At 40.8% G+C, this 288358-nt stretch overlaps 1 protein-coding gene and 1 pseudogene across 3 annotated transcripts; both read right to left on the reverse strand.

Moving 5' to 3' along the window:
• Nucleotides 1–5756: 5756 nt before the first annotated feature.
• Nucleotides 5757–17934, reverse strand: LOC118636985 (annotated as a pseudogene).
• Nucleotides 17935–71253: 53319 nt separating this feature from the next.
• Nucleotides 71254–208015, reverse strand: PLA2G4A (phospholipase A2 group IVA). Of its 3 annotated transcripts, none has more exons than XM_036273762.1 (18): nt 207724–208015; nt 185043–185145; nt 171338–171419; nt 153929–154077; nt 152967–153080; nt 139190–139227; nt 135718–135859; nt 117785–117921; nt 110220–110442; nt 109193–109307; nt 102309–102446; nt 102135–102227; nt 99315–99386; nt 94953–95195; nt 89906–90090; nt 82432–82627; nt 81023–81180; nt 71254–71800 (listed from the first exon to the last, which is right to left on the reverse strand). In XM_036273762.1, the coding sequence occupies exons 2-18, from the start codon at nt 185073–185075 to the stop codon at nt 71669–71671; spliced, it is 2250 nt and encodes a 749-aa protein (XP_036129655.1). In that variant the 5' UTR covers nt 185076–185145; nt 207724–208015; the 3' UTR covers nt 71254–71668. The 3 variants fall into 3 exon arrangements, with proteins under 3 accessions (XP_036129655.1, XP_036129656.1, XP_036129657.1); XM_036273763.1 differs by lacking the exon at nt 207724–208015 and adding an exon at nt 205570–206071; XM_036273764.1 differs by lacking the exons at nt 185043–185145; nt 207724–208015 and adding an exon at nt 171543–171832.
• Between the last annotated feature and the right edge of the window lie 80343 nt (nt 208016–288358).

Genomic DNA, 288358 nt, shown 5'->3' on the forward strand with positions numbered 1-288358 from the left:
AGACCATGGCTTTGCTCTAATCTACCCAGGAGATGCTCATTGTGCATTGAAGGATGTCAGCTAGTGGGAGTGAGGAAAGTCTCAGCCACTGACCATGCAACTTGTATTTTCAGGATCAGATCAAGTGTGATCACATATACTGTGCTTCCACTTAATGACAGAATACTGCTGGCTACACTGCTGTTTCGGGCTTGGAGGATCAGATAATGAACAGTTCAGAGACCTAATGATCAAGCATCAGTTTTGCCAGGGCCCAAAAGACAACCAAAAACTTTCTAGAGAGACGGTGGTTGTTTGTAGAAGAGGGCATAGATTTCCCCCCAAACCCTCAGAATCTGCTCTAGAAGTCCCTATGATAGCATGTCAGAAGCACAATGGAGCATCCCAATCTGTGATGGACACTTGGACAACCATCAGATCTGCTGGCCATAAAACCCAAACGGCAGAGCCCTGAGCTCCACTATTTTGGTAGCCTTGCAAGTTTCTTAGTAAGTGCCCAAAGCAGAACACTGAAATGTGGTACTCTTTATTTCAACATTGCAAAGAGGAACACACATCATTGATTCTCTTTCATAGTGGTGATCAGGGCAAAGTATAGCAGCTTGCCTTTATTTTCTAAAGAGATGCCCCCAGAAAATTAGACTCCTAAAACTTCACCGTGGTGCCAGACCCTTGGATTTTTGTGAGGCTTATCTCCTCCCTTGTCACACACATAAGACTTTCAAAGGCAGTGATTCTCAACCTTTAGTGCTCATTAGAACTACCCTGAGGTCTTGTCAAAACACAGATTGATCCGCCTCGAATTTCTGATTCAGTGGTCTTTGGGACAGAGGCCGGAGAATTTTTTCACATGTTCCCAGGTGGTGTTGATGCTGCTGCCCCAGGGACCACACTTTGTGAATCACTGTTTTAAGATATTGGGAACAGTTGCTACTTCTTGATCACCAGGATCAATCTGCCTGCCATGACCTATGTAATGGATTGTCATGATGCTTCATAGAACACTGAGATCACCAAGACACTTACAGACATGATTATGATCAAGAGAACATGAGAATAAACAAAGTCCTGAGTGACAATATACTTCTGTCCTTGCCAGACAAGAGCAAAACGTTCCTTATTAGTTAGTATAGAAAAGAAAAAATACTGCCAGATCAATAACTATATACCATGTTCCAAAGGTTATATTGACTTGCTCCACATCTTATATTTATAATTGGCATTTATAATTGGAATTATTCATCCCCTGATTATATTGACAACACCCCACATTCTTCAAGATCCATCTGCTTTCTGTGTAAAAGGTCATCTTAATTAGGTTGGTAACAAGAATCAACTAAATTTTAAAAACTTGACAGTAACTTTAATCTCTATGATACCCCAGGATGTGATCATTGCTTTTAGTTTATATTTTGGTGGGAGAGGGGCAGTTTAAAGAGCTTCCACAATCCCCAGTTCACAGATTCATGGTAGGGATTCCATCCATTGTTAACAATGTCATTTCTACTATGCGTTGGAGAACTAGGAAAATCACAATAGCATGAGTCAATGGATCTATTGGACCTGTGGTAAGATCAAAACCTCATACACTTTTAGATGGACTACAATAGTATTTCATAGCATTACGGATTAGTAATTCAGAGCCATTGAATTAGAATCCTCTCAAGGTCTGGGTATTTCCCTTTCATTAGTACACAGTTATCCTGGTAGACAAATTCAAGGCCCTTTAGGGAAGGGTTTGAAGAGGATGGACAGTATTTACCTACAACAGTGTCCCAGGGACCTTCTTCCAGGATCCCAAACTCCCCCTTCATTTAGGTGGTCCTGGGCCTTTGAACCCGCTCGAGTCTGGAAATGGGGTAAGAGAACATGACTCTCTTTTGTGCAGACTGAAACCAGTCTTTACTCTCTAGTCCTTGAGTTTACCGATTATAAGGTAGGCTGCCAATATATTTTATACTTAAGGGCTCTTGAAAATTAGTTATTGCCAAGAATCTCTGCAAGTTGAAACTGTCACTGCAGCCCCACGCACAAATACACTTTGCATTTGAGCACTGCTATATGGCTTCTGCCTCCGCCATTTCCGGTACCGTGATCCCCAGCGGGCGAGGGTCCATCACATTCAGTCCCCGTGAAAAACCATTTGCACATGTATGCTCTGGGTTGTTTCTTTTCTTTTTTTTTTCCAGTATAAACTGGCAAATTGTTTTTATTCTTTTGATATTAATCTCTTGGAACACTCTAGGATCTACTTCTAACTTGGGGTCTGGCTGCAAAGATGGGTGTTAAGGATAGATTAGTAGGAGAAAAAGTAACTAAGTCGTGTGAGGTCACTGCTGGCTTTTCAAGCGACAGAAAGGTAGAGACTTCAGAAAGGGGAGGAGGAGCTGCTTCTGAAACCAAAGGACCCACAGGTGGTTTTAGGGGTTCAAATTCCTTAGACTCATCTGAGTATTCTCAAATGTCCCCATTCCTGTTCCAGTTCACAAGGTCCCATTGCTTACCAGTCAACACCCCGTCGTTTATGTGAATTTCGTTTGCATTGCAATTCTCCAATCCACAGGAACGAATTTGGGGTCTGACTCTCAGATGCCTCAGTCCTAACTTTATAGACTACAGGAGGTAAGAGATTCTTTCTGCGCCATCAGTAAAGATCTGTGGTTGTCTGATTAAGCATGGAGCCGAGAGTTTAAAATACTGAGCTTTTATTTATTTCTGTAATGTGAAGTCAGAAGCAGCCAGCAAACCTAGAAGATTTGCAATCATCACTTCTGGTCTCAGCAGACACTGGGTCTCCCGAAGTCTTTCCTGTAGGAGACAATCCATCCCAGCCACCATAAACCACAGACTCTAAGTATTTCATCTCCTTTTGTCATTTGAGGTTACTTCCTGTTCCATCACAAGCTGATCAATACTAAGTCCCAGATTCCATCTTTGAGGGCTTGTGTTCCAGGATCACTATTCATACTGCGTGTTGTTATATCTGGACCAGTCAGAAAATAAAACTCACGTTAAATTTGGAAAAAAGAAAATTAATGAGTGAAGAGAGCCAGCTATCAAGGTGTTTGAGGGGACGGAAGAGCAGAAAGGAGGAAGGGGTTGTTAAATATCACAGTGCCACTCCTTCCAAACCTCAACCTGGTATGAACAGAGGCACTGATGGGCTGCTGCGCAGTACCCAGCAGAGCTACGGCTGAACGGGAATCTGGGAGCCCACACTACTGCTGCAGGGCCATGCGCTACGTGCCACTGAGCTGTGGTCTGAGCACCCCAGAAGTGGGGAGGGGCGGGAGAAGCACTGTCCCCTCATCCCTTCTCCCCATCGTCCAGTTTTCCTTATTAACCCACCACTTTACAAGTCCCAACTATAAGCTAGCTAGAAAAATAGTCTTGGAGATAGAGTTAGGTAGTGTGCAATCTTCAAATCCCCCCTACACCCATCCAGGGGCAAGACAAACAATAATGGAGTTGTTCAACGAGAGAAATTCTATTCATGTACACTAGCTCATTTCCTTCCCCTGACCACATCCATGCTGGACACTCTATAAAGACTTTTTGTTTTGATACTTTTCCTTTATTGATTTGAGAGAGAGAGGAAGGGAGAGGGAGAGAGAGATAGAAACATTAATGAGAGAGAGCATCAGTTGGCCGCCTCCTGCATGCCCCGCCTAGGGATTTGACCCACAACCTGGGCATGTGCCCTGACTGGGAATTGAATCGGTGACCTCTCAGTGCATGGGTCGATGCTAAACCACTGAGCCATACCGGCCGGGACACATAAAGGTATCTTCAACTTTCCAACGGTTCTCGTTGCCTGGAACAAGGCCGGATAGAAGTTAAGAGTAGAATAGAGTTGAGGAAGTTGTATGGAGGTGTAAGATGCTTCGGTATTTTCTCAGGTAATAAACTTTCTATTTAAATGTACGCCTATAAATAGCCAGGATACTCTTTATCAACAGCATCGGTGCAATGCCTTAGATAAACACCTTTTTCATTTTATTTCTTATCGATATTAGAGAGAGAGGAAGGAGGAGAGAGAGAAACATCTATTGGCTGCCTCTCACATGCACCCCAACCAGGGATTGAGCCATCAACTGAGTATGTGCCCTGAACGGGAATTGAACCGACGACACTTCGGTGCACAGGACGATGCTTAACCAAGTGAGTCACACCAGCCAGGGCAATAAACACCTTTAGTGATGATGAATATTTCTTGGCTATCCACTAAAGCATATTCTTCCATTAAATGGTATTTGTGACGGAGACATGAAGCAAAATGGGTGCAGGCAACGAATTTTCATAAAGAATAAGCCTGTGCTTCAAATTCAGGCCATTAAGGATTTCAGTCCAGCATCCCATATTCTAAAGGATTTGGTCAACCACATCATCTGTGAAAATATATTCATTTTTTGTGTGTGTGCTCAAACATAACTAATACCTTGATCAATCCCATTCTATAAATTCTTCCTTTCTTTACAGATATAAAAATATTTCTGTGCTATGATTCACAAAGTACATAATTTTTTAGTTAACTGGAAGTCATAGGCCTCTGACTCAGAGTTGCCAGAATTTGTAATCATTTGGACTCAGGAGACATAAAACATGTCTGATGTACTATATTAAAAGCATATTCTGTTCTGAGCTGATGAGATCAAATGGGCACCAAATTTTCTCTCAGATAGCAGAGTTTCATTTCTCAAATATCCAGATAGAACTTAAAAAGCAAACAAAATTTTTTTAATTTACAGAAATTCCACTATCCGAAGCTAAAAAATTCTGGTCCAAAGGTACAGTTTCTTCCTCTCTCCCATTCTGTGTCAAGTTTCTTTATAAAATTCCTCTTACTTCAATCATAAATATGTATTAAGTGCCTATTGTATACCTGACACAAGTTAGTTAGATACGTGAACTACATCATTAAACAAAACTGAGAAAGCTTCCTGAACTCTGCTCTTGTGGAATTCATACTCCAACAGAGAGACAACAAAAATGCATAATAAAGAAATGACATGACACATGAGCAGGTTACAAGTATTGGAGGGGAGAGGGAGAAAAAGTAAAGCAAGGACAGAGATTAGGAGTATTCGGTTTTAAAGTTTATAATTTTAACTGGAGTAGGTCAAAGAAGTCTCAAAAGAAAATTTTAAATATTTTAACCAAATGAAAACACAACTTATCATAGCTTGGGGGATGCAGTTAAAGCAGTACTTAGAGGACAGTTGATAACATTGGACACATGCACTAGGCAAGAAGAAAGATATAAAATCAGTAACCTAAGTTTCCATTTTAGGAACCTAGAAAAGAACAATTTCATCTTAAAGCTAAAGAAGAAAGGAAATAATAAAAATAAGAGTAGAAACCAGAGAGATTCAAAACAGGAAAACAACAGAGAAAAATCAATAAAACCAAAAGCTTATTCTTTGGACAAAATCAATAAAAAGTATAAATCTGTATACAGACTAACCAAAAAAAAAATAGAAAAGACACAAATTTCCAGTATCAGAAATTAAAGAGGGATCATCACTGCTGAGTCCACGGACGCTTAAAGGATAATATACACTTGAAACATATACGATTATACCTGTCAATTATTCCTCAATAAAGGTTTTTTCTTAAGCCACAAGATTTTAATTTTTTTCTTTCATTTCTTTTAAATGCCACACTAATCAGATGTAAGATAGTCCTGAATAATACAACTATTTACACACTGAATACAAAATAAATATAAAATAGTTAAAAATTAGTTATCCAGTGATTCATTTTGCATTTCCATTGTTCACCCTCTGTTACATTTTCCTTTGCCTTTTGTAAACCCTTTTCTTTCTTGCTTTCGAATCGACGTTTGGCTCTGGTTTTACCCACTGTACTTCTATCAGGTTTTTTCCTCAGCTGGTGTAACAACAAAAACATCTGCAGTGGAGTCACGTGGAAGAACAGTCTTCGGTTCTTTCTCTGTTTCTGCGCCTCCTTAACTCACTGTTTCTCTTTGTGTTTTGCAGTTGTGAAGGAGGACACACTGACGGATGTTTGGTGACTGGTGGTGAGGATTTTCATACAACGCTGGTCCTCCAACACTTCCCTGGAAAATCTTTATGAGATTTAAGACAAAATGAGGTCCTGCTTCTACAAGAGCAGCATCTTCCTCTAGGGTCTGAAAGCTCCGGAACCATATCCTATGATCCCAAACTGCGAAAGTAAACACGTGGTCCACAAATGGTCGGCCTGCGGGTTGATATCGCGGTGAACTCAAGACCTGACTTACGAGATCTTTTAACAAAGCCTAATGTGGTCATTCATCAAAAGCCGGGTCAAAAGACAGAAGGGCTGAGAACCTTTCAAACAGTTTCCAGTCATCTGTAGTTCAGTTAGGGCAGGAATATTTCGAACTAGAAATTTAGCAGATGGTCCATGAGGTGAATTTGAAAGCCACGTACAGAGATCGTGTTTCTTCTCAGCTTCCAAAGAGAAACTTTTACTGCAGTGTTTCATTTCGCAAACCTCGTTCATCACAAATAACGGATCTTCACCGTCCATTTAAGTATCTGCTTTAGAATGAGGCTTTAACATTCGTAAGTCTTGCATTAAACGTCTGGTTCTGAACGTTATTCCTCTGGAAGAATCTGTTCCTTATTTTCCCACTCGCCCTTACCAATGGGGCCTGGGACGGTGTCTGTTCAGCCTCCCCCTCCTCTGCAATGTTGCCCCTTAGCTGGCTCCCTGGCATCGTTTTTTGTTCCTTTCTGGCCTTTCCTCTTGGTGACTGCTGTCTTGCCTCACTGCCTTCGCTGTTAATAAAGTTTTTTTTTTTTAATCTTTATTGTTGGATGTAAAATGTATTACAGATGTTCCACATTTTTCCCCTATTGACCCCCTCCTCCCCCCTCCCAGCCCCCCTCCCGCCTTTTCCCACACTGTTGTCTGTGTCCATTGGTTATGCATATAAGTTCTTTGCTTTATTTCTTTCCACCACCCCCCCCAACCCCTTTCCCTTTGAGGTTTGTCAGTCTAACAGTGAATACAATTTTTTTTTTTTAAAGGATAATAAAGGAATGCTATGAACAACCCTCTGCCCACAAATTTGATAACTCAGATGAAGTGGACCAGTTCCTTGAAAGACACAGATAACCAAAATTACCATTTGGCTATCTTTGAGGAAAATATGAAAACTCTTAAAAAATGCAGAACGGATGAAACTAGTTTCTTGACTTTTCATGTGTTAAAAGGCCTGAAGATCCTTGGTGCATGCTTGTCAACCCTAGAGGCATCCAGCCGCATTTCAGTAAAGCTGAAACCAACGTTAGGCGGCTGATCTGGCGGCTGACCTCCGTCCCCTTGCATGCCCCACCTCTCAGCCTTGACCTCCGTACCCTGGGAGCCTCCTGTGGGTGGTCTGGCCCTCTCCCTCTCCCCTCTTCCTCCTTCCTGGTTTCCCCTGATTCTCAGTCCCGGTCCTTCTCTCCTTCCTCCCTCTGCTGCCACCCACAGTCCTGGAACAGAGAGGTCATCCAGATGTATTGTCTTCCCCAGATCCCACACCCAGATATCTGGATACCATACAATGAACAGAAGTTTTCACTTTCTTTCCAAGAGTTGGCCTGTGATTCAGACAGAGCCTCTGTATTGTCTGGTTCAGCTCTGGAAATTGTCAAATTATCTATAAAGAAGAATGAAACAGACACGGGGGTGAGGGAATGCAGTGGGTTTAAAGAGATCACCCTGAACTTGACCTTTGCAGTCAGCTTTACTGAGATAAGAAACATGTAAAATCTTTATCTTCACACTGAAACACCTTTTGTTTAGAAACCCAGCTTCTGAGGGGGCGAGGTCAGGGAACACTTGGGAAATTGTTTCTCCTTTGTAGTACGCTAAGAACTTTGATCCCAGAGAGGGGTAAGAGGATACTCTTCCTCTTTAAAACCTATTAAACATATCCCCAGAAAAAGAAGCAACTTGGATTCAATGAGACAATGCATTAGGATTCCGTATTTTTTGACCTGAGTAGATACTGATTAGGAATATAGGCGGTGGATCATGTCACTTCCATCTGACTTTTTGAAAGATGCCACCACTATATTTGGGAATTGGAAATGAGACTTGAGAAAAATTTGATCTGGAAATTACCAATAGCAATTCATTCACAAGTTGAAAACAAATAAATAATTCTAAGAAATTTAAGCAAGGTTTATAAACATCAGACTAATTCTGTTCCTTGATATACACTGAATTTCACGACACAATGACTCACATCGTTTAACCTCATTCTCCCTTCAAAAATCCATTAACCCACAAGTCTACAGAAAACAAAGCCACAATACAATAAAACAATTCTTGATATGAAATTTAGAAGGGTTTTTGGTTTTCCTGGAGCTAGCTGCAGATTGCAGGAATTAGAGCCATTTTAATCTCTAGAAGGTTTTTAATTTTATGCTGTAGGTGTCAGGTCTTTTATACATGAAATAAGTACCTAAGGACAAAGATCTAACACGGCCTTTCTGCTGTATCCATTCTCTGTTGTTCATGTAATTTAAACTTTCTAACATGTTTCTAAACACAAAGAAGAACATGAAACTTCACAAAGAAGAAGAAACTTCACAACGGATTAGCGATCTTGCAAGTAGTTCAAAGACACTATGCTGTCTCTATTCTATTAGGGTGATTTATTTGGAAATATCATCTAAATCTTTTATTTATTTTTTTCTCCAATTTTTATTAATTTATTTTCATTAAAATGTTTCTCCTTCCCCCCAAGCCCCCTCCTCCCCACCCCACCCCCAGCATTGTTGTCTATGTCCACTGGTTATGCATACATGTATGTAAGTTCTTTGGTTCATCTCATTCATCCCCCCGACCCCTACTCTGAGGTTTGTCAGTCTGAACCATACTCCTTCCTATGTCTCTGGGTCCACTTCATTCATCAGCCCTCCTTGTTCATTATATTCCACAAATAAGTGAGAGCATGTGGTATTCATTTCAATCTTTTAAATTATGTTTTGGTAAAATATTTATGACACCAGCACTCAGAATTTTTAAATTTTTTCTTCATTGTTGAAAATATTATAATATCCCCCACTGACCCCCTTCGACCTTACTCCCGTCCCCTTGACCCTGGCCTTCACTGCACTATTGTCTGTGTCTATGGGTTATGCATATATGTTATTTGGTTAAACCCTTCCCACCCTCCCCCTTCCCTCTGAGATGTGTCCATCTGTTCCATGTTCCATGTCTGTTCATCAGTTTGTTTATTAGATTCCACATATAAGTGAGATCATGTGATACTTGTCTTTCTCTGACTGGCTTATTTCACTTAGCATAATACTCTCCAGGTCCCCCCATGTCATCTCAAAAGGCAAGAGATCCTTCTTTCTTACAGCTGCATAGTACTCCATTGTGTAAATGTACCACGACTTTTTTTATCCACTCATCTACTGATGGTCACTTGGGCTGTTTCCAGACCTTAGCTATTATAAATAGCACTTCTGTGAACATAGGGGTGCATATATTCTTTCTGATTGATGTTTCAGGATTCTTGAGATAAATTCCCAGAAGTGGGATCACTGGATCAAATGGCAGTTCCATTTTTATTTTGTGAGGAAATTCCATACTGTTTTCCATAGTGGCTGCACCAGTCTGCATTCCCACCAGCAGTGTACAAGGGTTCCTTTTTCTCCACATCCTCACCAGCACTTGTTTGATGGTTTGTTGATGGCAACCATCTTAGCAGATATGAGGCGATAACTCATTGACATTTTAATTTGCATCTCTCTGATGATTAGTGATACTGAGCATTTTTTCATATGTCTCTTGGCCATTTGTGTGTCCCCTTTGGAGAACTTCTATTCAGGTCCTCTGCCCATTTTTAATTGGATTGTCTTACTTTTGTTGAGTTGTACAAGTACTTCATTTATTTAGGAAATTAAACCATTATTAGATGTAACACTGGCAAATATGTTCTCCCATACAGTGGGTTCCCTTTTCATTTTAATACTGTTATTTTTGTTTTGCTGCACAAAAGATTTTTAGTTTGATGTAGTCCCATTTGTTTATTATTTTCCTTTGTTTCTCTTGCCCTAGGCGATGTATTGGTGAAAATATTGCTATGTGAGATGTCTGATATTTTGCTGCCTACGTTTTCTTCTAGGATTTTTATGGTTTCATGACTTCCATTTAAATCTTTTATCCATTTTGAGTTTATTCTATGGTGTCAGTTGGTGGTCTAGTTTCTTTTCTTTTTTGCATGTACTAGACCTTCTAGGGAAGGGATTCTAATTGAATTTGGGGGCAATTACGTATTTTTTAAATTATGCGATAATCTAATATTGCCTTCTACAGATAAGTACTGCTTTTAGGTGTTTTCATCCTTAACATTACAAAAAATGATCACAAGGTAAATCCAGAAGTTTTGGAATTTAAGTTTTAGGTGAGGATAATTGACATGCACCATTTCAAGTATGGTTCACTGTAAATAATGACCATCGATGCCCAAATTTGGAGGCAACTGCAACATTCTTGAACTAGATAGGTCTCTTTTTTTCTTTTAAAAAGATTTGTTGCCCAGCCAGTGTGGCTCAGTGGATTGAGCATCATCCCATGGACTGAAAGGTCCCAGTTTGATTCCTGGTCAGGCCACATGCCCAGGTTGCGGGCCCGATCCCTAGTAGGGAGCATGCAGGCGGTGGCAATTGATGTTTCTCACATTGATGTTTCTCTCTCTCCCTTCCTCTCAAAAAAAATCTCAAAAAAAAATCTCTCAAAAAAAATCAATAACAACATTTTTTTTTTTTTTTCAAATCCTCACCTGAGGACATTTTTGCATTTTTTTTTTTTTTTGTTCAGACAGAGTGGGGGGAGAGAGAGGAAGAGAGAGAGAGAGAAACATCGACTTGAAAGGGACACATCGAGCGGCCGCCACCCGCACGACCAACCAGGGCCGGGGACAAACCGCAACCGAGGCACGTGCACCTAGCGGGAACCGAACCCGGGTCTCTCTGCACCGCAGGCCGACGCTCTAACCGCTGAGCCAAACCGGCCAGGGCCAACATATTTTTTTTTTTAATTTTTATTGTGTTCTTATTGTGGCAAAAGGCACAAAAAATAAATTATACTCTCATAACCATGTTTAAGTGTGCATTACAGTATTCATTATAAGCACAATGTAGTACAGCAGACCTCCAGAACTTTCCATCTTGCATGACTGAAACTCTATACCACTGAACCCCAGAAACTACCATTCTACTTTCTGTTCCTGAGTTTGGTTACTTTAGCTTCCTCATATAAGTAGACATAGGTCTCTTTTTATAACTTACCACTATGTCATGACAATTAATATTTAATTTGTACTCATTATGGTGTAGTCTTATCATCCAGTTGTTGTGGTTATGACTGGCTTGCTCAACTGTATTTCTGGCTAGTTGCGTTTTCTTGAACTACAGAGAGCGCAAAACTAAAAGTAAGATTTCCCAGACTCATAACTGAGTCATGGATGTGGTTTTGGTTCTGACACTTCAATCCATTCATAAGATTTGGAGGCAGAAATGAGACAGAAGCCATATTCCTGGGGCTTCTAGCAACCAAAGACATGACGACATAGGTTTCTCTGTAAGTGCACAGCCTTGTCCAGTCATTTTCTCTGTGGGTGCTGAAAGGCAACTGGTAGTCGTGGGTGGTAACTGGAATCCATGTTCCAGCATCCAGTTGGCAACTCTGTTGTAGTCATGAGGCAGTTGGATCAGCAGGGACAGGAGCTTCCTGATCTTGGATTGCAACTACAGTAGATTGCCCTTGGTGTCCCCAGTTCTGGGGGCCCATCCCGATCCATCAGCTTCCTGACTGTGGTAGAGGGTGGCTCTGCACTGACAAGCCAGTGTTGCTGTTTTATTCTAGAAGTCTCTGATAGAGAGCCAGACTAGTGTACATGACCTCAACCTTCGCCATCATTTTCTAAGCAACTAATTCTCTGTGACAAACCACTTTTTTAAAAAAAAAAATCCTAACCCGAGGATATTTTTCTATTTGTTTTCAGATAGAATGAAAGGTAGGGAGAGAGAGAGAAACATCAATGTGAGAGAGACACACTGATTAGTTGACTCCCGCACGACCCCAACCAGGGCTGGGACCAACCGCAACTGAGGCAGGTGCTCTTGACTGGAATCAAACCCATGACTCATTGGTCCACAGGCAGACACTCTAACCACTGAGCCAAACCAGCCAGGGCATGTCACAAACCACTTTTCACATCAAATTACCAAAGTGTCCCTCCTTCCTCCAGCTGCTCTTGGCTGATTCACTAACTGAGAGGACGATACCATGTTTTAACGGGGTTCCAGCCTCAATACCCCTCCCTCTGCCCTCAGTTTATTAGATTCCTTTGTCTTTAACCAACTCCAAGAAGAGATAGAAAATCACAATCAATCATTTTAGGGCCAGTCTTTCCAAATGCTCTGATTATATCACCGCAGCAAAATGATAAACCAGCATTTCAGTATTTATTAACTATAATTTTGAAATGCTATGCCAATACCTGTATTTCACTTTAAACATATTCAGAATTCAGAGTATTTTTGAGACCAACAAAACTAAAAATGTAATCGATTTTAAATTTAAAAAATGAAGAAAAAGTGTAAATTAATGCATATATAAATGTTAAACACATTCTGATTCTGATTTAATGGAGGACCTAATGAATACAAAAAAAAAAAAAGCATTATGTAGTACCAATTAGTAAGCTAAACACAAATATGGGACAAAGATAATAAATAGTGAAAAATTTTAAATAAAGCATTATTTCAGATATTTTTTTAAATGCAGCCTTAGAAGACCAAGTGCAACAAGCATTCATACATGAACATGTCCGTTATTTTGTGCCAAATATTGTAAGCTTCAGTTGAAAATTCTGAACCGTACCTGTAAGTAGAATATGGAGGAGATCGTGTTACATCAACTCAAGCATTTTCCTCTAATGTTTTCAGCTTCCCTTGACTTAATTTTAAAGAAATCTCTTTGAAGACTTTACTTTGGGGGGAGAGGGATCTGAGGCTCAAATCTTTATATGGAGAGTGAGATGCTCTTGTTTAGAGAAAGCATTTCTAGTTTGTTCTCTCTTTAGTTTCCTTGTGTAGAGCTGGAGATTCCAGTTTAGAAACACCTGTATCGAGTCCGATCCTATCCTAGTTCCTTTGTTTAAAAAATCTTCTCACTAAAACAAAATGTACTGGCCCTGGCCAGTTTGGCTCGGCAGTTAGAGTGTTGGCCCGAGGACTGAAGGGTCTCAGGCTCAATTCCCGTCAAGGGCATGTAGTTGGGTTGCAGGTTCGATCCCCAGCCCTGGTCAGGGTCATGTGGGAGGTAGCCAATCAATGTGTCTCCCTCATATCGACTCATATCGATGCTTCTCTCACTCTCTCCTTCCCTTCCACTACCTCTAAAAACCAATGGAAACATCCTCAGGTGAGGATTAACCAAAAAAGAAATAAAATAAAATTTATTGCTTCAACAGAGGCTCTCCAGCACCCTAATGAGGCTGCTTAAACTGTGGGTTGCATATCATTTTTTTTTTTTTTTTTTTTTTATGTTAACAATAGCCCAGCTGGTGTGCCTCAGTAGATTGAACATCACACCATGGACCGAGAGGTCACAGTTCCATTTCGGCTCAGGCACATGCCCAGGTTGCAGCTTTGATCCCCAGCAGGGGGCGTGCAGGAGGCAGCCAACTGTTTCTCACATCCATGTTTCTCTCTCTCTCCCTTCTTCTCTCTCTCTTTAAAAAAAAATCAATAAAAACATTTTAAAAATACAATGTTAACTATGCATTTTATTGAACACAATAGAAATATTATTTCAACATGTATTCAATATTAAAAAAAGTTATTAACAAGAGAGTGTACACTTTTTTTAACCAAAGTGCCAGGAATCCAATACTTCCACTCACAGCACGTCCCAGCTCTCACTTGCCACATTTTTACCTTTGCACACACACTTCCTACTAGCCCAGTCGTCTGCCTTCACCTCAAGATGTGACTTACTTAGATTTTAGATGTTTTAAAATAACAATGTGCACCCACAAAGAATGGTGTTCCTCACACAGCTCACGTCGGACTCCATTCCTCCGCCCCGCCCATCCACATATTTCCCTTCAAGTGCTGTCACCCTTGTCTCCCCGGCTCCCAGAGGCGTGCGCTCCTCCTTCCTTCTGTAAACCGAGAAGCCTTCTAAGGAAAGGCCCGGCGTGACGATTTCTCATAATTCCAAGCACTTTTGTCTTGGCACATGTTTCTTTTCTTTATTTCTCCTGTCCCAGGGGAAGGGATGCATTGGCTTCCCACCTGCTTCTAATCCTGTCCTGCCTCCTGGGAACCTCACTGATTCATCTTCCATCCCCCTTCCCATTTTTCCATCATCTCTCTATTTCCAACGCGTGAATCCTCCTTACATTATTAAAGTGACCCCTGACTCTGTTATTTCCTCTCCCTTTTCTCTGACAGAAGCAGCCCAGTTTGGGGTCCTGAGGAGACAGCTTCTGTCCACCTTCCTGGGCTTCCACCTAGTAGTAGCAGGACCCCCAGCAAGTTACTTAATCTCAGAGTATAAAGTGCCGATGACCATATTGTTATTACTAGCTGATTATGATTATTTTTATTTTTTTTTATTTTTTATCCTCACCCGAGGATATTTTTCCATTTTTTTGTACAGATAGAGTGGGAGGGAGAGAGAGGAAGGGAGAGAGAGACAGAAACATCGACGTGAAGGGACACATCGAGTGGCTGCCACCCACACGACCAACCAGGGCCAGGGACAAACTGCAACCGAAGTACATGCCCTTAGCGGGAACCGAACCCAGGTCTCTCCGGACCGCAGGCCGACACTCTAACCGCTGAGCCAAACCGGCCAGGGCTGATTATGATTATTTTATCCTCAAATAGATTAAACATATTTTTCTTTCTTTTCTTCTGTGCCGTCTCTTCCTTACCAAGTAGAGAGGTTTGAAATACAAAGTCATAAGATAGATATGCAAAAAGACAACTTTATTTTTTTGTAAGCAAATTGAACTTGCACGTGAGCTGCGTTCCTACCCCACAACAGATAACACTGAAATTAGCCCTTGGAGGAGGAGAAGGAGAAGCTGATCTTAAAAGTTGCCCCGGATGCATTGCAGCTCAGTTTAAGCCTCCTTCATTTATGAGTCTAATCACATCGAAGGGAAAGAAGGAAGTCTCGGCAGCTCTATTGATGGTCTTCTCGGTGATAAAATTGTAGCAGCTTTAGCCTTAGAATCAGACAGAAACCCGTATCCTACAGCTCAAGTTCAATTTCATTTAAAAAGCAATGAGGTGTAGCCTGTGATGAGATGTCTTCTGACCACAGTATTGTATATATATTATATATATATATTTTCATATAGACATTCATCCTCATATAGAGCAAGAGGATTAGAAGGAGGAAAAGAGAGAAAGAGAAACATCATCGTGAGAGAGACACATTGGGGTTGGGGAGAAACTGCAACCAAGATATGTACCCTTAGTGGAAACTGAACCTGGGTCTCTCTGGACCGCGGGCCAACGCTCTAACCGCTGAGCCAAACTGACCAGGGCTCACCACAGTATTATATCTGAGAAAAGATCTTCGCTATACCTCTGCTGTGTGTATCTTTCTAAAGATGGATGAGAACTGTGAACAGTCTTTCATTTAGGCTGAATTTTTTTGGGCTCAGTGACTATTCTGTAATATTCTCCATTACATGCAAGTTTAACACTCAACTAGAAAAAATATTTACTAAAACAAAAAGCTTAGAATTTTAAAAGAAATATATGTTAGGACATTGTGGTAGCTGCTAGATTGACCCACACATGCCAAAAAAAGCAACAAAACATAATCTTGGAGACTTCATCTTTGACTGCTCAGTCTTTTCTTATAATAGAGTGTGAAAGGATTAAAGTTGTCATTTAATTGAGACACACCCCACTTTTCCTGATGCATGAAGTTTTGTCTCTCTTGGGATCTTGGAGCAATGCCTGGCAACAGCCAGAATTGTAAATCAGAGAGGCCATCCTGATTAGATGAGACTTCTCACAAAATCCATCAAGTCTAAATTAGATGGAAGTACTAGAATAAAAGGGGGAGGCAATTAAGCAAATTGTGGGTGGAAGATTATTCATGCTCTAAGGAAAAATGCATTTGGGGAGTTTCTTCCTTCCTAAAGTCAACCAAAACTTTGCTCCCCTTACTTTTTACTTCTTCCAATCACTTTTTATAGAACGCAATATTCACAAATACCAATTCCATAATTAATTATCTGGATGGCCAACTTCCCTGAATAAAATGACAGTAGCAGGTGCTCAGCCAGAGTACAGCTTATGCAAGAGTGAAGACATCTGGTCCTCTGGGTCACTTTGACACAGAGCTCAGATGCGGGGACCAGTGCATACCGTGACACAGAGGCAAAGTGATAGTCAGCCACTAAACCACAGATGCCAAAAACCATCATTTTAGAGTTGAGTTGTAATTCTTGCATTTTCCTGTGTGCATGGAAAAAGAAATACATTTGAAGTTATCCTTGCTTGACAGACATACGGGAAATAAGTGAACAATTCATGTGCTAAGACATGAAACAAATTGCTCCCTTTATTATTGGAGAAAATATGTGCACTGCAATAAATACTTGTGCTTATTTCTCTGGTGAACATTCTGATCAAATGGATTTAGTCGTATCTTAATAATGACACAAATCTGACAACTATACATTAACCAAGCCCATTTATTTATTTAGAGAAATGCTAAAACATTTTCCATCACAATTAGAAATCAATAGGTCAAGCCTATTTCTACAGGCATGACTAAAACAGGATAGAAAGTATAGCCTACTTTTTTAAAAAGCATAACATACATACAAAATAAAAAATACAAAAGTCTTAAGTATATAGCTCAAAGAGTTTTTACAGAAGAAAACACTCCCATCCAACTACCACACATATCAAGATATGAAATGCTACCCACATCCCAGGAATGTCCTGTGTCACATCCCAGTAAATGCTACTTCAAGAGACCTGCTCATATAACTTCCATCGTCACAGATTAGTTGTCACTGCTTTTGAACTTTAAATAGGTGGAGTCATACAAAGGGCACATATATGTACTCTTATTTGTCTGACTTCTTTCACTAATAGTTTGTGAAACTTAACTATGGTATCACAGACGTTTTCATTGTTCCATAGCTCGCTTATGGAAATAACATCTAAATTTATTTATCCATCTCATCGATGGGAAGTTTATTTGCTTGGGGCTATTATAAGCAGTGCTTCTTTGAACATTCTGGTACACGTCTTCTGGTGCATCATACATAAGCATTTATTTGGGGAATAAGCCTAGGAGTGGACTTGCTGAGTCATAGGTAATGTGTATGGTCAAGCAGTTTTCCAAATTTAAATTCCCATCAGCAGTATACAAAAGTTCCAGTTGTTCCACATCCTCGCCAACTCTTGGCATTATCAGGTTTTTAATTTTTGCCATTCCAATAGATATGTAGTAGCATCCTCACGTTTTAACTTATATTTCCCTGATGACTAAAAATGTGAGCATTTTTAAATATGTATTGGTCATTTCAATAAACTCCTCTGGGAAGTTCTGGTCCAAGACTTTTCCTACGTATTAATTAGATTGTTCTGTCTTTCTTTCATTGATTTGTTGTATGCCTTTCTATACACACACACACACACACACACACACACGCACACATATACATGGAGAGAGAGAAAGAGAGAAGGAAGAAGAGAGAAGCAACAGGCAGTATTGCTTGGATACACATGTAAGTTTATTATATCTTTGTGATAAATTGACACTTTATCATAATCAAATGTTTTTCTCGGTCCTGAGTAATACTTATTTACCCTCAATATCTACTTCATCTACATTTAGTATGACTAAACCAAATCCATTTTTGCTCATGTTTGTGTGGCATATATTATCCACCTGTTTTTCTTTCATCACTACAGTGTCTTTATTTTAAATTGTGTCTCCTATAAGCAGTTCAGAGTTGGGTTTCATCTTTTGATTCAGTCCAAAGCGCTCTGCAATATTTAATTGCGTTATTTAGTCAATTTACATTTAATGTTGCAAGTACTATATTTGAGTTTAAATCTTACATTTTACTATTTGTTTTCTACTTGGCTTGCCTGTTCTGTTTCCTATTTTTTAAATGTCTTACATCTTTTAAATTAATAAAGTATTGCTTTCATTTTTTAAATTGTTATTAACTCAGTAATGATATGTGTTTACCTTAGATATTACGACAGGCATCTTTTACTTATTACAGTCTATCTTACATTTGTACTTTTCACTTTTCTTTTTTTAAATTTTGTTTTCTTTATTGTTTTAGAGAAAGAGAAAGAGAGAGGGATAGAAAGAAAGAAGCATCAATGAGAGAGAACATCAATTGGCCACCTCCTGCATGCCACCCCCCTGGGGATTGGGCCCACAACCTGGGCATGTGCCCTGACCAGGAATTGAATCAGCGACCTCTTGGTGCAGGGTCAACACTCAACCACTGAGCCACACCGGCTGGGCCTTTTCACTTTTCCTAACTCCCCTTTTCTCTCTCCCAAATGGTGTTGTAGTTTTCATATACTTCAATTCTACATATATTTGAAAGCAACTGAGACTATTTTAATTGTTTTAAAAGTCAATATTCATGTAGATTTAGTCATATGTTTACATATTTCATTGTTCTTCATCCCTTTCTGCACTGCCAGGATTCCAGATGGAATTGTTTTCCTTCCCATGAAGAACTCTCTTTGGTATTTCTTTAAGATGTATGTGTTGATGACACATTCTCTCAGAGTTATTTGTTGTAGTTTATTTCACCTTCATTTTTAAAAATGTACTTATGGGTCAGCAATCGTTTTTTAGGACTTTAAAACTATTTCTGCTGTCATCAAGCTTTAATGATTTCTGCTGAGAAGACTTCTTTGTCTCACATTCCTTTGATAATGTCTTTGTGTGTTTTTTGTTGTTGGTTTTTTGTTGTTGTTGTTGTTGTTTGGATTATATTCTGATGTGCCTATGTGTTTGTTCTTTTCTTTGATTTTGTTCCATATGGGACTCGTGAACTCCTTTCATCTGTCTTGACGTTTATAATCAAGTTTAGAATATTCTTAACCATTATCTCTTCAGATTTGGTCATTTCTCATTCTTTCTTCTTTTATGGGACTCTGATATGTTTGATCTTTTTACCACAGCTCATATGTCCCTAATTTTTCCAGGATGCTTCAGGATGAATATGTTCTATGAAACTATTCTCTAGTTCACTAATCATTTCTTCTGCTATGTTTAATCAGTTATTAAATCCTTACGTCTTTAACTTCAGTTATTGTAATTTTTAAAATATGTTTTTATTCCTATTTTCACGAGAGAGAGAAAGGAAGAGAGAGATAAAAAACATCCATGTGAGAGAGATACATCCATCAGCTGCCTCCTGCACACCTCCTACTGGAGATTGAGCACAAAACCTGGGCATGTGCCCCAGGAATGGAACTGGGACCTCTCAGTCCATGGGAAGATGCTCAATCCACTGAGTCACATAGGCTGAACAGTTATTATAATTTTAAATTATAAAATTTTTATTTGATTCTTTTAAATTTTCCAACGTTCTACCTATAACTTCAATATTTTCCCCATCTTTAAGAATGTACTGATTATCATTATTTTAAGGACTAAAGACTATGTGGTAATTCAAATATCTAGATCATTTAAGAGTCTATTTCTACCATTCTTTTTCACTTAGCTTCCATTCATTTGGTCCTGTTTCATGACATGCCTACTAATTTTGGATGGTGGCATTCTATGTAAAAAATCCTTAGGCACTGTGGATTATGTTACTTCCTCCAGAGAAAATTTAATTTTTTCCGGCAATCAGATAGACTGTGGATAGATTATTTTGATCCAATCAAGGACTGAGATGATTCAAAGTGGTGGGTCAGATTTTGTGAGTGCTACTCTACTTACTGTTTCCCCTACATTCAGGGTATAGTCCTTCAGACATGCCACTGAACACCTGGGGTGTTGACTAGGCTCCTCCTTCTGGGGCAGCCCTGAAGGCCGGTTAGCTCCTCAGCACCTTAACACTTAAATAACAACAACAGCAACAACAACAAAACTCCACTTAGCTTTTTAGCCCCTTAGCAGTACTTCAGCTTGTTTCTTACCCTCTTACCTCACATGCATGATTTAAAAGTTGGGCCCTAGCCAGTTTGGTTCAACAGTTGGAGCATTGGCCTGTGGACCAGAGTCCCGGGTTCAGTTCCCACTAGGGGCACATACCAAAAAATAAATAAATGAATAAAATAAAAGTTGGTAAATTCCTTGAAGGGAGATGTTTGTGCAGAATGTTACTTTTCTACAGGTCTCTTTCTTTAAGTCTTGGTTATCTTGACACCCCTAAACCCCAATGATTATCTTTCTAGCCCAACTAACTTGCCCCAACCTCCAGGCTACCATTTCCACACCCTCGGAATGAACTGGCACAGAATCTGATCAGACAAAGCAGCAGGTGCACAGGGTTTACTTCACTGTTTTCTTTCTCCCCCAATCTTCCTGCACAAGATCTCTCTGTGTATTCGTTATATAATACACATAAACAGCTGGGGTTTTGTTTATAATCTTGTTTTCCTTTTCTAATGTCATCTGTCTTTTATTTGGTCTGATAGGACCTACTCTCCATACTCAAAATCTACAGTTAACTCAACATGCTCTCTCTTCCAAATACCTTTAATAATAATAAACAGATATTTATTTAAAAATAAATTCCAGTCTGGCTGATGTGGCTCAGTGGATTGAGTGTTGCCCCATGGACTGAGAGGTCCTGGTCTGATTCCTGATCAGGGCACACGCCTGGGTTGAGGCTCGATCCCCAGTGTGGGGCATGCAGTAGGCCACCAATTGATGTATCTCTCTCACATCGATGTTTCTATCTCTTTCTCCCTTCCTCTCTCTAAAAAATCAATAAACATATATTATAAATAAATAAGTAAATAAATTCCATATTTACTTTTTAAGGAATGCATTTTATTACTGTACACAAAACCCCCAATATTGTTATAATCAAGTGATCTACATAGTTAATTATTTACTTGATCATGTAGCAGAGATGAAATGTCATTGGACCTGGAATCAAAGTATCTAATTTTGGTATAAATCAAGATAATAATTTTCTATTTGTTTGTGGTATTAACTGTGTCAAATAGAAAAATAAATGTATTATTTATTTATGCATTTGTTTTGTTTTTATTGATTGATTTTATACAGAGAGGAAGGAAAAGAGAGAGAGAGATTTGTTGTTCCACTTATTTACATATTCATTGGTTGATTCTTGTATGTGCCCTGACCAGGGCAACCTTGGCATATTAGGACAACGCTCTAACCAACTGAGCTACCCGACCAGGGCTAAAAAATAAAATTTCTTAAACTGAGAATACAATTTGGCTGAACATTTGCTAATGTGGAAATCATATAAACCAAACAATTGATAGGTCACAAAAATCCCTGCATTAAATTTTTATAACTTTCTTGGGGTCACAGGCATGTTACAAAAGAAAAAAGAATAAATGAAATATTTTATTACTGATAGTTTCCTTAGGGGGAAAAACAGTTACACATGAAAGAATCTCAAACAAGTGCTACAAATTAACATTGCAAATGAATGCAAACACAGGAGGACTGGGTAATAATTAGCATCTTTCCAGATTACAAAGCACTGTCACCTACACTTTCTCACCTGATCCTGGCAACAGCCCTCAGAGCAAGGTACACTGTTACTGATGAGGAAACTATCACTGACACAGTCAACAAGGAGGGAGACATGGGTTCAGACACAGGTCTTCTCAAAAACATTCACCCTCTCTCCCAGTATGTCACGATCCTTTCCAATGGTGCACACCGGCTATGACAGGCGTAATGCAAAGGGCACAGTGAATTTGGACAGTGCTCTCTTGGAGCTTATGAATATGGGGGTGTGCAGAAAATAAATTAAATGATCAGAATACACAGTGATAAAATCTATGCTGGGGACAGTGTGGATCATATGAAAAACCAGATCTGAATGACAGGCAGATGGTCAGGAGAGGTTTTTGAGAGAAAGAAACCTCTAAGATGGATGAAATCAGAACTAGAAGTGAAGTCCAGGCTGTGTGAGGAGCCGAAAGATCATCGTGGCTGGAAAATAGAAGGTGGAAGGGGTTGGTGGCTGTGAATGAGGCTGGACATTTCTAAATCTCTCTTGTTACCCTATACTATAGACTTCATGAAAGAATACTACCAATTACTATGTGTTTAAGAGATTTATAGAAATGCTAATGTATTAAATTATATTAAAGAAATGTAGTGTTCAAACCAGATTTACTTCATTTCTAATTACTATTGGTCATTAATTTTTAGAATCAGAACCCTAGGTAAAGTTGAAGCATGTAATACTTTTCTAGAACACTGCTTTGATCAGTCAACAGGAAGTTAACCAAGCAAGTATCAGGACTCAGATTTCAGGAAGCAAGACTAAAGTTGGAAAAATGAACAGATCAGGACCCTTGGACCACACAGGAAGGCAAAAGTTGAAACAAGGATGGCTCCCAGACTCTCTGCCTCTTTACAGTGAATCAGCACAATCCCCCAAACACCGGGGAAATCCCCTTGCGAGACTACTTATGATTGAAGGAGGAATCTGGCCTCTTTTGGGCTTGCACTTGGCATGTAGATCCCATCTCTGAGATACAAATGTACAAAGGCTTTTGGGTCATTTTCAGTCATGTCGCCAGCCCAGAGAACTCTTCTGGGAAGAGTGTGTTCCTAGGAGCAGACACAGTCCCTACCTTGGGCAGCTGTGGGAATGCATAATTGCTGGACTAGATGGGCCACTTGAAACTGACTCTCATCAAGGTTGAAAACGTGGAGTGAGCAAGCAGTGCCCCGTGGAACGAAGATGTACCATTGCTAAGGCAGAGAAAGGAGAGAGCATCAGCCAAGTCCATATTATAAATCCTGTTCACTTACTTTACATTATAATCGATTACTTCTCTCCATTGCTGAACATGCTCAATGTGAATGAATGAATCGGTACTCAACCTTTTCTATTGTCATCCTTCCTGCGTCCCAGCATGGATATAAATATCACTATCAATATTCATTTCATTCCATTACTTTAAATATTATTTCTGGAATTTACTACCAACTAATATATTTCTTAGGTTTAGAGAGTATAACTTATTTGAACAAATACAGTTTTGGATCCATAATTTCAGATTTTAATTAATCGAGATCATAAATGTTTTCCAAAATTTAATTTGGCCTCACCTCCTGACTTGATAAATCTCTCTCATCAAAGAAATCAGAGTAGTTCTAAAGGGATAGTAACAGACCTAGGCAATGAAACTGCAGAGATATTAGAGGTTTGGGATCACCGTTCAATTCCCTCTCTATTGGCTTTCACCTTGGGGAGGTTGTAACTGAGTGATACCTCAACAAACTGCCCTTCAAATCATTTAATTCCATGAAGCCAAACTGGTGATTTGACTTCTCTATCAAATCCAGTTGACTGACTTAATTGTTCCATTTTCAAACCTTGTTACTGTCAACAAAACAAAAGGCAACTGACTGAATGGAAGATGATATTTACAAGCAACAGCTCTGACAAGGGGTTAATATCCAAAGTGTATAAAGAACTCATACAACTCAACACCAAACAACAAACAATCCAATTAATAAATGGGCAGGGGACCTGAATAGACACCTCGTCCAAGAAGACATACAAACAGCACACAGATATATGAAAAGATGTTCAACTTCACTAGCTATTAGGGAAAATGCAAACCAAAACTACAATGAGTAACCACCTCACACCTGTTAGATTGACTATTATCAACAAGACAAGTAATAATGTGTTGGAGGGATTGGAGAGAAAAGGGTACCCTCACTCACTGCTGGTGGAAATGTAAACTGTTACAGCCACTATGGAAAACAGCCCGATGTTCCTCAAAAAATTAAGAATAGAGTTACCATATGACTCAGAAATCCCTCTCCTGGGTATCTACCCACAAAAATATATGCATCCCCATGTTTATTTCAGCATTATTCACGGTGGTCAAGACATGGAGACAACAAAAGTGTCCTTCAAGAGAGGATTGAATAAAGAAGATGTGGTACATATACACTATAGAATACTACTCGGTCATAAGAAAAGATGAAATATTGCCATCTGTGACAACATAGATGGATCTTGAGAATATTATGTTAAACAAAATCAGTCAGTCAGAAAAAGCTAAGAACCATATGATTTCACACCACTTGTATGTAGGATATGAAACTGAAACTAATAGACACAGACAAGGGTATGGTGGTTACCAGAGGAAAGGGAGTGGGGTGGATGGGGGGTAAAGGGGCCAAATATATGTTGATGGAAGATGGTTTGACTTTGGGTGGTGGACACACAATGCAATATACAGATCATGTATCATAGAAATGTACACTTGAAACCTATATGATCCTATTGGCTAATGTCATTCCCCCAAAATACCTTATTATAACTCTTTTAGTATCTATGTAGAGGTACTGAACACACATTCATGGCAGATTACTACCCCCCAGATGTAAGCAGTGTGACCTGAAGGGCACTGACAAGCAACTGCTTTAGATTTTCCAAGAGCACAAACATGACCAATTCCTTAGGTCTCTCTCAGCTTACTATAGCGTAGAATCAGTGGGGAGTTAGACAGATGAGCTCTGAACCCTGTCTCTGCCACTAACCAGCTACACAGCCTTGGCAACTACTCCACCTCTAGGAGTCTCCGTTACTTCAGCTATAAAATAATAGTGATATAACAACTACCCTAGATAATACAGAGTGGATTAAATGAGATATTTGTGAGTGCTCCAACAACATGTTTGGTATATAATAGAAAGACAATACATACTATTTTTTCTGTCAGTGCCTGGAATCTACATTTTAGACCCTTCTCTTAATGCTTTCTCCATTTCTCTGCTTAAAGAAAACAAGCTCTCTCCAAAGCCGTCACTCAAATGCTTATTCCTCCTTGTTCCAATAGGGTCGATAGGAGAAGAGGCTGTTTCCCCGTTGCTTACTAGCTCTTCCAGACCTTATTTTTCTACCCTCCCTTGAAGACCTTTCTTTACATAACTTTATCCTCTCCCTTTCCATTTATTTATGTCTTTAATCTATGGAAATATTCAAACATTTCTTATTTTTTGAAAAAATAACCAAACAAATAGGTTTTCCCCTTGACTTGATGCCCCTAATTGTCATAACAATCTTCTTGACTTGAAAGGCAAGTATATTCCTTCTCCTACATCTCATGCTAAGAGCTGTAAATGAAACAAATAAGTCAGCATTCTTGCCCTGAGTTTGCTCTTGGTACTAAAAACCATGTATCTCTATGATGATATTTAGTACATTATACTGTGGTTCGGTTTCCTCATTTGTGACCCAGAGTTAACATAGGTTTATTTCTTGTTCATGTAAGTGTGATGTGACTCTGGTGGACTTCCACGGATTCATGGCCAGGGAAGAGAGAGCTTCAGGGGCCTCTGGGATGTCTTGAAGGACCTGTCTGCCACTAGCTCACATTGCTTATGCCCAGGTCCAGTCGACCAGAACTAAGTCACATGTCCCCAACCTAATGACAACTACAAGGAAGCTGAAAATATAGTTTTGATGTGCTCCCAGGAAGAGAAAACTATGGTGAGCAGACAGCATTATCTCTGCTAAATATTATCATCTTTAAAATTTGTTTTTAATCCTCACCCAAGGATATGATATTTATTGATTTTTAGAAAGAGTGGGGGGATGGAAAGAGAGAGAAATATCTATGTGTGAGAGAAACATTGATCTGTTGCCTCCTGTATGCACCCTGACTGGGGATGGAATCTTGAACCTAGGTATGTGCCCTGACCAGGAATTGAACCCTCAACCTTTTGGTGTATGGGACAATGCTCCAACCAATTGAGCCACCTGACCAGGGCATTGTCTTTTTAATTACTATTTCTTTCACTTCTATGTAATCTCCTCAAGGAAATAAATATATATATATATATATATATATATATATATATATATATATATATTTTTTTTTTTTTTTTTTTTTTTTTTTTTTAAATACAGTACTCAGTACATGACAATCACTTGGTAAATGTTTGGTAAATGACTGGCTGACTGATTCGCTCATTAGATGAATGAGTAACTAAAAAAATAGATGAATGGTTAATTTCTGAAATCCCCTGTTAATGGTTAAGACTGCAATCCAATATCACAAATACTCCTATTGGGAGATAATTTTCCATGGGTCTCTCACTTTTCTGCACATCGTGCAAGTGAGTCAATGGCTACCCTTTGCTCTAGACTATTATTTCAAGGATGTCTGCCTAGTAAACAGCCTTGGAAGGTAGAGATAACATCTTCCTCAAGAGCTAAGAGAAGTTCGCAGAAGTTTTGCTGATAGCCTTGTAAGACAGAGATAATGTTCTAAAGCAAAGGGTCGGCATGGCTTCTATTCAGTGTGATAAAGGTAACATCTAACTCAAGAGCAAAAGGAAAGCATGCTCACTATCCTTTGCAACAGACTCTAGAGCCCAAAACTCAGAACTCCTCTGGTGTAATGCCACCCACTGTACTTGCTGGTGTCATTTGCATCTCTTTGCATCATTCTGTGGGAACAGGGCCTCAGGGTATCAGCACAAAAATGCAAATACTCTGGCTAAGGCTATAAACAATAAATAGGCCTTCATTTCTGACCCCAGAATCTCATGTCTTCTGAGAATGTCCATGAAATTGTGTCAGGCAAACCTGTTAGCCTGTAAGTAGGGTAAAATCTCAGACCCTTCACAGTTCTCGAAAACTCCTTCTACTAGAAATTCGCATTGCTTAATATTATGTTCATTTTGCTTTGTTTTGCATGACCTTTGTGCATAAAGCTAAAAATCCAGCTTCCAAAAAAAAAAGTGTTTTGCATATCTCTGCTTGTTTGGATTCTTGTTTTGCCGATAAATGTAAAAGCAGTTTCCTGTATTTATTTACCAAAAAATATCCATTTTGTTACTGATATAAAAAAAATTGTCATGCTGCTGACAATTATATATTTTTGAGGTCCAGTAAAAGCTGTTGATGTCATTACTTCCCCTTGCTAAAGTTACAAAGGTTCCTGTTCACAGAAGGCATTAGCAGGCATTCTGATTAGAATGATCTAACATACGAGAGGGTCTGTGAATCCATGGCGTGTTCCAAGCAGTTTGGAATGTTTCAGAATGTCTTTCCGCCTCCCCTTCGTTCCGGTGAGCGCGGTTTTGCCAGAGTGCAGGTGTGTCCCCGAGATGGTTGTCCTTGAAGGGAACGAGCACCGTGCCAGAGGCCCCTGGAAGCATTTTTCCAATTTCCCGGAGGACAAAGCCAATGGAATGGTAAATCGTTTGTAGGGCCAGATGAAAGCAATGCATTAATGCATGGATTTGTACCCTTCCCTGTTCTTAGACGCCCACGAGTTCGTCTTTTGCTACAAATTACCCACTGGAGCAGAAGACTCAAAAGAGAATAAATACATATTTCTAGAGGATCCGATGAGTTTTCCATTGGTTGACATTGATGGCATCCCCCGTCTCCAAAGAGTTCTTCAAACTCAGTTCTTCAACATTGATTCTCCCAGAATCTTCCAAAGTGAAGCCTTTCTCTGTGGTCTTAATGGGAATGAAAAGATTCGAGCTGCCACCTGAGAGAGAGGAAGAGGGATGGTGTCGCCTTTTCCACACCTGGTGAACGAGACTAAAAGTACAGTGATTTGTGTTGTACGTGCTTATTTGTTTGTAACAGAGAAACAATTTCCCTCTGCTTCATGGAAGATTTTGAATGGATTCATCTCCTTGTTAATTTCTAGCAATGGCAGGGTTGTTTTCCTAAAAGAAATTGGATCAAAACAGCCAGAACACCTAGAATTCGAGGGGTTCTAGAAAACATTCTTTCTTTTCATTTCAAGTAAGAATTCTACGTCTGTAGTATACAGAAGAGTCTTGGAGAGACGCAGGTACGTTTAATTTGCCACAGATTAGGTTTCTTAGATGGCATAAGAAATCTTGTTTCTAGCAATCTTTTGATGCTTCAAAGAACCACCAAGTGAAAAAGAAGTTTGTAATACACAATGAATAAAGACAAACTATAGTGCACTATCTCTGAATACATCCTTTTTATATGAAGTCAAGAGTCATAACTGCAGCACACGTAAGCACACGGCTCTCCCACGGCAGGGACCCTTCACCAGCTCTGCCTCCTTGAGGCTGCGGTTTGGAGCAAGCCTAGTTCCTTCCTCAGTGCTGGATGCCAGTCGTAGTGTGCGTTACTCAAGGATGCTACCTAGCAAATGCATGTAAAATTGTGTTAAGATGTCTGGCACGGTGCTGCTTCCCTTCAAGGGCAACCATCTCAGGGACCCGAGCTCTAGCAAAGTTTCAGTTTGCTGAACAAAGAAGGAGAAGCAGAAAGACATTCTGAAACATTCCAAACTGCTTGGAGCACGCCATGGATTCACAGACCCTCAACCCTCTTGTATGTTAGATGCCTCTACTCATGTCTGCTAATGGCTTTTGTGAACAGGCGCCTCCTCTACAGTCAAAGTGAGATCCATGAACTGTCCTGTCCTCCCTCCTGTTTGCAGACACGTGCTCTTTGAGAGCTGACTGGAAACTGGGAGTTAGCATAGGGGTGCGGGGAGAGGGGATGAGGTCTTCTCGGGTCTCTGTAAGGCCCAGAGACACAGACAACTGCTCATGGCTGTTTTTGTTCTTTATAGTCACCACTAAGTATAAGTTAATTTGAGGTCTTCATCCACTTACTTATATAGCTAATACATATTTACTGTAAAATGACTAGAACACATAAAAAAGTAAAAATATCTGGCACCCCGTCCCACCAAATCATGTGATGATCCTATGAGCATAGGGTCGCTGTTATATGTTGTCATAATAAGAGTGTCTTAGTTGGTTTGGGGCTGCTGTAACAGAATACTGTAGACTGGGTGGCTTATGAACAACAAAAATGTATTTCTCACAGTTCTGGGAGCTGGAAGTCTGAGGTCAGGGTGCCAGCATCACTGGGCTCCGATGAGGGCCCTCTTTCAAGTTGCAGGTGGCTACCTGCTTACTGTATCTTCCATGATAAAACAAGCAAGGGAGATCTCTGGAGTCCCCCCCCTTTTTGTTAATGCTAATGTCTTTTTTTTTTTTTAATGATTGATATGAGAGAGAGAGAAACATTGATTTGTTGTTCCACTTATTTATATATTCAAGAGTTGCTTCTGACCAGAGATCAAACCTCCAACCTTGGTGTATGGGGATGATGGTCTAACAAACTGAGCTACCCAGCCAGGGCAAGACCTGAGGGAGCCCCACCCTCATAACCTAATCACCACCCAAAGGGCTCACCTCCTGATACCATCACACTGGGGACTAGGCTTCAGTTGTGAATTTCAGAGGGACACATTCGGTCTATAGCAGAGTAATTAAATCTTTAAATGGTTACAGAGTGGCTACAGCTGCATACTTTAGAAAATCCCAGGCTCCACGTGCAAACACACCTCTCTGCTTACTTGCTCCTCTGATTTTCTTTTCCCCTTTGCTTTCCTACGCCCTCTGCCGAGTGCCAGGGAATACTGCCCCCTAGCGCCAGGGAGAGTCATTCCATCTTCGCCGGCATTCTTGCAGCGGCCCCACCGGCTCCGGAGTCTGCCCTTTACCATGGCTGCAGCCTGGGGGTGGGAGAAGCAGGCTCTTCATATGAGGTTACGTGACTGGACACTCCCCTGTCATTTTCCAAGTTCAAGATTTCCTTTGAGATTTGGTAAAACAGAAGCCCACCTGATATGGGTGACTGGAACGGAAGAAGGTGCTTTCTGCCTCAAATTTCGTGCTGTTAACGATGGACAGACAAGTACACACCGAGTGATATGCTGACCACTGTGCCCCACGCAAGTGTGGCTTAGAGCAGATGGTGGTGCCAGACAGGAGCGATGAGCAGCCCGGTCTCACCTGCTCGGGATTTTGGATTACACTCAAGTCAAGCTTGTCTTCCCATCACGATCCCCGCTCCATGCCAGGTAAACAGGCCTGATTCTGCTCTGTGAGCTCATTCCCACTGCCCTTTCAACACACCCTCATTTCTCACCCCCGGCTCCTTCAGGGGACCTTTTTTTTTTTTTTTTCAGTTTGAATAACTTAACCAGGAGTTTCTCTCCAGCACGCAAAGGCAGGAAATCAATTTCATTTAGGACAAGCTGAACTAGACTCAGCACCACCCTACACTGCTAGCCTGGGTCTGCGTTTTCCATCAACGCGCACATGACAATGGCTTTGCCTGTTTCAAGTGTGCTTCCTGGCCAGGCAGCCCAGCCTTCGGCATCCCTGACCTCTGACCACAGACAGGCACCGTTCTCCTCTTTGCTCCTGTCTCTACCGCTTCCGCGGCAGTCCCCAGAAGAATTTCCCTGGTCAAGGTGACTTTTCTTGATTTATCCTTTCAAATCAGCAGTAGCAAAGGCAACACCTTGCTCTGCCCCGTCTCATTATAACCTTGGAGCAGTTCCCGTGTCATTGGCGAAGTTACTATGCCAGGAAAGCAACAGACTATGCCAGGAAGTCGGGGGCCTGGACCGAGCCATCTGTCACTTTGGTGCCAGAGTCACTGCAGGGGCAACATTCTGTTCTCTGCTTCTAGAATTTGAAACATGACGGTCACACTCTACACATGGGTATCATTCTAAGAAAAGTGCATTCCAATCTAAAAATTCTACCCATAGAACACGATCTTGTCTTTAGAAAACGTGAGATCTGTTTTTGTTGATGTGTCTAATAACGCATGCATCAGCAATCCATTTATCTACAACAACACTAGGTCTTGTTTGGGCATGTTTGTACATCACTACCCCCAAAACAAGCATCACAACTGGTGGGATACTCAGGGAGTGTATATAGAACTCCAAAATGTAGACTTTTCACATCAATACTGAACCAGACTTGGAAACAGACAAGCCCAAATTCACATATCAGCTCTGCAACTTGTTAGTTCTTGGACCTTATGCAAGTTTCAGATTCCATTCCCACCTCTGAGTAATGAGGATGAGGGTAACAACCATGGCTAATAAGTCCTACCGTGTCCCAAACACTATGCTAAGTGCTGCCTATCCATCATGTCCCCTAGTTCTCACACAAGCCTGCACCTTAGACAGGTAAGGTACCCATTTGACAAAGACGGAGGTGAGGCTCCCAGAGCTCAGGGGTCCACAGAGAGTCGCTATGAAGATGAAATGAGGTGCAGAGCTTCGTGTGCTGCTCAGCGGAAGTGACGCTGCAGTTGTCATCATTGTTGATCTCCATCTCAGAACTGTCCAGTACTTTAGTCCAATCGTATACTCAGTTCTTGGAACACACCCTTGCTTCTTTTTTTTATTTATTTTTTATATATTTTTTTCTTTACTGATTGGAGAGAGAGAGGAAGAAAGAATTAGAGAGAGATAGAAACATTGATGAAAGAGAACATGGATTGGCCGCCTCCTGCACGCCCCCTACTGGGGATCGGGCTCACAACCTGGGCATGTGCCCTGACCAGGAATCGAACCAGTGACCTCTTGGTGCAGGGGTCGACGCTCAACCACTGAGCCACACCGGCCGGGCACACTCTTGCTTCTTGTCATGCTCTTTTCCTTTGTCACAGTCACTCCTACTACGTCCCTTTTCCTATGAGACACCCCTGAACTCACTGGAAGATGATCAGTGGCTGTCAAACAGAAAACATACCTTGGATTCTTCAGCTTCACAGTCTTCAAATAAAAGGCACCTTCTCTCTTAATTGAACATGTGGAAAATACTTAAACATTTAACCTGATGTGTTTTATGTTTCTTGATTTATGATCCACCAGACAGTCTTCACTTAGGCAAAGTTGACAGTCCCCTTGAGTTTCATTATTTATTTTTTTGATTATCCAAATTATACACAATTTAAAGATTACAGAAATCATTAACTTTTACAAGGAACATCCTCCCCACCAAAATTCTCCCTTCCAGAGATGACCACTGCTAATAGGATATAACATATAGTTCACTCCATCTTTTTCTCCATATATGTTACTATTTATTTATATACAAACACACAGGTGTCAATGCACTTCATTCTTTTTCATGACTGTTTAGTAGTCTATTGTGTAAATACACATAATAATACATGTAATGCCCACAATTTGCCTCTGAGGAAGTGAAGCTTCTTTGGAGTGCACACACACACACACACACACACACACACACACGATGGAATATCTCCCATAAGTCTGTTACTACTGCTGGAAACTCTATCATCCTTTCTTTGTTCAAGAAATGCTTTTTTTTTTCTGGACATGTTCTGTTGAAAAGCAGAAACCCTGAGGCTCATCTAATGGTGCAATTAAAATAGATACATTTTATTGCATGTAAATTATACCTCAATACAGTTTTAAAAAATGTTATGTGTCTGATTTTCTCATTATCCTGGGCTTATCTTGCCTTTGTGCCCGTAATCAGATAAAACAGGGGTTGTTGTCTAAGTTTTTTTAACAAGATGAACACAGATTATTTTGTTTAAATGTTTATTGATAGACTTTTCTCCTAATTCTGTAGACTTCTTCACTATTTCTAGATACTTCTCCACAATCAAATGTACACATAGCACTTAACCTCTCTAACTGATCACCTAAAGACCAGTAGCTCTTATCCTTAGAATGTTCTTAGGATTGACCTTCTCTCCCCACTTCAGTCAGAGGCATTAACACACTTATTGTCCTCGCTAACTAGGCAACGTATCATCTTCAAAAGAAGTGCACATTTCTTTGAGAGAGACACGCAATCAAATGCATCCATTTGAATTGCACCATTAGATGTGCTTTGACAAATGTATAACAACTCATATAACCCCCATCCCAAACAAAATATACCATACTTTCTTCCCCCAGGAAGTTCCTGCCTGCCCCTTTGCCGTACTTCTCCCACACCCTGACCCCAGGCAACCACTGGCATGCTTTCTATAATTATAGACCAGCTAGTTCATAAACATACTTGAGCTTCGTGTATCTTTCACTAAACAAAATGAAACCTAGCACAGATCATGGGTTATCTTGGAGGGCAATAACGCCTTTACTTAGTGATCTGTGTAAGAGCTGGCATGATGTATGCCTTGGCAAAATTAAAATGCATCAGCTCTTCCAAACCCTCTCTAAGATCAGGTTTTCAGCGTTAGAACACTGTTGTATTATGAGGACTTCCCAGCAGGGTCTAGCAGACTGGAAACCTGTCCGGTAGGAAAGGACTGGAATAGGAAACATGCCCATGTCGTGGTGGGAGAGGCACACTTCCATATGGTCTTGGCAACCTCCAATCACAAGCAAGCAAAGAATGACCCCCTAGGAGTCCATTTGGAAACAGCAGCATTGCCCTCTGGCAGAGGGTAGCAATGGGGAGGCGAACACGGAGGCCAAAAAGGAAACTTACTCTTGCAAACTTGGCTCAAGACAAGGCTCCGACTTAGGTCTTGGATGCAGAAACGCTGAGAATAAAATAGAAATATTGCATAGGCCTGGGGATTCGGGCAGTTGGGAGGGAGACCTGCAGTCATCTGCAAGGTGGACAAATAATGAAGGGTGCCCCTGGTGAGCGCGGGGTCAGCCTCTCTCTGTGGTCGCATTTATTCTGCACCAGGACTCATTCCTGATTCTGTTTAGTAAGTAATAAAGAGAATTCTGGTATAAAAAAAAAGAGCACGGAAAACTTGGGTTTAAATTCAGGGTCTGCTGACTATTCACCAAAAATCCTGTCTGCTCTTTTCCCTGGACACTCAGCCTGGTGGCATTTCCCAGCTTTTCTAACAGTTCCTCGCGTGTCGTCTGCTAGTTCGAGCTAAGAGAACGACACAAGTGCCGCTGATGTGATTTTAACACGACGGAAATGCTCACTAGTTTCTCTGCGGGCGATTCGGGGTTGGCCATGTGGTCCCGTGGTCTACCTTAGCACACTCGCTGTGCACATATGAAGAGAAAAGAATTAAGTAAATTTCCCAGGTCTGCTGAGCTCTGTTTCTATGTCAGAACAAATTGTGTATATGCTGCCACAACTTCTTCCCGCCATTAATTACTAGAAAAGATACTTTTTAAAATATGTTTTTGTAGATTTCTTAGAGAGAGAGGAAGGGAGAGAGAGAGAGAAACATCGATGTGAGACAGAAATATTGATCGACTGCCTCCCGCACGCCCCTTACTGGGTATCAAGTCCACAACCTGGGCATGTGTCCGGACCGGGAGACGAACCCGGACCTTCCAGCCCATGGGACCATACTCAGTCCACTGAGCCACACTGGCTGGGCAAAAAGAGACTTCTTAAAAATGTATGAAAACACTCAGAAGAAAACAAGAGGGATTTTAAAAATCCGTCTTTAACTAATCAAGGGCGGTCCTTGTTTGACAGGTGGGATAGAATTAAAGAAAGACCAGAATTTTAAACCCTCATAGGCAAAAGTCAGGTTCAAGACCTTTCTGGTGGTTAATTTGAGTATTCAGTAGAAATGGCCAGGCAGTTCAGCTCCCCATCGTCATGTCTATCATGGACAAAGGAGCAAGCCACAGAGGTGTCTTTCTCAAGTAGGACCAAGAACACAGGTCGGCGGCTCAGGGGAGCAGGGGAGTCTAAGCGTCTGGCAACATCCATCTGGTCCAAAGACCACTCAATGCACCGAGGCTACAGCAGTTAAGAGCCAATGACATGCTGCAGAAAAAGACAAAAAAGCCTAAACAAATGATTACAAACCAAGTGAACAATGTATATTTCAGGAAAATTAAAAATAAGCTTCATTAACTGATAAAAGGTGTTCACAAACTACAAAGTAGTTTCATGATTCTTAATGTTGGATGAAAATCAGAAACAAGGCACAATTTTTTTCTTTGCTATCACTTTTTAATTAAAACACTGCAATGGGACGTTTTGCCAGAGCATTAAGACAATAAATAAAAAGTATTGTTAAATCTCTCCAAAATAGAAATTGACTAAAAATATGGAAGACTTTTTTTAAGGAACCATAAAAGTATTCACAATGACAGAAATTATAATCTGTTTAAAGAAATTTATTATAATTCTCTAAAAATTAGTCTTCAATTTAGTAAAATCCAAATCAAAATTCCAGCAGGGTTTTTTGAAGGAATTTGATAGGTTGATGCAAAAATTAATGTAGAATATATGAGGCCTTACCCATAAGAATATCAAAGACATTTTTCAAAGAGAATAAATGGGTTTATCAAAACATATCTAAACATATTAACAACATAGAAAAATTAAACCTGACTGGTATTAAAATAAAAATAGAATAGCATATCAATAAGTCAAAAGAATCCAATAACAGATTCATATATATGGAGATTTTGTAAAACAAGAACAAATTTGGTGTTTCAAACCACTGATAAATAATTCAGATTCAATAAGTGGGGTTTGAGCATCTGAATTTTTTTTTTTAATCCTCACCCAAGGACACTTTTCCATTGATTTTCAGATAGAGTGGGAGGGAGGGAGAGAGAGAAACATGGATGTGAGAGAGACACACATGCCTCCCGTACGACCCCAACCATGGCCAGAGATCGAAGCGCAAGCAAGATATGTTTCCTTGACTGGAATTGAACCTACGACCCTTTGGCCCACAGGCTGACGCTCTAACCACTGAGCCAAACAGGCCAGGGCAAGCATCTGAGTGAGTATTAAATTTAAAAAGTAATAAAGGTAAAAACGCTCTTCATAGAAATCACAAAACAAGTTGACAAAAAATATAAATTTTTAAATTTATAATTAAATTTTAATTATATATTTATATTATTTAAAATGTAAATGTGAAAAAATTGACAAACCTCAAAGGAGGGGCTCAGGGGGAAGGGTAGAGATAAACCAAAGAACTTATATGTGTATACACATAACCAATGGACATAGACAACAATTCTGTGGGGGGGTGGATTGGAAGGAGGGTGTCAATGGAGGAAAAAGGAGAAACATCTGTAACAAAAATAAATTAATTAAAAAATTTCTAAGATAATTATAAAATATATTCATAATTCTAGAATACAAGAGGTCATCTTAAATAAGATATGGAAGTAAAATCTTAAAGAACGAATAAATTGGACATCAAAATGAAAACCTTATTTGTGCTGAAAGGTGCCACAAGTTAACTTTCAAACCAAACAACGGCAAAGGGAAACCTATTTAAAATGTACATAACAAGCCAAATTATAGTACCCAGCATATAAAAATAATTCTTACAAATTTATACTTTAAAGGTCCACAGAAATGGGAAAAGAATGAAAATAGGCAATTCCAAACAGGAAACCCCCAAAGCTAGTAAACACGAGAAGACAGGCAGCCTCGCTGCTCAGGAACGAAATGGAAATTAAAACAAGAAGACCATTTTTTTTTTTTAACAATCCAATTAAGGGGGAGGAAATTCGATAATAGCAAATGCTGCTGAGCCTAGCTGGGAAGAAAACATTCTCCGTAATTGCTAGCGGTGAATCGGTGCCGTCACTGTAGAACGCAACGCGGTGGCGTTCGTGAGATTTCTGAACGTGCATATTCCGTCCCCTGTCACTTCCAGTCCCTGAGACCCAGCCCAAGAAATGGGCACAGAGGCATGTGCGAGGGACTGCAGCGCCCGTTAAAACGGCTTGTTAGAGAAAAGAACAAGAGGAATGGCAATTCCACCAACATGCGATATCCATTTGATAAACGTTTAATCTATTATGGAAAAAAGTTATTTGAACATGAAAATGTAGATATTATTATTATATACGCCAGTTCAATTCCCAGTCAGGGCACATGCCCAGGTTGTGGGTCCGATCCCCAGCGGGGGGCATGCAGGAGGCGGCCAATTGATGTTGTCTCTCATCGATGTTTTTCTCTCTCTCTCTCCCTCTAAAATCAATAAAGAAAAAAAATTTTTTAAGAGTTTATCTTAATTATTAATTAGCTTCCACTCCATCTCATACAAAAAAGTGTAATTTCAAGATACATTTAGTAAAAGTTTCTATATACAGAGATAGTATATCAAAATAGAGTACAAAGGAGTGAATCTAAACTATGGACACCAGCAACTGTTTTTTATTAGAAATTCTCCCATATCACATTGCTATTCCCGTCAGGGAAATTTCCAGTGATATTTACTTGCCTTGGCCAAGTTGTGGTGATATCTTTTTCCCACTATCTGTGAATAAACTCTCCTCGGTTCCTCGCCAGCTGGTTCATCTTGGATCGTGTGGGCTTTACCTGGATTTCGAGCAAACAGTTCACAGCGCTTCCTCGGGAGAGCAGTTCAGCCTCCGACAGGCTTCGGACCCACAGGGGACAGAGTGTACCTAAGGCCAGGGGAGATCTGTCCGAAGCAGTTTGTCACTCTGGGCTGCTTTATCTTTTTGTTGTTGTTGTTAATCCTCACTTGAGGATATTTTTCCACTGATTTGTAGATAGAGTAGAAGAGAAGGAAGGAGAGAGAGAGAGAGAGAGAGAAACATCGATGCGAGAGAGACATTTCGACTGGTTGCCTCCCTCACGACCCTAACGGGGGCCTGGGATCGAACCTGCAACCCAGGTAGGTGCCCCAGACCGGAATCGAACCCGAGACCCTTCAGTCCTCAGGTGCACTCTCACCACTGAGCCAAGCTGGCCAGGACTGCTTCATCTTCTTAAATAACAACAGAAAACGTATAACTTTTAAAACTGATTGTTTTTCAAAGCAGTTTGAAGTGTACAGTGAAATGAATAGGAAAGCACAGAGATGTCCCATATTCCTGTGTCCCCCACACGGGCACAGCCGCCCTGGTGATCAGCATGCCCCACCACAGTGGGTCATTTGTTACAACTGATGAACCTACCTTCACCCGTCGTTATCACCCAAAGTCCATGGTTTGCACTGGGGTTCACTCTTGGTGTTTGGACAAATGTGTAATGACATGTATCCATCATTATTCACACATACAGCATTTTCACCGCCTCCAAATCCTCTGTCTCCCATTCATTCTCCCTCCTCTCTACCCTGACAGCCACTGATCTTCTTAGTGACTCCACAGTTTTACCAAGTATACTAAAAAAACAACAACAAAAAAAGATGAATGAAGAGTACCTTTAAAATTCTGTCTGATCTTAGCTTCTGTTAAAATCAGACTGATCAATCAAATTCACCAGTGGCATTTTGCCCACTGACAGTCTTTTTCCATATCATTGCCTCCGAATTTACTTCCCGTCATCAAAACACACTTAAAATAGCCAGAAAAAGTTCATGGGTGAAACTCCTGGTTGGCTACTAATGGGTCAGGTTTCTAACCTGCTTCTTAAATTTTCTTTTTTTTTAATTTAAACATGATCTCCAAATTTAAGAGTTTCAAAAAGACTCCTTTGTATGAGCCCACTCTGGAAAGTCCGCAGTGAGGGAGGCTATTTTTGTGAGACGAGCTGGAAGAGGACAGAAGAGGTTTAAGATAAACTTTTTCATCCGTGGGATTAGTCTATTATCATGAAATTGAAATGTAAGACAAATTGTCCTCTTTTCCACTTCTGCTATTAACGTCATCTTTTCAGTTCAGGGTGTCAGGATTCTTGAGACAACCTCTCTGCTAACGGTCTCTCGGGCAGAGCTGAGCCGAGCCCACGGAGGAAGTGGGCAGGGGTGAGAACACAGGGCTGCCGTCCCTGTAAACCAAGCCTTGAGGAAGGAACATTATTTTCCCACATTTCAAACAGGCCATGGCGTTTCCCACTTTCAAGAGAATTCAATGTAACCATTTTGTTGAGCTCCCTCAAGTAGACAGGGTCGTGTTCTCTGTCCACAGTCACAGCATAAGCAGAAATGAGTGACTAGGTCAAGGAGATAGAAACTGGAGTCAAGAGCATCGAACTGTGAATCCATCTCTGCCGAGCTCTAGCTAATGGCCTCAGGTGGGTTGCACACATTCTCTGAGCCTTTGTTTTCTCATCTGTTAAATGGGAACAGGAATACCCAGTTCCTTTGGCTGTATGAGTCTTACGTGAGGCATAATCCTCCTCACAGTGTGTCAGGCAACTCAGCATGTGACAATTGTTATCCTGCATTTTGTATTTTTTAAACCACTATGATGATCAGGAAAATGTATTGCTGTGACTAATAAATTCCATTCACTCGGCTTCAGCCAATTTATTTTGCTTAAATCTGTGCCATCCTAGACTGAACACACACCAAAATACCTACTTAATTATGCTAATTGGGCCAAAAGCGATGCCATCCATAAGGCTAGTCAGGTCCATTTATTAATGAAATTTACTGAAACCAACAGCTCTTTTGGATTAGATGATAAATCTGAAGATGACGTCCTTTATCTATCACATTTCTCTGGTAATGGGAAGCCAAAATAAACTTCTATCAAGACTACAGATTGAGAAGCTACCATTAAATCCTGCTACTCAAGCTACCCTCTGTTCACTGAGACATTTATCCTCAAAGGAAGGAGTGAACCCAAAGGGACAGCATGGTAGTGGGCTCCAGACTCAAGCACGGATCTGTGGACGATTAACCTCTCTCATCCTTCATTCACTTAATCAGTATTTTTTGAGCACCTGCTGCTTATCAAGGGTAGTTCTAGGAGCTGGGAATAGAGTGGGAATGAAACAAAGTCCTTTCCTTAAACACACTGGAAATGGGATGTAAGCAAATAAGCAAATAAACATATAGGTCATGGTCAAAGATACACTATTGTCAAAAGCACGGAACATGGGGTTGATACAGAGCACCCGCTTGGGAGTGGGGTGTCAGAGAAAGCCTTTCTGAAACATGATAATTGAGTAGAGATCTCAAGCAGTGTGACGGGCAGGTATCTAGGGATAGTGTTTCTGGCCAGAATCCTCTGACTCACCACAGACATTGCATTTAGGGGCTTAATGACAGTGACTCAGCTTTAACTAAAAATCATCCAGAAAAAGTAAAACAACATTCTGAATTTCTATATTTCATGACTTTAAAAAAATATTTGCAACTTCACAATTCAATGACCGACGCACCAAGAATGGGATCTTAGACTGTGTATACTTTCCCGGTACTTTATGGAATCGATGTGCTGGGGAGGGCAAAGAGCCATCTGCAGAGCAACGCCCGGTGTGCTGTTGTATTACAGACAGAGGGAAACAGGAAAATGCTGAACTGTGGTGTGTGGCTAGATGACAAACAAAATGGGGACAAGACACTTGGTGCCAGCCTTGAGAGATGGCATTGACCCACTGGATAAAAACCTTCAGGCCACACAAAAGGCAAGAGTCCTGGAGTCTCCAAACTTGAGACAAGAGCGACAGTCGTTCATCAAAAAATGGACCTAACACATATTCGATGAGAACAGCCCTGGCTGCACAAACAGCAGCACCTTCTAGAGAGAAAATACTGTAATACAAACATGCCCTTTCAAAGTGCCCGAGCAAACACACAGGTTTATTCCATTTCTTCTGTATTGGTCACACCGAAGGTAGACATTCAATTCTCAATGCTGTGAGACACTGTGTGACATGAAACATTACGTTTAAGGTAGAAGGAATGATTTAGCCTTAATCACCATGCAGTTCCGTGATGGTGAGACTTTTTTTTTTAATCAAAATTAATATTCTCTGCCATTATTTGGCTTTAGGAGACCTGTCAGTCTAGCCTCAGGCTTAGCTCCTGTGATTTTATGGGTTGTATTTTCAAAGGAATGCTGGTGGTGGCCAATCTATCTGATACATGCTGACCAGGTCACTACACCTTGAGTAATCTTCCAGTGAAAACATGAACTACATGATTGGGAAACTCCCACATGCCCACACTAGAGAAGTTTTGACTTTCTGAACTTTTCTCCCAGGACTAATAAAACGTTTTGCTTCTTTGTCTTCTGTGTCTTCCTATTCAGTACCATAGACTCATGGGCTTCTTGGGAAGGCTCTCTGGGCTCATTCAAAACAGAGGAGCCACATCAGTTGTATGCTGTTTGCTGCGGGTTACCAGTTGTCAAAAGTGATGCCATATTGTGTAAGGCAGAAGTTATGAGGCATTTTATACATAAGTCATATGTTACATTTTAAAATTAGCACCCACAGTGAGTCAGGCCATGTGCTAGGTCACGAACGAAGAGTAAAACTACAACAACAAAAACCAAGTCCCTTATTTTAGGGTTGCTTTAAACAGTTGAATGGATTCTAGCATATAAGCAACACTTTAAATGTAACTTTAGAAAACTGTGTTCTAAAAGACTAGACCATAGCCATATTGCAGGTTACAATACAATAACGATGCCAAATTGAAGATGAAGGATAAGAGCAACAGGAAAAGGACCCTAGCTAACATTTTGTAAAAAATGTCAGACAATTACCAATTTCAGATTGTCATATATCACAGCCATATTATAGCAAATGAAGAAGGAAAGTTATCACTAAGGTAATCATCAATCAAATGCAATTACTAACAGACCTATACATTGTGTTCGAAATTACTGCGTCCCTACAAATTGTCCTAGCAGAGCAAAGCCGTGAAATAGGTTGGGAAATGGGATAATCAAGGGACATAGCACATTTCATCAACCACTGACAACATGAAGGACTTAAAAGAACCAAGTAGCCCTGGCCAGTTTTGCTCAGTGGTTAGAGCATTAGCCTGTGGTCGAGAGAGACCTGGGTTGGGTTCCAGCTAAGGGCATGTACCTCGGTTGCAGTTTGTCCCCGGCCCTGGTTGGGTCGTGTGGGTGGCAGCCACTCGATGTGTCCCTTTCACATTGATGCATCTCTCTCTCTCTCTCCCTCCCACTCTATCTGAACAAAATATGGAAAAATGTCCTCAGGTGAGGATAAAAAAAAAAAAAGAACCAAGTAAATTAGTGTTCTTAAAATACTAAGGTTTGCCTTCAAATAGAGAATCTGAGCTTCTGAAACAAACAGGATGAGACATGTTTGAATAATCAAACACCTCAGATCGTTAAAATCAAGAGATCACTGCACCTGAGAATTAATTGACCATTAAGACATGTCTGGTCAATCTTATATATTTTTTTTAATTCATTGAGGAGCTTGGTATTGTAAAACTCTCTAAATAAAATCTAGTGGGGGTAGGTCCTACAGGATGAAATTCATAATTAAAGATGGAATTTGAGAAAACATACTTCTCAACTAGCATTGTTTTTTTCTGGCAAAGGAGCAAAAGTGAATTTTAAAAATACAAACACATACACATACCACATTGTTTTTTATTTATTCAATTCATTCACTCGAATTATATATATTTTTTTATGTATTTATTTTTTTTATTTTTTTTATATTTTTTTTATCCTCACCCGAGGACATTTTTCCATTTTTTGTTCAGATAGAGCGGGAGGGAGAGAGAGAGAGAAGCATCGATGTGAAGGGACACCCGCACGACCAACTAGGGCCGGGGACAAACTGCAACCGAGGTACGTGCCCTTAGTGGGAACCGAACCCGGGTCTCTCCGGACCGCAGGCCGACACTCCAACCGCTGAGCCAAACCGGCCAGGGCTCGAATTATATTTTTTAATGTCAGAAATGCTCGCCCATACTTGAAGTGGTTTCATCACCTGGGAAGATGTAGGTGTTGCCAGATGAGTGGCTCTGAGGGCTTTATCCGAAGCATCTCATTTAATCCTCACAATAACCAGAGAAGACTTAACTACACAAGTCCCGTCAGATGAGTTACTCAGCAAAAATGTGCTTGACTTCAACAGCAAGAGTGTGACAGGTGCCCCGGCCAGTTTGGCCCAGCAGTTAGAGCGTCAGCCCTACAGACTAAAGAGTCGTGGGTTCAATTCTGGTCAAGAGCATGTACCTCTGTTTGTGGAAGGCAAATCAGTCAATGTGTCTCTTTTGCATCCATGTTTCTTTCTCTCTCTCGTTCTCTCTTCCCCTCCCCCCTCCTTCTTCCTCTATCTGAAGATAAATGAAAAAATATCCTTGGGTGAGGACTGCAGATGGCTTCTTGTGCCAGCAAGGAGCCCTACTAGATCATGACATGGCTCTTATGTCTACAGTTCACAACTTGGCATGTTTCAGTAGTTCATTATTTTCCTGGTTTCCTCTGGAAATATTTAATTTAAGCACTAATGTTCAAAACATTACATTTGGACCAGAGAAAATTCATCAGCATGAACAATAGGACAGACGTTGGATGGAGGCCGAATCCGCTCACGTCTACCAAGGGTCTAGGACAGCTCCTGGTGCGTGCAGCCTCTGCGCGCGATGACTGTCTGCTCAGTAAATAAATAAATGGCAATGCAGATTCAAATATATCGTTTGAATGGAAAGTTTTCTGTTGTACGGACATGTGTTTGGGTCAAGGGTCCATACTTTTCATTAGAGCCTCAAAGGGTCTGTGAAATGAGTGAAGATGCGCGGCTGGAAGGAAAGGGTTCCTAGACTGGGCAGCATGGGATTAGATGGCCTCTAGGGACGGTCCAACACTTGACCTCAAAACACTTGTATCTTTTATAATGTCCGTATGTGTACACCTCACGGGGCCAGCCCTCAAAGCCCAACTTCTAACCACGAGACTGAAGTTTCCCTTTTACACAGGAATTACGAATTGTGTTAAAGTGGCCTGATGGAGTTCCCGAGACCTGTCACACGGGACCTCCAGCCCTGCTAATTCAGGAAGCCCCGCCCTCCTGGTTTCGTTTCTCGTTTTGTTTTTCTATCACGTTCAGGCCACCAGGACCCGTCAACAGCAACCCCCATGTTGTGACTTTCTAGGAGTGGGCGTAGATTTACTGTGTGGCAGCCACACTTTCTAGACTATTGTTCCAAATGACCAATTACATTATTATGTATACTTTCTGCACAACAGATTAATGTTCAGAGTCCGTAAATAGAAAAAGTCTCATATTGATGTAAAAATTAAGTCGAGTGCGATGATATATTTAACAATGGATTTGTGGCAATCATAAATTCTAACCCCCAAATTTGGGTCACAAAGCCCCCAAAATAATCATTTTGATTTGTGAATTTATTGTCCTAAAAGCCATGCAAAATTCTAAAAATGAAACGAAATTAAATTATACCCTCAGGATTTGTTTATGTGTGGTATGGTTGGCGGGTGAAGAGGAGAAATTAAAGATTGGTGTATATCTTCCAATGATCTTTATGTGCCTGATTTTGATCCCAATCTTCTCTAACGTCCAAGAAGAGAGGGAAATAAAAGGAAGTCAGGAAATCAAGGTTTCTCTGAGGTCTGGATGGAAAAAAGGCAGAGCAATGGGCAGAACAGGAAGGAGGGCTGGGACCTGGGGACAGTGGCACTAGGTGGGCAGGAGTTTCTCTGAATGTTCTGGCTCCATGTTCAGTTCCTCCCTCATGACTTGCCATGGCCTCCCCCGTCTCCTGCTTGATCCCCATGCCTCCTTCGCCTTCCCGACTTTGCTCTTAAGGAAATTCTTCTAGCCTAGTGGAAATCTCTCCTCACAGTGCAAGCTTGGTACATGCTGTTCAACTGAACAAATTTGATAGCATTTTAATCCCCTTATGCAGTCCTAGGCTACAGTGATTACAAAGCTTGCATTATTCCCACAGTGTGAGAGGAGTGTTATCCTTGAACTTGGAGCTGCATGAAAGAAAATCAGGTAAAACTATTATGTCTCCATGAGTGTCTCATTATCTCAGCCAAGGAGATGAATGTTTCCTGATTAGTCTCCTCTGTTCTTCAGCACGGAGTCTGGGTTTTATATTTATTGACACTTTGAAAGTTGACCTTCAAGCTGGTTGACAGATTTCAACAGTGATGTTTAACAATGAGAAATAAATCACTCTCCCTACCAACACTGTGCTGTGGGTGGTTCCCGCCCCCCACTTGCTTAGCTCTATTATTTACTATCATCTCCTAACAGAAATAAAGAACTGAAAGTGCATTAATATGATGTTGCCCTAAAAACTATAGTAGAAAAAAGTGTTGCTTTTTCTATATTATTGGAAAAATAGAGCAAAACACTAAAACTGAGAAATTGCTTTTTTAAAATAAGAAGGATTAAATACGACGCTTCTGATTCTGTATTTTCTATTTATGGATCCTGATGGCTATAGGCCAATGCTAATCAGTAGAGGTTTTTCTAAGGCAATAGCTTTTGTCATCTTTAAGAAAATACAAATATAAAAATCTGGTTAAATCTCACCTTTAAAAAATAATATCCAGGTTCTTCCAATTTCATGTTTTGCATATATACTACATATATATGTATTATCGTGTATATCTAGTGTCTATGTAAATTTTACACATATGATTTTAGGATATTTGTTATTTTAGAACACTTACAGAAGTGTGAGCACATAAAACAATTTCAAACTACATTAAAAATAACAAACTATCACTAAATATTTGAACTGAAGGGCATGGTCTCTGAGAACAGTAAACAGCTGAGGGTGTTTAATTGCACAACATTTTGTGTGAATCCTCATGAATGTAAGTCCTTCCCATGATCAGAGTATCCTGCTGATAGTATTCGTATGGGAGACAAAATACTCCAAACTATATTTAATCATGGGCAATTAAAATAAATTACAATGTTCAATAAAAGCCTAGGCTTCTGTGTATTTGGCCAGAAGGAAGCAGAGAGCTAAGGAAAGTATTTGATTTGAAAATTCATCCCAAATAGTCTAAATGTAAAAAAGAAGGAAGAACATGAGAGACTTGAATGTCGTGAAAGAAATTTGAAATTAACTAGAGCGATTATAGATTTTAGCTAGGTTCAGTAAAAAATTCAATCAGATGTATGTTTTGTCTACGCAACACCAGAGATGATCCATATAAAGGCACTTTGAAAAATGTGGATGTGTGTCTAAAGAGAACTTTGCTGATTGTAAACATTTTTAGACCTTGAAACAGGTTAACAAGATGTTTAAAGCCAAATAAAGAGTGGTCTGGACTCTTTCCTGAACAGAGGATATTGTTGTGCACAACTTTTGAGATTCCTTTTCATTTTGCTACTGTGCAACATTTTCTAAGGCCACAGGATTAATATTGGCATTCTGCAAACTCTCTTGACTTTTGACTTTTATTTCCATTTTCTTTAGCAAGGCAGAAGCCAATGTAGGTAGCAAATGACAGCATTAGGGCTTTAGTACCTTCAAGATTGTCTCCTGTTTCTTTGCTATTGTAAGATATGTAGCAACGCCTCATAGGAGGAACCTGTGAGTTTTGCGTGGGCATTCCTGGAACAAATGAATCTTGCACACTGCCTTTGGTACGCCCTTGATTATCGCCCACATCTCAAATCATGCTTCATTAGAGTGGAACATCACCGTGGATACATAACCTTTGTAAATTCAGTATGACTGTGATGGACAACCATGTAACCCAGATGTTCATGGGTCCACTGATCGTGATAAGGTGAAGCCTAACCATTGTGTCCTCCACAGGGACATGATCTGTTCACTAGATTAATCAACACAAGGCAATTTTCACACATTAACCATCGTTTCAGTTTGGGTGAGAAAAATTGAGAGAATAATGACCTATATGGCTGCAGGTTTGGTCCATTCCCTGAGATCACAATGTCCATACCATTTATTACGCCAACTAGGACCCGTGTGAGAGTAAAATAGAAGCTAGGAGTGTCATTAGTAATAACCCTGGGGCCACAGAGACATAGACAGGGACCATCCCCACCAAAAACTGGGAATATGGCTGACCTGCTTTGAACCCAAGCCCGGGTGCAATACCAGACAAGAAAGGCTTCTATTGCTGGTGGAGGCATGATTTTAGAGATGTTTATCATTCCTGGTTATTGACTGAAAAGGAAAACTACCAAGTGGGGAGACACAGAACAAGGGTACCCATCACTGTCCCTATGCTCTCTGACCCCTTCTCTATTTTGACAAGATACTATAACATACAGTAGTATCACATTTTAATTTTAATAATGCATTCATTTTCTATAATTAAGGCATATCCTTATATTCTAAGGGCTTTGATTTGGGTGGGTCCAATTCTAACGTCTTGTTAACAAACCACCCCAACCGCAGTAGCAAACACAGCAGCAATCATTTCCGTGTCTCCCAGTTCTGGGGGGTGACTGGGCGTAGCTTCACAGCGCTTACTCTCGGGACTTTCTGAAGTGGCAGTCCATGGTGTCAGCTATGGTGCCATCTCAAAGGCTTCCCTTCTCACGTGAGTGGTAGGACCTCCGCCGGCCTGTCAGCCAGCAGCCCTTGGCAAGGCCTCTACAGTGGCATGGGTTTTCTCGCAGCAGGAGTTCTGGGCTCCAAGAGCTAGCAGCCCTAGAAGATGAGCCAGGAGGAAGCAGTTTCTCCTTCTGTGGCCTAATCTTGGAAGTCACATAGCATCGCATCTACCCCAGATGATGCTAGGCTCAGGAATCCACCCAGTCCTAAGGGGAAGGGACACAGACAACACCTCTTGATGGTGGGTGACAAGGTCACACTGTAAGAAGAACATGTGAGTTGAGAGACATTTTCATGGCCATCAACAGAAAAGGCACTACGTCCAAAGGAAATCCAAGAGATGCAAGACAAAAGTGATTAACTGGAAAGGGCAAACATTTCTGAGAGAGACTGAATGAGTCACCTGCTTTTCTTGAGTCAAATTTATATCCTGTAACTTTCTCATGTTTTCCAAATGAGTTATTTGAGATAAAATTATTGATTCTTTTGTAATTTAAGCATTATAGATCTCAAAAAAGGTATGTAATACATTAGCCCAAACTGGTATCCAAACAAATACAGTACTGGTTAGCTCATACCCAGTGTCCCTGGTCAAATACCCGTGTTTTCTTCCTCTCCTCTAACTCCTGCCATTATTTCGTGTTACCTTTACTTCAGTATTCTCTCTCTGCAGTTTATTTTTGCCACTGGCTGAATTTCCCTCTCTCTCACAAAACACAGAAAATTCAAGTCAGGAAATGTATTATAATAAATATCCATATAATGAAAGTTAATGTGTGTAGTGCCCTTTATAACCAAAAACCATAATAATGAACAGAAAATGCTTTCCTTCTCATTAAGAGAAATTAAACCCAAAGAGATGTTAAACTTGACTCAAAATGCATTTTTCATAACCAATAGGAACTTTCTCTTCACACCTAAGAGATTAGCAACGTGAGATCCATTCAAGTTTTCCAATGCATCCAAATCATCTAATTTAATGACACATTCATAATCAGGAGCTGAGAATGATAATTAGAGAGACTACATAAATTGTAACATCACTGTACTTTCAAGATGCACTTGGACGAGACAGAGAGATTCCTGAAGGTGATATATTTCACCTTGCTCCACAGAAAGATGAAAGAAATAACACAATAATGTATTAGAGTTGAAACTCATTTTTGAATTGCTTTAGGGCAAACTGCTTCTCATAACTAATTATAGGTCTTGAAAGAACTTGTGTAACTATTCATTTAGGGGTGCAAAATAGCATCTTTAACTTTATTAGAATTGATCCATTTCTCAGGAATTGGTGTTATTTGAATTGTACTTGAAATAATCAAGTTTAATTTTTGAAGGATAATTACCCAAAACTATGATCCTCCAAAAGCATTTCTGCAAACTGCCCATTCTACATACCACACTTGGAGTTCAAAACTCAGAGTGACAGGTGCCTGGGAGGAAGGCACCGTTGATGGGGCTGGTGAAACTGTGTCAAAACTCTGGGGAACTAGCTTGGGACAGTGCACTGAAGCAGCTGACCGGATGCCCAGGGCCAGAGACAGCTCTGGAGCAGAGAGTAGGCTGGAATTCACGGACACCTACCATCCTCAAGAGGCTGAATGAAAAAACATGGCCTGGAAATGTCTGGTCTATAAACCCACAGTATTTCTGCCTCGATCCTTGAAGAGAGATAAAAATAGTTTGAAAAACTTTGTCTTAAAGCCAATTGTTCTGCTTCTTAAATTCTGTATAAATTGATTTAGATTGTTAACTGATGTTGTGAATTTTCCAATTTTCCAATGCATCATTCTTATTCACTATCAGCTTAGAAAGAAACGATTTGGAAATTAAATCATACTGCCTTGTCCCCTGATGATTTCAAAATAATGGAAGGATCATCATCTAAATCAGCAATTTTCAACCAGTGTGTCACAAGCATTTTTAAAACATGCAATACCTGAGCACTTAGTCAGGGGTACTGACCTCTTTTCTCTTAGATTCTCAAATTAAAAAACGACAACAGCCAACACAAAAGTAGCCCCCTGGTGTGAATGCCTGCCCTGTCTTAAACCATAAATATATAGGTTATATAATATATTTGCATCTTATTGGTTACATCGCTTAATAAGGTTTCGGGTCTGTTTGGTTAATTGGTTAATTCTTGGTACAGAAATCTTTATATACAAATATAGGCACCTGATTTTTAAAAGTCACTTTGGAGGAAAAGGGTAATAACTTTTTTTTTTTTTTTTGTAAATTAATTAAAACTATATGCATTTTTTTTTTTTGTCAGATCGGCAAAGTATGTTTTTTGGTGTGTGACGGGATTTTGGTAATAAGTTTATGTGCCCTGAGATGAACAAGATTGAAAATCACTGATCTAAATGTAAACCTCTGCTCTAAAATCTTTCTAATCTACCAGCATTAATTTAAATAAGTACCTGTGAGACTTGTTTGGTCTTCCCATTCCTGTTTTTAATAGAATAATCTTTGCAATTTTGTTTCTGGATGACTAATATTTTATGTATTGCAGTACATTGCTGAGAAAGGAAGCAAGGGTTAGAATTCTGAATCTACAACTCCCTGGATGTGCTACTTTGGGCAAGTTACTTAACCTTTCTGAGTTTCAGTTTTCTCAACTATAAAATCAGGATAGCGTAGTGTGTAGTGGTACTCAAAATATAACTTTAATTCTAGGTATTAGTGTGGTATCCCACCATGGATCGCATAAGAATTAAAGCAACCATTTCTAGCCATAAAATCTGAAGAGGTTCTAGCAGTGACACGCAGAAACCATTGACAGTATTTATTGTTGTCATTTTTAGCTTATAAATCCCCAAAGCTCTGTTCCCCACTGCCTTATCAGTGAATATATCCACATTCAGATGTTTTTGATATCAGACATGTAACTCCCGAACTGCAATTACCAAATGCCGTCGGAAAATGACTAGTTCTTTGTTCCAAATATAATCCTCCTTTGGAGAGGAGGTAGGAAGAAGAAAGAAATATGAAAAGAAGGGGCTTTGTCTGCAAAAGTCCATTTAATACATGACAACTATGGTTCCTAGGCCTTCCATCAAGGAAAAAAATTACAGGTTTTCAATAGCTCTTTGCTCAAATAATTTTCAAGAGGGGCCGAGGGGCATGAACAAGTTGCCTGATTCTTTCCTCTTGTGAGTGGCTTCCATTGATTGAAACTAAGTTCTTTCTGGTACAATGACTGATGAGAAGTTTTTATTCAACAAAATAGCTGGGAGTCACGAACCAGTTCAGAGTGATCTCAGGAAATGCCCATCAGTAATTTAGTGTATCAGTTTTTCCAAGTACTTTTGGACTGGATTTTCAGAATATATTTAGCCTCTGGCAAAGAATGGTCAGATGGTATTTGTTAAGACTAAGGCAGGTTCCAGGCTCGAATAGAATCTATAAGATAACAGAATGCTTCTCACTCTTCTCCCCCCAAAATCCGTTTGGAGCAGTACACAGGTAAGGGAGGACCTAAGGTGAATGAGGGGAAAATGGGGACAGAGAAAATGATCACTAGGTAACACTTTAAAAGGTCAGACATTACGAATTTGTAATGGAGTGAATCTCGGTTGCATTTTCACCTCTAACATTTTCGTCCTTTCTCTAGCTGAACCTGGGTGCTTTGAGGGTATTGCTTTTCCTGCACCCCCTCAAGGTGAAGCTCTTCACTCTCTTGGGTCCCATGCACTGCAGGGTCCAAACGCATGATAAGCGCTGCCAACTGCCTACCTATTATTGCTCTCCCTCTGCACCTTCATGAACACCCTCCTCCCCCCTTGATGTTTGACATTCGATTACACCAAAGACTAGTTGTGTCTGTGCCGGTCACTTTGGGGCCCTGGGGAAAGGCCAATGTTCTTCTGGCTCCCCAGGGTGGCTTCCAGGCTTCTGGTGAAATGTCTTCATTCAACAAGAGCTCCTTTGTAGAACCTCATGCATCCAACTGATAACCAGCTTAGCTTCACGGTCCGCTTCTCTGGGTCACTTCTCTCTGTTTGTTGATGACTATGGTACAGGCTCACTTTTTTTTTGCTAGGTTGGCTTCTGTCATCCACGGAAATATGAATGTGGGTCATGGCCTCAACTCTGATGGCTTTCCAATCCACTCTACTATAATGATAATAATAATAAACCAATTTTTACCTAGTTGTGGCCCAAGACAAATCCTTACAAGAACCTTGAGGTAGATATTATTCTTCCTCATATATAACTGAAAAACTGAGATAAGGCATGGTTTTTTTTGTTTTGTTTTTTGAGTTTACCCATGTGCTAAACAAGGGACTTGACACATATACCCAAAAGCTGAGTTATTGATACTTATACTGTGCTGACTCCTAATAATCTTTACCTCAGTTTGAACTTGTTTCCTTCTTTCCAAGTTCTCGCAGCATCAACTTCATCGTTGTCCAATCGGGTTCACTTTTGAAATACTGAGCTGCAGAATTTCCAGTCGTAACTACCAACTACTTTCTTTCCAGCTGTCCCTTATTCTGACTAAACCTTCCTTTCAAATTCACCCCAACTTTTAATGTCTTGACAATGCCCTGTGTTCTCCATTTTCCTTTAATTCACTTCTTTCCCATTCTGAATCTCACTGATAAAACAATCAACCAATATTTTTAGTGGTTCCTCCCCCTCGACTTGCCACAGATAATTTGCCAATGTCCACTCGGCTGTCCTTTCTCTCCAGTCCAGTCCCTGGGTGACAAGTATTGTCGAAAGGGGTGTTAATCAACATAGTTCTATGTAACAGTTAATATGTTAGGGTTAAAATACATAACCCCAAATTCAAGAAACACATGGTCTGGAGGTAAATGGTATACAAATAGTTAAGTACAATAACTGGCATTTAAACATTTTGCATTCAGTGGCGGTAAAGAAAGGTTCGTGTAAGTCCAGGAAATATAAAACCTTTCTAATGGGTAGTCATCTATATGAACACTGAAATCTTCTAGAAGACAGGCAGAAGGTTGGGTAGAGGAATAAAAACCAGTGGTTCCTTTGTCAAAATCCTACCTCATTATATTGGTGAAGTTGAAAACGAGGCCAGCAGGAGGTCCAAGTAGGGGATGAACAAACCCAGTTGAAATATTAGTGAGAATTATAATAGAAACCCTCATTGACACTCTGGCCACAATTCTGATTTTCCTCTGGGAACTGACCCTTCCACTGCTCTCTGTCCAAAGTCGGTCCAAATGCAACAAATAAGAGAACTTTGGCAAGAGCTACTTAAAACGACACTCTCTCTTTCCAGTTGAATTTGAACTTGGGCCTCTGCTATCATTGAGCAATCATATGAAGGCCGAGAATAAAATGAACAGACCAAAGGCGGAATAATGCAGCAGAGATAAAGTCGGAGCTCTGATGGAACCGCCTGAGCCTCCAGTCAAGCTGCGCCCTGATCATTTTCAGGATCGCGAGCAATCCAGCTCCTTTTTCCACCCTCATGCAGTTAGAATTGCATTTTTCTATTATCTGCAACTGAAAGAGAACTAACGGATACATCAAGCATAAGACATGTAGATGAAACCAGACCGAATGAACAAGGTGTGTTTCTTGCATATACAAAGAAGAAAAAAAAAATCAGGAAAAAATGGTTAATAGTTTATACTCTTACAAGGAGACTGTCTGGATTTAAATTCCCGATTAATCACTTCTTAGCTGTGTAACTTTGAACGAGTTACTTAACTTCTCTGTATCTTCATTGTAAAAAACGAAGTGCTCACCTCATAAATTTGGTATAAGGATTAAACTCGCTCAGCCCTTAGAACAATCTCAGTGGTATTTGTCAGACCAGGATAACTGGAGAAGGGTGAGGGTTTAGGGAACAGAAGAAGTGAACATGAGAATTTACAGCAGAAAAAAAATGAAAATGAATCCTTAGAAAAATGAAACAGTGGCATAGAAAATGCAAAGCAGGAGAAAAAAATGAGATCATGGCAGGCAAGTGTCGAGGAGTTTTGGAGGGGGGACGGGGGACGAAGCTTGAGGGTCTGAGAAGGAGAGAACAGGAAAAGAAGAGTTTAAGAAGTGTTGGCGGGTTTTATAAATTGGTCTTTCAGCCCTGGCCAGTTTGGCTCAGCAGTTAGAGCATCATCCCTCGAACCAAAGACTCTCAGGTTTGATTCTGGTCAAGGGCACTGACCTCGGTTGCAGTTTGTCCCCAGCCCTGGTCAGGGCCGTGCAGGAGGCAACCAATCAACGTGTCTCTCTCATCTCGATGTCTCTCTCTCTCTCTCTCTCTCCCTCTCTCTCTCTCTCTCTCTTCCTCCCTCCCACTCTACCTGAAGATAGATGGAAAAAAAATATCCTCAGGAGAGGATTAAAAAAAATTGGTCTTTTATATCAAAGACATAAAGTAATAAAGGAGGTTATTTAATTAATATGATCTTTCTCTAAATCTGAGCCATCACACACCAAACTGTTATCAGTAATTATCTCTTGAGACTGGTGGTGGGTGTAAGGACAGTTTCCTTTTTAATATATAATTTTTGTACTATATGAATTTCTAATAATTGCATATTTATTTTATTTTGTATAAAACAATAAACTGAAACTATCAAATATTTTAAAGACCACTCAAACATTTGTCTTTTTAAAACTGTTTTTTAAATCACGTGAAGGGTTAATTTTCCAGACGTGGTGATTTGAAATGTTTGGCTCAATATTTCTATGAGCAAAACACTGTATTTCTGTGAAGCCATATAAAGCATTCATAGGTGTGTCATAGGCAATACATAGATTCAGGGGGATGTGAGGGTATAAACCATGAATCTGAGGATTAGAATTCAAGAGCTTGCTCTGGATCTTCACGACAATCTAGAGGACTGGGACGGTGATGACCCTCTACTCGTTGGACATCCACCTCTCTCTGCTGCCCGTGCAACCTCCGTTTACAAAACTACTCTGCTTTTGCTCTGGCTGGTTTGGCTCAGCGGTTAGAGCGTCGTCCCGTGACCCAGTGAGTCTTGCGTTCAATTCTGGCCAAGGGCACGTACCTCGGTTGCGGTTTGTCCCCGGCCCTGGTCGGAATCGTGCAGGAGGCAACCAGTTGATGTGTCCCTCTCGTGTTGATGTTTCTCGCTCTCCCTCCCTCCCACTCTATCTGAAGATAAATAGAAAAATACCCTCTGGTGAGGAATAAAAAATAAAACAAACAAACAAAAAAACTACTCTGCTTTTTTACTTTGGGAAATAAACACAAAAATTAAAAATCTATAACCAAAAAAATCATAATAAAGTATGCATACATGAATTCTCTAATAAGCACTATTTTTAGGTTAAGAAAATAAACTGTAAGAGATTTTCTTCTGCTAAGGTAGAGATGATTTGCCTTTGCACTATTGGTCCAATACGGTAATTGTGATTAAGTACTCTTCCAGGACCAATTATGGAATGCATCAATTTGATAATGTCTATCTTTTCATATCAAATCAGTACAGGAAGTCTAAATGATTGCGGTGGTGTTATAATAAAAAACAATAAGTAAATTTCTCTTTCTGGTTGCAGCTTTAACTGAAGATGTTGAATTCTTGGAATACTGGTGTTTTTTTTTCCTTCTTGTTTAGCACTGAATACGTATGCTATATAAACTGAAGATGTGGAAGAATTTTATAAACAAAATCAAATAAATTTGCCAATCACTTTATTCTCTTTGACTCTATGGTGAATTTATCAGAAACATTTTGTGTAAGGGGAATTAGGAGGTAAATTATTTTGTTCTAAGCTGTTAATATTTTGTACATTCAAAAATCACCTTTTTCTATAGAAATATTAGAAGAGCTTCATAAATATTCATAGGAAGTGAAGCTGAGACACTAAACACAGAGCATTGAATGATATATAGTGAACATGTTATGACAGATTTCTTGGCTTATATTGCATTTTGCAATATAATGTGTTCATATATTGGTGTAAAATGTGAATAGGGTGCAACAGTGAAATGTCTTCCTCCAGACTGGAAATGAGGACTGCATTTGTTATTTAAAAGGAGGGTTATGTTAGAAATAAAAGCTGAAACTATGTTACAAATAAAAGCATGTTACCCAAAACGTCACCTCAAATTAGTAGAAAATTAAACTGGTTGTGATGCAACATGGGGGTAAAAACTGGTTTTGTGTTTTTATATATGTGTGTGTGTGTGTGTGTGTGTGTGTGTATACATTATATACATACATATACGTATGTATATACATACATATACGTATGTATATACATACATATACGTATGTATATACATACATATACGTATATGTATGTATACACATATATACACATATGCATACATATACGTATGTATACATACATATACATATGTATATACATATATATTAGTTACAGATCAAGTGTTGGTTTGATACCAGAAAGTACTTTTTTCACCAGTGCAAAAGTATTGTGCTGTGACTATATGGAAACATGTTAGAAGGAAGAATATTTCTGTTTATTCTCAATAGAGAATCTCACCCTGTGCTTTAAAAATTGTCCATCTCATGAACTTTTGTTTCCTACTGAATATAGAAATTAAGAAGGCAACAGGGTTGTCAGATTTAACATGTGAGACTACCACAGGGTGCCCAGCCGAATTTAAATTCCACATAAACAGTGAATACATTTTTAGTGTAAGTATATCCCCAATAACCATATCCCCCAAATTTTGCAAAGATCAAGCCTCCTATATTTTATTCTGCAAGTCCAGAAGAAGCAAGACACTTGCTTTCCCAGACTCCTGTGTGGCTAGAAAGCGACAGAGGATGACCTTGTGACCCTTGTGACCCTTAGGACGACCAATCAGATGAACTGACCCAGACCTTGAATCAGAAAAAGCAGGAACGGTGGAGAATCCAGTGTGGTGGCAGCAGCAGCATCAAGTTGCCACGGCAACAGTGATTTTGTCTCAGCGGTGGCCAGCCGCGAAGGCGCTGGCATCCTTGCCCAGGAGCCGCAGGGATGTCTCCCCCGGACTGATTCCGGGGTGTGGCTTCACCGCGTAGCCTCTCCCCTTCCTGCCCCGGTTCCAAGTATCCATCAGAATCCTTGATGATTCCTTGGGCTATATAACATCTTTCAGGAGACTCCTTTTCTGGTGAAACTGTTCATAATCACTTTTTTAAACATAGAAAACCCACTTTAATACCAGAAGAGAATGATTTGGGGAGGGAGAAAAGGGGACCCAAACGTTCAAACAAGGAAACTCCAGGCACCCTCCTCAGGACAACGGAGTCTGCACCTCCTACTAAGAGCAGAGCACAGGGCCGAGCATGGACTCTGAGTAACGTCCCCTGGGGTCGCAGTCCCAGCTGCCACTGACCTACCTAAGTGACCTTGAGCAAGTCACTTAATTTTTCTGTTGATCAGAAAAGTTTGTGTTCACCTTTGCATGACAGTAGTGTCTGTGTCTTAGAAGCGTGTTGAGTTCCAAATGAATGATTATCTAGAACAGAGACTAGCACATAGAAAACACTGTGTACACGTTTAAAAAACAAAAAACAATCACCATTCACAATTCTAAGCTGTATGCAGAGGAGAAAACAGTCAGCTGTAATGACATATATATATATTTTTTTAATCCTCACCCAAGGATATTTTTCTATTTATCTTCAGATAGAGTAGGTGGGAGGGAGAGAGAGAAACATCCATGTGAGAGGGACACATCAACTGGCTGCCTCCTGCATGACCCTGACCAGAGCCGGGACAAACCGCAACCTAGGTAAGTGTCCTTGGACAGAATCGAACCTGCGACTCATTGGTTCGCCGGCTGATGCACTAACCGCTGCGCAAAACCAGCCAGGGCATCATGACCATATTGATTCTCCTCCCCTCCAGGCACTAGGAAAAGACTTCAGAGGAGTCTGCCATGTGTAATAAACCACTCCGTGACCGATGCATGTTCAAACAAGCAAAGCATTCTAAATAGTAGTGCTCAGACCTCTGGCATTTGCAATATCAAGCTAGAGAACTCGGTGGGCCTTATTTGAAAGCAAAATAGGTGAGATTAGGGAGGAAGTATAAAAACATATATATTGTAAAAACATCATGCCCCTAGCTTGTCACCTATAGAGCTAATTATTAATGGGCTAGGCAGAAAAGGTACATATGGAGTAATCAGGCAGCTAAAACACAGTTAGCAGATTACAAAGGGCAGTGTATTTGATTCATTAATTGGTATTGTAGGTCTTGGAGTAACATCATACTGGATTTGGAATTTTTAGCAGAGTCAATGATAAGAAGCCAGAGAGGGAATTTGACCACCTCTTGGTCAAAGTGAAGTTGAGGTCAAGGGCAGGACAGGAAATAGATCAAATGTCAGGAGCCTGAGTGGGGAGAATGAGACCAAGCGAAGAGGAGAAGGAAGCGTCTTGCAAACCAGGTGGAAAGCACGTCCTGTCACCGCTGTTGAGCCATCCCCTGCTACTGTGACTAGCATACATGGTAAGTGCTCAAAACTCATTGAACTAAATGCACCACGGTCCTCTAATGGAAACGTGGGGGAGGGGAACTACCCTCACTATTAGCAAAATAATCCCAATCATTCCACCAATGGCTATTTATCATTCTGGGAACTGAGGTTACAAAAGTGAACCAGGCAAGTAAATTCTGCCATCTCAGATTGGACCAGCAATCAGACAAGTCAACAGACAGATAATGCTTTACTTAGATGGTGATACGTTTTTTGGGAGAAAAATGAATTAGTCTGAGTGGGACTAGAAGTAGCATATGGTTGTTACTTTCTGTAGGGTGGTCATGCTCAACAATGAGTGTCCCCTGAGGAGAGAGACCTGAAGGGAGTAGAGAGACTAACCAAGTGGGTATCTGAGTGAGGAACATTCTAGACAGAAAGAAGGGCATGTGCAAAGGTCCTGAGGCCAAAGAAGATTTGATAGATTTCCAGATTGTGCGGCTAGAACTGAACATTCAAGGGCAAAATGGTAGAAAATGAGGTTAAAGAAGTACCTGGTCATCTGGAAACAGCCCAAATGTCCATCAGTAGATGAATGGATAAAAAAGCTGTGGTACATATACACAATGGAGTACTATGCAGCTGTTAGAAAGGAAGATCTTTTATCCTTTGAGATGACATGGAGGGACCTGGAAAGTATCATCCTAAGCAAAACAAGCCAAACAGAGAAAAACAAATATCATATGATCTCACTTATTTGTGGAATATAATAAACATAACAGTCTGAGGAATGGGGTAGTCCCAGCAACGTGGAAGTACGGTACAGACTGACAATCCCCAGAAGAGGGGGTGGGGGGGGAGAGATAAACCACAGAACTCATATGCATGTGTGCATGAACAATGGACATGGACAACAAAGCTGGGGACAGGGTGGGGAGGGAGGGGGATGGGGGAATCAGAGGGGGGGGGAGAAACATCTGTAACAAAAATAAATTGATTAATAATTAAAAAAAAAAAAAAGTACCCGGTCAAATAACGGGTATTTGAGCCATTGGGTATTATTCAGAATAGAAACCATCAGAAGAACATCTTTTTGGGTGAGCCATTTCCGCTGACATCTGTCTCACCTACCCTACACTGGCCTCTTGCCTTACTGAAGTTATGCTGGCTTTGTCGCCTGACCCTGAAAACCACATGGTGTGGACTCCTTTGCTCTAGCCAAGCATAGAGCCACTGACGATTAAAATACTTAGGGGATGAATGAATTATTGTTGGGGCCCAACCTAGAAGGCTGGGATCAGTCCTAGTCTAGCCTTAAGGAATGGTTGGAAGAAATTCCGATGGACTGTATTGTTCATTGTGCCATTTGCTTAAAACACTCCTGCAGTCGGGATGTCTTTGCCTCATCTGTGTCCCTGTCTCCTACCACTGGAGACTGAAGTCATCCATTTGACTTGGCGCTCCTTTTGTCCTTTGGGTAGTGAAAAAAATTACTGGAGCTGGACTCAAAATGCCTGGTGCTATAGTTTCAAGGCATGAGTTTTGGAACTAGACAGATCTGTTTGTGATGGATTAATCCATCTTCCCTTTTAACTTGTAAAATAGGGATTATAAAATATATATATACACATATATATGTATATATACTATATATGTTTATATACATATTATATATAATGTAAGAGTTAGGATTATTTGTATAGAGAAGTTATGACACCTAGCACTTGGCAAATGCTAAATAAATATGATTTTTTTTTTATCCTCACCCAAGGACATTTTTCCATTTTTTGTTCAGATAGAGTGGGAGGGAGAGAGAGAGAGAAACATTGATATAAAAGGGACACATCGAGTGGCTGCCACCCACACAACCGACCAGGGCTGGGGACAAACTGCAACCGAGGTACGTGCCTTTAGCGGGAACCGAACCTGGGTCTCTCAGGACCACAGGCCGACGCTCTAACCGCTGAGCCAAACCGGCCAGGGCTAAATAAATATGCTTTTTAAAAATGTCTAATATATGCTTGGACATCTGATGAAATAACTTCAGAATCAACGGGTATTTATTGTGCTCTGTCAGTGACTTTCCACAGTCGGGTTTCCATTACGGTTATTTTTGCCCGTGTGAATCCTCACGGCCTGTGCACATTTCTTGAGATTAGAAGTATAAGCGTGTAATTTTCTGCTCAGTACCCAACACTCTGCATCTGAAAAGGTAGGTGTTCAGAAATGTGTGTTGAGCGTGAACAGCCGGGTCTTGCAGATTTCTGAAGGTGGTTGCAGAGCCAGATGCATGCAGGTGGTCCGCACCACCTTGCCTTCTGCCCCACTGGGGGGTCTCAAGGTGAGATTCCCTGAGAAAGTCCTTCCTCCAGCTGCTTCAAGCCCACATACATCCCTGACTGGAATGTTTGAAATATTCCTAGAGCTACTGCCTATTTCTTGTCCTCGGAATTCAGCGAGAGTCTCTAGTGAGAAAAAAAAGTGAAATACTTCTAAGCAACACCTCATTAATGAGGACTTCTGGGTCACATCTGGATTTAATAGATTCCAATAATTTAAATATGATAAGGTCCTTAATAAATATGACTTGTTGCTTGGGCCCATCTCTTCTCAGTTAAGGGCTATCATTTTGGTTCTGTTTCTGATAAGTCATACATTCAATATCTCGAGTTATAGCAGATTAAGACAAAGCACCCCGTCCGGCTGGTGTAGGTCAGTGGTTGAGCATCGACCCATGCACCAAAATGTCGCCGGTTCGATTCCCAGTCAGGGCACATGTCCAGGTTGTGGGCCCAGTCCCCAGTAGGGGGCATGCAGGAGGCAGCCACTTGATGTTCTCTCTCATCAATGTTTCTATCTCCCTCTCCCTCTCCCTTCCTCTCTCTCTAAAATCAAGAAAAAAAATTTTTTTAAATAAAATTAAAAATAAGACAAAGCACCCCTGGGAACCAAATCGGCTGGTTGGTATGCTGGGTTTTGCGAGGAGTGTTGAGGTAGTTTCCTGGTGTCTTAGCGATTTTGCACTCTCATTACTACGTTGCTTTGTACGTTCACACACATTTTTACACAATCAAAAGCAAGAAGCTACATTGTTTTCTGAATTTAGTATTACAAAGTCAAGATAATAATTTTTAAATTTTCAGTTGTTTGGGATTGTTATGTTAATCTTGATGAAACTTTGTAGTAAGTGATTAAGTTTCTGGATATGTAAGAAAACAGTGGATTCTCTAGGACTAATATGGTATTGCATTTTATAAAGCACAATTGACTGAGACAATCTGAACTGAAAAATCTTAAGTAAGTCAAGAGTGCCACAGTGTGGTTACAGCAGCTAATTGCGTACGAAGCTCCATCCAGATATTGTTTTAAGCTAAAATAGGATTAGTTTGCAACTAAGTCTCTTCTCTACACTGCAGATTAAAATAAAATGTTAAAAGCTGTCGAATGTTTAACTTAAAGGTTGCCTTAAAATAGACACATATGGTAATTAATATTATTAATAATAGGGCCAAAGTCACAATACTGGAAAATGGCTGAGCAGTTTTATAATTTTATTTTTATCTGATTTCAGGTCCTGTACTTTAAACAACTTGTACTCCAAGCTAAGGCCTCTATAACTAAAAGACATCGACCTCTCTCAATAATTAATGATCCTGGCTTCACAAAATCAATTATACTGCACACATATATTTTTTATTAATTAATTAATTTTTGTGACAGATGTTTCTCTTTCCCCCCCCACCCACACCCTTCCCTCCCTTGTTCCCCCTCCCCCCGTGCGTTGTTGTCTAGGTCCATTGGTTACATATACATGCACATACATTTTTTGGTTTATCTCATCCCTCCCTCACTCCCCTCCTCCGAGGTTTGTCAGTCTGAACCATACTCCTTTCTATGTCTCCGGGTCTGTTTCATTCATCAGCTTTTCTTGTTGATTATGTTCCACAAATAAGTGAGATCATGCGGTACTTGTCTTCCTCTGATTGGCTTATTTCACTTAGCGCAATACTCTCCAGGTCCCTCCAGGTCATATATCTTTGAGGGATCCCATTAATACCTTGAACAGAACTGACCCGTGCTCATGTTTCTCACAGCGATCTCCTCAAATGGAAGACACCAAGAAAAACGAAACTAAAAAATGTAGGTGCTAATGTTTACCTGGCACTTATGTGACAGAGAGAAAGGATCCCTCAGCTCTGGCTCCAGGTCAGGACAGCGGGTGATGGGAGAACCTGTGGGTTGGAGGTCAGGAGACAGGGCTGCTTGCTGAGCCACGTGATCAGTGTTACATGATGCTAAGCAAGTCACTTAAACCCATGAGCCTTTTCCTTTTTTTCTTTTTTTGATAGAGTGGGAGGGGGATAGAGGAAGAGAGAGGGAAACATCGATGTGAAAGGGACACATCGAGTGACTGCCTCCCGCATGACCCAATCAGGGCCAGGGACAAACTGCAACCGAGGTACGTGCCCTTAGTGGGAACCGAACCCAGGACTCTCTGGACTGTGGGCCAACGCTCTAACTGCTAATTCAAACTGGTCAGGGCAAATCCATGAGTTTTTAGTTCCTTTATTTATAAGTGAATAATTATATTCACCTTGCCTGTCATTGGACACTGTTGTATCAATCAAATGAAACACAGTACCTATAAGAGCTTCTATAGACTACAAAATACTCTAAATGTTATTCTTTTTTTTTTATTTTCTTGCTACCACCACAATATAAAACTGCTTCAATAATATAGTAAAGCTTAGTGATTATTTTTTTAAAATCTAATAAACACTATAATTATAAACTAAGCTAAAATGTCTACTAAAATTATTCATTCAAAATTAGGATTGTGCCCTGGTTTTGCTCAGTGGTTAGAGCGTCGGCCTGCGGACCAGAGGAGTCTGGGTTCAGTTCACGCTACCAATATAATAAGTTTAGATTAGTTTGCTTTTTAAAATTGACTAGAAGAAGCCTAGCCCCTTGAGAAGCAGATAACAACATTAATTTCATAAAAGGTTCTTAAAAGTATTGCCAAGGGTATATTTTCTTTATATTGCTCATACCCTCTTCAAATTCCATAGCTCACAGTATTTGGCTTTATTCCTATCATTCATGAACAATCAAAAACTGGGTTCAAGAAAGTTCTGAATGTAAGATTATTTATCTACATCTTTTTTTTTTTTTTTTTAATCCTCATCCGAGGACATTTTTTCCATTTTTTGTACAGACAGAGTGGGAGGGAGAGAGAGGAAGAGAGAGAGAGGGAAACATCGACGTGAAGGGACACATCGAGTGGCTGCCACCCGCATGACCAACCAGGGCCGGGGACAAACTGCAACCGAGGTACATGCCCTTAGCGGGAACCGAACCCGGGACTCTCCGGACCGCAGGCCGACTCTCTAACTGCTGAGCCAAACTGGCCAGGGCTATTTATCTACATCTTTTTATATGACATCACTGCCACAAAATTCACATAATTCCTTTACACTAAAAAGGTTTTGCACTTTCACGGAAGAATATGAGAAGCTTGGGGGGTTCAGAATTCTATCACTAAGTTTTGTTTCAGCACTTGACCCTGAATGGGTGTAGCCAACACTGGAAATGTGTGGGGAGGGTACGGAAGACAATTTGACTTGAGGAATTTGGGGCCACATAATATCTCGGACCGATGGGCGGTAGATTGCACACAGAGGTAAGTCTGGGGTTCATTCAGCAAAGAATCACTAGTTCCTGCTTAAAACAGGTACCTCTTCCCGGCCGAAGCCCCGGTCCCTGTGCTCAGTTCGCAGCGAGGTACGAGGTAGATAAAGAAATAAACCACTGGGCAGTGGGCGGGGCTGTAATGGAGATATGCACGGGGAGCTCAGAGGCAGGGAAGACTCACAGAGGAGAAATGGTTTCTCTCTGCCCTTACAATGAAGGGGCGGAGGAGTGTAAGTGCAGATAGCTCCCAGAAAAGCAAGGCGTCTAAAGAAATTCCAGGCTCAAGGACAACACGTATATGGCTGTGGCTGGGAACGTGTTAGAAGCTGGGTGACGATTCTCTGCGGTGTGTTGAGTAGGTTCTAGGTTTTCATTAATCCGTGAAAAGTTCTCATTAATCCATTTTATTTCTGTGTATCTTTACATTGTTTTGCAGCAGAAAAGGATGACAACAGAATAGGTGAATCCCTTTTTTAAAAATACGTTACATTATTTCAGTCCAGTTATATAACATTATCTGTGTATGTCCAGGTGCAAGATCTGTCCAGAAGCCATCTCAGTGGAGAAATTTGCTTTAAAAGACAAACTGAAGACGGGTGCATGTAGAACAATTTTTGGAGGAATGCTTCCATCTAGTGGTCACACTAAGAAATTTACTTACATGTATTCATTTATATATGTATTTTTAAATGTGTGAGTTACTGCATTTTATACATAGAATACATATTTTCCTATTCACCAGCAGTTGATACTTTATTACTTTCCTTTAGTTACTGAGGGCTCCATCAATTAAGTCTGTTGCAAAACAAGACAACAAGCCCCAAACAGAGTCGCTTACACTAAACCCTACATCACTGAACCAAAACTTTTTTAAATTAAAGAGTCTGTTCTCCTAGGAATGGAATCTTAAACCAGTTCATCAGAAATCACCTGCTCAGCATTGGTTATGTAATCTGCCCTCCAGATCCCTGCCACCCTTTAGGAAAGTAAGTCTCAATGATCAATCTGCTTTTTTGCCTCGTATAACTGTGTTCCTCCCTTCCGCCTATAAGTCTCTCATTTTATAAAACTCCTCAGAGCTCCTTTCTAGCTACTATTGGATGCTGCCTGATTCGAATCGATGGGTAATTAGGCATTGTAAATGTTTATCATTTGACAAATCTTTTATCTTGCCCCTTGATTTTCAAGGAGGTAAAGAAAAATAAGATCCCCCAAAAAGGCCTTATATTTGTTAAAGCTTTCATATACCCTTTTGATATTCATAAACATCTTCTAAGAAGATAAAAACATTTAAAAATTATCCTCATTTTCTAGATGAAGAAATAGAAGCATAGCAGGTTAAGAAACTCACCTCAGGCCACCACGCAGACTTGATTCAAGTCAGGACAACATCAGTTCTAATGTTCTTTTTTCTTGGTGCATTAGAGACTTGTTCTATCTCTTGGTAATATTATGAATCTTTTATGTGATGTAATATTTATTTTTTAAGTTTGGAATTTAGAATGTATGAGGTTTTTGTAATTAGATGTATTAGTCCCAAGAGGCTAGGGTAGCAGACAACTCCCAAATCCCAGTGGTTTCACACAGAAACATTTTATTTCTTATTTTGGCTCAATAGTAACTGGCATCACATCCATTGGCATTTCACTGGGCTAGCTGCAGGGGAATGGAAAATAAAGGGGAGCAAATCAAAGGTTTGGGGAGAACTACTCTCTGCCACAGAAGACATATTCTGTATTTTCTTTTATTAATGAGTATACAAAGTAAGGCTCTTGGATCACATGGGTTTGCAAAATATTGCTGCGCCTTTGTTTTTATTTGTGTGTGTGTGTGTGTTTCTGTAAAGGACATTAAGATCACAGAAGTGGTTTAATGTTAACCTTGGCTCATGGAACATTTATGGATGGTCCAAGAATGGCTCTCTTGTATGTATATGTATGTGTATATTTTTAATAATGTAAAATGCACCTGTGGTGGACCTAACAGCCGGTATGAAAGCTCGGACTTTGGCAATAAGTTACATCTAGCTGTGTGGTCCCTGCTCCATCCATCTGCTGCCTACTTCCCAAGGTAACCATCTCCCTAAATACTGTGTGCTTTCGCTTGCACGCTCCTTCTAATATAGTTTTATATACACACACGTATGTATATATAGTATATAATATATATATATATTGCTTAAAGACATACATTTTTATTTTGGTTGTTTTTTTATCTTAATATATTATGTTAAGATTTATCTATAGCTGGCCATGTAGCTCAGTTGGTTGGGCGTCATCTTGTGCACCAAAAGGTTGCTGGTTCCATTCTTGGTTAGGTAGGCACATTCCCAGGTTTGGGGCTTGATCCCCAGTAGGGGGCATGCATGAAGCACCTGTTTCTATCTTCTCCCTTCCTTTCTCTCTAAAAATCAATAAACTATTCTTTTAAAAATGCATCTATAATGCTGCGCGTAATCATAGTTCATTTATTGAGTGTTGTGTAATAGTCCTGTTTGACCATTTCCCAGTTTATTCATCCACTCTCCTTGGGGATGTGCACTTGGGTGTTTCCCCGATTTTTGCTGTTGTGAACAGCTTCCCATGTACCTATGGGGCTTCATCTCTCAGTAATTCTTCCTTTCTGGTCAAGCTTCCATCCTCACTGGTCTCTTAAAAATACCGCTCTCATCTGGCTGGTGTGGCTCAGTGGTTGAGCATCGACCCATGCACCAAGAGGTTACGGGTTCGATTCCTAGTCAGGGCACATTCCCAGGTTGTGGGCCCAATCCCCAGTGAGGGCATGCAGGAGGTGGCCAATCAATGTTCTCTCTCATCCATGTTTCTATCTCTCTCTCCCTTCCTCTCTCTCTAAAACCAATAAGGAAAAAGAAAAAACACTACCACTCTCTTCCCTGGGCCTCGTCCTGTTTTCTCCGTCAGTATGCCTCGCGTTTCTTCCTGCATTCCTAATGCTACAGCATCCACAACCAAGGCGAAGTCTCACCGTCTCTGTAAGTGTCCATCACCACTGTAATTACAGCATTCCTTCTTGCTCTGAATGCTTAAAATGTGTTTGACCCCAAACAATGTTTTGGTAAATATTACAACTATCAGTCATTAATCACCTACAACATGCCAGGCATGGACTCGAGCATTTCACATCGATTGTTCTGCTTAATCCTTAATATAATGGGGAGATTATCAGTACTGTTTTCAGTGCATTAATTGCACATTAGTCATCTGGAAGTGTTTGATCTCGGAAAGGGCTCATAAGACTCGGTCTATTCTCAGGCAAGCACAGCAACAGCAGAAGGCACTCACTCGTTCAAAAGGGCCCCAGAGTCTCAGGCACAGGCTTCTTTTCCTCCCGCCCCGGAGGGGAGTCACGCAAGATGCTTTGTTTCCAGGTCTCAAACCACCATCAGTGTTCATGCAAAGCACCTGCGTACCACGGGGCCCAGAGACCGTTCCTGGTGGAAAATCTCTTCCCATATCCCAAGCCAGCTACGGGACTCACCTCAGCTGTTGAAACACGGCCCTCCCTGACCTCCCCTAAACCAAATGCGACTCGTAAATCCAGCTGTGTTACTAAGCAACACCGACACCTGGAACCATGTGGAATAGCATTCGTCTTTAGTAAAAAAGTCCCATAGCACTGACCAAGGCTCCTTCGCCCTGGGGAGAAGCGTGCAGTCGACCCAGCGCAGGTGAGAGTCTCCCGGGCCCCACACACAGGTAAGGAGAACAAGGCCTGGAGAAGTTAAGTGCAAACAGCTACAGCGAAATGGAGCTGGTCTGATGGACCTAAAGTCTGCGCCTTCTTCAAGTCCTTGCTTTCACACATCATGGACCCGTCTTTCCTGCCCTCCCCTGCCCCCAACAACTGGAAAATCTAAAATTAAAAAGTAACAGTGGAAATCGGACATTGAACCAGAAACAGCACAGGATGCCCTGAGGGAAGGGAATAAGGGAGCACTGTGGTTGCCCTGGACGACCACCTGGAGAGTCTTAGGCTGCAGGGCGATATAAGGGCCTCTCCTGACCCTTTGGGCTCCACATCCTTAGCTGCCCTGAATTGCTTGTCACTGTCACGTGAATGCACAGTGTGCACCCTTTCACCTGGCCTGGGGCAGCCACGCCCTGCAGGCCTGTGGGGGTGGGGCATGGCCTTAGCTCAGTGTTCAGTGTGGAGGGGCCCACCCCCAGAGGTCACCCTGGGCAGCCACTGCAAATTGGCATTGGCGACAGCCACTCTCACTTGGACTTGCTGCCTGGCGGTGTTGGTGTCCAGGGCTGTGCCAGCAACCAGGACACTTGGTGTCTCCTAGAAGAAAATACTGCCTGCCCTCCCAGACTTTCTTAGCAAGGCTGGCCAGTAACCTGGAACTCTGCATTCAGCAGGAACGTTGCCATTTGGATATTTCTGGGCTTCGGAGTTAGACTATGTTTTGCCCCCAAAAGCCCATCCTGTGATGGGGCCTCTCCGGACCCTTGCCTAGTTCCAGGTCCCAAGCCCTCTCTTAGTTCCAACTGCCCAGCGCCTGCATACACAGTTCTCACTTCCAAAGCCTCCAGTAAGGAGGGGGCCCCTTCTGGAAATCACCCTCATGGGGCAGCTACAAAATATCATCATCAGTCCCCAGGTGGACTTGCAGCCTAAGGTGTCCCGTGCTCTTCCAGAAACCAGAGCTCCCAGGTGTCTCTTATCAGATGATGCCCCACCCTGGCAAGGCAGGCCAGCCTCCTGCAGCTCTGCCCTCTGGGCGAATATGCGCCTTTAGGTGGTTTAGAGCTTAGAGGTGGGCAGATGCCTGGAGTCCCCAGATCCTGCACCCCTGACCTGCACTCTTCCCCCCGGGATCCCTGGCTCCCCTGAACTCTGCTCCCCTTGCACCTGCGGCTCTGACAACCTGGGCCTCCTAGGCCTGTGGAGCTGGGGGCCCACCCCTCCGCCTGCATATCCTCCAGTGTGGGAGGATCCCCCTCCTCCGCCCCCACCCCTAAAGCACACCCAGGGGTACCTGTAAATGGGTGATAGTCACACTGTCTGAAGGCTCCGGGCTTCTCCAGCTACCACATTTCTCATGGGTGGCATAAGAAGACGCCACTGCTGCCCTTCGGATGCCTCCCCAAGAGCACTCCTAAGCCCACGGTGGCAGGGTTCGGACCCCTCGCCCCCTCAACTCCTCAGCACGCGCAGAGCTCACCCCTTCTGTCTGTCGTCCTGGGTCAGCCTGGGCCTCCCAGGCCTGTGCCGCTGGGGCCGGGCTGCCACCCGCAGTCCCCGGGCAAAGGGCGGCCGGCCCGGAACAGCGCCCTGCGGTGGCAGCTACCGAGTGGCGCCAGCCAGTTCCCAGGTGGACACGCGGCTAGCGGGCCCTTGGCTTCGGCAGCACCCAGCGCCCCTGGGAGTCTTTTATTAGCTGGCACCAGCCTTACTCCTGCGGTGAAGAGGGCATTTGGCATGTGCGGTTTGGGGTGTGGAAGCAGGCAGATGCCTTGTATCCCAGTCCTGCTGCTGGGCCCAGCCTGGCCCGACCCGCGCCTGGTTCCATTCCGCTGGTTTAAAGGGAGGGCTCACGCATGCGCCGTTGGCACGTGCAGGTCACCTTGTACCAAGGACACTGGGCAGGCGGGGCCCTCCAGGCCCTGGAGCTGGGGTCTGTCCCCAACCTCCTGCACAGTCTGCCCTGTGGAAGGGGACACTGCAAGTTAAGAACAGTCAGAACCATTCGGACTTGCTGCCGGTGGCTCCTAGTGTCTCCTACTAGATTGTCCCCCTGCCGCCTGCCTGGTCCTGCCCTCGATAGGCCACCGGATCCCTCAGGTCCGCCTTCGGGGACACCGCACTCCTGTCGGTTAGGGTTTGGGATGAGGCAAATGCCCCGCGTCCCCAAGATCCTGCTTCTGTGACCTGGCCTCTCCGGACTGGTGCCCTGTTCCAGGCCCCTGGTCACCCTGATCTGCGCTTTCGTGGGCTCCCCACTTCCACCGCGGGCCGTGGGTAGCCGGGACCCCGCGGGCGGTGAGCCGGGGCCAGGCCCAAAGACCTGCAGAGCGTCCAGGGTGGAGGGGCCACCGGGAAACCCCCTCCAGGTGGCAGCTGCGCATTGCCACAGAAGGCCCCCTTTGAATCTACCGCCCGATGGGTCCCCACGCTCCATGAACCAGGGCGCCCAGGTGTCTCCGGTTGCATTGGCCGCATCCCGAGCTAGGCTTCTGCGTCCTGGTGTATCTGGTTCAGGGTTAGGGTCCTGTGTGTGGGTGCAGTCCCGGGCACTGGCGATGCCTGCTCTCCCCCGGAACCCATGATAGTGACAAACAAGAGAACTGCTAGGTTTATTCATTTGCTGTCTCCTCATACTTCAGATTGTTGCACTATAACAGATGGGGGCTAGAATCCTCTCCCCCGCCCTTTGTTGATATATTGGAGACAGAGGAAGGGAAAGGGGGAGAGAGAGAGAGAGAGAGAAACACCGATGAGAGAACATCAAATGGCCGCCTCCTGCATGCCCCCCTACCCCCTCGGGGATTTGGCCCACAACCTGGGCATGTGCCCTGACTGGGGATCGAACTGGTGACCTCTTGGTGCACGGGTCGAAGCTCAACCACTGAGCCACACCGGCCACACCGGCGGGGCTAGAATCCTCTTCTTATCCTGCCCAAAGCATGTCACTAATGTAATACATTGTTTCAGACTCTTCTCTTGTATAATTAACTCACAAAGAATTGCCCCCCTCTCTGCTTGGGGCACACGGGCTCGTCCCCATCCCCGGAACACGCTTGGGCCCTACTCAGAGCACGAGCGTGGCCCCTGCTGCCAGGTCGGCCCTTCCCTTGAACATCCACGGGCACCGTCCCCACAGCCCCCATCTTCCCTCTGCCCCCCTCCTCTCCGTATGACCGTCCCTAGGGCCCATTCAAAGCCATACACCCCCAACTCTTCTCATCCTCCTTAGCACTACGACCAACACTCTAGAAACGTATTTGTCTTGTTCGTCATTGGTCACCTCCTCTGGAACGGAAGGGCCTTGAGGACAGGCACTTCGGTCAGTTTTGCCCACTGCTGTATCCCCAGACCCTGCCACATGCTGATGACCGGCCGTGGGCACTCATGTGTCATATGCAGACATCAACCAATGAAAGAACTGAACTTTCAAGGTTCCCTCCTTCTTCTGTTTGTTTTCAGTCTTTCCTCGCAGGTGGAAATGCCAAGGAAGGGGAAAGGAAAAAAAAGACAAATGAATAGTGAGCTTAAAGAAAGATAATTCAAAGAAAGAAAAATAAGAAAGTGCTTATTTTCGTCCAGCCGGTGTGGCTCAGCGATTGAGCATCAACCCATGCACCAGGAGGTCGCCAGTTCGATTCCCGGTCAGGGCACATGCCCAGGTTATGGGCCCGATCCCCAGTGGGGGGCGTGCTGGAGGCAGCCAGTCGATGTTCTCTCTCATCGATGGTTCTCTCTCTCCCTCTCACTTCCTCTCTCTCTCTAAAATCAATAAAGGAAAAAAAAAAGAAAGTCCTTATTCTTCCAATACAGACTGTCACTAAGGCAAGTCTTGTATATTCAGCCCTTGCCACTCTTCTGGATTTTTCTCTGGTGCTTTCTGTAGGATACACAGTCCAGGATAATATCAGCAAAGTAAATGGTTAAACTAGAAGTGGTTACATTTTTTGTACTTGCTGAATAAATATATACTATTTGCTCAACAATTTATACACACTTTCTCTTTTAAGAAAAATAACTGTGTTTAAATGATAGGTTCACATTTAAATTTAGGATTTACGAGTTTTGTGTTTGGAAGCCATACATGTGAGAGTCTTTCATAGCAACAGTGCAATATCTCATTTAAAATAATAACACTCAGTTTACCGCGTGCTAATTTGCGAAAATTTGAGTTTATTTTGTATATGTATAAATGCACATATAAATAAAAAATAGTGTTGTCTCATGGCATGAATAAATCCAGTCAGTGAATAACATTCACACACAATGCAAGTTTTTACTTATTAAGATTGACGTGTTAAATATTCTAAAAAGAAACCACATTTTAAAAGTAGGACACATAACATAGTTGGTGAGGAATGTCTAAAAATACAGTCTGTGTTCCCACATTTGCATCAGGAAATCCATACTGATAGAAAATGTAGCTGAGTATATTTTTACATAATCAACATCATCTGTTAACCTAACAAACTTATAAGGGTATTATTCTCATGTGGCTTTATATAAATAACTACGAGTCTGAGCATCCATCAGCCTCTTATCATTAGTACTACTGTCTGTATTGTGCTTTAATCCAGTTGTCATGGAATTTCAAACTGCTTCTGCATCAAAAATTGCTGCCCTTCCCAGTACACAAACTATGCCGGGGGTTTGCTTAGAAACTCCTTGTTGAAGAATCTTCTTGCCTCAACGTTACTGAGGGAAACCGAGCAACGAGATGGATTCTGTCTTCTATATTCGATGCTTTCAAAGATGGCATTCTTTATCACCTGCAAATAGAGGCAAAAGAGGGATCATTCATGCTACCCTGAACTCATTTTTTTTTTTTTTATTCTCACCCAAGAGAGAGTAACGTCCATGAGAGAGGGACACGTCAACTGGTTGTCTCCCACATGACCCCAACCAGGACTGGGGACAAACTGCAACTGAGGTACATGCCCTTGACAGGAATCAAACCCGCAATTCTTTGGTCCGAGGGCCAATGCTCTAACCACCAAGCCAAACTGGCCAGGGCTGCCCTGAACTCATTTAAACATTTGTTTAGTCAAAACAAAAATCTGATTAATTTTTTCATTATAGAATTCTTTTTGAAATGGAGAAGGAAATCTCTGAATCATGCCTGTGTATATTTAATTTCAACATCTCACCATTACACTCTGGATAAGCTCATATTCAATACTCTTCCCTCCCCTACCAGAGAGGGGTAGACAATATTCTGGGAGTGTTCCAGATACGTGCTGATAAGATTGGGAGTAAAATACTTGTAACATGGTAAATTTATCTTCATTCTGTCCTCCATCGGGAAGGTGTTGAGAGGGAAGAAACAGTGATTACTAAACCTAGAATTTATGTTCTTTATAGTTAGTGGACAAATGGACATGAAAAACCACAAGGAAGTAAAAGACTTTCCCTAATCCTAATGAGGAGAGAAGGCATTGCTGACGAATTGCTCTGCTTCCTCAGCTAAAAAGATCCGGTCATAAATCATGGATGCCCTCTATCTAGAAAACACCATGCTTTGAGATTTTATTGAGGATGGCTATTTTTTATTTTGAATAATCCTTCTATATACTCCAATAAATGGTGACTACAATCTCTAAGAATTGCTATTGCAATGATCACTTCTCTGATATGAAGTTAACCTAGTGCGGACCTTTTGGGAAAGAAAAAAAAGAGAGAGAGAGAGAGAGAATTTGGGATTTAGTTGAAGCAGTTACTGCTGAGCAATGGGAATGGACTTCGGAAGAGAGGTCTGGATTGTAACCTCGGCTCCGCTATTATTTTAGATCCCTGTCACCGTCACGAAGACCCCATTCCCCAGGCTAGGACTGTAGGATTTCAGCTCAGTGACCACTGTGGTTTCAGGACACAGAGGCAAGTCACAGGGATATCCTACAATCCCCTTTAATCTCCACCCCAGGGGTCTTTAAGCAACATGAAGGTATTCTCCACATGCGGTTAAGCCTTCTACTGTGGGGAGGAATACTTGGCAAGTCTGAGCAGTTTAGGGCCCCCCAACCCCTCCTCCCAGAGCTGGTGTGGCCCCCTTGGCCTGGGAGAGGTGTGCACAGAGGGGCTTGCCCATGCCCACCTCCGATCTCGCCGGGCAGCCAGGTCCAATGCCTGGAGAAGAGAGACGTGTGACCTGGTGGTGTTAACCTGCAAGTAACGTTCTGTGGCTTCATGTCAGACCCGATGGGCAGGCCCTCTGTTCTCTGACAGCAACTCGAAACAACAAGCGGTTGTCTTATGGAAAGAGGGTTTTATCACAGGGATGTGACAGCTTTATTTACTTTATCATTTAAAAATTTATAGACATATGGGGTGGGCAAAAGTAGGTTTGCAACTTTGAGTATGTGAGTTTATTCTTGTATTATTACTTACTGATTATTGTGTTCTTTTTCCATACAAACAACTGGAAACCTACCTTGGCCCGCCTCTGTATAGATCATTGTCTTCCGGGAAAACAATGGGTTCAAATGTTACTAAGTCTTTTAATTAAAGCAGATATTTGCTGACCCCATGTTCTCCCTGAGTAAGGGAAACATAATGAATTCTATGGCAAGGAAGAGGCTCCAGGCCTGTGAAGAAGAGACCCTGACCTTTCGGCTGTGTGAGATCAAGGGGAATTAGCTAAAATTCTTGCACCTGTTTCCTCTTCTTTACATGAGAATACTACTACTAATCTTGGCTTTTGTGGGGATTGAGGATCATTTATAGAAAGTACTTTGCACAGTGCATGGCACATAGGAGACATTCCATAACTGGCATTGGTGTGTTGTTGTTATTTTCAAACTGACCACGTGTGAGGAAATTTAAGAGCTTCAAATTAGATGTGATGCCATAAAGTTTACTAGAAACAAAAAGCACTATGCGTAGCCAATCATGGGCTAATTATTTAGTAAATTCAGCAAATCGATTCTGTGATTAAATGTGTCCTACTACATCTTCTTTTAACAATTTTTTTTTTTGAAATTGATTCGAGAGAGAGAGAGGAAGGGAGAAAGTGGGAGGGGGAGAGGGAGAGAGAAACATTACTTTGTTGTTCCACTTATTCATGTGTTCATTGGTTGATTCTTTGTATTCTGACCAGGGATCCCAGGGACCAAACCCTGCAACCATGGCATGTCAGGAGGATGCTCTAAGCAGCTGAGCTAACTAGCCAGGGCCCTACTACATCTTTTCATAATCTCCCCACCTCTGTGGTTCTGATCAAGGTGCAGAGTAAGTAAACACTGGACTTGCCTCCTCCCACAACCACATAGAACAATCAACCTGGAGAACCATCTAAAGACTAACTGAACAGAACTCCTAGAACTGAAGTATAAAGAAACCATGCAGAGAATGAAAATAATTTTGAATGTCAACTGCAATGGAAAAACATTTTTTAAAGGAAAAAAATAAATCCCCTCCTTTCTAGATATCCTATCACCAAGTTTTCAGTTGGTTTCTCCTTGACCATAGCAGCACAAGACACATCGACTCTCATTACAGAGAAGTGCCAAGTAAAATAAAAAGTCAGCGATTTCCTTTCCAAACACCTAAAAAGCTTTAATCTATAAAAGACCACAGGGGGAAATTGTATTGATAAAGACTGTCAATTCCTGCCCTGGCCAGTTTGGCTCAGCGGTTAGAGCGTTGGCCTGCGGTCCGGAGAGACCCGGGTTCGGTTCCTGCTAAGGGCACGTACTTTGGTTGCAGTTTGTCCCCGGCCCTGGTTGGTCGTGTGGGTGGCAGCCACTCGATGTGTTCCTTCACATCGATGTTTCTCTCTCTCTCTCTCTCCCTTCCTCTCTCTCCCTCCCACTCTGTCTGTACAAAAAATGGAAAAATATCCTTGGTGAGGATAAAAAAAATAAAATAAAATAAAAAAGGCTGTCAATTCCTTTATAATGAATTCATGAGCACAAACATTCAGCAATATTAATATCAATGATGAGTATATTTACCATACTTGGACCTTGGCAGGTGTTTCTAGTAAACAGGACATTCTTATAAAGGAAAATGAGTATTTACACAACTCTGAAAAATCCGAATCCTATGCAACGAGAACCACTAGGTGGCACATTAACACTATGAAACCATTAACCAGATTTTTTCAGATTACTGCCAAAAAAAAAAAAACCCGATTTACTGTGATTTATTAACAGAAGAGGCTCAACTACATCAGTTGCTCAATTCAAGCCTTCCAGCATGATACATGGTACCACTGGATGTCTCTAAAAACGCAATAGGTCATATTTGAATCTTCCTGGGTTTCTTTCATTATAAATTTCATAAGTAGTGTTTGTAATGTCTCCTTTCAGTCACCCCTGAAGTACACTGAGGTTCCAAGCCCTCCCTGTCACGCACCCTTGCATTGCCACTGCCCCTTCCTATGTGTGACCCACGCCATTTTCCAGTGGTGCCATTCAATAGCCTCCTAATTGTTGATCCAGAACATTTAAATCTTTGACAATAAAGGCAGAGAATAAGAAAAGAAAAACATGTAATATGTGATCTTCTTCACAAAAGGAACAAATTTAGAAGTGTGACTTGGAAGCAATCCATAAGCAAATACTGAACTGCCAAAAATAGAAAATTAAAAATGAGCCCGGCTGGTGTGGCTCAGTGGCTTGAGCATCGTCCCATGGACTGAGAGGTCCTGGTTCGATTCCTGGTCAGGACACATGCCCGGGTTTCGGGCTTGCTCCCACGGAGGGGGAGTGCAGGAGGCAGCTGATTAATGTATTTCCCTCTCATCGGTGTTTCTATCTCTCCCTCTCCCTAAAAAGAAAATTTAAAAAAAAGAAAACAATAAAGAAAAAAAATTAAAAATGAGCCCAAAGAGGAAGTCACAATATATATTTGGAGAAATAGAAATTACAAGTATAGAAAACTACAGAGAGGTATACTGGCCTAAATGATGTGAAATTTCTGGTGAATGTGTCCCTTCCCAGTTAACACCAAAGTGTCATGGAAGCAGAGACCTTTTACATGTTGTCATTCTGGATCCCAGCACTGAGCACATGGAAGGGGAACAATAAGTATTTGTAAAATTAATGAACGTACAGAAGGTTATCAGTGAAGGTTAGGTTAAACAGGATAGAGTTCAACTCATGGGGACAATGATACTTGGGTTGAGTTGAAGGACAGGTAGGTTTTATAAGTGGAGTAAAAAAACTGGACATTCTCAGTAGAAGGGTCGTGTTATAAAAAGGCTAAAGACAGAAGGTCATGGCATGTGTAGGAAGCATCTGGTTGGAGATGAGGCGGTGTTTGGGGGATATTCAGAAATATGGATTAAAAGTTAGGAAAGAAAGGGGGGAAAGCCCGTGGTCCATCTCAGCACCTCATGGAATTCTGTGACTTCCCACATTCCGCCGAAACAATCCATGACTCAGTTTCCTCACATGTAAATGAAAGTACCTACCTGAAAGGCTAGTTTGGAGTGCTCAGTATTTGGGGGAGAAATATTTAGTTTATAGTAAGCACTCAAACCTTCCTCGTGTTTTTGCTGTTTTGTTTTGTGTACCGTTGTATCTCAGTGCCTGTCACAGCAGATACTCAATAAGTGTGTTGAATTAATGAAGAAATAAGATGGAAAGAGATCATAGGAGACACAAAACATAGGTGAACTTGGGCCTAAAATACTGGGTCATGCTACTTTAGAAGCTTCTAAATTATTTTTAAAAAGATAAAAACTTTAACTTGTACCTAGACACACCCTTATCGGGATGATGAAATATCAATAAATTAAGAATTGAGTACCAGTACTTCTGGATTTGTGCTGTCCCTCGTTTTAATTAGCATCTAACGTTTAACATATTATAGAACTGTTCGAGAACAGATTCTAAAAGCTCATTATTATGCATCATTGACGTATGCTGAAGAAGCTGACACACGATAGGCTCATAGACTATGCGCACTGAGTTAACAAGCTGAATGAGACTGCGTAACAGTACACCTTCCTGTGATGGCTGAATCAGCGAGGGCCTGGCAAAGCGATCTCAGAAGGCATATTCCTTCCAGATCAAAGTAGTGGTTTACTGGGGAGCACGCAGCCCTGCTCCCTGGCCAGGCACACACCGCACAGACTCTCCGAGGTCAGGAACTGCCTCCAGGCCTTGTATCCTGACCCTTGCTATGCCCTCCTCCAATCACATTCAGTTCCTCAACAGTTTCAGCCAGTAAGTCGGCGGCATTTAAAAAAATCATTCATAAAAACTTCAGTGCATATTTCAGGTGCCAGGCATTGTGATCAGTATCTCTGGAGGGTACAAGGCGAATGAGCCAAGTCATCGTTTTTCATGGGTTTCAATTGCTAATTCAAAGCGGAAGATAATATGAACACTGATAATTATCATCATTGTCATATTAACTGCTTCAGTTTATTAAGTGTCACTTAGATGCCAAGCCCTGACATTATATTGTTTGATGAATGCGTATCCGGATCTATAAGACTTGCAGCAATGTTTCCCCTTACAAATAAGGAGGTAAAATTTGGAGAAGTGACCCCATGTGCCCAAGATCACGAAGCCAAGAGACAGCCAGCAAGGATTTGAGCACCCAGTTTGGTCCGACTCCAAAGGTTCTGCACTTCCCACATACCACATGTCTACCAGTATAAGTCACTATTATATGTTAGGTTTCCAAAAAAAAAAAAAAGGAAACTGTGAAATCCTGCCAATGAAAAAGCAGCCAGGCCAAGCGATGCTCAGTGGAAAGGAATTTGGGAGGTTGAGCAAGTGCAGAAATCTGTTGCCAAGGACAAAGCTAGGCTGCTGTCATGAGTGAGCACAAGCAGGGCAGAGGTTTTTCCAAAGATGAAGTGGAATCGGCTTCGCCAGGATCTCCGGGGGCAATGAAGCCCCAGGGACACACAGCCGTCAGAGACAGGGGAGTCTGCACAGGAGAAATTTATGTTCGGATGTGAATTGAAGGTGAAAAGTTGCCTTGGCCCCAGAGGTGAAAGGGTCTTCATTTAGACTTGGCAGTCACGTGGCTTTGCGTTAGAAGAGTTTATGTTCAGTGTCCACAATTTCAAGCCATCCCGACAGTCCATAACAAGTCAATGTGGGTGTTGCTGAAGTGTGAGTTAGTACCCTGCTCTATGCAAAGGGTGTGGGAACGAGTGATTTAGCTAATGACTGAGCCTAATGAACTCAACAGCATCCGACCTCAGCAGTTGCATTGTTCTTTATCATCACTCAGCAAGAAGCTTTGGTTGTGATCAACTCTGTTTTTTCAGTAAAAAGTGAGGGACAAGGAAGATTTATCATGGGAGAGAGAAAATGTCAGTGAAAACTGGAACTCTAACCTGGGTGTGAGGTGTGCACACACACACACAACCAAAAATTACTTGAACACAAGTCTCAGTGGTCATATAATTTAAGAGGAAGCCTATCTTCATTCATTCAAACAACATTTATTTACTGCCCAGGCTGCTATTACCTGTTCACATCTGTCTATAGTCTTAATTCTGGGCATTTGCAAAGATCTTGGCATGTATCCATCCTGGTATAGAGTACAGACACACTTAGGTAAGGTTCCCATTTATTGAGCAGCTTGCCAGCCAGGCACTATTCATACCTTACTTGATTAAAGAGTCACTACTGCCATTATGATAGATGCTGCTACACCTGTTTTAGAGATGAGTCAACTGTGGCCCAAAAAATGTAAGTACCTTATTCAAAGTCACCCAAATAGCCCATCTGTGATCTAAACATAATATAAAGCCCGTGACCTTGCTTCTACATGCCATGTGGGGAAAGTTCTTGAAAGCAATCAAAACCTACTAAATTAAATGGTTGTGAAGAATCAACATTTGATGAGCTGAAAGTCAGCACGGTTATTTGGGAACTCAGTCTATTTTTGTTTAGCTTTTAACTTTTCATTTATGTGTCAAACAAACTACTGTGAAGAATGTTTGTAAAATAGATAAATAGCAAATTTAATAAAATAGATATTTATAGCAAATAGTTTAATAGGTTTTATATAAACCAGGACTGAAAACAATGAGAGAAATGTAGATGTTTAAGTTACACATATATTCATATATATAAATACACACACACACACACACACACACACACACGAGTGGGCAAAAGTAGGTTTACAGTTTTGAGTAAGGAAAACAGTTTATTCTAGTATTGTTATTTATTTATTAATTATTGTATTCTTTGTCTTCTTTTTTAAGCCTACTTTTGCCTGCACCCCCCCCCACCCCGTATATGTGTGCATGTATCTTTTATTTTCTCAAGTCCAATAAGTTATTTATATATTCCTACAATCTATGCTTTTCCATTTGAAGATAACGTATCAAGTATAATACATTTCATCTCAAAGAATATTTAGTTTTGAGTTTATTGCCTTCATACTGGAAAAATAGTTTTACTCTGATATGACCCCATAGTCTCTTTTAACAAGCAGGGGTTTTTATAAAACAACTCTATTTTGAAAAGATTTGTTCTTTATAAATCATAGATTTAAATAATGATTTTCTCTTAATATTTTTTAAATTTTCACCATCACAAGAGAAACAACGTAGCATATGGATCTCAAGTGTCCACTGCTTGTAAAAAAGGAACACATAGCCCTGGCCGGTTTGGCTCAGCGGTTAGAGCGTCAGCCTGCGGTCCGGAGAGACCCAGGTTCGGTTCCCGCTAAGGGCATGTACCTCGGTTGCAGTTTGTCCCCGGCCCTGGTCGGTTGTGCGGGTGGCAGCCACTTGATGTGTTCCTTTCACATCGATGTTTCTCTCTCTCTCTGTTCCTCTCTCTCCCTCCCACTCTACCTGAACAACAACAAAAAAAAATGGAAAAATGTCCTCGGGTGAGGATAAAAAAATAAAAAATAAAAAAAATAAAAAAAAGGAACACATATACTCAGAAAATGATATATGCTATAAAATTTGCTAAGTATGTTCCACATGAATTACCACATTGTTCATAGTTGAAAGCTAACAAGAAAGCGTTTTAAGAGTTGCAGGAACTGAAGCTTATTGGGGAAATTTTTCTACATTTACAAAAGCTAAAGATATCGATTAATATACATATTACAGTGTAACTGTTACAACTGTACACAACTGATCATTACTAGTCTCAGGTCAAACTACACAAGCAAGCAAACTAGATGTGCCAGAATTCTATTAGCTCACAAACCCAATTCAATCTCAGATGCAAAGAACAGTCATGCACACACAGTGTGTTCTTTGAGCCATTCACAGTCTCCAAAAAGACTGGCATGTTATACATGATGCCTTTCCCTCTCCACTTAATTCCTTCCTTTTTCCCCTCTGTTTTCTTAATTTCTAATGTGCAAAATCCAATCAGGCTAATGAAGTTGGGCTTTCACAACTGATAGGAATTTGTCAGACACTGGGATTTGGAACTAGAAGCCAACACAATTCCAATTATACAACAGTGAGTTAGAGACTAAAGAATTTCACGTAGGCACAGAATCTTATCGGCAGATAACACCAGTGATAGGAATGATACCAAAGAAAAGAACTTGCTACTAAAGTTTCCAAATCTAAGCATACTTGATATCTCAGGGGCCAAAAAATGGGGAAGCTGCTACTTTGGGCGACATTCCCAAGATCCAGAAAAAAAAAGACATTTAAAAGCATGAGTGTATTCATTAACAATACTTCTGGTTACATTCACTTCTTACTTTTATCTTTCTATCACTTTTCTTCCTACTTCTAGTTTATTGTATCATATGACAAATACATGAGCTATTTTGGCAAGAAGCTGTATATTAACCAATCTGTCAATAAAATAATAGTACAAAATGTAGGCTCTGCCAATTTGGAGGCATTAGTTTTCTTATTTGTGAACTTTATAGGGTTCTTCTGGAGATTAATACAATAATCTGTGAAAATTAAAATGGTATGACATGGGTGGTGTCATTCATAAACCATGTTTTTATTTTTAATTATAAAAAGGTGGTGCTCCGATTATGTGATATGAAATACTTGACATCGTCAGTAATCATAGGAGATAACTTACATCGATGTTGTTCAGGGTATTGAAGTACATCAGATCATGCAGCCTTTTGAATGCTTGATTTGGATACTGAAAGTTGAAGGTCGAAAATGGTGACTCGGGGTCATCAAAAATATCAAAATCAGCTATTTCTTTCTCTTCCTTAGTTTCTCTTGGAACACCTAAATATGAGAAGAGTCTCAAATGAGTTATTTTGAAAACTACAAAATATCTTTAAAACAGAAGGAATAACACATACAAACAGTCATAAACATAACACTGGGAGCCCCACTGAGGTTATGTAACCGTAGGATACACTGGTGTGTCCCTGGGTGAGGATTTCAGTGTTTTGACTGGGCCACGTCCAATGCCCAGTGTCTGCATGCCTGTGTCTACGGGCCTCCTCTCTTCCCTGCAGTGTAGCTCATTAGCAGCAGACTGGAAACTCTGATGAGTAACACTCCGTCCCAGGCAGCAGTCAACCAAAGACTCTAGGGACTGAGGGTAGAAATACCCGAGTTCCCTTGCCTCTGAATGTGTGATGCGGAAGGCCGATTCTGGATCATAGGTTCTAGTCCATTTCCCAGCATTTCCTAGCAGGATCAAGTTCTCTTCTTGGTAGTCAGCTCCCAACACATCTCTTGTTTCCTGTCTTTCTCCCTTCCCTTTATCACTTCTCCACTGGAGTTTCCTAGTTCACCCAAATAAACTATTTGCACTTGAATTCTTTGCTCAGAATCTGCTTTGGGGGGAACCCTACGCCAAACATTATCTAACTCTCCATAATCTTGTTAAATCTCCCACGACCATTCTTTATGTCTTTCCTTTTCCAATTACGTTTTCTGATCCGAATAGAGTATAATCTCTAGGCTTTCAGCATCCTGCCTGTCAATCTCTAGCTCTCCTTTGGTTTATCAACATCTTCCAGGACACTGAAGAGTGTGCAGGCTCCTCGGGACATGGTACAACAGGATGACTTGCTCTGGACTTGATTCTTTCTCTGTGAACTAGAACGTGGCAACCTGAAATGATCAGCCCTGCTGTACTGCTAGATGACATTCATCGTGTGGTCGGCTAAAATTCCCGGAACATTTGCCTGACTTGTCCTGAAACAAGGGCTCCCTTAAGCGGTGATGCTCAAAATATTTAACAACACTTATGATGAGGCCCCAACCCATCAGAACAAGCGGAACTGGAGGTGTTGGAGTAAAGCCCCAGAGATGTTCCTTGAGCTGGATGTTAACTCTTCTGTTTCTGGGAAGAGCGCAGGGATCTTGGAGGGGGAAGATGGGGAGGGTGTCAGGACAGTAGCTACTCATCAAGGGAAGGGAAACGTTCAAATAGCCGGGAGAGCAAGAGCCAGCGTGGACTTAGTTCTGGCCTTGCTCCTTTACCGGGTTTTCCTTTACGGAACACAGCCCACTCCCACGCACCGGGAGCCTTGTACTTCCTGAAGTTGATGTTGGCCAGCACGAAGTGGATGATGGTCGGGCAGTCCTTGTCCACATCCGAGTTCTTGGGTTTGAAGACGTAGCACTCCTTCAGCCCTTCGCGATCGAACACGTTGGAGTCAATCTTGGGAAAGGGGAGCTTGTTCATTTTAGCCCACTTTTCTGCGAGTAGCAGTTCCTAGGGGAGAGAGGAAAAGACGCGTTCGGGAACCTTCGGTCTCCCTTTGTTCAGTCGGTCTGGCCATCATTCAACACTCACTAGGTGGTTACTATGTGCTAGCAGCTTCCTGCTAGACGAACAATTACCCTGTTCTCAGGAAGCTCATCAATCTCACAAAAATAAAAGGTACTCTGGGAGCAAACTCAGTCCTGTCCTGTTAGTTCTTGGTTCAAGGCTAGCTCCATAAGAGGCACTGGGAAATTTATGAAGGCACTGAACTGAATGAAACTGAACAGATGTAATCCCCACAGGAAGAAAAAGTAGTATGCGTCCCGGGCACTTAGAGGCCATGGGAATGTTTTTAATCCTTAGATGTCAACGAATCTGATAAAGCAGAATGAGGGACTCTGTAACTGAATTTTTACCTTTATTATCTCTGCACAACTAATGGCAATGAACACATTTTTTATGGATGCAAATGTATTTCAGTGACTCCGAATCAGCTTGTTTTTTGTCGCTGCTTGTTATTTTTTTATTTGCTCACTGTTTTGCTTCTGTTCCTGCAAAGAGGTTGCGCTTCTGGCCTGAGCATGTTATTATTCCACGCGCAGCGGCCCAGAGTGGGCCGTGCAGAGGCCCCGAACACGTGGCCGACCGTGATTGCTTCCACATGCTAGCTTCCTTCCGGGAACCAGGCGCACACAGCGCCCCGGAATGAGAGGACACTTGGGACACAGTCACAGCAGCTGATTTGCAGCTGTAGAGACATAACGTGGCCAAGAAATGCGTTTGTCACCGGCCCCTGAGATTTCCAGTCTGTTTCTGCGTCGAGGCTGACTAAGGCAGTAGTACGCACACGCACAGTATTACATTGAAACTGGAGAACAGACATCAGTATGGAGCGGCGCCACCGGCAGAGCTCGTTTCTATTTATAGGCAGCTGAAGGGGGGCGGGGCAAGTAAGAACAGACACTGGGGCCGGACTGCCAAGTTAAAATGCGAGCGATGGGACCACGAGCACATTTCTCAATGTCTCCACATTCAATATCCTCAAGTATGAAATATGGATGGTCATATATCTCATAACATTGCTATCAGGATTATTTGGGGGCAGGAGTATGCAGTGATACTCCCCTAATGGCACCCTGGGGATCATGAGTAACAACATCCAAATGAACAAATAAACAAACGGGCCAGGCTGTTCACTAGCCCTGAAATCGTGGGCTCCCAAGCTCATTGCATCCATTCCACCGCATCCTTATTTCTTAGCATCTCATTTTATAATCACTGTAAAACAGAGTTAATGCTATTATCTTTCTCAGGATTGCTGTGAAGATTAAATAAGATATTTTCAAAACCTCAGTAATTTCTGTATAAGAAAAGAAGCACTTTAAAATAGCACCTTGTCCAGCTAGTGTGGCTCAGTGGTTGAGCGTCGACCTGTGCACCAAGAGGTCGCTGATTCAACTCCCGGTCAGGGCACATGCCCAGTTTTGGGCCCGGTCCCCTGTAGAGGGCACGCAGGAGGCAGCCAATCGATATTCTCCCTCATCAATGTTTCTATCTCTCTCTCCCTCTCCCTTCCTCTTTCTCTAAAATCAACAAAGAAAAATATTTTTTAAATAGCACCATATGTTTAGAGAAAAACATCCTGTTGATTGGACTTTCACTGTTCTTGATGCTTCTGGAATGTCATAAATTTTAAGTTGCTCAACTCTCTATCAAAGCCATTTACAAAGAAATAAAAGTATGGGAGAAGAAAAGATTGAGTGTATGTTAAAGCAGTTGTTTCATAAACTGCTAGGCTAAATACAGGGTGGGCAAAGGTGGGTTTACAGTTGTTCATATGAAAAATGATACAATAACTAACACAAGAATAAACTCTGTGTTTCCTGTACTCACAACTATAAATCTACTTTTGCTCCACCCGGTATGATTATATTTCACTGAAAATCCCATATATATATATATAAACACTTTCTTGTTTGAAACTTGAGAAAAATTATACCACTGACTCCTTTCCCCTCATTCAGCTGAATAATTCACCGTGTTGTTTCTTATCTAACACCGTTCACAGTCATTCGTTCAAGATTATTCACCATCAAAATAAAACCAAAAGTTCTTACTGTTAATCAATTGCGTGAGAAAACCGAGAGACACGAGCTTTCCAGGGTTTACAAACATGACTCAAGGGTATGACCAAGGCTGTGGATGTGGAGGAAGAGGAAAGGGAACTGAATGAGGTAAAAGACCAGGCTATTTTTAATTAGGTATTTGATGCTGGTATTTGGAAGCGATGGAAACTTTCTCTTTCCTCATATGATCCTGATGTGGAAACGATTAACCAGCGACTGTAGAGACAGGGATTACAGAATGGAAAACCCACCTCCTCTTTGATGTCTCATTTCTCTGCTTGTAAAGACACAACCAATGACACAGACTATGAGCAGAGCAGATGAGTTTGCAAAGAGTATTGGAAAAGAATGCAGTGAGCAAAGAGATTGTGTTTCTACAAATTAGAGCAATCTGCCAGAACTGTATCCTATATAAATATCCATTTGGGTGGCTGTTTGACACCCCTGATGCTTCCAATTTCCATAGGCTAATTCATGGTGAATTTACACAGTACGAACTAAAACCATTCTCTATGGAGATAACAATTTGATGGTTTCCTTCAAAGCAATACTTTGTAAAATGTGCTCGTTTTTGAGAACGAAATCAACTTGAAAGACAGAAAACAATCTAAATAACAGAAATAGAGTTAAACTGTAGTGTGAATGGCATATTTTTATCTTATCTATTTAGATATGTAGATAAATATATATTTATAGATAAATATATTTATATCTATCTCTTATTATAAATTAGCTTTTCTTTATAAGAAATGAGTGTTTTCTCAGTAAACCTAGGATGTGTGCTTTCTAAGATGCTTCTCACTATTTCAGAGATATTATTAGACTAGGGAAAGTTATGGAGTATAAGTACGTAAATAAAATTTTGAAATCTTTATAAATTATTAAATAAACTACAATTTAGAATTCATTATTTTGTGGTTTTGGCCATTCTCGTTTCTAATGAAAGCATGCTGGTTATTAGGATCAGAACGGCTTGAGAATACAATGGACATAAAAATAATTTTCTATACCTAATAGTGTGTAGAATTTACATAGAATTTTGTAATTCTTGTTAGTTCTTCTTCACTAAGAGCTTACTGTAAATTCATAAAAATATATATAAGGAGAAATTAATGTTGAGTGTATCTATTCATCACAAGACAGCTCTTCCTCAATGACCAATACAGATGTAGTAAGACCTTCTAAAAAATACACCCGTGCCCTAACCTCCAAAGACCTGTAAATGTGACTTTATTTGGAAAAGGAGGTTTTATAAATGTAATTAAGCTAAGGGTCTGAAGATGAGATCATCATGGATTATCTGGGTGGGCCATAAATCCAATGACAAATGTCCTTTCAAGACATTAAGTGTATTTATACGAAGATACACACCAGGAGGAGAAGGCAGAGACTGAGATTTTAATAATGCGGCCACAGCCAGGGACAGCCTGGAGGCACTTAGAAGCTGGGAAAGGCAAGGAAGAGTTCTCCCACAGAGCTCTGGAGGGGGCGTGGCCCCGAGGACACCTTGATTTCGACTTCCGGCCCCAGAACTGCGAGAGTATGTTTCTATTGTTTTAAGTCACCATGATGGTGGTGATTTGTTATGGTGACCCCAGGAAACTAAGACAAGAGGTAAACCTGTACATGCTACAATGACTAACATGCAGTTCCCTTTCTCAGCCATGGTGGGTTGATGCCAACAGAGCCAACTCTGGTTTGGCCATGACAGTGTAGACCAGCCTAACAACCACAAGTCAATCATGTGCAGAGGTTCTAAAACAAGGATAAAACCCTAATGTCAACGAATAAATCAGGTTAATATGGAAAAACATAGATTCTTTTTCCATTATTTGTGGATTTAAATGGAATTTTTACCTTGGACAAACTATAGGGAGATAAAGTTAATTTAGACTCATTACTTCTATCATTTGTGAAGACTGACTTATTTCAAATTTTCTTTCCTTCTCCCATTGTCTTCTTTTCTTTTCTCCCTCCTTTTCTTTTATTTTAAAGAGAATAAATCCATTGTTCTGGCTTCTGGTCATTAAGCGTTTAAAAGGGCACCAAAAAACAGAGCTAGATCTATGTTTGATATATGGTGACCTAATATAAAGTAACATAACTTATGGTACAATAACTCTATTATTCTCCATAAATTTTAGTAAGGTAAAAGGGGGGAAAATACCTCTAGTTGCAAACTCTGAATTATCCTATATTCCTTACTTGTTTCTCAAAAAAGCCAAAGATTTTTTTTTCTAATTTCATAATCTGATTATTCTGTAGATTTGAAATGAAGATGCTGGCTTATATCCATGACAACGTTAAAGACAAATCCTATCAGAATTACTGACTGGACCCAATGGTAAACTAAAGTTGCATGACATTTATCTAACTTACTAAATGGTTAACAAAAAGAAATGACAAAAGGAAGCACAGAGCTGCTTTTCAAAAATCAAACAGTAAGAATTATTTAGATTCACGAGGCTCTTTATATCTAAACTATTTATTAGGGCAGTGGTTCTCAACCTTCCTAATGTCGCGACCCTTTAATATAGTTCCTCATTTTGTGGTGAACCCCAACCATAAAATTATTTTCGTTGCTACTTCATAACTGTAATTTTGCTACTGTTATGTCTTAGGCCACCCCTGTGAAAGGGTTGTTCGACTTCCAAAGGGGTCACAACCCACAGGTTGAGAACCGCTGTATTAGGGTATGTGTCTACTAATCTAAAAACATCCCCAGTATCACTGACACTGATGTCATCAACTTTCAAGGCCAGTTACAAAGCAGATATAAGAAATGAAGTGGTTGCCTTTATCAAAAGCCACAGTGCCCATCATCCTCTCTCTCCCTATAGGATCTGAAATTTAACTATACTTACAAAATGTTTATATCAATAACTGTGAAGTAAAGTTAATGATTCTAATATTTTGCCCAGCATTATGGGCTCATCTTTTATTACAAATGGCATTCATATTTCAGTTTCAAAAACAGAAAATTACTCGCTACTTAATCATCTTAATAAAATCATATTGCATATATCTATTATTACATTGGAATTTCTCCCCTCGCATAAAAGACTTCACATAGATTTCTCATCAACTTTTATTTAATTAATTAATTTATTTATTTGTTCATCTTCACCCCAAGGATACTTTTCCATTGATTTTTTAGATAAAGTGGAAGCGAAGGATGGAAGAAGGAATGGAGGGAGAGAGAGAGAGAGAAACATTATCTCATCAACTTTTAAACCTTATTATATTGTATTAAAATAAGTAACCTACTTTAACATTAATAGTATAATACTTTTTATAAATTAAACATTATATTTGGGTAATCTTTTAGATCTACGTAAAAATGGATATTTTTATAATGTCAATCATAACAACACTCATAAGTTTTAAAAAGCACTTCCAGCCCTGGCCAGTTTGGATCAGCGGTTAGAGTATCGGCCTGCGGTCCAGAGAGACCCGGGTTCGGTTCCCGCTAAGGGCACGTACCTCAATTGCAGTTTGTCCCTGGCCCTGGTTGGTCGTGCAGGTGGCAGTCACTTGACGTGTCCCTTTCATGTCGATGTTTCTCTCTCTCTCTCCCTCCTGCTCTATCTGAACAAAAAATGAAAAAAAATGTCCTCGGGTGAGGATAAAAAAAAAAAAAAAAGAAAGGAAACCAAGTGTCAGAAGACCTGGGTTCTCACGGACTTCCTGATATGACTTCTTGGACCATTTCACTTAATATTTATGAGTTTATGTTTCTTAATCTATCAAATATGGATACTAACTCCATCTCTCTTATAGCATTTCATTCATTCACCCACAAAATATGTTCTATCCATATTTTACCTGGCTCTTAGAATGCAATTCGAACTAAATAACTGAAACACACACACACACACACACACAAATAGTGCTGAAGTCCCCACAGAGTCCTCTGACAGTGGAAGCAACATATACGTGTAAATAAACACAGGCAACACACCGCGGAAACTGTTGTGTTAGTAGAACTTACTACGTGTTTCATGCTGAAACCATACCTGTGGAGGTCAAGAAAGATCATGCTTGAGATTAATCTGAAGAAAGTCTGAAGTGTTTCCGGTGGAAGGAACAGTAACAATCAGTGTCACTTGGGTGAGACCGAAGGGCAGCCCAGTGATCTTTCTATATCGCGTCGTTAGAACTTGTTCCCTCATTTCTTCACAGACGCAGACATTTATCCTCCCCAGGCCCCTGGCTTCATCACCTCCATTCTGCCCTTCTGCACAGATCACGTTAACTCCTAATTTCTATCAAAGTTAGAAGTCATCATATGGGCAACTTCTTAACATCCCGACTCCTTGCCTAACAACAACCATTATTCCCTCCCTTCCCTCTTGCCTCGATATGGAGGTTTCTAGACTACTCTCCAGCTGTATCCATCTCCTCGTCCCTGTCACCTTCCCAGGGAGGTGACTGTATCATATACGTCATCTCTCCATGCTCCAATAATATCTTCACCAATGACCCCTAGCCTTTAGCACACGCAAGTTCCTTCTATTAACAACCCACCTCTACACACACACACACACACACCATTTTCCAGTTGCCCAGAGAATCTATCTCCTTCTTCCCTGGATAGCCTCTAGAACTGTCTCCATTTTCTTAACTTCTACTCATCCCTCAAATCACAGCAGTATGATTTGTGCCCTCACAACCCTACCGAAACTTTTCTCGGCCTGTTCACCAAGAACGTCCTTGTTCAATATGTTCAACTGCTTTTCATGACACTGCTCACTTCCTTGGTTTTTCTCCTTTTCTCCGGAGACTACTGTTGAATCTTGAAGATACTATTTCATTTTATCTTCTCTTCTCACAGTACATCTTCCCCATGTATGGTTTTAGTTATATTTTACCTGCTAACTCTCAAATATCATCAGCCTAATTTCCTTTCTGAACTTCAGGTACATTGCATCATTCTTGTCCTGCTCAGGACTATGCATTTTAATGTGGGTCATGGGAAATCACTGAAAAATTTCTTTAAGGAGGAGAGTGATTGAATCACATCTGTGTTTTAAGAAATACCACTCGCAATAACATAGAAAATAGGCTAATGAGGTAAGAAATTGGAGTCAAGAGGACTAAGATAGCTACAAGACATGAGAAGAATGTGGTAGATACTTGAATGTATACAGATTCTTCTTACCTTGAATGGAGGACTTGAGTCACTGGGCCTTGCAGAAAAGTCAAAGGAGATGATGAGATCGACTCCCCTCTGTGGCCTCAGGATCAAGGGGTAAGGCAGGTTAAACGTGAGGCCGCTGTCCACTACATGAATCTTTTTACTTTTGACATCCAGAGGCTCATATATTCGCTCAAATTCATCGGGATCTTTCCAAAGGAAAACAGAAAGAAGGAACTCAACAATCACGTAACATTACTTAGAATACAAAAATATTTGTATTCTATGGATACCAACTTAGAATACATAAATTTGTGAGATGGAATTCCACGTGGCTAGGCTTTGGAGACAAACACCTGGGCACGAGTCCAACTTCAGCAATTGATAAATTAATGTTTGTCTTTTAGTCTTAGTTTCTTTGTCTGTAACATCAGGGTAAATGAATCTATTAAATAAGGTCTGCTGGGGGATTAAGTAAGACAGAGCATGGCAAGCCCATCGCTCAGGCCCTGGTGTGAACCCCGGGCTGTGCAGCATGGTCTCTCTATGGAATTCCGTCACATTACATGGGTCTTTACTGGCTTAAACACATTTCCTCATCATACATTATCTTATTCCAGTCTTATACCAGATATACGAGGTAGAGAAGATCTATAAATGGAGAATGAAATGAATTCATCTCTCAAGTAATAGCACTGGGGAGTGGCAACGTCTGAATGGGTCTCACACTGCACCTGTCTAGGTGATGGGAGTCCAAGAAAATAATCCTCTTTTAAATCCAAGATTACATTGGAGAGAAAATCATGTGGACCAATTCCCAGCTCTGGCATTTGGCGAAACACCATGGTTCCAACCTCCAGAAAAACTGACAGGAAGTAGTGCTTCTTAATTGTGCTTCAAAGCATCTAGTTTTCAAAATGTTGACAGATGTTCTATACACAAAACAAGAGTTCCATGATCGAGCTGGTTTGAGAAATATAAGATTCAACAGCTTAAAGTAATAGGCCATTATATTGTGTGTTCCCTGTTCTCCTTACTATGCCTTGGACTTACAGCAGTTTTTCAAGAACGAAGATGCTACTTAAGCCTCACATAGGTACCATTATTATTTCTATTTTGTAAGTGAACTTGGAGTAAAAAAGTGAAGACTGTTGCATGCTCACTAACTTAGAGTTCTATCAGGATCGGGGTTGCTGGTTCTTAGTTTTACTCTGCTTTTCTATCATTGTTTACTGAGGCTTATGCTAAGTAAATGCTCAAGACTGTGCAGCCAGGATTCCAATAAGCTGATCTGCTTTTATAGCCATATACTTGAGGCATCTTTAAGTATAGCTTCCCAAACTCACTAGAGCATCCACTGCATTGTGAAGAAGGAGATGAACTTGTTTGGTTTTCCAAATGTATTTGAACTTGAACCCCATTTATTATCTAACATCTACTAAAGTGTCATGGAGAGTTTAAAAATGCCACTACAGAAGAATATTCTCTCATAATTCAGAGCGTACTTGGATTTCGAACCTGTGGATGACTTAATCAGGTTTTTTGGTAGGCATGGAAACATGTTCTGTTTTATTCTTATGACCATTTCCTTAAAGCAGATCCGCTGCGAACATTTCCGAAGGTCATTTTGTAAATATATCACACAGATTCAATTTAGGATGCACAAATATTTGGAAATGTGTGTTTTGAACTCTGGTTTAAATGAACCGCTGTCTCAATGTCTTACTCCAGATGGTGTGTGTCACAGTAAATAGCATAAACATAAAAATCAACAGAAAAGAAGTTACGTAATAATGGACAGCGTCTCCAAAATTAGTTTCTATCCATATACAACTATTTTGAAGTAAACAACGGAGGGAGATTATATCATCTTGTCATTTCTCTTGCTTTCAAAAGATTGTCTGCAAGGTGTAGAAATGGGGATGAAAACAGTGCACTAATTTTTCTCATTATAGGTTGAAAGATGGTTTTAATTCTAAGATGCTCACATTTTAATCGGTAAAAAATCATCAGTGGGTAAACTAAAATGTAAGATTTTCCCAACATAATATCTAGAATAGATAAAAATCTCAATTCTCTTTTTGCATAGGGATTGCAAAAACAAAAAATCTATAGTATTTTAACTGTATAATACATAAAATTTTAATAAAAACTTTATGAACCAAGATGATCACAGTTTATGTTAAATCCTTTAACTTTTCATCCGACACACACGGTTATCCTAAAACTTGGAAGTAACTGGAGGGAGATAAACAGGGTGTCTCTTAGTAAGGGCATTGTGCGCAAAAAAACATTTTTGAATTCAATAAATTCAGTCTAAAACGCAGTCATTTTTAACAGGGTTGGTCTGTAAATAATAAATTGTAATAAACTTGACATTGACCAAACCAGATTTTTTTATTAAAACCAATATGTTATGTACATTTATTTCAAATGGATAAATACAAAGGAAGTGAAATAAAATTTTAATCAGAGGCACTCTAAGAAATAAAATGTAAAGTTCTTTCCAAAGATCACTCATTTAAAACAATTTTAGGTTAAAGCATTTCAAAATATCTCAACAAATTCAAAATTCAAATTTAACTGGGAATGCCATATTTTTTTCTAGCGACCCTATCACTTCTGAATCCACACAGAATATTGCAAAAGTGCCAGGAAGTTGTTAAAAGGTGAGGGCAGAAAACAAGCGTGCCATGCAAACCACAGAGAGGTGATGCTGGGTGATGCGATCAGAGCAATAACGTAAAACAGATGCAGTAAAGTACACAGAGGAAACTTCCATTTTTACATCAGCAAGACAATGACTAATGCAACCAAGACCTAAGGAGGGAAGGAGTGTAGCAGAAGAGAAAGGCTTCCGAGGAATGTCAAGAGACCTGTCTCAACTCTTGCTCCGCTGAGTAATTTCAGGCAAAGATGAAAACCATCTTCTGTGACCTTCCTTTCCTGTAGAGTAAAATTACTACGAATTTTTTTAACTCTAAATACTCTGTGAGGCTGCATTTTTTTAAAGCCCATCATCATTCATCCAGCAGGACTACGTTTCTAAAGAAGACACATGTAATTGATATCGCAATGGAAATAAACATAATCATGTGTCACAACATAAGGAAAATTATGTCACTGACTGGAGGGTCAAGTGTGCTTTTTTTTGTTGTTTGTTTTTTTGGCTTGGGGAGTGAACTTAAAAGTGGACATTGACTTTATTACAAAAAGACTTTCATTCTAGTTCATACAAAAGGGTTTGGATGGAAGGTATATAACCAGACATAACCTCAGATCTTAGATTTTGATATCATAAACATAAACCAAGGTATAGAAAGTTTCTGCTCCTCTTGTTTGAATAACGGGTAATTTTTCCTTTTGCAACTTCCATGAAGCTCAAGCAACACACAGAAACAGCACTACCCAAACAGCAACAAGATCTAACACCTTGCCCTAATTTTACAAATACTGTACAGGTATGATGCTTCAACAAAAAGCAATAGAAAGTTTTTTTGCAAAAATCCCACTGGAGTTTTTATAGCATCCTATCAATGTCCTTAGGTAGAAATGACTGAGAAATGACATTTGGGCAGCGAAGAGAAAAACTGGTGTGATGAAGGAGAAAAATTTAAGATGACAGGATCATTACGAGAAAGATGATTATATATTGATTAGTCACCAAGGTAAATTTAACTGTTAATTTGAAATATGCATGAACAGAAGAATAAAAAGAATTATTCTTGGGATTTGACTAAGTGACAAACCAGAAAGTGAGTGGGTTCTTACCAGGTGGCCTTCCAAAAGTTAATTAACATTTCTGAGAACAGAGGGTCATTTACAATATCTTGATGGGCACTGTAGGCGGGCAAACTTCATTCCACTCCACCCCCTACAGTGTGTGTCACTGCCCGGCACTGGAGAGTCAGGCTAGGGACCATGGTGACCAGACCCCCTTAGTCCGAGTCTGGACCTGCTGAGACCGCTCCTTTGCCAAGGAGATACACCCACATGAGATTTGAGGGAGGAAATGAGGCAGAGGTTATGTTTTTGCTATTTCTACTGCCAGACACAGTTTGTGGGGGCGTTTGTTTTAACTTTTCATTCCAAACACATGGTAATCCTAAAACTTGGAAACAACTGGAGGGAGATAAACAGGGTCTATCTTAGTAAGGGCATTGTCTGAAAAAGCACTTTTCAGTTCAGTAAGTTCAGTCTAAAATGCAGTTTTTTTGTGTTTTTTTAAACAATGTAAGAATTATTTTGTTAATTTTTTTTTCTTTATTGGTTTTTAGAGAGAGAGGAAGAGAGAAGGAGAGGGAGCTAGAAACCTCAACGAGAGAGAACATCGACTGGCCACCTCCTGCATGCCCCCCCTCTGGGGATCGGGCCCACAACCTGGGCATGTGCCCTAACCAGGAATTGAACTGGTGACGTCTTGGTGCATGGGTCAACGCTCAACCACTAAGCCACACAGGCCGGACCATAGGAATCATTATTAAATTTATTGGGGCGACTCTGGTGAGTAGAATTATATAGGTTTCAAGCACACAACTTTATGATACATATCTGCGCATTGCATTGTGTCACCACCCAGTCAAATCCCCTTCCATCATTTCCAGCGATGTTGGTCTGTAAATAATAAATTTGAATAAACTCAGCACTGGCCAAGCCGGGGTGATTCTGAAGTGTTCTTGAAAACAGTTTTGGAAGCTCAGTCTGGAGCTTACCCCTCCAAGCCTTGGAACAATTTAGTAAACACCTAATTTCCTGCTTTAAACCCCTTTCAGTTTAACAAGAGAGTAGGTTCCTGTTTCCTGTGGGTGAAACCTGACCGGTCCAGAGAGGCTCCAAGGTCCCGCTCAGTATTTCAATGAAAATGCTCTGTGCTGACACGACTGTGCTCCTTCCTGTCCAGTGTATTCCCCCCCACACACACAAACAGTAATTGGAAGTCCAATACAGATTAAACACACGTTTTTGAAATTGAGTATAAATGGATAAGTGATAGTAATAAGTGAAATCCTTCTCCCAGAGAAGGAAGAAAGACCCTGAATTAGCTCCCTCGGATTGCGTTTCCGGTCCATACCTGTCACAGCTGCATCCAGTTCATCTTCATCCAAGGACTCCTGCGTGTTAAAGTCTCTGAACGGAGACAGCGGATACGAGGTATTGAGATTCAAGCCCAGCATGAAGTTGTGCACCTTCCCAGCCCGTCCTTCTCTGGTATTGAATAAAGTTGAGTCACTCATCAGGGCCATTATCATGCGATGGACCCAACTCGCTTGATTATCGTTTTGATATTCCTCTTCAGCATCTTCGTTTTCAGTGCCTAAGGGAAAAGAACACATCATGATGCAGGTTTCAAAATTCACTTTAAGAAACAGATCTTTGGGCAATTGGATGTGAAGACTAACAACGAGGCTCTATGGCTTTTGAGTTAACAAGTGTTTATTGACATAAATTAATAAATATCTCAAAGTCAATATCTCAGTTAACCATTTTTGCCTTCAAACTGGTTTTGTGTCACCCTTTACCAAAGAGTTAGTCTAAGATTGTACTGTTGACAATGTCACTTGGTCTATTCTTAGATTTCCAGGCAAACTTTTGTTTTCTGCTTTCTCCCCGGTCTTTTTCTTCCTTTGCCTTATTTACACAAACACAAATAAACACAAACACACACACACACAGGGAAAATCCACAGTGCCTAATCCTATCCTTTCATTTCTTAAGTTTCCTTCTCTATCCTGTTTAGTAAACTTCCAGAAATCATGCAAACTGAGAACAGACGACTGAAGGACTCAACATGCATTTCCTGCTCAATAAACACCCTATAAACTGGCATTTCATTCCCACTTAAAGAGTTTGGGTTTTAAAACCCTACAATCAAAACACATACTTGAACATGTTCTAAAATTCAGCAGTCTTCCCAAAGAAGCAGTCTTCGGTGACTTTTCCTTACAAGCCTATGCACACACCACCGCCACGGGCAGCTGGGCCGGTAGGTATCAGAGCAAGGGCTCCGCGGGCAGGCTGCCTGCTTCCGGTCCTCTCTCCCGTTTACCACTCAGTTAACCCTCCTCAGCCTCATTTCCTCAACAGTAAACTTCGCAGGGTTGTTGTGAGGATGAACTGAGTTAGTGCATTCATGTAAATCCCTTAGAAAAGTGCCTGGCCCCGTAGTAAAATTTTAATAAACACTATTCAGAGGCAGAGATAGTGGTAGTAGCAGCAGAGGCAGTATAATAACTATCACTATTAATATTATTTATTAATAATCCAAATCTGAGAACCCTATATGGTAGAGTGTGATTAAACCCCTTCTGTTCGAATTTCTGGGAACTCTGAATATAAATGTACATAAAACTGTATGTGTGAGAAAAGAGAATCTATGTTCAAACTTCTTAATTTCCAATAAATGTTAACACACATAAAACATAATAAATACTAATATTTTTTAAATATGTTTTTATTGATTTTTAGACAGAGGAAGGGAGAGGGAGAGAGAGACAGGAACATCGATGAGAGAGAACATCGACTGGCCACCTCCTCCACACCCCGCACTGGGGATCGAGCCCGCGACCTGGGCATGTGCCCTGACCGGGAACCAGACCGGGATCTCTTGGTCCGTGAGTCAGTGCTCAACCACTGAGCCACATCGGCTGGGCATAAATACAGATTTTTATATTCACCAAGATTAGCTTAACTCTGCTAAGTAAATGGAATGACCTTTCTTTCATGAACTAATCCAGGTGACAACATAATCTCAAAAGAATAAACACACTCTTTTCTATGCCTACATTTTTCTAATGCCAAATCTGACCAAGACAATCTCTTGCAAGACCAAGTCAGGCTTTAAAAGTAATTATTTATATCTCCAGATACACAGGATATGAATAAGATATTCAATTATTTTCCAGATCAGCATCATCACTATTATTATATTTATGAAATAACCCCCACTTTTGTAAGACCAGAGGATCTCTTTCCTTGTGATATATTTGGAAATGGCATCATTTGTGGGGCGAACCCAGAAGTCAACAGATAAATGCTCTCAATGGCTTATTAGCTATAATACTAACAGTAAATTTCTATTTGCTGCCTTTTACAACTTAAAGCCCTTTGAATGCATTTTCTAATCTGATGGTTACAACAATTCCATGAGAGCAGGTAAAATGACACCCGCATAGATTTGAAGACACTAAAGTTGAAAACTGCCTAAAGCCCCTGCTCAAAATCATATAAATAAAAATGAAAGAAATTCAAGGGAATGAAAAGACAAGCCATTGAGTGAAAGAAAATATTTCAAAACATACATCTGCAAAAGGACTGTTATCCAAAATATACAAAGAATTCTCAACCTGTTAACCAAGCGGAACGTATAAATACATCAAACGTTGCGTACAGTGAAAAGGGAATTCCCCGGTTATTCCCCGGTTAACAGGTTAAAGCTCAAGAATAAGAAATCAAACACCCCAATGATAAAACAGGCAAAAACCTTACTAGAGAACAAAGCGAGTAAGCACGTACAAAGCTTACGTCAGGTGTCATCAGCGAGTGCTAGGCAGAGGTTCTTAATCTCCTCTGTACTGGCTAGCTCCCTTCACTAGCAGGAAATTCGAAATTTAAAAAAAGACCCGAACAACCAAAATAATTAAAATTACAAATATAAATGAGCAGAATTTAGACCCAGTTTCTTCCAGGGCAGGGTTCTTTTGGGGTTTCTGCCTAGTGATGCAAATATATATAGCAATATGCACTGAGGCAAGTTACTGGCTATGCAGCGCTGTAGGACAGTGGGCAAAGAGGGACTGAAGCCCAGCTTGGATGCCACCGGCCATGTGCCTGGTCAAGAGCCTCGTCTGCCCAAAGAAGGTCCCTTCTTCACATTTTCACAAGAAGCTGCACACTGACCAGGCCAGAGGCCTGTGTAGCTGCATTTCCCAGAGAAGGTACCTCTAATCCACACAGAATCATCTTATGAGGAAGTACCAGCCCAGTTATGAGAAGAGAATTTTCATGTTAGTGTTCATTCAGCAGGGATAAAACACGCTCTTCTGATACGTATAACATGGCAGGTGGAATTTGTTAGTTTGGATCCAGAAAGCACGGAATATCTTCCTTTTCTTAAGATTTTTTTTCTTTATTGATTTTAGAGAGAGAAGAAAGGAGAGGGACAGAGAGATAGAAACATTGATGACAGAGAGAACATCGTCTGGCCACCTCACTGGGGATCGGGCCCACAACCTGGGCATGTGCCCTGACCGGGAATCAAACCAGCGACCTCTTGGTGCCTGGGTCAACACTCAACCACTGAGCCACACCAGACGGGCAAGAAAGCACTTGATATCTTCTAAAATCTGTATTCAAACTGTAATAGGATGTGTTCACCCAGTTGTTATAAAATCTGTTTAACTTTGGTTTATTTGTTTATGTTTTTCTACTATTGGGAACCTTTGTACAAATGTTATGTCAAACACTGTCAAAATGTAAAATCACTCCTCTTACTATATTTGCAATAGATACGCCTAATCCTTGTTTTATCCCTGTCCTGACTCCATCGCTTACTGTCCTGATCCCCACCAAGCTCAGAGCTGTCTTATCAAAATGTAAAGGAACTCCTGTATACCACAAAATAACACAACGAAAAGGTCTCCGTGATGCAACTCTCAGTCCACAGGACAACGCTCAGTCATGGGACAATGCTCAGTCCACGGGACAATGCTCAGTCCACGGGACAACGCTCAGTCATGGGACAACGCTCAGTCCACGGGACAACGCTCAGTCATGGGACAACGCTCAGTCCATGGGACAACGCTCAGTCATGGGATAACGCTCAGTCCACGGGACAACGCTCAGTCCACGGGACAACGCTCAGTCATGGGACAACGCTCAGTCCACGGGACAACGCTCAGTCCATGGGACAACGCTCAGTCATGGGACAACGCTCAGTCCATGGGACAACGCTCAGTCATGGGACAACGCTCAGTCCACGGGACAACGCTCAGTCCACGTAGCTAGACCATCTGCACGAGAAATGGAATTGGCAACGGGAGAAAGGCTCAGGAATGGAGTGAGAACACAGTTTTTCACGTTACTTAATAATACATGTCTTAAAGATGAAATGTTCTGTTTTTTAAAGCCATGTGAAAATGCTCCCAAACCGCAATTCCGTGCTGGTGCGAGAATCAGAATTGGGAATTTCTAACATTTCAGCTTGTTCTCCATTTCCTCACTGATGATATTTTTGAGGTATTAGAAAGGAGAGAAGGGAGGGTCACTTCTGCGCTGCAGACTGTACACAGACACCCCTTCCCTCTGAGTCGAGAGCTGCTGCGCTATGACCCGGTGCCCTGAGCAGAGGCGACCGGACCACCGGGAGAGACAGATCAGAGGAAACGCTCCATCCCTTCCCACGGGCTCCTGCCAGAGAAGGTTCCGGTTCTCTTACCTTTGGGTCCTTGTGACTCGTCATCGCTGTCCGAGCTGTCATTACTCACAATATGCTTTGCTGTAATATTTTCTGTGGAAAGAAAATGAAGCGATTGAAGGGTCTCAGGTGTCAGGACTCACAATTAAATTTACTTTATGGAAGTAACCTCAGCAAAACCAGAGTGAGATCTACTAGATTACTAGTATCGATTTAGATCAATTACTAGTATCGATTTAGATCAATTAGTAATTGATCTAAATTAACATCAATGATCTAAATTTAGATCATTTAGCATCAATTTAGATCAATTACTAGTATCAATTTAGATCAATTTTTCATTGGAAAATAAAATTTCCCGGGACATGAGAATTTAGTTCAAAATTTATTCATTCATGATTTAAAGGGAAAATGTTTTGTTTATCTTAATTCTGACAGGAAGAATAACTTGATTATAGGAAGCTTCTCATTATACAAAAATATTATTTTTCTTCAATTAAATATGCTTAAGTGGCATTTATGAAGGTAAATGCAGGGTAAAAAACAAAACCTACACTGGGATTACAGAGCCGCTTCATCAAAATAAATAGAAGGCCACTAATAGAAGGTATGTTTTGCTTTCCAATAACATTGAAAACTGTCTGTTGAAATGTACCTTTTGTATTAAGAATCTGTGCTTCTTCAAAACATATTAAGAGAACAATGTTTTGTTTTGTTTTTTAATCCTCACCTGAGGACTTTTTTTTTTTCATTTATCTTCAGATAGAGCGAGATAGAGCAGGAGGGAGAGATGGGGGAAGAGAGAGAGAGAAACATCAATGTGAGAGAGACACATCGACTGGCTGCCACCCACATGACCCCAACCGGGGCTGGGACAAACTGCAACTGAGGTACGTGCCCTTAGCAGGAACCGAACCCGGGACTCTCTGGTCCACAGGCTGGTGCTCTAACCACTGAGAAAACCAGCCAGGGCAAGAGAGTCGTTTTAAAAACTAAAATAGAAACCACAAATCCTTAAAGCAACCATGGGAGTAAAACATAGCACAATAACCAGCTGTTTTTTTTTTTTCAAGTAAAAAGTACCGAAATTATGAGTACACAGACCATTCTTTATAATCATCATTTACAGAAAAATCAAGCCTCCTTTGGCCACTTACATAAAGCCACTGTCTGTATAGTAACTCATGTTTTCTTCTATTTGTCAATAAACTTTTTATTTTATTTTAAGAAACTGACTCCAAATTCATCATTTCTAGCAATAGCATCATTTTGGGGGCTTCCAGCTTAGAGAATACAGGGGTAGCGTTAGGTTTTCCACATCACTCTGCACATGTTTCTACGCTACCTAGACGTCATGTACGCAAGTGATCTGGATTATATGAAGGAAGGGCTCACAAATGCTTGAAGCAACAGACTGACTTCTTAAGTTTTAGATTTCTTTATTTTACTGGCATGATTACACATATAAAATTCAATAAAGGAAAATATTCACTGGCTAGTACTATCGTTCATTTCATTTCATGACTGTGACAGAAAGAAATTTTGTGGTCAGAGAGCAGGGGGCATGTTAAGAATGGTCCACGCTGGGTGCTTATGCAGTAGGTGTCTTTTTGGCAAGACAAGGTTTTCTTTCTTTAAGCATTTTTGGGGGGTCATATTTCATACTCTCATTTAAGAAGATGGTTCATCAAAATACTGCCTTCTTCATAAGGAAGTTTTCATGATATAAATAGCTAAATATTCTGAATTTATCTATTTTCTTTCTTTATTGATTTTAGAGAGAGAAGAAGGGAATGGGAGAGAGAGAGAGAAATATTGATGAGAGAGAGCACCAATTGGCCGCCTCCTGCATGCCCCCCACTGGGGATCAGGCCCACAACCTGGGCATGTGCCCTGACCGGGAATCGAACTGGCGACCTTTTGGTGCATGGGTCAATGCTCAACTACTGAGCTACACCAGCCGGGCTGAATTTATCTATTTCATTTTACTGTATCTGACTGTGGTCCAATTTACCTTTAATCTTCCTTCAGAAGGGAGAGGGGGGAAAACCCCACCTCTAAACACCCCCTTCAGAAGTCTACTTTGGTTGGCCCGCAGATGAAAGAGTCCCCAGAAGTCTTCCAATTGCTCTTGTCACCTCTCTGGTCTCATTTCTGGAAAACCTTCTCTAATCTGAGGTAACAGGCATCCTGCTGACCAGGGTTCTCCTTAAGTTCACAATATCCCCCTAAGTCTGACCCGCAGAACAAATAAATAAACTGCCCAGCCTCCGGTCTTAGAGGGGACGCCTCACACCAACAAATATTCCCGGGATGATTTAGTATAAACATTCTCCTTTTCCTTGGCCTCCAGCCATCGTCTCCCCGACCTGAGACATGTTATTTCAGTTCTATTCTCTTCCTGCCTTAGGAGGGAAAAAATAACAAACCCTAGGTTTATCTGGATTATTCAACAGAGAAGGTGTACAGAGAAGCAAGCCCCTAACACGTGGTGCTTTGATTCTTTTCTCTTCTGAGGTCTTCACATAATTCAGGGAAGAGCTAGTTATTTCCACAAGATCAGAGCTGGTAAGATCTGGGATATAATGTTCATTTAAAGACATGGAGTCAGAGCATTTCAGCAGCATACACTGCCTTGCTGTTACCCCTGGAGAATGTGGCTCTGTCGCTGGATAATATACATATTATTCCTAGGAAGTATTTAGGCTGATTCAACCAAGTTACTGATAACTTTAGACCAATTACAATTTTTATGATGATTTAATTTTCTCTACATATACATGTTAGTGAATTTAACGATGTGCCATAGTTATTATCAATGTCAGCATGTTTTTACAATACCTAATTCTTCCTCCATCGTGGAACCTTTGTTCTGTGAGCTGGAAACTCCCAAGACTCTGTTGAACAATATAGAAAAGGCGCTGCCCCAGACACCTAAGATAAAGCACAGAGAATAGCTCAGGATGCGCCACGACCGACAACAGACACACTTAGTGGTCGCTTTGGATCACTTACCCATTAAGAAATGCAAGGGGTTTTCTTCATATTTCTTTACCACTTTTCCCATAAAAAATTTGCTTCCAAATAAGTCAGGAGTCATGAAAGTGCCATACTTAGCCATGCCGATCTCATATGGAGTAAATTCGACCCAATCTAAAAGCATTAAAAAAAAAAAAGTCAATCCATTAATAGAAAATATTATAAAAATGTGCACAAAGATTACTTCAACAGTGCCATGACTATCCTCATTCATTTATTTAAAATACTCTTTAGCCCTGGCCGGTTTGGCTCAGCAGTCAGAGCATCGGCCTGCGGACCAAAGAGTCACGGGTTCGATTCTGGTCAAGGGCATGTACCTGGGCTGTAATTTGTGTGGGAGGCAACCAATCAATGTGTCTTTCTCATGCTTTCTCTCTCTCTCCCCCACCTCTCACTCTATCTGAAGATAAATGGAAAAATATCCTCGGGTGAGGATTTAAAAACATAAATAAGTAAAATACTTTCTAAAAAATTAACCAAGTGCCTATTATGTATATGGCATTGTTGGAAGCAGGGAACTTGTAGATGAATAAGATGAGAACACAAAAGAATCCCTTCCAATCTGCACTAATTGAATACCCTTTGCATTTAAAAACTCAGACCTCTTTTATTAATCCATCTTCATTCTAAAGAGTGGAAAACTAAAAACTGCAGTCTCAAACTTAAAATCCATGAAGGAGACAGAAGAAAGAAAAGTCTTTCTGATTAGAGTGGAAGAAAATGTTTCTAACATTTGCCTTCTCTTCATCTTTTTTCCATTTTGCTTATTAACCATTATTCTAACTCACAAGATTGCCATGCCAAGTTTCTATGCTGACTGTCTCAAGAAACACAAGGTAATAGGATCAACAGAGTAGACTTTCTACGAGCCGAGGTTCTGGAGCCAGAGCCCTGGGTTCAAATCCTATCCCGCTGCTTACTAACTGTGCAACCCTGGGTAGATTACTTGTGTTCCCTGTGTTTTAGTTCCCTAATCTGTAAAATGTGAATACAATTAGTAGTTTGTAGAATGATTCTGAGGTTCTAATGAGTTAGGAAATGTGAAGAGCTCAGAAGGTGTAGCACATTTTGATCATTAAATAAATGCTAGCTATATTATACTTCCTGTATGTCCACGGCTATAATACGTCCAATTATTGTCTGTATCATAATTTATCAAAAAAGAGGCCCGGGTGTCTGACTCCCACTCCTGCACCTGCGTCTCTCTCGTCCACCTTCCTGGGAGGTAGTACTACTTTTCACATGTTCTCACCACCAGTCGTTCTTTAAAACTACCCTCGATTGTTCTCTGTCCCTTACGTTTCACATACGCAATATCAAGTCCTGAGGCTCTATCATCAGATACGGTTAGAAACGGGCTACTTATCTATTTGTCCACCACAACCATTCTGGTCCAACCCTTGGGCCTCCACAGCAGCCTCCAAAAACATCTCTTCTCCATTCCCTTACTCTCTTTTTGATGCTCTGTAGCCAGACTGGATGTTTAAAAATATAAGTCACAGCACACTAATACCAGCTAAGAGCTTTCCGATGACTTCCCATGACACTGAAATAAAAACGTGGCTGACAAGTCCTCGTGATGGGCTGGCTCCCGCTCCGTCTGACCACGCACCCTGGCCAATCTCCTATCACGTTGACGTTCCTCACACAGACCCAGCTCATTCCCACCTCAATCCTTCCTGCTCGCCGTGCCCTTCTGCAGTTCTAAGGCTGCTTCTTACTCACCTCTAGTTCAAGGTCTTGGTTGACCATCCTCCATTCAAGTCCCACCACCATCCACCCCGGTATAACCAATCCATTTTCCCTTTCTGAAATTATAACATGTCTATATATGCCTCACCCAACAATCCCAAATCCAAATTACTCCAAAATCCACGGGGATTTTTGCTAGTGATTTCAGTAGTAAAACCTGACGTGAATTTATTCTTCAAAAAAAAAAATAAAATAGTCTTGAAATGATGTGAAGCTGAATCTTTACTTATCCAGCTCAATGTAAATATTAATACATTCTACTGGAGAAATCACTCTATTTAACTACATGACCCCAGTGGGAATAGTATGCGATTTACAGTCTAAGTATTTCTTAAACTTTAAAAGAAAATATTCTGAATCCAAAACATCTGTCCCCGAAATATTGGAAAAGGAATTGTGGATGTATATTTATTATTTACTCAGTGAACATTCTACTTCTGTGAAAAAGGTAATGAAATCTCAATTGTGATGAGAACACATTTATAATTCATTTCCAATCAAGGCCCGTGGCGCGTATACCCTTCATCAGATAGTAATGTGTTCTACAGTGATTTACGTAGAGACACGACTAGCGATGAATCAGGGACTGTTAGAAAGGTTTCTGTATCACTATGAGTAATTTCCTATCTCTGAATTCCACACCCCTGTCTTGGGTACTGATGCAAAATATTTTCCTCGTTCCTATTTCTCTAGCAATCTGCTCTTTATTAATGCCCTGGCTTGAGCCCATGATCATTAGAGACTTCCTCAAGAGTGAAGACTTGCTGTCTAAAGCTCACTGAGGAACTTGCCATGGTGGTATTTGGCTATGATTCCTTTGCTGTTAACTCGTACATTTCAAACTTGAACTTTTCTGCTGCACCTACCTACCTATTTCCAACTTCCTACTGCGCTTAGATACATGGTCATCATATCCCACTATCATCGCCTAGAAAGGAATCCATCGCTTCTCCTCCCAGTCTGGCTTACCCTTTTCGGCAAACCACGGTATCACAGCCCAGAAAAAATTAATTCTTTTAACTGAAACCACTCATATCAAATCACCAGCGCATCTCACCAGTAACCTTTAGGCTTTTCCCGTTTATCTTCTCTCTTTCCTTATCAGTCTCTCCCTAGTTCTGGGACCTTATTATAAAAACACAGTGACGTCATGGTTCCCAGTTTCTTTCCTTGCCAAAAGACCCATATGAATCACCAAAAGATAGTTTTCAAAAGCACTACTCGCCCTGGCGGTTTGGCTCAGCGGTTAGAGCGTCGGCCTGCGGTCTGGAGAGTCCCCGGGTTCGGTTCCCGCTAAGGGCATGTACCTCGGTTGCGGTTTGTCCCCGGCCCTGGTTGGGTCGTGTGGGTGGCAGCCACTCGATGTGTTCCTTTCACATCGATGTTTTTCTCTCTCTCTCTCTCCTTCCCACTCTATCTGAACAAAATATCAAAAAAAAAAAAAAAAAAGCACTACTTAAAGATTGTTCTGCCCTCCCGAAAAGCACTATTCCCCATCATCATAATAATTGAATAAAAACATTTCTGTCTGGAATTCAGATTTTTCTATTGCTCAACACTAATGGTTTTCCCAAATATACCACCTATGCTTAATACCACAGCTAGTGATTTTTTTTATTGCTCCCCAACGCATACCTTTGGCTTCCCTTCTAAGCATTTTCACCTTCGCGTGATAGAGCCTTCCATGAAGTCATTCTTATGATTATGCCAAATATCTTTGATAACTTACACTTAATGTCAGCTCTACACGTTTTAATGGGCAATAATATTCTATGTGTCTGGCTCATTGATTTATATATGTCATTTTTGTCTTGTTAATGGGATTGTAGCTTTCTGAGGAAGAGAAGCACAGTTTTACTCCTTCAGTGTCTGTCAAAGAACTTAACCTGATGCTGAGTCCACGAATTGTGTTCAGTAAATGCAATTTACTGACCAATGAATATTTGAAAATGAAAGTTTTAAACACTGCCAGCAATGTAGTGAAGTGAGGAAATATTTAAAATATTTAAATAGTGGAAAGTCAAAAATATTTAACAGTTTAAACAACTCATGTTTATTTATGTAAAATCTTCAAAAGTAGAAATGTTTAAAACTATTCTAAGAGGGAAGAAAAACATTCTCTGATATTGTTGAAGTAGAGTTGATGATAACACTTCTGTAAGCTAATATGGTTCTTTGACTTTTAAAAATATAATTCAATTCTTTCAACTCTTTCCCCTTGAATATCCATATTTTTGTTGTTGTTAATCTTCACCCGAGGATATTTTTTCATTGACTTTTAGATATAAGGGAAGGGAGGGAGGGAGAGAGAGAAAGAGAGAAACATCGATGTGAGAGAGACACATTTATAGGCTGTCTCCCGGATGACCCAGACTGGGGTGGGGATCGAACCTGCAACCAAGGTATGTGCCCTTGACTGAGAATCGAACCCTGGACCCTTTGGTCTATGGGCCGATGCTCTAACTGTTGAGCCAAATGGGCCAAGGCTGAATATCTATTTTTAATTTAAGAAATTTTCAAAGGCATAAAGTATAGAAATATGTCAACCTTTTCTTTTCTCAATAATTTAAGCTACTTAAACCCTTACAACTTGCATCTTGCATTGTCTTATTTGGGTACAAGATCCACATAACAAATGTTTGATGGCTTTGTCCAGCTCTGTTGAAAGAAACAGCTTGAACTCCTTATCACACACGCTTAACAATGAAGGTTAATAATGTATTTTTTATCTCAGTAAAAACATTGCAGTTAGGCAGATGGCCCGAATTAGACATAACTAGGTCCTAAGACTACTAACCAAACATAAAACAGCCTTTTCTCATTCTAGGTAAAAAAAAATCGCAAATATTCACGTGCTGAAATATAATTAATACTTTAATTATTTTAATCAGACTCTGTTGAAAATGGCTGCTAACAAAAGTTCAGAATAAAAAGACTGTGAAATCATAACAATCACAACAATAGTAATTAAACTCTTATACTTCTATGCTTTTTATCATATTCAGTCACATGCGTATCTCATGGAATTGTCACAGGGCTCTGTAGGATAATTTTTATTTTATATAATGAGGAGAATAAGAATCAGAGACGTTAAATGACCTGCCCAAGTTACTGTAGCTTAGAGGGCAAAAGACAAGAGTTCCAAATTAGAGTAGTGCTTGTTTGACCATATCATCATGCTACTAGGGTAACAGATGGTTCATCTGGCTATGCATACATTTTTTTTTCTTTATTGGTCGTAGAGAGAGAGGAAGGGAGAGGGAGAGAGAGACAGAAACATCGATGAGAGAGGACATTGATTGACCGCCTCCTGCATTCCCTGCACTGGGGATCAGGCCCACAACCTGGGCGTGTGTCCTGCCTGGGAATCGAACCAGCAACCTCTTGGTGCATGGGTTGATGCTCAACCAGTGAGCCACACGGGCCGGGCATAGCTATGTATACTTTTGACTAGCATGCTAGTGGTATTTATTAGCCAATTTCCAACCATTATAAGATCTCACAGACAACAGCTATGGGAAAACAAAAAACAAAACAACAAAAAACCAATTTCATCATGACACTTACTTTTTTATATGATAAAAATCTTCACTCTCCCTAAGAATTCCTTTGCAGTCAAGGTGTAGTTCTTTATGGTGGCTGAGCACACCATCATTACCCAAGACTCCTACTGCATGCCTGACCCCCAACAATAATTCAATTTCTTCCATACACAAATCCAAAGGTAGACCTCTGACTTTTGTCATACAGATTTCATAGAACACCCTAACTTGTTAGCATTTACGTTGCATGCTTTATCTCATTTATTTAGCAAAACACTATGAGGACAGTCTCATCCTTATTTAACGGATGAGGAAACTGATTCTAAAAGATGTTATGTAACTTAGTCAAGGGAACAATGCATAGTAACATTCTGTTCTTTCTTGTGACTTAACTTTTTAAATAATTATTGTAAATTTCCCAAGCAGATTCTAAGGTCATACAAAACAGGACAATGCATTGTAGTGGGGGAGGGGAATCCTGGCTTAGCCCAGGCACACTGTGTTCTATGTGCTCAGTAATCAAAGCAGGCAATATTTTTATCAGCTCTGCTATTTACATTTTATGAGGAAATATGCAAATCATTTCATCTTTCTGACATTTTATTATTTTCTCTTGTGAAGTATAGCTAAAAATCTCTCCCTCTCTATATTTTGAGTTGAATAAGACAATAAATAAAAGTGCTTTTTGGACCATAAGCATGATAAACATTCTAATCAACATACTTGATAAACACTGGTTAAATACATAAATTCCAGGTACACTACTTTTTATTAAACTACTAGAAATTCTTGCCTCAGAGTAGTCCATTGAGGACAAAAAAGTAAGAATCGATAAAACTGCAAAAGGATTCTGGATATGAATTTGTTCATTACAAGCCATTCACAGGGATTTTTTTTTAAAGCTCACTGTGTGACTGATGTCACCAAGATACTTTTCCTAGAAATACAATGCACCTTACCAGCCACATTCAGAACTGACTTCACGTTGCTGAGTAGAACGGACAGAGGTCCCCAGGCTATGTCACAAAATTTCAGAGCACACAGTGGGACCCGAAGCTATAGAACAAATGAGTGCTTACTTCTGAGACCTCCCAAAAGGAGGCATTTCATTTACCAGCTGCCACAAGTACAGACTAGGACTTTTCAGGTGCTGAATTATAAAAATTAGAATAGTACATTGCGTCATAAACATGTATCATATTTTGCCTCCGTTGATAGAAATAGCAGCAGCAAGCGAGAGAATATGCACTTCCCGAAAGCACCGGCATCCTATCTTGTTGAAAGTCTTTGAGAAATGAGTAATTAAAATTGAGTTATAGATTATATTCGTGATTTATTTTTTATAATTTATTTTTTAGTTCCCTAATATCAATAAAGATACATTATTAGTAACTAGTTTCCTGGAATATTCTTTACAACCAGAAAAGCATCTAGCTTCATATTTTCAAATGTTTTTATGTTATAGAAAATGTATTAAAAGAAGCAACGGAAATGGCTTTCTCTCAAGAAAACCGTGGGAAGCTGCAGCTCAGAGGTTCCAGGAAATGTTCTGGAAGAGAAAGTTACCTGCAAACATCAGCTCTGAAACGTCGGGCTTGACGTGGAGACAGGTGAAAAGAGGCAAAGGGCATCGGGCCGTATTGACCTTTTCCTTCAAGCTACTCAAGGTTATGTTCATTCTCTGTCCACAGAAGAAAGAAAGAAATGGTTTTGAATATACAACAGATACAGGTAGAAAACTATTTAAAATAGTACTTCCGCCCAGACGGTGGTCGCCAGTTCAATTCCGGGTCAGGGCACAGGCCCAGGGTGTGGGGAAATTCACCAGTGGGGGGCATGCAGGAGGTGGCCAGCCGCTGTTCTCTCTCATCTCTCCCTCTCATTTCCTCTCTCTCTAAAATCAATAAAGAAAAAAATGTAAAAAAAAAATAGTACTTCCAATCAAGACACTTAAATTTTTTATAATAAAAATAAATCTTATTAGTTCTAGAAACCTCTGGGTCCTGAATAAACCAGAAAACAGTGAGCTCCATGAAAGCAGTTGCCTTCATTCTAAAAACAACCAGATCTCATGGAACCGTGTGTCTCCCTTTGAAGTGCAGAAAGACTTCACAGCTATGGAAGCAAAAGGAACTAAGCTCCCTGTTCCCTGGCACAGACTCTGTCTCCCCTGCTTCATCTTCCGATGAATGTCACACTGTGGTCATGTGTCAAATGAGTTTGTCCCACATGATTGTGTTTTCTGACTCTGTCCAAGCCACCTCCATTTCCCTCTTGCATTCTCTTCCTTATCTAAAAAGATTGCCACTTGGAGAAGTGGGCAGTTAAGAGTTAAGAGGTGTATTTTTCTCAAAGAAAAGAAATACCCAAGTCCTTGCTACAACAAAACTGATACACAATTAGAATGAGCTAGTAAGCTCCAGAGTGAAAGGTAGGAGAGTTCTATCCGGCAGAAATGATGCGCTCTCAGGACACAGTGTTGATAAGTTGAACCAAGTGACTTTTACAATATAGATCATTATATTTTATTTAGAACATTATGATATACATGGTCTATTGCATTCAAAGAATTGTAGATTGAGCCATAGCTTACATTGTGAATTAGTGTTTCTCCTATTAACATCCCGAAGATATCAGTAAAGGTGACAGGCTGTCCAGACCTTTTCTTCTTCCATAAAGACTCAACATATCTTTTAACCTTCTGCGGTGTGAGGAGTAAGAGAGGGTTGTGGCTAACGTTTTTCATTAGCTCTTCATTAATCTCCTCTGGCCCTTTCTCTGGGAAATCAGGGTGAGAATATAACGTTGACATATACCTGTAAAGAAAACAAAAAGTAATCCATGAAGGTGAAAGGCATTACATGATCTCCAAAGAAAGCAGTCACTCTCTGTCACAGGAAAAATAAAGGGTGGTAGAGTTGGTTAACTTAATAGCTAATTGATGATGTTAACCCATTTAAGGAAAGAATACATCAGTCAGAAAGGAGTTGGTTGGTCTACAATGGAAGCAAAGAAAAGAACAGATCTCAGAGGAAACATTGGATTTTCTATGCACGGTCGATAGGGGCGGATGCTCTGTTGGGCCTACTGTCCACTGCCTAGTCTCCAGGAATGAATGGGCATCCCCGTCAGACTATCAGAGACTCATAACAACACATTTGAGTTACGTAAATAAATTGACCTGTATGGATATGATACTGGTCAAGCAATCTGATGTTTTGACTTTCAGTGATGATTATCTACGAGAAAACGTGCTGTACAATTATTGTGAATTTTTAAGGCTGAGCAATGTGGTTTCAATCATCCATTGGCCAACTAGACAGAATCCCAAAACTCGCCAACTGTAGGTCTCAGAATTTCCGAGTATACAAATCTGGCAGTGAAATCCTGGAGAAAAATAGGTCTTTAAGGTAAATGCTTTCTTACGCAGATTCTTGGCTATCAGCCATTTGGCCACATCTAGAAATCACCCTGTGCCTTGATATTAGACAATACACATTCAGTTACCACCATCCTTCCTGCGAACCAATATCCCTAGAATCTTAGCTCTCTTACTGAATATTAATTATTAGTTTAGTTATCTGTCTCTTTGAATAAGCTGTGACCTCTCACAGGGTAAACGTTGTTTATTCATTTATTCGTTGTTTTTAGCTTCAGTGATTAGCAAGTGCCCAGTAAATGGCAAGCTCGGTTTTTTGAACAAAATCATAAAAGAAATACTTCATCCAACCAAAGAGAAAAGATCACATATTTTAATCTCCTGTTTCCCTGGCATTCAAATAAATATGCCTGCCGTAATGGTTTCCCGTCCTTCAGGGAGGAAAGAAAGTGAAGTGTTGTGGGTCTCTGCTATATTCTAGGCTTGCGTTGGCTAAGTGCTCATGAACTGTTGTCTCGAAGACTTGGCAATAATTTTTAATTTTTCTATTTTAAAGAAGAGGAAAGAGAAGACTGCTGAATTTAAATAACACGTTCCCAGCCCTGGCCGGTTTGGCTCAGCGGTTGGAACATTGGCCTGCGGACCAGAGAGTCCGGGGTTCAGTTTCCACTAGGGGCACGTACCAAAAATATATTAATTAATTAATTACATGTTCCCAGTTCCCCAATTAATATCAGAAGAAGTGAAATCTAAAGTGTGTCCTCTCCCCCATAGGTGTTTTGTTTTTTAATCTTTTAAATAAGATTTTGGCTCTTAGAGACCAAACTACACCTACTTCACATTAAATTAGAGTTTCTTGTTGAATTCAGAGTTCTTTGGAGACAAATTACAGTAGTTAGTTATATGTTAACATGTGGAGAGTGATGATAGACCTAAAATGAACACATGCCAGGGGAAAAAATCTGTAATTTATTAGAAGATCTTTCTTACACAAATTGGATTCTTAACATTTCCCACAAACATGTGGTAAAGATAAATCAAATGGACTTACTCTGAACTCAAACTTGATAAAAATCACCAAATATCTATTAAAAAACATTTTAGATTGCCTGAGAGATAGGGAGTCTATCCATTCCTATCACTGTTCCAAGGTTTACCACATCATTCATCCAGAAAAACAAACATCTGATTTTCTGAACTTCATCATATGTTTAAAGGCACACACTAGTGTAATGACATTGGTCATTCGGATGTACTATAAATAGGAAAATAAAAAAATCCCTTTTGAGCCTGTAAATGGTCAATTCTGAAACTATTCAGGATATGTTTCATTCTTTATGAGAACACTAAGAAGAAGTTCTTCTTTACTGATCTTATCACCAAAAGTAATGTTTACCTCCATGGACCATTGGCTTCCCCTTCATTTATTAAAAATAAATATTATGTAATTATATATAGTTTGAATTTTAGAAAGCTTACACTCAAACTTGTGTTGCATACCTCCCAAAGCTATAGGTTATAGTATGAATTTTTAATCTAATTTCTAGTTATATTTTTTTTTTACTTTTTTTTCTCACTTTTATCTTTATTGTATGCAATCCAGTTTTATTTTTTAGTAAGACACATTAAATTAAGCAGGGTGAAAATAAGGAAAAGAACCAATCAAATACAATGTCAGTGGAAATCAATGTAGCCACAAAATTATTTTTTTAAAGGTAGGTGAAAAGGAAATGATATGATCTTTCTGCTATTGGAAGTCGTCATTTCTAACTGTACAGCAGGATGATGTAATTGCTCAAATCCCGTTTGGACTCTTTAAGACATCCCTTTTATGTTTAACAAGTCTTTAAGTGAATCAGCTTATGATTCTATTACTACCTCTGCTCCCTGGATTGCTTCCAGGGAGATCTGAAGGCTCTTAACCTCCCTACTCCCAGTGTTAGCAACCAGATCTAGATTAAGGACATCTTTCCTTGCCCAGGTGGTCTAGCTAAGTGGACTGAGCGTTGTCCCATGGACTGAGAGGTGCCTGTTTGCTTCCCAGTCAGAGCATATGCCTGGGTTGTGGGCTCGATCCCCAGGAGGGAGTGTGCAGGAGGCAGCTGATCCATGTTTCTATCTTTACCTTTTCTCTCTAAAAAAAGAAAAAAAAAATCAATGAAAACATATTTTAAAAAAACAGAAAGAAAGATAATATTTCCTTTGGGTTGGGGGCTTGCTTAAAAGCTAGGACTTAGCATGTATATTATCTCTTTTTGCTCCATGTAGAATGTTTGCAGCCCATTTCTGCTCTCTAATGGTTGAAGTAAACTCATTTACTTGGGGAGTCTCTCTTTCTCTTTCTTCCCCTCTCATGAAGCAGTTGGCTTGAGGATATAAGCCCTAGTGAGAGACAGAAAGACCTAGAATACCTCAATCAATGGCATTAGTCTAGTGTTCTCTGCTCATTCAGTGTTTTGAATCCATATTCCTTAGAATTCACTAATGTGAGTTGGACAGATTTTTCATGATGTTATTGTGGTGACATCTAAGATTTAGGTTTTGATTTAGTGATAGCTCAAGATGGAGTAGTAGGCAATGGCCAGTTTTCCTTGAATGGCTTTCTTTTCTTTCTTTGTTCCCTTGGCTTCTGTGGACTCACTACCATCTGAGAAGCACAAACATCGCCCCAATTTGCATCTCTATAGTTAAGCCTTAATTTTCATCTCTTTAGCAGTAAATAATTCTCAACGATACCAATTAAGTTTCAAAAACTAAGCGTCTTGGACATAGCAGGGCCTCTATGAATAGTTAATGAAAGGATCTTCTTTTTATCTATAAATCTGAAAATATTAGCCTTTAACTTTTCAATACATTTGCATGATGAGACATCTCATACTCTCCACATGAATGAATTTTAGGTTAAGAGTAAAATTTTAAAAGCTAAACCATACCAGAGAAAAGAAATTCTCAGTTTATTTCCTGCCAACAAATCACATAGTCAGTACAGTATCAGTGCCTGCCCCCTTTCCCCAGGATTTGCCAAATCAGAATCTTCAGGGGTAAACATTGAGAATGTCTGTGCTTTAAAAAGAGCCAGAAGGGTATCTCGTGTGCAACTAAAATTTGGAATGACTTGAGAAGACTTTTGCCATCGGTGAAGAAAACATCCTGAAACCCTAAAGAGATCTCTAGATGAACTGCTTCCCCTAAATGCAGTGACTTAGGCAAGTCTTCATTTAGTCATTAAAAATCTGGTAAGTGGAAGAGATTCATCAGTGAACAAGATAAGCATAGTCCCTACTTCAAAGAACATACTTTCCCTAGCAAACATTTTGATCTTGTAGTATGTCACCTCTTACATACAGCTTCTGTTAAAATTGTTGTCTTTTTCAATATTTCAGGAATTCCTTGGACTGGGAAACTGAAACTTCTCATTCTTGAATTCCACTTTAGTTAATTTAATGAATTGGGCCTCGTTGTCTATAGATGCAGCGTCACTTTAACTTCTTTAGATGGCGTTACCATAGAAACATGGCAGTCCATGTCTAATAGCTTCTTATGATGCTACATGAGAATAGTTGTACCAAGGAAGAGAGTCAGAGAACACAGGATTACTGTTTTGATTCTCTTAATTCATTTATGTCGGTTCTCCTGGTTGGACCATACGTATATTTTATAAATAACAAGTATCATCCAAAAACAATTTCAGAAATAATTACCCTAAAGGTAGTAGCAGTTACAGGGGAAGCTTTTGTCCTACATAAAGTTCTCTTTTGTGATCGCAGAAAACTTATTGGGAGGTCCAGGGCTTCTCCACACACTTCCGTATTACCTCATCCGTGCCAAGTCATGGTCATGTATCAGCCCAGTATAAACTTACACAACACAGAGTGTAATTTGTTTTTTCAGTTCTTTCCAAATTCCTTCCTTTGAACTTTGTGCCTCCTCTCCCTAACTTTTCAAGAGAGAACTATTACCATGAATCATCTTGACCACCTTTTCTTCCGCCTCAGGAGGTGTCTCTTCTCTCCAAGGTTAACAACTTTACTGCTTTTTATCTTGTACTCTCCTGTCTTCTTTTGAATCTTTTTCTATCCATGATCCATCTCTCTTTTTTTTCTTTTTTCTTCCATCTATCCCTCTACACTAGTTCCTTCACCTCAGACTTTTATAAAAATGCTCAAATCTCTTAAATTCTGAAAACCAAATAAAAACCCTTCCCTGGTCCTATATTGCCTTTGTTGAAATAATCCTTATTTGCAATTTCATGATCAAACGTGGCCTTTATTTGCTATATCTACTGACTCTTGATAAAACCACTAATGAGCTCCAAACCCAGTTCTAAACTAAGCTGCTCATAGATTTCCTCTCTTGAAATGCCCACCGCTGGGTGAAGCGCTCACCACGCCCGGCCCCTGGCACTCATCTTTCAGTTGCTTCTCTTCTCTGACGGCTACTTTGCATTGTTCATTAAGGTTGTCTTTCCTTTTGGGGGCCACTAACTTTTGGAATGTTCTAGAATTTCACGAATTAAATTTTTGGTGGTTACAACTGAAGTGGTAGAAGGTGCTGAAATGACCAAGGGAGAATGAGTCGCTATAATAGAACAGAAGGCAGGTCTTCGATGAAAGCTCCCATTAAGGACAAAAGTAGCAGAAGTAGTACAGAAATGCGGAGGAGAGAGCATCGGAGAGGATATAATAAACACAAAAATGTACAGTGGGAGGGGTTCCACAGTGGGACAGACAAGTCCGTATGTGAAAGGTCTCCACCGCCAACCTCATTTCCCTTACTCCCCCTAGGGGGACAAGAACTTCGAAAGGCACCACTACAGTCGTAAATGACAGGTGGTCTCTGTGAAAATTTGTAAGGACTGTAGGAGTGAACCGCTTCTAAGGAAATGGAATAAATTAGACAAGGCTAATCTTTGAGGAGTTTAGATAGTGAAGGGGAGGGCAGAAGTTTATATATATAGATAAATACGTGCCTGTAACATTTAAAGTTCTCTTAGTGACCTTTTGCAGGACTTGTTTTCAGAACTCTGACCGGAGAATGTAAGATGTTGCCCCAAATCTACAACCAAACAATGACTGCTGCTCTAATTAAGCCCAAAGACACACGATTAAAGTCCCCACCCAGCACTTAAGGCCTAGTCTTTCTTTATGACATGAGTTTAAGAAAGTAAGCTTCTTGCAATGGTAGGTCAGTGATGGCCCATAGGGATCTAACACACAGTGAAGGATTACCACCAGAAGAGAAATAACAAAATGCTTGAGTAGGTGAATTAATCTAAGGGTCCAAGTTTTTCCATCACATTACTAATTAAACAGGCACGTGGTTGCTCTGTCCTGCAAGGAAGAGAATAATGATGGACTACACCCTTCTTTTAAAAGTGAGACATTATTTTAAGGGTACAAACCAAGAAAGTGGCAACAACGGGTCCAGGTTTTTGTTTTTAGCTAAAGAATCTAGTTCATAATATTTAAGAAACTCTAGATTCTTTATATGTGAACCTCCATGTAGTATAAACAGCTGTCAGGAGACAGTTGTGGTTTTAGTGGAAATAATCCTAGAATAGGGAATCAAAAGCCTGAATTTATATTCTGGCTCCATGAGTGATGTTGGACAAATCCCTTGGTTCTTGAGTCAAATTTTCTTGAAAAATGAAAAAAAGCTAATATCCATGTCACCGACTGAAAAGACACTGAATTTAAAATACTAGACATATATAATATAATAGTATGATAGATGAACTTTCCTATGGCTGAGTGACTTAAACCTTTGTAAGTCAAAGTCAGACATCTGTAATAGGTGACACCTTTATATGAAACATCTAAGCAAGGACTAATATTTGATGTGAGGTAGGCGAACCAAAATGTGTGTAGTCTCTCCTTTGAAAATGTTCATATATTTAGGAAAGGCAAATCTATAGTATACAAATATTATACATACATAAATATGTTTTTACTTTCTATTCAAGATTAGCTGAGCTTAAATACATTTACAGGATTAATTTCTTAATTAGTTAAATGCAAATCAGTGAAATTTATTGCATTTTCACATTCAAAGTTGTTTTCCTTCTTCTGTATATTAAGGTATATTGCATTTCACTCTGTTTGCCCTAAAGAAAAATATGAATACCTAGTGAATCATGTAGATTTAGATGTAATCTCTGAAAGATTATAATTCAGCAAATTATAAGAAGATTAAATTAATTATGGGTGGAGTATGCTATTTCATTTCTGTGCTATTCATATAGAATTATTTCAATTAATATATTTTTTAACTTTATGTTTCACTACATTTTAAGTTACAAACAGGCTTAAAAGGAATGAATTTATGACAAGAGTCATCACTAGGTATGAATTTGCCTTAAAAAACATGTTTCAGCCCTGGCCGATTTGGTTCAGTGGTTAGAACGTCAGCCTGTGGTCCAGAGAGACCCGGGTTCGGTTCCCGCTAAGGGCACGTACCTCGGTTGCAGTTAGTCCCCGGCCCTGGCTGGTTGTGCGGGTGGCAGCCACTCGATGTGTCCCTTTCACGTCGATGTTCTCTCTCTCTCTCTCTCCCTCCTACTCTACCTGAACAAAAAATGGAAAAATGTCCTCGGGTGAGGATAAAAAAATAAAATAAATAAACCATGTTTCAGATGTCAGTTATTGCATACAGCTGGAACATTTCAATAATTGGAACTTCATGTCCACTGTTCTAAATCCCCCCTCTCCCCCCTCATGCTTTAGGTAGATACATGCTAAACATTTAGGAGGATGCAGCTAAGATTTAAAATGCATACGAACCACGTGGAGCCAGAAAGACCAGCAATGTAGGTAGCACAGTCTAAAACTCCTGATTCGTACAGAGCCTTCATCACACCGGAGAACCCCACCATGGCTCGGAAACCCCCGCCTGAGCCCAGGATGGCCACCACAGGCACCTGGAACGACAAAGCACACAGATCATTTGCAAAGTAAAATCACAAAATACATTTCCTGTCAGTTTCAATGTTGATGTTGCATGTTCCACATGTGATAATAAAGAATTAAGTTTGCTTATCCCTCGACCATGTCTAATTTTTTAAAAGAAACTAATGTTTCCTATAAGAGAATCAAGAATGAATGTCTATTAGAAAGCAGGTATTATTAGAATGACCAACCAGCTCTCTTTGTAAACAACAATAATCCTCTAGATTTGCTAGGCCCTTTGCAGTTGTTGGCTTGCTTTTGGGTGCGTGTTTTAATTTGACCCTCTCAAAAGTCCTGTAAGATGAGCAAAAAAGGATCTGCTCATTTTACAGATGGAAATTCTGATTTTACTTGCATAAGTTCTTTTAACTGGTAATCTGTAGTGGAGTAAACACCTTCCCTGCTTGGCCCAGAATTCTTACTGCCCCTGTATACGGACTCACTTCAAAATACATGCTATGATTCAAGCCAGAAAACAGAATTTAATCAACTCAGCAAGACCTACACAATGTATTACTTTATTCTTGAATTCATTCAATAAGTCTGAGCAAGTGGTCTCTATGTCGCATGGGTGGAACTGGGGAATATAGTTTATCTGAGGTAGAAATTGAAAATTATGGCAACAATAAGTATATAGAGAGATGACATTAGTTAAGCTCTTACTATCTGGTAGGAACTGTTCTTAGTGTTTTATAGAAATCGACTTATTTAATCTTTACAAAATCCCTATGAGGTTTCCATTTTACAGATGAGGAAACCAAGGCACTTTGAACCAAAACCTTGAAAACTTCTTCAGGGTCCTGTAACCAATTAAGTAGCAGAGTCAGGAATGGAGCCCCAGGCTCCTGGATGCAGGCTGGTGCGGTGTGCACAGTAAAATTCAGTGTTACAGGCTAGGAATGCAAGGGGCCCAGAAGGTGTGGTCCATGCAGTCAGAGGAATCTGAGTGGTGGGGAAAGCTTCGCAGACAAAGGAGAGACGGAGCTTCTTTTGAAATGCACCTTCACTCAGCAGGGGGCTGAGCACTCAGCAGGGGGGATGAGGCTGAGGACTGGGAGGAGGCGACTCTGGAAATAAAAGCAACAGGAGCCAATAGAGTGGTGGTTTTTTTGCAGTAAAATGGAGAAACATAGGCTACCTGTAACATGACTAAAACGCAAGAATATTTGATGGAGGAAGGGATTGTCATTTTCATTGTGGTCCCAAACCACTGTTGCCTACGAGATGCTGTTTTTCTTGGTCCTAAGACACTAGTTCTCAAAGTGTGTAGCTTTCAGGCAGTCTAACTATTTTTATAGCAACACTAAGGTATCATTTGCCTTTTTTCCTTCTCATTCTCTCATGAGTGTACAATGGAGTTTTCCAGAGGCGACCTGATGTGTGACATAGCAACAGACTGAATTCAAAAGCAAGTAGGAGAATCCGGCAGTCTCCTGTTAAGTCAAACAATGAAGATACTTGTAAAAATGTAAAATGCTCCTCACTTTATTTTTGCTTTGGAAAATACTGTTATTTTCAAAAACTATGTAATACATAGAATATAACATTTTAGTTTTTAATGCAGTAAACATTCATCGATATAACCCATATAAATACAATATCTTAGAAGTGTTTTAATATTTTATAAGAGTATAAAGGATATCTGAGACCAAAATGTTTGTTGACCACTGCCCTAGGACATCAGGGACATGGTGACAGCAACCCAACACCTGGGAAAAGCCTGGGTCTGTTGAGGTCAAGACAGTGGGGAAACAGGAAACAAGGAGCAGAGTGGATGGAAATATTTGCTGGACAGAGAGGTTGATACAGAGGGATACCACATTGCTGGGGGGAAAGGGTGCGATTTGTTTGACATCGTTTTCCAATAATAATAATTATCAAGAAAAAAATTATAGATGGAAGACAGCAATTAATGGAGCAAAAGAGATCAGATCACAACAGCAACCCAAAGCTTTAAAAGATGAGCCAACAAATTCACGGGGGTGGAAGAGTGGAACCTGAACTGGGGGGGGGGGATTCTGTGGCTGGGGTGTCTAGTTCGAATTATACCAAGTTATATTGCTATCCGATTTTATTTTCTATATAGTCACAAAAATCTAATGTTAAAAATAAATGTGTAAATCACAGAGTACATGTGTATAGATGAGCCCAGGTACTTCGGACATTATTATCTCTAATAATCCCATTTTTTATCTTCTTCTGGATGGGAATCGGATATAATGAACCCCCCTTCCTTCTACCTGGAAAGTTAAGCTTATAAACAGGGACACAGAATCAAGGTATATTTACAAGGAGAACCTTTAACATTTGGTGACCAGATCCAGTGTCAGGAGTAAAAGAGAAAGGAGTGTGGCCAGACTGTTAGAGTCTCTAGCTTGGCTTATAGCAGATGATGCTGTCATGGCCCAGGAGAAGGACCAGGGCGCGAAACCAGGCTAAAGGGGAAATACCGTTCTCAACCTCGGAAATGCAGAATACACAACAGGAATGCATCGTGGTCCAAGCACTTGGACCTGACCCTTGGACATGCACTCACCAATGTGACAAATACATCTATTCATAGAACCATTCTTTTATTTTCTTTTTCTTTTTTTTTTATCCTCATCTGAGGACATTTTTGTTCAGATTGAGTGGGAGGGAGAGAGAGAGAGAAAAACATCGACATGAAAGGGACACATCGAGTGGTTGCCACCTGCATGACCAACCAGGGCCGGGGACAAACTGCAACCGAGGTACGTGCCCTTAGCGGGAACCGAACCCGGGTCTCTCTGGACCGCAGGCCGACGCTCCAACAGCTGAGCCAAACCTGCCAGGGCAGAACCATTCTTTTAGATCAGAAGGACCAAAAAGACTACAGAACTCTTATATAGAGAGAAGAAATCGGTAAAGGTGAGGTCTTATTGGAGGAAGGACACCTAGAAATGACATCTTAATCTAGGGCCCTTCTCGAAAACTGAGTGGACTCCAATGGGAAGACCCTTGCCATTGAAGTAGACATGAATTGGAGACCTCATTCATGAAAACACTCTCCCACTTCAGTTCAATGGATCACTTAAACAGCTTTGAACCTGCATATATTTAGATGAACAGAATGCTCTCAGAACATAGACTTTAACATTGTAAATAAAGTAAAATAGATTTAAGTTCCTAAAACCATGTCTGGAGCATTAATTACAAGAGTAGTTGTAAGGAAGCCAGGTAAGAAGTTAGAACAAGGAGGATGAATTAGAAGTAGGCCTTGAAGGAAGAGTTGAGTTTATAAGCAAAATAATAGTGGTAATAATAACAATAGCAAACATTTACTTTTTCTAAGTGCAATGCATTGGGCCTAAGGTTAGGCTAGGATAGGCAAAAGCAGAAAAGAGTATGAGATTTTAGGACCCCAAATAACCAGTCTTCTTTTTTATTGTAGCAGGAGCATACTAGGGAGTCGGGAAAAATAAAAATATCAAGGGCTTTAAGGGTAAAACAGGGTTGATATTCTAGAAAGAAGAAGATTGTTTACATCAAAAAATAATTTAGGGGCATTTGAGCCTGTGGATTTGGTTACTTGTAACACTGCATTATTGAAAATAACATGAAACCCAATAAAAATCCGGGAGCTGAGAGTAAAAAACAATTTTAGTCACAGGTTACACTGTTCATTTCCTCACACAACCAGCACTGCTGTTCAGAGGGAGATTTAATAAGAGACGTTGAACATAAGACCCCCTGAGAAAACAACTCCAGACACGCTTCTTCGTATGCCAAAGCCCAAAGCGGACTTACAGATGCTTATTTTATGTTGTTAGGAATTTTCTGGAAGCAGCCACTCATTAAACTGGAATCCATTTGTTCTATTACTGCTTTGCAGTGATTTTCAAAGGGGGCTTTCGGGTTACCGACTTTTAGGTCAGTTATTTCAGGGTGCGCTCAGTAAAAGAAAAATTGTCAGATATTTATACATAAAAATTGAATGAATAATCAAAGAGTGGAATGATTTCTGAGAATATAATCACCACCTTCATTTATTACACACGAATTCATCTGTTTTTTTCATGCATCGTGTCATTTAATTTTCACTATTGTGTGACATAAATATTATTACCTCCACTTGAAAGAAAAATTCATTGAAACCCCAAGAAGATCATTTTTCTGTTGTTGCAAAGCTAGGAAGCGGCATTCTGCAGTCGAAGCTGGGTCTGTCCGCGGCCAGAGCTCTTCATTCACTGTTCATTTCCTGAAATCTTTCTCTGCAGCTAACTTTGTGACCTAACGCACAGAAAATCCTCCTTGGACTCAGCTCACTTATATGTCAAAATATTGGGAAGAATTAATGAGCTTGAAGCTTTTGGTTACTAGTAACGCTCTAAATTTGATAACCCACACAGAATATGAGTTATAAAACTATAAACATAAATTTTTATTATTTATAAAATAGAATGGGAAATTAGATTTATCTAGAAAATGATGTGTGTCAGCACTAGCGTGACCTCTTTTACTCAACTTATTTTTTTTAACCCTTTTTTAAAATAAAAATTTTTCTTTATTGATTTTAGACAGAGAGGAAGGGAGAGGGAGAAAGAGAAACATCGATGAGAGAGAACATCAGTTGGCCACCTCCTGCATGCCCCCCACTGGGGATTGGGCCCACAACCTGGGCCTGTGCCCTGACCGGGAATCGAACCGGCGATGCTCAACCACTGAGCCAGCCGGGCTCAACTTATTTCATGTAACCCTCAAAAGGACATATTATTTCTGTTTTTTAGATGAAGAGATAGTCAGTGCACACATAATACGTTGTCCACATAAATACGCTGATAAATAGCAGAACCAGGATGTGAAGTGATCCCATAATTCATGCTCCTTCCTTTTCTCATTGTCCAGAGAAACAGTAATCTTTACTGAGAGAAACCATCTGATTCTCTAGCTAAATTCTGTTTCAGATTCATCTATCACTCAGATGATCAGTACAACTTTATGCAGTAAGTGATACTTAAATCTGAGTGTTTTAATAGTCTTGGTCATCCTGATATGACTTTCAAAACATTAACTGGGAAGTTATAAGGTGCAGCTGTTAGTCCTGGCTCTGTACCTAAAGGAATCAAACAAGTAATGGTGTTCAGGGCTTTTAGGTTATATTTAGACCTAATAGTACCAGTGTGTGTGCATAAGTGATATCAGTGAATATTTCTCATACTTCTCTCATGATTACAGGAAGTGAAATTTTATTTACGAAAAACCTTCTGATTTTGAGTAAATTATTTTGATGCATGAGCTGATGGATATTATTAATTTTCTCCCTTTCAAAAGAAAATTCTAAAGCCCTGAAAGATTTTTTTTTACATTTTCATAAATTGTTAAAGTCTGACAGTTACATAAAGACTTTTGCCTCCTTGGCTCTTGTATTAGGTTCCCCAGAAAACCAGAACCCAGAGACAGAGAGAGAGAGAGAAATTATAAGGAACGGGCTCATGCCATTATGAAAACCAACAAGTTCAAAGCTGCAGTATAGGCCCGTGGGCCCCAGACGCAGGGGAGTCAATAATGCAGTTCTAGGTCAAATACCAGCAGGCAGAGACCTAGGAGAGACACTGGTGCAGATGAAGCGAGGTTTGATCTCCAGATCCCAGTTGGGTCGTGTGGGAGGCAACCAATCAATATGTCTCTCTCACATTGATGTTTCTCTCTGTCCCTCTCTCTTACTCCTTCCCTCCCTCCTTCCCACTCTATCTGGAAATCAATGGGAAAATATCATCAAATTAGTAATAGTAATAGTAATAATAATAATACCATCACAATTCTACCTTCTCAAATTGGCACCCATGTACATCTCCTTAAACCATACTTTATCTCCAAATAAGTATAATAATAAGGATATACTTCAGGCTAGCATGATATACCTATCTTCTACAACTGAAAATACGCTCATTCTTTCCCCAGAAGAGGATGTAATGTTTATTCTTCTCCTTGATATCTCATAACTTAAATAGGAATCTGTTTCTGTGTTTCTCTGCATGTGTACACACACACACAAACATGTTCATAACAAACTAAGGAAGAAATAAATACTCATGGCAATTTCAGTTCTCATTTCTGTAACTGGTCACCTGATCACAGATTGTATGTATAACTACCTTCTTCTACTATAAATTCTGTATTTCCTTTGCTTGCAACAAGCAATTCAGCTTGTCATGGTTCTTTACTTGGTGGGTAACCCAACCTTCATTCCTGATAGGTCTTGGCCATCAGTAGTCCTTTCTGGATTGGGCTCTTCTAGTTTTCCACTCACTTTACTTGCAGGGCATGGTAACAACCCTAGGGAATCTCTTGTATTCCAAACAAATCTCCCTTTCCTCCATTGTGGAGTAGCAGCACAATATTTCTTTGGTAATCAAGATCAATGGCCCCAGCCAGCATTGTAGTACCCTTCCTTACCTGCCGGTTCAGAGGCATGAGGAGCCCAAAGTGGTCAGGGAACTAAAGGCTTAGCTTCCAGTTCAATGGAATTAGGGTTCCACCCCTGGTAGAAGACTCTTCCCTTTGGAACTAGGACCTCTAAACCAACAGAACACATGGTCATGCAGACAGGAGGCAAACTTTTTGTGAGTGGGAAACTAAGGGTGATGGTGAGTGATGCACTTCCACATCCCCTCCTTGATTCCTGGACCCATGAATCCTGGGGGGAAACAGCATCGCTCTTTCATGCAGATTCAGGAAATCTGCAGCCTCCTGGAGAGCCTTGCCCCGACCCTGTGAGATACTGCCACTGGCTGGCACTGAGTCTTCAAAAGGCTATTCCGCTGGTCCATCAAACCATTTGCTTCAAGATGGAGGAAAACATGGAAGATCGGTGAATTCTATCGGTGAAAACATGGAAGATGGGCCCATTGCCATCCTTCATTTGCTCTGAGGTCAGTTCCTTGATTAGAAGCAATGTTCTGTGGAATATCGTGACCACAGATGGTAGTTTTGGTAGAAGCCTTGAGTGCAGGGAAGGCAAATCTGTATCCAAAATAAGTGCCTATTCAGGTAAAAACAAAATAGTGTCCCTATTGTGATGGAACTGGCCCAATGTAATCAATGTGCCACCAGGTAGCTGACTGATCATCCCAGGGAATGGTGTCATATCGGAGACTCAGTGTTGATCTTGGCTTCTGGCAGATTGAGCACTCAATAGCAACTGTAGCCAGATCAGCCATGGTGCTTGGCTCCAGACATAACCTCCATCCCTGCCACCAGAGCCCCTTTCTCCACGGCCCTCTTAGGCAACGACAGGGGTGGCTGGTGAAAGAAACTTACTAGTCCCCACAGAATGGGTCACACTATCCTCTTGATGGTTAAAATCCTCCTCTGCTGAGGCCACCCTTTGGTGGCCATTGACACAGGACACAAATATCTTCACATTTTTCATCCATTCAGAGAGGCTTCTTTATCACCAATTTTTAAATCATTTTTTCTTCAAAGTCCCTAATTTATATACCAAACCATTGGCCACAGACCATGAATCTATATGTAATTGTAATTGTAATTTCTCCATTCAAGCAAAATGCAAAACCATGTGTACTCCTTGAACTTCTACCCTCCTGGTAATATTTCCCTTCCCCATTATCCTTGAAGGATGTCCCAGAAAGGGAAAGCCCTTCCTCCATCCACTTTTTTTTTTTAATCCTCCCCCAAGGACATTTTTGCATTTATCTTCAGATAGAGCAGGAGGGAGAGAGGGGGGAAGAGAGAGAGAGAAATATAGATGTGAGAGAGACACATTGAGTGGCCGCCACCCACACAACCTCAGCGTGAAGCCGGGGACAAACTGCAACCGAGGTACGTGCCCTTAACAGGAACCGAACCTGGGTCTCTCTGGTCCACAGGCTGATGCTCTAACCGCTGAACCAAACCGGGCAGGGCCCTCTGTCCACTTTTAGGTGGTGCCTGAATATTGTGCTGAACCATCTGTAAACAAAGCCCGACTTTTCTCTCCTCTGAAGCTGATCACAGGGATCTCTCCCATGAGGCTCTATGTGCGGGCTGGAGAAAGAAGGTACTGGAACAGCAGTGAGCAGCTCAGGCATTCGGGCACTTCCTCATACGACATATCCCCAGGGCCTGTTCCGCCCATTCTCATAAATCTCACTACCATTTGATGATGGAGTGATTCTGTATACACAAACATTTTGGCTTTGTGGGTCAAATAACACCAAGCTTATGGTGGTCAGCTCAGGTCACATGATAACTTGGTCACCCATGGTTACATCAATAATGCACTTCCAGTCTGAAGGCCAGCAGGGGGAGACCCAGGAGATATGATGGTACAGACAAAGTCTAAAGGCATTCTGCTAAAGAATTCCCTTCTGCTCAAGGAGGTGGGTCTTTCTGTTCTATTCAGGCCTTCAACTGATTGGATGGGACCCACCCACATTATGGATGGCAATCTATTAATCAGAGTTCCATGATTTGAATGTTAATCTAACCTAAAATCACTCTCCAAGTTGACACATTAAATTAGTCATCATAGTCCTATTTCAATGTCTACAGAGGTGAGAGAAAACTACATAACTATCTCTGTAGTTTCAACTAGCAAGTCTTAAAAACGATGCTGAAAAATTATGTTAAAATGCAAAGATAAATTTTTGCCTGGTAAATTATTCATTTAACAAGAACTTTTCACTTGTAGAGTGGGAAAAACATTATTCTCAATATACAACAGTAATGATATTACATAAAATTAATTTCATAATAGAGTATTCAGTAAAAGATTGACCTAAAATATTTTACTCACTTTACTTTTTTTTAATTTAAAATTTTTTTTATCTTTATTGTTGAATGTATTACAGATGTTCCTCATTTTTTCCCCATTGATCCCCTCCTCCGCCCCTCCCCCCCCCCGGGCCTTTTCCCACACTGTTGTCTGTGTCCATTGGTTATGCGTATATGCATATAAGTTCTTTGGTTTATTTCTTCCCATCCCCCAAAACCGCCCTTCCCTTTGAGGTTTGTCAATCTAGCAACCAATTTGTTCTTCTTAATCCCTTCACCTTTTTCACCCACTCCCCCAACCCCCGTTCCATTTGGCAATGAACAAAATGTTCTCTGTATCTATAAGAATGTTTCTGTTTTGCCTGTTTATTTTGTTTGTAGATTCCATTGTCGATAGATATGTATTCATTGCCATTTTGTTTGTTCATATATTTTATCTTTTTCTTCAAAAAACCCTTCAACATTTCATATAATAATGGTTTGGTGGTGATAAACTCCTTTAACGTTTTCTTGTCTGGGAAACTCTTTATATGGCCATCGATTCTAAAAGACAGCTTTGCAGGATAGAGTAATCTTGGTTGTAGGTTCTTGCTTTTCATCACTCTGAATATTTCTTGCCACTCCCTTCTGGCCTGAAAAGTTTCTTTTGAGAAATCAGCTGACAGTCTTATGGGAACTCCCTTGTAGGTAACCAAATGCTTTTCTCTTGCTGCTTTTAAGATTCTCTCTTTCTCTTGAACCTTTGGCATTTTGATGATGATGTGTCTTCGTGTGGGCCTCTTGGGGTTCCTCTTGTTTGGGACTCTCTGTGCTTCCTGGACTTGTATGTCTGTTTCCTTCACCAAGTTAGGGAATTTTTCTGCCATTATTGTTTCAAATAGGTTTACGATTTCTTATTCTCTCTCTTCTGCTTCTGGCACCCCCAAGATGCAAATGTTGGCACGCTTGAAGTTGTCCCAGAGGCTCCTTACACTATCCTCATTTTTTGGGATCCTTTTTTATTTTTGCTGTTCTGATTAGGTGTTTTTTGCTTCCTTATATTCTAAATCGATGGTTTGCTTTTTGGCTTTACCTACTCTACTACTGAATCTGTGTAAATTATTCTTTATTTCGGTTAGTGCCTCCTTCATTTCTGACTGTGCATCCTTCATTTCTGACTGGTCCTTTTTTATGCTCTTGAGGCCCTCACTAAGTTCGCCGAGGTTCTCACTAAGTTCATCGAGTATCTTTATAAGCAGTATTTTGAACTCAGCATCTATTAGGTTGCTTATCACCATTTCGCTTAGTTCTTTTCTTGGGGTTCTGTTCTGTTCTTTCATTTGGGACCTGTATCTTTGTCTCCTCATTTTGGCTGCCTCCCTGTGTTTGTTCCTGTGTATTACTTAACAGGAGGTATAGGGCTCGCTGAGATCAGATGCTGCTCGTTTGAAAGAATTTAGGAAAATCTGAAGCAGGATCCAAGACAGGCCAATCCTATGGTTAAGCAAGTGGCAACAGCTTGGGTGGGCCTGAAAGCTGGGTGGGGCGGGGCGGGGCCTCAGGGAGCCACCAGGGCGGGGCTACCAGTGTGAGCCAGGATGCTGGAGTCCCAGATATGGCGGCTGTCTGCCGCCCCAGGGAAGGGCTCACCAAAGGAACAAAGGCCTCTTACAGCACGTTTGTCCCGGAGAAAGCACCCTCTCCAGCCCTCGCTCCTGTGCCAAACAGCTCAGTTCTTCCCTGTGTGTCTCTGGTGCCCCTCGAGCTGCCTCCCCTCCAAGCTTAGAGGGAGAGAGTCCGATAAGTCCGTGCGCGGGCCCTTTAAGGAGCTGCCTGGGGCTCCAGCCGCCTCAGCCTCCCTGAGCCTCAGTTCCCGCTGGTTTTCCAGCCAGAAGTGATGGGGATTCTCTTCCTGGCACTGGAACCCTGAGTGGGGCACCTGGTGTGGGACGGGGACCCCTCAGTCCTCAGGGAGGACCTTCCCCGCCCAGGTGTCCTCCTGATTTTATCCACCACACGTGGGTGTGGGACCAGCCCGTCCCCTCAGCCCCTCCTACCAGTCTCGGTGTGGCTGCTGCTTTAATTCCGTAGTTGTAGGACTTCATTCAGCTTGATTTCAGGTGGTTTTGAATGATGGCTGTTCTGTAGTGTAGTTGTAACTTTGATGTGGTTGTGGGAGGACGTGGTACTGCGTTTACCTACCCGCCGTCTTGACCAGAAGTCTCACTTTACTTTTTAATGTACCTAGTCAAGTAGTTAAATAATATTTAAAATTTCTGAGAGAATTTATCATTTTACTGATTAGTATGAATCAAGTCAAGAAGCACTAGAATTTTCTCTGCCGGTTCCTCATTAGTATCATAGACAGCAGATTATTGTCATTTGAATTGTTAACTGTCCATGGTTTTTTGTTATTGTAATTATCACTTGTAAATTATTCCTTTTTCTCTTCTCATTAGTAAGATCAGATGCATAAACAATGAAGATGTCACAAACTCCACATTATTGAATTTTACTTCTATATCCTCTTTCTAATTTGCCCCAAATTATCTGGATGTTCTCGCCAGTTTGGAGAAAAACCTCTTATAAATAGAAAAACATAACCCTCTTTTTTTCTATGATTTTGCTGACTATTTTCACAAGTACCAAGTACCTCCACATTCTAAGGGGAGGATGGGGAGGAGGGTGTCAATGGGGTAAAAAAGGAGAAACATCTGTAACAAAAATAAAATAGAAAAATAAATAAATAAATAAAAATAAAACAAAATAAAGCACAGAGCTAGCACCCCTGAACACACCTGCAAGGAGGTGGCCAAAATCTAGTCCTGCGACCCTCAACCACCTACATCTCACCACCTTACAAAAGGTGTTGGAGAAGCTGAGTTGAAAATTAGAAAGTCAACCCTAAGTGTAAAAGACAACAAAAAACTCGCCTTGATTTTTAAAGATTAATTAGCTTATTCCAGTGATTTTTCCAATATCAAAACTGTTTTAAGCTTTAGACTGCTTATTTGTGCATCCTAAGTCTTTATATATTTTACAGAATGGCAATTATTGAATATAATAATTTTTTAGTGAATCTCTGCAGTATCACCAATACCTTCTGAAATGACCACCACAGTAAGTCTAGTAACCATCTGTGACATGCAAAATTATTACAATATTATTGACTGTATTCCCTATGCTGTGCATAACATCCCTATGATTTATTTAATTTAGAACTGGAAATTTGTACCTCTTAATCTCCTTCACCTTTTTTGCCAACCCCCCAACCTCCCCTCCTCTGGCAACCATCTGTTTGTTCTCTGTATTAATGAGTCTGTTTCTGTTTGTTTCTTTGTTTTTAGATTCCACATATAAGTGAAACTATATGGTATCTTTCTCTGTCTGACTTATTTTACTTATCATAATACCCTCTAGGACCATCTATGTTGTCACCAATGACAAGATTTAATTATTTTTTATAGTTGAGTAATATTCCATTGAATATATGTACCACAACGTTATCCATTCATCTATCAATGGATACCTAGGTTGCTCCCACATCTTGGCTATCGCAAATAATGCTTCAATGAACATAGGAGTGCACTTATCTTGTTGAATTTGTGTTTTCATTTTCTTCAGAAAAATACCCATAGTCATATTGCTGGGTTTCATGGTAGTAGTTTTTTAAGTTTGGAGAGACCATAGTGGTTGAACCAACTGTCCCACAAACAGAGTATGAGGGCTCCCTTTTCTCCACATTCTAACCAAGATGCTATTTTTTTTTTTTCTTTTTGATAATAGCCATTCTAATGGGTATGAGATGATATCTCAGTGTGATTTTGATTTGCATTTCCCTAATGATTAGTCATATTGAGCATCTTTGCATGTGTCTGTTGGCCATCTGTGGGTTTCTTTGGAAAAACGTCTATTCATGTCCTTTGACTATTTTTAATTGGATTGTTTTTGATGTTGAACTGTGTAAGTTCTTTATATATTTTGGATAGTGACTCCCCATTGGATATATCATTTGGAATTATCTTCATCTATTCAGTAAGTTGCCTTTTTGTTTTATTAATGATTTCTTTCACTGACAAAAAAAATTTTAGAGTGATGTAGTGCCATTAGTTTATTTTTGCTTTTGCTGTTCTTGCCAGAGGAGACATAGCCAAAAAAAATATTGCTAAGACCAATGTCAAAGAGTTGACTGCCTGCACTTTCTTCTGGAGTTTCATAATTTCAGGTCTTACATTTAAGTCTTTAATCCATTTTGAGGTTGTTGTTTTTTTTGTATAGTGTAAGAAAGTGGTCCGGGTTTCTTTTCTTTTTTTTTTTTTGCTTGTATCCAGTTTTCCCAACATCATTTATTAAAGAGATAATCTTTTCCCCAATGTATATTCTTGCTTCCTTTGTAGAAGATCCTTTGTCCATATAAGCATTGGTTTATTTCAGGGCTCTCTATTCAGTTCCATTGATCTAGGTGTCTGTTTCTGTGCCACTACCACGCTGTTTTAATTACTATAGCCTGGTAGTATGGTTTGCAATTAGGGAGTATAATACCTCCAACTCTGTTCTTCTTTCTAAAGACTGCATTGGCTATTAAATGTTAGGATTATTTGTTGTAGTTCTGTGAAAAATTGAGGTCCTAAAGTAGATGTTGTCTGTTGAAAACTGAAAAAGAGAGTCATAGTCTCTGCGTTGAAAATTCAATAGAACTGTTCTTTGCATAACAAGCTTCCATAACAGGATGCTCCTCCAGACCTTAAAGGTGCCATTCAGTCAGTAAGAAATAGAAAGTGAAGATGTTGTCTGGGAGCGAGGGACGTGGGAGCTGAAGACACTCCTTGGCCAAGGAGTAGCATAAAAATGGGAAAATGTTACTTGTGTTATGGGAATGGGTGGTGCTGAGTATATCTAAACTGATCTTTTCTGCCAAGAGAAAAAAATCCAGACTAAACCCAAACAACAACAACAACAGAAGTTTTAATTCTAGAAATGACTTCCAAAACCATGAATTTAATATTTTTGCAGAATATCTCAAAGAAAAGCATAATTACCTCATTTTCCAACGGTTGTTAAAAAAAAAAAAAAAAAAAACCAATTTGTATGAATATCAGACCAAATTTTATCTTCCCAGGAAGACTCCTTTCCACAAAACAAGGAGTGCCCAGGGGTTACAATTGCCACTCTTCTTTCGAGAAGGACAACCTAAGGAAAAGCCAACTTGACATCTGCACCAACAGGTCACACAGACATTTCTAATTGAACAGTTCGGACCGGACTCTTCTCACCCACACCTGTATCTCCTCCTAAATCCTGATACCAGGGCTCCTCAGGTTTGAGCTTCTGATTCCTTTCTTCCTAACGAATTCATCCCATGCATACAATGCCACACCACTGCCTAAATCTGTGCCCTGACAGGTGCTGGGAATATAAAGGTGAACGACACAGACCGTGTCCTTGTCCTCATGAAACTTACATTCTAATGGAGAGAACAGACATGAAATGAATAATCTGTCTAAGTAATTTTTAGGTATGGGCGTGGTAAATGCTAAAAAACTAATAATGTGCATATTTGTGCCCTAAGAGAATATAACTGAGAACTGACCTGTATTTGGGAGAAGGGAGGGAGGAAGCGATAAGGGAGGGAGGAGTTGAGGACAGTGGGAGGAAGTCTCAGCAGTGACTTGTACACTGAGTAAGCCTGGGAGGGTGTTAGTTATCAGAAAAACAGGTGGGTAGAGAGGGGTGATGCAGGAGAAGCACCCTGCGGTTAGAAGCAATAGCATCTGCAGAGTGCCGGCTTGGCAAGGATTCTGTGAAGACATGGGCGTAAGAGGCACCTAGTGGGCAGAGGCAGTGAATTTGGGATAAACTGGCAAAAAGTGAACCTGGAAAGATGCTGTAGGGCTAATCCCTAGAGCAATGGAAGGATTTTTAAGCTTGAGTTTGATAGAATCAGATTCCTACTTTTAAAAGATCACTCTGAAGTCAGGGTGAACAGGAGGGGTGGGGGGGAGGATTGGACAGAGCTGGTGGAACTACAGAGAAGAAACAGAGTTTTATATTCAGATTTAGACATGCTGAGTTTGAGATGTGAGAAATACTAGTGAAGAATTCAAACAGGTTGAATAGACATTCAGGTTGAAGCTCAGCAGAGAGGTTCTAAGTTGTAGAAAAAGATGGGACATTCCTTAGCACACAGGTATGGAGTGCCATCACGGAACAGAGATAATTCCTAAGCAGAGTGCAGACCTAGGAGAAAGAAGGCCCCGGACTGAGCCTTGAAGACCTCACATTTAATAACAGGCAGAGCCCTGGCCAGTTGGGCTCAGTGGTTAGAGCATCAGCCTGCGGTCCAGAGAGACCTGGGTTCGGTTCCCGCTAAGGGCATATACCTCGGTTGCAGTTTGTCCCCGGCCCTGGTTGGGCTGTGTGGGTGGCAGCCACTTGATGTGTCCCTTTCACGTCAATGTTTCCCTCTCCTCCCTCTCTCCCCCTCTCCCACCCCATCTGGAAAAAAAAAAAAGGAAAAATGTCCTCAGGTGAGGATTAAAAAAAATAATAAAAATATAAATAAATAACAGGCAGAAGACGGCGATCTGGCCAAGGGCACTGAGAGGCCTGATGAAAACAACGAGCAGGTAGTAAGTGCGGCGTAGAGAATGTTGCAAGAAGCAGGGAGACATCCCACTCGCGACAAGCCCAGACAGGCTCTTTGCATCTGTTCGCACTGGAGGCCAGTTGCGCAGCTGCAGTGGGATAACGAGGCCAGAAACCTCAGGGAGGTGAAGAGGTGGAGTGAGGCTGCGTAGGAAACTTCCGAGACGTTTGTCTGTGAAGGTGAGCGAAGTAGAGAAAGGAGAAGGAAATGTACAACCCAGGGGGATGTTTTTCTTTTGTTCTTTTTTTCTCTTTATACCAGAATTTAGCACATGTTTGTATAATTTTTAGTGTTTTTGTATTGATTTTTTTACAGAGGAAGGAAGAGAGAGAGAAACATCAATGAGAGAGAAACATTGATTGGCTGCCTCCTGCACGCCCCCTACTGGGGATCGAGTACACAACCCGAGTATGTGCCTTGACCGGGAATCGAACCGGAACCTCTCAGTCCATGGACAACACTCAATCCACTGAGCCACCCCGACTGGGCGAACATGTTTATACTTTTGTAGGAGAAATTCTCACAGAGGCAAAAGCAGTCAGTATGGGGGAGGGGGGGCTTGGGGGACCGGACAACTGACATATGGGGATCCTAACTGGGGTTTGCAATCCATGTTTGTGGGGGACCTGCATTTGAAAGCAAAGGGCTGAATCTTCCCCCGAACTCAGAGGAAAGAGGCCAAGTACATGCATAGGTTATGGAGTATGTCAGTCCCCCTGGGACAGGGTATGTGGAGGGACAGCTGCATCCAATGAACGCATAGGAACTCCTGAGAAGACAGTGAGACCACACCCCATGGATTTATGGCTTAAAACTGGCAGAGACCAGCTTCATCCAACATGGTGACTAATTTCACCTGACAGTAACCCCTAGCCTCATTATATGCTCCTTTTAATACATTAGCGTGCTAAACCACACACCCCACTGCTATGATCAGAAAATGAAAGCCCACGTAAGGACACAAAATGGCCTACGGAGCTTCTCTGAGAAATCTCCCCTTTCCCGAGAAGATCCTGAATACTCCTCCCCCTCATTGACTAGCCTACCACCCCAATTCAATGAACCTCAATAAAAGAAACAAATTCCAGCCCGGCCAGTGTGGCTCAGTGGATTAAGCGTCCGTCCCACGGGCTGAGACGTCCTGGTTCAATTCCTGGCCAGGGCTCATGCCCGGGTTGCCGGGTAGATCCCTAGTAGGGGACATGCAGGAGGCAGTGATCAATATTTCTCTCTCACACATTGATGTTTCTGTCTCTCTCTTCCTTCTTCTCTCTCTAAAAATCAATTAAAAAATTTTTTTTAAAAAGAAGCAAATTCCACTAACGGCGGCCCTTTCTGTCTGCGGAGTAGCCCACACTCTGTCTCGCGGCTTCACTGATAAACTCACTTTCATTTCCAGGGGCCAAAAATAGGTTGTAAAATTGCTGCTGAAGGCTTACTATAGGGAAAGAAAAGATTTCCCAGCAAGTTAGACACTTCTGAGAAATATTCAGAGAAGGAAGTGTTTTCAAGAACTAATGAACCTGAGACCATAACCAACAAGTGCCACCAGGGACAGAGGAGAAGTCCGGTCCTTTTTTTGTAAAATAGAAACTTCAATGGAGGTTTTGCTTCTCTTCCCAGCTTCCTTTCAGCAAAAATTCTCCATAAGCAGCATTTTATCTCAGAGTCTGTTCCCATAAAAACAACAGCCACTCCAGCCCCAGCAGATTGGCTTTGCACCCCTAGGCCACCTAAAAGCACATTCGGATACCTTCAGTCACATGTGGGACCAGGTGCTACTCTGTCTCCCTTCCCCGGAATCTGCGTCTCGTTGCCGGTTGTATTCACAACACAATTTACAATCCAATTTCCAATCATCTTGAATCCCTGGTCTGTGTGTGTGTGTGGAGGGGGGAATATATGTATATATATTTACTTATGCTTTTCACACAAATGTTATCGTTCTACAAATGAATTATATTCATTTAAAATATTCAATTAACAGATGGCTCAAAGAAATAAGTAAAACGTTAGGTGATATATCACTCAGTAGAAATTGCAGCATACCATTTGATGGGTATCATTGCAGCAATTTTTGAAAATTTTTATGGAGGTATAATTAACATATAACATTATATTAGTTTCAGGTGTAAACATAATGGTTCACTATTCGTATATATCGTGAACTGATCACTACAATAAATCTAGTTAACACCCATCCCCATACACAGTTCACATTTTTTATGGGGAGCATTGGTGATGATCTTCCTCGAAGAGTTCCCATCTATGAAATGCTTACCTTATCTTAAAAAGCTGAAGACTACATGCTCAGTCTTCATGCTTTCCTATTTGGGTAAAATTTGGGAGAAAGTACAAACAAAATTATCATTAACTTGCAATAACATTTGAGAAATGTACCACTCACATCACGCGTAGAACACAAGCCTTCACTCTTCTTTGGACCCAGGAGTTTCTTCATGTTTTCCTTGATGTTTTCTTTTCTCTGGTGTCTGAACGCTTTCTCCTGATCACACAGCGCCATACTGAATCGGAGGTCCGGGGATGAGCTGTGTGTAAAACACAGTCATGAGCCTAGTCCTCAATAGCTGCATATATAGGCTGACTGCTTCCCCCAAGCCATGTCCTAGGAGGGGACCTCAAACAAGAGTATAAAATGATGACTATCTCCAAGGCGCGTTTTCACAAAACAATAATAGATGATGTTTTAGAAAAAACAAATAAGCAAACAAACAGCCCCTGATCAGTTGTATGTTATGATAGTAATAGCTCTCTTCAGAAAAGAACCCTGTTTAAATAACACGGCTATGGCCCTGGCCGGTTTGGCTCAGCGGTTAGAGCATCTGCCCGCAGACCAGAGAGTCTCGGGTTCAGTTCTCGCTAAGGGCATATACCTCGGTTGCGGTTCATCCCCAGCTTGGGTTGGGGTCGTGTGGGTGGCGACCACTCGATGTGTCTCTATCACATCGATGTCTCTCTCTCTCTCTCCCTCCCATTCTATCTGAAGATAAATGCAAAGGTGTCCTCTGGTGAGGATAAAAAATAAATAAATAACGCAGCTATGAATAGGAGAGTCCGTATATGCTTGCTGGGTGGAGGGGCAGAGGGGGTGGGGATGGGGACATCTGCAACAGTGTCCACAAAAGAAAGAAAAAAGAAACCTGTTTAAATCTGTTTGGCACAGTAACAACCCTTAAATTACATACCTTCCTAAAAAATTGTGTCTTTACCATTCATAAAACTAAGTCCTTCCCTTCAGAGTGCATTAAATTTAAGGCTCATTTCTATTAATTCAGTACGTTTATTCCTTATAAAACACAGAACGAGAGAGAAGATTGTAAGGCTCCTGGGCTATGCACCCTACAGTGACATCTGATGAGTGCAAATATTTCTATTACAACTTCCCAAAGAACAAATAAATGTAACTCCCAAAAGAGCAAGTATGAATAATAATGAAGAGTAGAAGAATAAATTCTTAATTTCATTAGCAAAATTATAAAATATTGTTATTAAATTGATGATTCAAAAGGTGAAGTAGTACTGCTATTCTTATTTTGAAAATATAAATTTGAAAAATGCTTTTGAAAAGCGATTAGGCTATGACCACCAAAAATAATTAAAATGCATACTTCCTTTGGCTTTATAATTCTATTTCTGGATATCTACCCTGAACAGATATTTAATTATATTACCATACAATATGGTTATTAAATTATAGTATATCAAAGCATTGGATTATTATGAAGATTATGTAACAAAGTGGGAAAGAGTAAGAGAATAAATTTGCATTTTTATTTTTTTAATTTGTTTATTCAGTTTAAAAAAAGAGGGAGAGAGAGAGACAGACAGAAACATTGATGAGAGAGAACATGGACTGGCCGCCTCCTGCATGCCCCCCAATGGGGATCTGGCCTACAACCTGGGCATGTGCCCTGACCGGGAATCCAACTGGCAGCCTCTTGGTGCATGGGTTGTGCTCAACCACTGAGACACACCGGTCGGGTGCATAATTTCTTTCTTTTTTTTTAAATCAATGAACAGAGCAATGAACATAGATGTTTAGAAGATATCAGTACAGAAATATCTAGAAGAAAAAATGTTTAATGCTGAATAGTTTTATAAATATGGTAACAGAAGTATGTTTCATTTATTTCTTCTGTTATGTATTATCTTTAGTTTTCTTTTTAAAATTGTATTTTATATTTAATAGAAGATATTTCATGGAAAATTAAATTTTTCTTTAAAGAAAGTATTTCCATTTTAGAATCAAGATGTAAATTAACATATAAAAATAGTTGATTGCCTAGTCGGTGTGGCTCAGTAGTTGAGTGTTGACCCATGCACCAAGAAGTCGCCAGTTTGATTCCCGGTCAGGACACATGCCCAGGTTATGGCCCAATCCCAAGTGGGAGGCATGCAGGAAGCGGCCAATCAATGTTCTCTCTCATTGATGTTTCTATCTCTCTCTCTCTCAAAAAAATAAAAATAAATAAATAAATAAAATTTTAATAGAGTTTGATTAAAGTTCATTATAAATATATAATAAATTGCTTCTGGCCACATGTACATTATTTGGGTTTTTTCTACAATTTTGCTAACTGTGTTTAGTTACTCAACACTGTCCTAATTATATCAGTAAAGACTATTTCCCATAAAACAAACAGCATCACTTTCACAGTCAAATAAAAATATTTCTAATCTCATGCCAAAATAAATCACTTTTAAGCAAGAGTTAATGTAATGCAAAATGATGCAAGACAGTAACTTGGAATGTCCTTTGATGCTTCCTGAGGGACTGTGGTCATTTATGCCAATAATTTACAAAGTCAAGTCAACTTGTTCCAGAGATCAAAATAAGAGAAAGGAATGTCTAAACCCCATGCCAGGGTATCATTATCACACATTTGGCAAATCACTAGGTAGGAGAATGTGACATTAATGTATGCAGTGTTTATGTAAATAAAATTTGTACTAGTAACTTTGGTAAAACTCATGTCAACAGAGACGTTCAAAGGGATGCAGAGAGGTTGAGAGAGATGAGATCTAAAATCTGCATTGGATCAGGGATCAGCTAATTCTCTAGGCAGGCCTGACTTCTCTAACATTCACTATTTGAAAATAAATAAATGATTCCAACTTTCATTTTTAGAGCCTACTTTGAAAGAACAACACCCTTTCATGGAACTTGACCATTTTTATTCCTACTGATCACTATGACAAATCAGTCTCAATTTTCAGTTTCCCACTTTCTAGTTTCCTGTTCACTTTCATGCTTTCAATTTCTATCTAAATCAACAACAGAAAATAGGCTTAAATAACTGTATTCATTTGTATGGGAATAAATATATAACTTGGGGGGGGAGGCTTTCTAAAAATCCTTATTTTGACATCTATTATTTAACCAGCAAACTATAGGAAAATTAAACAAAGAATATTAGATTTATTTTTTAATGTTGTAGCTATTAAAAAGGAGCTAAAGAAAAGCAAAGTACACCCTGGCCGGTTTGGCTCAGCGGTTAGAGCGTCGTCCTGCGGTACAGAGAGATCCAGGTTCGGTTCCCGCTAAGGGCATGTACCTCGGTTGCAGTTTGTCCCCGGCCCTGGTTGGTCGTGCGGGTGGCAGCCACTCGATGTGTCCCTTCACATCGATGTTTCTCTCTCTCTCTCTCTTCCTCTCTCTCCCTCCCGCTCTATCTGAACAAAAAATGGATAAATGTCCTCGGGTGAGGATAAAAAAAAAAGAAAAGCAAAGTATACTTAATGCATTTTTATAGTCAAAATTGTTACAATTATTTTATACATTAAAAGTACACTTTTTAACAAAATAAATCAGTAGAACACTTACAATATCTTCCACCCAATGGAATAAATGCACTTACCAAACTTCAAGGGACATTTCCAGAATCATTTCAGTGACCTAGAAGAGATATATTACATTAGGTCATAAACAGATGTGTGTTATATATTATGCAAACAAAGTCAAAATCATTTTGGAGTGGCAGGTTATATTTAACCTAAACAAAAACCCTAAAAATAAAAGTAACATACTTCCCTGTATTTCAGTAATTTTTTTTGTTGCTCTTTTTTACAATCTAAATCTACTTAAGTCATTTTAGCAAATGTAAGCATGACATTTTTCTTTGTTCACAAAATGAAGTAGTTCAGTTCCACAATCATTATTCACAGATGATAAACACTGCCTGAGATTTAAAAACTATAAAGATGTTGTCCCTATTATTCAGGCGCTGTTCCCAAGCCTCAAAACCAGAAGTTGAAGTGGCTGGGAGGTTAAAGAAAGCCTGGGTGAAAATTCACACGTGTGCATTTTTGACATGTGTGGACTGTCGTAAACACCTATCCAAGGTGGGCAGCAGGAACCAGGGACCAACCAACTGTGGTCAGCTCAAGAAACATCTCCAAATGTGATGTGGGCTCAGGTCTTTATTTTTTCAAAAATCTGTGAGCCAACCAAACTTGTAGGAGAACCCCATCCCACCAATGAAAGAGAGTGTCCAATATCCACAAAGCCGAAGGGATATTAAAAGATGTCTCTCCACGTCGGCCTGCGGTCCTGAGAGACCCGGGTTCGGTTCCTGCTAAGGGCATGTACCTCGGTTGCAGTTTGTCCCCGGCCCTGGTCGGTTGTGCGGGTGGCAACCACTCGATGTGTCCCTTTCACATCGAAGTTTCTCTCTCTCTCTCTGTTCCTCTCTCTCCCTCCCACTCTACCTGAACAAAAAATGGAAAAATGTCCTCGGGTGAGGATAAAAAAAAAAAAGATGTCTCTCCAAGATTATGAATCTGTTGTATAGAAACCTTCTCAATACTCTCCTTGCCACTAATTATGAATAATGGAATCATAGGTTGTTATGAGAACGAAACATGACAGTGTTTGGAGGGTTGCTGCACAATTGTAAGATGGTACCATTATTTTTGTTACACCACTTACCGTAAGATTATAGAGTGAACCTATTCAATTCCTTCCAATAGAACAGAACTAGACTGTGTCTCTTAAAACGTGAAGATAATATTTTTAGAATTTACATACAATACTATAGATATTTGGCTTTGTTTTCTTTGTGGTTTGAGGGGATGGAAAAAAACAAACCAGAAGGAATCTTTCAAAAGGTTAAAACAAGTTCATGGATGATTCTCAGTACTAAATTTTATGAGTAACTAAAAGGTATTGAAGACATCTGTACAAAAATCTGCCTCTCCCACAAAACTGCACGCTCTGTCTTATACAGGTCTCTATTCCTAGTTCATTGCACAGAATTTGGCACACCACATATAATCAATAAATACTTGTGGAATTACTGGGCATGTGTATGTGAGAGGAAACACATCAGACAATCTTTTCTTATCAAGAACATCTCATTGTTACCGGAGATAAAATCATGGGCTGGTCCATACTTGTTATTAAGAAATTCTATGAACTTTTTTTCACCAAAGTAGCACATAAATATTACTTTGAAGTTAATAAATAATCAAGAATCCCCATACAATGGTATTTATTTTTTAACATACTCAAATGAATCATAGTTTAGTTATAAGTAAGAAATGTGATTGACTTCTAAACTATTAATGTAATTGCTGTCTATTCCATCAATGAGCTCGGACCACAGCCCAGCACACCATGTCTATTCCCCATTTCAAAACTTCAAATGGAGTTTTTTCCAAAGAGGGATTGAAAAAAGTAATTTACATTAAACGAGATCCCTTTAGATATTTAGTAAGAAAAACAAGACATGGGTAAAACATGTTCTGATGCAAAAAAAAAAAAGAGTAAATAAATACAGGAAAGCTGCTATTAAAATAAGACTAGATTTACTGTTTTTATCTCCAGAGGGCAAAAGCACCATGGGAGAAAAGAAATTAAGAAAACTACAACTCAATATGGACTTTCCTAATAAATGGAAAGACCCAAAGCTGCAATGGGCTTCCTATCCCAATGTGGCACCTCACGACAGAAAGTGTTCAGGAAGAAAATGGTCCCCACATGGCAGGTCCTCCGTCCCCAGCCCTGGTCAGGGTCGTACAGGAGGCACCCATTCAATGCGACCCTCTTCCATCGATGTTTCTCTCCCCCCGCCCCACTTTATCTGAAGATAAATGAAAAATATCCTCAGGTGAGGATGAAAAAAAAATTAAAATCAAAGTTCATATATTAAAATATGCAATGCCCAAATATACCTAATGCCTGTGTGTCCTCACAACTTAATAAATAAAAGGAAAAATCAGCTGTGCTACGTTTCTGGTCATATTGGCCTTCTCCAGGAGAACGTCCCTTCCACATCGGTCCACAACATTTCTTGGCTGAGACATCCATGTTCGTCCCCTGACTGATGAGACTGAATGCAGGCGGGATGAGACAAGAGAAGACCAGGATTTGCCTGCCCTTTGGAGGAGCACAGGATGCGTTGCCATGGTTCTGGTCACGTGCGTGGGGAACCGTACCTCCGCCTCCGGCCCAGGTGGACGGCCACAATCAGGAGGAAATGGTAAACTCCCCCACCTGGTGCGCTATGTCCAGACATGCTGTGGAGACTGACAATCACAGTCTCTCCACACCTTTCCCTCTCAACGTGTGATTCAGAAAAATAGCCACAAAGTATGTACTTCCTGTGCAGCATGCAAACATGCTGTAAACTCCTTCCCACACACCGCAGGAGGCCTCCCTCCATGCCAGCCAGCCAGGTGGCTGCCTTTCCAAGGCAGTAGGAAGAACAGGGGCCCAAATCTCCCAGCCCTCCCCACCCCACAATATCTAGTTAAGAAATGGTCTGTCTCTCCCAGGAACTGGAAATGCAAGAAGCGAGCTGTACTCATTGTACATTCGTGTGGGGAAACAGCATTCTCGTCTTTGAATTCCACGATGCAGAACAATTTTACATGCTTGCAATGGGAGGTGTTCCATGGAGGGGAGGAGGAGGGGAAGCGGAGCAGAAAAACTACTTTAAAAAAAAGCCATTTCAGACTTAAAAATCATTTCGAAAATATTGAACGCATAAATTCTTTTGGAAACTTTCCAGGGTCATTCTGAAACAACAAAGCAAAGGTAACAAGCACAGTGCCTGGCATTAAGGAGGCCTTTTAAAAGTATTATTACGAAAAGATACAAACAGACAAATAATGTTAAACTAGATATGGATCTAACAAGGAGGCAATTCAAGTACACAGGACAAATGACAACCCCGCCAAAGGGTGTGGAGAAAAGGGGACTCTAGTGCACTGCTGGTGGGAATGCAGACTGGTGCAGCCACTATGGAAAACAATATGGATTTTACTCAAAAAATTAAAAATTGAACTTCCATTTGACCCAGTGATCCCACTTCCAGGAATATACCCTAAGAAGCCTGAAACACCAATCAGAAATGTTCGTAGCAGCACTATTTACAATAGCTAAGATCTGGAAACAAGTGTCCATCAGTAGACGAATGAATAAAAAAGCAGTGGTACATATACACGATGGAGTACTATGCAGCTGTAAGAAAGAAAGGTCTCTTATCCTTTGAGATGACATGGAGGGACCTGGAGAGTATTATTCTAAATGAAACAAGCCAAGCAAAGAAAGACAAATATCACATCATCTCACTTATTTGTGGAATATAATGAACATAACAGTCTGAGGAACGGGGTAGTCCCAGAGACACGGAAGTGGGGTACAGACTGACATTCCCCAGAAGAGGGGGTGGAGGGAAAGATAAACAACAGAACTTATATGCATGTATGCATGAACAATGGACATGGACAACAAAGCTGAAGACAGGGCGGGGAGGGCGAGGGTAGGGGAGTATCAGTGAGGGAATAAGGAGAAACATCTGTAACAAAAATTAATTAATTAAAAAAAAAATAACAACCCCGCCAATACAAGCTAGGTCACTTCCAAGTAAATTTTACATGCTTAAAATTTAATAAGACACTGCTAAAATCATTTTTAAATACATATGATTTTTATAACACTAACATTTATTCTTTATTGAGATATAATTGACATATTATAACAGTTTCACCTGTATAACATAATGATTCAATATTTGCATGTACTGCAGAAGGATCACCATAGTAAGTCTAGTTAACATATATAATTTATTAATCAAATGAAATTAACATTTACTACTAGGAATCATCTAATCCATCATCCAAGAATTCAGGATAATTGTGTCTCCCAAAATGTCCCAGACATGAAAGATAAATGAATATATCTTTCCCCTCTAGCCATATTCCACGCCATCACACAGAGTTTTCCTCTTACACTGGATGATAACTTTCCTTAATCGAAGGCCCTTTTTCCTCTCCAGAGGACACTGGAAATTCTGGAACAGCTTGTAATCATCAGCTATCATACAATAAACCTGATTTCAAGAGCACTACTATCTAACCAGAAGACTCTTTTCCTCCAAATGGGAATCACTCAGATTCTCTAGTTTTTCTCTCTTTTAAACTTCATTTCTATTGTTACACCTGTCTGAGCACTTCCCAGGTCTTCTGTATTTTCCATAAGTGTATTCGTTTATCCATTCATTCAAATACGATTCCAGTGACTACTATGTGTCAGGCTGGGTCTGCACTGGTGACCACATTGAAGGTGTTCTACTCCCTGAAGGTACTTAGGTCCAGTCATGACCCCAAGGACACAAGAGCGTTCTAAAATGCCCTATAATTCAAAACTTATAAATTGCAGAACTGTCAAAAAGAGACTCACTTAGGATTCCATTGCTAGTGTCCCAAAATAAAAATGCTTTCTCTCTTAAAGCTGGAAACTGTTTGACCTACATTTGGACTCCGCTCTGCATCAATCCGATGGCATTCACATCTTAGCCAAAGATTTCTCGAATTTCTAACAAAATGATACAGTTCTCTCCTTTTCTCTCTAAACTCTGCTTAGTCTCATTCGCTTAGGCAAATTGTAGTCTTTGTCTTTGCATATCAATACATAGTTTTCCAATAAAATCATCCTGATACTACCTTCATATTCTGAACTCACCATCAAAACTACCATATTTTAAAGCTTTGCCACAATCTCTTCTATAGAACTACCTCATCCATTTTCGAGTTGCAATCATGAATAAGTAATAATCAAAAAAAGCAATCAGCCAAAGTTAGATATGAAAGAAGCCATGTCTATTTTTAAACAATAAGACTAACTGCTAAATAGAGATAGCAAATTCAAACACTGTAGGATGTAACTATACAGGCTACCTTCCACAAAGTTATTAGCCAAAACAAACTGACTTCATCTAGAGAATGAAGTGTAATCTTTCTCTTTCTTTCTTCAAAAACTTGGCATTTTCGTGATTCTCCTGAAGGGAACTACTTTGATTACACAAAACACACTGAATTCGGAAGATACTATAACTTTCCACAATAACCAAAAGCCACATGCGTGTTCAGCAATGGGTGCCGAGTATTTTTAAGTTGTGTTGAAATGAATGATCACTAAATTATAGGTTCTATCTTCTATTTTTATAGAAGATAAGTTGATTTTGGTCAGTAAGTTCAAACAAACAAGTAAATGTAATAGTCAAGTCAGATTCATGAAGCATATGACAAATAGTTAAATCTGTCCAACTATAATTGTAATGAGAATATCTATTTATTTAGTGCTTACTGGTCCAGGTAAAACTTTCTAAAACTGTTTTAAGACTTGCCATGTATTAACTCATTTAACCATAATGACAACCCTAAGAGGTAGGCACTACCTACATATATAACCCAGTTTTACAGATGAGGGTGCATTGCAAAAAGGGGGAAAACAGCAACAACAACAACAAAAAACTTGTCCAATATCACACAGCAAATAAGAAATCAGTAGCAGAATCATGATTCCAACCCCGGCATGGCGGTCTGATGCTAAGCCTGGGGTCAAAGGCAAGCGAGTCCCACCCGTGTCTCTCAAATGACAACTCTGATGCTCTTCAAACTTGTGACTCCAACAAACGCAATCTAACCCAGATTTCATGCATGCTAGCTTGAAAAACACAACCTTATGGACCCAGTTCTATAAGTCATTTTCTCCTCAAAAAAAGTTCTAAAGTTGAGTTGAGTGATGAATGGTAGTCTCAGCAGAGCCGGCTGCACAGCGAGGTCCTGCGTTCCGACCAGAGGACCTCCCTGCCATAAGCTACATTCTCTTCAGCTCCTAATGACACGTTCAAGCTGCAGTAGGCTACACTTACTTTCCTCAAGTCCCCCTGTGCTCCTCACTCATCACTTTCCACAGCAGTCTGCTAAAGCTGCATCATCTTTTCCTTTCGGCATCAAACATTCTCTCTATCATTTTACCCACTAACTTTTTTTTTTTAACCCTCACCCAAGGATATTTTTTCATTTATCTTCAGATAGAGTGGGAGGTGAGGAGAGAGAGAGAGAGAGAAACATTGATGTGAGAGAGACACATCGACTGGTTGCCTCCCACACAACCCCGACCAGGGCCGGGGACTGAACTGCAACTGAGGTATATGTCCTTGACCAGGATCTAACCTGAGAATCTTTTGGTCTTCAGGCCGACGCTCAACCACTGAGCAAAATTGGCCAGGGCATTTTGCTTACTAACTCTGCTTACGAATACTTCTGGAGAAGAAGTCAAATCCTGTTTGCCTGAAAGTCCCCATTACCTGGTCAAAAACCTTCCATGACTCATTGCTGTCAGCAAGATAACATCCAAATTCCATCATCTTGAATTTGAACTCTGCTATCATCTGATCCCCAGTGTACCTGTTCTCCCTTCATGCATGAATGCTCTGTTCCCATCACATGTCTAGACACTGTTTCCTGAACACGTTTGTCCTGTCTAGTCCCATGACAATGAGCAAAGGCTCAGACTGTTCTCCACCAGAACTACCTTCCACCCCTCTCGTGATCCAACCACATACTTCCTTTAAGGACAAGCCTAAGCCATCGATGTCCACTGTAACCCACAATTGTCCACTGTGATCCCATCCCCCTTGGCCTCTCTGTCCTCATCACTTGTCACTCTCCCTACTACCTTTATGTTCCAGCCATACTCCCCTTGTTGATGGTCAACATGCAGGCAAGCTTGTCCTTCAGGACATTTCTACCCTCAGATATTATCAAAGATGCTGTTCTTAGCCAATGTTTAAACTTCATTTGCAAACCCCTTCACTATATACACTCTCCTCTCTGACCTCCCTGGTTTGTTTTGCATTTGTCATCACTATCTAACACAGGTATCTTTTACTTATTGATCTTGCTTCTTGTTGGTCTAAGTAGGACATAAAAGTTCCAAGAGGATGGGAATTCTTGTTTTGGTTCATGGCTGGATAGGAAGTGTCTGCCACACAATAGGTTCTCAATAGTTGTTTGTGAAATGAATGAATAATTCCTTCTTATAACTCTTACTGTACATATTGTCAGCACTATGTACTTGGTACTTAAAACTGCAATATGTAAATAATGAACTCTAGTTAGTGTGCTAAAGTATTTGGGGATGAAGCATATTATTGTCTGCAATTTGTTTTTAAACATCAAAAAAGTACTATGGCTTGATGGATGGATGGATGCGGCAAAGCAAATATAGTAAAATGTTTATTGTAGAATAAGGATGGCAGCTATCGGGGTTTTCAAGTACAAACCTTTCATCTTTTTATATGTTTGAAATATTTAATAATAAAATCTGAGGAAAATAAAATATTTTAGAAAGGCCTTCCCTGACTATATAAACTTTGGTTGCCTATCAACTGTTCTCTATCACCTCCCTCTATTTTATTTTCTTCATAGTATTTATCACTGGCTGATGCTGTATTGATCATGTCTGTGCTTTCTCTCGCCTATTTACCTTCCCCAAGAAGGCAAGCTCCCTGGGAACTAAGACCCCGTCTATCATGCCCCCTGCTGCTGGCCCATCTCCGAGCATATTGCCAGGAAAATAACAAGTGTGCAGCAATGACTCATAAGTAAATCAGTGAGCGGATGCCTCCTGATACTGTTCATTATAGTAATTATCTGTTTATGCATGAATGTCTACTTCTTTCCAAACAGATTATTAGTTCCTTAAAAACTGAACTTTTTATCTTTTTCTTAATAATTAGCAAAGTTTTAGGTGCACAATAGAAGCTTAACTTCTCATATTAAAAATAATCCATTCGCCCTGGCCGGTTTGGCTCAGTGGTTAGAGCGTCGGCCTGCGGTCTGGAGAGACCCGGGTTCGGTTCCCACTAAGGGCGCGTACCTCGGTTGCAGTTTGTCCCTGGCCCTGGTTGGTCATGTGGGTGGCAGCCACTCGATGTGATCCTTTCACATCGATGTTTCTCTCTCTCTCTCTCTCTCTGTTCCTCTCTCTCCCTCCCACTCTACCTGAACAAAAAATGGAAAAATGTCCTCGGGTGAGAAAAAAAAAAAAAAATCCATTCACGGGTCAGTCTTTTAAAATTAAATAATAAAGATTATTTTTTTAATTTTTGAGATGTGATTATTTTGTTTCTATACCTATAAAATGGGAAGAATTGAAGACCCCGGGGTGAAATGTTCAAATAAAAAATAAAGTGTTCTTCCCAGATCACAGAATTTGATAAATTAAAAAGGATCTTAGAAATAAGTTAGTGGGAACCTTCATTGTAGAGCTGAAGACAATACAGGGAGAAAGAATGACAACTCACACATTCTAGAGGGAGCTAAGTGACAAAGACAAGATGAGAGTCGGGGTCTCCCAGTTCCAGGTTCCCACCCGGAGTGGACAGAGCAGGCCCCCGGGAGTCTTGCAGTCTTCATTGGGAAGCTCCTATTTTCCCTCCACCTGTCTCCTGGCCACAGAAATCACGTATGTTGACTTAACATTGACTTTTAGAAGACAACATTTTGAAGGAATCTTTGCTAAGAATGTCTTGGCTTGAAGCATGTGTTCTTCCTGTGCCAACTTCAAGTGCTTTCTTCTAGACCCATCCCATCAAGAACTGTTAAAACTCTCCTCTCCCACACAGTTCTTCGCAGCGCGTTCTCCCTCACAGCCTCTGTGAAGACTGTTGAAAGAAGACTGTCCCCCTCTGAAAGCTGGGGATTCGGAGACGAGGAGATGCTGATGGTTTGCAGAGGGCAGGACACGTGATCTGGGGAAGGTGAGCCTCTCCGACTGGCCATCCACTGCTGTCACGGGTCACAGGTCATTCAGATAAAAGCCACAGAGGACACCCAGCCTGTGTGGCTCAGTGGATTGAGCGACTGAGCGTCCCCCCAGGGACTGAGAGGTCCTCCGATTCCGGTCAGGGCACCTGCCTGGGTTACAGGCTGATCCCCAGTAGGGGGCGCGCAGGAGGCAGTGATCGATGTTTTCATAGTGTTTCTAGCTCTCTCTCCCTTCCCCTCTCTTTAAAAAATCAATAAAAACATACTTAAAAAAAAAAACCCCAAAGAACTTTGGAGAACAGAGTCATGAAAAGAAGCTGACCAACTGTTTTCTCAGGCACTCTCAGGAAAATAATTACGTAAGCTACTTTAAATTCCCGAATGCAGAAGGCCTTGGGGTTACACACCTAAGGTAGGAAATGACAGGAGGAGAGGAAATGCATGCTTTCCTACAATATCTTTGCTTACAATCAGTCTTTGTGTCATAGGGCGGAAAACACATTCTTCTTTGCAAAGGCCAATTCATGCTTACAAAGCCCTGGAAAACATTTACTGAGAGCTGAGCCTAGCAACACGTCCTAGGTAAGGTCTGCGGATGTTAGCCTTCCGCCTCTAAGCTCCTTACTCCGCTGCTGGCCGGCACGGACCTGCCAAGCCCTGTAACTGGCCAAGCCGCAACTTGCTTTCTGCTTTTAAGACTCCATGCTTTTGCAGTGTCTTCTGCCTAGAATCTGCTCATGACTGCTTCTCTGCCCACTGAAATCTATCCTTTTCTCAAGGTATAATAACAGCAACAATAAAAAAAACATTTATGTAGTACTTAATATGTACCAGGAACTGCTGTAAGCACTACATGTATGTTTGCATACATCTATGTGTATAAACTATTCGTATATCTATTTCAATAACTGATTATCATTATATATTTACTATAAAATAAATTGTATTGTTAACAGGTAAGTAATATGCAATCTACATTTCACATAATAAATTATATAAAATTATAATTTGATATGTAATTACATTTAAATATGTTTCTATGTAATACACATGATATGATAGGTATATTCTCTATGTAAATCATAATAACTCTCCTAGGAAATATTATTTTCGCTTTATACATGAGAACATTGAAGCACAGAGGAGCTAAGTGATTTCCCCAGGTTGAAACAGTTGGTAAGGGATAGAGCTGGAATTTAAACACCAAAGTGCTTGGCTTCAAATACCAAGGTTCGAACCCCTGTGTCCACGGTTCAATGTGTTCAAAGTCACCTAGTGCTACAACACCATCCCTGGCCTCCGCTCACAACACAGTCTGTCTTCACTTAGTCTTACAGCTGTAGCCTGTGCATCAGTCATTGATACTAAGCTCGCTGGAGGAGGGTTTCTTTTCCTTACATGTATGTATCTTCCTCAACCACTTCCCATTCCAACCCTCACCTCACATCTTAGCCAGAGCAATCAGGCAAGAGAAAGAAAGAAAAGGCATCCAAACTTGGAATGAAGAAGTAAAATTGTCACTTTCTGCAGACTCCCCCATAAAACTTTTGGAAACAATAAACAAATACAGTCAAGTTGCAGAACACAAAATCAATACACAAAAAACACATTGCGTTCCTATATACTAACAATGAAATTTCAGAAAAAGAAAGGGAAAAAAATTATTTTGTAATTGCAGTAAAAAGAATAAACTACCTAGGAATATGCTAGGATTTGAAGGACCTATATACTGAAAATTACAAAGCATTATTAAAAGAGATTTTAAAAGACACAAAGGAATGGAAAGATATTCTTTCTGTGTTCATGGACTGGAAGAATCAACATAGTTAAAATGGCCATATTACCCAAAGCAATATACAGATTTAATGCATCCAAGTCCCAATGATATTCTTTAAAGAAATAAAACAGCCCTGGCCAATTTGGCTCACCGGTTAGAGTGTCAGCCTTCGGTCCAGAGAGACCTGGGTTCAGTTCCTGCTAAGGGCATGTACCTCGGTTGCAGTTTGTCCTCAGCCCTGGTTGGGTTGTGCGGGTGGCAGCCACTCTATGTGTACCTTTCACATCAATGTTTCTCTCTCTCTCTGTTCCTCTCTCTCCCTCCCACTCTATCTGAACAAAAAATGAAAAAATGTCCTCAAGTGAGGATAAAAAAAAAGAAAGAAAGAAAACAAAAACCATCAGATTTGTATGGCTCCACAAAGGACTCTGAATACCCAAAGCAATCGTGAAGGGGAAAAAAAACCTGAAGGCTGCCCTGGCCAGTGTGGCTCAGTGGTAAGAGCATCAGCTTGTGAGCCAAAGGGTGATGGGTTCAATTTCTGGTTAAGGGCACATACCTGGGTCACAGGTTCAATCCCTGGTGTGGGAGGCAACCAATCTATGTGTCTATCTCACATTGATGGTTTTCTCCCTTTTTCACTCTCTCACTCTCTCTCTGTCCCTCTCTCTCTTCCTCTCCCTCCCTCCCTTCTACTGGAAAAAATATCCTAGGGTGAGAATAAAAAATAAAAAAATGAAGCCAGAAGTATCACACTCCCTGACTTCAAATTATGTTACAGTGACAATAATCAAAACAGCATGACATTGGCAGAAAAATAGACACAAATGGAACAGAAATGAAAGCCCAGAAACAGACACATGCATATGGGCAAATAATTTTTGACAAAGGAACCTAAAACACACAATGGAGAAAAGAAAGCCTCCTCAATAAATGGTGCTGGGAAAATTGGAAAGCCACAAGCAAAAGAATGAAACCAGACTACTGTGTGTCCCCATATAAAACTCAAAGTGGATCAAAGACCTATATATAAGACCCAAAACAATAATTTACAAAGAAGAAAACATAAGTACTAAACTTATGGACTTTGGTCTTAGAGAGGATTTTATAAATTTCACCTCAAAGGCAAGGGAAGTAAATGCATAAATAAATGAATAGGACTATATCCAACTCAAAAGCTTCTGCACAGCAAACGAAACCTTCCACAGAACAAAAAGGCAACCAAAGAATGGGAGAAGATATTTGCAAACAACAGCTCTAACAAGGGGTTGATATCCAAAATATATAAAGAACCCACACAACTCAACACCAAATAAAAATCAAATTAAAAAATGGGCAGAAGTCCTGAACAGCCACTTCTCCCAAGAAGACATACAAATGGCCAATAGATATATAATAGATGCTCAACTTCACTAGCTATTAGGGAAATGCAAATCAAAACTACAATTAGATACTACCTCACACCTGTTAGAATGGCTATTATCAACAAGACAAGTAATAACAAATGTTAGAGAGGTTGTGGAGAAAAAAAATCCTCATTCACTGCTGGTGGGAATGTAAACTGGTACAGCCACTATGGAAAACAGTATGGGGGTTCCTCAAAAAATTAAGAATAGAGTTAGCATATAACCCAGCAACCTCTCTTCTAGGTATCTACCTGAAAATTTCAAATACATTTATTCTCAAAGATATATGCACTGCTGTGTTCATTGCAGCATTATTCACAGTGGCCAAGATATGAAGACAAACAAAGTGTCCCTCAATAGAGGATTGGATGAAGAAGATGTGGTACATACATTCAATGGAATACTACTCAGCCATAAGAAAGGATGAAATACTGCCATTGGATTGGTGACAACATGGATGGATCTTGAAAGTATCATGCTAAGTAAAATAAGTTCAACAGAAAAAGTCAAGAACCATATTTCACTCATATGTGGGATATAAAACTGAAAGCAACAAATGAACAAAGAAAAACAAACCAACAAAAATTCGTAGACACAGACAACAGTATGGAGGTTACCAGAGGGAAGAGGGATGGGGTGGTAGTCAAGTTTAGGGGGGTCAAATATATGATGATGGAAGACAATTTGACTTTGGGTGGTGGGGACACAATCAATATACAGATGATGTATCATATGATTGTATACTTGAAACCTACATAATTTTATTAACCAATGTCACCTCAATAAATTTAATTTTACAAAAGTGAAAAAAGAAACGAGAATGCAGCAAACCTAGAAATATAAAGATGGCAGCAACCTCATGAGCATTCCTGCTGACCTTTTATACGTCAGCTCTAATTGTTAGCGAATGACTTAAGACAGAATATTCTTCCGCACAGGCTTACTTTATTACAAAACATGTAATTCTGGAACAGTGTGGCTGTCTCAACAGTTTTCCTTGAGTTCGCTCAGTCCCCTCAGATTTTACATCTTCCTTTATCCTCCCAAATGTCCTGTGTTACATGTGCCAATGGGTTCACAGCTATCGCTCATTCCTAGCATATCGTTTGAAACAACAAAAGAGATCAATGCCGTCTGTAGTATTGTGTGTAATGCCTTAGCCAAAGTGTGTGTGCGTGCACATGTGCACGTGTGTGCGTGTGTGTGCGTGTGTGTGTGTCTGTCTGTCTGAATAATAAAGGTTAGGACAAGAAGTTAAAGGGAAAACAAAATGTTCTCTCTAAAAAATAAAATATTATCATAAATAAAATCTCCAGTGCCAAACCCAACTTTCAAGAATAAATACATTTTATCTGATAAAAAGTTGAAAACTAATTCTACTGTATTACTTACTTGGTTGAAAATAAAAGGAACCTCTTTCTTCTCTCCTACTTTCATAGAAGATATGGGAAATGTTGCTGTCCCCAGAGTTTCATCCATGACATAATTAGCATCCATTAATGTGATCTATAGAGAAAAAAAAAATAGAGCACACATTTAAGTTACCCTTGGAGCTCTGAAAATTATATCTAAAATCACCACCACATTAAAAAAATTAAAGTTCTCAAATGACATGTAATTTGACATGTAAATAACATTTGAGATCTTCAATATTCAGCTTGGTAACAATACTTTATTTTTTTCTGAATATTATATTTTCAACTAAAATAATAATTTTTTTTTTCATTTCCCTAATTGACCTGCTCATTATTGTGTGTTCAAAATGGAAAGTTATCCCCTCTTGGGGGAAATGCTATTTTGGAATATGAGAAAGAAATTACTGTAGAAAAACTGCAACTTTTTGTGATTTATTTTACCTTATTTTTTTTAAATATATTTTTTATTGATTTTTTTTAGAGAGAGAGGAAGGGAGAGAGAGAAACATCGACTGGCTGCCTCCTGCACGCCCCCTACTGGGGATCAAGCCTGCAACCTGGGCATGTGTCCTGACCAGGAATCAAACTGGGACCTCTCAGTCCATGGCACGACACTCAATCCACTGTGTCACGCCAGCCGGGCTATTTTACCTTATTTGAAAGGTAATTGAAAATACTTTTATTTTGTTTTATTTAGATCCTCTTTGTAATAGAAAATGTTTTCTCCAAAGCCCACAGGGAGGATAAAAGGGTCTTCCCAGCCCTACCTCCCTTCCACATTTCCTGTTGGATGCCCATATAACTTGGGGGGCACCACCTAGAGGCTGGTCTCCCGTGCTGCCCCGCTGAACGCCACGGCATCTCACTGAGAACCAAGGAGGTAAGGGGACAAACCCAAGCGTCAACCTCTAATGAATGATTAGCAAAGGATTCACTCACCTCCAAAACATTTTCCTGATTAGGATCCAAAATAAACTCGAAGGCCTCATTCCACACTGGGTTTATGTCGTTATTGAAGTGTCTTGTCCTCTTCCTGCTGTCAGGGGTGGAGGAGATGAAAAGTTCCACGTAGGGATCCGGAGTGTCAACTGCAGGCATTGAATGTGAGGGGGAAGGGAAATGCCCGTCATCATTCCTGATTTGTTCTTATTACTGTCAGGTTATGCTCAACGAGTCTGCAGTAATGTATCCCAATGTCCAACACAGGATAATACAGAACAGAAGAACATCATATACTTTTTATATAGTATGTCTCTGCCCTCCACAACAGTCTCCAGAGAGGGACTCGTTTTTAGGTGATTTATTCAGAATTCCTCTGACCGCTTACAACGCAAGTTCACCACAGTCAACATCTTAGTCCAACTACTAGACTTAAATTGAGTACAGACACTCAACAAGGCAACAGACCCCGAACACGGAAAATACTGATCACTCTCTATTGGTTTCAATGAACCCTTCATCATCTTACAGCACTGCACACACTGGATGCTAAGGGTGAAATTATAATCTGTCTTTTCCGACAAGACCAACAACTTGAGGGCAAGGACCAAGTCTTGCTCACCTTTGTATCTTCAGAACCTAGCAACTGTCACAATATTTGTCTCCTAACTTAAGGAATCACATTTTCTCTTTCATTCATTCTTTCCCACGTGGCCATTATAACTCATAACCACAAAAACCAGTAACTGGGTGACTGCTAGGATCTCTGCTGAGCACCTTCCACACACTAGTCTCATTCCAATCTCACTATAGCACTAGAAGGTAAGTTCTTTGTTTTAGTGTGAGGCAACAGGAACTGAGAGGCTAAGCAATCTGTCCAACATCACACAGCTAGTTAGGTATCAGAGCAAGACCTGACTATAAGGTTCATTCTCTTAATGACACCATGCTCCCAAGTGCTAAAGATGAGATAATGAGATATGGATCGCTATGGAAAAAGAAGCTGACTCAGAGTTTTAGAGAAGAGAACAGGAAGGGGTTAGGGAGAGAGAGAGGTGCAGAGACTCCTACAAAAAGATGCAAAAATTGAAAACCAAAGAAAAGCAAAATTAATAGTTCTGATTCATGATTGGTTTTCCAAGAAAACTTTTTAAAAAGTATACATGGTCCTTCAACAATTGTTGTTTGGTTATCAAACGATATAATGAATGTCCTTGGCTTCATTTTTAAACATAGACAGATAGACATCAAGTTCTGTTATGCAGCCATTATATTTTTTAAGTGTGCTTTTGTACTGGAATGTGGGAATATCTGCAAATGAGGTATAAGCATTTAGGGAAGTTTTTAATTTAATTTTCCCGATTGGAGCTTATGCAGCTGAGTCTCAAAAGCAAGAGTGCAATACCAATGCCCAGGGTGCTGGTTCGAATACGGACCCTGACCTCATCTCCTATAGTCCAGTCAGCAGGTCTGCAGGGGGGCTGGGATCTGCACTCTTAAACAAATACTCTAGCTGATACTGATGTAGGTCACCTTCTGTTCACACTTTTGATACCCTATTTTAGAGAAAGGAAATATGTAGTTATTGAAATTGTATTTATTTTTATTGAGATACAATTGACAAGTACATTGTGTAAATGTAAGGTGTGCAATGCGTTGGTCTGATATATTTATATAATGCAATGTCTAACTCAGTGCTGTGCAGTGGTCCCCTTATCTGTGGTTTTGCTTTCCACAGTTTCAGTTACCCCCCACCCCCCACCCACCCCCGTTAACTGCAATCTAAAACTACTAAATAAAAATTTCCGGCCCTGGCCGGTTTGGCTCAGCGGTTAGAGCGCCCGCCTGCGGTCCGGAGAGACCCGGGTTCGGTTCCCGCTAAGGGCATGTACCTCGGTTGCAGTTTGTCCCCGGCCCTGATTGGTCGTGCGGGTGGCAGCCACTCGATGTGTCCCTTTCACATCGATGTTTCCCTCTCTCTCTCTTCCTCTCTCTCCCTCCCACTCTATCTGTACAAAAAATGGAAAAATGTCCTCGGGTGAGGATAAAAAAAAAAAAAATTTGAAAAAAAAAAATTTCCGGAAATAACCAATTTATCAGTTTTCAATTGCACGCCATTCTGAATAGTGTGATGACATCTCACGCTGTCCCACCCCAGCACACCCGAGGCGTGAATCATCCCTCTGTTCAGCATAGTCACAGCGTGTAAGCTCCTGCCACTTAGTCACTTAGTAGCCCCTGGTTATAAGATTGACTGTCATGGGATTGCAATGCTCGTGTTCAAATAGCCCTTATTTTATTTAAAATGGACCCAAAGAGAAAAAGTAATGAAGCTGGCAATTAGAAGCTTTAAAGTGTTTGCTTTAAGAGAAAAGGTATGTATAAGAACCCTATAGTATATATAGGGTTCAGTACTATCCGCTGCTTTCAGGCACCTGCTGGGGTTCTTGGAACATGTCCCCCAAGGAAAACGGAGGACTACTCTATCTCTCAACAAGACCATGGGAGACAAACTAGAAAACACAAAGACTGAGCAAGAAGCATGGCAACAGTCATGGGCCAAAGAAGAGAAAGACTCTCCCCACCCCCTCAACCAGGAGATGGCGGCACCTTGTCCTTACCCATGCTTCTGCCATGCCTCCATGCTCAGGCTGCCAACTAGAAATAAACCCACATGTTGAGAATAGCAGGTGGGAGAAGATCATAAAGAAAAATATGTTTCCTCTTTTAGTAGAAGTGAATGTGTGATTTTAAAGAGAATATTCAATTGGCACTTGACATGTACAAAAATGTAGTTCATCATCCCCTTGAGCTGGTTCTTTCCAATGCTCCTTTGTATCCATTTCCCTGCATTATTAGAAAAAAATATTAAAAACCAATCAAAAAACAAAAAGTGTGTGGGAAAGGGTGGCATGAAGATGGTAAATGCCATTTACTCATTCGACAAATAGTTGAGCTCCTCCTGTACACCGGGAACTGCTCATAGAGAACAGTTTGGCAAGGATTGGGAGCCCAACAGAAAACTGCACAATGAATTATGGAAGCGAGTCAAATGCCAATAGCTTAATTTTATAGACAAGGGTAAATGAAAGACAAGTAGATACATTAAGCCAGTGACTAGTAACTCAGTCACCCAGATTATTAAACACAAACCAAGTCAGACCGAAGCTGGAGGGACTCCCTTTTGAGGTTTGGTCTTCATGTGACTCTTGGAAGAGGCGAAGGGAGAGATTTTCTTGGACCAAACAAGAAAGAGAAAGCAGAAAGTGAAGGTCCTTGGGGGGAACCGGAAAGAAAAGAATGCCCAGGTTGGAGTGGCATAAGCCACCCAGTGATATAACCCTCTTCCCGGCCATCCTGGACTCTCAGTGAGTCATGGGCTCTGAATGCCAACGCTGTGTTTATGTCAAAACATCCACGGACCGTTCTTTTAAAAACTGAAATCCTGTTCAAAGCTGTCACTTTGGACTCTTATTTTTACTTTTAAATCAGGTCAAAATTTGAGTACTGGTATTTCTCGTTTCTCCTGTTGCTTCATTAGCAAGAGACTTCAGAGGAGGATGTGAACGGGTGCTGGGCAGGGAAACACCTTGACAGCAGCGAACTCGGATCCTGCAGCCTGCATCACTGCTCACCATGCACCCCGAGAAACATCTGTGCAGTGGGAGACTCTGCAGGGTGCAATGAAGTTTTTTTTATCCTCACCCGTGGACACTTTTGCATTCATCTTCAGACAGAGCAAGAAGGAGAGACGGAGAGAGAAACATCGATGTGAGAGAGACACATCGACTGGCTGCCACCCACAGGGCCCCAACTGGGGCCGGGGCCAAACTGCAACCGAGGTACGTGCCCTTAGCGGGAACCAAACCCGGCTCTCTCTGGTCCGTGGGCTGATGCTCTAACCGCTGAGTCAAACCGGCCAGGGCTGCAATGAAGTTTTAAGATGCTAGTTTAAAATTGGATTATGATCATCACACCGCTCACTCTCTTTGTATAATCAAGCACCTTCGCATGACTTCACAAAGCCATGAAATGAGTACATGGGAGAAAAACAATTTTTTTTCTTTTCCTACATTTGACTTTTCCTTCCTGCATTTCTAGGAACTTCTCTAAACCATTGGGCTAAGTTCTGCTGTCAAAATGGATTGCTTTCCCTTTTCAAAACTTTCCCATGTTACCCCGCCAGCGAAGGTGCTTGATTATACAAAGAGAGAGAGCGGTGTGATGATCATAATCCAATTTTAAACTAGCATCTCAAAACTTTATTGCAGCCCTGGCCGGTTTGGCTCCGCGGTTAGAGCATCGGCCCGCGGACCAGAGAGACCCGGGTTCGGTTCCTGCTAAGGGCACATACCTTGGTTGCAGTTTGGCCCCGGCCCCAGTTGGGGTCCTGTGGGTGGCAGCCAGTCGATGTGTTTCTCTCACATCGATGTTTCTCTCTCCGTCTCTCCTTCTTGCTCTGTCTGAAGATGAATGCAAAAATGTCCTCGGGTGAGGATAAAAAAAAAGAAAAATCAACAGCCTAACTGGCCTTTTGTCCTGGAGATATTCTGCTCACAGACTAGATTAAGCAAACCCAGTAATTCACTTCTGTTTTCTCTCCAACCATTAAATACATTTTCAAGTGGCCACATGGAAACAAACCCAAGAATCAAGTTCATGTGGGCGTGTTAGTTGGAAGTCTGTTCGAGGTGGTGGGCTGATAGTCAAGCTTTCTGCTTCACTTACCATCTGAGCAAAATTAAAGAGTCATTTGTTGAAAGAAATGCCTCTGACTATTATTCTCAAATGTGATCGCTCCGGTGAAACAGTTATGATTTAGTGATCGTGGTAATTGTATGGAGAACTTGAAGCTTCTAAACGGAATGGTTTAAAAACTCAAAGCTTCTATGATTGCCTCCTTTCCACTCTCCCTGCATTGGGCTCGCTGAGGTGCCGGCAGACGCCCCAGGAGAGGGATGGCTGCCGTACTACCCACGTATAACTTTCAACAACAGTTCAGTTCCTCTGTAATACGAAGTTTTCATTGCAGGATAAGATACTTGCATTAAAGTTAAAAGACTAAGATTGTACAGTTCGTTGAATTTTCATAAACTGAACTCACCCAGGATACTACCACCCAAACTAAGATAGAGTTCATGACCAGCACTCCAGAGGGTGAACACTACCTTGTCATTTATCACCATAGACTATTTTTACCTGTTTTGTTTTCTTTCAAATCTTTACAGAAATAGAATCAATATATATTCCTGGGTCGGGTTTCTTTTGCTCACTATTAAGCTTGTGAAACTAATCCATTCTGACATGTGTAGAGTAATATATTCACTACTATAGATGCAAACTGTTCCACTGTGTGAATATTCCATAAACTGTTTATCCATTCCGCTGCTAAAAGACATTTGGATTGTTTCCAGTCTGGGCTATTACCAATGGGCCTATTATGAACATTCTTGTACATGGCTTCTGGTGCACATATATGTTGTGAAATTTCTAAGAATGGAACTACTTGGACATAAAATGGTTATGCTACTGTGCACCTGATGTGAATAGTCACCTGCCCAACGGTTAATGTTGTCAGTGTGGTCATTTTGAACATCTGGTGGGTGTGAAATGATATCTCAGTGTGGATTTAATTCACACACCTTCAGGACTATATGAGGTCAGTACTTCTTCATATGTTTCTAATGGTCAGTTGGATCCTCCCTTGAGTGAAGGGCATACTCAAGTCTTTTGTTTATTTTTTTTTCCTGTTGGTTACCTGTTTTTCATATTGATTTATAGAGAGATTTACATATTCTGGATATGAGTCCTTTGACAGACACATCTATTGCAAACATGCTTTCCCAAGCTGGGGTTTATTTTTTCACTGTGTCCTTTAAGAAAAATAAATGCCTAATTTTAATATAATCCAATGTATGTATCCCTCTGTTTCCTTTTGATTCATGCTTTGTTGTCTTTCAAGAAAGTTTGAGCGATTCAGTGTCACAAAAGAGTTTTAATTGATTTCTTCAAAAATCTTTCTGACCTTTAGATCTAAAATCGTTTCCTGGGAATACTGCTTTTAAACTTTGCGCTGCAATATAGACTTCTCATTAACCAAACTGGTGTACAAGAGCAGTCTGTTTCTGGACTTCTATTGGTCTACTAGTCCATTAGTCTATTCACTGAGGCTGCACCAACAACGCACTGTTTTAATCACCACAGTTTTATAATAAACTTTTTTTTGAGCGAGAGAGAGAGATAAAAACATTGATGTAAGAGAGAAACATCGATCGGCTGCCTCCTGCACGCCCCCTACTGTGGGTCGAGCCCAAAACCCGGGCACGTGCCCTGACCGGGAATCAAACTGGGACCTCTCAGTCCATGGGCTTCTACCTGCTCCACTCTCAGTTTTTTTGTTTTGAATGTGTCTTTTTTTTCTCTGGATGCTTTTCAGAATTTTTTTCTTTGTCTTTAGTTTTCAGCAGTTTTACTACAATATGCATAAGATTGGTATTTTTTTGTATTGATGCTTGGGTTCCCAGGATAACTACATATACAGCTTGATATAGTTTATCAGTTACAAAAAAAATCTCAGCCTTTATATCTTCCAATATTTGTATCCTTTGACCAATGTCTCCCCACCCTCCCCAACCCCAGTTCCCGGCAATCACCAACCCCTTTGGTAACTTCAATGTAAAATTCAATGAGCTTTATCCCAATGTTCCCTTTATTTAGCGTGTATGCAACGCCCTTGTGCAATTCTCTCCTTTCGTGCCCCACAGGATTCCGTGAACCCCCGCTTGTCTAGATGTTTCCTCGTTGTATCTTCTGTCTTTCATCATTAAAACTCCCTCCCTCCCTCCAGTTACTAAATTCTGGACCTTCTCTTCCTAGCTCTTCCAAGTCTCTACTGGAAACTCTCAAAAAAGAAGCAAATCCTTACAAAAACGTAATGCTCGTATAGGCAAAAGCAATTTGGAAAGGAATTATCGCGGCTCTGTAGAGAGTCTTACACACTCAGCGTGCCCCCCTCAGGTCACAGGGCAACAGCAGTGCCGCAGTCTAAGGAGACCCAGGTCCCTGAAGCCCCTTGTCCTCCGGTTTAAGTGGCAGCATCGGGCAGGCCTTCGTTTCCTCGGGGCTGCAGGGAGGAGGCTGCATAAACACAGGAATACGAGATTCTTGATTCCAGGTCCATATACAATCTGATGCTGAGTAACACATGTGAAAAGGTTATCTTTTATAACCATTCCGAATCAGTTCCGGGTTTCCTCTAGCTCCCCTTTGGCTCTGGCTTGTACGGAAAATATTGTCACATCTGTGAGCCCCACCTAGACTCTGCCATCTTCCCTTGAAAGCCTTAAGCACACCGTCTGGCTGGTGTGGCTCCGTGGCTGAGCGTCGACCCAGGCACCAAGAGGTCGCCGGTTTGATTCCCGGGCAGGGCGCATGCCCAGGCTGTAGGCCTGATCCCCAGTGGGGGGCATGCAGGAGGCGGCCGATCAATGTTCTCTCTCATCGATGTTTCTCTCTCTCCCTCTCCCTTCCTCTCTCTCTAAAAAATCAATAAAGGGGGGGGGAGCCTTAAAAATATCTCATATACCTAGTTATACCTTGAAAATCTCTCAAACAAATGTATTTTTCCCCATCTTCCTTTCCCTAAATGTACAACAAAAGAAAAACAAAGCAAACCCCTCCCCCCCAAAATACTAAAAGTAAAACGTGTATTTTTCCCTGCCTTTTCTGTTTTACTTAATGGCACCATCATTTCCAGCTGCCATGGCTAGAAACATGACAGCTGTTGTGTTTTCCTCGTCGCTCCTACGTTCGCACTGTCTCCAAGGTGTATCCGTGCCCCTCCGACAGGCGCCTCGCATCTGGCTCCTCGGTTCCTCTCGAAGCATCGGGGCCCCATTTCACGAAGCCATTCCTCACCTGGCCGGCCAGTCATCTCGTGGTTGCCCTTTCCCGCCATCCAGCCTCCACAACTGTCTGTGAAACACACTCGGACCTGCCCTGCCTCTGAAGGCAGGCTGGCACACGCAGAGAAAGGCCTAGAAGGACTCCCGCCCCCAGAGCCCAGGCCACTTCCAGGAGCCGAGCCTCCCGCGCCAGGCCCTGGAAGGCCACTCCCCAGGTCAGCCCGTGGGCAGCAGTGTCTCCGGAGCTCACGTTCCGAACACCGCACAGTCATCTGGAGGCAGAAGCATTTGTTCTGCCCAAGCGAACATTGCTTCGCTTTTACTTGAACGTATCTATGTTTTCTTTTGACCTCTGAGCTGGTAACAAAACATTATTCGAGTCGTGTCCTTGTCCTAAGAATATCCCAGATAAGGGTCCGAAGCCTGTACCCTTAAAGGAGGAGCAGAAGGACATGTTCCCGCTCTGCTTTCCTTATCGGGTTCCTACATCCCGAGTCCACTAGTCATTCTGTTTGCTTATCTGGTAAAATCGGCCATTGTACATTCTATTCCATGGGGGCCTCATCTATGGACATCTGCATATAATAAAAAGAATGGCACAGAAGGCCTCATTTTGCAGAAGCTGAGACCCAGGGCATTTAGCATTTAGAAACCGAGTTAGGTCATTTAGAGACAGTCTTTTAACTTAGTCTTTCTGAAGCCAAATTCCTTGCTCTTTCATAGGTACCAACACCAAGAACTCTTCCTATTTTTGCCTCTGTTACACTATAAACTCCATGATGGCAGGAACCACGTCTTCCCCATTTACTACTGTGTCCAAGAGTCTAGCACAGAGCCTGAAACAGTGGAGGAACATAATAATATTAAATAATGGGTGACGGGCCAGCCCTGAGCGACACTGCAGGAGACGTGACCTTTATCACAGGTGCAGCAATACCCCTCCGTAACTTTGTTTTACTCCCGGGTAACCTGTCTCAACCTTCCTGGGGCTCCGTCCCACCCCTTCTATTTGCCTTTTAATACATATCGATGCCAGTCATTTCTCCCAAGCACGTTTGCATTTAAGCTTCATTTCCAAATAATAAAGGCTAAATACAATTTCTGAATCCTCGAATTCCAGTTTGCCTCCCTTAATCACTCCAGGAAATGGGCAAGAGTGCCAAGGGGCTCGTCTACAGGTGGCAACCCTGCTCCCTGCAGACCAGGCACAGAACTGGAATTGTTACGGCTCCAGATGCTGCCGGGCAGCCCTGCAAATTGCTGGAAAAACAGAAGCCGGAAAAGCTGGTGAAGAATCCTGTGGTTTGAGTAAAAAGAACGTTGGCGGTGATTCTGCATATACTGGACAGAGAAGAGCAGAGCCCTTATAACCATGACAGCATGGTCTGGGAACTCAAATAATCGTAGGATGCTCTTCCCATTTGAAAGTACAGAGCAGTTTTATCAACGCTAATTTGAAATCTTTTTATCAAGCAGTGTCTCTAATCTAAACGCTGTGTTAGTTTTCCTTCCTCTCACAACCTCAGATCTCGGTTAGTGCTTTCTCAGTCACATGTCTCCTTTAGTAAAGGGACATGAAACTCTCAGAATGCACCGCGAGCCAGATGGATGGGAGGGACACAGTCCTATATCATTTACTCTCCATTGGCTTGGTACATTGCATACTAACCACTGACTTAGCACATGAACGAGGTGGGCTATCTCTTGGCATATAGTAAAAAAATGACTTATTGTTAAAAATATTGATATTCAAGCCTGGCTGGTGTGGCTCAGTAGTTGAGCATAGACCCATGCTCCTAGAGGTTACCAGTTCGATTCCCAGGTCAGGGCATATGCCTAGGTTGTGGGCCCGATCCCATGGGGGGATGGGTAGGAGGCAACCAATCAATGTTCTCTCTCATCAATGTTTCTATCCCTCTCTCCCTCTGCCTTCCTCTCTCTCTAAAAATCAGCAAACTATTCTTTAAAAATCAAAAATTCTAAAAGTAAACTACATAACATTCTAAATCAATGAGGGACAGATGTGCCTTCCTAACACATTTCATTTCCCTGCTACGTAGAAAGTAAATAGAAGATATAAGATGAGAGATAAATGTGTGTTCTGGAACATTTTACTCAGTTTATAATTATCTTTTATAAAAAGCTCACTGGGAAATTATTTCACTATATTTAGAATTTTGAAAATCTAGGGTGGATACTCAAAAACATTCCAAAAATATTAGTAAACCAGAACTCATGTTCAAACATATCCTAAGGGCTGACGCTAGGGAAATATTTGATTCAGAAAAGATATGCTCCTAACTTACAGGCAGCTAGCTCTGAGCACTTAGCATACCTGTAGGACCTCGGGGAGGGCGAGGTCAGCCCTACCCTCCACCTACTCTCGTGATGATCGGGGACTCAGAGTCCAAATGAATGAGATTTAGAAAAATCACGGAAGGTGAGATTTCCTGGGCCCGAGTAATGGGGCGACTCTCCATTTCACACACTGCGATGTGTTAACCCTTAGAGTCATTGCTCCAGAGGACAGCTAAGACATACAAAGCAATCCAGTGCGATAAGAGAAATCGAATACTTTCCAGTATTGATCCTTGACAGCTAGTGTATATGCGAATATGTAGTAAAAAATCAATTTGCAAAGGAACCGTCATGTTTATTTCAAATCACCTTACAGATAAAGCAAAGCAAGCCTGGTGTCGCGATTCCCTAGTCCGCTTGCAGACTCATCCTTGGCTACGCGTCACTGAAGGGAAGCGAACCCCCAGCGTGTTTCTCGTTCCTCAAGACCACCGGATGGCACAAACCCGCAGTTCTTCTTGAACCCCCACAGAGGTCAGGTGGTCCAGAACATTTTAAAATCTCTGGTTCCATTTGAATCACCCGGTGTCTGTACTTAGATCCCCTGACAGTACGTGAAAGGTGACCATTTACGCTTCTGTTTTGGAGGGCAGCCCTGTCCGCAACAATGAGCATGTATGTAAACTTGACACGGTCACCCCCCTGCACACCACAGGGGTGCCCCGCTCACCCGAAGCTCTCTGCAGGGGAGCGGAGAAGACTCCCCGATGCTACTGTTCAGTTAAAAACACAGCACCTAGCCCTGGCCAGTTTGGTTAGAGCGTCGGCCTGCGGTCCAGAGAGACCCGGGTTCAGTTCCCGCTAAGGGCACCTACCTCGGTTGCAGTTTGTCCCCGGCACTGGTTGGGTTGTGCGGGTGGTGACCACTCAATGTGTCCCTTTCACGTTGATGTTTCTCTCTCTCTCCCTCCCGCTCTAGCTGAACAAAAAATGAAAAAATGTCCTCAGGTGAGGATAAAAAACAAATAAACAAAAAAAAAACACAGCACCTAGAATTACCCTGCCTGGGTCCCAGTTACATCTCAAATATCACAAAATCAAAAATCAGTAAGAGGGAGAATTGAGGCATATTAAAATATTTATGGAGGATCTCTTTGAGGGAAATAACAGATTTGTGAATGTGCGTGCATTTATCCCATGCACGGTGACCTTTGAAACAGTAAGCGTATATTTCCTGTTCTTTTCATTGCTTGCCATCCAGTATAACCATAATTATAGCACAGAAGACTTCATAATTTCATAATGCATTTGTTTATTTCTATTATTCTTCTCAGTGATCATGTATCAATCATTATTAAGGTCATTGATCCTCTATAAGAATTTTAAAAATAAAAACATTAAGTTGTTTATAGCCATTTCACTTAAAAGAGTAAAATCAGCAAAAATCAAGGCCCTCTGGTGTTCACATGCACCTTAATTAACATTTAAGAAGCACTGTTGGCCCTGGCTGGTTTGCTCAGTGGTTAGAGCGTTGGCCCACCAACCAAAGAGTCGATTCCAGTCAAGGGCATATACCTGGGCTGCAGTTCAGTTCCCGGCCCTGGTCAGGGTCGTGTAGGAGGCAACCACTCGATGTGTCTCTCTCATGTCACTGTTTCTCTCTTTCTCTCTCTCTCTCTCTCTCTCTCTCTCTCCCCTCCCCCCTCACACTCTATCTGAAGATAAATGGAAAAATATCCTTGAGTGAGGATAAAAATTTTTTTTAAAAGAAGCACTGGTTGGGAAGATTAGTTCAGCCTCAGACCTGCAAATGGTCCATCCATTAAAAAATTAGGAAGTTGATACAGATCTTGTTACGAGTTTATCTGAAACAAAACATCATTTACACACAGACACAGACATTATGAAAAATAGGAGCTGAAGTTTCATTTTCAAGAAAATCTTAAAACAACACCTTAAGACATTAAGCAATACGACCTCATAAAAATGGGTTTAAATACAGTGAGTTCATTGTTCCCCTAAGTGTATTTATTTTTTTCTCATAGTTAAAATGTTGGCATTAAACTCTGCTGTCTCCCAAATACCTAAGAAAAGCAGATCCATCGGCAATCCTACAACTGTCCTTAGCAGTCCTAATGTTTGTGATGCAAATTTTGTAAAGACAAAGAGGTTGGTGTCCAATGAGACCAGACAAGAATCCTCAGCATGTGTGCATAATTAGGCTATTACACATACCTATCGAGGGATGCTATTTTATCGTTTCAGAAACACCCTGGTATTCACTGTCTGATTTCATCTTAGGGAAGGAGGCATGAGAACCTAGTTTTGAATTCTGAGACCACTCTCCATTATCAGACATGATCTGTTTTCCCCAACACTTTTTACAAAGAGCAGAAACTCAGCTAGGAGACTCTGCAGGGTGTCAGCTGTTTCATTTGGTTATAAAATGAGGTCTGTGACCATGGGTGAGTGTTCCATTTCATATGTGCACAAAGAAAACTTTATCACCAAGTGACATTTTACTGCCACCAAGGTCATTCTGCAAACACATGTCTTCTGTTACAAGAGGAACGGAACCGTAGGGAACACAGGGTTTACGACGCATCCACTCGGTGCGTTGTACTCAGCATGAGGCTGACCTGCTCTGGGCTCCATGTTACCTCTGCAACTACTTCCCACAGATTCAGGAGTGAGAGTTAGGTTAATGCAGCCAGAGTAATGCAAACTACCTATTTTAAAAATAAGACTATGGTGCCCTGGCTGGTTTGGCTCATCCGTTAGAGTATCTGCCCAAAGACCAAGGGTTGAGGGTTCAATTCCCATTCCCACTCAAGGGTACACATCTGGGTTGCAGGTTCAATTCCCCGCCCAGGCAGGGTCTTCCAGAAGGCAACCTGTCTATGTGTCTCTCTCACATCGATGTTTCTCCCCCGCCTTTTTTCCTTCCACTCTATCTAAAAATCAATGGAAAAACATCCTCGGGTAAGGATCAACAAAATAAATAAATAAATGACTATGGTGAGTCAGGTGCAAATTTGAACTTCAAACTGCCTTTTTTTTTAATCCTCACCTGAGGATTTTTTCATTCTTCTTCAGACAGGGTGGGAGGGAGAGAGAGAGAGAAACATCGATGTGAGAGAGACAGACACATTAATTGGTTGCCTCTCACACGATCCCAAGCAGGGCCGGGGACTAACCATAACCGAGGGACGTGCCCTTGACCGGAATCGAACCTGCAACTCTTTGGTCCAAGGCCTGACGCTCTAACCGCTGAGCCAAACAAGGCAGGGCCAGACTACCTTTTTATATGGCATGGACCTAAGCACACACGAAAGGGTTGGCACTGGGCACTGGGGGTAAGTGATCACTCGAGCACACGGAGAAGAGCACCTTCGCCGGGGAAGGTGCTGCCTATTCTTGGACGGCCTGGGGCCTCAGGTGAAAACAAGGAAATGAGGGAGATGTTAGGATGGAAACATGAGCTCTGACCCCTCCATACATAGCTCATGGGGAGCTGCTGATTTCAGTGTGATTTCAGTTTTAGCAATGCGGTATGGTATTTCCAAATGAAGCTAGTTAGAATAGGATTTATCAAGGCACAAAATAAAAAATAGATATGCTCTTACTGTTATCTGTAAAAACAAAACAAAACAAACCAACCAACCAACAAAAAAACAGCACACAAGCAGATCTAGGTATCTTACCAGGAAACAGTTACTTGAATTATGTATCACCCTTGAGAAAGCCCCCACAGGCAAAGTTGAAAAACCCAATACTAATGCCATTCTTCTTTACCAACATGTAAAACTTCATGAAAAACTTGGTTTTCTTTTTTAGATATGTTTTTATTGATTTTTTAGAGAGAGAGGAAGGTAGAGAGAGATAGGAACATCGTTGTGAGAGAGAAACATCGATCAGCTGCCTCCTGCACGCCCCCTACTGGGGATCGAGCCTGCAACCCGGGCATGTGCCCTGACCAGGAATGGAACTGGGACCTCTCAGTCCATGGGACAGTGCTCAATACACTAAGCCACATGGGCTGGGTGGAAATTTGCCTTTTTAAGTAAATGCAGACACTATCAACAACAAAAGAAATTGAAGGTTTCTGTTATCTTGGTCTTCACAGATCTGGGACATTTTGTATAGTTCTATCTTTGTCTGTCTTTAAAGAACTTTTATATCCAAACATTCCCCAATTCAGCTGACTTGGTAATTTGTATAAATCAAGCTCACTCAGCAATATCATCATAACACCTCCAAGAAAAGGTAGAGCTAATGCCTGACTCTTTTCTCACTATAACCTCCTCCGACTTCTCAAAACTCAAGTATTTGCACCGTATACTGTCCTTTCAGTTTTTCATACTAATCTTTTTTTTATTATTGTCACCAATCTTATCACTGAATTCATTACTCTAAGACTCTCCTTTGTTCTTTATTCTTATCTCTTCCTGACTTCCTGCACACTCATTAAGGTGATACAGATGGTTGGCAATAATTCTTTCTCCTCGTCCAAAAAAAAAAACAAAGTATGTGGTAATGTAAATGAAATGAAATCAAGTTACAAATGCTGAATAAAAAATTCAACAGAACGTGATAGCACTATCCTTTCTCCTACAGCGATCAACCCCCAGTGGCTGCTCCTTCCATGGGTCCTTCACCTTGAAAGGCAAGGTTCCAGAGATCAAGGGTCTTTGCCTGAGTTGTGTACACTGTGGGGAGCCAGCGTGTACCTGCTCCCTGTTTTATGAGATGAATTAGTATCCCCTGCTCATTTTTAAGTATTTTTCCAATGTTGGCTCAAACAGGTTTAAAATGACACTTGTCGCATTACTCCCTCCCCTGGGCTAATTGCAAGACTCCAAGGCCAAGTGCCTGCAGCCCGTGGGGAAGACGTTGAGAAGAGAGATCCACGCCAGCTGAAGGAGACCACAGCGTGCAGAACCTGACCGGCGACCGGGCTCATCTGAGCAGAGTAACACCTGCTGTCCCTGCACGGCGGTGCTCTGCACTGATGGAAAGGCTTGCTTTCGTAAGAGAAACTGTATCTTCTTTTCTTCAAATCAAGGCAGTAACTTGCCAGGCGCCTGTCTGACAAGTTACCACCATAGCCTTAGTTGAATTAAGGATAGCTTTTTAGCCCTGGCCGAGTTGCTAAATGGTTAGAGTGTCAGCCCTCAGCCCTCGGACCAGAGAGTCCCAATTCGGTTCCCGCCAAGGGCACGTTACCTCGGTTGCAGTTTGTACCCGGCCCCGGTTGGGGTCATGTGGGTGGCAGCCACTCTATGTGTCTCTCTCACAAGGATGCTTCTCTCTCCCTCTCTTCTGCCCACTCTATCCACTCTGGTTGGTGTGGCTCAGTTGGCTGAAGGTTGCCAGTTTGATTCCTGTGCAGGGCACATGCCCAGGTTGTGCGTTTGATCCCCGGTGTAGGGGGTGTGTAGGAGGCAGCCAGTCCATGTTTCACTCTAACATCAATGTTTCTCTCTCTAAAAGTCAATAAAAATATTTAAAAAGAATGGCTATTCTGCCCCGGCCAGGTGGCTCAGTTGGTTGAAGCGTCGACCCCTACACCAAAGCTTGTGGGTTCGATTTCTGTTCAGGGCACACATTCCTAGGTTGCAGGTTCGATCACCAATCAGGGTGCATATGGGAGGCAACTGATTGATGTTCTCTCTTACATGGATGTTTCTCTCACACTCTCTCCCCCTTTCTCTCTCTCTAAAAAAAAAAAAAAAAAGATACCAGTTTTGAAATATGACTTCTGATGTGGCTTCTCTTCCCCAGGAGCCTTTCTTCCAGTGAACTCTCATTTTAATAATGACAACGCAAAGAATCATAAAAAGAAAAAGAAGAACTTAAGAAGAACATTAGCAAAGGAGTGATTAAATAGGTTAGACTGAAGTATGGAATAAAATTTAGAATATCAGCCTCTGGTCCAGACTACGTTTGAAGAAATTGTGCTTGTTCCCTTCAGCTCTCATGAAAATCACTGTCCAACCAAACGCTTGCCATTAAATTGTATCTCCTGTTCACCTCTTTGCTCCTCTGATATTTACCAGCTTCTGGGACACACTTCTTCATTCCCTGGAGTCTTGAGCACAGAGCTCACTTTCTTCTGATCTTAGTATTTAACATCCTTCTATTGGCCCATGTCATCATGATTTCAACAAGCTCAAGTCCCTCCTAGTCTTCCAAATAAGAAGTATATTCCACATTCTCCTCCAATACATTTAACAGACGATGGCCAAAACAAACACTTTTTCAATGGAGATCCAACCACGTGATTCATGACTCAAACGCCGTCAGATTCTTCCCATTGCACCTCTGATAAAATCTCAGTCTTCACCTTTGTCATATTCGTTCGTACGTGCGCTCACGACCTTGCTGCCTATTTTCTGACAGCCCTGGACGTGTTCTCATTCCTGACAGGCACTCTGCCCATCTCTGCTCTGAGCAGGCTGTTGTCTCTGGGACGTGACCCTGTCACCCACATGCTCCTCCTTCAAGTACCAGTTTAAATATCACCTCGGCAGGAAGCCTCCCCTGATTCCCAGATGGACACACTGAATTCTCTGTTCTTTCTCCAAGACCTGCTCTGAAGGGTAAACTGCTATTCCCAGGTTTAGATCCCCATAATCTGCAGCTTTACCAAATTCATCACCATTCTGTGTAGCCACCTTTCTCTGTGATCCCAGCTCAGTGACCCCCAGCCGGCCGAGTGGTCGGATTAACCTGGACACTGCTTTCCAGAGACAGCACAGAGAAGGGTACCGCCAACTTAACCCAGCATTATTCTCAGGCCCTGGTTCACATCATTCCAAAGTCCTACACTGATTTCTGCGACTATGTCCACAACGACAAAGAACGAGAGAAACGGCATCTTTTTAAATCCTCCAGTCTCAATACCTCACAGAGGAGGCTTGTTCGAAGTCGCCTTGTTACTCTTTCCAGAAGAGAGTCAACTAGAGCTCCTGTGAATTCCAAAGATCGGTATGTCATAAGCCAGTCGTTCTGTCTGACTGCAAGTAATCTCCATGTCTGTGCAGGTGGAACGCGATTCCCACAGACAGGAGAGCCACGGAGAACTGTCCCAAACATCACCATTCAGAGATCGAGAAAAAGACAGCCACCCCTAACGAAGAGACAGCCCCGGCTTACCGAGGAACTCCAGCAACGCTTAAACAGGAAAGTCAATAAAGGCACTTACGTAGGTCACCAAAGGCGCCCTTTGTCACTTTGAAGGCCCGTACCACCACCACCGTGAACTTGTGGGAATACTGATGCTCCACCTGGAAAGAAAACGACAGTGAATTGAAAATAAACTTCCAGCCAGGGAATCCAAGTGAATTGGTCTCATTGTCTCCTAGAGACTAATTAGAAATATCCCAGTGGGAAGGAAGTCACATGCATACCAGAAACATCCTATGATCCCAGGACTGCGCCTTTCCTGACACTCTCCTCTCTCTCATCACAGAATTAGTGAGGAGAGTAGATCGCGCTGTCAAGTGTCACTACGGCTCGACTGTTAGGACGTCTCTGCTGTCAGGTTTACCAAGGGCTTGGGGGAAAATGTAAATCAGAACTGCAGTCTTTCTAGGAGCACAATCAGGCTTTGTGCTGGATGACTAAGCCCTGCCTTAGAAGAGCGAGGTCAGAGATGTTTGCATTATTAAAGTTTGTTTGTTTTCATCGTTACTGTTGAATGAAAGTCTTTTTTGGCAAGACACTCCCAGAGCAGTTCTCAAAATCCTCTGGACCCAAGGCAATAGCAGGTAACTACTTACATTAACTTTAATACATGTATTATAAACCATCTGCAGCAATGTTAAAAGTTTCTATTAGCCTAATGGCTTGCATGTACACCATAATGTTAACAGGTAGAAGACTTGATTAAACACCTAACTAGAAATTAGTTATCTAATAACTCAGTCAACAAAACAGAATGGGGAAGCAGGAACTCCCATAGTTCTCTGAGTAACTTAAATGATTATAATTCTTTATCTAAAGCTCAAGCGTTTTTGTTTCATCTTAGAAGAGGTTCACATGCATGAACTACTTTTACTGTTTTCAATTTTAAGAGACTTGCTTAACTGGTTAAAAAGGCCATGACTGACTAAAAGGAAGCTAAAATACTGATAATACTGAGAAGTGAATAATAACAGTCTGATAACAAACAGGCAGAAAAAGACTATAAAAAACAGAAAGTCATAAAGACCAGTATTAGTGGGATCAAAGTTTTACAGCATTCAACACTTTCTGAAGATATCACTCTATCGAGAGAGTAATTAACATCCAGATTCATAATGTAGCAACGAGACGAAGTGAAGTCATGAATAATGAGCATATTTGTTTGTAAAGGCGGAGAAGCATATACAATCTTCCAGGAGAAATACCTTCTGTATTTAGAAGACCTCTGAGTAGCCAAAATTTTGTGCTACGTAAATGAAAGTATCATCATGAAGAAACATGAATCCTTTTTCCTAAAGTGTGTGGCCTTATAACTACAGCTAAAAATCACATGCATGTACTCCTCCCACCAAAAAAATAGAGAGAATCCACTTTTATAGCTGGAGACTCCAGAAATGGACAGATGCAGAAGGCAAGAAATCATTAAGGACATAGCTGAACTCAACAGCACCATCAATCAACCAGATATCATTGCCATCTGTAGACTGTTTCATCCAGCAACGGCGGAATACACATCCTTCTTAAGCTCACATGGAACAATCATACAGCATGTAACTCTCAGACCACAGAGGCATTAAACTAGAAGCCGGGAACGGAATGATAGCTGGGAAATCACAAAGTACTCAGACATTAAATAATACACTTCTAAATAACACACGTCAAAAAATAAGTCTCAGGAGAAGTTTTAAAATATTTGGAAGTAAATAAAAATGAAACTTCAACTTATCAAAATTTGGGGGATTCAGTGAATGTAGTGCTTAGAGGGAAATTTACAGTATTAAATTATATATACATAAAGAAGATCTAAAATCAATAATCTAAGTGTCTACTTTAGGACACTAGGAAAAGGACAACTTAAGACCAAAGTAAGCAGAAGAAAAATAGTAAAAATTAGAGCTGAAATGAATAAAATTGACAACAGGAAATCAATAAAGAAAAATCAACGAAACCAAAAGTTGGTTCTTTGAAAAGATGAATGAAATTCATAAGCCTCTAGCCAAGTAAACACGAAAAAAAGATAGAGACCACAAGTTACAAATATAATTAAATGAGGGAAGTTCACTACAGTTCCTATGGACATTAAAAAAGGATAATAAAGGAATCTTGTGAACAACTCTAAGTCCACAATTCGATAACTTGGATTAAATGAAGCAACTTATTCAAAGATACAATCTTCCAAAAGTCACATAAGTAGCAGGACAATCAAAAGAGGCCTATATCTATAAAGAAATTAAATCAATATTTAACCTTCCAAAACAGAACGCACCAGGCCCAGATGGATTCACTGGTAAATTCTACAAACACTTAAGGAAGAAATAACACCAATACTCTATAATCTCTTCCAAAAGATAGAAGCAGAGGAAATAGTTCCTAATTCATTCTATAAAGCCAGCATTACCCTGATAATAAAATCAGACAGAGGCATTATAAGAAAAGGAAACTACAGACCAGTATCTCTCATAAACATAGATGTAAAAATTCTCAACAAATATTATGAAATAAAACCCAACACTATATAAAAGAAATGATAACCACAATCAATCAAGTAGGATTTATCGCAGGTTTGCAAGACTGGTTCTGCATTCAAAATCAATTAATGTAGTTCATCACATCAACCAGCTAAGGAAAAAAATCACATGATCATGTTAATTGAGGCATAAAAATTATTTAACAAAATTCAACACCTATTCATGATAAAAACTCCTAGCGGATTAGAAATAGATGGGAACTTTCTCAACTTGAAAAGGAATAGCTATAACAAGCCTGTAACTAATATAATAGTTAATGGTATAAAACTAAAAGCTTTGTCAGGAACAAGACAAAGATATCCCCTCTAACCATTCCTGTTTAGCATTGTACGAGATGTCTAAGCTAATACAATAAGATAAGAAATGGAAATAAAATAGATACAGACTGTGAAGAAATAAAGTTGTCATTCACAGATGACATAATTGTCTGTGTAGAGAATGAAATTGAATTTATTTTTTAAAACTTTTGGAGTTAATTAATAATTATAGCAAGGTTGTAGAATGTAAGGTTAATATGCAAAAGTAAATCTCTTTTCCATATACAAAAAAATGAACAAATGGAATTTGAAATTAAAAACAATATAATTTACATTAGCACACACCCTAAAAATGAAATATTTATGTATAAATCTTTAAAAAATGTAAAAGTTCTGTGAGGAAAATGACAAAATTCTAATGAATGAAGGCAATGAGGATCTAAATAAATAAAGAGGCATTCTATGTTCATGAATAAAAGACTGAATATTGTCAAGATATTAGTCCTTCCCAACTTGATCTATAGATTCAATGCCATCCCAATCAAAATCTCAGCAGGTTATTTTGTGGATATCAACAAACTGATTCTACAGTTAATACAGAAAGGCAAAAGATCCAGAATAGCCAACACAATATTAAGAAAAAGACCAAAGTCAGAGGACTAATGCTTCTTGACTTCAAGAATTATTATAAGGCTACTGTAATCAAAACAGTATGATATTGGTTAAATAATACACAAATAGATCAATGAAATGGAGTAGAGAGCCCAAAAATAGAATGACACAAATATGGTCAACTGATCTTTGACAAAGACGCAAAGTACCATACAATGGAGAAAACATAGTCTTTTTAACAAGTGATGCTGGAACAACTAGACATTCACATGCAAATGATAGAGAGATAGATAGATGATAGATAGATAGATAGATAGATAGATAGATAGATAGATAGATAGATAGATTCTAGACAAATTATACCTGGGCTTGGAAGAAAATAATTTGATATTCTTGAAACCCAATTTAGGGATTAGCTTTTTCCACTAAAGAGAATTCAGTAATAATTGTTATATGTCATAGCACACCATCTCAAATCACTTATGATCCTTTTCCATTTCCTAGGACTTCTAATTACACATGGGTTTTCAAATGCCAAAAAACTCCCTTGTAACATAAAAATTATTAATAATATTCTTATCTATCATTTAACATAATTTTTGAAACTGCTGCAAATATAATCATGTCAGATGTTTATAATAACATGTACAGAGAAAGATATTATTATAAGGATTCATTGAGTATAAACCATGTGTTAGACATACTAGTAGATGCAAATTCTTATTTAATTTTCCCACAAACCCTATAAAGCAGATGTTATTTTTTATATTTAAAGATGAGCTGTGCTGACTAAACTGAGATTCTGAGTGGTTAATTTCTCAGTATCTCATAAATAGTAAAAATTAAATTTGAATTAGAATCCAGTCTTGCTGTCCCCAAGGTTTTATTCTTTCTACATTCCTTTACTTGCACACAGAATAATAATACAAATACCAGTACTTTTAATAGTAAAAAAAAAAAAAAAGTAAGGTTGTTTCCATTTATTAAAGTGGTATAGAAAGTTACAATCTATTCTATTATATCTGTAGTTGATCTAAACTCCCTCTATTAATTGGGTTATTTCATCTAGCATTCAGCTCTACATTTTAATTTGCTTTTATTTCTCTCAGCTTCAATTCTGTCTTCTTAACTATAATGACTAAAATACTTGCCTACTGTTCACAAGAATTAAGGAGCAAACCAATCACTTTCTTAGTTTTTACAAGTTCATTTCAGAAACATTACACATTTTCAGATCACCAACAAATTATTTTCAAAACAATTCCCGGAGAATTGGTCTGATTTTGAAAGAAGTGTCAAAATTACACCAATCTCTAAGATCTGTAAAGATTAATAAGAGATTATCTATAGTATCTATAAAGTAAGTACAACTTCTTGGAGAAAAGTGCTCAGTTTCAATCAGTGATTATCCAAATAATTTTTTTTATAATCCTTGCTATGTTCCTGGGGCCAACATCACATGAAATATCAAACTAGTATGAACAGGGTTAGCTCCTGACTTGAATAGGAGACTTTTCATTACATCTCAGGGATGGTGCCAGAGAAAATGATATTATTGAATCTACAACACTGTTCCCGGGGAAACTAATGACTCACCAACTTTTGCTAGTTGGTAGTTGGCAAAAAGAGATGCCATATTTCAATTGAGATGTCAAATATAAGCTCAATACACTCACTTACTCACCAAGATTAAGCCTTGCCTTCAGGTCTTGGATTACCTTATTTTGAGGGTCTTTCTTCACCTATAATCTTTTCCATAGTGAAAATCATAACGCTTTTTCTTTTTTTTTTTATCCTCACCTGAGGACATTTTTTTCCATTTTATGTTCAGATAGAGTAGGAGGGGGAGACAGAGAGAGAGAGAGAGAAACATCGATGTGAAAGGGACACATCGAGTGGCTGCTGCCCGCACGACCCAACCAGGGCCGGGGACAAACTGCAACCAAGGTACGTGCCCTTAGCGGGAACCGAACCCGGGTCTCTCTGGACCACAGGCCAACGTTCCAACCGCTGAGCCAAACTGGCCAGGGCAATGCTTTTTCTTTTTGATACTACAATAACTCAGTCATTATGATGAAAACAGTTACTGTATTAAATTCATCCTGGAAAATTATATTGACATTTATAACTAAAATGATTGGACACTGGAAAAAGGAATCAGTTTGTACAATAAGTTTGATGATGGTCCTAATCTGTTGAAAGTTCTACTGTTACAAAAAGAACCCAAGAAACAATCACAAAACAAATCTAATGGAGGAGAAGGTCGATTCTGCATGCATTTTTTTTTTTCTGTCTATTCAACTGCCATTACCAAATTGTAACTCAAATAGAAACTAAAGACCTTTAGTATGATAAATACTACAGAATCTCAGTACTGACCCCAGAGCTTGTGATCACCCTAATCAGCAACAGGCAACTTCAAACAGATCTCAGAAATGGTTTAAAAGAACTGCTGCATTGATATCATCCAAGAGTCATGATACTTTTTAAAATAAGATACGTATTTCTGGTTTCACTTCCTAGTGTGGAATTTCACTCTAATGCCTTTAAGAGGTACAGGTAGTGTGTTACTATTCTCCCACATTTTTGTAAGAACAATCACTTTACATATTTGCAATCTACAGTGCTATCTAACCTTGCTTTACAAATTATCAGTCATGGATTTGCTATATGCACAAACAATCCTAATGTCCAAAACACCTGATTTGATAACAGAGTTTGTGAGTTCTAGCAGACACCATGACAAGAAAATCATAGCCCGGCCAGTGTGGCTCAGTGGATTGAGTGTCGTCCCATGGACTGAGAGATCTTGGTTCGATTCCCAGTCAGAGCACATGCTGGGGGTTGTGGGCTCGATCCCCAGTGATGGGCATGCAGGGGGCAGCTGATCAATGTGTCTCTCTCTCATCGATGTTTCTATCTCTCTCCCTTTCTCTCTCTCTAAAAAAATCAATAAAAAAATATTTAAAAATGAAGAAAATCAAAATCAGAAATACAACTTAAGCTTTATCTCCCTTGTGAATAAGAAAGTTGCAATCAAATATAGTAATAACATATGGCATTATAATATATATCTTTAAAAAATTAAATTAAATATAGAGTTCATCTTCACTGAAATTAGAAGATTTCAAGTCCTATTTTAATCAGGATTACTGGGACTTCTCCAGCAGTAAAACCACTACAAAATAATATTTGATGATGGACAGCGTGGGTCTAAAATACTACTTAATGACATATTCATCATGAATTTATGATGACAATTTATCTTCAAGATACCTAAAATGCAGTTTTAGCACCTAAATTTAATTGAGATACAGATTCTAGTCCGATAGTAATTACACTGCCATAGAACAATACACACAAAGGTTGAACATCAGTTTTTCCCACCTCAATAGCCTTGAAGAAATCAACACTCGCCTAGAAGTAAGTATAGCTGAATGAAGACCCTCGGGGTGAAGAGACCCTTTCGGTTTAGAATTACTGACCTCGGTGATGTGTCATGTTCATTCAAATCTAAAATGTCTTTGCACTAATGATGTTCAGATGTGAATGTTAACTCTAGTAGATCCAACAGACTTGGAAATATGGGTATAGTTACAGATGCCATTTTGGATCATTTATCCTTATAGTAAGGGACCTAAAACATCCTCACTGTCTTGTTCTTTTCATTAAGCAATAAGGGAAAGAGTCATAACTAAAAGACACAGACAGAAGTCAGAAGGGTATTGACGAAGGTATTGGAAGGTGCAAGGAACCCTCATGAATGGATTAATGACTTTCTAAAAGCGGGAGACCCCTTGTCCCTTCCACGTTGTGAGGCCACAGCGGCTATGAACCAGGAACAGGACCCTCACCAAGCGCAACCATGCTGATGCCTTGACCTTGGACTTACCTGCCTCCAGACTGTGAGCAATAAATTTATGCTGATTTTAAGCTATCCATTCTGTGCATTTATTATAGCAATTCTAATGAATTAAGACATTATGTATATGTATATGTATGCATGTGTGTATGTATTTATGTATGTATGTATCTATCTATCTATCTATCCATCTCCTATTAATTCTGTTTCTCTGGGGAACTCTGACTAATACAGTAACACAAAACTAACAAGATAGGAAGGCCTAACCAGAGATCAGAGATCAAAGAGAGTATAGAAACCCAGCAAGGTGAGTGCCATTTTGCCAAGGGGGCATTTGCTGATTCAGAGAAGAGGAGGATTCAAGACTGAGCAGCCTTGAAGGATCATGAGCCTTCTAGAGAGAAGGATGCTAGTAAACCATCCCCTTGTTGCAGCTTGAAAACTCCATGGCCTGTACCGGGGGAATAAGTATGAGCAGCCCTTCCAGGGACTGGCCTCCAATCTTAGGGTCACCCAGGGAGCCCAGAAAACAACTAACCTAAAACTGGGGTTACATTTGTCCCAGATGGCTAGCTTCCCCAGGAGCCTGAAAGAAGCAAATGAAATCCTCTCTGAAGAATTTTTTCTACCTGTAATGTTTCATGATCATGTTCAGCAAAATCAAAGAGAATTGGGAAGATGAGGAGATGCAATACCAGGACAACAAGCCAGCACATTAACTCACGGGCACAGAAACAGACTCCTCTAGGAAACAGCCACATGAGTTCAAGGACACGGAAGTCAAGCTTACGTATGACCCCGTGGAATTGGGAACCGTTCAGTAATGCCTGGGAACCTTTTTTAAAGAACTACATAGAAATTCAAGAACTGAAAGGCAACCTTGGTGACTTTCTAGGGATTTCTGACCTAGGTTCTGTGGTAAAGAAATAACATATGCTGTTGTAAGATAATATGAAATAAACAATTACAGACATTACTTTAAATGTATGTACTTCTGCTTCAGGTTTCAGGCCTGTGGAGGGAGACGGCTTGTATCAGGCAAGGTTTGAAGCTTGTCATGTAACTGTTCTCGTCCTCACTTTTCTAGAAGTTGTTCGTGCTCACAAAAAATACACCTTTTGCCCAGAGCTGTGCTTGTGCAATGGCAATTTCGTTGCCTTTATATTTTTGATTTCCCAGTAGCTGCATCTCAGCTTCTGAAGTTCCCTGGAAATACCGTATCTTATTAAGATTCTGAAGAATGCTTTTGTCCACATAGCTGGTGTTTTATGAAGACCTTGAGAGACAGACACAGCAGGTATTATTCATGCCCTGCTTCCCACATGCAGCAGCTAGAACGCAGAGTTCAAGTGCCGATGAGCACGTAGCTGAAGCCCAAAACTACCACCAGAACACTGGTCCTTTGATTACCTGCTTACCCGGTGTTTTCCCCCCCTCTATGTTACCGTAATAATCTAGAATAATATCTTTATACTTTTTTGGTAAAGTTTCCAGTCATCCTACAACAACATTTTCCAAAGGTCCCTGTATGCAAGCAGGCGGGCATGCTAGTCTAGCCATGTGGCTGGCTGCCCCTGCCCTGCAGACAGCCTTTGCCACTGCAGGGCAGGGCCCCTCTGTTGCTAATAGGTGGTGGGAAGAGGTGTGGCGTTGGGTTTGGGTGGTTTTTTTTTTTTTTACTCCAGGAAAGTGACTCATATTTTCAAAGTCAAAAGATGGAAATTTTTATAAGCATTTTATATTTGACAATGATGTATCCTTGCAAAATTGATGTTTCCCTGACCCAAAAGAATTTTAGTAAGTTCTAGAAGCACAGATACTCTTCAAGTTGGAAAGAACCTGACAAGTCTAGAGGTAGAGAAACTGAATTCTGTCATATATTTATCAGTCCATTTCCTACCACATCCTGAAGGGCCTGCACCCCCGGAGACAAGAGAACCTGCTGGTTGGACCGCTCATCAGCCCACAGGGTTCTCCGACATGTCACTGATCGCGGGTATGAAGAGCGGTCCAGCCTGTGCCTCGAGGCAGCCGACACTGTTGGCCCATCTGGTACGTTCATTACTAATGACCTGGTTTTGTTTTCCCTTTTCCTTTTTTTTTTTTTTTTTTTTTTTTGTATCCTCACCCGAGGACATTTTTTTGATATTTTGTTCAGATAGAGTGGGAGGGATAGAGAGAGAGAGAAACATCGACGTGAAAGGGACACATCGAGTGGCTGCCACCCGCACAACCAACCAGGGCCGGGGACACACTGCAACTGAGGTACGTGCCCTTAGCGGGAACCGAACCCGGGTCTCTCCGGACCGCAGGCTGACGCTCTAACCGCTGAGCCAAACCGGCCAGGGCGCCTTTTTTTTTTTTTTTATCCTCACCCGAGGACATTTTTTTTTTTTTTTGATATTTTGCTCAGATAGAGTGGGAGGGAGAGAGAAAGAGAGAAACATCAATGCGAAAGGGATACATCGAGTGGTCGCCACCCACACGACCAACCAGGGCCGGGGACAAACTGCAACCGAGGTACGTGCCCTTAGCGGGAACCGAACCCGGGTCTCTCCAGACCGCAGGCCGACGCTCCAACCGCTGAGCCAAACCGGCCAGGGCTTCCCTTTTCCTTTTTACTAAAATTCTTCTGCGCTGAGTGTGCGCATGGGTGTATTTTGAAAAGTATATTTCTGTGAAAACTATAACAGGGAATGTTGTCACACAAAAATTTACACACACGAGCACACCGATTTTTTTCTACATGCACAGCAAGAACAAGAAAAATGAAGTTCTTAGGATCCCTTTATTTAAAAGGGCTATACACTGAAATACTGGTTGAGTGTCCAACTTCAATACTAGAAAAGGTAAAGAAAATGTGATACAGATTATGTGTGTTTTGCATACTTCTCTAGGGGGGGTGAGAAAAATTAATCTACACATAAGATATAGTAACTTAATTAATAGAAAAAGCAACTGAAAAGAACATATTTTCATTGTAAAAATTCATTTATAGAAAAACCCTAATTATGAAAGAAAAGTAGGATATTGTTGAAAAAAAACAATAGTTGTATCTCAATATATGCTTTTCACAAGACTGAAACTTTAAATAGAAGGAAAAGTATAAATTGAAAGTAAAAAAAATGCATATAGTAATCAAAGAAATTAGAAGGGGTTATATTAATAAAAGACATAGTACAACTTAAAACAAAGTCATTGTTAGAGATCAAAAAGGACCTATCACAGGGATAAAACATCAATTAAACAGAAATACATACAATTCGGAGGTTATATGCATTAATAACATATCTTCAAAATTCATAGAACAAAATTGAATATGGACGATATTGTTGTATATGAAACATGTACCGAGATAGACAATATGCTGGACCATAACCATGTATTAACCTATTACAAACAAAAAATTAACCAGAGTATTTCTCTGAACACAGTGGAATTAGATTAAAAATAAACAACAGAGAACTAAAAAAATTAGCAAATGTTTGAAAATTAAAATACAAGTCTAAGTAACCCATTTGTCAAATAAATCACAATAAATGTTAGAAATATTTTTAATTGAACAATTATGAAAATATGACATTTCAAAACTTATGGGCTATACCTCAAGTAGGTGGTCAATAATCAGTTGAGCTAGAAAGGTAAAGATTTCAGATGTGCCCTAGCTAGTGTGGCTCAGGTGGTTAGAGTGTCATCCCGTACAATGAAATGTGGCGGGTTCACACCCCGATCGGGGCACATACAGAAAGCAACCAATCAATATTATCTCTCACATCAATGTTTCTCTCTCTCTCTCTCTCTCTCTCTCTCTCTCTCTCTCTCTCTCGGCACATACAGAAAGCAACCAATCAATATTATCTCTCACATCAATGTTTCTCTCTCTCTCTCTCTCTCTCTCTCTCAAAATATCAATAAGCATATCCTTGGGTGAGGATTTTTTTAAAAGAAAGAAGTAAGACTGATATTATTTACAGATAACAGAAATATGCAAAATGAAAACTCAAAAATATCCACAAACAACTTGAATTACAAAAAAATTTAATAAGTTCACTGGATCAAAAAAATGTATATTTCCATATAAATACAACAACTAATTAGAAAGTTAATAATTACCTTTACAGTGACACTAAATAAAACATCTATCAAGAAACACATCTAAAAATGATACAAAAGATTTCTCACTGAAAACTACAATACACTACTGAGAGAATTAAAGATGATCTAAATAGCATTACTTTTGGATTAGATTATTGGGTTGCTAATGCATTGGAAGATTCAATATTGTTATCTTGACATCTCTCCTGTAACTGATCTGTAGATTTATGACAGTACCAATAAAAATCTCAGCAGTTGTGTGTGTGTGGTGGTGTGTGTGTGTGTGTGTGTAAACTGATAAATTGATTCCAAAATGTATATGAAAATGCAGAAGACTGAAAATAGCTATGACAATCTTAAAGAAGAAAAAGGTGGAGGGTTTACATTAACATGTATAAAGACACATTTCAAAGCTAGAGAAATTAAGATAGATTGATACTCGGCAAACACAGACTAAATAACTAACAAAACAGAATAGAAATCAAGTCATTGCTGCCTGATTTACAACAAAGCCACCCTTGCCACTCCGTGAGAAGTCGACAGTTATCACTGGGTGAGATAAATAGTTTGTAGTATATTCAGATAATAAAATACTATTACATGGTCATGTAAAAGGGTAAATTTCTGCTATTCACAACAACATGAATTAATCTCACAGACATAACGTTGAATGCAAACATTTATATGAAGGTAAAGAAGAGGTAAAACTTATCTATAATTATAGAAGTCAAATACTGGTTACCTTTATGGAGTTTATTGACTGGAAGGGACATGAGCAACTCTTCGGGGGTAGTTATAATGTTGTGCATTTTTATCTGGATGATGGTTTCATGTGTGGAATGTTATAGTTCAATATTAAAGTCAAATAGAAAGAGAAGCTTTCAAAGAGAACTAAGAATCAACAGCAAGAAAACAAGACACTAAACTAGAGAAATCTGAAACAGAACCAGAAAAAATTGGGAAGACTTTCAACAAGAGCTGAAAGAGCAACAGAGGTAGGGGTGCTGGTGGGGTGGGGGAACTAGAGTCCATTGGATTCTCCACCAAAGAGGCCTCAAGGAGACCCTGTTGTAAAGGGGAAGAGCTGAGACTCATTTTCAGTGAGTCAGGCTGTGAACGGAGGGGAAGGAGGCACTATAAGAACCCTAAAACATCAACCCTTGCCATCCAAGCAAGGAAGGAAATAGGATGGCAGCCAGAGAGGGGTGTGGGATTAAAAAACAGTGTTTCATTTTAAGAAAAATGAGACTGGCTGGTGTGGCTCAGTGGTTGAGTGTTGACCCATGTACCAAGAGGTCACCAGTTGGATTCCAGGTCAGGGCACACGCCCAGGTTATGGGTCAAGTCCCCAGTGGGAAGCATGCAGGAGGTGGCCAATCAATGTTCTTTTTCATTGATGTTTCTGTCTCGCTCTCCCTCTCCCTTCCTCTCTAAAATCAATGAAGAAAAAAACACTTTTTAAGAAAAATGAGACTATGGGTTATTCCTTAATATCCATAAAAAGTATTTCTAGTCCCTAGAAACCTAAACAGATCTCTAGTGTTAAATTCAGCAAAGAAATTTCTCCTCTTCTTTTTTTTTTAAAAAAATCAGAATAGAAAATGTACACTTCCAGTGGAGTTTGGAAAATTACATCCTAAAATCTGAATCACTCAACTCTTTGACAAAAATTAACCATCCACAGAAAAGTTTGTTTAACTACATCTAAGGGAAAGTTTACAGAATGAAGTGCCCTGGAAATGCACACCAAAATATAACCTGCAACTCAACAGTTCTTTCCTCTTCTCTCCACCCACTCATGTGAGGCATATAACATACACAGCTGGAAATTGCTAGGTGATAACTACGTTTTTTATTGTTCCATCAAAGTTCAATACTGTTACAGATGTTTTGTTTTGTTTTGTTTTTCTCTCTGAATGCCTCTTTTCCTGCACATTTGCAGTGATAAAAAGAAGAAGTGGATTAGTTTTATTACGTGTTGTAGACTGTTTGTACCATATTAAGTTCATATGAGTATCTTTTTTTTTTCTTTATTGATTTTTAGAGAGAGATAGAGGAAGAAAGAGGGAGAGAGAGATAAAAATAGCAATGAGAGAGAACATCGATTGGCCGCCTCCTGCATGCCACCCACTGGGGATTTGGCCCACAACCTGGGCATGTGCCCTGACCGGGAATCAAACTGGCAACCTCTTGGTGCATGGGTTGACGCTCAACCAGTGAACCACACCGGCTAGGCATATGAGTTTCATTTTTTTAAAATCCAGGGTTTGTCATAGAGTTTTATTTTTACAAGCAACACCAGCAATACTCATGTACAGAAGTATACCGGCCTTCCTCCCAGAAAAAGTATATAAACAGTAAATGACTTACTATAATGTGCTGATAAGGATCTATCAGTGACATTTTGGTCTCAATTACAGGAAATCTCTTCACACTTCAAAGGTCTTCGCTGGTACGCTAGCTTCGTTAAAACCTACAAAATAAACAATCATTGTTAAGCTTCCTCTTGGATGGAGTTCCAAGATTTGAAATGATGATGGGTATGAACCTTGGGACATAAAAGGCTGCCCAAGGGGACCAGATAGACTGAGTAGGTTGACACATAGGACGTAGGGAAAGGACAAACATATTTTGATAGTACTGTTTGATTTCTGTATTTATTTGTTCAGATTTATTCTGTGAGTAATTATTAAGAAACTCCAGGATTTTTTTTGCATTTGCCAAGTGTTTTATGAGAAATTCGTAGAAATTACGGAAAATGCAAATTATTTTCTGTACTGTTTATGACTAAAAAGCCACATGCCATTGTCTGTGTCCTCAGCTGGGTCAGTATTACACAAATTCACAATAAGAAAGAAATACTTTTCACCATAGCTATATGTTGGGAATTTGAAAATCTATTCATGTTGAATTTCAACTTTAGTGCTGACATTCTAAAAAGAAATGTTTGTTCACTCTAAGGAACCAATTGAATTTGGAAGCAGTTAAGTAAGAAATACTGTAATGAAAAAAGGAAACTCTCTATACTTTTTCTTCTATTATTACCCTCTCCCATGATCAACATCACTCGCCAGAGTAGTGCATTTGTCACAAATGATGAACCTACATTGACGCATAATCACCCAAAGTTCGTAATTTACCCTGGGGTTCCCTTGGTGGTGTACATTCTATGGGTTTGGACAAATGCATAATGGCAGGTGTCTGTTATTTTAGTATCATACAAGTATCTGCACTGCCCTAAAACCCATGTGCTCTTCGTACTCACCCTTCCGTGCCCCCCAGTCTCTGGCAACCACCCACCTTTCTACTGTGACCACAGTTTCATTTTTTTCGAAAATGTCGTCAAATTGGGATTGTGCAGTATATATGTAGCGTTTCAGGATTATCTCCTTCACTTCGTAACATGCATTTTAAGTTTTCTCCATGTCTTTTTATGGCTTGATAACTCATTTCTTTTTAACTTAATTCCATTTCTAGACGTAGCACAGTTTATCCATTCACCTACTGAAGGACATCTTGGTTGCTACAAAATTTCACCACTTGTGAATAAAGCTGCCATTAACATCCGTGTGCAAGATTTTTTGTGGAGATAGTTTTCAACTGCTTTGGTAAATATCAAGGAGCATGATGGCTGTAAAAAAAACACACACAAAAAAAAACAAAAAGCCTGCCAATCTGTCTTCCAAAGTGGCTGCACCGTTTTGCATTGCCACCAGCAGTGACAGGGCTCAGCTGCTCCACGTCCTCGCCAGCACTGGATGTCATCTGCGTTCGGGATTTGGGCCATTTCGATAGGTGTGTGGGGTGTCTCGTTATATTACTTCCCGTTCCCGGAGGACTGGTGATGCGGAGCATCTTTTATAGGCTCACTTACCATCTTTACTATCTTCCTTGGTGAGGTGTCTGTTCAAGTCTTTGTTCCATTTTTTAAGTCAGGTTGTTTGTTTTGTTCTTGTTGAGTTTTAAGAGTTTTTGTATAGTTTGAGTAATCCTTTACCAGGTGTGTCTTTTGCAAATATTTTCACCCAGGCTGCTTTATCATTTTAATGTGAAAAATAGGAAGCTATAGTCTAAGAAAGGTAAAAATCACCCATACCTAAAAATTATATGAATGAGAATCCCCCCTCTTCATTCTGCCTCATCAAGAAACACTAGTTTTACTGGGGGGGTGGGGGAGGACTATTTTTAAAATAAAACATGTATTGACTTGAATCACTTCTTAAGTTTCTACAGTTTGAATATTTTTATCCTCTCATAGTGCATCTTCATCAGGATGAAAATATAGGCAGCATTTTAAACCCCGGTGAGGCCAAGCCATCCTTGTGACTTTATCATAATACATTGCCATAATCTTTGTCTTGAATTTGCTCATGTTACACCTAATAAAAAAATTGCTGGTAACATTAGCCAACCACTAATGTCCTTGTTAGCACATTGATGCTAGTTTGACGGGATCATCTTCCCAGTGAAGTCTTCCCGGGCCACATTCTTTTCAGTGGTCGGAACCTTGCTTTCCTGTGTGCTGCTATCAACGTCTGCAACAGTTTTCACTGCTGGTTTTTCTGTCCCTCCTCCCCCATAATTAGAACATAAACTCCACGAAGGCAGATTTATTTTTGTGTTTTATTCCTTGTAATGCTCTCAGCCCCTATGTAGGCACATGTGGTCAATTAATACATATTTGTTGAATGAATGGATATCAAGCCAAACGAACAATTTTTAAGCCTAGTTACACTAAAGCATTTTAACCAAGTAAAAGGAGGTTCATTTTCTCTCCATCCATAAACTGTGTTACCCTCATCTCTATATATCTTTTCTGTTGTCAGCTCACTCTGTACTCAATACTGGAACGAGTTGCTCTTTCCAGTCTTACTATTTTCCCCTAATTATCCTCATGTTACAAACGCCACACAAACATATTACTATCATGGCTGTTTATTTGCCACCATACTGTACTGTGCTTTTGATTGGGATCTAAGGACTCTAGCAACTAACTGCATTCCATATTCAAAGAAAGATAGTATAAGAAGATGCAGGCAAAACTACAAGGGGATGATTTGTGACTCTGGTACTTATATTTGTAATACAATAAATATTTATCTACATCAGATGACATGATGCGAACAATGAGCACCTTTCGTTGTCGGAATTTTCTGAGATATTTTTATTACATCTTATTCACAGTATCAGCAAGGGCTTGTCTTCCAGGATGGCTATTGTGTGTGCGCAGATGATGCCCTCATCAATCCCCAAGTCAGGAGAGGGCTTCTTCAGGAGCTGCTACTGCAATGTATTCTTACGGGCGATGCAGTATGAAACTGCCTTCCTTCTCACTCCTACCTTCCTATCCCTTGTATTTACCCTCAGAAGTGAAGTATGTTTTTGTTTTCTTTTTTTTTTATTGATATTTTTTAGAGAGAGAGAGAAACATTAATGAGAGAGGACATCGATTGGCCGCCTCCTGCATGCCCTGCTCGGGGGATCCGGCCCACAACCTGGGTGTGTGCCCTGATCAGGAATCGAACCAGTGACCCCTAGGTGCATGGGTCGATGCTCAACCACTGAGCCACACCGGCTGGGCAGTGAAGTAAGTTCTTAATATGAATCCCTTGAAGCACAGAATTGGCCACGTCCAGCGCCTGGTCCAAGCACGGGGCCTTCGGTGGCTGCAGCGGTAGTATCCCCTGAGGTACAGGTCCCCTCCCAGCCGCTGACCTGCCCGAGGGGTTACAGGGCGTGCCAGGGCACCGCTGACTCTCAGGGATTCAGTGCCTCAGGGCAAACCATCATTCCTTCACTGCAGCATCATAGTTGGGTGAAAACACCACTGAAGATGGGACCAGAAAGACCTTCCCATTCGAAGACCCTGGTTACCCTGCCATCGATGTGACTCCCAGCAGCGGAAACGCTGTAGTCAGGGCTGATGAGTTCGTTACTGTGCGAGGGGCCTGTCCAGCCACGGATGCTCGACGCATTCAAGTCCCCTTGTCGGATCAAGGTGACACAGACTGACCGCCAATAACCACGCACTGACTTGGAAAGATGTACTGTCTGTCTGGTGTAATTACTGCTGTGACCGGAAACTGGGAAGAATTTTGATGGATTCATTATTCAACAAAGACACACCCACAATGTCCTTTACCCTGGGCAGTAGGCTAGGGAGCCCCTGGTGAACCAGACAGATGTGTATTCTGAAGTTTTATGGCTCTATAAACGCTTTGCTCGGTGCTGTCGATAGTGGAAACTTGAAAAGTAAACAGTGGCAAAGTAAACAGGACCATGGAAGTTATTCTCAAAGTTTCCATCTTAAAAACAGTGCCAATGCCATGGCGGAGCAACGAGCGCCTGCTGGGGCCGACCTTCAGCCCACCGACGGCGGTGGCTTTCCACAGGAGGCCACTCCGCCCGAGGCAGGCACTGGGCAGGAGCAGGCGCGGCTTCTGCCCCGCAGCGTCCAGCGCAGCTGGTTCTCCACGCTCCACGCTGCTGAACGCAACACCTCTGTCTGTGATGCACAGGGAGGGAGTCTTGGAACCTCCTCCTCTGCAAAAATGGTTCCAGCGAGGTCCTGTTCCTTTACTACAAAGTCAGAAACCTTCACATGGTCCCAGCGGTGGCTTTCACACCTATTGACTGCAAACCCAAGCAGGAGAACCCTTTTACATCACGACGTAATCCATACATATATAGTATATAATACACACTCACACACACACACACACACGGGGAAAATGTTGTAACCGTTTTACTGAGAACAAGGGCCCCTGATTTTTGTTCTCATTTGTTTACATCTGGTGGCAGCCCACTGAATTGTTTTCATGACCCACTACCAGAAGTTTGAAAACACTGGTCTAAAAGACATCAAGATGGGGTTTCTGTCTACTTCCTCTGCCTCGTCCCCAAACTCTCCTCTTTCCTCACAACGCCACAGCCATACTGTTGTCTCTCCTTTCTTCAAGTCTGTCACACTCTCTTCCACTCAGGAGATAATTTGTTTTTTTTATTAACCCTCACCTGCGGATACTTGTTCCATTGATCCTTACAGAGAGCGGAAGGGAGGGAAGGAGGGAGGCAGAGAAAGAAATCAATGAGAGAGACACAAGGACTGGTTGCCTCCCACACACACCCCGACCTAGGCCAAGGATGGAACCTGCGACCCAGATACGTGCTCTTGATGGGGAATCAAACCTGCAACCTTTTGGTCCATAGGCCGATGTTCTAACCACTTAACACACTGGCCAGGGCTCAACAAATAGTTGACATAACTACTGTTGTGTATTCCAGGGTCTGGAGAGGCAAACGTAAATGAATTAGATACATTTCTTTTCCCTTGAAACTTCCATTTCTACAGAGCAGTCAGGAAACAACTACTCAAGAAATGAATGAAACTATTAGAAATAAAGATGTAAGAAATGGTGGAGACGAGCCAAAAGCAGAACCAGAGAATAACCCGAGGCTGAGATCTGGAAAGGAGCCATAGAGGGTGGGGAGGGTCAGATTTAGAATACAGTGCTCCAGCCCAGGCCATGTGGCTCAGCGGTTGAGCGTCGACCCCTGCACCAAGAGGTCGCCAGTTCAATTCCTGGTCAGGGCACATGCCCAGGTTGTGGGCCTGATCCCCAGTGGGGGGCATGCAGGAGGCAGCCAATCAATGTTCTTTCTCATCAATGTTTCTCTCTCTCTCCCTCTCCCTTCCTCTCTCTCTAACAATCAATAAAGAATAAAGAAAAAAAATACAGTGTTCCAGGCAAGACTTTTGAGGAACTGAGAGGAGCGGGCTGGCTAGGAAATGCCCAGGAAAAGCCAAGTGGCTTCTGATGACGCTGGAAATCCAGGCAGCGGCAGATTACGTCAGGCCTCGTAGGCAACTACTGCCCAGCTAAAGGAAGCTCTTCCAGCCCTGGCCCATCTGGCTCAGTGGTTAGAGCATCAGCCCGAGGATCAAACTGAAGGTCACAGGTTCAATTCCCAGTTAAGGGCATGTACCTGGGTTGCAGGTTCGATCCCCAGCCCTGGTTGGGGTCATACAGGAGGCAACCAGTCGACGTGTCTCTCTCACATTGATGTTTCTGTCTCTCTCTCCCTCCCTCCCTTCCACTCTGTCTAAAAAAAAATCAATGAAAAAATATCCTCAGGTGAGGATTAACAACAACAAAAAGAAATACACACACACACACACACACACATATATATATAGAGAGAGAGAATGTAACTATAATAGATACATGAAAAATAATACAGATCTATTCATCTATGTATCATTTTCATTCCACAGTCACATCTGAAAAAGTAACAGAGCAGTCATATGGGGTAAAGTTCACTTTCCTCACGACAATCATTCATCATAATTGCCAGACAGTGACAGCATTTCAGTGCTACCAACAGGCCCCATGCACCCTCTTCCCCTCCCGGTCTGTTCCTAGCGGCAGTAGGCATAGACTCTGCAATTAAGACGTTCTGCCAAGTGAGCCACACTAACCCAGGAAATGGTTCCCCCACAGTAACTCAGCCCTGGCAGCCCTGCTGTCACAAGGTTGCACAACTCCTCTCACGAAGGCTCATAAACAGCAGTTTTGGGGTGTTGTTTTTTTTTTTTATAACTTATCTTCGTGAGTGTACAGTCTTTTAAGTCTGAAGCAAGAGCTTTCTGGTTTCTTTTTCCACTTCTTCTTTTCCAGCTGCCCTATAATTAGAAACTTCCTAAGCACTAAAGAGGGAAATTTAGATACATTGCACTCATCTGTGCAATGCAACTGTTGGCTGTCAATGACCCCTGAACAATGTGTGGTCTGCCCGCACCCCGCAATCATGTTGTCGAGGCAAGACGGGACTTCCCTGGGAAGAGTGAACCAGAAACAGACTAGGGGCGTCTGTCAATTCTCCTTCCCTGCACGGAGCCGGGCAACAGGACAGAAGGGGCTGTTATTAGGTTGTGGTATCTGTTGGAAAGAGGGATGGGAACCAGATGGTCCTTTTCTCCTCCCTCCCTTTCCTCTTGGTGCCGAGCAGAGGAGGTGATGAGGCTGGGCACTGAGGTTGTGGCAGGCTTTTCTCCTGAGCCCCTCGGAGCGGAGGTCAGGCCTGTCTCCTCCTCCCTCCAACTGTGCGATCCTGACCCTCGGCTTCCTTATCTGTAAAATGGGGAAATGACCCCCTACCGCAGAGAGGAAGTGGAGGGATGAAATGAGGAAATGTATGTCAATCATCAAGCCTACTGCCTAGCAGGTCGTAAACATACAAACTTAACACGGGTGAATGTTGTTTATGAAACTTGATGTTTTCCCCAAGCTGCCTCAACTTCCTGAGAACTATTTGGCTCTTTGGAGATTTCCAGCAAATTCAAGTAGGCAACTTTGTTGCGTATCTTTTGTAAAGACTGTCCTTTCTCATATCTGATCAGGTGTTCGCATAGAAATTAAGAAATACTGCTGTCGCCCCAGCCGGTTTGGCTCAGCAGTTAGAGCATCGGCCGGAGGGACCAATGAGTCTCAGGTTCAATCCCTGTGTAGGGCACGTACCTCGGTTGTGGTTCGTCCCCAGCCCTGGTCAGATCGTGCAAGAGGCAACAACTCGATGTGTCTCTATCACATCGATGTTTCTCTCTGTGTCTCTCTCTCTCCCTCCCTCCCACTCTATCTAATGATAAACAGAAATATATCCTCAGATGAGGATAAATAAAAATAAAATGGAAAAGGCCAGAAAGAACGGGAAAATAGCTACGCTGAAGTCTGAAGGCATGAGTGGGCTTAGACACACAGGAGGGGAAGGGGAAGACTTCCTCCAGGACAGGCCAGGAACACAAAGCTGCAACCAAACCTGAGGCCCCACGGGGCACAGGTACTGCCCTTCACCCCACACCCCTCCTCTGCAGGACGGTCTCTGCCCTGGGTGCTCCTCCAGGTCTGCTCGGGGGCTGCAGGCCATCCCTCTGGCCTGGGCTCCGGGCTTTGCCCCTGGGCGTGAGCGGTCCCTGCAGACCCCGCCTGGCTCCCTCACAGACAGTGGGGCCACCGCTGCCACAGCCGGACGTTGGCCCAGCCCCTCCGCCGTGCCAGCCGAGAAAGCCAGGCCTCTTTAAAGAGAAGAGATGAAAGAAGAAGTCCCAGACCGCAGCGGAGATCCTGTCGCCCGGGGAGGCAAATCAATTGCGTTTTCTGAGAGTGGGGGGATGTCCTGGGGGCTCGGTGACAGCGTGGGGCTGTTCCTGGGACTGTAGTGTTGAAACAGATGTACTTCAGGAAGGGTGGCGGCCAGAGCGCGTGGGGTCGGGCCAGGCCTCTGCCCGGGCAGCGCCACCTGTGCCCGGGTGCGGGTCTGTCACCCGCCTCCACGGCCGCAGCTGTCCCCCTCGCAGGCCGGGCTGTCTCGCCGGGAGCCGCTCTAGTCTCAGGAATTTGCTTGTTACTTGTACTGTGCAAATAAAGCTTCCTGGTTTAATAACCCAAAAAATAAAATACACTCACACTGAGAAGTAAAGCATCTTAACCTGTCCGCTGGGGCACGGCCCTGCTTTCTCCTGAATGTCTCTAGCCGCAGTGTCATGGGCTACATGCCACCAGGCGAGTGAGTGCATGTGTCCCCTGGCTGCGGGCATCCTGAGGGAGTGTCCCCCTTGGCCCTGAAGAGACCACGTGATGACCACTGACTGAGGGATGAGTGAACACACTTGGGAATTTGTATGGTGTTTTGAGGGGAAATGGCCAGACCATAGATGAGGTCTTACGTTGCGACATCATCAAGGGGAGATACAGCCTATTTATAGAACCTTGAATGACACACTGGAAGACATCTCAGCAACTGCTCATTTATTTTAGAAGGTGGTATTTCCTCCACGTTCCCCAGGTGCCAGGCACTATGCTGAGGGATGTCTGCACACAGTCTTGTTTCATCTGCATAACCAAAGAGGGATTGTCATAGACACTGTAGATTTTTTTTTTTAAACTTAACCTTTAGAAAGGGTAAGTGATTTGTCAATTGACAGCTCAGACTGAGGCAGACAGGCGTCCTTACCCACACTCTGTAAGAAAACACTGTCTTCCCAGAAGGACGAGGAAACTTTCCCCAGGTCGTCCGTGTGGACAGGGCTGGGCTGGCCCCGGAATCTCGACACTCTGCCTCATCGCAAACTCTCTCTTTCTTTATCATTCTGCCACTCGGCCCCAAAGGACAGGCGGGACTTGGAGACATTATACATGAGCAATAGTGTTGGGAGTCTTAGCAGAGAGCCAGCATGATGGGCATGGCGCTTTGTATTCGTTTGCGGGGGCTGTCACAGTAAAATGCCACAGATTAGGTGGCTTCAACAACAGAGAGTTTCTTTCTCGCGGTTCTAGGGGCTGGACGTCTAAGAGCAAAGCAGATCTGTTCCTTCTGAGGCCTCTTTCATTGGCTCACCGATGGTCACCTTCTCCGGGGTCCTCACGTGGTCTTTTCTCTGTACCGCACACCTCTGCTGACTCCTGTGTATCCAACTCCATGAGGGCACCTGTCAGGTTGGTGCAGGGCCCATCGTAAGACTCTAACTCTGTCAGTTCCTCTAAGGCTCTATCTCCAAATGCAGTCACTGGTCGAGGGGGTGGGACGGGCTAGGGCTGAAACAGCTGAAGACATCTCTCTCTCTTTTTTTTTCAATTAGTTTACATTCATGATTATTCTGTATTACTTTCAGATGTACAGCATAGTGGTTCGACAGTCGTGTACTTCGCAGAGTGTGGAATCCAAAGAACAAAATAAACAAAATAGAAACAGACTCGTAGATACAGAGAACAGACTGACGGTTGACAGAGGGGGGTGGGGGGGCTGAGAGAAAAGGCGAAAGGATTAAGAAGTATATGTTGGTAGTTACAGAATAGTCATGGGAATGTAAAGTATGGCACAGGGAATACAGTCAATGACATCGGGGTAACTCTGTCTAAGGTCAGGTGGGTCCAGATACACTGGGGGAACAGCTGAATGCATTGCTTTACCTTCAGCCAAGTACTCTTTCTACACTCTCTCTCCTACCTGCATACTTGGGCTTAAAAGGAAACTCAGCCAAAATGAAAAAGAACATACAGGTTCATTTTAATTTGACCAAAATTTTAAGTTGCCAAGTTATTGTTTTTTGGTAGGTTCAAGATATGAATTTGGTAAGTGTGGTTCAGTTGGTTGAGCGTCGCCCTGTGGACCAAGAGGTCACCAGTTCGATTCTAGATTGGGGGTCACATGCCCAGGTTGTGGGCTCAGTCCCGAGTAGCAGGTGTGCAGGAAGCGGCCTACTGATGTTGCCTTCTCACATCGAAGTTTCTCTCTCTCTCCCTCTCCTTTCCTCCCTCTCAAAAATCAATAATAAAAAAATATATATTTTTTAAAAAGATAAGAATTTGAGGAAAGTGAATAACTGAGTTTCTCTCTAAGATTCATCAAATAGAGCTTTAAAATAGTCATTTTCGGGGAGGGGGATCGGGAGGAGTGTGTCAATGGGGGGAAAGGGAGAAACATTTGTAACAAAAATAAATTAATAAAAATTGCAAATAAATAAAATAAGAGTCATTTTCATATTTTATACATTTCTAGGTTAGACTCATAGTTATAACAGTTTACTTACAAACACTAGATGGGTTAGATGGATTGTTTCCAAAATTCCTCTTCCCACACAGACCATTATGGAGCAATATCCCACTGACAAGTGTTAACTATAGTAGGTGCATTTTCAGAAAGTGTAGAATAACGTTCCACTATCTAGTTAAAAGAAACTGATAATGGTGATGCACTGGAGTTAACACTTTTTTTGGGGGGTGGGGTACGTGCCCCTAGCAGGAACCGAAACCGGGACTCTCTGGTCCGCAGGCCGACGCTCCAACCAATGCTCCAACCACTGAGCCAATCTGGCCAGGGCTGGAGTTGACACTTTTTAAATACATCTAACAACGTGGCATAAATGGCTGGGAAGAGGAGCGTCTTCAGCCCTCTCCCTCCAGACCACACAGCTCAGGAAATTCTCCCCGGGGTGCCTTTGTGCTTTGCTGAGGCCTCCACGCCCTGCTTAATTGCTGCCTGTTCTGCATGACGCCACAGCGGGGAAACGCCATATATTCTTTCTAAAGTAAACAGTCCCAGGAAAACCCCCAGGAACGGCCACGCTGACTTTAATGGTCTGTGAGCAGAGGCTGACTTTGTAGTTGAATGTGGACTCTGATCTCGAAGTGGAAAGAATGGTCAGAAAAATGCGGCGGGAGTGGCGGACCATCAGTGGACCCCCACCCCTGCCCAGCCCAGGTGCTACTGGGGAGCTAAACCCCGGGAGCACCCTGCCCTCCTGGAGTGGGAAGGGGGTCGTAGCAGTTCAAGTTCACCATTCTTTTGTCAGGTGGCAAGAAGTTTTGAAATATGCTTCTAGATAGTGTGAATGACAGGTCACTTTTGAAATGAACCGGAAACCCCATCTTTTGCAGGGTGAAGAGTTCTTGGAAATAGAAAGCATGCACTTGACAGAAATAGCCTTAAGAGGTCTTCACTTTTTGGTAGTTGGACCACTTCAGCCGTCCGGGTGAAGCCCAGGGACTTCTGGCTACCGTATGACGCTATATAATTCCTGAAACAAAACACTGGATTGCAAAGGAAACCAATTCTATTGAAGTACGTGGAGTCCATGCCACCAAGAAGACCCCTTAAATGATCTTTTATATAAGCTTTGGAGGTTACCTTCATGGTGTCCCCCTCTATGTCGGTAGAGTACACCTATATAGTTCTAAAGTTGGATGTAAAAACATTGAGGACAAAAGTACTTACAACACAATAAAGGGTAAATCCATAGACAGCTAGGTTATTGTGATCCTATCAGCCTTGTCCAGCACCACAATGAACATGTGAGCACAACCTGGATATTTAAGTGTCACATCTAATAAACACAGGTTGAAAGGAAGTAGAAACACTGCCATTTGCTCCAAACTACGAAATCCACATTTTCTCGACCGTGGATTAGCAAGCTAGCAAACAGTGTCAGGGACGTTAGTAAAACGTTGAGAATGTTTCGGCTGAGCTTCTGCTGACCAGACGTCAGGCCTCGGTGAGTTTGTGAAAGTGCGAAATGAACAAAAACCATGTTCCTCTCCTTCACTAGAGACAGGAAGCGGCGAGATAACTATACCAAACCATCGCCGAACAAACGTAGGAAGAGTCAGGAATAAAGTGCAGAGTCACTTTCCAGTTCATGACGTGTCTCCCCGAGATAGGGGACAGGGGGCGAAGGACCTCTGAGCGCAGGCGGTGCATCTGGGCAGTGACTGAGCAAGCAGTAAACGCCAGGTATCTGACCACAAGAGCTTCCCCTCCCCCCATGATGCTCACTGACCCACACGGACGCATTGCTGCCCTTCATGGATGAGCTGGTCCATCATTAGTGAAAAACTAAAGTGTTTTAATGTGAAGAGGATTTGCTCCCGGCTGGTGTGGCTCAGTGGTTGAGCATCAACCAAGAGGTGGCCAGTTTGATTCCAGGCACATGCCCAGGTTGTGGTCCTGGTTCCCAATGGGGCATGCAGGAGGCGGCCAATCGATGTTCTCTCTCTTCGATGTTTCTATCTCTCTCTCCCTCTCACTTCCTCTCTAAAATCAATAAAGAAAAAAAATTTTTTTAATGTTAAGAGGATTTGTGAAAAGTGAGTGATGAATTTTAAGAAAAGAAAACGAGTTCTCTTTAAACTTTGAGGACATGCAAGAGTCAAGATTTCAATAATATTACTTTAGGTCTTAAAAACGTATCATTTAAATTATGGTAACCAGTGTTTAGAAGGAAACAATGGGTCCAAAATGGAGTCACTTGTGCTAAGCCCCAGATCAACAAACCAAGACTCAACAGCAGTTCCAACCTCTCCCAGGAAAGTGACCTCTAACTAGTCAATGTGAAACTACGTGATCAGCATCACCCTTTCACCCAAAGGAAGGTGACCTTGCCTGAAACAATCCACTCCTTGCTAGAAACTTCCTTTTTCTGTATTTCTGTTTATAATAGCCTTCCTTTTTTTCTCTTTATCCTCACCTGAGGACATTTTTGCATTTATCTTCAGACAGAACAGGAGGGAGAGAGGGAGGAAGAGAGGGAGAGAAACATCAACATGAGAGAGACACATCACGTGGTTGCCACCTACATAACCCCAAGCGGGGCTGGGGATGAACTGCAACCAAGGTAAGTGCCCTTAGCGGAAACCGAACCCAGGACTTTCTAGTCTGTGGGCCAACGCTCTAACCACTGGGCCAAACTGGCCAGGGCAGCCTTCCAGTTTTTTACAGCTCCAAGGAGTTCATCTCTACCTGTTGGATGGGATACTGCCCAATTAATAAATTGGTGACTAAAACCAATTAGATCTTCAAATTTACTCGGTTGCATTTTGTGTTTTAATACCAGCTGTTCTCTAAACCTCTAAGGATTGAGAAAGAAGAGGCCATGACTTTTTAGTTTGCAAAATGAAGGATTTATGTCAGGTTGAAGAAAGAACATCCTGATAAAAAGGTTGTAAAGGAAAGACCCCTTTTTTTCCTCGATGGTTGATTATTAAAATTAAATGTTTCAGAGCATTAACTTGAGGGAGCACTAATGTGCCCCGGGGAACCTGGAGACATTTGCAAAAGCTAAAGAAAGCTGGGAGGTGTGATATAAACCAGACACAGGTACTGAGCTAGGCATCCAATAAAGACATGGGAGGCAACTGTTAAATCATCAGAACTTAAAACAACAACAAATGAAGAGACTAGGCCTGGGAGAAAAGGAGCCAGTGTGATCGCTCCTGGAACAGGTAAAGGCATTGAATCTGCCAAAGTAGAGAACCAAACAGGGTCTAACAACTACCTACGGACGGACTGCACCAGGAGTTTGGAAGGAACAGATCTCTGCCTGCTGAATGCTAGAACTCAAGCTAGTCTGTGGCTGTTCCTACCAGTTAATAATTACCTTAGATAAAAGGACATGTATTCTACAAGCTCGTGAAGGTCTAGGCATTTTGTTTTATGAATTTATGTTTCATTTTTGTTTTGTGTTTTTGCTTAGTGTACTGATGGTTCATTTTAAGGATCACCAGATTTTCTTTCTTTTCTTCTTTAAAAACTCCCCCTCTAGAAGAACTCAGACATCCTAGCCTCTCTGAGTTTGCTCTCAGTATTTTAACACAGCTGGAGAAGAACCACGTAACCTGGTGGGCAGACTGATTCCATTTTTAGGTTCATCTCAAAAGTCAAAGAGGCTCTCAACCCTACACAGCCTCTTTCCAAGTTTCTCCAGTGAACTCACTTCCCACTCCAGAAAATGCCTTTCTTCTTCCCCTCACGTCTCTCGCTCCACCCCCACCTCCACCCCACTTTTAGCTGATGACCTCATCTCCCTTCACTGAGAAAACATCAGGTCCCAAAGGGAAGTTTCTCATCTTCCCACCAGCAGGTCTGCAAACTCCTCCAACTGTGCACCGAGGGGGCCGGGTTCCTCCTCCTGGTGTAGACCCCACCCCATGCACTGTCTCTCAGGATGGAAAATGCCTCTTTCCTCCTCCTCCATGGCCATGCCCTTCTTTTCTCTTTTCTTTCTTTATTTTTTTCTGAATCATAACACTTTATTTCTACTGCGCAGTCTGACGGGCAAAGCTGTTCGTCTCCCTCTACTGCAGATGCCCTTGGCCTCCACGTCTCCCTGTCCACGTAGTTTCAGTGACAGATTTCTGGGCAGGGCCGTCGGCTCACACTGTGTCCAGGTTCCTCGAGTCCTCACTTCCTGTCCACCTGCCATCTCGCTTCCTCCGTCTCAGCCCTGAGCCTGCTCTGAGTCTAGATCTCTAAGGGCCTCCGAGTTTTCAAAGGTAGCCGTCCCTTTTCCACCCTCTGCTTCTCCGGAACCACGTTCCATCCTTTGCCTCCGTGACACCTCCCCAATCCCTGGTTTTCCAACTCATTTCTTGGCTGCTTCTTTGCAGGCTCGTTTAAAAATGCTGTTCTTGCCCTGGCCAGTTTGGCTCAGCGGTTAGAGCGTCCACCTGCGGTCCGGAGAGAACCGGGTTCGGTTCCCGCTAAGGGCATGTACCTCGGTTGCGGTTTGTCTCCGGCCCTGGTTGGTCGTGGGGGTGGCAGCCACTCGATGTGTCCCTTTCACATCGATGTTTCCCTCTCTCTCTCTTCCTCTCTCTCCCTCCCGCTCTGTCTATACAAAAAATGGAAAAATGTCCTCGGGTGAGGATAAAAAAAAAAAAAATGCTGTTCTTGCCCAGCCGGTGTGGCTCCTCCGTGGACTGAGCGTGCCCCCGCGGACTGAGAGGTCAGGCACATGCCCGGGCTACGGGCTCGATCCCCGGTGGGAAGCATGCACGAAGCAGCCAATCGATGTTTCTATCTCTCTCCCTCTCCCTGCCTCTCTCTCTAAAATCAATTAATTTTAAAAAAATAAAATAAAAATGCCATTCTCTGCCTGGAGCCCCCACCTGGATCCCCACCCACCTCCTCCCACTCAGGGCTTCTTATCCCTCACGCCTTGGCTTCAATTTTACCTCTCAGCAAACCTTCCCTCCTTCCCACTCCCAAGTTATTTCCTACTGCTGAAGTCCACCTGCTTCCTTTATTATCTGTTCATTGGTTGCTTAGTCACTGTCTCTCTCCTCCAAGAGGGAATTAGTCACCGCACCTGCATTGGTCACCCAGGTATGCCCTAAATGTAGTACAATGCCTAGCATGCCACTGGTATTGATTAAAACTTACTAACTTGGTGAAGGAATAAATGCCCAGTGATCGACAATTCCTGGCTGATATTAACATCTGCGCTTTTTCCACCCAATAGGTTAAATCTTTAAGTGAAAAAGAGAACAGGTTGTATAAATTTCTTCCTATAATATCTGTTCTTTTTCTAAGTATTCAAAAGTTAAATTTTCTCCACCCTGGCTGGTTTGGTTCAGCTGTTGAGCATCGGTCCACAGACTAAAAGGTCATGGGTTCGATTCCTGGTTAAGGGCAGGTACCTGGGTTGCAGGTACTATGACAGACCCAAGAATTCAGCAAGAATACCTCCTTCCGTAAGAGGCCTGGCATCCCAGGTTATTACTGCCTATGTACTGAACTCAGCTTGCTCATCTTGTTAAAGCTGTGGGCATTAAAGTATGGGGCGAATAGGAAGTGTGTCAACTTACTGACTGAAACTCAGAAGCCAGAGGCTCACCTCGTGTTTCCAGCGGCCCGGTCGCATCCTGCGCTCAAAGGTGACCTACCAGCATCATTCACGACCAAGTTATCCACGCGCATAACAAACGATTTTACAACCGATGTAGGTTTTTATTCCTGAAAAGGAGCATCTCATTTACCATAAGCTACTGGATTGTTTGGAAAGGTAAATAATAATAACTTTTTTCTATAAATAATTGACTCCAGGTCAGAGTAACCATTGCGATGCAGCCAACTTCTAGGGTCAATAAAAAGAGCCAAAAAGGGCCATAGGTTCTGCAGGTTATCCTTAGAAGATTCTAAGAGAATGCTCTATTCCCAAATAGAAGTAAAACTCTAGTAAAATTAGTACTTCTTATATAACTCATAATGTGCTGATTTTGTATTTTTAGATAAAACTTTATATACTTTATCTTCTTAAAGTGGTGTCTATCTATATAAAATGCTAAATAGTTCCAAAATACAAAATTCCAGATAATGCACTACTTTTTCAATCATTCTTAAATGTTTGCGCAACTTCCTCTATTGGGTCAATCAATAATCCAGTTAAAAGAGAAGAGCAACTGCGTTACTAAGGAACCCTGTGCTTTCTGGATTTTCCCCAATAAGCTTTGGGATGTTAACACAAACAGGAAGAGGTTGACAGCCTTCAAAATAGCACATATCAAAACTGAAAACATAAACCAATGAATCAATTGGAGCATACAAAAGGCATCAAAATGAAAAGCATATGACCTGGGCATGAAATACAGTCATTTGCTGTTTCAACATTTCTCTTTTCACATCTGTGAGATGCAGCTCTCTGCTCCGCTAACTTGCAAGGCTATTGTAGGAATAAAGTTCTCGGGTCATCTCTTCACGAACCACAAAATGCTGTGCAAATGAAAGATATCGTTGGCCCACTGATATTTTTGTTCAAACTAGATATTCAGAAAATTTATGGTAAATTAGGTAATCGCAAAATGAAAAACGAAGCAAGTGTAAGCTGAGTATTATAAATACATACGAGTTTTCTGTATTGTAGAATACTGAAATTGCACGTTACAGACAAATTACACATCTGTGTTCTCATTCAAAACATGCTCTTACCTCAAATACCTAAATAGCCCTGTAGACTCCGAAGTCAAGTAAATGAGGAGAAAGATTAAGGAAAAGGGGTAAACTGATTTATTTACAACTGTATGTGCTAAGAACCTATCGGCCCATCATCTTTGACCCAGAGGTTGTTCAACTCTGATAAGGATCGCTGACAGGTGTTTGCTGAGTTTCTCTAGTCATCCGAATTCATTAAATAAGCGGTTAGGCTGGTAGTGTAACTTTGGTGAGCACTGAATTATGTAAGCTTATTTCCTAGTTGTATAAAGGAGAGATAAACTGTATTTTCAAAGAATGTTGTAAGGGCGGACTAAGAATCAGAGAGAATCAAAGAACAGACTCACATAGCTATAAGAGTAGCAAAAGTTTGGTGCATCGCTTTTTTTCACGTGCAGGTCATGGTATCAAAAGACCAGAACACTCTCTGCTCTACTAACTATCTTCTTTGAAAAGACCCGAGAACCAACTTTTGGGTTCGCCCAACTACCGCTGCCCAAAATACCAGAGCAGAACATGCAGAGTTCACTAAAATTTAAATTCATTTTCTCTAAGTTGGTTCATGACAAACACGGACACGATTTTTCTTACAAAACCTCTGTCAGGTACCCTCATGTCCTTCTCAGGTTTCTTGTTTGCATTAAGCAATGTTCCTAGAGGCGTGGGAGAGTCCACAGGAATTTTGACCCTCATCTCAAAACCCTCTTCAGTTTCCCTAATTTTGCAGAACATGACAGTCTATGTGAATAAATATGACTTGCTTTCATTTTTCATTGAATCGCACCCATTTTTAGAGAAAGGGTTTCGGGAAACAATGTGGTTAATCGTTCAAAACTGAGAAACGCAATGTTTCCAGAATTTCTATTCCAGTTCGAAATGTAGCCTTTGATGTCAAGACCCCTAACACTCTTCCGAACTGAGGACCCCAAAGGGCCTTTGATTATGTTAGTTATATCTATTGATATCTACCAAATTAGAAATAAAAACTGAAAAAAAAAATATTTAAACTCACATTGAAAGAGGTCATTCATAACCATAGACACCATTGTAATTAGCTAATTATTAATAATAGGAAAGGAGCAAAGGGAAGGCCAGACATTATAGGCATGTTCCCTGCAGAGCATTGTGGGAATGGTTTGGACAAAGGGAAGGTAGGTAGATGCATGCCCAGCAGAATTAGGATGACTAGGGCAGGTGCTTGCTGTCAGTCACATCTGGGAGGAAGGAGTGATGGCGAGAATGGGTGTGTCCTCTGTAAGCGGGTGGAAATTTGGGGTATATAATCCCCTGAACAAAGAAGGCTGCTCTCTTGGTTCCTCCTGGCACACTTGGCTCATAGCTCATGCTTGGCTTCCTGGTGCTCGCCCATGTGGCCCACAGCCATGCGGAACCCCCCACACAATGGACTAATGAAATGCAACTACCCTGATGCCGTACTGGACCTGTCTTCGACATGGCAAGGAAACTGGACACTGGCTTTGCTTCTAGCCTTACTGAAACCCCAGCTGCACTTCCTCTATGACCGGACTAAGGGAAATGGGACTTTGGAAATGCAGCGATTGAACTCCACACAAATAGAAATCACTCATTCTCCCATGCGAGTCTCAGAAAACTCTTTTTCTCGGGACATCATAAGAAGTCCACCCCTAGCACCCATTGGGGAAGAGACCCGCATTTTGTCTGCTATCAGCCAGTTTGAAAATTGTTCAACCTTATTTCTGAAAGAAATGCAAAGTCAAACAAGCTGCCATTTTTGTATAGTAATAATTAACTTTTTAATTTGTTGTTTGTTGTGTTTTAGTAATAACCCAATGTTGGCTTAGGGAAATTCTACTCTCTTGTACTACTGTAAATGGATATAACCTTTCTCAAGAACAAAGTGGCAAAAATAATAACTACCATTCCATGACATATAGCTAAATATTTTTAGGAAACCTCCAAATAATCAATTATTATTATTTGTCTATTTCACAGCTGAGAAAAGAACTTTTTGCTAAAGCAATGATTGGCTTATCTCACAACTTGGTTTGAACCTGGAAAATACACTTATAGGAATCTATGCAAAGGAAGTAAGCAAAGATGTGCACAAACATTTATATAAAAGGTCCTAGTCTGGCCAGTGTGGCTCAGTGGTTGAACGTCAACCCATGGACCAAGAAGCTGCCAGTTGGATTCCTGGTCAGGGCACATGCCCGGGTTGTGAGCCAAATCCCAGTGGGGGGCGTGCAGGAGGCAGCCAGTCAATGCTCTCTCTCATTGATGTTTCTATCTCTCCCTCCCTCTCCCTTACTCTCTCTATAAAATCATTAAAGAAAAAAAAAATTTTTTTTTTTTTTAAAAAAGAAGTCCTACTTGGCCCTGGCCAGTTTGGCTCAGCGGTTAGAGTGTCGGCCTGTGGTCTAGAGAGACCTGGGTTCGGTTCCCACTAAGTGCATGTACCTCAGTTGCAGTTTGTCCTAAGCCCTGGTTGGGTTATGTGGGTGGCAACCACTCAATGTGTCCCTTTCCTGTCGATGTTTCTCTCTCTCTCTCTCTCCCTCCCACTCTATCTGAACAAAATATCAAAAACCGTCCTCTGGTGAGGATAAAAAAAAGAGGTCCTAGCTGAAACATTATTTATAGTAGTGGAAAATTGTAATAATCTAGATATCGATGACAACTTATCATCGGTCAGTACAACATTTCCACAGACTAAAATTACATCATGGTGAGAACCACACTCTTGCTCCTCCATGGATAGACTGCCATTACTCACAGTGCATTACATATAGTAGGAACTAATATTTAAGATATAAATAAATAGGAAACAATGCATGAGTACAAAGAAAATCATGTTTTAATAGAAAAGTCCATGATTGAGGAAGATGCATGTTATAAAACAGTGAAAACAGTGTATTAAATTAATTAAATAAGAAGGCCATTAGTCTAAGCATTAGTTTAATGCCCCAGTGAACTACATAAGTAAGGAACCAAAATCTAAACCTGTAAATGCCTCAAAGTTACAAAATTGAAACCAAAGGACAACCTATCACAAACAGCCAACTAAGCTTTAAGCTATAGCCAGTCAATAATTTCCTTCCTTTGCTTCCACTTTTTTCCTTATAAAAGTCTCTGCCCCAGATTCTGTCGGTAAAGCGCTGTCCACCACTTCCAGTCTCGCACTGCCTCATTTCAACTGATCTTTGCTCAAATAAACTCTTAAAGTTTAATATGCCTCAGTTTACCTTTCAGCAAGTATGATCACAATTTTATAACATCCACATGTGAGTGCATGCATAGAAAAATGTCTACAAGTATAAACAGATGTACATAGAGGAATTCCTGTCTCTCTTCCGATGCATGCTGGTTACTCAATAAATATTTGTTGATAGAATAAATGAAAGAATGACATTTTAAAAGAAGCTGCCCATTTAGGAGGTTATAAGTAATTTTTCCCTTTACTTCTTTGTAATTTACTATATTTAATGAAATTTAAACAGTGAGCATGAATTATCTTTATAATAAATGAGAATATTATAAACCATAATCGTGCTGGGAAATATAGTTAGGCATTTAGAAATAAAAGAGCAAAATATAGACGTCCCACAATCCAATTAGAAATAACTTACACCTTGTTTTACTACTATGTTTTACTTACTTCCTTCAGCAACAAAAGAATATCAGATGTTACAGAAAAACAGCAAGCTTAATACAGAACCGCTAGTGATGACTGGGGTTAAGTCTCGAATCTAGGTCACTTGGTTTCCGGGCAAGTCGTTTTTCTATTGCACTAAACCACTTCGAGTTCCAGAGCTCCAAAGAATAAGTGAGCAGTGTGGTACTGCAATCAATATTCACTGTTAGGCAACCCTTTACTTATAAGTAAAATGATGTGGTAATTATTTGATATTATCAGAAAACCTCAACGTTCCAAGAAAGACTATGTTGTCATGAATTGTTTGGGGGGGAGGGGTATGAACTTCCTAAAGCTGTTTCCAAATGTGTGCTTGTTGGAGGAATATGTGTGCGTTATTCTGGGGAAGGGTCTACAGCTTTCCTAATACTTGTAAACGGGTCTGTGATTTAAATTAAAAAAAAATTGCACCCTGGCCGGTTTGGCTCAACGGTTGGAGCATGGGCCTGTGGACCAGAGAGTCCCGGGTTCAGTTCCCGCTAGGGGCAGGTACCAAAAAAAAAAGTTGAGACTAGTTAAAGCTATAAAGTCTGCAAGCAAGAGGAGAGGGGAAAAAAAAAACAAAAAAAAAAAACTGGTAGTAAATAAAAAGCATATGAGAGAAAAAGGAACCACAGCTAATTCTGTCTTCCTCTTTTTTATTCCTGGAACATATTTTTAATATGCAAATAATTTGGTTTCATGACTTTGCTTTCTAAGCAGTAACACCAAGAACGATACTGATGGGTTAAAAAAAAAAAGGCCAAATTATGTCTATGTTGCGGACTTCTTCGGGTCCTGAAAAAAAAAAAAATCTATTCAATCATTTTCCTTTTCCTATTAAACATAAATGCAAAATACTTCGAAAGCGATCACTTATGTTTAATTAGAAAAAGGAAAATTATTGAGTAGTTTGCTTCGTTTCTCGTCCCATATATGTGCCTCCCTGGCAGGAAGTTTCTAAAGCTGCTGTGAACAAATGCAGATTAAACACTTCTCTGGGCATTTCACAATCATTGCTTAATGTAAAATTCAGCTCTTCCTCCACTCAATGAAAGAAGCAAATAACTGTTTCTGTTCCTGACATCAGACGCAACTGGCAAGGTCTAGGGACCTCTAGAAAATAATTTTAAAACTTTTGACAAGGTTTGTTTCACCACTACTCCCTGAAAATATGTCTTGGGCTACAACACATTTATGAAACAAACAGAAACAAACCAAAACACAAATTGTCCTTGAAAGGGTTAATTATACAACTATCATAACATAATTGACACCCTTCCCGGGATGCCTCTAGTCTTCTCTCCATCTGCCTCTGGGGAATAGATGCCTACATCATCAGCCAATAGGTAGAGCATTTCTTATTCCGGTTTTTAAGGTGAAAATTATTCTTTTTAAGACTAAAATGATTATAAACTGTAGGAGCGCTAGCTATGCTGAGCCACTATTATTTCAACCCAGTGCCTTTTTTTTACTGCTTCGTTGAAACAAAATTACTAAAATAGTATTCACATTCAAAGCTTAACTTTATCATTATTTCATCAAAACGTTTCCAGTATCTACTTTGGAGTTCTGTTCCCCGCCCCCCACCATTAAGTTCGAGAAAGGGCGCATCAGAATACCAGCCTTCACAATTAATTTTTCAGTATTGTCTTTTTTCCCTGTATAACACTGCAACACATGACATACTCAGCAACGCTTTGCATAAGTAACCGAAATGACTATGTTTTGATCAAAAGGTAAACGGGTCCAGAAACGCAAAGGCTAAGGAGCCTTAGGGCTGTCAGACGCACGCTGCTCAAGTCCGGGGATCCCTGACCGGGGGTGGCATCACGTGGCGCCCTGAGAAGCGCCACCTCGCTGCGTTTCGAGTGTTGGGTTGGCTTTCTTTCGGCTGTAAGTGAAGGAAACACCGTATCTTTCCACCCCACAGTGCATTTAGACCCCGGAAATCAAACTGGCATTTGTCAGGAGAACATGAAGTCCCCGATCTGTCTCATTTCAAAAGGCAGAGGACGGGCGCGCTTTCAACGCAGTGACGACCGGATCCCCTCCGTCCTTTTCCTTCCAATAAGACACACACTGGAGACTGGGGTGGGGAGAGAGGGACGGGCGGGAAAGAGTAAATACATTGCTTACAGTTCCCAGAGTGACATGAGCTGCTTCGGCCTCCAGCTCTCTGTCGGGATCCTTTTTCAGCCGCGGACCAAAGAGAAGTTTAAGTCTCGCCCTGCGTAGGAGGGGCTAACTGTGGGCTGGTTTCCTTCGGTCTTCGCAGGAGTTTTAAGGTGGAATGAAAGAGGAAGCGAGGGGAAGCAGTCCCTGCGGAGGCTGGTCTCCTGGTGCGAGTGATCACTGACCGGGACCAGGAGTTGGGAGTCAGGACACATGTCTAAACAGCGAGTGCGTTAACCGGTGCTGAAGTGCATGGATGCTGGGTGCGCGCGTGCGCGCGCGTCTGGAAGTGCCGCTTGTCCTTAAGTAGTTAACTGCTTCCTCTTTTTTTTTTTTCCAAACAAAATAAGAACTACATTGAAAAGATAAATAACTTACAGCAAAGTTTACAACCCCCCGAGTACAAAATGAGTACATTTTGAAGATGAACGATATAAGGCCATTTTAAAAATCAAACGTGTCCACACATTGCCTCCCCAAATTTAAAACACCTGCGTTGATAACCATTTGTTTGTAAATTGAAGATTAAAGACATACCATAATATATTAATATATATGTTGAGATTTAAGGGGTGGGGACCAAATCTGGTTGAACTACAGTTTTGCAATGTAAATTTAAATGCCTGATACTACTGTAACGAAGAAGGTGTGCTCTTTAAATATGTCCAAATTTCACAAGAATGGATTAGTGTCTCTAAAGATTGGTTCATTTAGTATATCTTGTTTTCAAACCCAGCATCTATTTTGCCTTTAATCAAATACTGAGCACACCCTCCTAGCTTTCTTTTCACATTTTCAATGAGTATAATTTCTGCAGATCCCATCATTGAATCTCCTGGATTTTCTGCTTGCTGTAGCCCAAGATTCAATTCTTTTTGTTGTTATTTTCTCCCACAAATTCAACCAGGTCTATTGTAAATCTCTCTCCTTCCTGAAAAAAAAGTCCAGAAGTGTCTAATGGGGATGGAGATCTTCCTCCTTCCAAAGAAGACCCCGAATTTCTTAAGAGGTGATAGTTGGTAAACAGAGAAGCAGAGTACACTGCTATTGTCACCTTTTCTCTGGGTACAATGAGCAAAACAGTATGTTTTCAGGGCACATTTATCCCAAGACTGATGAAGAAAGACTCCCTTGAAAAGCAGCTACACATGCTCTCATCAGTTTCATAACAAAAGGTTGTGGCTCTCAATATTTGAAGAGATTTTCCAATAGTGTGTCAGATGTTGAAGATGAGAATTTTTTTTTTTTTTAATTTTTGTAATCCTCACCCAAGGACATTTTTTCTGTTGATTCTTAGAGAGAGTGGAAAGGGCAGGGGAGAGAACAATATGAGAGAGATACATTCATCTATTGCCTCCTACACTCACCCAGACCAGGGCTGGGGATAGAACCTGCAACCCAGGTACATGCCCATGAATGGGAATCAAACCTGACACCCTTCAGTGTGTGGGCTGATGCTCTAATCACTGGGCTGCACCAGCCAGGGTCATAAGAAAAAATTTTTATTAAATACTTTTAAAGAAAACTTCAGAGTATGTTATGGCTAAGGTCAAAACTTCTGGGAAGATGTTTACCTCTTTCTAGCCTTACTAAATCAGCCTGACTTATCTCCGTGCTTGTAGTAAATAAAAGCTTCTGCAAGCATGTCTCTCTCTCCCTTTCCATAACTGGTATAGAGCATTGCCCTTTTCTGTGGTTCTGTGGTTCTGTGGCCTCCATGCCCACAACCATTTGGGCTCCCTGCCTATGATCTCCTTGTTCACATAGACCCCTAGATGGCTAGCTCAAGTTCAGATTTATTGTCTTTGTCCATCCTCCAACACCTTTCCCTCCAAAAATATTTCCAGCATTAGCCTACTGGTTTCAGGAACCTCTGCCTCCACCTTAGGTACTCCCTGCCCTCATAGCCTGCCTCAGGCAGAGGGATCAGTTAAGGCTGAAGACCCCTTTCCCTGGGTGGGTCCATGAAGATCAGTTAGAAGAAATACCTGGGGAAACCAGCTGAAACAGAGCAACATTGTAACAGCCTCTAATTTAAATCCAACCCCACCTTTTGCATTTTTGCCAATGAGTTTCATACCGTTTGCTATTAATTATCAACAATTTAGAATTTTAGACTGAGAATAATAAGCTAATTTTAGCACTGGACAAGTGAGCAAAAGGAACAGCCTCAAAATGGGTCGTACTAACAAGGAAGTACCTACTTGTCAAAACCCATGGCTCACAAAGCGGAAAAGAAGAATCTTCTGTTTTCTTGATTGATTTTTCCTCCTTCATATGCAGTTGCTTCTATTCTCTTTTTTATGACCTTCCACTTCACCTATCCTATACTCTAGTGGTTTGTTTCCCACAAACTTGGGCATGAAGAATGAGATACAATTGATAGTTAAATCCATACATCCAATGAAGGTAGCCATCATGCTAATCAGCTTTCTATTAGCGTGCTAAGAGAGAGTCGAATAGAGAAATCTAATCCAGATTGTGGATGGACTTAAACAGAGAAGCTTCTCAATGGCCACTAATTAAACAACTTGCTTATAATAATACGTCCCTCTTATACACTGCTATGTTTGAGTATTCTGATCCATAATGCAAGTATATTTTTGGTAAAATAATAAGTTCTTACTCTTTATCTGTCTGTGAATATTATTAATATGAGTCATTCCTCTCTTTATGTACTAGCAAAATCACGTTAGTGAAGACATCTGAACCAGAGTGGCCACCATCAACAAATCATCAAACAAGTGTTGGTGAGGGTGTGGAGAAAAGGGGACTCTAGTATACTGCTGGTGGGAATGCAGACTGGTGCAGCCACTATGGAGAACAATATGGTGTTACCTCAAAAAATTAAAAATTGAACTTCCATTTGACCCAGCGATCCCACTTCTAGGAATATACCCTAAGAAGCCTGAAACACCAATCAGAAAGAATATATGTACCCCCATGTTTGTAGCAGCACTATTTACAATAGCTAAGATCTGGAAACAGCCCAAATGCCCATCAGTAGACGAATGGATAAAAAAGCAGTGGTACATATACATAATGGAGTACTATGCAGCTGTAAGAAAGAAAGATCTCTTATCCTTTGAGATGACATGGAGGGACCTGGAAAGTATTATCCTAAGTGAAACAAGCCAAACAGAGAAAGTCAAGTATCATATGATCTCACTTATTTGTGGAATATAATGAACATAACAGTCTGAGGAATGGGGTAGTCCCAGAGACATGGAAGTGGGGTACAGACTGACAATCCCCAGAAAAGGGAGTGGTGGGGGATAGATAAACCACAGAACTTATATGCATGTGTGCATGAACAATGGACATGGACAACAAAGCTGGGGACAGAGCAGGGATGGAGGGGGAGGGGGGAATCAGTGGGGGTAAAAGGAGAAATATCTGTAACAAAAATTAATTAATAAAAAAAAAAGACACCTGAACCAAATAAAATTGAAATAATTCTTACCCATGAACTTGTTTGGCATCCAACTACTTGACCCTCATCTCTCTTTCAATACAGAGACCATTCACCTTGCACAACTTTCCCTTAAAGTCCACTGAACTATCCTACTCACCCTGGAAGGCTTCACTCAATTACTACCATGTAGAAAATTTCTCTACCCACTCCCGTTTCCAGCACACATAATCCTTCCACTTAAATAAAAACACTCATTAGAACAGTGATCAATTTGTATTCCACTTGGCCATATAAGAAAAAATACTGTATGCCCCATGATGGCAGGAGACTAGCCTTCTTCATTTTAGCAAACCTTCTCCAACCCCCAACCCCAAGTCCTCGACACACTAGGAGCTCAGAGCATGTTTGTTGCATTTGTTATCCATGATATTGGGTTGAGAGATCTGAAGCCTGACCCCCAAATAGCACTCTAACTATCCACTGCCATTTTCATCTTTGCTAAAGAAGAGAAAGTTGTTTTTTTTATCCCCCATTCCCCACCCCAAATAAAATTCCTGGAAATATGAGGCTAATCAGAGAAAACAGTGAGATGAACCCTAATTAACATACAGTTACAGTGAATTAAATGATAGGTGGCATGATGAAAGCACAGATTTAGGGGCAGAGTACCTACAAACAATAAGAACTATATTTTAATAGCTAAATATCTACTAGTGGTTATCACTGTACTATCTGTGTATCTGTAACAAATAAAGCACCAGCAATATCGTTGGCACTCCTTATAGAGAGCCAAGTATTTGGTATTATCACTACATTTTTGGTGTCATCGACCACTATATTCATGAAATGAGGCATTATCATCTTTATGGAGAATCCTAATATTACCTGAGCTCACCAAACAGTAGTGGAAGCCAGGCTTTCAATCCAAGTCTGTCTGACTCCAAAACCCACAATTTTTCCAGCATATTATACCATCCTTACAGCACGTTGTTGTTGTTTTTTAAATTATCTTTTCGGTGTTGTCCTAAGTCAGCCAAATCCCTGACTGTAACAACTGATATAATAGAGCCGCTGATAGAAAATAAACCCCCTAAGCACGCAGGCTAGGTAGCTGCCACTGTCCTCTTCCTCATTAGTGATGGTCACTGTCTTGCCCCTTCTACCAATTCCTTCATTCATCTTTGGGTTTCTATACTCAAATTTTCTGGATCTACATTTTCCTTTTCATTTTACTGTGAAAATATTAAGTTATACTCTTGGACTACTGTTACTTACATATACTATCATAGGGGCTTTAGTCCTGCATTTCTGTCTCCTCTTAAAATTGTCCTAGACTTGATTCCCAAATAAATGTCTCTACAATGCGTCAGATCATTCCACTACGTGCTCATACCATGAAGTTTTCTCCACTGCCTATTGACTTCTATAACTACACCATAAAAATATTTCTTTTGCAGATAAAGTAGAAGTGAAAATTAAATCAGGATCCCTTCAGATTTTATCACACATTATAAACTTATATTGTACAAGAGGAAAGGTCACACAGTCAGCCATTCATATGATTTAATGCACAGTAGACTATTCTGCCTGCGAAGCCAGCTTGTCCTCATTCATCTTACCTACTTGTGGCCATAATTCAGCAAGTTGTTTTCTGCTCTTCAAGATCCCTCTAAACTTGGTAAAGCAAGTGCCTGTCTAATGTTAGCAATTCTGTCAGAATGAGCACAAGCTCAATTACTCAGCTCAGAACTTCACAAGCTTTTAAAAATACTTGTGTTCTTGGACTTGAAACATACCGATGACCACGAGAGAGGCTGAGCCCATATTCTTTGTTTAGAAATTATTTCTGGGCGGAAAGATTACTGCTAAGTGAATGTCCAGAGTTCTGGAAGTCACTGAGCTCTGGTAGATGTCAGTAGAGGGTTTTCATAAGAGGACTGAGATATGAATGCTTATAAAAATCAGGGGCAAAGCAGCTTCAAAAGTACTTGTGCTTCTTCTTCTTCTTCTTTTTTGGTCTAATTTGATTTTTCAAATATGTTGTCAAGTCCAACAATTTCTAATTTCTCTTTGGAAATGTACACACACACACACACACACACACACACACACTATTATAGGGGCTTTACTCCTGCATTTCTGCTTCCTCTTAAAATCATCCTAGACTTCATTCCCAAATAAATTTTCCTACAATGCGTCAGATCATCCCATTGCCGTGCTCATACCATGAAGTTTTCTCCACTATCTATTGACTTCTGTAACTATCCCATAAAAATATTTCTTTTTCTTTTGCAGATAAAGTAGAAGTAGAAATTAAATCAGGATCCCTTCAGATTTTATCCCAAATTACAAACTGATATTGGACAAGAGGAAAGGTCATACGGTCAGCCATTTGTATGATTTAATACATAGTAGACTATTCTGACTACAAAGCCAACTTGTCCTAATTCATCTTACCTACATGTGACAATAGTTCTCTAATTCTCTAATTTCTATGATTGGAAGCACAACAAAGAAGAACAAGTAACTTTTTAAAAATAGACTTTTATTGATTTGAGAGAGAGAGAGAGAAACATTGATGTGAGAGAGAAACATTGATCAGCTGCCTACTGTATCCACCTCAACCAGGATTGAGTCCAAAACTTGGGCATGTGCCCTGACCAGAAATCAAACAGGTGAGTTTTTGGTGCACAGGATGATTCTCAACCAACTGAGCCACATTGGCCAAGGTGAAAAACATGTAACTCATAATCTTCACCTAAATGACAAAGATAGTTGCATACTAGAATTTAATGTCATTGCATTTATGATCTAGCCTTGAATCCCAGATTGTCCCAAATTCATTTTTTTGGGTGAAGTAAAACTTGAGATTATTCAAAACTACAACAAAATTCTAAAAATTGCTATAAAAAATAAAAACCAAAGTATTCACCCTAGTCAAATTCATTCAAATGAACAAAATGATCCAACTATTTTACTCATATAGATGGGACCATTAAGGAAAATACTGCTGACATAATATAGTTAAATATTTCTTAATTAATACCCTACTGTGATATTTTTACTCTTCAGTTCAGGTCCAAGAACTGAATTAAAATAAAAGACTAATATCACCCAGGGGTGGGGAACATCCGGCCCGTGGGCCATAGAAGGCCTGTGAAATCAATACCAGCTAACATCACACCTCACCAAATTAGCCTGACCAAATAAAGCAGGCTAATTTGTAAGTTGATAATTCTGTGTGGCCCTCAAATGATGTTATAAATATCCAAATGGCCCTTGGTAGAAAAAGGTTCCCCACCCCTATGACCACTCTTGCTCAAAATTTGCTACAGTTAAAGAAGTACTGCAATATCAGATAATAGTTTAATCTGTCACTAAAATAGGAAGAGACAATGACTATTTTGTTATCTATACTAGTTCTAAAAATACACTCTCCCTTTTATCTGGCTTTCTAGGTATTTCTATTTTCCTTAATACCCTTTCTGACATTTAAAATAAATGCACAGCTTAAGTTATATATGGTCATTTGTTTTGGAATATTTCACCAACCCTTACACAGCATTCTTTGGATACAATAGGCTTTTAATAATTAGTATTCAATCAACTAATCAATATGATTTGCTCACGTGATTGAACATTCACAGTGATTTTTAAGTGTCTTGGCTGGGAGATCCTTTAAAAAATGTATGACTTATTTGAGGAGGCAAAAATTGAATCACGTAAGCACACATTATTACCGATAGGCCCATTGGCCAAGTCTCTTCATCCCTTCAAAATAAGCTTTTCTGCTGCTTCTGTGCCAAGATTGGTTCCTGGAAATGCCTGAAAACATAATCCAACTTTACTAAGGGCTCCGTGGGGCCATTCCCCAGAAGACTTGCCTTAAAAAAGCCAACTGAATAGACAACAATAAAAAAAAACATGTCCAGGAAAGGCCTCTCCAGAACAACCGTCCATGAAACTGAGTGTGGGAGGAATGTTCCAAGGGAAAAAACAGCAAGTACAAGCACAGAAAGTTACAAAAGATGCTATCACTAAAAGTCTTTATAAGTATCTCAAACAGGAAGTGCTGGGGGTAGGAAAAAGAGATGACTGAATCCGAACTCTAAATTGGGTTGTGAAATTAGGAATGGAATTTGGTGAGTAGTCACCATAGTCTAAGCAGCAGGGGCAAAAGCAGGAATTCATGGTCAGCAGGGAGTGCAAAGGCATTCCTGGGAGAAAAGGAAAGACTAGTGGGAAGGAGGTTTAGAAATGTACATTGGGGGTGAGACTTTAAAAATTCTTGAATAACAGACCAAGAGATTTAGACATTTTCCTGTAGTAAATAAGAAACATTTCGAATATCAAAGGTGGTAGTGGTTAGTTGCACTGTTTTGTTTTATTTTAGTAGTTAATTGTTTTCAGATGTGGGTGTTGGTGTCTTGGGTCTTTGCAAAGAAATGATGTTTTAACCTGGTATTCAGGAAGACAGCAGGATAGACTGAAGAATAGAGAGAGTGATATGAGGATGGAGAAAACCAAAGTGGTTACTGGGTCAAGAAGATGTACTTCATAGAGGAGGAGGCCTTGCAAGATGGAAAAGATGGAAATGGAGAGTTGAAGAAATTTAAAAAAAAATGTTTTTTCTTTAATTGATTTGAGAGAGAGAGGAAGGAAGAGAGGGATAGAAACATCAATGAGAGGTGACATTGATTGGCCGCCTCCTGCACGCCCCCTACTGGGGATCAGGCCCACAACCTGCGCCTGTGCCCTGACTGGGAATCAAACCGGCAACCTCTTGGTGCATGGTCGACACTCAACCACTGAGCCACACCAGCCAGGTGAGGGTTGAAGCAATTTGCCAGAAGTCAACACAGGAATAAGCCAGACAATACAGGAGAAGTAATCTGCATAAGACTAATGACTCAGAGACTTCATTTAGCATTAACGACTTAATGTCTCATACATGCTATACATTTAATAATGTTTTATTAAGATTTAAAATGAAAACTTCAAATTGCTATTTACCTCATGAATTTACATCAGAGTTTATTCTTATTTGGAATCAGTGTCGCCGCGGGAGTTGTGAAAACAATTTGGGGAGGTGGGGGGGGAAGAGACTTGGGATTACAAAATGTGCTCTCTGCTTTTAGGTCCTCAGAGAGGGAAGCATAAATGCTTAGGAAGAACGTCTTGTCAGTGGTTGGGAGTCAGATACTCAGCTGCAAGGAACTCTGGGATGAACTGGTTGGCATGGGCCCAGCCTACACTGTCACGCTCCCCTTGGAAGGACAGAAAAGTGCAGCCTCTCAGAGGGTAGGTGACTTACCCCACATTGAACGTCAGAGTCAGATTTAACCCAAACCCTCGACTTGAAATTACATATCTTTTTTCTATAGCCATTTCCCACGAACCACTCACAGATGAATTAATTGAGCCTTAGAAGTTAAAGAAAAAGTTTCCAAGGAAATAGGAAATGGGAAATTTCGAGTTTTTATGTAATTGTTTTTATATACACACGCTTTGTTTTTGTTCATGGATAACTTGTTCTTTTTTAAAATCATATTAAATATCATTTTGAAAACCTGCATGCCATCCTTTCGAGTTTAGCCCCCCTGGCTGTGGGCATTGTTTCCCTTCTCTGTTCCAAAGCATGACTCTGTGCTCCACGGACAAAGAACGTGCCCCGTTGTGTGACTACTGAAGCAGCCAGTATGAAGCAGGGAGGTCACCCCCCTCGACTCCCACTTCTCTTCACCCACCTCCCAGTTGTGTGCAAAGCCCAGATGCTTCTAGGGAACCATGAAAGGAAGCAAACAGGGAGACAGGTAGAAAGGATCAGGTACTTTGCCGTCACAGAATAGTAGCACCCTGGTGGCCACAGAGAAAGAGCAGGTAGCAGGGACACGGCTGCTCCGCCACTTGTAGGCGGAGACCGTTTGTGATGGATGATTCAGAGGCTCCATTTGACAGGAGGACTTTTGTGCCTCATACATCGTAAGTCGTGTGTATTATGTAACAATACATAAGTAATACATAGCGATACATATTAAGTATTTAATAATATGTTTTGAAGATTTGATCTTCAAATTGTCACTTACTTCATGAATTAATGCCTGAACAAAGAAGCCAGTTGCTTCTTAGTGGGAAATAGTTTTGCTCTATGAAAATGCAAGAAACAATTTAAGGAAGATTTGGTATGATAAAATGCATGGTGCCCATGGTAACATTGGACTAGATCTTTAAGAGTTTTTTAGGCTTGAGCTTGGCACAGAGGCAGGAGAAGAGCTCTTAAATTTAATTTAAATTTTTTTTTTTTTGGTACGTGCCCCTAGCGGGAACCGAACCCAGGACTCTTTGGTCCCCAGGCCGAGGCTCCAACCGCTGAGCCAAACCGGTCAGGGCAAGCTCTTACATTTTAAGGTATGATGTGGCTTGGGCACGGGCTTAACCAGAACATCTGAAAACCAGAGTATTCCCTCTAAATACTTAGAACTCGAAAGATCCAGAGGGCCTTGCAAGAACGTGGAGAACGGGGAATGTGAAGTGGAAAAAAAGTTTAAATAATGCTTGAAATTAAATTTTCTAGCCAGATGGGATTTAGGAACAGTTTGGCTTTGACTTAGGAAAGTAAAAAGAAATATGACATTTCTTATATCCAGTGTCATAGCCACTGTACCTGGTTATACAGAGAAAGAATAAAAATCACACACCCCAGCTTTTAGAGAAAACAATGGTTAGCATTTTGTTGTACATCATTCTGCTTTCTTATTTTATTCATGCACATGTGAATTTTAGTATCATTGCACATAACCCTGTTTTGCAATCCTTATTTTTCTCTACTCACAGCATGTTGGAAATATTCTTCCATGCCAATAAGGTATTTTTAATGGTTGTATGATATTACAATATAGACACACTATAATTTATTAAAGGACAATTTATTTCAAGATATGCTGTTTCCAATGTGTCCCGTGTTACAAACAAAACTTGGTAAACATTTTTGTAATTAAATCTCAGCTCAAATCCACAATTAATTGAAGAGGTAAGTTTTGATATGAGAATGAATGGGAAAGTTAACGTTTGGCAAGGTATTATCCACATTTTATAAATGAGAAACTAAGGTCTATGTTGATTAAATTGCCTAAGATAAGTTACTAAGTATTAGAGCAGAGTTTTAAACTCAAGTATTCCTGATTTCAAAGGTCATGGCCTTTGTTTTTTCTGATGGACACTTAGTTTGTTTCCATGTTTTGACTATTGTAAATAATGCTGCTATGAACGTGGGGGAGCAGATGTCTCTTCGACATAGAGTGTTTGTTTCCTTTAAAGAAATTCCCAGAAGTGGAATTGCTGGATAATAGGGTAGTTCTATTTTTAACTTTTTCTGGGACTCCTATGTTGTTTTCCACAGTGACCGCACCAATCTGCAATTCTAGCAACAGTGCACAGAGCTCCCTTCTCTCCACATTCTTGCCAGTGTTTGTCTTCTTTCATCTTTAGGATGGTGGCCATTCTAACAGGCGTGAGGTCATAGCACAGTGTTTCAATTTGCATTTCACTAATAATTACTGATGTTGAGGAGCTTTTCATGTACCTGTTTGAAGAAATGTCTACTCTGGGCCTTGGCCCAATTTTAACTAGATGATGATGATTGTGATGATTGTTCTGCTATTGAGTTATATGAATTCTTTATATATTTTGGATATTAACTCCTTCTCAGCTATATGACTTGCAAATATTTGCAACTATTCCATAGGTTGTCTTTCTATTTTGTTAAAAGTTTGCTGGGCCTAAGTTTTTTAGTTTGACATAGTCCCATTTGTTTATATTGGAAATTTTTTCTGGTTATGCTAGTGGGAGATGTGTTCATCTCCCAATAAAGTCTAAATTCACAAGCCTACTTTATACACATTTTTCTGTTACCAAAGCTCTCTTATATCAGATACAATGCTATAATTAAGAAGAAAGTGAAAAAGAAGTTATTACTCATCAAATTTTCTTATCGCCTGCTACTTCTCTTCACCCTCTTATTTGTAAAACTAAAAACATCATTTCTACCACATGAAACAAACATTTTCAGAGATGCTCACTGAATCTTTATTTTCTAAATATCTTCCATCTGAATTCATATATATGCAGCTATTTCATTTTATTTGTATGTTCCTTAGAAAAATATCACAAATCAGGGAAGTCAGAATAGGTTTTCAGTTTCTGTTCCTATTCTGAGGTTACTTTTCAGCAGCCGTATGGGAAGGCATGATGACTTATCAGAGTTGTTTCTTCTAGGGGTATATTTATAAATTTCGTAGCCATCAAGCAAAGGGATGTTCTGAGAAACATTTGCCCTCCCCCAATGAATAAGCAACTGATACAGCTTTCTCGGTAAAAGAGGTCAAGCCTCCTTCTAGTCTATCCTAAAAGACACAGGCATAGTGGAGCAATGTTGTATTTCAATCTTAAATGATCTTGTATATATTTGGTTCACAGGTAAACGTAGCACTGATTTTTTTTTTCTTCATTTATTGATTTTAGAGAGAAAGGAAGGAAGAGGGAGAGAGAGATAGAAACATCAATGAGAAAGAACATCGATTATCTGCCTCTTGCATTCCCCCCACTAGGGATTGGCCCACAACCTGGGCATGTGCCCTGACCGGGAATCAAACATGTGACCTCTAGGTGCATGGGTTGATGCTCAACCACTGAGCCACACCAGCTGGGTGGTAGCATTGATTTTTATTCCATCGCTATGATAGTTAGAGCTGAGGTTTACAAAAGTCAGTCTCTGTGCCATTGTGGATGTGACAAGATATTATAGCTTTGTGGACAATCTATGAGAAAAACCATATGTGCAACAGTGTTATTAACTGTCCTTTCAAAGGAAGTAGAAGGGTTACCATTTATTGTAAGATTATATCCTTCTTAAATTACAGTGTTAAAATGGCATTTCACATTTTCATTTGGGTTACTGTTTTTGAAGGGGAGAGGGAAGTGATTTCCTGACCCCTGATATCCGAAAGTCTGGGGACCGCGGTATAGAACCCTTGCTCACTTAAAACCCTTCCATCAGCACAAAGGTCTGCAGTCTCACAACAACCGTTGTCACCAAGAAGGAAGTCTTCACCGGGCAGCATAATACTGTGATCAGTTGTTATCCTAACCTTCCCCTTGCTCTTCAGTTAACATGGTCTACAAATAGCCTTCTCTTACCTCCCAGAGTTAGAGCAAGTAGACACGTTTTACATGAGGCACGTATAGACACACACGTTCCCACCGTCACTCATTCCCTTTCAACATCAGCCAACGTGATTGTGCTGCGCTGCACAAACCTTTGTCACTTCCCTCCAGTGGCTCCCCACTTCCTTCGGATGCTACCTTTTCTCTGTGATATAAGGTCAAATATACTGAGCCAAGTACGGTCCATCTGTTCTGTTTTACTCCAAAGCTAAATGGACTTCTTTCTATTCTAATAATGTCTCATACTCTTGACTGTCTACTTACTTTCCTTTCTCATTCCTTCCCCAACAACTGCCTTGCTGACACCTACTTAACCTTCAATTTTCAACTTAATGGTGACTTTTTCCTTTAAAAAAAAAAAAAATACCTTGCCAGGTTAACACCCCTCTTCCTCCGCCCAAAGTCAGGCTTCTCTCCTTTCCTTCCATTTCACCTGCATGTCTCCATATTTAAAACATGTGAACATGTATGCCACGCCCACATTCCCTTTGGCTCCAGACTGTAAGTTCTGGGAGGGTGGCGACTGTTTGGGGTTCTGCAGTGTAACCAATGACTAACGTAATGCCTGAATGTGTTGATAATTGGTATTCAATAAATATTCCCAGAGAAATGAATTCCCTCTGCTTAGTCTTTTAAGCCTCTCTCTCTCTCTCTCTGTCTCTCTGTCTCTCTGTCTCTCTCTCTCTCTCTCTCTCCTGGCTATTGGTTTCAACAACTTCTCCTCATTAACTCAAAAGCCATTGTGACTAATTGGTATCCCAAATTCTGAAGCTGCACTACTCTGTATTTAAAACGTGATATTTTGTGTTTTCCTATAATGTTTTTTCCTTCTGCTACAAAATCATAGTTACCAAATTCTGATTGACTTTTTTGTAAGATAAGGCACAATGAATTCTGGGTCTTAAGTAACACAAACGGCTATGCTGCTAGTTCCCACACTGAGGTTCTAGAATGAACTTTTAATGTTGCAATATTTCTCACCTAGATGACGGATGACAGCAGGGTTTCTTAGCCATTTCTGAAGAATTGATTGGCATTAAGATAAACAGAAGAAGACTTTGGTCAAATGATTACTGTGGAGGACCCTTGGGACGGGGCTAATAGAAAGTTAGCCCCGTCCCAAGGAATTAAACAAATAAGCAAACAGGTGGTTGCATGGATCCGTGCATACCAAAGCCATGTCCCAAACATCTCCAAGCCTGGCAAACCAATAAATGCACCTTGCGTGTGCAAAACCTGGGAAAGATATCTAATTGCATACTTGTTTTTAAACATATATGTATATTCAGATAATGATGACTTTCAGGACAAGCATTTGCAATGGAATGAGGGATGGAACGGCAGAGGCGTGTGAAGGAAGAAGGAACGTGCCCCAGTTCACAAGAATCTATAAATTCAGAGAGGACAACACCTCTCAAAATCGCCCAGGAAAACCCTTACCAGTTTAAAGATGAGGAACTGAGACATGAACTGTGCACTGATCTGCATTCACCCTTTGTAGGATTTTCTAGTGATCATAAGGATGTCTAAAAAATGTAATGAATTTAAGGAGCACTTTGCACATTCCTCAAATTCGCTGCCACCCTAAACCTTCTCATGCCCGAAACATCTGTGGAATGAAATCTCACAGCTGTATTTGAATGAACTCTCTCCTCCTTATCTCACATCTAATGAGACTTCAAGTTCTGTCATTTCTTTTCCTATTCAATCTCTCCTCAATTATTTTTCTTTCTTATCTCGTTCTAGGGCCACAAGCCTACTTCTTCACAACTCCACAGCTGGAGGACTGTGTAAAACCCTAACTGCTCTCTTCGTAACTCAGCCTGAACACAGTGACCAAAATAGAGAGAAGAATGATCTCCTTCCCATCACACTATGTTATCTTATCACTCAGAAAACGTCAATGGTTCTCCATCGCCTAATAAATCAAAATGTTCATAGCAAGCAGGAACTGTCTGCCTCCTGGCACGAGGTTGCCCAACTTGCACACGTATCTGCGTTTGACACCATCCCTGCTGTGATCCTGGGAAACTGGCTCAGACGTGTGCAGTAACGGGAAGAATCCAGCATTGTTCCCGCCTCGCCCGTCGCTGGAGGAGGACCCTGCTGCTGCTCTTGGTTGATTCTGAGCTGCACTTGATTTTCCTCTAAAAAATAGGTCATTTAACTCTCCACCACATTGCCGTGCTACGAGAATGAACAGACATGCTGTTAGTAAAGCACCTGGCATGAATTAGACAAACTCGGACCTTTTACCTATTGTTATGTTATATATTTGCCCTGTCTGATTTCACAAAGGACTTGAGTAGAACGAGTATCTACTCGTTCTCCCATTCGAAGAGGATTGGAGAAGACTTTGAGTGTAGTTTAACCAAAACCTGAAGGTGATTATTATTATTGTTATTATTACTGCTGTTGTTGTTGTTATTATTATTTTAAGTCCTCACCCAAGGATATGTTTTTTACTGATGCTTTAGAGGGAGGAAAAGAGAGAGAGAAACATCAATTGTTTGCCTCCCGTCCTCGCCCCAACCGGAGACTGAACCCGCAACCTGAGTATGCACTCTGACTGAAAATCGAACCCACAACCTTTTTGGTATACAGGAGGACACTCCAATCACCTGAGCCACCCAGCCAGGGCACGGTTGACGATTGTTATGCTAAGTGAAATGAGCCAGTCTGAGAAAGACAAATGCCGTATGATTTCACTTATACGTGGAATCTAATGAACAAAATAAACTGACAAACAAAACAGAAACAGAGGCACGGATACATAGAACAGACGGACAGCTGTCAGAGGGTATGGAGGAAGGGAAGACTGGATGAAAGAAGGGAAGGGATTAGCCAAGGAACATGTTTGCGTAACCCACAGACAGAGACAGCAGTGTGGTGTTGGCCGGAGGGAGGGGGATGGTGAGGGCTGGAGGGAGGTGGGCAAAGGGGAGGAAATGGGTTCAGCTGTAATAGCATAAACAATAAAAATAATAATAAAAAGAAAATAAATTTTTATCCTAAAGCCAAGTCCAGGTAACGACTTACATTAAGGCACCAGTTTGATTGAAAGATGACAATGAAAGGTTGTTGGCTAAAGCAGAGGGGTGAAATTGCTAATTAATAAAATTACCAGCTCATGTGGATCTAGGGACATGCACGGCAACCAGTGGGTGGGTCATAAGAGTATAAAATAAGCTGTAAAACTACCATTGTTTGGAGCAAAATTTCAATCCCAGCAATTATTATCAGTTTGGCTCAAATAAACTCATAAAAATTCCCTACAGGTTTGGACGTTGACACTATAATGTTGTGAAAATACTTTTCAAGAGAATGCATTGAGTAAATGCTCTTAGCAACATGAAATCTACAGTATATACATTTAAATGATATGCACAGGTAAACTAATAAAGTCAACATTCTGGGGGGACTGTGAACAGACTGAAAGTTCCCCAGTTCTTAATATAAAGCCCTCCAACTGGCAAAGGAATTAGCCAAAGGGTTTAGAGAAAATTATGCCTACGGGGTGGCACAGCCATTTTAGTAAGATCCATGTCCTGTCTGCAAGAGGTTTACGAAAGCTTAAAATGAAATTCTAGTTTCAGCTTCGCTGTTTTCTTTAAGCGTTGCCTAATGCAAATCACTACCTTTTGGAGGCTTTGGAGAATTAAAGGAAGAATTTTAAAGTGCATAAAATGACCTCAGGTCTGTGTCCATTAAAAGAAAATCCGGGGCTGACTCAAGTTTTAAGCCTAGAGTTAGTCAGAAGGCCATTGGCTTAGAAGTTCCCCTAGGGAAGTATTTAGTAAGCAGGCATTTGGTACTTTGGGGGCATTGAAAATAGAAAAGACTTTGAGAGTCTATGGAGACATCTGTGTACCAATGACTCTAACCTACGTGGGCTAGCCAATGAACAAAAAACACACAAACAAAAACAGCATATGAAAAACCAGTTTCTCTAAACTTAGCACTGTATTGGTTTATCTATTTTGTTTACTAAACTTAGTTTCTGTGCCTGTTAAATTGGTCTATAAAATTGGCTCGAATAATTTCGGATTATCCAGAGTTGGCAGTACAGTGTCAATCTAAGACAGCACATTCATGGCTACAACTGGTTAAATTACAGGGCAGTTTTGGTGTCACAGAATCTAAGAGTGAAGGGTAAAGAAGGGCAAGGGTCTCAAACCGCGTCTCAAGCATTCCTGCAGTGACCAGCTCTCACTGTGATCCGGATGAAGGGACGTAAGGCGTCACCAGGCACTGCAAGGACCCGTGGAAAGGCTGCTGTCGGGAGATGACAGCATTCTCTCCCAGGTCAGCAGGGGGTGTCACACCACCAGCATTCTTGTCATTTAATGTCGTTTCAGGGGAGATCTTTGAACCAACAAAGCGTTTGAATGAAATTGATCCATGACATCTGTGGCTCTTCTTACTTTATTTCCATTCATTCATTTAATGCTTTGTTGTGATTTTCAGAACCACCTTTTTAGACATCTATGGAAACCTAATATATTGCCACATAAATAAATTAGATTCCTGGACCTAGTTCCAACGTGTGTGTGTGCGTGCGCATGAACACGGGCACGTACGCTCTCCCACACCAACAAGCAATTCTCAGAAACCAGAAATTGAGTTGGAAATTCAACTAAGTTCTGACATGACCTACCCAGAGACCGACTTAGATTCCACTGGTAGAGGGCTGACTGACCTCCACTTCCGAAATCTGTGCATCCGACCAGCTGGCTGCACATCAGAAGTTCCCACAACCCCCTCCGTGGGTTCAGCTAATCGCTAGAGTGGCTCACAGAACTCAGGAGAACTCATGTACTCACTGGGCTACTGGTTCGTTAGAAAGGATAGTAAAGCAAACCGGTCATCAGCCCGCGGAGACGCACAGGGCGAGATCCCAAACAAAGGGGCCTCCGTCCTCCTGGCCTTTGGGGCCTGGCACAGTGGGACCTGAACGTGCTCTGATTCCGCACGGTGGGAACCCCTCTGCCCCCAGAGCCCTCGTTTTAGGTTTTTATGGAGGCTTCTTTACACAGGCGTGACTGATGAACTCACTGGCTGTTGGTGATTGGGTCAACCTCTAGCTCTGGCCCATGGGACTGAAATGTCCAACCCTCCATCACGGCTGGTTCCCTGAGCAACCAGCCTCCATCCGTGGATGCTCCGCAAGAATTACTTCATTAACACGAACCCAGCCCTAGTGCAAGTGCTTGTTATGAATGACAAAGTAACCAATTCACCTTTATGGCTCTGAAAGTTTGCAGAACCTAAAGACAAGAGACCAAATACATTAACAAAAGATGCTCCCTTTGCTCCAATTGCTCAGGCAATACAGTAAGGATTTGGGAGCTCTACGCCAGGAATGGCGGATGATGACTAACTCTATCCGAAAGATGTATTCTGGGGTCTGAATGTGTGTGTGTGTGTGTGTGTGCGTGTGTATTATATATCTATAGCTATATACATACACATATACATGTATGTTATAAATACATACACATATATCATAAATCACAATATTGCAATAAATATATTTTAAATTCTTAGCTTATATTTTGCAAGCATGTTCTTATTTGCTCACCACTTTCACAGAAAGCAACTCATTTAAAAATCTGATTGAATCAACTTTCTCGTGCTTTTCAAAATAAACCCCAAAATAATAATAAATCAGCTCAGGAAAAGCTATAGACTTTTTTCATGTAATAAACAGCATTACCGAGTGGAGAGAGATAAGAACTTGGAGAGTATGTTGCTGACACATAGGCAAGGTTTTTTTTTGTTTGTTTGTTTGTTTGTTTTATCCTCATCCGAGGACATTTTTCCATTTTTTGTACAGACAGAGTGGGAGGGAGAGAGAGGAAGAGAGAGAGAGGGAAACATCGATGTGAAAGGGCCACATCGAGTGGCTGCCACCCGCACGACCAACCAGGGCCAGGGACAAACTGCAACCGAGGTACATGCCCTTAGCGGGAACTGAACCCGGGTCTCTCCGGACCGCAGGTGGACACTCTAACCGCTGAGCCAAACCAGCCAGGGCCATAGGCAAGGTTTTTATCTGTGCGATTCAATGAAAAGATCCAGTTTGTGCTGCACAGTTGTATCTGGCCAGGCCCTGTGGAGAGCTGAGAAGGCTCCCACCATCAGGAAGAGTCTCCGAGCCCCCGGGGACAACAGAGGTGACGAGGTGACGACAGTGAGGTAAGGAGTGAGGAGAATAAGTCTGTAGAAGGTTTTTCCATTATAATTGCTACAAAAGAAAAGTTAAGAACACATCTAAAATTCTAAACGGGAGGCAAATATAAGTGAACAGCTCACAATTTTTTTTTAACCTAAAATAATTAGCAGAGAAAGAAACAGCACCACTATGTGAGGGGGAACAGTGTGAGGGAAGGTTGCACCGTACCTTTGTACCGACGGAAACCAGGAAGCTGGCTTTCTGTGCTCAGTGTTGTCACGCCCGGGGTCTGGACGCTTGTTCTCACCTGCTGCCAGCCCCTCCGGATGATCGCAACTCCTGTGTTTAAGAGAATGTAGAAAGGACGCTACTTGCATAATGTCTTTTGCATTCCCAGATAAACATAGCTCTGACCCACTGTGACTTACTTTGACTATGGACACAATTTTCACCATCTTGGTTATTTTACTCCTCAAATGGGCTAGGCAGTCTGGATCCCAGTGGGAGGGGTTCAGAATGAGACACCCCAAGATGTGTCTCTGTAGTAGGCAAATTATTTTGACCCAGAGGCAACCAAGACCCTGCAAGCTCAAGAGAAACTTCTGCCCTGTCTTAACTGGATAGAAAAATGGGAACGAGGGCCTTGCCCAGAAGAGATGACCAGAGGTCGCCTTTCGGTCTCTCTATATGGCAGGGCAAGCTACTAATTACTGAGCACCTGTTCTTCTCGTGTCCAATGACCTTCGGAAGCCCCTGACCCCATCATTAGCCCAGAACGTTATGTGTACTTCATTTTCCATTTCTGTCTCTGACCCTCTGGTGTACATGGGGTCTCCGACTCTCTCATGGATGTGAGTTAGCATGGCTATGTATGTAGCGAAATTTGGTTATTTTCTCTTGTTAATCTGCCTCATATTGATTTAAATCTTAGACCAGCTGAAAGAATTTAGGAGAAAAGTTTCTTCCTCCCCGACAAGGGGGACAGATTAAGACAATTCAGAAACTTTTGAATAAAGGTTAATGCTTCCAAAGGAAAGGAACCTACAAGTATGAAAAAAGTTTTCTTTTTTTTAACCTAACCTTGCGTCCAATGATTCACCTATGAACACAGCCAATTTAAGTCATATATATTTTCTGTCTATTCGGCATAGCTAACAAGACCTAAAAGACCACAGAAGTATCAATATTAGGTTAACATTTCAATGATGAATTGATTCATTGTATGTTACCAGAGTAGGTTCACATAGTGAGCAATCTGTGTTCCCATTGCTGGAACAGGGGTATTTCAAACCATTGACATTGCCTTAAAAAGCCCCACTGTTATGTGGCTTCACTGTGGGTACTGGTTAAACACACACACACACACACACACCCCACAATTGGGTGTTAAGGGGAGTGGGTAAGAGGCAGTAGTGTGAATAACCTTGAGCGCCCTTCAGAAAATGACCACGTAATCATTGTGTTCTGCCTGAAACAGCATAGTTCATTAGGTTTCGGAATATACCCTATCCAGTCATTTCGAAGCTTGTTCATGGTTAAAGAGTAACAGTGTGATGGTTTCCCTTTCCCCAAGGGAATGCGCCAATTGCAATATCCTGTTATGGGACCCGAGCCTCTGACACCCATGCTGAGTAGGAAAACCTTGCTCACTCAGAAGACGTAATTGTGGTGTGTGCGGCTGCGATGTTCCGAGTGGGGTCTCCGGTGTGCTTTCACACGTACTTCAGATTACAGATGATTGTGACAAAGTGTGGCTTGTTAGTGCGGAGTCCAGGGTCTCAAGATGCGTTCTGTGTTACGTGGACTGTTTTGAGCCACGGGCTCAGGAGAAGCTTCGGCCCCTTCCTTGACTATCTTGAATTCGGGGTCTTGAATTAGGGGCTTGCCCATGCTGGCCCCTAATCAGAAATCACCACTTTGGACCTGTCTGTAGGGCAGGACAAACTTTTATGTACTAAACTTCTGCTCCTTTGATTGTTCTGCAATGACCTTTGAAACTCCGAGTGACCTTACCCCATCCCTAGCTCAGGATATCTTACACACCCAGGTTCCATTTCTGTCTCTGAACCTGTTGTGCATGCGGGGTCCCTGGCTCGTCCCCATACATATGTACGTATTACATCTGGTTATTTTCTCTTGCTAGCCCGTCTCATGTCTATTTGATTACTAGACCAGCCCAAAGAGCTGGAGGGTGGAGGCAAGTTTCTCCTCCCCTGTATTGGTTTCCAGGACACTTTACAATGCACCAAGGTATCGGTGAGTCCTGCTACTCAGAGTTCAGGAGAACCAAGGCACACACTGATTCTCATTCTCTCTCTCTCTCTCTCTCTCTCTCTCTCTCTCTCCAGGAAATAATGACAAACAGCAACAAGAAAATTGTCCCATGGGAAATTCAGATGTTTGCTTTAAGGGTCTCTACTGTCTCCTCCATTATTATCCCGTCTTCGTCTGCTGCCCACTTGGACCACCCTGTCCAATCCCGTCTCTAAATAAGAGAAATAGGTCTCAAAGTAACTAAGTACGAACAAGCACGTGTGGGGAAAGGGAAAATGCCCCCTTCCCTCTTCTGGTTCTCTGGGCGCACTAAATAATCAAATCCACGTGAGACGGGTTGACAACAGAAAAACAAATTTAATTCTATGCGCGCGGGAACCTCACGTATGTGACAGAGCCGGAGACCCCGCATCTGTGAGCGGTTGAGAGACAGAACGGGGAAAGGGGCGTACATGACATCCTTAACGAGGGATGAGGCCGGGTACCTCAGAGGAGAGGAAGGTCATCTCCAGGAGGATCAGAAGAGCAGATGTTCGGTAATTAGTCGTTTGCCCTGCCACACAGAGAAGTAAAAAAAAACAAAAAAGGTTATCTCATAATCTCTTACTATAGGTAAGGCCCTTAATTCAAGCTCTTTTAAATATTTGTGAGGGGGACCATACAGATAGGCAAAAAACATTATCTCTGATGATCTCTTATTATAGGCAAAACCTCTCATTTAAATTCCTCTATCCCGTTAAGGAGGTGAGTGTGGGCAGAAGTTTCTCTTGAAATTGCAGTTTCGGTTGCTTTTAGCTCAAAATAATCTGCATAGCACAGAGGCCTGTCTTCCAGCGACCCCCTTCTCGGTCCTTTACATCACCCTCTTAACTTCTGTGAGTAATTTGACAGGCAGATGACCCCTTCTTTAAAAATTGTAGGTCATAAAAAGCAGAATGCGCCCTGGCCGGTTTTGTCCAGTGGTTAGAGCATCGGCCTGTGGTCCAGAGAAACCCAGGTTCGGTTCCCGCTAAGGGCGCGTATCTCGGTTGCAGTTTGTCCCCAGCCCTGGTTGGGTCGTGCGGGTGGCAACCTCTCGATGTGTCCCTTTCACATCGATGTTTCTCTCTCTCTCTTCCTCCCACTCTATCTGAACAAAAAATGGAAAAATGTCCTTGGGTGAGGATAAAAAAAAAAAAGCAGAATGCAAAGTAACCAGGATGAAAGAAGTCAAAGACTGCACAAAAGCCCTGGCCTTCCCCTCTCTACCTGCCCCCGCTATGTCTTCTGCCCCAAGGACTTCAACTCCAGGGATCCAAAATCTGCCCTCGTTCCAAAACACTCCCATTCCGAATCTCTGCACCCCCCCAATGACCACGCTGTCTGACTTACACAATGTTTGAGTGTTTGATGTAAAAAGTAGCTAGGAGAGATACCGGGTGGCAATAGAAATATGGACATGACCAAAGCAGGGCACCCAGCTTTAACAGCATGATTTCACTCCCCGGGAAAATGTTGCCCCCACTCAAGCAGTGCAGGTTAGGCACTCGGAGGAGCAGCTTCTTTCTAAGGCTGAGAGAGTTTGTAGACAGGAATAGAAATGTTACCGTAAAAACTTCCCTGGGGAGGAGGGAGGGGCAGCTCCAGGCCATGTGAGTGAGGCCGAAACCTCACAAAAGAGACAGGCCCCAAAATTACTGATGAGGAATGTCTAGTCTCCACGTTTCTGAATTGGGGGATATTCCTGAGGACTCTTGGACAATTCTCTCTGGTGGGTCAGTAGGAATGGCCTCGGCCATTTGCCATATGACAATTCTTTCACGTGGAAGAAGGGGAGCATCGCAGATTGCCACTGTCATCTAATCCTTCTACTGGAGCAAAGCCTGCCTCTCAGAACCCCAAGTACAAAAGAAACGTTGTAAATGATTGGAAAAGATGAAACCTTCCCAACAAAAGAGCGACTTCAGCCCTGGCCAGTTTGGCTCAGCGGTTAGAGCGTCGGCCTGCGGTCCGGAGAGACCCAGGTTCGGTTCCCGCTAAGGGCACGTACTTTGGTTGCAGTTTGTCCCCGGCCCTGGTTGGTCGTGCGGGTGGCAGCCACTCGATGTGTCCCTTCACATCGATGTTTCTCTCTCTCTCTCTTCCTCTTTCTCCCTCCCGCTCTGTCTGAACAAAAAATGCAAAAATGTCCTCGGGTGAGGATAAAAAAAAAAAAAAAAAAGAGCGACTTCACAGGCAGAGAGCGAAGGAACCAGTATTGTTGATGTTTGATAATTATTCTTAATTTCTCTTTGGTAAAATATAAAAGAGACAATGGAGAAAGTATTTTTGTTTGATACCTTTTCCTTAGAGTATTGAATATTTTGTTATCTTTAAGAAGAAAAGTAAATAAGTTCCCTTTTAGTTCAATAAGGAGAAAGGAGTCCCGTCTGCCTTTTGCTAAATAGGCCCTTATAGCAGACTTAGAATGCATCACAAGCGATCTTTTGATCCACTGGGCCAAGTGAAGAATCAAACGCAAATACATCATTGGTGTCTTTTGGCATTTTTTTCAATCCAGATCATGCACGTGCTTTATTTAGGCATTTTTTGTGTGTGTCCCTATTTTTGCCTGTTATAACTTCCTTTTCATCCAATTTTGAATGACACCAGTAGCACAAGAAAAGGAAAAAACAAACTGATCAACTATGTGAATCCAACCTGATGGGTCACTGATCACTGATACGTTTACAATTAACTTTCACTTTGTATTAGGCCAGAGAGCCCCCTGCCACGGGAGAGCCTCCGTGGACGTGGCCATTCATTGCTCACCACCCATCCCCCACCAGGTCGGGACCCTGCCCCTTGGCGGCTGTGTTCGGGCAACCATCTTGTTTGCCTGGTCTTTGGTCCTGCACATGCCCCGAAGTGCCCGCCAAAGAAAGCCCTCTTCTCAGCAGCAAGCCCTGCCCAGCTCCGGGCTGGTGCCACTTGGGACTCAGCCCATCTGCTTCCCCGAAGTCCTGAATACACATCTGTTCCTGCGTTCCTCCCTCAGCCATCTAGCACTTTGACATTGACATTCTTTTGTTGCACCAGTCAAGTTTCATCGTTTTTCTCATTTATTTACATTTCTGTTTATTGTTCAACAGTGAGTCATTGGACTCCAGGAAGCAACCAAAGAGCAAGTTATAATAAGTAATTTTAATGTTTTATAGTGTATTAATTTTTATATTAAAATATAATATTTTTGTATCAAAATTGTCTTTGGTTATATCAAATGCAATGATCAAATATATGTTTATTACATATATAATGTAATATTTATGTCTGTATACAGTGTAATATTTAAATATTTGTGGGTTTTTGTAGCATTTAATAGAATCGTTGTACATCTTATTCAAATAATGTACTTAAAAATACTAATTACATAAAATTAATCTGGTAATCTTTAAGGTCTGGAATGTTCCAGAAACTACTTCAAGAATCAAATATCTTTCCAAATCTCTAAAAGATTAAAAGCAATACAATAGTACTCCTAGGGGTTCATTCTTTGCTGTCAAATTTCTCAAATTTCTAGTCTTACCTTGAAACTGATAGTGTCCACATTATGCCAAAGTTGAGGATAAGAGGGGTTTGTAAGGGAGGGAAGATAAGATAACATCATGTGGAATTGTTTAATTGTCACTACATTAAAACTTGTGGACCTAGATATCTCCTATCAAAAGCTCATCAGTCAAACAAACACCAGTTAAAAGTCATTGAGTAGAGCCCTGGCCGGTCTGGCTCAGTGACTAGAGCATCGACCTATGGACCAGGGAGTCCCAGGTTCGATTCTGACCAAGGGCACAATGTACCTCGGTTGCAGTCCGTCCCTGGTCGCGACTGGGGTCATGTGGTTGGCAGCCAATCGACGTGCCTCTCTCACATCGATGTTTCTCTCTCTCTCTCTCTCTCTCTCTCTCTCTCTCTCCCTGTCTCCCTCCCACTCTGTCTGAAGATAAATGTAAAAATATCCTGGGTAAGGATTTAAAAAAATAAAATAAAAATCATTGAGTAGATAAAAATCTTATTTGGCAGGAGCAAGAAAAACGTAAGAGATCTTGTTTTAAGAGTATTTTCCTGATTGAATATAATAAATGTGATAACATTTTCAGACTGGCCAGCCTGAAGCCAATGGTGTGAATCCAGCAAGGTGGGTGTCTGCAATCCTAAAGCCAATGTGGAGCATATGAACCAGGACTAAGGGACACAACACGGACATCTTCTATGCACAGTATATCTCTGCCCGTTTCCCTCCTCAAAGCAATCATTTGGTAACAATGGCAGCAACTGCAGAGAATCAGCCTTTGCCATGCTTTGATACGTGACAGACATCTGCAGGTAGGTGGCTCAAAGTCTAGCATGATGATACACATGGCTATCCGTTGAATACCATGCGATATTACAGAATACTGTATTCACAGCTGTCCTCTAATTTAAACACCATTCTTCATCAATTACATATTAATTTATATAACTATATATGTATGAATTATGCTGAAGTAGTATAAACTCATCAAGTGAGAGCATCCTTGCTAGCATTGTAACATGATGACACATCAAATAAGAATATGAATGATTTTTTACAAAGGGAAAGGCCAGAATACAAATAAAAAGTGTTGCCTTTATTTTACTCTTTCACATAGGAAGTCCTCTTTCCAAGGGACTTCTAACCTAACAAAGATGAATAGGTAAGCAAATATTTACTTATGTTTTGGAAACCAGAAAGCACACTGAACCTAGTGAGTAGGCAAACTTAGCATAAACACGATCGTAATATGACCACTAAGGTTTTTGAGGTACTCAGGTACCTATTGGATTTTCTATTTGCTTGTTTTACTTTATCTGAGGAATTCTAATTTTTTTACTCAGGGGTCTATTGCCTCTTTATATAATTTTATAATTCCTTTAGTAAATAACAACAACCTTTGCTACTTTTTCTAAGTATGAAAAGGGGAAATGTGGGCAGACAGACTAAATGAGAGTCTTTAAGTAGACAAGCAACTTGGCTCATATCACGATTATAAGAGTAAATCAGGCCCTGGCCGGTTTGGCTCAGCGGTTAGAGCATCCACCTGCAGTCCGGAGAGGCCCGGGTTCGGTTCCCGCTAAGGGCACGTACCTCGGTTGCAGTTTGTCCCCGGCCCTGGTTGGTCGTGCGGGTGGCAGCCACTCGATGTGTCCCTTTCACATCGATGTTTCTCTCTCTCTCTCTTCCTCTCTCTCCCTCCCACTCTGTCTGTACAAAAAATGGAAAAATGTCCTCGGATGAGGATTAAAAAAAAAAAAGTAAATCAGTTCAAGAAAGGAGGAGGAGAGATGGGGAGGAAACAGAGGGAGGGAGGGAGGTAAGGAAAGAGGAACAGGACAATCCAGAAACACCCAACAGGAATCTCTTTTAAAACAGGGCAGTGACTTTAATACAATAAGTTATAGTATTATTACCCTTATGATGCTATTGATAAATTAAAATGTATTATTTATTCAATGGCTAAAGTAAACTGGGAGTTGAAAAGGGATTAGGCATTTTCTGAGTCCTCCAGCTCAGTAATTACTGGTATAAATGGACATTATTTTAATTATTTAACTATAATATAATCAATGACTCCAGATGAATTTTTAATTGAATTCACTGTCTATTCTATTTCACCCTTCTTCTAACAGTGGAAAATGTTTGCTATGTCACTGATGCAGAGTTAAATCATAGCCAAAATGTACAAGCTCTCATTAAATTAAAAGGTGTACCCATCATTATCAAATCAGTTATGAAAACACAAACAAAGGGGAAAAACTTGGTCCTCTGACTGTGATGTCTCCTCATAATAAACAATCAGATCAAGATGTCCTGTATGTTTTCAATGGAATGAATGTTTCACCCCACATTATCTACAAGCTCATACTTAAGAGATGTTTGTACAGAGTGTATCTGCATTTATTTTATCATTTAACACTGAGACGGATCTTAAATTGGAGCTCCAAAGAATATTGCAATCTGTAAACAAACAAACAAAAGACTTAAAAGATTCCAAAGGGGTGTTCTATATACAAGAGGTAAAGCCCTGGCTTTAGGCAAGATACCTGTGAAGTGTGTCTCCCTTCACGTGAGCCCTTCCTTCCTTGTCCTCATCCATGGTGCCTTCTTCTCTGATCAGGGGTCCTCAACATCTCAGTAGATCCCTTTGTAATGGTCAAGCACCCCTATTAGGTAATTATCATATAGTCACACTAAAGTGTATTTGAAGGATTAGGTTTTATTAATTACCATTCGTAGAAGGAATTGCATCAAGAAATACAACATGTAATAGGAAGAAATGAAATACTGATGGTGACATTTCAGGCACCGTTGAGGTGAAAGGGTTTGGGTCTGGAAGGCGGTGGCAGCAATGCTCCGTGGTAGCTCCTGAGGCATCGCACAGGGACAACTACTAACACGTGTGGCCACAGCTCCTCCTCTTCAGAGCACATTCTTCCAAAGGATCAAAGCCAGATGCATGAGGCTATAAGAAAGCTTAGGGTTAAGAGTGAAGAGTCCTGATGTATATAGTCTAGCTTTGGCTCACCCTTTGTTTATGGTCCAGGCCAAAATTATTCATTACTTCATTCCCGTGGTACCTTTGAGTTCTTTTAGCTGTTAAAAGGGAAAAAACAAACAAACACCTAACAACTGAGGCAGTGTATGCTGTATAAAATAAAAGTATCATTCTACCATAACAACTATTAAAGTTGCGGAGGAGGAGGAAACTTTCTGCTACCCTTCTAGGTTCTTCCAGCTGATCCAACACTTAAATCGACATGAGACAGATTCGATTAACAAGAGAAAATAACCAAATTTAATTACATATGCGCAGATGGGACCCCCACATACATGTGAGGTGCAGAGACAGAAAGGGAACTGAGCTGCTAAGGATGTAGTAAGACACCCTGGGGCTTCAAAGGGGAGGCAGGTCATTCGCAGGACAGTGAGAGCAGATGTTCAGTAATTAGATGTTAGCTCTGCCACATAAATAGGTCATAAAAAGTTATTTCTGAAGATAACATTTTAAAGTTTTTAAGGAAGTAGTAAAAGTTTCTTCTGAGGCCTCCGGGTCTTCACTGCCTTCAACTCAAAATAATTCACATGCCAAAGTAACATCTGGGAGATGCCTGTTCTGAATCCCTCCAAGGTCTCACAGAACACTGGGCTAGCACCTCTTGCCAGAATCAAAATGTTGGCTTCTGAGCCTGACCCTGTGAAATTTTCTACGGCTGAATGCTGTCAAAAGTTCCATTTTTAAATCTAAACAGTGCATTTAAAAAGAGTTATGATTTCCTACTCCAACTCCCACAGCGTCTCCGGGTTGACAAAGAATTGTTTGAAAGGGACCGTTCCTCTTTCCAAGGGACTTCTAACCTAACAAAGATGAATAGGTAAGCAAATATTTACTTATGTTTTGGAAACCAGAAAGCACACTGAACCTAGTGAGTAGGCAAACTTAGCATAAACACGATCGTAATATGACCGCTAAGGTTTTTGAGGTACTCAGGTACCTATTGGATTTTCTATTTGCTTGTTTTACTTTATCTGAGGAATTGTAATTTTTTATTCAGGGGTCTATTGCCTCTTTATATAATTTTATAATTCCTTTAGTAAATAACAACAACCTTTGCTACTTTAGAAACAATTTCTCACATCAGGAAAAAGTATAGAAAACCACAAACACATAGAAACACACCTGACCCAGCACTCACTCGTAAACAACCGGAGCTCTGGAGTGAGTACATCATGAAAATGCTTGACAGTCAGAAAAGGAATGTATGAGCAGTTGGGGGGAGATGCTGAAGGAGCTGGCGGTTGTGACTGATGTGGTCTAGCAAACAGGGCCAGGTTGGGCCAGGTTTTATGAAGGAGTTGGCTGTTAAGTTGGGCTGTTCTTATTTCATCCTCACACCCTCACAGATAAGTTCAGGAAATTTATTATAACTTTGTAAATGAGTGTAGGTTAGCCTTGTATTTAATTTTGATAAAATACTCATTGTAATAAGCGGGGTTTTTTGTTTTCTGTTCTTTCTCTTTGTAAGGTGTAGCAGGCTAAAATGCTTTTCACTAATTAACTTTTCAAGCTTTCTAAAATTTTAAGTTCCATACCTATGCATCTAACTCTTTACTTGACATTTCCACTCATATGTCTTAAGGTACCTAAATTCAAGGTGACCAGCACTTACAGCATAGTCTTTTTCTCTCATACCTGGTCCTCTCCTGGTGCCCCATCTTTCAGTGAATGATGCATACATTTGATCGTCATCCCTGACATCTTATCCCTAGATACCTCCATCATCAGGTCCATTGATAATGCTCTTAAAGTAGCCTTTAAATCTATGGACATCTCACCTCTTGCTCCTCATCATCACCACCCTAATTCACATGACAAGGTCTCCAACTGTAGCCCCCCTGCTCCTTATAATCGATTCTCCCACACAAAAATATACAAATCTGCCCGGCCAGTATGGCTCAGTGGTTGAGCCTCGACTCACACATCAAGAGGTTACTGGTTCGATTCCTGGTCAGGACACATGCTAGGTTGTGGGCCAGATCCCCAGTGGGGGGCGTGCAGGAGGTGGCCGGTCGATGTTCTCTCTCATCGATGTTTCCATCTCTCTCTCCCTTTCCCTTCCTCTCTCTCTAAAATCAATAAAGAAAAAAAAAAAGCATTTCAAAGATAACACATTTCTTTTAAGATAAAGAAGAGACTCCTTACCCGAGTCGGTTTGGCTCAGCAGTTGGAGCATCGGCCTGCGGACCAGAGAGTCTCGGATTTGGTTTCTGCTAGGGGCACGTACCAAAAAAAAAAAAGAAGAAAAAGAAGAGACTCCTTAACCAGCCTGCGGTAGAGTTCTACCTGTTCCTGAGAAGAAAGAGAATAGCATTTGGTCCTATGGAGCTCTTACTGACATAGCCTCAGATCACTTCAGCCCCAGCCTCCTGGCCCGCCACTTTCTTCCTCGCCATCTTACCCAAGCTTCCTGACTCCTTTTGTATTCTGAGTATGCCATCATTTCCACCACAGGACCCTCTAGCATGCCCTTTTACCTGATAACTTTTACCTGGCTTCACATTATCCAAATATCACTTCCCCAAGCATTTCTACTTTGACTTAACGAACTGGATCAGATCCTTACACCTTTCATTGACACTGTTTTTAATTTGTATACTCACATGTTCACTGTCTACTTCCCTCACAATAAGCTTCATGAGGGCAGGGACCATGTCTGTTTTTTACTGCCCCCCCCCCTTCTTTTTGAGCATTCAGCAAATATTGGGTTTTAATGTGTATTGTGGGATGGATGGATGGATGGATGGATGGATGGATGGATGGATGGATGGCTGACTGAAAGATCAGTCTTCAGATGTCAAATTCCTAAAGTTATTAAACCAACCTGTGGTGGAGTTTTACCTGCTCCTAAGAAGAAAGTGAGATCCTGAGAGAATGGCATTTGGTGCAGTGGTTTAGAGAAGGATAGAAAGTGGATAACAGAAACCATTTACAGTTACTTCTGCTACTCAGAATGTATTCACCTTTCCTAATAGCCTCCTCTTATCTGGGGAATTCATCTTTTCTCCTCTGTGTGTGGTTTGTGGAAATGTTTATCTAGGAGGCTGACTGTCCACCTCTGATTGATTCTGGGAGTGGTACCTATCTTCACAATAAATTTTTCCTTGCTTAATTTAACCAGAATCGGTTTCTTTTTATAGCTACTCAGAACTCTGACGCTGACAGGAGGAGGCAAGGGACCAGGCTGCTCTGGAAGGCTGAGAAATAGTCTGAAGGCATCAACAAACATTTGTCGTTGAGGAATAAAGATGAACAAAACATGATTCCTACTCTTAATGGTTTTATAGGCAGAAGAATACCTGAAGCTATCTGCCACCCTTGAGATACGAGAGAGCCCTGTAAGAGAGCGACAGAGAAGGAACTATAATCATTGCCCGAGAGGCATTCGAGTTGTTATTCCAGAAATAGTAATGTTTGGAAAAGCAGAAAAATACCAGCTCAGTGGCAGATTTTTATGAATTATACATAGTTCATAACAGGTTTAGTGCATAACTATGGAGAATGTGGGGGAGTAAGAAGTCTCCTTTATATTCTAGGAGGTCACAATTGTGAGCGGACCCAATATTTTAAGTGCTATGTGTTTGTAATTCAAATATCAGATAAGGGACTTTTATCCAAAGTGTAATTTTCAAAACTCTCACAATTCAATAACAAAAAGTCAAATAAACCAATTTAACAATGGGCAAAGGAACTGAACAGGAATTTCTCCAGAGATGATATACAAACCCGCAATAAGTTCATGAAAAGATGCTCAAAAGTCATTCGTCGTTAGGGAAATGCAAGTCACAGGGCAAATGAGATACCGCTTCGTGCGCAGACCCAGGTTCTGATCAAGATGACAGACGGTGATGGGTGTTGGAAGGATGTGGGGGGAGCTGGTGCTCTCGTACCCTGCTGGCGGGAATGTGAATGGATGCAGTCACTTTGGAAAACGGTCCTCACGCTAAACAGAGTTATTGTATTTCCCAGTGATTTCCTTCCTGGGTGTCTAGCCAAAAAGAAATGAAAACACATGTTCACAAAAAGACTTATACACAAATATTCAAAGCAGTTTTATTCATTATAGCCCCAAAGTGGAAATGACCCAAAAAGCCATCAACTGATAAATAGATAAATGAAAATGTGGTATATGAATATAATAACATATTATTCAGCAATAAAAGGAAATAAAGTACTAAATGCTACAACATAGAGGAATCTTGAAAAGATTATATTAATGAAGGAAGCCAGTCACAAAGGACCACAGTGGTATGACTTCATTGATAAGAAATGGTCCAAAACAGGCAGATCTATAGTGACAACACTTGGACTGGTTCCAGGGGCTGGGAGAGGAGGTCATGGAGAGTGTCTGCAAATGGGTACGGGGTTTCTTTTGGGGGTGTTCAAATGTTCTAAAATTAGATTATTGTAATTGTTGCACATTTCTGGAAATTATTAAAAACCACCAATGTGTACACTTTAAAGGGTGACTTTTGCCCAGCTGGTGTGGCTCAGTGGATTGAGCATCCTCCCATGGACAGAGAGGTCCTGGTTCTATTCCTGGTCAGGACACATGCCCGGGTTGTGGGCTCAATCCCCAGTAGGGGGCGTGCAGGAGGCAGCCAATCGATGTTTCTATCTCTTCCTCTCTCGAAAAAAAAAAAAATCGATAAAGGGTGAATTTTATGGTATATGAATTACAGCTCAAAAACCTGTTACAAAAATAAATACACTGTATTAATAAGCACAAATCTAATAATGCGTACAAGTACGGGGTCCTGTGGTGTAGACTGGGGAACAGAATGGAACAGAGGAGACTCTGTGGGAGAGATGATGTTAAATCTGACTTGTGTCTTTTAACCAACCTTACCTGTCAACACACCGGGAGTCGGTTCCAGCAGGCTTTGACTGCCCAGATACATAAATATTAAAGAATAACAATCGTATTTAGTTCTGGATGGAAAACATGTTCCAGAACTCTCAAGCATATAAACCCCAGAGATTAAGCTTCAGGCAAATGCAGTCTCCACAGCCAGATCTCTAATAGAGGTCATGACTGCAGTTCAGCTACACCTGAGTTTATCCATTGACGTATTTTTTTTCTCTCTCTCTCTTCGAAGACTCCTAAGTACAAGAATTGCCAGGAAACAAACCCCTCGAATGTTTCATTCTCACAGGATGTTGAATGAGTAAATATTAGAACCCACTTCATTCATCTGGTTGTCCCTGTGTAACCAAAACAATTCGGGTCCCCAAATGTTTGCTCCCAAAAAATCTGAACAATGTGAAGCAGAAACTAGGGACAGGAAGTGCTCCTGGAAACTGGCGATACTCAGCATTTGGTACCACATTCAAACTTCCCCAGGAACAAAAAATATCTGTTTATCAATGCATATACTCAGAAATTACAGCTAAACCTTTTCAAATCCCTTATCTTCTCTCTAAAGGCTATATCTGTGTCAAACACAAAGAAAATGTTTTAGACTGTAGCTCCCAGAGTTCACATATACCATTAACCTAGGGCACAGTTTTTATGGTACAACTGGTTACTTATTAACACTATTTTGTCCATCTCAACAGTGAATAAATAATAACATAGAAACCATAATGCAAAACAATCGGATAATAAGGCAGAATTTGTATTTGTAACCTAGGAAACTAACAGCTCCCAATCATCTCTCCTTGTGAACCACTAAATCAAAGAGAAAGTGACAAAAATGAATTGTAACAAAAACCTGCACAGCAAATTATACATAAACCTATGACCTTAAAATTTCTGCTAGAAGAAATGGCACGTACGTAAAAGACCACTGTAACTACAAAAGAATAGTAGTCAATGAACCGGGAAGAAATGTATCTTAGACTCGGTGACAAATCCCTGGCTGATATTGGGAAATCAGTTGTAATATAATAGAAGTGTAGTGAGTCACATTTGAGATTAGCCTAATAACAACAGACTAGTAAAATCAGAAAGCACTGAGCACAAAGGAGGTATCCCCACATTTCCACTGACTCACTAGGGTAAACTACTTGGGATGTCAGTCATTTCTCTGTTCTGCATTGATCTACTGGATAAGAAGGAAAAACTTAAGATCTTGAAGGATTTGGGGTGACGAGGGGCAAGAGAAGGCCTTTACAACAGTGTGCTTGCCTGGTGGAATATCTAAAGAAAAATTAAGTATCTGACATTGAAAATGCTAATTTCCCACTAGTATTTGCTTTGTGCCATTAAAAAACTTTTATTAAGGTGTATTTTACTGCAGTGAATTAGGTAGGCCTTATGAGTTAGAATCATCAGCTTTGACAAGTGGATAAACTCATATAACTTACATCTTATCAAAATATAGAACATTTCCATGGCCCCAGAAAATTCTCTTATGCCTCTTTCTTGTCATTCACTTCCTGTCCAGGAATAGCTTTGTTCTGATTTCTAACACCATCATAACATAGTTTTTCTTATTTTATGACTTCATATACATATGCATTTCTTTATGTTGGGATTTGTTCACTCTGTGAATGCTGTTATATGCATCTATAATGTATTCTTTTGGTATTCCCTTTGTTATTTTATTGTATATTTTTATTCATTCTTCCATTAATGGAAATCTAGACTGTTTCCAGATTTGGTCTATTATAAATAAAGTTGCTATACATGTTCTTGTATAAGTTTGTTTAGACATACATTTTTATTTCTCTTGAATAAAAACCTCAAAATGAACTTGCTGGATCAGAGGGTAGATGTATATTTAAATCTTTCAAAAACGAACAGACAATTTTCCAAAATAATTGTACCATTTTCCAAAATAATTGTACCATTCCTTCCAATAATGTATGAGTTCTATTTGCATTAAACCTTCATCAACATTTGATTACAAGTCTTTTCATTTTAGACTTTCTAGTGGCTATGTAGTGATTTCACATAGTAGTTTTAATTTGCATTTTTCTAATAATTAAGGATGTTGAACACATTTTCATGTGTCTATTGGCCATTCATCTATCTTTTTTCGTGAATTATCTGTTAAGTCTTTTGTCCATTTTTATCCCAGGTTGGTTATCTTTTTATTATTGAACTGTGAAATTCATTGTATATTCTGAATACCAGTCCTTTCCTCAAATATATGTGTTGTAAGTATTTTTATTCCTGTGTACGGTTTGTTTATTCATTTTTTTAGTGATGTCTCTTGAGCAGAAGTTTTAAATTTTAACATTCAATCTATCATTCTTTTTTTTTAAGTTTGGCTTTATTTCTTTCATTTTTAAGAAATATTTTCCTAGCACAAAATTGTGAATATACTCTCCTATAGTTTTTTCTAGGCACTTCTTAGTTTTGGCTTTTGTATTTAGGTCTATGATTCATCTCAAATTAATATTTACATATGATTTGAGGTTGAGGTCAAGTTCTTTTATTTTTTTCCTAGATGGATGTCCACTAGATCCAGCACCATTTATTGGGGAAAAAAATACTTTACTTAAAAAAAATTATTTAGCTTATTTTAGGTTCTTCAAATTATTACATGAATTTTACAATTATTTTTGTTAACTTCTACTTTTACAAAGTCTGTTAAGATTGTGATTGCAAAAAAAAAATCAATACAACAATCTGAGGACAATTAAACATTTAACAATGTTGAGTATTACATTTCAAGAGCACGTTATTTCTCTCAACATATTTGAGGTATTATTTTATTTCTCTCATCCATATTTAATAATTTTTAATGTAGAGTTTTTACTCAAATCCTGTTAGTATGTTATGTTGGTGAGTGTTCTTGTAAATGCTATTTTTAATCTTATTTTCAATTTTTGGGAATATAAAAATACAATGTATATTTGTGCACTAAAACATTGTTAAATTCACCTCTAAATTCTAGAAGATTTCATATAGATTACTTAGGAATTTCTACAAGTACAATGATGTCATCTACACATAAAGACAGCTTTCTTGTTTCCTTTTTACCTATGTTTTTTATTCCTTATTCTTGCTGTATTACCCTAGATAGGACTTCAATTTTGAGTAGAACTTGTAGAAGTGGACATCCTACAAGAGAATAAGAAGAAAGGCTGCAGATTGGGAGCAAGTATTTGCAGAAGATATATCTGATAAGAGATTGTTATCCAACATATACAAAGACTCTTAAAATTCAACAATAAGAAAATGAACCATCTGAATGAAAAGTTGGCAAAAAAAAAAACCTGAACAGGCACCTCACCAAAGAAGATATACAGATGGAAATAAGCATCTGAGCAGATTCTCAACATCAAATATCAATAGAGAATTGCAAATTAACACAACAAGATATCACTATATACCTATTAGAATGACCAAAAGCCAAAACACTAACTCCAAATGCTGACAAGGATGTAGGCAACAGGAATTCTCATTCATTGCTGGTGGGAATGCAAAATGCTGCAGCCACTCTGCCACTCTGGAAGACAGTTTGGCAGGCTCTTACAAAAAAAAAAGATATAATCCAGCAATCACACTCCTTAGTATTTACCAAAATGAGTTGAAAACCTATGTCTTCATGAAAACCTGACATTTTCGTCTAAATCTCCAGCAAAGCAAACTGGACCTAAAATCTTTCTTTTTAGAAGGTTTTGACTACTGATTCTGTTTTTGTATTGGGTATGTGTTTCTTTATGAGTCAATTTTGATAAAATATAGTTGTTTTTATTAGGACTGTATCCACTGCATCTAAATCTAAGTTGTTTACAATATCTTATTTGTTTAAAATATCAGCAGCATCTTTTTATATTTAGACTTGTTACTTAACTCTATTTTTGTTGGTCAATTTTCCAGCAATTAGTCCAATTTACTAGTGTTTCGTAAACCCAGTTTGGGCTACCTTGATTCTTTAAAATTTGTATTTACTTTTCCTTTTGTTAATTCCAAATATTATCTTTATTATTTCCTTTATTTTAGTTTTTTTAGTTTATTTTGCTTGTTTTAGCTTGAGATAAGTACAAAAGATAATTATCATTGTCTTTTATTCCCTACTACTTGCATTAAAAGATGCAAATTTCCCTCAAGGTATTGCATTAGCTATATTCCCCAGGTTTTAATTTATAATATTTTTATTATAATTCAGTTTAATATTTTCTCTAATTTTCATTATCCTTTCTTCTTTGACTCATGATTTATTTAGAAGTTAATTTCCAAATATATTGAGAGCACAAAATAGTTATCATTAGCTATAGCAGTATCTAATATAAGGTCAGAGGATTTATTTTAGTATTTAAAATTTTTGAGACCTCTTTTAGAGCCTAGAATATAGATATATTTTTATAAATGTTTTTGCTTAAAATTTTATTTGGTGTAACATTAATACAGCTATAAGTGCTTTATTTTTCATTGTTTGCATGATATACAATTGGTAAGGAAAGATTTGGAAGATATATATCTAAGAGTCATTTAATTAATATTAAAATAGCTTTTAAAACATTGGCAAAAGTGTAATGCCTTTGGGGCTGGGGAACAAACTCCATAGTACATTAATGAACAAATAGAATATCAACTACAATAAATAGCATAGGATCCTGTTTATGCAGGAGAGAGAGAGAGAGAGAGAGAGAGAGAGAGAGAGCGCTCATGGTGAGCATATGTGTTAGGGTAAAGCCACACACCTAGCTGTTTTGAGTAGTTTGGCTTAGGTAATGGAATATTGATGTTTCTTTCTTTTTTATTTCTATGTATTCTAATTTTCAAAAGTGAGATTCTAGGGTTTTTACATTTTTTTAAATTAAGAAATAGGAAGAGTATTAAATGCATAGAGAGAGATCAAGTTATATCTGGACTGGAGAGAACTCTGGACTTTGACAATAGTAAGGTCTTCAATATCTTTAACAAAAAGTGTCTCTTCTTCTTTTTTTTTGTTAATCCTCACCTGAGCATATTTTTCCATTGAGTTTTAGACAGAATGGTAGGCAATGAGGGAGGGAGGGAGAGAGAGAGAGAGAGAAGCATCTACGTAAGAGAAACACATTAATTGGTTGCCTCCTGCATAACCCCAATCAGGGCTGGGAATCAGACCTGCAACCCAGGTACATGTCCTTGACTCTAACCATGCCCTTAATGCTAACCACCTTAGGCTCTAACCACTGAGCCCAACCAGCCAGGGCAACAAGAGTAGTTTCAACAGAGGGTGTGATGTTGCTACTAGATTATAATGGACTTCAGAGTAGGAGAAACAAGTTGTTGTTTTTTTTTTAATTGGCTATCAAACAGATGTATGAGTGATGTGTAAATGAAGAGGCAGAGGCTAATTTTACTTTTGTTTAGATTGAGAGAGATGTTATCATATTTATGAACAACAGGGAACAAGGAAGATGAACACAGAAAGGAGTTTGGGGAGCACGAGGGAGAAAGGCCTCAGGACCACAGGCAGCGGGCTGATCTTCTAGAAGCAGTAACTGAGCAGAAAAGTTAAGGGTTGCATTGTGGATATTCCTTTTACACTAAGAAATTCTAAGCCCGTATTCCATATTTGCAGGTGAACGGGAGGCAAGACTAGTTTCAACTCGTTTAACTTTTGCTTTTTCCCTGAGGACAGGAACAGGATCTCCCAAATCAGGAGCTTGTTAAAGAAATGAGAAAAATCTCGTTTTCTTCCGTGAAACATTGCACCATTCCAAACCCGGGGTCGCTCATACTGGGATCTCCTGTCCAAGATAAAGCAGTAATGTTTTCTTTCAGCCCTGCCTAAAATGGAAATGGGCATGGATTATTAAATGATTAACATGTCATTCTCTTTAGAGTGATCCTCAAAGGCAGCCATTTAAAACCATGTATTCACAATATTTAGCCGATTTGGTTTTATTTTGTTCCAAGAAGCTATGACAAAAAACATGGAACCCAAGGGAGAAAAGGACAATGGGAACGAAAGGACCAAGAGATACGAGTATTCAGCCCTGGGTGTAATATACTAACTCTCTGATGCTTGTATTTTATACGGGAGGAAACACAACCTAAGGTGATCAAGTTATTTACCAAACAAAGCTCACCCCAGCTAGTAAGCAGCAGCGCTGAGGTTTTGCTCTAGAACTCATCCAGTGTTCCACTCTGCCAGCCTGGGTACAAGTCTGAATTTCCAATGGATGAAACAATGACACAATGACCGCTGCCAGGCGGGGTGGGGGTGTGTGTGGGGGGTGCAGTCAGCTGATGAATGCTTACAGATAGGCCAGGGAAACCCCCGGAGGAGGAGTAGTCCCTTCCAGCAAAGAAAGCGGGTCTCTGGTCTCAGATTGCCACGTACTCTCTAGTAGCCTTGGGCAACTCTCTCCTCTCTCGGAATCTCAGTGTGCTTATCTGAACAATGGGACACTTTTACGATTCCTTTCTGGCTCCACAACTCAGGACATCACAGCACCTGGTCTCTGCAGGGAAGGCTCAGCCTGCTCTCTAGCACGTCTCCTAGCACATCTGCTTCCTGAATCCCTTGGGCTGCGGAGGGCCTACCCACGGGGCAGAAAAGGCAGCGAGATGCGAGATGCGAGATGCGTGATGCGTGCGGTCACACAGTCCTGCTGGCTGCAACCAGCCTGAAGCATCAGCGAGAAATAACCTAAAGCCAACTCCTGCCCGCGCCTCCAAGTCAGCACGTACATTTGTCAGCACGGACGCCTTTCCACGTAAAGGGACTGTGATGACACAGCTTCTGTCCCATTTTTGGTCATGCTTTTTGTGGAAATTCTCTTACGAAATTGTAATGTAAATAACAGGTTTTTTAAATTCGTAAGGCAGCTATAAGACATAAAGTAAATGTGTTCTAAAAGAAGTTTTAAAGAAAGCAGGTATTGTGGACTTAAGATGAGCATATTCACATACATTGGTTGAATCAGAGATCATTATAAGCAGAAATGGAGTCCCGCCATGTGGCTCAGTGGTGGTCCCAGGCACCAAGAGATCGCAGGTTCGATTCTGGTCAGGGCACGTGCCCAGGCTGTGGGCCCGATCCCCAGTGGGGGGCATGCAGGAGGCGGCCAGTCGATGTTCTCTCTCATCAATGTTTCTCTCTCTCTCCGTCTCATTTCCTCGCTCTCTAAACTTAATAAAAAAAAATATTTTTAAAGCAGAAATGGAGGATCATCTAGTCCCACCCCTATGTCAAGTGAGGTCTTCAATGCCTTTCCAGATGACTTCAGTTTAAGAAGACTTCTCCCAGCCCTGGCCAGTTTGGCTCAACGGTTAAAGCGTCGGCCTGCGGTCCGGAGAGACCCGGGTTCGGTTCCCGCTAAGGGCACGTACTTCGGTTGCAGTTTGTCCCCAGCCCTGGTTGGTCGTGCGGGTGGCAGCCACTCGATGTGTCCCTTTCACATCGATGTTTCTCTCTCTCTCTCTCCCTTCCTCTCTCTCCCTCCCACTCTAACTGTACAAAAAAATGGAAAAATACCCTCGGGTGAGGATAAAAAAAATAAATAAAAAAAATAAATAAATAAATAAATAAATAAATAAATAAGAAGACTTCTCCCAGAAACTCTGCCTGGGACTATTTGCAGGGGTCCCCCACTGCAGCGCAGGTAAAGCAGGGGGAGACTACACAGAAGACCGAGGTGTCTTTTCCATCTAAAGAGAATTGCAAAAGTGCCCAGGACGTTACGAGACAGACTCAGACGTTTTCATTGCTTAGGTTTTCCAAAGACAAAATATTTCCATCCTCTTTCCAAAGGTGCTGCCAAACATTCCCGGTTTTTCCTAGAGATTTTAATTGCAAACTTCCATGAATTTCTATAGTAATTTTCAACTTCTTTCTTTTCCTATTCTCTGCATCACTAAATCCTGCTAATGGTAGTTGTGTCTTTGGCTCATTGTTGAGCTTGGCTTGGCTAGATATCTATGAGTATTTCAGTAAAAAAAAAAAAAAACTCATAATGTGTCCTATCTAATAGATTACTAATGTTACTAAATCTATTAGTAACATTACTAATCTGTTAAAAGTTAGTGTGATGGGCCCAGCTTGTGTGTCTCAGTGGTTGAGCATCAACCCATGCATCAGGAGGTCACCAATTGATTCCTGGTCAGGGCACATGCCGAGGTTGGGGGCCAGATCCCCGGTGGGGGTCATGCAGGAGGCAGCCCAATTGATGTTCTTGCTCATCAATGTTTCTATCTCTCTCTCCCTCTCCCTTCCCCTCTCTCTAAAATCCATAAAGAAAAAAAAAGAGAAAAGTTAGCATGATGGCTGTCACAGGGGCTTCTGTTGTGCCCAGTGGCATTCTGTTGCGGCATGAGCTCATCTTGGCTCACCGTCTAGTCTCATAAATAGAACAGAGAATGGTCTTACAAATCACACATAGCTGCTCAATTTTCTCAGTTCCTTTCCCTCTGCCAAGATCTCCTTTTCTTTCCTCCCTCCCCCCCCCCCTTTTTTTTCCAGATCTCTCCTTTGGAAACTTGAGATCAACATGAGAACCACATGTCTGGAGCAGCCACTGACGCACCCAGCAGACGGCAGTCTGAGTGCTGTTTTACCAGCAGTAGTTATCACATTGTTCCTGGATGGGACCGACCCAAACACATTGGCTTGTTTTCTACCACGCCAAGGCCGAGGAGTAAAAATCAATAAAAAACGAGAGAGCGCATCAAGAGATTTTTTTCAGTAATAGCAATTGCTGCTGAGAGCACAAGAAGATTGAAATAAACCCCCTGGATATGATAATAAAGTGAGTGGGTAAGGATTAACAATAACAAAGCAATAATAATAATGGTTCTCAATTACATTACTGAATACGTTTCTGCAGGAAGATAGGTAAAGGGCAGACTGTAATGTGGAAGAGTAAATAGAAGTTGAAAAAATAGAAAAGACTGGGAAATGTTGCCATTTAAATAAGTTTGACTGAAGCCCGGCCGGTGTGACTCAGTGGTTGAGTGTTGGTCGACTCCTGCACCAAGAGGTCACCGGTTTGATTTTCCCACACACAGAAAGAAGAAAATACAGTGGAGAGGGGGATGGGTGGATGGAAAAGGATGCTAAAGGGAGGGGAAAAGCATGAACACAACTTTGGGGGAACCTCAAAATGTCATCTGGTCAGTCCCCTCTTCTTCCAAGGATAAGAAACCAAATTATTAATATAATAACAGGTTTCAAATCTACTTTGCTCTCTTAGTGAGCTGGCTTTAATTTCTTACCTAATAAATTTTCCTAAATTTCCCTTGGACATTATTTGTAGAATGAGAAGGTCAATTAATAAGGCTATTCTGATTTTCACTAGTGGAAACCCCCAAAATATCCTATTTGGAAGAATTTATTTTACAAGTCTAAATTTCTATAACCACTTTTCTCTTATCTGATGTTGCTCTCATGTAAAAGTTTTGTTTAAAAATAGGTGGTAATTCAAAATCAGATCTATTAGCTTACAGGAAGAACTGGGATTCATCTGTGTGTGCATGTGTGTATGTTTTGTGTCCCAAAGTTATAACAGGATGTTAAATAGTAAATAAAACCGAGTTCATCTTTAAAAAGTACCTTGAAGTTAGTGGAACCACTGTTATTTCCAAAAATAGAGATGTTTAAATGTTAAGTTAATTATCAATTATTCACACAGTTTAAAATAGACTTGGGCCCAGCCAGTGTGGCTCAGTGGTTGAACGTCGACCCATGCATCAGGAGGTCAGTGGTTCAATTCCCGGTCAGGGAACATGCCCAGGTTGTGGGCCCGACCCCCAGTAGGGGGCATACAGGAGGTGGCCAATCAATGTTCTCTCTCATCGATGTTTCTATCTCTCTCTTCTTCTTCCTTCCTCTCTAAAAAAATCAATAAAGAAAAAAAGGTTTTTAATAAAATAAAATAGACTTCAGTGAAGAATCCAAGAGTACATTAATCAAGTATCTAAGATCTATTTGTTTCTGGAAGATATAGTAAAGTGCATATGTGTATGTGTAGATTCTGATGTTGAGAGCATTTGAATATCTCCCAAAACATGAACCCACAAGGTAAATATCTAGAGTTGACTTAGATTTACTCCGGCGCTGTTGCCAAAAGCCAGCATGACCAGAGCTACACCTTCCTTATTTCAGAAAAGCAATTATCTTGCTGGTTTATACTGGTCCTTAAGGTAGACAACTGCATTAGCTATAAAGAGAGTTGGCTTATTATGTAAAAAAAATTATATTTGTTTTATGATGTCCATAAAGAATCTACCCAATTAAGTACGAGAAGTCACAACAGGGTCAGAATTTTTAGGCATATTGAAAGCTAATTTTCTATTAGTATTGGAATCTTATGAGCAGATTTTATGGCTCCACTATTTCCAAGGCATTTATCAACTACTGTGTTATCAAATATATGTGGAAAGTTCCCTCCGGAGCATGTTTTTATACAAGCTACAAAAGGGGAGTCAGAAACTGCTATTTGGAGCACACGGGAAAAGGACATCAGCACTGAAGGGTCTGTGAAGACTGCTAGAGGCAGTGACCTCGAACCTGGGTGGTGAGGGTTCCTTTGCCCTCCAGAGGAGTTTGATCGTGGTTACTGAGGCTGCAGAAGGCGGAGGTGGGGCCGTGGCATGGGCGTGGTCATCTGTACCTGAGAGCACCTAGTACATCAGACACACTTCAAAGCTGACGTGCCCTAGTTAGGTTACTTCCATGTGCTGGGAAGTAAAAAGATTTGGGGCAAGTAGTACCTTCAAGTCAATAAAGTCGTTGATGTGCTACCACATCGAGTGACAACTGGTGAGTGGAGAGAAATGAGGATATGAAATGAGGCATGGACACACCATGAAGAGCTCTGGACGGTGTGGCTCAGTGGCTGGAGCATAAGCCCGTGCATGGAAGGGTGGTAGGTTCAATTCCCAGTCAAGGGCACATACCAGGGGGCAGCCAATCGATGTGTCTTTCTCACATCAATGTTTCTCTCTCTCTCCGCCCCTCCCCACAGGCCCTACATTTCACCGAAGAATTAAGTATTAAAGTGTTCTAACAATAGGGGGACGATTGGGGGAGGCATTGGGGAGAAGTTTCCTTTGTTTTTGTAATGCTGGAAACATTGGATTCATTTATGTTTGGAGTTTTATAAGGAAGTGATGCTAAGTGGAGAGATTAGAATGTCAACCACCATGGAATTATAGCTGTAAGGAAAGGTGAATTAAAAAAACAAAAAACAAAACTGATAGGTAAAGATATAGCTAAAAAAAGTCCTGGCATTACAAGTTCCCATGAGGGCGTAGGTCAGATGGTGAGACTATAACTGACAAAGGAGTTGTGTAAGGACTGCGTTGGAAATTTCAGGTACAGCCCTGGCCGGTTTGTCTCAGTGGTTGGAGAGTCAGCCTGCGACCAGAGTCCCAGATTTGGTTCCCACTAGAAGCATGTACCAAAAAAGAAAAAAGAAAATTTCAGGTACAGTTCAGCAAATTTGGATGGTGGCAAGGTCCAGAGTATGGTCATTCGAAATAGAAATGGATTATTTTAACAAAAGAAGTAAGAAAGTGAAGGAGTTTATGAATAGGTCAAGTCCCTTCAAGCAAGTAGTCAAAACGTAAGCTGAAGCTCTCAGATCAACCTCAGCCTGTTCTAGCTCAAGCGTGAGAATAAACAGAGAAATCAGGCATTGTCCTCGAACACAGTAGGAGGCCGCCTGAAGAGGAAATTTCCAAATCAGAACACCTGGGCTCACACCTTTGCAAAACCTCCGGTGATATACATTGTTTCCATGTCCTTCTCACTGTAGCTCGGGCCAAGCACAGCCTTCCCTGGGCAGTGAGACACCTGTGTGTCTGGACTCAAGCAGTGTCCTGGGGAAGAAAACTCCATTAACTGTCCGCAGCCATTTTTCCAACACGTCAACCAGCGCAACCTGTCAACACCTCCAGTGGCAATATGCCCATCTATGAGAGCACCAGGCAATGCCTTTGCCCTTTTTCCAGTCATGAAAAAGACTTTCTCTCCTGGCAATGTTGTAACCTGTAGTCACAAGTTAGCAATGTCTCCGAAGCTTCTTTTTATATGTGTGTGGACTATTGTTCATGTGAGTGGAATGATTTCCATCCAGGTGGAAAAATTAGAATCACATGTAGTAAGACAGATGGAGGGGAAGCTGATTTTCTGAAATTACGTTCGATCAGAACTGCGAACGCAGGCGAAGGGCCCATTCTGCTGCTATTTTTGAAAGATGGGGAAGATGACTTTTACTCCTCTTTTCTAATTCTAAGACCACCACCACGCCACGCTCACTTTTCCCTGGGCTCCTCCCAGGACACGTGTCACTTCTGCCCTGGAATTCTAAACTCTCCTGTGTCGTCTCCAGAACTCTTCCCCAACTTGGAAGGTCAGCTTTGTGAGTGACTTATCATTATGAGCAGGGCTCCTCAACAGCATTCTTTATTCTTCTGCTGTTATTCATCCTCACCCAAGGATATTTTTCCACGGACGTTTTAGAGAGAGTGGGAAGGAGGGAGCAAAAGAGAGAAGCATCGATGTGAGAGAGACACATCGATTGGTTGCCTCCTGCACGACCCTGACCAGAGCCAGGGAGGAACCTGCAACCCAGGTATGTGCCCTTGACCCAGAATCAAACCTGAGACTCCGGGACTCTCCAACCGCTGGGCCAAACGCGCCAGGGCGCACCTTAGCAAACATTGATCAAGTGCTTGCGATAAGCCAGGACACTGTATTAAGTGCTTTACGTCGGTATTTACTCTCTTGAAAATAAAGAAACTGAGTGGTGAAGAGATTAAATAACCTGCCCAGTTGCCTTCCAGCAAGATGACAACCTGTATTTAAGCCATTTTCCCGCCACTGCAGGACTCGAGGTCGTAGCCCTGTTATTGTATTAACATGTGACGACGGGGAGGCTGGCGGGTAGTCACAGAGAGCCCCATTATCACGAGTCGTCTGAACACACACAGCTTCGTGAGCTTCAACATCTGGGGTTTTCAAATGAGAAAAATGATGTCCGTCCTGACTTTGTGGGAGGCTCCAGTGAGAACTATTTATTAGGTGTTTTGGATAGAATGCAAAGAGCAGGCTATATTTTAGACCAGGATGTTGGCTAGGACCTTCTGAAAACTTGTCTCTTACCTAACCTGCTACTCAGGGAGTCACTTTACTTTTAAGCTTTGAGGGAATGACTTTGTTTTAATAAGTGGCATCCTATACATGTAATGAAAGATAAAACAACTCTATTTTCACTGTGGATTATTTGAAAATTCAATATTACATACTATGAGAAATGCCTACCTGGGAAAGTTTATTTCTATGTCATTATCCGGAGATTTACCCTGGTGTGTGGTTTTTCTACCGATTTGGGAGGAATTTGAAAAACCCAGACGTGGGTAGCATAGGACACGACTTGAGAAGCGGCCCGGGTGGGCTGAGGGTTCTTCCCCACTTGGGGGCCCCCCACAAGGCCTGTCCTGCCCCTTTCCTTAAAAGTCCCAAGCCGGGGGTGCCTTGGCCAGAGGACCTTCCAGCCCTAGGAGGCTGGACAGTGCCTCCGCACACCTGTCACCGCCTTTAAAAACCGACAGTTAATGTGGATGAGAACTAACTGCTCATGCTTAGTCAAACAATAACAGTGCAAAGCAAAACAAACAAACAAAATGTCTCTAGACATTGCCAAGTGAACCCGGGGGGCAAACTGAACCCTGCACGTCTTCGGAGTTCTCCCCCCGGGAAGTCCTCGCTGACCCTCGCAGACTAGGCCAGGTGCCCCGTCTAAGCCCCCACAGGCCTCCCGATGTCTGTCCGGGAGCCCCAGGCGAGCGGAGTGTGCTCACCCTGCGCCCCCGCACCCCAGCTCCGGCTGCACAGTGTGCGGGCTCAGTGTTCACGTGACACCGGGATGGGCTGGGGTGGAATTCCCAGATTCCAGTGACGGACGGGACAGCCTGCTTCCTCCTGGGCCTGCCCAGCCCTCAGGGTCTCAGGTACTGTCCCCTGCGTCTCAGCCCTTGGGCCCCTTAGCAGATGTTCCCGGGACTGTACGCGAGATTAGACAAGTGGGTCCCAAACCAAGAACACTGGGGCCTGGCAGCCTGCTCCTGCCAGCCTGCTCCTGCTCCAGCCAGGGGCTCACACACAGGCACAGTCCCCATTCATTTCTTCCGCTAACGGGTGTGGAAGCCCTGGTCATGCCAGAGCCGGTGCCAAGGCTGGGGGTATGGCTGGGAAAACAGAGTCCCAGCCCTCCGGGAGCTTTATTTCAGCTGAAGGCAGGGGGAGGGCAAGGCAGGGGGACAGGATGGGCAGGGACAAACAGCGCACAAGGTAATACAAAAAAACATAGCAGGTCAGATGATGATACGTGTCCTGGAACGGAATAATGTTGGGGAGGGGGCGGGGTGGAGAGGGAAGGCATTGCAGAGTTGTAATTTCAATCGGGTGAGCTGGGAAGGCTTCTCTGAGAAGATGACGTCTGGGCAGAGACCTCAAGGATGTGAGAGTGACGCCTGTGCATGGGAGAAGAGTGTTCCTGACGAAGGGAACAGCCAGTGCAAAGGCCCTGGGGTGGGAGGTAGCTGGTAGGATGGAGGAACTGTGAGGAGGCCAGTGTGGCTGGGGCAGGTGAGCGAGGGAAGAGAGGCAGGCAAGGGCCCAGGTCATGCCAGGCCTTAGGGACCATGATGAAGACTTTGCCTTTCCTCTGAGGGAAGAGGGAGTCGCAGGAGAATTACCTCTTTGTTGAGGTATAATCTAGATCCCACCATTAGCGCAGAGTTCAAGGGCGTCCAGTACCCACAGGCAGGTGTGCAGTGCGAACATCACCACAGTCCTGCCCGAGAGCACGTCCAGCCCCCGAGAAAGCTCCCCTTTTCTTTTGCACCAGTTCCCGCTCCCACCCCCAGACTCGGGCCACCCGTGAGGTGCTTTCTTTTCCCTTTGCCTTTTTAAAACGTTTTCTTTCTTTCCCATCACCATTTATCCCCACGAATCCCTCTTCCACCTCCACCCACACCCCTTCCCATGCGTTCTGTCCACAGTTTTGCCTTTTCTAAAGGTTTCTGGTAAATGCAATTAGACAAGAATCCCAAGTTCACATCTTATTTCATACGACTTTTTAGTTCTTAGGCTCCAGTAGTGAATCTCAAAAATTAGCCAAGACATCATCCAAAAATCACTGCAGGAGTTTCTTACAAGTTTGCTTTGTAAACTGGGGCATGAAGAGGTCAAATGAGTCCCTACGTCCAGAAAATGTCGATCACAGTAACAAAAGAAAGAGTGGATGAGCTGTTGAGGCGTCAAACCCCTCTCCTGCATTTCTTCTTTCTGTTTAAACTTTCACCCCATTAAAGCTGTCTCCAGTGGAAGGGGCCTTGGGTAGGAAGTCCCAGTGTTTGTAGACTCACTTTGGAGAAGAATGCCTGGTATGTGTACAGTTGATAACATTGTTATAGTTACTGAAATATCAGCTCATATTTCTGGAAACTTATAGGATTCCCCACACTGGAGGCAAGGTTATTTGTGTATTTCTCTGTTCAATACATTCATTTTTAATGTTGGGTTGCTATGGCATTAAAAAAAAAAATCAGTGCATTGCCTTGATATCCAGGCTTGTCTGAATTGGTTTTAAATATGATTCAATGTGAATGAATAATATTGTATAGCACTTTCTTCTACCTGTGAACTGTTTGCTGAAAGAAGAAAATAGGCATATGAGATTCCACACGCCCTCATCAGAGGGAAGAACGGAATAAAAATAGTAGAGGGTTAAAAACAGTCACTTTAGAAAACTTGTCTGATTCAAGCTGATCAATTTACACTCTAGTTGTTTGCTTTGTCAACATGTGTGTCTGCCCTGCCAGACTCCCAGGAAATGGTAGAGGACTAGTTGAATAAATAGACTTTGTTTTCGGATAGAACCAGAGAAATTCTATATTTAAATCTGTAATAGGGAAGGCATCAATTAAAGCAGAAATCTCAGTTACTCATTCAGCTAACTGATTTCTCAACTTTCCTCTTTCTACTTTTTTTTTTCACATGTCATGCAATTTTACAAGGTGTTACCAGGCAAAAGTCAAATCCTGGTATAGAAGGTCTATTTTCAAGCATTCCTAGAATGGTCAAGACAGATTAATCTCACAAGAGAGAGACAACAAACTGATTGTCAAGTCCAAACAGAATAACATCCTATGAAAGTTCTGCAAAAACAGCATAGGAATAAATAGTCCTATTGAAAGAGAACAGCAATGGATCATGCAGTCCATTCAATTTCAAAGTATTAGAGCAATAAGATTTGTTAATGCAGAATTACCTGCTACAGATTTGACACGCGGGCTAGCAAGAACCACCCTAAGAGCGCATCAGGATGGAAGACAGAGTTTGTTATCAGGGTTATGAGAATTTTCATATTTGATGAGATGCTCAAAGGCAGAGCAAGAACGAACAGATTGATGAACATGTTGCATATTTCATTCAAATTGTTCCTAGTGTTTTGTGGTCCTAACAGAATTAATCATTTTACCATATAAGATACTGAAGTCCAGACCTTAGTGATTTATTCCTAATGGAGAAAGGTGTACATTGTGCGCTCGCAACAGGTGATTTTGGACATAATGTCAGATCTAGGGAGCGCACAAAGAAATATTGAGACCATCTATGGGGTGCTTCTTACACAAAAGGAGAGTCACATTTAGTATCAAGTATCCATCCTACTAATAACAATATAAATCAATGGATGTATAATACTGGGTTTTTAATTTTTTTTCCACCTGAAAAGATGGAAAATTTTACTAGAAGGTAAAATCTATTCCTTACATTGAGGATATCACTTTCCACCACCCAAGACCTCCCTGTGTTCAGTAGTAGCCTCTCTCTCCCATGACAGGCAGGATGGTGCATTAGCTGAGATCAAGGGACTTGTCATCAGAAAGCTACATCCAGTCCAGCCCTGCAGCTACTAGCTGAGTCTCCAGGAGCCTGCTGTACACGTTACTGCGTCAGCATCACTCAGTTTCTTCTTCGGTGAAATGGAAACCCGAGAGTTGTTAGAAAATTCAATGACCTTGTGCGAAGAGCATAGAGTATTGCCTGGCTTATGGTAAATATTCAACAAGTCATGGTCTATATAGCTATGAAAAGTAATAATCAGAATTCTAGTGAGTCTAAAGTTACAGCAAATTGGACCTGAAGAATATTGTCCCCGGGTTGTGATCAAGTCCAGAGAATCCTCCTTCTTAACTGTAGAAAATGTGTTCTTCCAAGTGACTGGAACATTTGTAGCCCCAGATATAGTGCCTCTCACAGTCTTCTTTTAGTACTATGTAAACACTGGCACATTCTTACTCTTCAATCTCCTTTTTAAAATAGTCATCAAGCCATAAGATGTACAGTACAATTGAGGTGACCTTTTTTTCTTTTTTTGCTTAATCTATATTACATTTTTATCTTCCTGATGACCCAGGAGCCCAGTCACACGCCTCTACCTGCTCAATGCGCAGAACAGTCTTCAGGGATCGGAAGTTACACCACCACGAAGTGGACTGCACACGCTGTGGGGGGCTGTCATTCCTAATGCCCCTGCCAGGGGAGGCCAGGCGGGAGCTGGGCAGGAATAACTTCCAAAAGAGGAGAGCCAGGGACAGATGGACAAAGTCCGCTCCAAATGAGTGAAGTCAGCTTCTACTCAGGGAAGGTGACCGGCAACCTGTCCTTTTTAGTTTATAGACAACTAGAGAATAAAGATCCATGACCAGACAGATGGGAAGACAGTACCACCACCCCAAACACTGGATTTAGAGTTGGAGGCAATGTCTGGATGTCTTCCAAAATCATGAAACCACCAGGAAACACATCTTAACAGCAAAGAAAGTGCAGTCTGAGCATTAGTGTAGGAATATACTCGCCTTCCCTCAGACACCATCACTTAGAAATCATCTCAGTGAGTTTGTCATAAGGGAGGTCGGCTTTTCCCAGAAACACAGAAGAAACTGTGGTACCCCAATAAAGATAGAACCACCAAGGATTCGGATCCCGGGCAGCTGAGGTCCCGGCAGCAGGAGTCAGCGGTGGAAGAAGGGAGCAACCATTAATCTGCGTTCTCAGTGGCTGCACCACGCTGCTCTGTTCTCCTGGACAGCGAGATGCTTGGAGCCATGACCCCCGAGGTGACTTTTAGCTCTAATTCTCTGTCTCTCTGTTCCATTCCCTGCACAGAAGGTTAACAATTTCCCTTCAACATTCAGAACGCCCTAATTTCTGTCTACGGCCATACCACCCTGAACGCGCCCCATCTCGTCTGATCTCGGAAGCTAAGCAGGGTCGGGCCTGGTTAGTACTTGGATGGGAAGAACGCCCTAATTTCTCACATCACTGATACTTAATCCTGTGCCAATGAGCCCCCTGGGCCCATCACTCTTCCCTCGCCTCTCTTGCAGCCATTCATCACACTACACGGTCATTTTCGCTTGAAATCACTACTGCTAGACTGTGCGTCTCTTGTGGTCACGACCTGTTTTCATCTTCCCTGGATACACCCTTCATTTGCATCATCTTCATCTTCAGAAAACGCCCTTAGGCACGTATTCCCCTAGAAACTGTCTGGCATTCTCAAAGCTGGACCTGAAGTGATACCAAATTTCCACTGGAACCTAAAGGGCCACTAATTCCATGATGACATAGTAACACACACCTGTCAACACAGCGTTCAAGTGTACTTGTTTGGGAACATCCCAATCTTTCCTTTTTTTTTTTTTCATGTCTACCTGATCCGTTCTTCTATCATGTCCCCACCAGACCTTTCTATCTACAGCAACCATGAGACTCTCAACTCAGATGACAAAATTCTCCTGCCTTCTCAATCTCAGTTTAGTCACTTTTTTTTTTTTTTTTTTTTTTGAGGAGATCATTTTTGACCCAAAGCTATGTACCCTGTAAAAAACAACAACAACAATAGCATATTTTCTGGAGAGTTGACACTAGCAAATAATGTTAAGGTCCAAGCGGGAATGGACCATTTTACAAGAAATGCCATTTCTCCTTGGGGACTCGATTAAAAATAACCAGCTCACAGGTTAAAAAAATAACTCAAATGCTCCTCTTTCTTCACTAGAAGCAGCCTTTACACAAGTGGCCCAGCTGAAAAGCACGTGGGAATTTGGTGCTTCCTGGAAAACACAAAGGAGCGGCCAGATATTTAGTCTGATCATACTTGAGATAAAGGAATATTTTAAATGTAAACAGATGGATCGGTTAACAAAAAGTGTATGACCAACAGGCATCATAGATTTGAGACTGATTAGTTACATTCTTTGAGTTTCTTCCGAGCGCGGCCCGTGCTGGTGGGCACAACTTCCAACCCTGGGGGAGGAGGAAGCACATTCTGTAGCATCCAAAGTCATGTTCAAAGTACAAGTTCAAGAAGTGATGATTTCTTGCGGAGGCCTTTGCATTGTCTTCAACAGACATAGTTTTCAAACAAACTCAGCAAAAGGCTCTACAGCTTTGTTAGAAATAAGTGGTAGAGATGTATCAAGGGCCTTCGTGTTTGCAAACTAGGAACACAGGTAGGCAAAACCCAGAAGTGTTCCAAAGAAGAGAGAAAAGTTAAAAATTCTGATTGTAAAAGGTGCATTCTGGAGAGTAATCAGTGCTGTATTCTTAGCCCGAAAATTGGTCGAGGGCGGTTATAAGTCAGATGCCAGGCAGTCAGGGTGATGGATGCCAGGAGATCTAGTCAGTCCTGGTGGTTTGACTGATGGATGTGAGGTGGATGGATACGTGAGTCCTTCAGGGGATAATCAGAAGGATACCTGGGGGTCCCGATGGATATCCAGGCATTGGTATAGGACTGAAAAGTTTCAAACGTTTACGTTCCTAGGCTAGTAAGACGAGTGGAGTCTTTCCTCATGCCTCAACCATCATAATATTCATAATTTCAGTAGCTGGTTAAAGTGACCCCATTTTGTATTCTTCCTAGCTTCACTCTTTACTCATATTAAAACATTTTCCTTGACCTAAAAGTTTATTTTTTTCTCCTACTTTAAAGGAAATTAAAATATTTTCTTGGGACCCTAAGCACCGTGGCTACTGCGCCTAATGACAAATTGCCCCCTGGAACCCGCTCCCGTACTCCATTCTGTATTTCCTTGCCAGAGAATACTTCTAAAAATTTCCCTTTCTTGGGATCACAGAGAACCTTTGAGGAGAGCCAGTCATTCAGTGTGGTGAGTCCCAGGTGCTCTGCCTGAATTCAAGTCTTGTCTTGCCCAGCAATTCAACCTGACTCCCAAATGCACCTTCGACTCTGTCAGTCCAGTCCTTCCGGTGCTGAGGATTGAAATAACCCAGGGAGGCGTCCAGATTCTGATTCCAAAGCCAATCAAACCAGATCTCTGCCTATGGGCCCAGAAAGCAATAAAGCGGCACTTTATACAAGTTCCTCAGTTGATCTCAATTTGCATACAAGTTTGAGAACCAGTGTTCTAGGTGACAACAACAAGACCATTTTCCTGTAATGTGCTGGGAAGCTCAGGATACACACACACACACACACACACACACATATATTTATACATTTAAATATTTTTTTCTTTATTGATTTTAGAGAGAGAGAAAGGGAGAAGTAGGGAGAGATGAAAACATCGATGAGGGGCTTTATAACAGACATCTAGAGAAAGGTAACAGGTTTCAACTTCTCTGTCATAAGAAACAATACCATTTGCTTTCGGATCAAAGCCTGGCCACTGTACTCTATTGTCAATACCTCCCACTTCTGAAATACCCTGTGTTGAGCAAAGCCCACTTGGGATCAGGCCCACAACCTGGGCATGTGCCCTGACCAAGAATTGAACCTGCGACCTCCTGGTGCAAGGGCCGATGCTCAACCACTGAGCCACACCAGCTGGGGATATATATGTTTATATTGTTTATACATCAATCTCTTTACTAGATGGAAAACTGCAAGCATCATTTCTCAATCATTTTAGTTTAACCCGTCACCTGGTTCAATGATGGCAGGAGGAGACACTTGGAGGTTTTTATTGAATGAGTAAGGGTGAATAAATTAGCGCACATTCTTAAATGTTTACTTTCCCTCTCCCTTACTTCAAGGTCTCCACCCTGTGCGCACATTAAAATCACCTGTGAGCTTTTTGGGCCACACCCCAGGCCAATAAAATCAGAATTTCTGAGGGTGGGGCAGAGGTCATTTTTTGTTTTGTTTCTCAATTTTTTGTTGTTGTTGTTCTTTATTGATTTTAGAGAGGGAGGAAGGGTGAGGGAGAGAGATAGAAACATCAATGAGAGAGAACATCAGTTGGCCGCCTCCTGCATGCCCCTCACTGGGGATTTGGCCCACAACCTGGGCATGTGCCCTGAGCGGGAATCAAACCCGCAACCACCTGGTGCTTGGGTCAACGCTCAACCACTGAGCCATTCCAGCCAGGCAGTTTTTAAAAGATTCTTAGGCTATTCAAATGCATGCCCAGGGTTGAAAATTATTGACTAACTTATTCAATGAGACTCTCTCAAAGGTCACACTTCATCAGGAAACTCTTTGAGAGATATGTATATATATATATCTCAATTTCTTAAATTCTGGTTGTTCTTAAGAGATAAACACGTAAGTTTAGTCTTAATTATTTTCTGGTAGCATCCATGTGTATGTTTTGTGTCTGAAGGTAACATTTAGGACAAGATTCATGCTTCACATAGTTTTGCTTTCCTGTGAGAGACGAGAACAGTGTTAAGTCTAAATGCTAATACTTAGTGACTAACAGATATGGATTTTAAATAGAAATACTATGTTTCTTGAGCCAGGTTTGCCACATACTCTTCAGTAGACTTCAGGCAATCAGTAAGTTGCTTGAAATTTTCAATGTGCTGTAGTAACCAATTAATTTTCTCAACTAGTTCCTAGTTTTAAAAGCTTTGATTTGAACTAGAACTTGACTTTGACACCACACTGACTGCCAGCTCCCTTAAAGGCATCATTCAACTTGTCAAATGAGAATGCACAGGCTGATTTCAGTGTGTGAAGGGACAAAGCAAGGAGATTCTAAATTCAAATTATTTTGCTATCCTCTATATTTCTAACCCATACCTCATATTTTCCCAGGGGAAGTAAAGGTGGTGCAGGAATTTGGGAGGCACCTATTATCACACCTTGGGCGTGTGAACACCTGATTTTTCTCATGCCCACATCAGAGAATACCATAACGCTTATTAAAAGTGCTGAATTTGTTTTATTAGTCAGCATTACTGTGTTGCTCAGTGGCAGGAATTTGAAAACTTAGCAGTTAATGAGTACACATTTATGAATGACTATGAAGAATTTTAGTGCAGTATTTTATTTACATACTTCAGCTATATCCTTTGTAGGACTCTGCTGTTTTGAAATGTCCCTTCTCTATTTTTAAATTTAGAAATACATATATTACAAATAGGTGATTTCTTTCTTTTTTGTTTTTTTATCCTCACCCGAGGATATTTTTCCATTTTTTGTACAGGTAGAGTGGGAGGGAGAGAGAGGAAGGGAGAGAGAGAGAGAAACATCGACGTGAAGGGACACATCGAGTGGCTGCCACCCACACGACCAACCAGGGCCGGGGACAAACTGCAACCGAAGTACGTGCCCTTAGCGGGAACCGAACCCGGGTCTCTCCGGACCGCAGGCCGACGCTCTAACCGCTGAGCCAAACTGGCCAGGGCACAAATAGGTGATTTCTTAACAAGGAAAAATGAGCATGCCTCACCTGTGCTGGAAAGAAAAAACAGAGAAAACGAATACGAGGATGTGTTCAGTCTGTGATTGACAAATGGACTGCGTGGAACAAACTCAAGAAGAGTCTGAAGGCTTTGGCTAGGAATGAATGATAAAGATTTACTGAAGGTCTAAGAGTTCTCAGACTTTGAACACAGCTAGGCAAAAACCCCAGAAGTGTTCCCAAGAAGAGTTAAAAGTTCTTATGGTAAACAATGCATTCTTGAGAATAATCAATCCTGCATTCTTAGCCCGTGGTCCATGACAGTTATCAGTCAGATGACAGGCAGTCTGGATAATGGATGTCAGGTGATGTCAAGTGGTTCGGATGCTCGAATCTCTCAACTGGATAATTAGAGGGTTATCTGGAGGTCTAGCATGTGTCCAGATGTATGTCCAGGCATTGACACAGGACTGCAAAGCCTGAGAAGTTAAATTTCCCTGGCTAGTTAGAATAACAATAGTCTTTCCTCATGTCTCAGACTTCATAATGTTAATAATTCCATCAGCTTGACTCCATTTTATATATTTATTATCTTCACTCTTTCCTCAACAGTATTCAATACTTAAGGGGGAAAAGTCACACATTTATAATTGCATAATGCAGATGCAAAATCGGAGTTACTTCACATGCAAAAATTATATTTACCTGAAACTTTTGCTAAATAAATTCACCAGAAATGGTGCCTTACACAAATCTCTATAAAGCCTATAAGTTTTCATCAGGTCTAAAGGAAATGTATTTTTCAAAAGATATTTAGACATTTCTTTTTACAGTAAAAGACATCTGGTTTTCATTATAAATGTTGTTCTTAAAGTTAGTTCAATCATGATAAGTACAAATCCTTGGAAGTGGTTGATGAACATCTGTTGGGGAAGAAAAATCTGATAAATGCCAAATATGCAAACCCACACACATACACTATGTGCATAAATACACCCAAAACAAGTTTGGGTTTATATTCCGGGATCTAAATGGAGAAGTAAATGTGACTAAAAAGTCCAGTTGGGCACCAATCATGCAGATGTGTTTAATGGAATACCCATTCAAATGTCTTGTATTAAGTTAAATATTTAGAATCCAGTATCGTTGCAAACCCACAATTATTATATACCAAAGCAAATAATGAAAATATAGAGGTTGCTACTGAGTCATTTGTTTCCATTTTCTTGGGAGAGACTAACAATGGGAGGTTTTGTTCATGATGAAAACAGTTTAGCGGTCTTTTTTATTGGTATTCTACACATGGATTGTGTAGAAGCCAATTGCCTCTCCTTCTCCCATACCTACCAAATATATCAGGGAAAAGATCCAACCTGTGCTTTACATCTTTAAAAGCATTTTAATACACATTATTTTTCCTTACGGTGATCTGTGAAATGTGCACTGTTTTCCCCATTTACTAGAGAAGGTAAATGAGACTCCAAAAGCTTCAATGACTTTTCCAAACGTCTGCCTTCTTTAAACTTAAGTACAGTCCATTTTAGATCTCTTTTACTCACAAAACGGCTTTATAACAGACATCTAGAGAAAGGTAACAGGTTTCAACTTCTCTGTCATAAGAAACAACACCGTTTGCTTTCGGATCAAAGCCCGGCCACTGTACTCTATTGTCAATACCTCCCACTTCTGAGATACCCTGTGTTGAGCAAAGCCCCTCACCCAAGACTCTCACACACTCCTGAAATGTTTGGGAAACACCAGCTGCCTCAGCTCTCTGGTGAACTAGTTCATTGCTGTATTGACTCCTCAACTGAAGCCTAAACGTGACTCCCCTAATGTAGTGCGAACGAGTCCCTACAAACTCAAGAGTTGGCGTGAAGTTGGCAGCATTTCCACACAAAGTGGTTTTTAATAAGTGCTGGTTCCTAACATCATGGTGGTTGTAAATGCTAATAAACTTCCTACAAGGGAAGTAGAAGTGGAAAGTTTTATTTGTCAAACATTTTATCACTGTTCTTGGTTCGCATGGACGATTGCCCCAGTTCCCCGGGGCGCATATTCCCTGAGTGTTTAGCCGTTAATGAATATAAGTAATAGCAAGCCAGCAATTTTCAAAGACCATAAATAATTATTCCTCTGAGAACTCCTACTCATGGAAAAAATATAACTGAAAAAGAACTAACGTAGCAAAAAAGTGACTGATTAACTAAGACCAAAATAGAGATTTAAAACCTTACGAACATGTACCGTCCTAGGACACTATAAATCTATTCAGTTAATTCACAGAAGGAGCTTTAAATATAAATGTGTTAAGCAATTGTTTCTTTTCCATCAACAATATTTTTTTCTTTTCTTTTTACAATATTTATTTTCTATATAATTCCCTAAAAGAAAGACTATAGTTAATATCCATTAACAGGTAGTATCCATTGATGATCAGTAAATTTTATCTGGAGTGATATTTCTATAATCATTCTTTATTACTTTTTTTAATTAAAAATATTCCATGAAGGCCCTGGCTGGTTTGGCTCAGTGGTAGAGCATTGGCCTGCGGACCAATGAGTCTCAGGCTCAATTCCAGCCAAGGGCATGTACCTCGGTGGTGGTTCGTCTCCAGCCCTGGTTGGGGTCATGTGGGAGGCAACCCATCGATATGTCCCTCTCACATAGATGTGTTTTTTTTTTTCTCTCTCTCTCTCTCCCTCCCACTCTATATGAAGATAAATAGAAAAATATCCTCAGGTAAGGATTAAAAATATATATATGTATTCTATGAAGAATACAAGTTCATGTATCAAAATGAACAACAGAGAAGTCAATAAAGAAAAGCTAACAATTTTCTCCTCCTCTCTCCATCAGTACATCTGCATTAGGGATTAACATATCAAAGTATCAAAAAATACTAAAGTATCATGTTAATTCCAGATTTTATTGATGTCCTAACAGCTACTGGTGAAGGGCAACAATCAGCTAAATATACAAAACCTGGAATAACAGAAATGATAATCCTTATAGAATTCTTTAATTTGCTGATTATTGAAGGACATTTGCTGTGGTGTGTGTACCAGTTTCTTTTATTAGTTATTATAGCTCCAGAACAGGGACCTTTAAATTATGTTTATCAGAGAAACAGGGTTATAAAAGGTTGCAATATTTTGACACATATCTCTGCAAAGTTGTAGGGAACATTAAGCTAGAATTCAGTATTTAACATAATCTTTTTTTTCCTTTATTGATTTTAGAGAGAGAGGAAGGGAGAGGGAGAGAGATATAGAAACATCGATGAGAGAGAGCATCAATTGGCTGCCTCCTGCATGCCGCCCACTGGGGATTGGGCCCACAACCTGGGCATGTGCCCTGACCAGGAATCGAACCAGCGACCTCTTGGTGCATGGGTTGACGCTCAACCACTGAGCCACACTGGCTGAACTAACATAATTTTTTAAAATTATAGAATAGTTTTAACTTACATAAAAGTTGCAAAGATAGTACAGAGAATTCTATATATAACACATCCAATTTCCCCTATTGTTAACATCTTCTATTATTATAGTATATTTGTCACAAGAACCAACACTGATATACTTACCACTAACTAAACTCCAGACATTATTCAAATCTCACTAGTTTTTTTTCTAGTGTCCTTTTTTTGTTTTAGGATTCCATCCAGGGTCCCACATTACATTTGATCATTATGTCTCCTTAGTTTTCCCTAGTATGTGACAACTTGTCTTGCCTTATTTTTGGTGACCTTGACAGTTTTGAGAAGAAACTGGTCAGATATTTTGCACAATGTCCCTCATTCCGGAGGGACCATGTTTTTCTCGTTGTTAGGTTGGGGCTATGGGGTTTGGGGAAGACTGTCACAGAGGTGAAGTGCCCCTCTCATCACATGATAACAAGAGTACATACTGTCAACAGTAACATGTGAACATGTTACTCTTGATATTAATCTTAACATACCATTTACCAATTCTTTTCCACTTTAAAGTTGCTTTTTCTCCTTCTCAAACTCTATTCTTTGGAAGCCAGTCAGTAAGTGCAGCCCACCCTCAAGGAGAAAGTGGGGTTGGACGGGGTGGCTTTAATACCTTTTTGAAAATGTTATCTAGATAAGTGCTTATTTGCTACCTGCTATGGAAGAGAGATGCATTGATTCAGGAAGATGTAGGAACAGAAGAAAGGCAGAGAGGAAAGAGAAATAGAGAGAGGAAGAAAAATTGAGATACTGTACTGGCTTAATTACACAGCTTTGTAACGTAAACCTTAGTGTGAAGATGCGTTTATTAGAGACTGCATTTAAAAAGGAATTGGAGAGGCCAAACAGGACATACGAATGGCCAAGAGACATATGAAGAAATGCTCAGCATCACTAATCATCAGAGAGATGCAAATTAAAACAATGAGGTATCATCTCACACCCGTCAGAATGGCCACCATCAACAAATCATCAAACAAGTGTTGGCGAGGGTGCGGAGAAAAGGGGACTCTAACACACTGCTGGTGGGAATGCAGACTGGTGCAGCCACTATGGAAAACAGTATGGTGTTTCCTCAAAAAATTTAAAATTGAATTGCCATTTGACCCAGTGATCCCTCTTCTAGGAATATATCCTAAGAAGCCTGAAACACCAATCAGAAAGAATATATGTACCCCTGTGTTCATAGCAGCACTATTTACAATAGCTAGGATCTGGAAACAGCCCAAGTGTCCATCAATAGAAGAGTGGATAAAAAGCTGTGGTACATGTACACAATGGAGTACTATGCAGCTGTAAGAAAAAAAGATCTCTTATCCTTTGAGTCGACATGGAGGGACCTCAAGAGTATTATGCTAAGTGAAGTAAGCCAATCAGAGAAAGACAAATACCACATGATCTCACTTATTTGTGTAATATAATGAACAGAGTGGGCTGATGATCAAAATAGACCCAGAGACATAGAGAGGAGTATGGTTCAGACTGACAAACCTCACAGGAGGGGTACAGGGGGATGGATAAAATGAATTAAAGAACTTATATGCATGTATGCATAACCAATGGACATAGACAACAACGCTGGGGGGTGGGTCAAGGAGCAGGATGGGGAGGAGGGTGTCTGGGGGGGGAAGGAGAAACATCTGTAACAAAAATAAATTAATAAAAACTTGGGGGGAAAAGGGAATTGGGGAGCTATTTGGGAATGGAGATAGAGAAAAGTAAGCATTAGCTGATGCTAAAAAAGATCCTTCAGGTTACTATGACTACAAAATTTTATTGGTCTCTAGTGTTATTTCAGAAGCCAATTGCATTCTGAAAGAAGCAATAATGTAAACAGCATTTTATTTTGTTTATTATTTAATAATTTATTTACTAATTTATTTTCTTACTTATTCAACTCCTACTAACTGAACATTGTATATTAAACATTATTCTGGGCACACAAGATAGAGGAGTGAACAAGAAATCACATCTTGCCCTGGCCGGTTTGGCTCAGCGGTTAGAGCGTCCGCCTGCGGTCCGGAGAGACCCGGGTTCGGTTCCCGCTAAGGGCATGTACCTCGGTTGCAGTTTGTCCCCGGCCCTGGTTGGTCGTGCGGGTGGCAGCCACTCGATGTGTCCCTTTCACATCGATGTTTCCCTCTCTCTCTCTTCCTCTCTCTCCCTCCTACTCTGTCTGTACAAAAAATGGAAAAATGTCCTCGGATGAGGATAAAAAAAAAAAAAAAAAAAGAAATCACATCTTCATAAAAAATGGTCTCTTCATAAAAGCAACGGTTTGGGGGAAGTAGCAAAGTAGCAGGATCACAGAGACAATGACATCATTTTGATGCAGGCAAGTCTGAGAAAAATGACAGATAATAAAACAGGGATAGGTGTAGAGGGAGGCTACTCTATTTTGAGTGGTTTAAACTCTGATAATGAGGTCATAGTTTGTGTTGTCATTACCAGTGTTGTGGTTTGTCCGTCTGTGTTTTGATTTGTGAGTGTTGCTCTTATCTCTACGGTATGAGTCCTAGACAAAGGGGAGGATAGTAGTCTGGATCCTAGAGTGAATTCTACTGATAACGTTTCTCAAACTGATCCAAATGGAATGACCAAATATTCTATTCTCAAGCTGGGACCCCACTATAGAGATAATTAAAGAAGTCTACATAACTATAAAGATATAAAAGAAATTTTAACGCTAGTACTAATGCAACTAAATGGCACCTTAATCCCCTTAGCACGGTATATTAAACATTTACTAAAATGATACTGCACTACTCAAAAATTCCCAAAGAGGTCAGATAATGTTGAACAAACAATGGATGAACAAACAATGAGAGTTACTTCTTTGAAGCGACCGATATTCAGGCAGAGGAATAATGTCTGATAATTTGGTTTTCAAAAATTAAACTTCTTACTTTGTAGTCACTCTTCATATTCTTCTCAAACCATTCTTAAGAAGTTTTAGAGAACTTTTGCTTTTGGTGTTTATTATTTATGTCACACTGTATGGTTATTCTCAATCTAGCAAGAGTTTTATAGCTTTAATTTATGTATATACCTCCATCTAGTCTCTAGCTTCTCCATTCTGCTCTAGCTGTAGTAGTCTCTGAAATTTTTTTACAAGACCGAATGTATAAATATTAGGATATAGATATATTATATATAAACTATATACAAGTTATATAACATAATTATTACATAGTATATATATTAGGTCTTATATGTACATATATGAGAGATATCAACGAGAGAAATTGGTATAATTGAACTGAGATGTAATGTAAACCTTAGAATGATAAAGATGCTTTTTAAAGAGAGTAACTTAGTAAGATATAGCATACTAAACTTAACAGTAAATATCATGTGATTTCACTAATATGTGAAATCTAAAGAACAAAATAAATGAATAAACAAAATGGAAATAGATTCAGAGATACACAGAACAGTCTGATAGCTGTTAGAGAGAAGGGGATTTAAGGAACTGGGTGAAAAAGGGGAGGGATTAAGAAGTACAAATTGGTTGTTACAAAATAGTCATGGGGATGTGAAGTACAGCATAGGGAATGTAGTCAATAACATTGTAATATTGGGAGAAGCACTTTGTGAAGTTTTGGTTGTCTGACCACTGTGCTGTACACCTGAAACTAATACAAAATAATTTTGAATGTAAATTGTAATTGAAATATAAAAATTTAAAAATGAACTGTAATTGAAAAATAAAATTTAAGTTAAAAAACAAAGCATCGCCCTGGCCGGTTTGGCTCCGTGGTTAGAGCATCGGCCTGCGGTCCAGAGAGACCCAGGTTCGGTTCCTGCTAAGGACATGTACCTCGGTTGCAATTTGTCCCCGGCCCTGGTTGGATTGTGTGGGTGGCACCCACTCAATGTGTCTCTCTCACGTCGATGTTTCTCTCTCTCTCTCTCTCTCTCCTCTCCCCCCCCCAACTCTATCTGAACAAAAAAATGGAAAAACGTCCTCAGGTGAGGATCAAACAAACAAACAAAAAAACCCCAAAGCATAGCCCAGCTGGTGTGGTTCAGTGGTTGAGCATCACCCATGCACCACCAGGTCGCCAATTCAATTCCCAGTCAGGGCACATGCCCAGGTTGTGGGCCAGATCCCCAGTGGGGAGCATTCAGAAGGTGGCCAATCGATGCTCTCTCTCATCGATGTTTCTATCTCTCCCTCTCTTCTCCTTTCTCTCTAAAATCAATAAAAACTAGGAATATACTCTAAGAAGCCTGAAACACCAATCATGAAGAATATATGTACCCCCATGTTCATAGCAGCACTATTTACAATAGCTAAGATCTGGAAACAGCCCAAATGTCCATCAGTAGACGAATGGATAAAAAAGCAGTGGTACATATACACAACGGAGTACTGTGCAGCTGTAAGAAAGAAAGATCTCTTATTCTTTGAGACGACCTGGAGGGACCTGGAAAGTATTATCCTAAGCGAAACAAGCCAAACAGAGAAAGACAAGTATCACATGATCTCACTTATTTGTGGAATATAATTAACATAACAGTCTGAGGAATGGGGTAGTCCCAGAGACGTGGAAGTGGGGTACAGACTGACAATCCCCAGAAGAGGGGGTGGTGAGGGAGAGATAAATCACAGAACTTATATGCATGTGTGCATGAACAATGGACATGGCCAACAAAGCTCGGGACAGGGCGGGGAATGAGGGGGAGGTGGAAACCAGTGGGGGAAAAAGGAGAAACATCTGTAACAAATATAAATTAATTAATTAAATAAAAATAAAATAAAATCAATAAAGAAAAATATAATTAAAAGCATAGAGAGAAATGATATGATCAATAACAAGGGCCTGCAATTTTAAAAATTAAATAAATAAATAAAATTAACATATAAAAGTTAAAAATTAAAGGTTTTCTTTCATCTATAGAAGTAAATTTAACCAATCTTCCATAAGTCCTAGAAACAAAACCTACAGAGTCAGAATAGTTTTCATTATTAGTGTATATCATTTCTTTTCCTTTTCTCTTTTTTTGTTCAAATAGAGTGGGAGAGAGAGAGAGAGAAACATTGACGTGAAAGGGACACATGGAGTGGCTGCCACCCACACGACCCAACCAGGGCCGGGACAAACTGCAACCAAGGTACGTGCCCTTAGTGGGAACCGAACCCGGGGCTCTCTGAACCACAGGCTGACACTCTAACTGCTGAGCCAAACTGGCCAGGGCCCATTTCTTTTTCTTAAAATTAAATGACCTACTATATATTTCTATAAGAATAAATAAATATAAATGACCTACTATAATTACCATTTTGGGGGGGGTTTTGGGGTTTTTTTATGTGTCTGTAAGGTTTTTTCTTTGCTTAATCCATTCACCTTTTTTTCACCCAGCCTCCCATCCCCGCTCCCCTCTGACAACTGTTAGTCTGTTCTCTAAATCTATGAGTCTGTTTCTATTTTATTTGTCAGTTTATTTTGTTCAATAGATTTCTCATATGAGTGAGATTATATGGTACTTGTCTTTCTCTTACTGGCTTATTTCACGTAGCATAATATACTCGAGGTCCATCCATGATGTTGCAAAAGGTAAGATTTTCTTCTGTGTTACAACTGAGTATTATTCCATTGTATAAGTGTTTTTTTTTTATTAGCATTATGGTGCTTTCTTTTTTTCTAAATATTTTTATTAATTTTTTTTGTTACAGATATATATCCTTTTTCCTCCATTGACACCCTCCTCCTGATTCCCCACCACTCCATCCTCAGCATTGTTGTCTATGTCCACTGGTTATGCATACATGCATATAAGTTCTGTGGTTTATCTCTTTCCTCCCCCACACCCTCTCCCTCTTCTGAGGTTTGTCAGTCTGTACCCTACTTCTATGTCTCTGGGTCTGTTTTGTTCATCATTTTGTTTTGTTCATTGTATTTCACAAATGAGTGAGATCATGTGATATTTGTCTTTCTCTGATTGGCTTGTTTCACTTAGGATAATACTCTCCAGGTCCCTCCATGTTGTCTCAAAGGATAAGAAATCTTTCTTTCTTACAGCTGCATGTATCACTGCTTTTTTATCCACTCATCTATTGATGGACACTTAGGTTGCTTCCAAATCTTGGCTATTGTAAATAATGCTGCAATGAACACAAGGGTGCATATATTCTTTTGAACTAGTGTTTTGTTTTCTTTGGATATAGACCCAGAAGTGGAATTGCTGGGTCATAAAGACAGTTCCATTTTTACTTAAAAATATAATTTTTTAATTGATTTTAGAGGGAAAGAAAGGGAGAGGAAGAAAGAGAGAAACATTGATATGAGAAACATTGATTGGTTGCCTCCCTCATGCACCCTGTCCAGGGATTGAACCCGAAACCTGGGTATATGCCCTGACCAAGGACTGAACCAGCAACCTTTCAGTGCATGAGACCATGATCAACCAACCAAGCCACACTGCTTTCCACAATATCTGCACCAGTCTGAATTCCCATCAACAGTTTTTGAGGGTTCCCTTTGCTCCACATCCTCACCATACTTGTTCGTTGATTTATTGATAATAGCCTTTCTGATAGGTATGAGGTGATATCTCATTGTGGTTTTAATTTGCATTTCTCTGATGATTAGTGACAGTGTGCATCTTTCCATATGTCTATTGGCAGTCTGTATGTCATCTCTGGAGAGGTTTCTATTCAGGTCCTTTGCCCATTTTTAATTAAATAGTATTTTTTTGTGTTGAATATTATAAATTATTTATAAATTTTGGATATTAACCCATTATCAGATGTAACATCACCAAATATGTTCTCCCATACAGTGGGTTGTCTTTTCATTGTGTTGATGGATTTCTTTTCTGTGTAAAAATATTTTAGCTTGATGTAGTTTCATTTGTTTATTTATTTGTTTGTTTGTTTCCCTTGCCCAAGAAGATATATCAGAAAAATATTGCTATGAGAAATGTTCAAGATTTAATTGCCTATCTTCTAGGATTTTTATGGTCTCAAGTCTAACATTTAAGTCTTTAATCCATTTTGAGTTTATTCTTTGTATGGGGTAAGAAAGTGGTCTAGTTTCATTTTTTTACATATATTAATTTGCACATTCTCTCAACACCATTTATTGACCATACAGGCATGGGTTTATTTCTGGGCTCTCTATTCTGTTCTATCGATCTATATGTGTCTTTATTCCCAGTACCATGCTATTTTGATTACTTGTAATAGTTTGATGCTAGGTAGCTTGATTCTTCCAACATTATTCTTTTTTCTGAAGATTGCTATTGTTATTTGGAATCTTTTGTGTTCCATATAAATTTTTGGAATATTTGTTTTGGTTCTGTGAAATATGCCATTGGTACCTTGATAGGAATTGTGTTGAATCTATAGATAGCTTTAAGTAATATGGACATTTTAATGTTGTTGGGGTTTTTAAAATTTTTTTTTTCTTTATTGATTTTAGAGAGAGATGAAGGGAGAGAGAGAGAGAGAGAGAGAGAGAGAGAGAGAATCAATGAGAGAGAACATCAGTTGGCTGTCTCCTGCTTGCCCCTCACTGGGGATTGGGCCCACAACCTGGGCATGTACCCTGACCAGGAATTGAACCAGCAACCTCTTGGTGCATGGGTCATCACTCAACCACTAAGCCACACTTGCCAGCCATTTTAATGTTGTTAATTCTTCCTATCCATGAATACAGTATATGCTTCCACTTATTTAGGTCTTCTTCAATTTCTTTCCTCAGTGTCTTATAATTTTCTGAATACAGGTCTTTTCTCTCCTTCGTTAAGTTTATTCCTAAGTATCTTAATTTTTTTGTTGTTGCAATGGTAAGTGGGATTTATTTGTTTGTTTGTTTGTTTCTCTTTCTGACAGTTCGTTATTGGTATATAAAAATGTCATCAATTTTTGGGTGTTAATTTTGTATCTTGCTACATTGCCAAATTTATTTATTAAATCTAGTAGATTTTGGGGGGAGTCATTAGGATTTTCTATGTACAAATAATGACAGTTTTTTTTTTTCTCTTTTCCTATTTGGATAGCTTTTATTTCCTCTTCTTGTCTGATTGCTGTGGCTAGGACTTCCAGTACTATGTTGAATAAGAGTGGTGAAAGTGGACATCCCTGTCTTGTTCCCAATCTTAAAGAAAATGCTTTTAGTTTTAGCCCATGAAATATGATTTTGGCTGTGGGTTTGTCATATATGGCCTTTACTATGTTGAGGTTTAGTCCCTCTATTCCATTTGCTGAGAGTTTTTGTCATAAATGGGTACTGGATTTTATCAAATGCTTTTTTTGCATCTATTAATATGATCATGTGATCTTCATCCTTCATTTTGTTCGTGTCGTATATCACATAATTGATTTGTAAATATACCAACCTTTCATCCCTGGAAGAAATCACACTTGATTATGGTGTATGAGCTTTTTAATATATTGAAGGAACTGGTTTGCTTATATTTTGTTGAGGATGTTAGCATCTGTGTTTATCAGGGATATTTGGCTGTATTTGTCTTTCTGTGTAGTGTCTTTATCTGGTTTGGGAATTAGGACAATGCTGGCTTTGTAAAGCGAGCTTGGGAGTCTTCCTCTTGGATTTTTTGGAATAGTTTGAGAAGGAGAGGTGTTAGTTCTTTGAATGTCTGGTAAAATTCACCTGCGAAAGCATCAGGTCCAGGACTTTTGTTTGTTGGGAGTTTTTTTGTTTTTTTTTAAATTACTGCTTTAATTTCAATAGTTGTAACCTGTCTATTCCGAGTCTCTGATTCTTCCTGATTCAGTTTTTGATTATTGTATATTTCTAGGAATTTATCCATTTTGCCCAGATTGTCCAATTTGTTGGCATATAATTTTTCACAATACTTTTTTTTTTTTTTATCCTCACCCGAGGACATTTTTCTATTTTTTTTACAGATAGAGTGGGAGGGAGAGAGAGGAAGAGAGAGAGAGAGAGAGAAACATCGATGTGAAAGGGACACATCGAGTGGCTGCCACCCGCACGACCAACCAGGGCCGGGGCAAACTGCAACCGAGGTACGTGCCCTTAGCGGGAACCGAACCCGGGTCTCTCCCGGCCGCAGTCCGACGCTCTAACCGCTGAGCCAAACGGCCAGGGCCACAATACCTTCTTACAATACTTTGTATTTCTTTCTTTCTTTCTTTTTTTAATCCTGTGTATTTCTTTGGTGTTAGCTGTTACTTCTCTTTCATTTCTGATTTTATTTATTTGGGTCCTCTCTCTTTTTTTTCTTGATGAGTCTGGTTAAAGGTTTGTCCGTTTTGTTTATCTTTTCAAATCATCTCTTGGTTTTATTGATCTTTTGTATTGGTTTTCAGACTCTATTTTGTTTCTTTCTGCTGTGATCTTTATTGTTTCCTTTCTTCTACTCACTTTGGGTTTTGTTTGTTGTTCTTTTGCTAGTTCCTTTAAGTATAAAGTTAGATTGTTTGAGATTTTTCTTGTTTAAGGTGGGCCTGTAATGCTATGCATTTCCCTCTTAAGACTGCTTTCACTGTGTCCCATAGATTTGGGGTTGTTGCATTCTTATTTTCATTTATTTCAAGGTATCTTTTGTTTTCTTTCTTGATCTCATTATTAATCCATTCATTGTTTAGTAACATGTTATTTAGCCTCCATGTCTTTGTGTGTTTTTCAGTTTTCTTGTTGTGATTGATTTCTACTTTCATATACCGTTGTGGTCAGAGAAGATACTTGATATGATTTCAATCTTCTTAAATTCAGTGAGAGTTGTTTTGTGATTGACCTAACATGTGGTCTATCCTAGAAAATGTTCCATGTGTACTTGAAAAGAATGTATATTCTGCTGTTTGGGGATGAAATGATCTGACGACATCAATTAAATTCATCTGATCTAGGTGTCATTTAAGACTATAATTACTATTTAATCTTGTAATTTTATCAATAATATTATCATGTAATGACTAATTTAATTATTATAATAGTCCTAGAGGCTATATTTTAGGGATATTTCTACCCCAAAAGGAAATATTTTAAAATTCTTTAAAATATTTATAAATTCTTACAAATGATAAGGAAATCAATTCATAAGTCTTGATTCCAAGAAAAACATTTGGTTTCATTGAAGCCTTGGCAAACTTTTCAGTTAGTAGAGTATGAAATTAAACTGTGCACATTTCATTTGCTTTGTTAACAGCTCTTCCATAAAAACTTTAGGAAAACTACAAGCTCTCCATTGATAAGGGATTGTTGAGGTGGACATGGCTGACTAATGGCAGCTGCTCAATAATTACTTAGCTGGCTTTGTGCTGCTCTCTTACCCGCAGGTAACTGGCACACCTGAATATTCCATTCGAAGCTCCTTTGGGATTGCCCTAACAAGCTTCTCTGAAAATAGCGTCTCTGAATCAGAATTATACCAAATGAGGTAAAAATATTAGTCTTTGTCATCCAAGGATGTGTCACTGATACTTGCTAGATCTGGCTACTCCCTGTTATCCACCCTCTTTTTTTTAACCTTGCAGGAATGGCCTTTTGGCACAAATTATAGGCAATTCAATTAAGGTTCGTTTGGCAAATGCTGTCTCTTCTCTTTGCCAGTTGTTTTGTAAGGTATAACAGCGATCACACCCAAGTCTTTGTCTTTAAGGCACTTACAGTTTAGGGGAGACAGATAAGTGCAGGGGCAATTTCAAAACCTTAGAATAAAATGAAAAGTGTGATAAGAAGGGCTCTTGATCCAGCTTTGTAGGGTCCTGGAAGACTTCCCAAAGGAGGTAATCTAAAATGAGACCTTAAAGTAAATAAGTACAATTTAACTAGCATAGATCACCATTGTCCTCCACGATGCTAAACCTTATGGTTAATTCTCAATCTTCATCTTACTTAGCCGGTCAGCAGCCTTGACTTAGTTGCTTTGCTTCCACATCTTTGTAAAACTCTTCTTACCTTCTAGAACATCACATTCTCCTAGTTACTGTCTAATCTCACTCAATCTCCTTTGCTCCTCAAATGCTCTGAGGAATATCGATGTACTCCTGAGTTCAGTCCTTAGACTCTTTCTCTTTTTTATACTCAATTCCTTGATTATACATACAACTTCACAATCTTTTATTTTATCTATGTGCTAATGATTTTCAGATTTATATTTCCAATCCAGAATCAAGAATTGTTTACTGAACAATCTACTCAAACTCTCCACTTAGATTGCTAATAGATACCTCAAACTTAACCGATTCAAAAATAATGTTTAACACTTCATTTCAAAATCTGCTCTTAATGCAATCTTTCCCAATCTCAGTTAATGCTAACTCCATACTTCCACTTACTCGGCGCCAAAACCTTGGTGTAATCTTTGAGTCCTCTCTTTCTCTTTCATTACACATAAATTTGTTAAAAAATTATATCGATTCTTCCCATCCCCCTCTTTGGAACATGCCAAGCTTTTCCCCTCTTCTTCCCCCAGACACATATATCTTTGCTTTCTTTCTCCTAAGTTCCAAGGACCCTTCTTTTGCCTCTGTGACTTATTTCCTGAGCCCACACAGTCAGCTGGCTTAACTTTCCTATCTCTGTGACTTTCTAAATAAACTTTTGCATGTAAAAAAAATTATATTGACTCTTCCTTAAAAATATATCCAAAATTGCACGGGCCGGTTTGGCTCAGCAGATAGAGCGTCGCCTGCAGTCCAGAGAGACCGGGGTTCAGTTCCCACTAAGGGCACGTACCTCGGTTGCAGTTTGTCCCCGGCCCTGGATGGGTCGTGCATGTGGCAACCACTCAATGTGTCCCTTTCACGTTGATGTTTCTCTCTCTCTCTCTCTCTCTCTCTCTCTCTCTTCCTCTCTCTCCCTCCCACTCTATCTGAACAAAAAATGGAAAAATGTCCTCAGGTGAGGAAAAATATAGATAGATAGATAGATAGATAGATAGATAGATAGATATAGATATAGATATAGATATAGATATAGATATAGATATAGATATAGATATAGATATAGATATAGATATAGATATAGATATAGATATAGATATAGATATAGATATAGATATAGATATACACATCCAAGATGGAATCACTTATTACCAACATCATAACAACAACCTTGCCCAAGCTACCTTCATTGCACATTTGCATTATTTTACTAGCTCCTTAACTTCTCTGCCTGCTTTTGTCCTTGCCCATCTGGACGGCATCTCCATCCAGTCTCTCCCCTTCGCTTGCCCTGCTCTAGTGTTCGTGACCCCTGTGCTGCTCCTGGAATTTTCTGACGAGTCCTAGTGGTTGATTTGGATGTGGATGGATGAAGGAGAGAAGGATTTAAAGACAGACCTAAATGCACGGTTTATCCCACTAGAGGTCTAGTGATGCATTCGCTAAGGAAGGGAGCCTGGCCGGAAGACTAGCTTTGAAGCTGATGGCAGGAGAGATAGTGAGCACCGTTTTGAAAATGCTGAATTTCAGCTGCCTTGAGACATGTATAGAGACTCAGTAATCATTTTATATATGAGTTTAGAGCTCGGAAGAGAGACTTGAACTGCGCATTTGTATTTGGGAGTCATTATTGTACAGTAATGACTGGAGAGTGGGCCTAGCAATGGAACAGTTGTGAATCCCTTAAGCCAGCGGTTCTCAACCTATGGGTCATGACCCCTTTGGGGGTCGAATGACCCTTTCACAGGGGTCACCTAAGACATAACAGTAGCAAATTTACCGTTATGAAGTAGCAACGAAAATAATTTTATGGTTGGGGGTCACCACAAAACGAGGAACTGTGTTAACGGGTCGCGGCATCAGGAAGGCTCAAGCCAAGGGATAGACGATGTTTAAGGCAGATTCAAATACGACAAGAAGAAACCAAATACCGTACATGAAAAAGAAAATCAGGAGGGTGAGAGTATTCGTCAGGATGCTTTCCATCGAAAACAGAATTTCCTACTAAATATAGCTTTAAAAGTAGGGATTTATTATCTGCAAGACAAATGATCAGGAAGTGGGCAGTTCAGTGGCTCCGTGAGGCTTCCAGAACCCAGATTCTTCGCTTCTGTCTATCCCCCACTCTGCTGGGTTTTGTTTCCAGGTGTATTGAACAAATACCCTGTTCTAGTCCCACTGTTTCAGAAAGTTAACTTATTCACACCTCTCAGGCAGTTAGAATTACTGTCACCATTCCCAGATGGGAAAAGGTCAGCACAGAAAGACTAAGAAACTTACCCAGGTCATAAGATAGCATATTGGGAGCTGTGATTTGAACACCAGACTCAGAGTTCATGCTCTCAGCCACTGTTCTACTGCCTCTCCTTCTTACTTATAAGATGGCTCTCGTAGCTAATGCCTCACACGACTCGTTCAATGACTCAAACGGCTTGCCAGTAGCCCTCATCCAGAGTTCTCCTCGTGCCCTATTAGTCAGAACTCGGCCTCATGTCCTCTCCTACATCAATCAGGGGTAACAGAAAATAGAATAACTTTTCTCGTTACAGTGTCACTGGATATATGGGGGGGGGTCCTGTTAAAAGAGAAGAGATATATATATGGGGGAGAAGAGGTTATTGTTATGAAAGGCAGCATTTTAAAAAGGAAATAATAAAAATTTTGAAATGTTGTGAGGAGATGAAGAAAGATAAGGCTTAAACATATTAATTGGATTAAGCCACAAGATCATGGGTGGCCTCGTTGACAATCTTTTCTGAGGAGTTTATGGGAAGACAAGATTGGAGTGCTTGGGTGAGTGATGAGGATATAAAGAGAATGAAACTATTTGTTGAAGTAGAAGCGGAAGAGGCAGGAGATTAATGGGGCTTTGAGGTGGAGAGGTGTTTTCTTATTTTAGATGAGAAGTTGTCTTGAGTATACCTAAATGTTGATGGGAGGGAACTGGGAAAAGGAAGCTGAAAAGGTGATCTTCCTATGAAGGAAAGAGAGGCTGGGATCTAAAGTACAAGTGGGCCCGGCTGGTGTGGCTCACGGGCTGAGCATCAGCCTGTGCACCAGGAGGTCCCCAGTTCGATTCCCAGCCAGGGCACATGCCTGGGTTTCAGGCTTGATGCCCAGTAGGGGGCATTGCAAGAGGCAGCGAATCGATGTTTCCCTCATCATTGATGTTTTTATTCCTCTCTCTTTGTTCCTCTCTCTGAAATCAATAAAAACATATTTTTTTAAAAAAGAGTAAAATACAAATGAAAGAAATAATGTCAGTGACTTATCTCTTCCATTGACATGAGAGGAAAAAATATATAGGTTTAAGAAAGTTTGTAAATATAACACGAGGAGTTTGAGGTGGCTCTTGTCTAATGACCAGTTTTGCATCCAGGTGGCAGTATTCAGGGTTGGCAGTACTCTGCCTAGACTTGGTCCAGAAGTAAGTACTGTGACAGCCTGTTGAGACTGCTCGTAAAAATGCCTACAACACTCATAAGATCCACCCCAGTTGAATGTAGCACCTAGATCTCAGTGACTGCCTTATCACAGAAAATAGTTTAAGAACATTCATTTAGAACTTAATACAAAGATACATGTTTTGATATTTTCACTTTTTTGCACTGTGTCATGTATGTCTGGTTCATTCTAATCCCCTTAGACGGGGGACTTCTATTTAGTCAATTCTTTGTAGAGAGCTATGTAAATAGTAGCTAGCTAGTAAGTACCAACTAATGAGTGATAGTGACAATGATAGTTTTAGAAAAAAATATGACAGACTTCATAATGTGTCTCTATCATGCATGAAAGAATGGAGAAGAAATGCCCATTATTGACCCTCATATATATATATATATATTTTAATCCTCATCCGAGGACATTTTTCCATTTTTTGTACAGACAGAGTGGGAGGGAGAGAGAGGAAGAGAGAGGGGGGGAAACATCGATGTGAAAGGGACACATCGAGCGGCTGCCACCCGCACGACCAACCAGGGCCGGGGACAAACTGCAACCGAGGTACGTGCCCTTAGCGGGAACCAAACCCGGGTCTCTCCGGACCGCAGGCAGACGCTCTAACCACTGAGCCAAACCGGCCAGGGCGACCCTCATATTTTTAAACAACAATTCTGTGGTTTCCACATAAAGGTTATAATCTTCTCAATTAATTTTATAGGTGCAATAAATAAGTTCTTGTTGGTCAATGGTCATAATACCTGTGACTTAAAGAGATTCATGTGCTAGACAAAACTGGGCAGTGTCAGAACTGGAAAAAGTGTTCTGAAAATGATAGGTCACCTAGGTGTAGCGCATACCTGTGAGTCATCTAAGGCTGCCCATCTGAATCATCATTGACCACAAATCAAAGTATGCTCAAGTAGAAACAAGCCTTTAAACACTGAGGATAGGTGTGAGTGAAAGATGGATAAAGCATAAAAGTAAAATTTATTCCTATTAAAACAAATCGTACTTCATACAATGTCGTTGGATAATTAATTGGGTGTTTAGAAAGGGGTGCTGCTCTTTCAATGATTGTATAATTAATCAAAAGACATTTACATTATTTTCCTAAAAAGAAATGTATAAGTCACTGGGCATTGTGCATATGAACCATTTTAGGTATGAGGCTAATCATATATATATATATATACACCTAATGAACAGGTAAAGTATATGAACAAAGAAAGCATTAGATTAATGATCTTGGCAGATCCAGAGATGATAAAATGGTCTTCGTGCTCTAGCCTATTCCTGGAAGAGTTTTCTAAATCTTTTGTAATATAAAGAAGGGTATTTCAATGAATTTGTCTTTCTAAACCAAATACATTTATTTTGATGTCCAGTTTTCTAAGTGAATTAACTAACTTGAGTATTTTTTGTACTTCTGAAATTCAACCAACCTTCTATATTCTTTATGGTTACTTGTAACCACAGCTAAATAGCCATAAATTCACAGTTTATTCGGCAGGGTAATGATATTCCTCCTAATTGTGTTTTTATTTATTTCCCTAAAAGTGCAACTACCTTATACCCTGTTTAGTTTATAATCCTAATTCATTTGTTCAAACAATATTACTGAGCAAAAAATGAAAGGCAGTATGCTAATCACATTTAAAGAGTGAGAGGTGCTTTGTTGTATTTTTTTAAACAAGTTTATAACTTCACAGGGAGAATGAAACCTGCGATCACATTGGCACGAAACCCACACAGAGTATGTGAGAAGTCCTGCCGAAGAGTTAATGTTGAAGTGAATTGACAGGAGGGGAGATCTCTATTGAGAATGAAGCCAGGAACAGAGAGGGCTTAGAAGAAGCTGGCCCTCGAACTGATATTGACAGAGCTGGATGAGAGGACGTACCCAGCGGAGGAAGGAACATGTTGGAAAAAGGGGAAGTTTTCCAGTTGGTAAGAACATAATATATGACAGAAGATTTGGGAGACGGGCTGGGCCAAAGATCTGATTATCTGAATACTATGCAGTAGAATTTTGAGTCTAAGTAATACCAAACAAATAATAGTTGAAGAAGAGAGAACATTCTTTCACATTGAACCAAGGAAAATAAGTTCCGTTTAATGCCCAAAACATGGTTTATTTTTCCACTTTGCAAAGTAGCATCTTGGCATGAAAGATACACTCCTTCTCCTACTGCCCGTTATTGATCCACCAGCCCCTCCCCTTTTCATGCTACAAAGCAGTAGCCAACTATACAGAAACTGTCACTAACCACCCAAGAGATGCTGCTGAAGGTGTGGTTGGGAGGGTCTACTATAAGCATCCTTTTTCTTGCCAGGAATACATTAATTATTCTAAATCATCGCATGACAGGACTCATCTCAGTGATTCAGTACATGAGTCATAGCAACTCATTTTCGTTGCAAATAATTGAATATTTCCATCAATAGAGGATATGCCACACAAGTATACATCCATACAATGGTGTCTTATGCAGCCATTGAAATGAATGAGTTAAGGCTATACAAATAGAGGATTTCCTCAAGGTGAGATAAGTAAAAAATATATACATACATACATATACGAATAACTGAGTACCTTGCATATGCCAGCATTTTCCACATATTATCTTATTTAAAATGATCAACTAAATCCTATTGTTATTATCTCATTTGAAACTAAGAAACCAAGGCCCAGGGTCACACACATAGTAAGTGGCCAAACCAGGATTTGAACACAAGAAGTCTGCCTCTAATTACAACGTCTTACCTACTACTCACTTAACTATACTGTTTGTCCTCTCTGGAGTTGGGTTTGCTAAACTCTATGTGTCTGCTCATCATCTTTTGTTTATTGATTACCAAATGTCACCACAACAATATTAAATGCCAGGCAATCAAATGGCTTCTTCCAAAGTACCATGAATTGTTAGTGTTGGAAATATTTTTTAAACCCTCCCCCCCCACCCCCACCCCCCCATTTAGCAGATTTGTTGGTAGAGCTGTAGAGGGCCAGCGAGGAGCTGTTCCTTTGGACCAGCAGGTTCCAATGGGGTCGTGCTAAGGACACAGCATTCCATCTCCCTGCTTGTCCCGTTGCTCATACTGCTTTCCCTTCTTGCTCTGCCCCATGGGTCGAAATCTAGCAGGTGCTATCATTTCTCTCTTTACTTTTAAATAAGGGTAACTTTTACTGCCTAGAATAGTTTCATTTTATTATTTGTTATTGGTTTTAGAGAGAGAGAAAGGGAGAGGGAGAGAGAGACAGAAACATCGATGTGAGAGAGAAACATTGATCAGCTGCGTCCTGCACGCCTCCCATTGGGGATTGAGCCCACAACCCGGACATGTGCCCTGACTGGGAATCGAACCGGGACCTCTCAGTCCATGGGACGATGCTTAATCCACTGAGGCACACCAGCCGGGCGAGTTATTCTATCTTAATAAACAGAACTTTATGTCAATATGAACTGATCCTCTTTATCTATGCTACATTTTTGCCTTAAATTCCACTTAATTTAATAATATAGCTATAATAATCTTTTTGTTTTTTTATGATAGCCTTATTCCATCCGTTTTTACTCCCAATATTTCTGTATCTTCATACTTTAACTGTTTTTATTGTAAACAGTACATAGTTAAATTTTGCATTTTTATCGAATCTGACATTCTCTGTCCTTCAATCGGAGTTTTTTATTTACCTGTAATGTAATTACTGACATATATGTGTTAAATCTACCTATTTTTATTTGTTTTATACTTGTTCTGTCTCTTTTATATATTTCTTTCTCCTTTATTGTCCTTTTTGGCTTCTCTCAGCATAATTTATTTGCGTTTATGAGAAGTAAATGTTAGTAGAGAGCACTTTTTACATTCAGTGGTCCCTGGTTAATAATTTTCAAGCCATGCTACTCACAAAAACTCTTTTTTTTTTTCTTTTGTGGTACATGCCCCTAGCAGGAACCAAACCTGGGATTCTCTGGTCCGCAGGCCAGCATTCAACCGCTGAGCCAAACTGGCCAGGGACGAAAACTCTCTTATAGCACCCACTTCAGAAATGCGGTGCACTCAGAGCGGCGGCCGTGTGTATATTTTGAATCATTTAGTGTCAATTCGAGAATCAATTTTGAAAAATTATTCTATTTCTTCCCCCACTATCAGCTTTTTTATTACAGGTTCAATGGTAAACCTAGAGCTACTCTTCTATCATTAAAATGTAATATAAATCTGATTCTGGAATTTCATTTACTCTCCTCCTGACTTATGTCACTGCTATCTTCTATGTTAACTCAAATATTATATATTCCCAAATATGTTATTATTGTTGTTTTTTTATGCATTAATTTTCCATTTCGGTTTACCCCGGATCTATCCTTTTCCTTACTTTCATTCTGGTCACCCCTCTGTCTTCAGAATTGGGATAATTCTCCTCCTGGCAAGAAATCTTTGTCCACCCATTATCAAGAAGGCATTCTGTTTTCATCAAGAGCTTTATGGTTTTAACTCTCACATTTAGGTCTATGATGTATATGATTTCATAGGGCATCCAGATGCTCTAACACGATTTATTAAATCGTATTGACACCTTTGCAAAAATGCCAAGTGATGCTATCTGTGTGAGTCAATTTCTGAGCTCTCTGTTCTGTTCAGTTATATATATATATATGTATGTTATATGCCAAAACCAAACACTATATAATAAGCCTGAAAATATAGTAGTATTTGTTTTCAACTTTATTCTTCTTCAAGCTTATTGTGCCTACTTTGGGTCTTTTGTATTTTCACGTAAATTATAGAATCAGCTTGTCCATTTCCATTGCATACATATTGATGTCAACATATCTATATATCTATGTCTATATCTGTGTTTATATTTATGTATTTAGATCTAGATCATCCTGAGAGACAGTCCAAATCTGTTTTTTATCTTCTCATCCTCGTCGTCATCTCTTCTGGAATTGGTAGGTACCTCTAAGAAAAGAGCAGCCCCAGGTGCTGGGCTTATCTGTCTGTTTTCTTCTCCCAGATGTTGTCTTTACACATCTTTAATGCCTTGTTAGCATTCTTGTGTCATTAAGCAGATTGTATTGACATATTTTGACCATGTTTTCTCGTTGTTCTCAGTGGGAGAATGAGTTCTGTTTCCTAGTCCACCATTATTGGAAGTGGAAGTCCCAATAGGGTTTTTGTTTTCCTTCTTCCATTCAGTAGGCCTGGGGTTGAAGGGATGCATATATAGCAGAAGGAAGAGGTAGGAAAAGTCCTGCTTGACTGACACCAATATAATCTGCTATTGGTTTCTCCTGTGTGATGCCAGAGTTAAAAACGGTGTCTTTTCCTCCTGAGCACGCTTATCATATTACACCTCCCTTTGATTCGGACAACACTCTTCATCTAATAACACACGACCCCCTTCTGCCTCCAAAGGTTCACTTCAGGATTTTGCTGCTGATTTTGCCTGGCTCTTTATAAGAAGCTTCTTCAGTGGATCTCTCTCAAAACAATTCCAAGATAAAATTTCTACGTTAGAATCTACATCTCTGATCCTTAGAAAACCATTAATCTGTGACCCACTCTCAAGAGGATACAGTTCTCAGACACTCTTCAGCTCCTCTTACATGGAGGGTTTTACCAGCTTCTGCCCTAGAAACTTCCTTTTTTATGAATTCATCAAACTTGAGTCTCTATGTCCCTTCAACCCAAGAGATCCACACAAAATTCATCAACTGGTCTTCACAAATCCTCTCTCTATGAGGGACTAGGTGAGAGACTAGGACTGTCATTGTACCCCTTGGCGTGGATGGGTCTCGTAATTCACCTCAGACAACCCTCAATTTCCATCAACTCCAAGCCACTTCAGTTTTCACCATTTTATTTCTGAACGGGGGTGAGGAGCTAAAGACAGAAAACTGCTTGATACCATCTTCTCTGTAGTCCTGCAAAAAGGGATCAACTCCTCATTTTGGAATTTGGGCTTCATTGGCCTCTATTGCTTGAAGTCCTTGCCTAAATAGAGACATATCAAGTCTCAACTTAATGGCGCTTTTAAAAGGCACAAATCAAGAAGAGAATTAACATTTCTAGAGTACTTACTCTATACTAGTTTCTATTCTAGCTACTTTATAAAATTTTCTGATCTACCAATCATAGCTTTGTTTGATGGTTGGTTGAATCTCATACTAAGGTAACATGTATTTTCATCTTAATATTGGATAAAAGCATTAAGAAATGAATAAATATAGAAGGGATATAAAATTAAGAAATCCAGTAAACTAAGAAAATGTGTTTTATACATTTTACTTAGAAATAGCATATATTTCGAAACTTCAAATTTTTCCTTAAGCTGAAAGTAAGCTGTGTCTGCAATCTAGTCTATTGCATAATGGGTAAATGACATCAAATAATATTTGTCATTATGTTTATTTCCCTGTGTTTATGTGACCACAGTGTCTCCTTCCTTTAATTTTTCCTCTTATCTTCATTCCCATAAACTCGCTGGTTTGATTGCTCATTACTACATTCTGTATTGACAAAACAATTTCTTGGTTACTTTTCCAGCTCTAGGGTTAGCCTCTTTCAGTTGTCCCTGAACTTTCCTACAAGACTAATCTTCACAGCACATTGTTTTCCTATCACTCTTGAATCCAAAAATGTACCAAGGCATCTTACTATCTGTTATATCTCCTGGGAGAAGTAATTAGGCATACATCCACTAAATCTTGACTAGCCATTTGCAAAGGTGGAGGATACCACAGCCAGACATCTAAGAAGCATATCATACAAACCAACCAAATGCATTCTATGCTTTATTTTTAGCTCAAGTCTTGGGTCCAAGCCCCACTCTCATTCCACCCTGATGTAGTTCTGTTTCTTTTATCTTAGATTACCTCGGGTGTATACAGTATATTCTTTGGGCTCTACTCCAGTTCCTTTCTGGTTTTGCAAGAGTAGGAATAGTTACTCCGAATAGGAACGTACCCGCAGTTGGCCTACAGTTCCACGAGAATTCCATGAGACAAAGTGCAAGAGAAAGATTTGGAGAAAAGGTCCTCGGCTCAGGTCTCTTTACAATGTCTTTACTACCCTCAGCAAAAGCTCTAGCCCTAACAGAAGCTATATTTCCCTGAGCTCCCCCTAGAAGTCAGAGCATTTATCAACACTTATTATCTACCAAAGAAATTCACAATTCTCATGTACTTAGAGCAGACCGTGCTTCTCCCAGCATCATCTGCTTGTAATTAGATAACAGACATACAAGCAGAGGGCAAATGAAATTTAAAAGTCTTCATAAATATCTAGGGAAAGGTTTCATTGTTTTATTCATTCATTCATTCACTCACTCACTCACTCACTCAGTAAATATCTTGGGCTGGAGCATAAGTTTTACCCTTCAATGTTAGCAAATAAGGTCTATTAGAAATAATGAGTACATTGGATAAGTATCTGCAAAGGGAAAAGTATCAAAGAAAAACTTCTTTGGACAATAAAGACTCAATTTTCCTAATTAATTCACTAATCTATTCATTCATTTTCTATTTTTTGAGTGCTTATTTTTAAATGCCAGAATGCATT

This window comes from Molossus molossus, unplaced genomic scaffold (genome assembly GCF_014108415.1).
Source record: "Molossus molossus isolate mMolMol1 unplaced genomic scaffold, mMolMol1.p scaffold_m16_p_20, whole genome shotgun sequence".
NCBI lineage: Eukaryota > Metazoa > Chordata > Mammalia > Chiroptera > Molossidae > Molossus > Molossus molossus.

Excerpts from the sequence above, each read along its gene's own strand:
- PLA2G4A (XM_036273764.1), bottom strand. The coding sequence starts at position 171,599 with ATGAGAGAGAGGAGAGTGTCAGGAAAGGCGCAGTCCTGGGATCATAGG. Across the intron at positions 135,860-139,189 it reads GAAATGTCCCTTGAAGTTTG|CTCATCCCCGGACCTCCGAT; the intron begins GTAAGTGCATTT and ends TTTTACACACAG. Across the intron at positions 90,091-94,952 it reads ACTGGATGCAGCTGTGACAG|ATCCCGATGAATTTGAGCGA; the intron begins GTATGGACCGGA and ends TCCTTTGGAAAG.